At 38.6% G+C, this 263731-nt stretch overlaps 1 protein-coding gene and 1 long non-coding RNA gene across 2 annotated transcripts; one reads left to right on the top strand and one right to left on the bottom strand.

The window, feature by feature from the left end:
* The first annotated feature begins 5261 nt into the window (after positions 1-5261).
* On the top strand, positions 5262-15041 carry LOC124287249. The gene is made up of 2 exons (XR_006901234.1): positions 5262-5600; positions 14907-15041. It is a non-coding gene; the product is annotated as an uncharacterized LOC124287249 (long non-coding RNA).
* A 15105-nt stretch (positions 15042-30146) lies between these two features.
* Positions 30147-156193, bottom strand: LOC124287315 (agrin-like). The gene is given in 35 exon segments (XM_046723814.1): positions 30147-31856; positions 32754-32857; positions 33073-33312; positions 34387-34468; positions 35303-35336; positions 35338-35490; positions 35984-36100; positions 40986-41003; positions 42102-42213; positions 42782-42899; positions 43419-43541; positions 43891-44028; positions 44518-44625; positions 45670-45809; positions 46252-46464; positions 47589-47790; positions 48245-48397; positions 48540-48671; positions 49518-49673; positions 50409-50645; positions 51765-51905; positions 52846-53010; positions 54169-54261; positions 54895-55044; positions 56016-56128; positions 59192-59312; positions 61550-61768; positions 64011-64125; positions 66750-66841; positions 67232-67334; positions 70706-70815; positions 71836-72051; positions 76767-76817; positions 78243-78458; positions 154703-156193. Coding segments are annotated over 35 exon segments (5202 nt in total). The 5' UTR covers positions 155271-156193; the 3' UTR covers positions 30147-31707.
* Between the last annotated feature and the right edge of the window lie 107538 nt (positions 156194-263731).

Here is a 263731-nt window from a genome sequence, read left to right as displayed (position 1 = left end):
CTTTAGTGAGTGAGTTTAGTTTAACAATATTCCAGCAATGTCATGGCAGGGGACACAAGAAATAATTTCATTTGTACTAATGTGAGGAATCAAACCCAGGTCTAGAGAGCAAACGCTTTAACCACTGGGCTTCCTCACCACCTCTGTACCAACAATACAACGTGGATCGTTGTTAACATCTTCCGACATAGGATTGTCAGGTTCCATTAAGTACAGGTTGATGTGATATGACCAAATATTGTAAGTGTTCAACACCACACGATCATTGTATTAATACAAGTATTATTGTTCAGATGTACGATGTTTGTAATGCATATTATGTCATGTTTTGTTGATGATAATCTTGTTTTGTCAGTAATTTGATTGTCACTGTACATACGTTTCTTCTTTCTTGTTTGTCGTGGTCAGGCTGTTATTGTTGTTATTCTTCTTTTGCCTGCGGAAAAATTGTCATATCTTGAACAGTTCATTTCAGGACAAGATCAGAACTACACAAATATCAAGCAAATGTTGCTGTTTGTTCAATTTAGCTTATAAGTATTATGACATCATGAATTGTAGAGGAAAGTATCTTTGGGCTAACATGTAGCTTTTATAGTTTTATATTTATTGAGGTAATATTTACTTTCGGATTATTTATTAACAAATGCACAGCTAATTTCGGACTTATACTAACTGGTAGAAGTTAGTAATTCTGTCAATATGTTGAAGTTTTCAAAGACAGAATTATCCAAGTGTTCCGTGACTCATGCAGTATGTTCTGGCCCAACACTCAACAGAGCATCCTCGATAATCTCCAGGGTATACGTTACGATCACTCTCCACTATACTCTGGATACATCCATGGCTTGGTCCGATGATTTTATTACCTCCTTTGGCTGGCTTTTTATCCAATCAGGTGTCTACGCTGGGAAGTTGAGCGAACCAATCACAACTCACTTTCGCTTCTTAAATTATCTAACCGTTTAAACCTGGCCACACAATTGATGCAGAGGGTACTCTGAAAGATGTGGAAGGAGTTCTTCTATATATTTTTTGAAAGTTTCAGATCTGTCAATTTGTCTGTATTATTTCTCATAAAATCTGAGTGGTACTGCGAACAAACCTACTGCGACCGCTATCTTTGTTGACACTGGCAAGCTCGGATGTAATGGCGGCTTAGCTGCTTGGCTACTGTGAGAATGCGGAGCCAGACACGGGGAGGTAATAAAATCATCGGACCAAGCCGTGGATGCATCCAGGGTATAGTGGAGAGTGATCGTAACGTATACCTTGGAGATTATCGAGGATGTCAACAGAGCTGTTGATGTTAATTGGTTGGAGAAGTCACAGGATGTTGAACTTTATGTTTGTGTTATACAGATTATTTTGTTCGTTCCTAGTTAATAATTACAATTATTTGACAAGTTATTCCATTGCTGATAGTTTGTTATTCATATAACTATAAGCATTTGTTTACCGTTGGAGCTTGTGTTCTTCTTCAAGGGTCTTTCCCGTATGTTGAAGTTCAAATGCGAAAATTAGAAAGATTTATTACATTGTTATCAATGCCTACATTCCAAAGTAAATCAAAACCTGTTTACTTACTTCTTTTACAGATAATTTTGTCTTTCTTTCTCTCCTCAGTTTTTCTCATGTCCTCTATTTCTCTCTTGCTCTCTCTAATGAAATTAAGTACATTCATCAAAAGATAGGTTAAGTATACTGAAGGGAACACACAAAAGTACACGTGTTCCTTTATTCTTTTCCAGGTTTCTTCACAAGGTATGTATTGCATTGTGAGTGAAATTCTGTAAATAAATAAAGGAACACTTGTACTTTCATGTGTTCCATTATTCGTTTCCATGAGTATATTATAAATATATAATTTATAGTTTTTCAATTTCTGGTTAATTCACTGAAAAGTGGATTATTATTTTTTAAATGGAAACATTAAACTACCGGTACTTGTCTTTCCAATTTTATCACAATAACATGTGAAAGCAGAAAGGGCAAAATACAAATACGTAATTTGAATTGGTTGTTAACTGTTTTTTGTGTGTATGATATGCACGCACTCCTTTTAAAAAGAGTAAGTGTGCTCGAGGGAAAAGCTTAAGTCAATGTTGGTGAAACTAACTTTTTACAAAACAGGTGACAAAATACAAATACTCATCATTTCATATTTATTTATAATTAAATTTTTTGGTTTTTGATGGCTAAAAGTAAACGTAAAATTCTCACAATTAAATTGGTTGAGTCTATTGAAAAAAAGTGATAAAAATGTAAATATATGTCCTTGGAACATATCATTTAACATTGTCTTCCTTGAAATGTAAAGAAGGTGGGATCTTTCCTAAATTTGTATTATGTTTGTTGATGCTGAAAATGATATTGTGTTTTGGTCTGTCAGCATATTGTCTTCATTTAGTTTTGTATTCCATAGTATTAAATTTTCAACATTTGACTCATTGAGGAAATTCCATATTAGATTCATTAATATTTTTATTAAACCCAAACTATATTTATGTGAACACATATGTGAGACCAGGGTAATTCCGCCTTCATTATTTCTATTAATTAAATAGTTGTAGAAGATAAATTCACACTGTTTGTTCTTGCGTTATTATTCTTGCATTTGCTCTTCATTTTTTAATAATATTTTTATCCATTTGGCATCAGCTATGTCTGCCGTTTTCAGTCATGTTTATTTTTTGTTTTTGTTTGCCTCTGGTCTTTGGGAGCACTGTTACAGCTGCAGATCACTAAGAACAAGACCTTTGTAAGGCTATCACTTGGCACAATGTCCATGGTTTAGCTGATCATTTTCTTATTTTTGTTGTCACACATGATAGTGAGACTTAGGTGAAAGCCTTAGAGATACATTGTAGAGCATCCAAAAATAGGGACTGGTCATAGTTTTAGGAGTGCAGCATAAAGATATGTCAAAATTGATGAACAAAAACTGCACATTGTACCCATGTGGGGAATCAAACCCGGTCTTCGTGTCATAGTTTATAGGAAGTGCAAGAAATCACCGATTTGACAAGTCACCCACCCTAATGTTGTCCCATGGCTATTGTAAAGATAATAGCAACCCCTTCCCATGTCATGCAAACTACATAAAATCAATGTTTCTGTTCAAATTAATAATTGTACCATCATTAAACATTGAATTTGTGGGGTACCTCGGTTGACCCTCCCATAGAATTTTTTTATATTAACAAAAGAATGACCACAGTTTTTTTCTTCATGTTGTTAAAATTTGTTGACCATTCCAATAAACAAAAATATTTCAACCAGTGATGAGAACATTGACAAATGGGTGAGTGAGTGAATTGGTTTTTAAACTGCTTTCAGCAATGTTATTTTAGCAACAATATCAGACACCTGAAGTGGGCTTCACACATGGTGGGGAATGGATCAATCGCTTTATTGAATTTTAATCATTACTTTTGTCAGATATTGCTCAAAAGAAATCAAGGATCTATTTCTTTATGATATGAAAGTGTTCTCTAATATGACAGACTGAGAGTTTGGTTTTATGCAGCTTTTAGCAATATTCCAGCAACATTCGGGAACACCAGAAATGGCTTCATACATTGTACCCTTAGTGGGATTCGAAGTCAGCACTAGCGGTAAGGCCCCTCTTGAATATGAGAGAATAATCAACATCAGGTCATTTGTGGACCTTGTTAAAATCAAAATTTCCATACCAAGATGTAAATATAGAACTACAGGCCTGCCCAGACAGTGAATGGGACAGGTTCTCCCAGACTGGTAAATCATCAGGTCAGGGCCTTGTTGAACCCACAGTAAGAACTCCCAGGAATCCCTTGTTGAACCCACTAAGAACTATCCCGAGAATATGTACTCTCCCCAACACTGCACCCTTCTGCATTACCCAGAGTGTCAGAAGGGCTGTGCCCCCTGATCTGTGCCAAGGGATCGGCATAATTAGCATGGTTATTGTCATCATTATGTGGAGATTTTACGTACGCTCTTCAACATGATACGTCTTTAAGTAGAGTGAGTGAGTTGGGTTTTACGGCGCTTTTAGCAATATTCCAGCAATATCACGGCGGGGGACACCAGAAGTGGACTTCACACATTGTACACATGTGTGTAATTGAACCCGGATCTTCGGCATGACGAGCGAACGCTTTAACCACTAGGCTACCACTTTAAGTAGATTGAGAATTCATCTGTCTTGAAAGGCAAAGGACGGAAGGCTAATAGTATTAGAATGGTGACACTTTCTTGGGAAAAAACATGCATCCTCCATAACGATTGTGTGGTCAAAATTAGCTGATGGTCGGTCCTCCTGACGTCACCTGTGGAGGTATTCACGAAGAGTGAGTGAGTTTAATTTTACGCTGCACTCGGCAATATTCAAGCTATATGGCGGCAATCTGTAAATAATCGAGTTTGGACCAAACAATCCAGTGATGAACAGCATGAGCATCCATCAACGCAATTGGGATACGATGACATGGGTCAACCATCTCGGGGACCCTGACCACACAGGGACCTGTTATCGCTATGTAAGTTAAACACAGACCATAGATCTACACATACGTCATATATGTAAATAGAGTGTTTAACCTACATAGCGATAACGGGTTCCTGTGCCTGACCACCCGATCCCGTTAGTCGCCTCATGACAACCATGGATTACTGAAGATCAATTCTAACCCGGATTTCCACGGATTTCTTCACGAAGAGGAATATCGTATGTGAGTAAAAAAAAATGAAAAACCAAATAAAAGCTGAAACGGTCAATCAAGTTTATTCTTCTTAATAAAAATATATTTGATAGTCAGAAATAATACAAGCGTAGACAGTGTAGTTTGTTGCCACTCCGAATTTTAAAAAGAATTATCACAAAAGTGGCAACACCAACAATATAGAAGGTAGGAAGAAGAAATAATTATTTTAACACAGTTATTGAAGCGTTCATAAAAGTTCATCACAAGAAAGACTATTTCTCCATCATTGATGATATCTAAAAGCACTTCTTTGAATTTCACATTGTCCTGATCTTCCAATTTATCCTGATCTTCCAATTTATCCTGATTAAGATGCACTTTCTGCTTTAATTTATTCTACTCATTGCTTTGTTCGGGAGATCAGAATAGATTTGAAGTGTGAGTGACAGAAGGGCTACCCTCTCGGTGTGAAAGGTTTCCAAATTGAATATTCTTGACAGAGAATTGAGGCAAGCGTTGACCCTCTGGATTCAAATCACGCCCTTAAACCAAATAGGTAATATTTAAAAAATGTTCTCTTCTGAATCGATCATAAAAAGTTGCATCATACCATTTTGGCAAAACAATCTCGTCTGCAACCTTTCCCGTCAGCTTTGACAAGCGCGTTATGTAACATTCGTAACTACTCGTGTCATTCCGGTAGGTCACGGAAAGTGGCGAGTAGTTACGAATGGTTATGTAACCGGCCGTAATCACGTGGAACGCATGCACGTCGTGCACAGTCGATGAATGCTGCAAGCTTGGTTTGCACAAGCGCACTCGAGGTCAGGAACGATCGGATAAGTCCAAGAGCCACAATGGAGGATCGACAGCACAGTTTTCCACAGCCAAATGTTGGGGGCGAATTTGATGGTAAGTTGCATGAATTATTTAAAATATCATAAACAAATGTTCCGCATCGTTTCAAATGCTGAATTAAGATTAAATTTGGTAGTTTTATATCAGGGGTTATTTTTGCTGTATTTGTTTGTTTTCCTGCAAAGTTATTTGTCAGTGCAGGTTTTGCTATTTCCTTTTTTCTTAAAGTGCAAAAAAAGTATCAGAAACATAAAAGATTATTATTTTAAACTTTAAATGCTCTCCGAGGTTGAATGTTTAAAACACTCCCTTGTCAGTCATACAAGGCAACTACGTTTGAAAGAGTGTAAATGCGGGACAGTCTGAATCAAATGTATACTTTATTTTTCATGCACTGTTTTAAAAACAGAACCATTTAATAAAGCATTCAACTTTTCATATTTTTGTTTTATCACAGTGAACCGATGTCGAAGTTTCATCTCATGTCGACCGCCGACATATAGCTGTAATATTGCTGAGTGCGGCGTAGAACTAAACTCGCTGATCTCATGTCACGTTTCTTTGCCGTATCTTGTGCAATCATGCAAATATTCTGAGCAGCATGTGTAGGTAAACAAGAACTTTTGTTGCTTTGCTGGATGGTAATCCTGTCGCATTTAATTTTTTAAGCATGACTTCTGAGAGCTGGGAGAGATTTCCGTCCGTAATCTCCGTATTTTCTAAAATTATTCTATGCCGGAAAGAGTTCCTTCCGTTCCCCCAACCCTAAACTTAACTTAAATTTTGGACTTTTAGTCATTTTGTGAGTTCTCTAGTAATTGTTGTTGGGTTTGTTAATAATTTCAGCATATATTAATTTATAAATATTATTTGGGATGGGGGAACGGGAGGAACTCTTGCCCCTAAACTTAACCCTAAACCCTCGAAATAATCCTAATAAATATAATACATTTCAAGCGGGGGTTACGGGGGAACTCTTACCACTAGTCGTTGAACGTCAGAAGACCACAGATTTTCTAAGATTTTTGGCCAAAACTCCCTCTATTATCAAGATTTAACGACGCACAAGACTGGACAGTGCTAACCATGGTAAAGTGGATATGTTCTCCAGCCGGCGTTGTCACCCTCACACATATTTAATTTAATGTTGTCGTTAAGCATAAGCTCACGTGTGCGATTCTCCTTCCATCGAACAGAAACGTCCGGTCAGGTGATACAAGGGCAGATGAGAACATGCATATTTCTCATAGAAATAAAACTGTACCAAACTCCCAAACTTCATGCAAGGGGCAGATAAGTATGTTTCCGGTAGAATAAATTGATTGCCGAACCTCTCTCCTTACCAAACAGAAACATCCGCTCACGTGATGCAAATGAACGGCATACAAGTATGTTTCCGGTGAAATAAAATTGACGAACCTTGCTTCTCACAAAACATGCAAATCAAGGGCATATAAGTGTTTCCGGTAGAATATAATGTCCGAACGTCTCCATCCTAAAGAGAAACGCCCGGTCACGTGGTACAAATAAAGGGCCGATAAATTTTTCAGGAAGAATATATTTGTGGAACCTATTTCCTTCCCAAGCAGAAACTTCCGCTCAACGTGAAGCAAATCAAGGCCAGACAAGTATATTTCCGGTAGAACTAATTGATTGCCGAACCTGTCCTCAACCCAAACAAACATCCGCTCACGTGATGCAAATCAAGGGCAGATAAGTGTTTCCGGTAGAATATATTGTGAAACCTCTCCCCTTCCCAAACAGAAACATCGCCCGATGCAAATCAAGGGCAGATAAGTGTTTCCGGTAGAATATATTCTGAAACCATGCTCCTTCCCAAACAGAAACTTCCGCTCACGTGATGCAAATCAAGGGCAGATAAGTGTTTCCGGTAGAATATATTGTGGAACCTTGCTCCTTCCCAAACAGAAATTTCCCCTCACGTGATGCAAATCAAGGGCAGACAAGTACATTTGAGGTAGAATAAATTGTCGAACATTTCTCCTTCCAAAACCGAAACCCCAGGTCACGTGATGAAAATGAAGGGCAGATAAGTGTTTCCGGTAGAATATATTGTGGAACCTTGCTCCTTCCCAAACAGAATCTTCCGCTAACGTGATGCAAATCAAGGGCAGACAAGTATATTTGAGGTAGAATAAATTGCCGAACATTTCTCCTTCCTAAACCCCAGGTCACGTGATGCAAATCAAGGGCAGATAAGTATATTTGAGGTAGAATAAATTACGGAACATCAACCCTGCCCAAACAGAAACTTCCGCTCAACGGGAAGCAAATCAAGGGCAGACAAATATTTCCAGTAGAACTTATTGATTGCCGAACCTGTCCTCAACCGAAACAAACTTCCGCTCACGTGGTGCAAATCAAGGGCAGATAAGTGTGTTTCCGGTAGAATATATTGGTTCCACAAGCAATGGCATATATTGTAGAACCTCTGCCATTCCCAAACCGAAACCCCAGGTCACGTGATCAAAATCAAGGGGCAGATAAGTGTTTCCGGTAGAATATATTGGTTCCCCGACCTTGTTGCTTCCCAAACAGGAACTTCCGCTGACGTGATGAAAATCAAGGGCAGATAAGCGTGTTTCCGGTAGAATATATTGTGAAAGCTTGCTCCTTCCCAAACAGGAACTTCGGCTCACGTGATGCAAATCAAGGGCAGATAAGTGTGTTTCCGGTAGAATATATTGTGAAACCTTGCTCCTTCCCAAACAGAAACTTCCGCTCACGTGATGCAAATCAAGGGCAGATAAGCGTGTTTCCGGTAGAATATATTGTGAAAGCTTGCTCCTTCCCAAACAGGAACTTCCGCTCACGTGATGCAAATCAAGGGCAGATAAGTGTGTTTCCGGTAGAAAACATTGGTTCAAAACCTTGCTCCTTCCCAAACAGGAACTTCCGCTCACGTGATGCAAATCAAGGGCAGATAAGCGTGTTTCCGGTAGAATATATTGTGAAAGCTTGCTCCTTCCCAAACAGGAACTTCCGCTCACGTGATGCAAATCAAGGGCAGATAAGTGTGTTTCCGGTAGAAAACATTGGTTCCAAAACCTTGCTCCTTCCCAAACAGGAACTTCCGCTCACGTGATGCAAATCAAGGGCAGATAAGTGTGTTTCCGGTAGAATATATTGTGAAAGCTTGCTCCTTCCCAAACAGGAACTTCCGCTCACGTGATGCAAATCAAGGGCAGATAAGTGTTTCCGGTAGAATATATTGTGGAACCTTGCTCCTTCCCAAACAGAAACTTCTACTAACGTGATCGAAATCAAGGGCAGATAAGTGTTTCCGGTAGAATATATTGTGAAACCTTGCTCCTTCCCAAACAGGAACTTCCGCTCACGTGATGCAAATCAAGGGCAGATAAGTGTATTTCCGGTAGAATATATTGTGAAACCTTGCTCCTTCCCAAACAGGAACTTCCGCTCACGTGATGCAAATCAAGGGCAGATAAGCGTGTTTCCGGTAGAATATATTGTGAAAGCTTGCTCCTTCCCAAACAGGAACTTCCGCTCACGTGATGCAAATCAAGGGCAGATAAGTGTATTTCCGGTAGAATATATTGTGAAAGCTTGCTCCTTCCCAAACAGGAACTTCCGCTCACGTGATGCAAATCAAGGGCAGATAAGCGTGTTTCCGGTAGAATATATTGTGAAAGCTTGCTCCTTCCCAAACAGGAACTTCCGCTCACGTGATGCAAATCAAGGGCAGATAAGTGTGTTTCCGGTAGAATATATTGTGAAAGCTTGCTCCTTCCCAAACAGGAACTTCCGCTCACGTGATGCAAATCAAGGGCAGATAACTGTGTTTCCGGTAGAATATATTGTGGAACCTTGCTCCTTCCCAAACAGAAACTTCCGCTCACGTGATGAAATGCTCCTTCCCAAATCAAGGGCAGATAGGGCAGATAAGTGTTTCCGGTAGAAAACATTGGATCCAAAACCTTGCTCCTTCCCAAACAGGAACTTCCGCTCACGTGATGCAAATCAAGGGCAGATAAGTGTGTTTCCGGTAGAATATATTGTGAAAGCTTGCTCCTTCCCAAACAGGAACTTCCGCTCACGTGATGTAAATCAAGGGCAGATAAGTGTTTCCGGTAGAATATAGTGTGAAAGCTTGCTCCTTCCCAAACAGGAACTTCCGCTCACGTGATGTAAATCAAGGGCAGATAAGTGTATTTCCGGTAGAATATATTGTGAAACCTTGATCGTTCCCAAACAGGAACTTCCGCTCACGTGATGCAAATCAAGGGCAGATAAGTGTTTCCGGTAGAAAACATTGGTTCAAAACCTTGCTTCCTTCCCAAACAGGAAACTTCCGCTCACGTGATGAAAATCAAGGGCAGATAAGCGTGTTTCCGGTAGAATATATTGTTGAAACCTTGCTCCTTCCCAAACAGAAACTTCCGCTCACGTGATGCAAATCAAGGGCAGATAAGTGTGTTTCCGGTAGAATATATTGTGAAAGCTTGCTCCTTCCCAAACAGGAACTTCCGCTCACGTGATGCAAATCAAGGGCAGATAAGCGTGTTTCCGGTAGAATATATTGTGAAAGCTTGCTCCTTCCCAAACAGAAACTTCCGCTCACGTGATGCAAATCAAGGGCAGATAAGTGTATTTCCGGTAGAATATATTGTGAAACCTTGCTCCTTCCCAAACAGGAACTTCCGCTCACGTGATGCAAATCAAGGGCAGATAAGTGTGTTTCCGGTAGAAAACATTGGATCCAAAACCTTGCTCCTTCCCAAACAGGAACTTCCGCTCACGTGATGCAAATCAAGGGCAGATAAGTGTGTTTCCGGTAGAATATAGTGAAAGCTTGCTCCTTCCCAAACAGGAACTTCCGCTCACGTGATGCAAATCAAGGGCAGATAAGTGTGTTTCCGGTAGAAAACATTGGTTCCAAAACCTTGCTCCTTCCCAAACAGGAACTTCCGCTCACGTGATGCAAATCAAGGGCAGATAAGTGTGTTTCCGGTAGAATATATTGTGAAACCTTGCTCCTTCCCAAACAGGAACTTCCGCTCACGTGATGCAAATCAAGGGCAGATAAGTGTGTTTCCGGTAGAATATATTGTGAAACCTTGCTCCTTCCCAAACAGGAACTTCCGCTCACGTGATGAAAATCAAGGGCAGATAAGTGTGTTTCCGGTAGAATATATTGTGGAACCTTGCTCCTTCCCAAACAGAAACTTCCGCTCACGTGATGCAAATCAAGGGCAGATAAAGTGTTTCCGGTAGAATATATTGTGAAAGCTTGCAAACCTTCCCAAACAGATAACTTCTACTCATGTGATGCAAATCAAGGGCAGATAAGTGTGTTTCCGGTAGAATATATTGTGAAAGCTTGCTCCTTCCCAAACAGAAACTTCCGCTCACGTGATGCAAATCAAGGGCAGATAAGCGTGTTTCCGGTAGAATATATTGTGAAAGCTTGCTCCTTCCCAAACAGGAACTTCCGCTCACGTGATGCAAATCAAGGGCAGATAATTGTATTTCCGGTAGAATATATTGTGAAACCTTGCTCCTTCCCAAACAGGAACTTCCGCTCACGTGATGCAAATCAAGGGCAGATAAGCGTGTTTCCGGTAGAAAACATTGGTTCAAAACCTTGCTCCTTCCCAAACAGGAACTTCCGCTCACGTGATGCAAATCAAGGGCAGATAAGCGTGTTTCCGGTAGAATATATTGTGAAAGCTTGCTCCTTCCCAAACAGGAACTTCCGCTCACGTGATGTAAATCAAGGGCAGATAAGCGTGTTTCCGGTAGAATATAGTGTGAAAGCTTGCTCCTTCCCAAACAGAAACTTAACGCTCACGTGATGCAAATCAAGGGCAGATAAGTGTGTTTCCGGTAGAATATATTGTGAAACCTTGCTCCTTCCCAAACAGAAACTTCCGCTCACGTGATGCAAATCAAGGGCAGATAAGTGTGTTTCCTGTAGAATATATTGTGAAAGCTTGCTCCTTCCCAAACAGGAACTTCCGCTCACGTGATGCAAATCAAGGGCAGATAAGTGTGTTTCCGGTAGAATATATTGGTGAAAGCTTGCTCCTTCCCAAACAGAAACTTCCGCTCACGTGATGCAAATCAAGGGCAGATAAGTGTATTTCCTGTAGAATATATTGTGAAAGCTTCCTCCTTCCCAAACAGGAACTTCCGCTCACGTGATGCAAATCAAGGGCAGATAAGCGTGTTTCAAATCAGGGAATATATTGTAGAATAAAGCTTGTTCCTTCCCTTCCCAAACAGAAACTTCCGCTCACGTGATGCAAATCAAGGGCAGATAAGTGTGTTTCCGGTAGAAAACATTGGTTCCAAAACCTTGCTCCTTCCCAAACAGGAACTTCCGCTCACGTGATGCAAATCAAGGGCAGATAAGTGTATTTCCGGTAGAATATATTGTGAAAGCTTGCTCCTTCCCAAACAGGAACTTCCGCTCACGTGATGCAAATCAAGGGCAGATAAGTGTGTTTCCGGTAGAATATATTTGTGAAAGCTTGCTCCTTCCCAAACAGGAACTTCCGCTCACGTGATGCAAATCAAGGGCAGATAAGCGTGTTTCCGGTAGAATATATTGTGAAAGCTTGCTCCTTCCCAAACAGGAACTTCCGCTCACGTGATGCAAATCAAGGGCAGATAAGCGTGTTTCCGGTAGAAAACATTGGTTCAAAACCTTGCTCCTTCCCAAACAGAAACTTCCGCTCACGTGATGCAAATCAAGGGCAGATAAGCGTGTTTCCGGTAGAATATATTGTGAAAGCTTGCTCCTTCCCAAACAGAAACTTCCGCTCACGTGATGCAAATCAAGGGCAGATAAGTGTGTTTCCGGTAGAATATATTTTGAAACCTTGCTCCTTCCCAAACAGGAACTTCCGCTCACGTGATGCAAATCAAGGGCAGATAAGTGTGTTTCCGGTAGAATATATTGTGAAAGCTTGCTCCTTCCCAAACAGGAACTTCTACTCACGTGATGCAAATCAAGGGCAGATAAGTGTGTTTCCGGTAGAATATATTGTGAAAGCTTGCTCCTTCCCAAACAGGAACTTCCGCTCGTGTGATGCAAATCAAGGGCATATAAGTGTGTTTCCGGTAGAAATATATTGTGAAAGCTTGCTCCTTCCCAAACAGGAACTTCCGCTCACGTGATGTAAATCAAGGGCAGATAAGCGTGTTTCCGGTAGAAAACATTGGTTCGAAAACCTTGCTCCTTCCCAAACAGGAACTTCCGCTCACGTGATGCAAATCAAGGGCAGATAAGCGTGTTTCCGGTAGAATATATTGTGAAAGCTTGCTCCTTGACAAACAGGAACTTCCGCTCACGTGATGCAAATCAAGGGCAGATAAGCGTGTTTCCGGTAGAATATATTGTGAAAGCTTGCTCTTCCTCCCAAACAGAAACTTCCGCTCACGTGATGTAAATCAAGGGCAGATAAGCGTGTTTCCGGTAGAATATATTGTGAAAGCTTGCTCCTTCCCAAACAGAAACTAACGCTCACGTGATGCAAATCAAGGGCAGATAATTGTATTTCCGGCAGAGAATATATTGTGAAAGCTTGCTCCTTCCCAAACAGGAACTTCCGCTCACGTGATGCAAGTCAAGGGCAGATAAGCGTGTTTCCGATAGAAAACATTGCTTCAAAAACCTTGCTCCTTCCCAAACAGGAACTTCCGCTCACGTGATGCAAATCAAGGGCAGATAACCGTGTTTCCGGTAGAATATATTGTGAAAGCTTGCTCCTTCCCAAACAGGAACTTCCGTTCAATGTGATGCAAATCAAGGGCAGATAAGCGTGTTTCCGGTAGAATATAGTGTGAAAGCTTGCTCCTTCCCAAACAGAAACTAACGCTCACGTGATGCAAATCAAGGGCAGATAATTGTATTTCCGGTAGAATATATTGTGAAACCTTGCTCCTTCCCAAACAGGAACTTCCGCTCACGTGATGCAAATCAAGGGCAGATAAGCGTGTTTCCGGTAGAATATATTGTGAAAGCTTGCTCCTTCCCAAACAGAAACTTCCGCTCACGTGATGCAAATCAAGGGCAGATAAGCGTGTTTCCGGTAGAATATAGTGTGAAAGCTTGCTCCTTCCCAAACAGGAACTTCCGCTCACGTGATGCAAATCAAGGGCAGATAAGCGTGTTTCCGGTAGAAAACATTGGATCCAAAACCTTGCTCCTTCCCAAACAGGAACTTCCGCTCACGTGATGCAAATCAAGGGCAGATAAGCGTGTTTCCGGTAGAAAACATTGGTTCAAAACCTTGCTCCTTCCCAAACAGGAACTTCCGCTCACGTGATGCAAATCAAGGGCAGATAAGCGTGTTTCCGGTAGAATATATTGTGAAAGCTTGCTCCTTCCCAAACAGGAACTTCCGCTCACGTGATGCAAATCAAGGGCAGATAAGCGTGTTTCCAGTAGAACATAAATGACTTTCTCCTGAAAACGGATCTGCTTGACTGTGGTGGTAGAAACGGACCGAATTATGTAATCATTGTACAAAACTGCCACATATATATACACTAATACCCAACAGCTTTCTTATATTTGAAAATTTTCCAGGTGTGCGAGAAAGGATGGAGACGGCACAGCACAGGTTAATGAATCAATAACTTTGTCGGCACTTGTGCACGTGCTTCGCGAACACCTGGCTGTTCCTTCTCATTGCACTCCTCCGTCGTAACAAATGGTGAACTGTGTCAAAATTTTAATGATAGTTTTGGTAAACAACTTTTTAATTTTAGGACATAAATTCTGCAAACAAATCGTAGAGTTGGTCTGATGTTGATGGAATATTGCTAAAAGCTGCGTAAAACCAAACGCAGTCAGTCAGTATGACATATTTTCTTGTTCAAGATACTCATTTGGTCTCGTCGCTAAATATCGCGATGTGACGTAAAACTCCGGCCAGATACGAATGGGTTTGGTAGAATAAATAAATTTCTGGTCACGTGATACTTCATTATCTCATACATGTATGTCATTCTTTTTCAGAGCGATCCTCCTTGGGGTAGCGTTTCAATAAAAAAGTATTTACAAAACAAAACTTCACTTTCCATGCTATCGTTCTTGCAATCAGATGTGGGTGGTGTCCTTTACTTCTAATAAGAGTTGAATTTGACGAGTGTACCCATGTGGCAAATCGAACCCGGGTCTTCGGCGAACGCTTTAACCCCGACAGATGTCTTGCCATAGAAAGCAGTGGCTGGCCCTGTTTGTCCTCAATATTGGCTTTTGTTCTGAAGAAATGTTTTCAAATCTGGGAAATTTGTTATTGTGAACCCGCACAGTTAGAATACATGTCAAATAAAATGAAAACACTGCCCTTTTTGTGTCTGTTTCAGCCATCGAGTGATGCTTGAGAGACGGCAACCATGAAAACGGGAAGAAACTGGACACACTGATGAAGAGGCCGAACGTTTTGAAGAAAAACCTTTTCCATCAATGTCAACTTGCGATAATAAACTTTTAGTCTCTCATCTTGTCTTTTTGTTGATAAAATATGCAGATGTGACTCACATGGTACAGAATCTATACACCACCGCCGAACTTGGAGAGAAGACAAGGAATGTACGGCGGGGCATCAAGAACCCCTAACCCAGACTTAGTTTTACGCCGCACTGGACAACGCAATTGTGAGCCGAATAGTTTCCATATGAAATAATAACGTTTTTGCAGACACGAATATTTAAAATTTGTTTGTTGTTTGGGGCGGTCTCGACTCTGGGGCATCGATATATGTAATTTCTTTTCTAATCATTCAGAATTGGATTCGCAGTCGATTTTTATAAAATTGTCTTCATTTCCAACATCTTGGTACAGCCGACATGGCCAAACCCGATCCCATCTTTGTTTTACGCCGCACTCAGCAATTGGGAACCGATGACATGTGTCCGCAAGCCAGCGAGCCTGACCACCCGATCCCGTTAGACGCCTCTTAAGACAAGCATGGGTTACTGAAGATATTCTAACCCGGACCTTCGCGGTCTCACCTGGCATGAAATGAACGTGCTTTTCAAGTGTCATCTATTAACATCTCACGCGTTTGTTGAGATCAAATCAGCCTTCGTATTAAATGGCATGACCACCCGAAAATCGACAGGACTGATATTATTTGTAAATTGTTATGACATGCTGATATTTCTATCCTCGAGTCCGATTCGGCAATATCACGGCAGTGAAACTGAAATGGGCTTCACATTGTGCCCATGTGGGCAATCGAAACAGGGTCTTCGCCGTGACGAACGAACGCTTTAGCCACTAGGCTAGCCCACCGCCCCAAAAGTACTACATGTCAACGAAACAACCAACTTTGCTTTCTGGATAAATGATGATATGGTAACACATCTTTTGGAAAACAGCCACTTTAAGCTTATGCACCTGATGCACGAGTAATCATTTACATGGTTTCATGGCACCAATCAACCATAATCATGGCAATAGCAGGTATGGGATCCACCAGATGAAATTACATACTGAAAACTTGGATCCATGTTTAAAACCAAATTCGACCCCACATCATAGTTTTCTGTTGAATCAATTATTTGATCCTTAGAAAAGTGTGAATAGACATCCCCACATACAACCATACTCGCCTTTCCTGACCTACAAGAAACCAATTCCGTGACCTACAAGAAACCAATCAAATCGCGCGTAGTAAAACGCATTTCAAGCTGAAACATTTACAAAGGGGAATGAATTGTTTTGCCCGCAGGATATAGACTATTCTGGGAATAGCCATGTTTGGAAATTCGGAGTTACCTTTCCTTTACTTGACTATTTTGAAAATGAAATATGGCAAGAAGGAATCAACATTGATTGACTCCAGTATATCTCCCACTTAGTAAGAGTTCCTTAAGTACCTTTAACTATAAACTAAAGACTAAACTAGAGTTTGCTCATCACAAAAATAGGCGGGGGTGTTGGTGATGGGGGTGGGGTGTACGTAAAGGAAGTCTTTTACCCCCACATATTTTTTTCAATCGTAAATCAAAAATGAAGTTCCCCTACTTATTTTAAGAGTATACATAGATTACGGTAAAGTTACTTAATAAGATGGACGAGCTAACAGACAGCATGTATTTTATTAAAGTACTGTGGGAAATGCTAGAAAAATGCTTTTCAGCCTTAATATCTTTATAAAGGTGATAAATGTACTATGTTGTCAATATATCAACTCGCTTATAGTGTACTTAATTTTTATTTCAATCGATTTAACATTCCCATGCATTTAAAGGGCAGTTTACAGGAGAGAATTTGGTACCAAAACAACAAGATTTTTTCATTAATGCTAATACAGGCGGTGTAAAAATATGAATTAGCGTTTTTCTTAAACAAATAAATGTTGAATGTTTCTGTTACTTTAATTTGTTAAGTCTTGATAAATAAGTTTCCCGTCATGCATGCACATCTTTATTAAAGCGTTCACTATCGCCAACTATTTGCAGTCAATTGTTGCAAAGGTTTATAAGTTTTTTGTGCGTGAAAAAGACAGAGGTATACCTTTCATTAGTTTAGAAGAAAGGTTATTACAGAACTTGTAGAGCCGTTGGTGTGTCTTACCAACAAGTTTACAATATTGTAAACAAATCAGATAAGACAGGGACCGTCTCAAGAGCAAAACCGGGACGTAAAACCATCCTTGACAACTTTGACAAGGGAGTACTTAGACGGGCGGTCTACAAACTTTATTTAGAATATATATAGAAGACATATATATAGTCTAAAAGAAGCTACACCAGTGAATTAAACTGACCGAATTACATCCATATGTTTACAATGAAATATACTGTTGACATGCAAAACATTTATTAAAACGTTGCACATTTCTACAAACAATCGATAAGATAACACAAGTGATAGGATTCTTTCCAATGTACAGTAATTCGTATGTTTATTTCAAAAAAAACACACACATACATACATACATACATACATATATACATTGTTGGTGTGCGAAATGTGGATATCACATGATCCCTTACATAACCAACACGTATACTATACGTACACATTCAACATTTTGAAGAAAACATCTATTGCCCTCGCCCGAGCGTGTGCTCAGGTGTCAATTTCACCTGTCGATACCGTGCATGCTGATGAAGTAGCACAGGTAGTTAATGTTTGTATCAAATAACGTCCCACAACCGCTTATATTTTTCTAATTTTTTGGTATTTTCATCAGTAAAAACACATTTTAGGGCATGTCTCAAAATTTATTCCCTCAGTCTACATTAGGTAGATGTTTCTTAAAGTGATATTTGTTATTTAAGTAACTGTAATACCTCTGAATTTTAAATATGAGTCAAGAAGCATTTTTCTAGTATTTCCGACAGTACTTTAGTCCTTTGTTCAATGAAACATTGTGGAAGAATAACGATAACACCAGCAGGAACATGGAGAAAGAATGACACAGGTACAATGGCAAAACAAATTACAGACAGTTCAAAGAAAAAAACAAATTGTAAATACAAATTGTGTTTGTTGTTTAACGCCTCACTCGGCAATATTCCAGCAAAATGGCGGCGGTAAACCATTAAATGCATTAATGGAGTGCAGTTCTGTGGCTGGGTGATGCGGTTGGGTTTTACGCCGCTTTCAGCAATATGACGTCGGAGACAACAAATGCGCTTCACACGTTGTATACCCACGTGGCGAATCGACCCCGGGTCTTGGCTACCCCACCGCACGTGGCTCAGTTTACTGACAATCCAATTACAAAACGTGAAACAAGATTTATGTCACTTGTCTCAGAGCTCGATGATGCAATCAACTTTAGCTGCCTTGTACGGCTGGCAATAGTGTTAAAGACATTCTACAGGGGTGATTCTAACAATTCAAGCAATCTGTCGTGGAAAGATTTCCGCCCGTAACCCCGTTTTTATGTCATTCTATGCTTAAGAAAATATTTTTTTATAACAAGGGGCGCTTATTTATTGGGGGTTGGGGTTTTAAGCGTTTAAAGGGAGTTTAGAAGTTTTGGGGAATAAAAGATTTCTAAAAACATTAACATGTCAGGACCTTGCATAACCTAACCCTAACCCAGCGTTCGAAATACCTGCCTGCCTGCCTGCCCGACTGCACGGGACGAGTTATTTTCAACACGGACTGCCAGATTCTCAAATTCACCTGCCCGACCGTCGGGTTAAAATTTAGACATGTATATGAATATATTTTGGGGGCAGGTAAGTTTTGGTCAGGGCAGGCAAGTTCTACATCTAACCAGCCCTGTGGTCTGGCTGAAATGTTTGGGAGTTTCATACCCTGCCTTACCCTAACATTTCACGTAGGGGTTACGGGCGGAACTCTTACAATAATCAGTTGCGCATCCCGATAATGTGACTAATACGTGCACCAAACCACCAACATCGTCCAAATTATTTTGCTGTGAAAGACTGTTCTGTGTAAAGATGTCTCCGACCAACTTCTCAATGTCGACACCTTCTTTGTTCCTCTTCGACTGATCACCAAACCACATGTGCTTAGCTGTGGGTGAGGTGCGCATGTGCAGATCAAGCTTATCGCATTCAGTCGCTTTTCACGTGTTTTGTATAACATGTTACATAACATCATTGTTGCTCGCATTCGTGGCCAACTCGTGTTATTCCGGGACAAGCTGTGGTTACGGAAAGGGACGAGTGTTCATGAATGCCTCATTCATCATTCCTATGCCTTTCGTACCCAATCAATTCGGCGGATATGATGATGTCGAAATGCTACCAGTCATCATAACAGACCATCTCATCCCATCGGGTACCCTTTCACTGCTTGGAGAATAGACTCCTCAGACGCGTCAATAGCTGGAGGACTTAACTTCGTGGTCAACTATTGACGCGTCTGAGGAGTCTATTCTACTTAAACCTAAATTCGTAACCGGTTTCGCCATTCGAAATATCGCAACTGGTGTCAGTATAATAAGCGCCGCAAAAGCACGTGCATATTGCTTCACGCTTCGAACTATTGACGTGTAAATTCCTATTGACGCTATATAAAACTCACAATCCATATTTTTCATCCATAAGCACGAGTGACTGGACGGTGAAAGGTACGAGTGAGTGAGTGAGTTTAGTTTTACGCCGCACTCAGCAATAGTCCAGCTATATGGCGGCGGTCTGTAAATAATCGAGTCTGGACCAGACAATCCAGTGATCAACAGCATGAGCATCGATCTGCGCAATTGGGAACCGATGATTTGTGTCAACCAAGTCAGCGAGCCTGACCACCCGATCCCGTTAGTCGCCTTTTACGACAAGCATAGTCGCCTTTTATGACAAAAATGGGTTGCTGAAGATCTATTCTACCCCGGATTGAAAGGTACGAATGACTGATGATAGTGATGATAGCTTATGTTTGACGCGGAGCAGGTTTTCGCAAGATGAAAGTGACATTTCTAATATAGACTTTGTTGTGTCAGTAGAAGATGACTTTGTCCAAAATAATTCTTCTGATGAAGAATTATTACGTGCAACACAAAACTTTGAAAAAGCGCAAGAACACCTTCCTGCAAAGATCTTAAATAAAGAATCCCGATTCGGCACACCTCTAACTGTCGAAGAAATCACCAATTTGGAAAGGTTGGCTAAAAATAAACATACGGAACAGAAAAGTCACTGGGCTGTACGGGTTTTTGATGCATGGTATCAGGAAAGGAAAGGTGTCGGTGGTGGTCTGGGACGGTGTCTCCTGAATCTCAGTGATGACGATTTATGTCGACATCGGGTTTCCTATATAACGGAAGTCAAGAATCAGAAAGGGGAAGAGTGTCATGGGAACACCATCAATGAAATTTTAGCTCAGTTCAGTACTTCCTAAAACAAAACGGCAAAGACATAAACATGTTTAGTGATTATGAATTTGCTGCTGTTCGCAGAATTGTGGATGCAAAAATGAAAGCCTTTGCGCGGAGAGGCATTGGGATTCAGAAGCGGAGGGCTGATGTGTTCACGCGTAGGCAGGCGGAAATACGATGGGAAATGGGGATCCTTGGAGAAGACACGGCGCAAAAACTGCTGGACACAGTATTCTACCTAAATGGCATTAGTTTTTGTTTAAGGGGTGGTGCTGAGCACCATGAATTATTGGTAGGAGAATTTGGTATTTTTGAAATTGTTATGAAGAATGGTGCCAAGCATTTGAGGTATTTAGAAGGTGTGACTATGACAAACAATGGCGCGATTAAAGCACAAGAATATTCCTAGAAAGTATGTCACAGTTGGACCCAATACAGAAAATCCTGTCAGATGTCCAGTCCGGCTTCACGAGAAGTACTTGTCACTCAGGTAAGTATTACATTAGACGAAGTCAAACACTCTGTGTATGTGGAAATATGCTGACTCTAAAAAAAATAATATTTTTAAATTATGGATCGATAACTCATTCTTGAAAATTAAAAAGTATATCATATTTGTTATTGCATCCCTTCTTTAAAGGGAATAGGGTCATGGGTGGCCCATTCGTCTAACGCTGCGCCATGTGCTGTGCAGAGTTGCGTGCCTTAGGCACGCAAGTAAGCGTTGATCGTGGGTTCGATCCCGTATCGCTGCGATTATAGTTCTGAGTTTGTCAGCAGCATACCCGTGCTCGTGGGCTCCACCTAAATGACAAACGTGAAGACTTCCATCACTTCGGGCTTTTGCCATCATTAAGCTGACAAATGCGGTGTTAAATACAACTTACGTGCTCGCTCGCTCACTCACTCACTCACTCAAAAGACTAAAGGCTTTTTAAAATAAGAGGGTGAGCAAAAATGCTGCTGGTACTGTTACATAGAATAATATGTTAAGCCATATGTACCTAAATGTTTTTCGTTTGACACAGACCAGCAAATTGTAGCGCATTCTACCTGCGACCCCTCAAGTACCAGAGACCGGATGTGTGGTATTGTGCCTCACCCATTGGCAGGCAGACGCTGGGAGTGACCGTGCGAAGACTCTATGGAGCTGCGGGATTTGAGGGCTACTAAACCAATCATTCATTGCACCGCATTCTCTAGTTATTTAGCTATGAAAACGCTCAAGTTGAAATCACAAATATACAATACAGAAAACACTGTTATAGCTTATACCTGACGGCAAGTGTGTCCATTACAATGATCGCTATTAATGTAAGATAATAATGTCAGAGGCGTAATCTGGGTTTTCCCTAAACAATATTAAGGACAGCATTCGTTTCAGGGTGTGATGACGCCATCTATCAATCTATCAATGGCAGGCATCTTCGTATTTCCGCCGACATCATGCCAGTTACAACGTATCAACAGTCCAGCCTCGCTCCCATTATACTTAAACAAAATAACCGTGAAATAACTACAGTCTAGTTACTGTGGGAGGATAAGTAAACACTACAGAATACTCAGGAGGATGTTTAACAAGGACGAATATACTTCACGCACCCATGGATTAAACGTTTATCAAATGAATGTTTCAGATACAAGCGAACAAGCGATGAAATGCTACAGGTTGTCGACGATGTCGTGCAGGGTAAAGTGACTAATAACATAGACACCTGCCCTCTCGCACCGAAATTCTTTGTGGCGTCCTCGTCACCATCGACGTCCGTGACGGCAACATGTTTCCCAACGCTTCCCAACATCGGAGCTGTCTGTACAGTCGGTGGAGCAGCGGAAAGCACCGTTGCCAACGTCTCGAACGCTCCCATTAGCTTCGCCGTGGAAAGAAGCGGAGCTAAAGCCACATTCCAAATGTTAACATCTGGTTGTAGTGACTGAATAGAATAAAGACTAAAATAACATCGTTGTATTATTTTGTTTTTGTTTCCACCTCCCCGATGCAGATACTTGTATTTGAACCCCCGCTTGGTGGATCATTTTGTATAAAGCGAGTACATTCACAAGGACCCCCTTTATGTCTTTCATTAAAAGTAGTCCGTCAATAGTTGCAAACTATTGAATGGTTAAACAACTATTGAAGGTCTTTTGGAAACTATTGACGATCCAGTTACGTGATGGAGATTCACTTATCACCAACTAATAAAGCCTAACTTAGGTTTAATAATTCTATAACTGTTTATAAATGTTGATTCCAATTAATCTTTTTTAGCTAATGCAATTGTTATACTGGAAGTTATCTTTCATGGAAGAGAGCGTATAGTTTTAGGTGTAAAGCTGATTTTAACAGCACGTAAGAGTTGCCTCCCTTTGACCAGCCCATGACTTAGGCATGTGATTGTGATGTGAAGAGTTATCTTCCTTGGTGTAGAGGGCGTTACGTAAAACCGTTATGCTACGTCATCACTGCGCGTGCGAGGATGGCGACTGCTGTAGCACAGAAGTTTTTTTTATGAAAACGAAAAGAAGTTTTATGTTTCTGAACATGGCGGAAGATAGCAAAGGGGTGACACCTAAACGTAAGGGTGCAGGATCACGTATGCCAATTATGGAGGCGCTACGTAAGTCAGACCAGGGAATCACTTTGTCTCCTGACAGACACACGTCAAACGCGCCGGCAAGGTCGACCGACTCGTCAAGGAAGTTTCATGGACCGTCAGACTCACACGGTAGCAGATCCCCTGTTATCGATACGACCGCTTGACAGAGCGAATGTGAAGTTCTGGAGGCCGAATTGACGAAACTACGACTTGAAGACAAGCGCAAGAAATTGGTGGATGAGATTTAGGACTTGATACAACAGCAAGGGGATGCTCGGCAAGATGGCGGTCAACATCAGCGGACCGACGGTAGAACTTCTAAGGGCAAAAGGCGAACTATTGTTGACTATATCTGGCTAGAATCGTTAGATGTAGAGCCTAAAACTGTATTACATTGGACCTTAGTAACGTTAACTCGAAGGGTGTCGGGAAATTAGGCAAGGTCACTCATGAAATGTGGGTTGATGCCAGCATCGGCATGCCAGTTCAAGCTTTGAAACACCTTTGATCCCTTTGTTACAAACTCAATTGTTTAAATTTTTACCTATCAGTGGAATGCAATGAATTTGAAGACGTTTTTATTTCGCGGCGCGTCTCTTGGTAGCGTCAGTTTATTTCCGTCTTTTATTCACGTCCCGTACCACTTCGCATTCGTCACCACTCGCCCCTTTGCGGCTTGTCCCTGAATAACACGAGTTGGTCATGAATGCCACTTTCGTGTACGCAATTCCGGAAGTTGATTTGTCGTCTGCTTCACTTTGAGACATAAACAATAACAACCATGTCCTGACACGGAAAGGAGATGAGTAATGGCTCTAAACAGGTCATTATCAATGTGATAAATGATGGATATAGATTATTGGATGTTTCAAGAGTATTAGGTGTCCATCCTTCTACTATTTGCAAAGTTTTGAAGAGATATCAAGAATGGGAAAATATCGAAAACAGACGTCATTCTGCATGGTAGATCTGCAAAAATCACAGCCAGCAACAGTTAATCGCAGAGGGAGTGTCTCCAGTCCGCTTGGGATGATCTGCCTCTTTTCCACATTCAGAGACTTAATGGGTCGCTACCTAAGCGTCTACCACAAGTACTGATCTCAAAGGGACACATAACAAAATATTAAAGCAACAGGACACCAATAAGGTAAGCAACACGTTCTTTATTATTCATAACCAGAAAATTGAAACAATTTTGGCACATGTTTGATTAGAATGTGAGTTCAGTTTTACACTGCATTCAGCAGTATTCCAACTATATGATGGGTCTGTAAATAATCAAAGTTTTGGACCAGAAGGAAACAGCAAACACCACCATTTTCTTCCTTTTTGTGATTTGTTCCCCTGGCATTCTCGATTACGCATGTAATTATATCTCCATCCTGGTAACTTCTTTATTTGAGTGTCATTTTAGAAGTTGGGAAGTAGTAACATTATTAACAAACTTTACAGATAACACCTTTTTTTATTTTGTCAGACGTTTCGATACAGTTTTTTTGCACGTCTTTTACAGATTCATTCCTGCATTCGGTACAATAATCTGTATGATCGAAGCGTCACAATTATGAAATAAAAGAACCTGTTTTCTGTAAAGTTTGTTCATACTCAATCCTGGTGTTGATGTGACGATGTTACGTGCACTTCACACCTACGGCACCCTATTTTAATGTGATAATTTTGTTCTGGGGAGGTAGGGGCATTATCAATTTTGTACACAACATGCAGGGCATTCTCTCCCCACAGAGGTTACTTGTCTTATCTTCTTACGACCATCTGTTCTAATACAATCATATTTCCTGGAACTCGTAAAATCCCCCTAGCGGCAAAAAATCGCAACACAACTTATCTCCAATCTTCTATCCAATCAGAACACGGGTTACATCGACTTAGATCCAACTTGACTAATACAAGCAAATGTGGGGCCCACAAATATCCCTCTTCTGCTGGGGGCTTGTGTTGATGTGACACACAAGGCATTTCATGGCTAGCTTGAAGAAACGTTTGCACATCGCGAAAGGGAAGAGGTTCTAGTTTTCCCAAAGCATACGGAAATTACCGAGGCCTTGCGAATGATCACTTTTGAAACAACGTTGCTGATTGCACAACTAAATCTGATTGCAACCAATCACGAATCCTGAACACTCGCATCATGAAAGGGACATATTAGAAAATAGGTTCGTAGGAAGAAATGACAAGTAACCTCTGTGAGAAGAGGGGTCATGCAGCGGGGTCACCATAAATTTTAGAGGAGCACTCCCCCACCCCTCCTTGCCATAAATTATGAATGGTCCCTTAGAGTACCCAGTTGCGCTGAAGGGGTCGTTTTCGGCACGGGTATGCCATAATTAGAATACAGAAACGTACCCTAGGACGATATCATTCCCATTGTGTCGTATTATTGACCGGAACTGTCATACTGTTGTATTAGATACATTTGATTGTGTTATGTAAGTAATGAGAATACACAGTAACGGATATTTCGCGATGCACATGAATACCAATTGGAATCAGTTGAACAGGAACAACTACATACGGTTTCGCTTTTGGATTGCGGAATATGGACTCGTCCGCCTTTTAGGGTACCGGGTAGGTTTCTGTATTTTGACTTTGTTTAGGGTACATATCTGTATACAGAAAGGTACCTGGGGTACGTATCTGTAGGACCTGTGCCGACGACCCCCTTCAGCCCCAGTTGCTGCTGTTGTTTTGTTTTGAGCCAAATTTGTATGCCATTCCGTTCTGAGTGAGAAACAGCAAAGATTCAGAAAGTGATCTAAAATCTCAACTGAGAATGCAGTAGTTTAAGAGTCCAAGGTATTAATCATAATAGATAAGAATCAAGATTTAATATACTGAATAATATTGAAGGTCGGGACTGAAGGCTTTTTTTATAATGATCATTAATTTGGAGAACGTTATTAATGTTATTATGATACAATGTGTAAACAAAAAACATAATGTCTGTCAAATCAACACATTGACAGGGCTCCAGATAATTTTTCAGCATCGGGAAAAAAATCAAGCTTTACAAAATGTCGAATTTTTTCACAATACGTAATAAAGTCACAATGCGATTGTCTATAGTGACAAAATGCAATCTCTACTGACCGTACTCTTGAAGAACCTGAAGATTTAAACTTGGAAATTGTTTCTTCCACTCTAAACACGTCTGTGCGTGACCATACAGAAAAAATGAGGGTGTTCAAAGAAAATGCTGTGACGTCACAGCTTAGGGAGATAACCATGTCTCTGTTTAGGCATACCACTAGGGATAGCTATGAGTTAGTAAAACTTTAATTTCTTTCATTCTGTATGTATCTTTGGTACCCACTGGAAACTGGAAACCATAATCCAGAGGGAACGTTTATGACATAATTCCTTAATTTCTGGCCAAGGGACACAACTCTGCACAAATCAGCTACTGGTGCGCCCTTATCCTTGACCTAAACAAAAACATTTAGTCGGTTCACGACCATTTTTTATCAAGGACTGTAAAACGAATGGTTGTAGCAGTCTGGATCAAAATGTTATCAACTAGGATAAAAGATCTTTGAGATTTTCCCCAGCAAACGAATGCTACATGTGTTTTATAAAAAAATTTCTTTTTCAATCCCAAATTTGAAAAACTATCTCAATGAATTAGATAACATTAACATTTACCTAACAACTTCGTTTTAATGTTGTTTCCCACATTCTGCAAACCAGGCTAGTTAAGTTAACAGAGAAATATCTAGCATTGAATACACAATGTTATTTAGAATTAGAAAGTAGCATCGTGTATTCATAGCTTTCAGCCGTGGGAGCCATGCTATTTACATTTGTCAGAGGGGTACACAAAGTCTGTGATCAACACTACCAGTTGTCCGACTCCCATTTTTTGTAGAAACAGCTGTGGCTGAGTGGGTTAGATGGCGATTAGGAGCTTGACTCTGAGGATGTGGGTTCAAATCTCGAATGAGACTCAACCTAACAAAGGGACTGTAATCTGTACTTTACCGAGAAAGTGTAATCCCAAACATAACATGTGTTACAATTGTCTCACAACACGGAGAGTTCATAGGGTGCTTTAGAAACTGACTCATAACAATCGTACTTGACAATGTCAGTATACATGGTATGTTTTGATTTGTGGACATTAAAGATATTCAGTGGCATCAAATACTCAACAGAACTGAAAAATCAAAATATACTCTCCTAAACAGAGGACATGCTTTTACCACATTTCATGATTACTTAACCCATATTGGAACTGAACCCAGGTCTTCAGCATAAAGAGCCAACACAATAACCATGAGGCTACCACCCAATGGAAGAGAAAGAGACGTTTTTCTTTTCTATGAAATTTATTCATCATATTGTATACACATTCAGATACACAGTGAATGTCAATTAATTAGCCGATATGTCAACAAAACTCTGTACATAACATATAGACAGTGAGCTAAATGCCAGTGAGTAATCAAACTAGGTATCACGTGGTAGAAACAGCACTACATTGGGGATGTAATGGAAGCAGTCATTTACCGACCATATCGCAATAAATCAGGGACAATGGAGGCAGTCATACCGACCATATCGCAATAAATCAGGGACAATGGAGGCAGTCATACCGACCATGTTTCAATAAATCCAATCTGAATTTATCAGTACAATTTTGCATTTTTCCATGACGAACTGATGACTGAAGCATTTTCTGACTGAATTTTAGAAGCTTCAATTTCTAAATGTGAGTTATACCCTTGTGATATCCCATCAAGAACTGTTTCATGCAAACCAAAGATGGGAATCAAACCATAATGTCAGGCGTGACAGGTAAGCACTGTAACCACTAGGCTACCCATCCACTGCTGAACTGCTGAAATCGATGCATTGTGTAATAGTACCACTACTGTTTCATCCAACACATGGTATTCTTTCAATAGGAAACGGAACCTATCTGCTACAGGGTTATTTCAATGAGTTAAACCACAAGAACTTTTTGTGCTGTTGCCTTCCGCCTGACTCAAAATTACTAAACTTATAAAATTAATTCAGTACACAAGTTTCTTACTCAGGAGATAAAATTCATATTGCTCGCCCAGTTAGGTGTTTAAAATTGTATGAAGTTGATGTAGTGCTATAAAATGCTGCTGGAAGCTGAAACGGGTGTTGATGATAGAAACATGGCATATTTCTGTGTAATGTTTACAGGGGATGTTTATAAACAACACAAACGTCAGTAACATCTAATGCATTTAGTGTGACCAGTTCAAATTATTATTCAACAAGGCTGCAATTAACAGTGGATTAAACTTTTTTATAAACATTTTAACATATATTTTTTTTAATTTTTCACCCACACAAATCATTGGTAGTGAATGTTTAAAATCTAAACTCCACTTATAGCAACAATGTTAAACTTGACAAGGAGGATAACAGAATGAATAATGTTTATGATAAATGCCAAACAATGGTATGTAAACAATCATTGACTGCACACAGCTAGAAACTGTTGACATCATTTGGTAACACTTCTGTCTTGAGGTAAAACTGTTTAAAAGATTTGTTAACCAAACTGACAAATTTACAGCATACACCAATATGGCAAGATGCCAGAAATACTAATTTCATAAAAATAGAATTCCTTCAATTTTTCATAACAGTTTCTCAGCAATAGATAAGTCCTCTATTGACATCTACTGAAAGCTTCTTTTCGGCTAATGGAAAAGATGGCATGAATCTGACTTCATACAGCATGGTGTACATGGAGATCATGTAATACTCAACCTGAAAAATAATGCAACAGTACTATCACAGATATAGCCCATAACAAAGACAGCTTGAGTTTTATTGGACTATACTCTGAAATTCTATTGAATCTGATATTTTAATGTAGGCAGCTGTATGTCCACATGCATATAAATCGATGTCACATGTTTGACCTTTAGATGTCCCTAAAAGCATTCATAAGTTTATACACCACTTGTTGTGAAAAGATGGTGCCATAAACTGAGATCTTTGTAATTTAAATTTAATTTCAACGTTATCTATCATTATTAGATTATCATTAACTGCTGCTACATCTACAAGGTACCAGTGTAGGTCAAAACATTGTCATCAGAGCTCTCGGTGCAACTTCTAGATTTCTTTTTCTAAAAATGCAAGTAAACAGAAGAACCAGTGAAGAAAGTGTTATTTAACACTCCAGCAATCCTACAGCAGGGACATCAGAAATGGGCTTAAAACATTGTACCAAAATGGGGAATCGAACCAGGGACATCTGCAGTGATGCTTTAACAACTGGGCTACCCACTTCAATAAGGCAAAGTGGATTTTAAATAGCATTAAAAACTATCTGTGCCTGCCAATATGTTGTCTGCCTTTTAGATTAGTTCCAGCATCAGTGAAGCAAGCTTAAGCATTAGCTTTAGTTATCTGTAAACATTATGCATAAAGTGAGAAATTATCCTGTGTTCATGTACCGGTAATGCTTGTTGACTCAATGCATGCCAGTAAGCAGCCATAACATTGTTGAGTCCCAAGATGGGATTCCAATCTCAGACCTGCTCCAACTTCAATGTTTTGTCCGCATGACCAAAAACGTTAACCCCATCAGCTAGATGACAAGGTAAGGATGTCGTCTGTGGGATGACTCCATGCCCTGCTACATTAATATCACTAGCATCACCTGTGAAAACTGAAGCTATGAAAACTATCGCAAGATCTAGAAGCATTGCTACAACACTGTAAACACTACAGCAACGCTTTATAAATACAAAAATATATATAGGTATGAATTAGATGAATATAACAAACTTATGTTCACAATTTCATCAAAGTAAATTCTGATCTTTTCACTGATGTCAAATAATACCCTTGTTTCAAAAACAGATGTTAACAATTTTTGGTATTCATATGACAAATTTTAAATGTCCTGAAGGTACACAATCTGAACATTCAGTCAAGATGTACAGACCATAACATGATATGATTTATCATTAAAAGTGATATGGGGTTTCACAACACCATAGGTAAATCTAGGCAACATACAATGTAATTTACAAGTGTAAGATATGCAGTATATCACATTTTAAGCTGGTTGTACAGTATGAACAATGCATCAACTGTTCTCGCGCCAAATCCACGAATCAAGATCGCGAGTGTGCCAAACAAGTTTCTTGACTAATAGAAAACTAAAACAACTCGAAACGTGTCAAACATCTCATTCTAAAACACTCTTTATTCTTGATAGATGATAAATTTCCTGTCGCTGGTGCAGGTACTAATTACAAAAATTATCTGATGGAAACCGCGTGAAGACGAAGCACCAACTTACATAATGCTTCTGCCATCATCAGTACGCTATATGGACGCTCAGTTCCTATTTGTCAGAAAAAGCTACAACAATGGGACATATTTCACGATATTATAACCAAACATGTTAGTGAATACAGGCCAAGAAAAGAACTAAAATTAACATATTTACAGTTTGTAAAATGTTTATTTTGGAATGTTTCAGTATACGCCACTGATAATTACCTCTAAAACTACTTTCCTAAACCTGGTTCACATTTACATGTCTTTTCTTGGCCTTCATATCATCAGTAGTTAGGTATGCAGTCTTTTTCACTGATGATGATTGCAATACAACACAACACAGTATTTACAAATAAAATGCAAATTCATAGATTGCTGGGGGGCACACAAGAATATCATCCAATCTAGTCTTCAAACTCCTTGATCTTCAGATCTTATGACCAATGCTGAACCGCCAAGCGTTTGTCTGACCATGATTATCACACATTTATACCAATCATATACTAATCCAAACTCAGTCATGCCAAAATTAGCATTCTTTCCCAAATCCATACTCCATCACTTCAATACACTCCTGATTGGGCTTCCAAATTATCCCATCCATTTTCGTGAAAGGAACCATGGCTAATTTTTCTTCGCCAAATATGATATTTTCTCAACAACTTATGTTATTGTGAAATTTTGGGTCAGCTACTTTTTGTCATGAGTATCATAATAAATCTTGAATAGTATGTTGAAGTATTAAGTAGTATTGTGACAAGTAAAAGCTCATGTTTACTTATGTTATATATTTTTATACTGGGTTTATACTTTGATACAAGGAACTGTTAAATGTATTTATAATTTTATCATGTACTCTTTGTAAACATTCTCACAAAAAATTCATCGGATTCACAATGTCTAATTAATATATGATTAAAGTATTCTCATTTTTTGGTAGTTTAATGGATTCCTGATCAACTCTGAATGTCCCCAATCTCCATCAGAGGTCACTTGAAAATCATATGTCAAATTTTTCCAAGTTCCATGGACATTGTTTGAAGTGTTCCGCTCGTGGTAATCCGAAGGAAAGGCACAATAATTTGTCCTGTACATCTATTGAACATAGCTCACAGGGTTGTGCATCAATGTTTGTGGTAGGAAAGTGTTCACAATCACAAATGAATAATTCTCAGTGTATGACACCACATAAAGGTCAAGGTCGTGACCCAGAGGTCAGGTCAAACTGAAGGTTAAGGTCACATATTTTGGGGGTTGTGATATGCTGCAGGTCACCGCATGACAAATCTTGATGCAGAGTTCTCTCCCTTCCTCTGCTACCACAGACAACTGCCCTTACTGTACTAGAGTTTTCACATCAAAGGTCGTGAACTTTGAAGGATGGGGATCACAAAATATTCAACGGTGGGAAAGGGCAGAAGTGAGGCTGTCCTATTATGACATTGTGACTACCATGTCGTGTAGTTATGAGCAAAAAGCAATGGTACTGCTGTGGGTCTCACGGTCCTCCACAAGGTGAAGGTCAACTCTATTAATCATAACCTCATCGATGCAGCCAGTGAATCCAGAATAGTACTCTGGAGGAAGTCCCCATGGCAGGTCGGGCTTTCCTCCTGAAACAAAGCAAGGGAGTGTCAGTTTGGTTTGGTGATTTAAAAAAGAACTGTTCAACGTTTAGATGATCTCCAGAAAAAATATAAAGCATATGAAGTTAAATATTGTAATCCTGGTACATAAATAATTTGATCAAGACTGAGATCAGGACTGACCAATCCCCATGGTGATGAAGAACTACCTATCCACTGACTGTGATGAAGACCAACAATGATGTACCTGTCCACAGGTATGATGAAGCCTTAACTATGCACAGACTGTGATGAAGACCTACCTGTCCACAGGTGTGATGAAGCCTTAACTATCCACAGACTGTGATGAAGACCTACCTGTCCACAGGTGTGATGAAGACCTACCAATCCACAGGTATGATGAAGACTGAACTATCCACAGACTATGATGAAGACCTACCTGTCCACAGGTGTGATGAAGACCTACCAATCCACAGGTATGATGAAGACCTACCAATCCACAGGTATGATGAAGACTGAACTATCCACAGACTGTGATGAAGACCTACCTGTCCACAGGTGTGATGAAGACCAACTTGTCCACAGCTGTGATGACCTACCAATCCACAGGTATGATGAAGACTGAACTATCCACAGACTGTGATGAAGACCTACCTGTCCACAGGTGTGATGAACACCAACTTGTCCACAGCTGTGATGACCTACCAATCCACAGGTATGATGAAGACTGAACTATCCACAGACTGTGATGAAGACCTACCTATCCACTGGTATGATATTAACCTTCCTATCCACAGGTGTGATGAAGGCTTAACTATCCACAGGTTTAATGAAGACCTACCTGTCCTCAGGTGTGATGAAGATCTATTTTCCCTTAAACAGTGATGAAAACCTACTTATCCACTGACTTTTATAAAGACATACCTATCCACAGATTGCCATCAGTGTCCAGTTGTGAAGCCCCAGTCCCAGACATGGATGACAACATCGTCTCACTGTCTACCTGTAAACGGCCTTCAGACAGCTCTCTGTAAGCCAATTCAACAGGTCATCATGCAAAAATAGAGCAAAATATTTTATAAATCTTGAGAAGAATGAAACTGCACCTATGTTAATGTTTAGTTAAATATTGTGTATATTTTAAAAATTTCTTTCCATGTTATCTGAAATAAATAATGTTAAGTATAATCCAAAGATACTCAAAAAGGTCCTTGGCTTGATTCATCAATGAACAATGCATTACCTTATGGCCGTAATCATGTGCCACTTGCCATCACTAACAGGCACTGTAGATCGGATCTTGAACAGATTTTTCTCGCTCTGTTTTCCAAGGTTAAAACTGAACTCGACATGTTCATTAACAATGGCCACAGCGAGATAGTCTCCCATCACACTAGTCCCCTTGTTCTGGAAGGCAACCAAACCGTTCCGCTCCTTTGTCCGGAACTTTATTTTGATATTGTTGTTTCTCTGTGCTTGAGATCTGAAACAAGACAGTAATTACAATGGCAATTCACATCAGCAAGATTTTATGTTATAATACAGCGTCAGTTCGGATTGTTCTAGGATGTGAACATTCTGAATCAGAAAATGTCCCAGTGTCTGCCTATCAGGATTCTGGGTAACACAGTGTCTGCCCATCAGGATTCTGGGCAACAAAGTGCATTAGTGTCTACCCATCAGGATTCTGGGCAACAAAGTGCATTAGTGTCTACCCATCAGGATTCTGGGCAACAAAGTGCATTAGTGTCTACCCATCAGGATTCTGGGCAGCAAAGTGCATTAGTGTCTACCCATCAGGATTCTGGGTAACAAAGTGTCCAGTGTCTGCCCATCAGGATTCTGGGTAACAAAGTGTCCCACTGTCTGCCCATCAGGATTCTGGGTAACAAAGTGTCCCAGTGTCTGCCCATCAGGATTCTGGGTAACAAAGTGTCTCAGTGTCTACCAATCAGGATTCTGGGTGACAAAGTGTTCCAGTGTCTGCCCATCAGGATTCTGGGTGACAAAGTGTTCCAGTGTCTGCCAATCAGGATTTTGGGTAACAAAGTGTCCCAGTGTCTGCCCATCAGGATTCTGGGTAACAAAGTGTTCCAGTGTCTGCCCATCCGGATTCTGGCGTGACGAGCGAACGCTTCAACCACCAGGCTACCCCGCCGTCCCTACAGCAATAACCAAAGTGACAATGTTTCGCCTGGAACTTGATGCCACAAGCAGCTGCTTCAGTCAATCGTACACCTTAGAAATCTAGTCCAAAACATGACAGGAGATATGCCAATACCCTCAGTTTCTATTCTGTTACAAACTCTAAATTGACTGGGACAATGAACTCTGACAGGTTGGATAGAACATTCTGCACTATGGGCCCACCAAAACATATTTCACAACTTTTGATAGGGATAATGAGATATGCATTTGGTTATAATACTTGTACACAGCTGTACAATCAAGTCATCTGGCATGGTAAAACAAAGAGTGGAGACTCAAAGACAAGTGTCCTACCATATGATATTCTCTAAGTTCTAACTAAGTATCTAATTCTTCGAAACACACTTACTTTTGTGTTTTCTCATTTTGATACTGCAGGTATGTATTTCCATCAAACTTGACGGGTTGATCCTTGTCAACATGTTCAGCCCCTATAAAACACAGCATTCGTGACAGCACAACAGGTTCATCTCCATAAAACACAACATTTATTACAGAAGAATTATATGTTTATCCCTATCAGACACTGACAATTAAACCAAAACATAAAAAAGGAAGGGCTACATAATTCTTTTTAGACCCTCATCACATCATTTTTCAGAACACCTAGCATGTTTATTGAACAAATAGTTCTGAGGTTAAAGCTTGGCCATTTTGAAAACAGACGATATACATATATTTTTTATGATTATCACACTCCACTCTCATAAACATTGATTAAATCTCACTTCACTCTCCCCAAAAACTGCCCAGCCTCCTTTTGATTCATGAATTAGAGAGTGAGTGAGTGAATATGGTTTTACTCTGCTTTCAGCAATATTCCAGCAATATCACATCAGGGGACACCAGAAATAGTCTTTACACACTCTATACATGTGGGGAATCAAACTCGGGTCTGCAGCTTGATGAGTGGATCTTTTAACCATTAGGGTAACCCTAGGCAACCCCTATTCATGAGTGAGTGAGTTTAGTTTTATGCAGCACTCAGCAATATTCCAGCAATAGGGTGGCGGTCTGTAAATAATCGAGTCTGGACCAGACAATCCAGTGATCAACAGCATGAGCATTGATCTGCGCAATTGGGAACCAATGACATGTGTCAACCAAGCCAGCAAGCCTGACCACCTGATCCCGTTAGTCGCCTCTTACGACAAGCATGGGTTACTGATGGTTCATTCTAACCCGGACCTTCAAGGATAGCTATTCATGAAGTACATCAATGTGAAAAATTTGTTTTTAAATAACCACTATTGATCAACACTTACTCTTTTCACACCTCTCCCCCATGAACTCGAGGGGGGCACCTGCAGTCAGCATCGTTCAGCTTGGGGATACACACCCCACCGTTCATACAAGGGTTCATGTTGCATGGGGCACCAGCATACTCCTCGATGTTCCTCATCTCCTCTGCAGATTCCATCAGGCTGTCAATGGTCTTGCCGTTGATCGTAATCTGAAGGTTAACAAACACATATCAAGGGCAATAACTCTTGCGAGCTGACTTGACACACCCTGAATTGAAAAAGTATCCAGTGTCCAACATTTGTCTACCTGGCTGATTTTGACTGTTGCTTTCAGTTACCTGGCCCAGATTGGATGATTTACAGGCTCATGAAGTAAAGTCTGCCCAGTTGGTTTACACTTTTAGGGATATTCCAACCATATCACATCAAAAGATTCACCCAAACTGGTCTTCACTGTTGAAGTACCCATGTGGAATTTGAACGTGTACGTTTGGCATCTAAACACTTCTAGACAATTACCATCTTTCCCCTGTTAGAGTGTGTGAGTGAGTGTGTATGGTTTTACACCGCTTTTAGCAATATTCCAGCAATATCGCGGCAGGGGACACCAGAAATGGGCTTCACATATTGTACCCACGTGGGGAATCGGACTCGGGTTTTCACAAACATTTACCTCCCTGTTACAACCTCTCCATCACTTACCCTCTGTATTGCACCAGAGAAGTTGGCTGTGATCTCTGCTCCAGCAGGTAGAGAAGACTCCCCCTTGTAACCTCCAATGTAGAGAGGTCGGCCGAGGTTAAGCTCCTTCATAGTGCCCTGAAACATCCAAACCATTCCTTCATCAGATCAAGCCATCAACTTGAATTCATCATTCATGAAACCCACACAGCATATATTTCCACAATGGTATTAGTACCCTGTACAACTGAAAAAGAAAATATTTTGTAACGATATCGTCTGGTACAATTAAAATCTCAAAATATCACCCAAATGTCCAGTTCAAAAAAAAGGGATTATTTGTATTGCATGAATCAGGATCCGGTGGTCAGGCTCGCTGTCTTGGTTGACAGATGTTATTGTATCCCAATTGCGCATATTGATGCTCATGCTGTTGATCACTGGATATTCTGGTCCAGACTCGATTATTTACAGACTGCCGCCATACAGATGGAATATTGCTGAGTGCCGTAAAATTAAATTCACTCACTCACTCTCGGGTTCTTATCATGCCATGATATAACTGGAATACTGATAGCAGCACTGAACATAACTCACTCACTCACTCCCATGTCGAGTTCTCATGATATATGCCATGATATAACTGGAATACCGATAGAAGCACTAGTACTCACTCACTACAATTCATTCACACAACATGCAATCTCTGGTTTGTTGTAGCACTGATGTCTTCAGTAATTTGACTTTTTGTAGATGATTATCAGGTACATCATTATCAGGTCTGGACTAGATCAACTGAACATATGTTGTTGAAGCACCCAGATACACAGCTGATTCAATTGTGCTGTAAACAAAAATCCATACAAGCAGACATCCACATTAAATTTAATGATTATCATGAACAAATATCTTGCCTATCTTCAGAGAAAATGCTACAAAATATGTATGGATTCAATAAATTCAGTACTTACATTAGCCAAAAATCTAAATACTGTTGCAACTTCCTTTAATCTGATTATTATTGCGGAGCGCAATAGTGCAGTTGTAAGGCATCTGCCTATCACGCTGAAGGCCCGGGTTCGATCCCCAGTGGAGGCACCTAGGTTCGGGTCCCGAGGTGGGCACATTTGCGTAGTATCCTTGGACAAGATACTTACATCCACCTTGTCTTAGTTCACCCAGCTGTAAAATGGGTACCCGCGAGGATGTTCTGGCAATGTGAGTGATTAGTTCATTGCGCTTAACAGCATGACTGTATGATCCCCAGGGAGTTGAAAGAGTATTGGAAAGTATGATAGTGTTCCATGACCGTGGATAGTAATGTACGTAGCGCCGTGAGCAGGCAATGTGCCTGGATATGAGCGCCATATAAGCGGATGATGACTATTTATATCATGGAAAGTATGATAGTGTTCCATGACCGTGGATAGTAATGTACGTAGCACAGTGAGCAGGCAATGTGCCTGGATATGACCGCCATATAAGCGGACTATGACTATTTATATCATGGACAGTATGATAGTGTTCCATGACCGTGGATAGTAATGTACGTAGCACAGTGAGCAGGCAATGTGCCTGGATATGACCGCCATATAAGCGGACTATGACTATTTATATCATGGACAGTATGATAGTGTTCCATGACCATGGATAGTAATGTAAGTAGCACAGTGAGCAGGCAATGTGCCTGGATATAAGCGCCATATAAGCGGACTATTACTATTTATATCATGGAAAGTTGACAGCAACAGGACTTCTGTTGACAGTTAGAAGATTTTGCTGTGCGATGACAGCCAAAATTTGATACGGCTTAGAGTCAGTAAGTGAGTGAGCATGGTCTTACGCCATATTTTAGCAATATTCCAGTAATATCACGACAGGGGACACCAGAAGTGGGCTTCACACATTACACCCATGTGTGGAATCGAACCCAGGTCTTTCACGTGAGGAGCAAATGCTTTAACCACTACGCTACCCCATGACTGCTAAGAGGTTGCATATTCATAGAATTGTAAACCCAAAATTATAGCCTTTGACCTGATCAAACATTGCTGAAAAAAAGTTCATGTTTGAGAAAGGAAACTAAAGGATTTATGTTCTTCTCATAAAAAAACAGTTCAAGTTTGTAATCTCCATCTTCTTCCAAGACCTTTTTTCAGGACAGCATTTGTCAGAGACTTATAGAAGCAGACATGTGGTTGCTATGGCTACAATATGCATATTAGTAAGGTCAAAGCTAGCCTGGATATAACCCATGATAAAGCAAGTCACCATCCTAGCAGTAGAAGCAGTATCTATAACAACGAATCACAAACCAGTGTTAGAAATATTTCAATTTCCAAACATCACACAGCAAAACAAACAAGAAATTCATATTTCATTATTCATACCACTCCTTATTTGTCATTTGGAGCAGAAAAATATTGACAACAAGTAAAAGCTGTCTAATACAACCTTAAAAAATCAACATTCATTAAAAATATCAGTGTTTGGAACATAAGTTAAAAAAGGTATAGAAGAACACACTAGAGAAGTGGGGAAAATATATGTCAGATTTTTTATATTTAAGCAAAAAATCATTTTGAGATCAAGAAATGTTTCTATTCATAGAATTTGTCCTTAGTCTTTTTAGTCATTTTATATTTGCAATTGTTCAATGCAACTGAATAAGTACCATGTCATGATTAAGACAGTCTTGGCCGGAAACCATTTGGCATCTAACAGATAAAAAGCTATTGTAAAACTACCATGAACGATGAAACAAATTCATTGTTTGTAAAAGAATAATGTAAGATGTCAAAAAACAATCGCACTAAATTCTTGTAGAAGAAATATAAGACCTAGATCTATGACACACCAAAAAAAGACGGGCTTCAATGCTCTGAATTTTCTGACAACAGACTGGTGAACACCTCCATCAGGACCCTTGATTGACACAAAGCATTAACACAGCAGGGCATGTTATAATGAGAGTTTCATATAGACCTTATGTTGTAATCGTACTGCATACCAATGCTTTATATTAAAGATATGACCCGTGGAGGAAGTATTTGATATGGCTAAAATTCATCTTGATTCAACTTATCTACAAGAGTATTGCTAACTACATGTATAAAGTCAGAGACACAAACAAACAAAAAATACCCGGTAGTCTTCAGTGGATGTTTGAAAATGTTTAAAGCATATTTTGTCTGCTATCTCAAATTTGTGCACACACCACATTTGTGTAACAACCTTTAGTGGGAAATGAGTTTGCAGTAAAATTTAAATGGTGCTTTGGTGGGATGAAAACTGGGTGCAGGGATGATAATCAATTGGGAAAACCTGTATCTCTCCATTATCGACTTAATTACCAATTTCTTGTCTGGATGGTATTAATTATTTAACATATTTCAGACAGGTTATTAATAGTCACAAGTATGAGAGATTATAACAACAGTCCAGAGAAAAAGTACAATGTTCAGAAATCTATAAGGGCTCACTCATGTCAGACTGCAGTAAGACTTAAAGGGAAATAACTCTAATGACACCTTGTGCATGAATAGGGTTACTTCCCTTTCATCACTTCAAATGTTTGGTTCTCAACATGCTCATCTTTGATGGTTTGAGAATGTGATGTTTTTCAAAACTGATTGATAGTTTTCCTATCAGATACAAAGTGAGAGATTCAAGCAATTATTCCGTGCCTTTGTGCACACTTAACTTGTGCAATTCAGTGTGGCAATCAGACTTACAGTTAAACAATATGCAAACAAATCCTAACTAGAAACAGTTTCTTGAATCATAAGGATAAAAATGACTTAATACTTTCACAAATTTATATCATCTCTAGTTGATACAAAAAATGCAGTTTCACAGAAAATAATACTTCCTACTTACACAATATTTTTAATATTCATAAGAAACATCAAAAGTGCAGTGTAAAACAACATTGTTGCTTGAAAGAAAACTGCGAACAACATTCATTAATGCCATGCTTCAGCACAACAATCGTCTGAACCGATTTGCAGAACTCTTCAGACAAGAACACCATGTGAATCATGCATTACACCTTCAGAATGAGGCACCTTATGTGAAATTTTCTAATCTGTCAAAACAATACACTCCGCTCCACCACCACACCCCCACCCCCGCCCCCCTCGATGGCATTCTATATATTTTGTCTCAACACCTTTCCACAATACAAAGCAGTTTTATCCAGCAGTAATGCAGTTATTGCAAAACTTGAAAAAATAGTATCTGATTGTTTCTTATATGATGAAGCCGTAATTTGATCTTTTAAGGACACATTTCCATCAGTGTGCTTTTATCACTATGGCAACCAAAAGCACATGAACCTCTAAACACAGTTGTATCACTTTCAATATCTACCTGACCTAACGAGTTTAAAACAGGTATGTTGATGATCATGTTACTTTTTGTCAAATTGTGAGAAACAAACAACCATACCAGTTTCACATAATATGATACATAAATTTCTCTTACATGATTCTTGTGTCAAAAATAAATGTAGATGTACTGGGATCACTGCATTGGATAATGAGCTATGGCATTTAGACGTCTGAACAACATCAGTGAGTAGAACTTCACAGAAAACAATTAAGATTTTGGGGGTAACAATGTTTCAGGGTACTTGCCCCTTTTTGAATCATTCATTTCATTTATTGATAACAGGACGAGAAGCGACCCTGGTACTCTGTCTGAAATAATACAGAAGTCATTATCCCAAACATTATTCATATAAGATTCTTCCTAAACTCGGAATGTCACAATTACAAGTCTGATTCCAATATTTGACTGTAACATGAAACAAGTTGGAAATGCTTTGGGCTTTTTTCAAAATGAAATATGTATCATTGTATGACATCTTCTCCAGACAAGTGGACACATTCACAATCTGGACATTCTAATCAGTATTTGAGTTGAGTAGTATAACTGTCCCCATTGATCGACTGGTGTGAATATTTTGACAGATTAGATAATTTTCATCCTGGCAGAGAACACACAAGAGATCGGAACTCACCTGGGCTCGTGGAGGTTCCTGAATTAAATGTAGTCGACAAGTTAAACTATAACTGAAACTATGTGATATTGTTGTGAATCTGTGTAAAAGGGATTACAGACAGGGGTGGAATTAGCAGATTACACCTGAAAATGGTCATCAGTTCATAAAGCATATCATTATGATAACCTCTTTATCATTGCAATCCAAAACATAGGAATATTCACTTTAAAGGAATATTTTTCACTGAATAATCAGTTAATGAAATATTTAGACTAAAATAGAAACTGCAATTTGGAATGGAAACCAACATTTATCTGAAATTATACTTTCTTTCTTTTTCTGCAGCAAAATGATTCCAATCAACACAAATGCATAAAGCTAAGAGATATAACAACGTCATGTGGCAGATTCTACTCCTCATAGTTTTATGTAAAACATTTTAGTTTTGATAGGATGGCTTGTATACGGAAATATTTCCCCCAAACATCCTGTTATGTTCAAAAAGAGAGTTGTGGGGTGAGCTGTTTTCAATGGATCTCCAGTTAAGGGAGAGAGAAGCAAACAGTTAGAAGAAAGAGTTAGTATAAAGTAAAATACAAGATGATACTTTTCCATTTGCAATTTCAGATGGTTGAAACCCCCTTTCAACCTGGGCACCATCGTACAAAATAACCTTCGCGCTAAGACTGTCTGTATGTATGTTTTGTACCCAGAATATCTAAAAAATGTACAGGCTGGTTTCATTTCAACACATTGGCTCCTCGTCAGCGGTGAATAATTTTTGTCCAAGAATGGCCTCAGTGGGACGTTTTCATGGAAATAATACACACTGTTCAGCTCCTTGTTCACGACAGTAACCACATGTAAAACTTATTCCGGGGATTATTAAAATCATATTATTGATAAATTTACTCATGTCTGAAAAAACACCAGGTCTTAAAGTAGGAATGCAAGTGCTGCATCATGTTTCTCTACAGTTTTGCTGAAGGATTGTTGACACTCTGGTGTTCCCTCTACCTGAGGTTGTCATATCTCAACTTTACTGTATCCAGCTCAAAACAGGATAAAGAGATTGTCATAATATGTTAAAATACATGCAAGAAATATTCCTTGTTTAATCTACATGATACATACTGGAGCTTTGCCCTTGACAGTAGGACGTTTGTCCAAGGTCATCTGGCCGTTCTCGTTCAGACGCGTGATCACCACGCGATGCCATTTGTTGAGATGGATGTGATTGCTGGTTCTGAAGAAAAGCGGGGACAATCGCATGAATATAGATTAATATACTTAAGTATATTTTACCCAATTTCAAATGCTTTTAATGGTAGAGTCAATAAATCCCAGAAACCATTGTGAGCAAGTTCCTTTATATTTACTTATTTGTAGCTTGACATTCTGCAGTGAGTCCTGCTTTTGTTACATTTTCGTATTTCAGATTACACTTTCCCATCAAACTACAGATTACTTTTTAGGTTGAGTTCCATCATGTATTCAAACCCACACTCTCAGAGCGGCTAGCACACAGAGTCAGGCACCTAATCACCAGCACACAAAGTCAGCCATCAAACCCACTCAGCCGTCACAGCTTCTTTTGCTGATTAATGTTTAAAATTGTAACCTCAATTATAATATATGTTACATTTGACCATTATCTATATGGCATTTGGTATTCACAGTCCTATTTTTCACCAATTGAAGAAATTTAGATTGACAACAGGCTTGAGCTTAGATTACAACATTCTGATACTGTGTCAGTATAGAGCTTCATGGTAACATAGAGTTCCTCTACAGTAGAGTCTGATGACACTTACTCCAGTTTAGCTGGTCGGTCTCCGAGGGAGAATCGGAACTGTAGCTTCCTCTTGACCATATTGAGGGAGATGAAGTCGCCCTTGCCGCCATTGAACTGGGTCGCGAACAGGATGACGCCTGCAACACACACACATGCTGCAGTTATACCACGCCTGGGATATAAACTGTCTTGAAGTCCATCACCAAACAAACCCAAAAATCTGAAGTACTGTATTTTTTTACAATGCAGACAGGTACTTTCCTGTAAAATAATCAGTAAACCAGTGAGCAAAACGTGTGGCCTTACAGACACATGAATTAAGGCCTGACATAAGTCAGGTCTGGACATAGCAACCCAGCAGTTCAGAGAAATAGGACACATAATCGGTTGATACATTACTCTGTCAGTTCTGTCATAAACTCGGGGTGGTGGGGTAGCCTAGTTGTTAAACCATTTGCTTGTCACGCCGAAGACCCGGTTCAATTCCCCAATGGGGTACAATGTGTGAAGCCCATTTCTTGTGTCTCCCACCATGATATTGCTGGAATATTGCTAAAAGTTGCATAAAACTAAACTCACTATTATAAACTAAAATTCTTGTGATATCACAACATAAAACGTATTCACTGAGTGCCTCATCGTATTAGGAACTGTACCATTAGGCTTGAAGGCCTTGAACCAGACTTCTATCGTGAGCTGTTTGCCCACATTGTCCTCAAGGGGGAGCTCCATGTACGCGTCTCCGGCAAACTGTGGTACAAACACACGCTTCAGTGATTCTGGAAAATATAAAAATAAACATTTCTCATAAAACATCACGAACACTGTTTTATTGACTCAAAGAAAACAACATAACTATCTTCACACTAACACTACAGTTTTCAGGTTTGAAATTCATAAAGAGTGTTCACTTCACATGGCAGTATCCCTTTAGGGTTTCCTCAGAAAAGAACCATTAGAGATATGGTTTCACAGTTATTACAATATGCCATGGTTTATCACAACTTGGAGATGTGGTGTGTGCTGTAAGTAACACAGTGAAAAGATTAAACAGATTATATCCCACACAACTGAACCACAGAACTACCATGGTTACAGTAATGCAGTCTCACCTTGACCTTGACCTACCTTTCTCACACCTGGTTCCTGATCTGCCCTCAGTGCACAGACATTCGTAGCCAACATCGTTACCCATTGTTATACATGTTCCTCCATACTGGCATGGCTGGCTGGCGCAGGGGTCCACCAGGATTTCACACAGGAGCCCTGGAACATGGATTGTGTGGTGTGATAATGGCATTCCAACAATGTAACCCATTGACACAAGACAACAGACACGCGGACATGATATCAGTGATGATTTCTTTCCATGGCAATTTTTATTTCAATTTTCAATTTTGATACATATTTTAAACTACATGTGAAGCCCTCCCTACATGTACACTGTTTTCACCTGTGAATCCCTCTCTACACACACACTGTTCTCACCTGTGAATCCCTCCCTACACACACACTGTTCTCACCTGTGAACCCCTCCCTACACAGACACTGTTCTCACCTGTCAATTCCTCTACACAGACACTTTCCCACCTGTAATCACTCCCAACCCACACACTTTCTCACCTGTTATCCCTCTAAACAGTGTCTCACCTGTGAACCCCTCACTACACAGACACCATCCTCACCTGTGAACCCCTCTCTACACAGACACTGTTCTCACCTGTGAACCCCTCTCTACATAGACACTGTTCTCACCTGTGAACCCCTCCCTACACAGACACTGGTAGTTCCTCTGGTCTTGCATGATACAGGCTCCTTCGTTCTGACACGGCATGGACTTGCAGGGGTTGTTGCCACACTCACCTGTACCAAACACACAACAAAACATCAACACTGAGGTGATTAACATCCCCTAAAGTACATGGCACCCTCAATACTTTTAAACTACAGCCTCAGCCACAGGTTTAAAATTTCCTGTTCCTTTTTATTTTATTATAAAAAGTCAGCCATCTCGGTACAGGTTGACAGCATGAAAACACTTCATAGACACTCTCACCAGACAAATACATGAGCTGAAGTTAATCAGCAAAACCAAATATTTTGACCATTCAATCCACATTTTAGGTGGTACTTCCTCCCTGGAGAACACTACTGAAGAGAGCGTGTTAATTAAGTCTGTGTTAATGACAGTGGAGTCTTGTGTCACATGACCACTCATTCTCTCAAGACTGGGTACAGTGGGAGTAGTATCTAATAGTCTGTGTAGTACTGTCCACTAAGGCTGTTACGATTCACTCGCATATTCGGTGAATCGAACTGTAGCCCTTCATGAATTCAATTCGTTATTCGTGGTCACCAGAACCGAATATTAATGAATATTTACGAATTTTTTAAGGTAGTGTGTTTTACTTGAACCATTATGTCCTCTTTCAAAGTGAGATATGCAAGAATGGAATATGTACTAGCCTTGTAGTACTAGTAGCGCACGTTTGGTTAGTTTGCCTGTAGGTCGCACATGGTACTGTTGACTAACTATTACATACCAAATTTGAGTGTCATGAGATCACTGGTTATTGCTGTGACAAATTAACACTATCAACATGGGCGTTCCACTTTGTACATCAATCACTTAACTACAATATTGTATTCATGAATAATTATTCGAATTCGTTACCCACTATTCGTGATACGTATCATATTCGCCAAATAGTGTATTCGTTGCAGCCCTACTGCCCACGAGACAGCTAAACCCACATGACCTCATCTCCTCCTGAGAGATGCTAGAGTGTTGGTGAAAACCATGTGGTCTGCTTAACTTGACCAATATTGGCACCACTGACAACTTGGCCACTGCTCTCCCAAGAAGTTGGTATGTTGAGGGATATTTCAGAAGGATGTTAAGTTTACCAATATCGGCGCCATCAGCAATGTCGGTGTTCCTGTTTGGGTACTCCAAGTTGTAGTTCCTGAGGTTGCCCTCGTTTCCAGCCTTCAGGACGTGTATACAGCCAACCAGGCCAAGACTGACGCCAATACGGTTATACACACTGCAATAGAATACATACTGTAGGAAACATACATGACTTTGACTTGATGCATCTTCTTCCAACCTCGATCTATTGAAAAACAGGTGTTTTCCCCTGGAGTACTTTTCGGCAAGAAGATCTGACAAATGCTCCAATGGCTTCAACAAGCTTACATATATGTTCCCCCATCAAAATTTCCACATCTTTTTGTCTTATCTTTTCCAAAATATCAGTCTTTCTATCATCCTCTCATATCTATCATCCTACATCTTCCCGGTCTTTCCTAGAACTTTAAACAACCTTTCCCATCTGAATCAGTCCCATGTATTCTACAGCTTCCTGGGAACCTGCGTTAATCTTTCTACATGTTCCCCATCTTTGTCCTCTGAAACATTCATGAAGCTCTGATCTCCCTGAACATGTATAATCAAAACGTTCCCCTAAACATGAATGTTCAACATACTCTGGTAAAGCATTTGGCACAAAGCCAATGAAGAGAGGATCTCCCAGGTTGAGGGACGTGTGAGTATGGTCACTGGCGCCGGATACAGGGTCTTCGTTGTCCATAATGAGGATGGCATTCTCTCCTCTCCGTTTGATCACCACGCGATGAGACTTCTTCAATGTCACCATTGTCTTGCTGCGGACAGTTGACTCACCGCCGCCAAGATTGTATCTGGAATGTTTAAGTGAGTGAGTGAGTATGGTTTTACACCCTTTTCAGCAATATTCCAACAATATCACGTAAGGGGACACCATAAATGGGCTTCACACACTGTACCCATGTGGGGAATTGAACCTGGGTCTTCAGGGTGACGAGCAGATGCTTTAACCATTTGGCTACCCTACACCCCCTGAAATGTTCCAGTCAACAATAGTTAATCTGTTGTTATTCTTTTGATATAAAAAACACCTTTGCACTGCAGAAACTACATGGGTAAGATTCTTCATTTGGTAGTCATGCTACTTCATTTCCTTTTGGTTATGGTGTTGGTTCGGAATCACACCAAATGGTTCTCAAATGTAATTGTCACAGGATTAAAGATAGTTGTACACAAACGTGGAATCGGGTGGCTCAAAACTAGAACTATATATGTTGATATTAGAGACCTTCATGTTAAGTATGCTATCAAAAGAAACAAGACATATGCTTTATTAAGGATTGGTGAACTGGAAATTATGAAGAATAATAGGAGGAGAATGGGTATTGATAGGACACTACAGTTTTGTCCATTATGTAATTATATGTAGTTAAAAATATTTCTGATTTTTCAATGTCCATACTTATTCTAATCCGAGTGAGTGAGTATGGTTTTACTCCGCTTTTAGCAATATTCCAGCAATATCACAACGGGGGACACCAGAAATGGGCTTCACACATTGTACCCATGTGGGGAATCGAACCCGGGTCTTCGGCATGACGAGCCAACGCTTTAACCACTAGGCTACCCCACCGCCCCTATTCTAATCCAGGGGATAGTTTGACAGCAATGTTCCAGTCCTCGGATGTCAGTCATCCAAAAAATTAGCAAATTACATTAAAGATGTCATGAATTTCCAATCTTCACTATTGCAAATATGTGCTGTTCCCTTCATGTTCAAAATTGCTTTAATTCATTAAATGTATGCGGGCCTGAAATCTTAATACTGCAATTAAGTTCCTGAAACTTATTATATTTTGATTCACTGTCTTAATGGTGTAATATTTCCTTCTGTTGTACACCACTTTTGGGGGAAATAGATTATGATTACTGCAATGGTGTATATGCATTGCTGTCTGAATCTGAGTGTCCTTCTCACCTGAATTCCACAAATCCATCCTTTATGGCAAGAGAGATGAAGTCTCCGGAACCATTCTTGTTCTGAGAGTTGAAGAGGAGGATGCCATCTTTGTTGAGAGTCTGGAACACCACTTCGATGTTCAAATTCTTGTTGGCCTTGCGGATGCGTGGCACCTTCAGATAGGACTTACCGCTGAATGATGGTACACTGAATGCATTGTCTGAAACAGACAAAGGAAGAACAATCAACTGCTGGGTTTCTTTTCAAAGAGACTTGTCTTACCAAGACAGTAGATAGAAGTAGTTTAGAGAGTAGACATACCTTTACACAGTAAATATAATGCATCATCAAGCATCACCCTTTACGATCCTTAGCCCTTGGATCCCCTTTCCAATCAAACACCCCTTTATGGTCCTTAGCCCTTGTATCCCCTTTACAATCAAACACCCCTTTACGATCCTTAGGGTTAGTATTTTTAAAGGTTAGGGTAGGTTACCTAGAGACTGTATCCTTAGCTCTTGGATTCCCTTCACAATCGAACACCCCTGTACGGTCCTTAGCCCTTGGATCCCCTTTTCGATCAAACACCCTTTTACGGTCCTTAGCCCTTGGACCATCATCACCACCACCACCACCACCATCACCATCACCATCAATGCATTTATGACACCTACCCTCTTTACACAGTGGTCCTGTCTTGCCAAGGGGACACACACAGCGGTAGCCCAGAGAGTCATCAAGTTCGCACTCTCCTCCGTTCTCACATGGAGAGTGCATGCAGGCATTGTCGATATCTTCTGTTTTGATGGGGTCACTTCGAAATACCTCTGAAAAGTCCAAGAATAGGTCCAATTATCAACAGGCACTTCACCTTGAAGGATACATTTGTACGTCTGCCGAATTGTTGTCAGTCGTCTGTTTTAGGATGCTCTGAACAATAGAAAGATTGAAGAAAACCCCTGGTCTCACCTATACACTGTCTGTTGTCGATGGAAGGGACATAACCCTGGAAACAAGTGCACAGACCAAGTCGACAGCGGCTGTTGTTGACGCAGCAGTTGTCGTCTTCAAGACAGAGGTCGTCGATCTTGCCCATCAGGCCTGAAAGAGTCAAGCAGAGAGTGGAATACTTAAAATTGTATACAACAAAAAGCAGGAAAAGACAGAGCATGGCTGTAGCCTTTATGGGGACACAGAAGTTGGCCAAACACATTTCGGAATTGAACCTGGTCATTGGTGTGATTCTAGTTCCACTCCACCACTCAACAGCTAAAACAATAAAGCATTACCGTGAACAAACACCAAATACATTCACTGGGTACTTGAACTACAGACAAATTAGATTGATCCCTCCAAATTATTCTGTTAATGGGTACCTGAGTAAATCATTTTGATCTCTTCTAAATGGACATTAAGTGTGAGTGAGTGAGTTTTGTTTTACGCCACTTTTAGCAGTATCCCAGCAATAGCCAGTGGGCACACCGGAAATGGGCTTCACACATTGTACCCATGTGGGGAATTGAACTCAGGTGTTCAAGTGTGAACTTGAATAATACAGAACAGGATCTTCCTGAACTAATGCCGTGTATGAAATAAGGCCCGTCCGACAGCCAGAGACTGTCTAGATTTCTGACGGACGGTCTAAATTTACAGCTAACCAGCCCGATGGTCTGGTACAAATTGTAGATGTTCCATATATCTGAGCAAATTCACCATATTAGGTCTGGTTAAATCCATTTTGGGCTGGTAACATTTTGAAGTTACCAGCCTTGATGTCTGGCTGGGTTTTTGGCTTATTTCATACACTTTCAACACTAGTTTATTGTATCCATGCAATATTTCGGTACAGGTGTACGTATGTGTGTCAAGCAAGTTGTCTTCACAGATACTACACATTCTAAATGCCACATAAAGAGGCTCCCTACAGGGGCACATTGCTTGACCTACCACAGGCTGTCTTCTCTACTTCAGGAGTGGAAGGCTGGTCAGTTCCGGCCTCTGCTTCATCCACTTCTGGTGGAATTGGTCCTGTGATGTGTCGAGTTGTTTTACGTGATCTGGTTGTAGATGGCATTGGCGTTGTTGTCCTTATAGAAGGGGCCGCTGGAAATAGTTTTTAAGTTTGAATACAAGCTTGCTTTGTGCAGGCTGAAATCATGTAGTTTATTTTCATTAAGTTTATATATTTACCCGAAATGTCTAAACTGGTCATCAGCTTTCCTACTGCTAATGCATACTGCCTCACTGGAGAGAGCTTCTGCCAAGAAAGGTGAAGGTCACTCTCAAGGCCATGTTATACCAAAAAGACATTAAGATATGGTATTTGTTGTTATCCTGCCTGGCGCTTCACATCAAAGAGACAAAACGAGGACCTTTCCAGATTGATTTCAGTATACTGTATTTGACTGGGATGGGCAAATTAAAATATGGCGTGTTCTTGAATTTGCATAACAGAAATGGAACTAGTCTTGACAAGCAGTACAAGCAGCCTATACCTATTACTATGTTAGTGCAACAATTCATATACCATCACCATTTTCATGTAGCTTCTTAATAGTATTGACTAGGTGAGCCTATCATGTTGAGTGCTGAGAACTTATAATGTTTTAAATATAATGTTTTACCTGACTTTCAACAATAGTTAGATACATGAGGCAGATTGTAAATAATCCAGTTTGGGCCACACAAACCAGTGATTGCTAGCAACAGGTGCTTCATGTTGTCTGGGAATGAGAATAAGCAATCAACCCGATACTTTTGTCAGCTCCAGGGGGACCAAGGAACTGGCTCTTCTGCCAGGGATAAATCAAATCTTTTAAGGAATGGATATTCACTCACCTCGGCAGTGGCCGTAGTACTGGATACGAATATCCTGCTGCATCTGACATCCGAACTGACGCAGCCGACATTCCGAGGGGAAGTTGTTGCCATCACTGCCACAGACGCTCTTCCCAACCTCATCGTCGTATCCAGAACAGAAGTGGCTGCAGTCACAGAAGAGTTGACCGTTCTTCTCCTTGCATATGGAGCCAAACTGACAGTTCAGTTCTGCACACGATGTGGGCTGACTGCTCACTGAAATAAAAGATAATCCACAGTGAAAACCCCACTCACTTTTGATGTATTTTCATTGTGTCAGATGTTGGTTGTTGGAAAATTGTATGATTCAGTACATTTTGCAGCACTCTGCCGCAGCCATTACAAAGCAGTCCACACAAAGTATGCTCAGCGATGTGCTTCAATATTTGAGCATTTATGGAGATATAAACATAAAGACCAGGGTCCCAATCCACAAAGAATTTGTAGCGTTACGCCCATCGTAACTGAGAGTGTACTTTACCATAGACTTACGATTGGCATAGTGCTTCGAACATTTTGTGGATAGGGTCATAGATCCTAACCACAGCAGATTTATATGGAAGCAGATTAGTGCCACAATCTAACATTGTTTTAACATCTAATTATACTTAGATCTACAAAGACGGAACAGAAAACTGTGTTTATAATGAACACACTTATGACAAGCTGATGGTATAACAAAATGTTGGGGGTCCCCGCCACTTGTTGAGTATTTATTGGAAAGTCGTATAACGAACTCAGCATAATCTATGCAGATGATGTAAATGTTTATACTGTGGCAGTAATACTCTTCCATATATTTCCATAAAGTGTGCACACTGGCTTTAACACGGATAACTGTGATGTGTAGTAAAGGCATGGAAACACTGTTGTGTATGTAGCGGCCATGACATTTCCGAGTCGCGTGCTCGGATTCGAACCACTGACTTTCCCATCCTTATGGGGACCTATTCACAGCTGGGTGGACTGGGACACATAGTCACAGTACTATGTCCAAGTTTTTACTACACGTTTCTGTACCTGTAACTAGGTGTTTGCACGTATTTTTGTGGCCACCATCTGCAGCTGGTCATTTACAACAGATTTGTGGGTTCTTTTAAGTGCACAGGGTTGTGTACTGTACACTAAGGGTTGTGACAACACTGAAAGAGTCTCAACACAAAATTCACTCTAAGGTTTTTACACCCGGTCACAGGTGGGCTTGATCCCGGCACCTAAAGGTCGCTGGATCACTTACCTGGCACCTGGACACCTCGTCTACCATGCCCCCATGTTGACAATTCTCTAAGGTTCTATGCTATGCATGTTTCTATGCTAAGTGTGTTTGATCTCTACCTTCACAGCCAAGGGGTCCCAGCAACTTCTTGTCCAGACACAGGTTACACTTCATGCCACTGATGTTGGGTCGACACATGCACCGGCCGCTCATCTGGACGCAGTCTTCTCGAACAGCGCCGCGCATGTTGCAGTTGCAGGCTGTGGAGTAAGAACATATACATACTTCACGTGTGTAGATTCTAGGTAAGTGTTTTGAATATCATTCTGTTCTTATTTCAGTCATGTGACAGAAGGGCGGCGACAAACAGTGTTTTTTACATATCCAGGTTGGAATTGAACTCTGTTTTTCAGTGTGAAGAGCTGATTTGGTTGCAATAGCCTACCGACTTGCCTACAAATGGCTTGAATGCATTCTCCCAAGTGAGGTGAGAAAAGCTTTCCCACTGTCTTGTTTTCTGCTGTTTTAGTAAGATTGCAACAAGCCTTTTTATCCAAGATGCAATCAAACCAAGGTCTTCAGTAGGACAAGTTGACACTTTAGCCACATGGCTATCTTATGGTGTGATTTGCAATCTTCCAGCAATATCTCGGCAGAGGTCATGAGGAATTGGCTTCAAATACTGTCATCCAAGTGAAAAAATTGAATTCATGTCTTCATTATGAAGAAATTACACTTTGGCCACATGGCTGACTGACCCTCAGTTCCTTTGTGAAGCCAATTAGAGGTATCCCTGCCATCATATTGCTTGATTATGGCTAAAAGCAATGTCAAACCACACTCACTCACTCACACACTCGAGATGTGGGTAAGTACTGGCCATCAGAAGCCCATGCTTGTCTTAAATAATGGCCTGGGATCAAATGGTCTGACTCACTGAGTTGGTACATGCATTACGGTGCTGTTATTCCAGTGTATATCGATGCTCATGGTGCCAAACAGCTGCACTGTGGTAAGGAATCTCAGTGCTATAAACCAGCATTTGTCTGAACTATCACCAGCAACATACAACAAGAACAAGTGAAATAATCTTTCACTTCATCAATGACATACAAAACAAATGGAAATCTGATGTCAGCATTGCGAATATAGTGCCAATTCCTGCAACAAAAATTATCCATAGTTTCAACAAACACTCACGTATACATCCAACATTTCCTTTCTGTTCTATCAAATGCATCCCCCAGAATCCCGGAAGGCATCGGTCACAGCGCAACCCCCCAACCCCGGGCTTGCAGCTGCACTGGCGAGTCACAGGGTCACAGGTCGTCTTGTACGAGCCCATCTTGTTACAGTGGCAGTACTCTAGGAAACACAGACAAAACCCGTCACAAACACTGGCTGGATTTATTCTGTCACAGTCACATCATAGTTATTACTTTAACCATGAAAGTTTCGAAAAATGAGTAAATAAGTTATTAATTTTATTGAAGAATGTCAATATATCATGGATTTAATAGGGAACATTATTAAAAGTAAATATTTATGAATTTCATAGTTAAAAAAACACTTTCAAGCATTTTGATTTACTGGAATAAAACTCCATGAAATATTCAGTTGTTTGCAAGACAGGCTGGTCACATCTCAGGTGTTTATCAATGTTAAGTTCAATATATTTTTACAAAAGCATAAGATAAGTATATTATATAAGTATAAATAAAATCAACACACACTTGAAACACAGGGACACAATTAAAAAATAAAAGTATGTATCAAAAGAAATGAACATGACATATAGGCAGGCAGCTATTTTATAAACATCATAAACATCATTGGGCAAAAGAGCATGAGCCATTTTTAATATAAGGGAAGTAACTCTGGTAGGTCTCTTGAAAACTGTAGGTCTCACTGTAAATAGAATGTAACAACAAAGATTGTCACAGTTAAGTTCTTCACACATATAGCCCACTCAATGCATATTATTGGATGACATTAAGACCTGGCAGTTAGACACAAATATTGATGATAGACCTGTATGAGAATCACCACTAAAAACATAATTCTATTTCATCATTCATATTTCATTTCAGCAAATCAAATTCATAACCTGTGCCCTGCAACAACACTGTTTTATTTTGAAAATACACACCTTGAAAAGGAATGTGATTTCTTTGTTCGCATGATCATGCAGATTGTACTTGTGAAAATATTTTGATTTTTTTTAACTATTATGATTTCATTAAAGCTATGAACCAGATAGCCACAAATATTTTCAAGGTGTTTACATAAATAATTTAATTTATTCCCACATATTTATAGGATGATTAAGTTGTGAGATATGTTGCTTTGGTTAAAAGTTAAAACCTACCAATGAAACTTAGATTAACATACATTATAATAACTTCTGTTCAGAAATCTGTATTTTATTCTGTCTTACACGTTTTGGCTCGTCTTCTTAGTACAGTGTCTAAATATGATATGATGCAGTTTGTACACAATACCTGCTTCCTATGAGTACATTACCTGGGCAACCACTACCTCCATACCCTGGAGAAGGAGTCAAATTATCTGAACAGCAGCCATATTGGGTGTCCGAACATTGAGATATACCCTTTTCTGAAAAATAATGAGGATCTAATACCAATTACAAATGGACATACTTTTTCTCCATAAATTAACCAATATCTTTCCAATTTAAGTCAGCTGAACTGATTTGGTTTGACGCCATTCATTTTGCTGCAGGAAATCAAAGTTTTGGGAGCAAACAAACCAGTTAGGCTGTATGAGCATCAAACTTTGGCACTAGGGATAAGGTGTTTGACAATATATATTGACCTCAAACAAATTCACCCGTAATGATGAAGCTGTAATTGTGCTAATCCATGCTATACATCTGTAAGAGATCTAAACATCTCCACACTGATTGGTTGATTCGAAAGTTCAAAAGATGCAAGCATCGGTATCGAGAAGTTTGTTTGAGTGTCATTTCAGAAGTTGGGAAGTACAATATAGACAAACTTTATGGACAACAACTCCTTTATTTCATGAGTGCGGGATCACTTGGCAGCAAGAATCGGTATCGAAACATCGCACTCATGAATGATAAAATTTGTTATGCATAAAGTTTGTCCCTACAATGGATCATTTATCAGATTTCAATCGAAACAGGTTTCAAATCAGAGAAAACTGATTATTATCAGAGTTCCATTGCAAACAAAGAAACAAGAAAGATCAAAATGGCTGCCTTACCTTCTCCACAACACTTGGAGAAGGTGAGACTCTGGTGACAATAGCTGCCGGCAGGGCACCTGTCACGCCCACTGCTGCAGTCGTAGTCCACCCCGGTTGCCTCATTCACCAGCGGCATGTTGCCATCACACGGCTCCTCAGGACCAAAATCTGTTGTAAAGAAAATGGTATCAAATACCTCAGTGACTCCTTTTTGACAACTTCATTTCCAGAAATGTTGACTTAAGTTTCTCAAATGTGAAAACGAAATCTTGAAAAGGGAATTTCTTTTGTCTTGAAAATGGCATCAAAAACTTCAGTGATTGCTCTTGTATAATTTGGTTTACAGATGTGTTGACGTAAGTTAAAAAAATGTTGTAAAAATAGATGTTTTGTCCACCGCTGAAACCTTTCACTTATTACAGAGCAGGAAAACACTGTCAGTGAAAAATAGTCATAAAAAGTACTATTCTATCTTTTCTCCATTTCACATGCTAATATAACATTGTTCTTATTATTGGTGAACTTTAAGTTTAGTTCCACCAGTTTCATAAAATCTTGATATTCACTGCTCTCAGTTACAAACCTTTTCATGTTTGTATTATAATAGAATAGTCTGTGAGTAAGTTTCGCCAGAGGGTGAAAAGTTGTAGCTTATGAGTATTACTCATGAGTACAGAAGTAATAAAAAATTGTTATTCTGACCCATAGATCATCGGATCATGGAGTACCTAAGGGACATAACCCCATAAGGCAAATTGCTGCTCAGTCTTTAGCCATGATATGGGCATGAAGATCTTAGCTTTCAGTAATCTCAAAATTCATTTGAATACTACTCTTCATATTTAAAAAGACATTACCAAACACATTATATTTTGAAATAACAAAAATTGAAGAGTCAGATGAAGAGAATCGTTGTATCTATGTGAACTAAACTTCTGAGCACGATTAAAACTCCAAGATATTTGTCCTGAATGACTTCAGTAAAATATGGTTTTACTACATACATCTAGCGGTGCCAGCTGCAAACTCAAGGGACTTTTTGTTTCTGGCGAGTCCTTTGACCATAGATTTTTTAAAACACAAATTTCCTATCATTGCTGGACATAATCATGTTTTTTTAATTTTTTTACTGTACTTACCATCACAGTTGTCACTGTCCTGTATGAGAATTTCTTTCTGTTGTTGACACGACTCATACTTCATCTGACACTGATTAGGGTATGACTTGCCATCAGAACCACACACAGGCGACCTGGATAAGCAAGAGTTCGAAACAGCTATAGTGAGGCCGTCCAGGACCACCATGACAATAGAGGCGAGTGAGTTTGGCTTCACCATGCTTTGAATGGCATGTCAGCTTACATGGAAAGAAAGCCCATAGTGACACAGGTATTAGACAATCCGAATTTTGGTGAAACCCACAAGCCAGAGTAAGGTGCTAATAAACCTAAAATCTAAAACAAGGATTGGCATTTTAAACCGTCATTTGATTGAGACATAAAGGGAAGCAACTAAAACGATTTGGCAACACATGCCCACACAGACCAGTGAATCCTGGTTATGCCAAGGGAAGCAATTGAACTGTGTATTAAAGGTGAACTGAATTGTGTATTTTACATTGCTGCATGAGCTTCAAGGTGGAACACTGACAAGTTCGGGTAAAGATTATCAGGAATTTTTTTGATTGACAAGTGTAAGAGTGAGTAAGTTGAATTTAACGTTCCTGTTCCACTTAGTGAGTTTGATGTGGGAGGAAAGCTTATGAAGCAATGGCAGCTGCTAGATATTTTCAACTTCCACAACCCAAGAGTTGGGATATGGTCAAAGAGGCCATAAATTGTACGTACTGTTCTCTTAAATACACACATGGTGTGGGAGGGAAGCAATGGCAGGTGCCAGATGTTTTCAACTTCCACAACCCAAGAGTTGGGATATGGTCCTGACAAACCTTGCAACATGACAGCCTGGGATTCAAACCCTTCATCACAGCTTCCTAGCGTATCCATGGGATGCCACTCAACATCGTGAAGTGAAAGACTGGGCCAACCATGCCCCAGACAAACAAAAGAGGCCATAAATCGTACATACTGTTCTCTAATGGTGTAACATGTTATTTTATTGCAGGTTAATTAACCATAATTCAGCAAAATCTTTCCAATAAATCAAGACTTATTTTTCCTCCTTTTCTTCAGAGACCGTCGTATTACTTGGTCTCTGTTTTCTTTAACTAGTTTGCTTGTGAAAGAGGCAATTCATCTTGGAGTACATTTCTCATAAATGCAAACAGCATGCCGACTCCTACTTAATTGAAGAGTAATTACCCATAATTCACAGCAAAACTATTCAAATAAAAATAAAAATTCTGCATACGTCTGTTCCTTCGCAAGTTACTGCTAGCCAACATTCAACACTTTAAGTGCAAGGTTAAAAAAATTCTTGGGTAGCAAAGATGATTGGCATTAAATTCCACAGCAAAGATTTGGGTTTGGCTGCAAGACATGATGGGAAGTGCTTCAACCCAGAACTGTCATATTTTGAAAGGTGAAGCCTGCTTCGGTACTGGTGATATGAAATATGACCGAAGAAATTTATCTGTCGACCAACAGAAGCTTGCATCATGTGTCCTGTAACGATTACAACAGATACTGATTTCGAACCTCTCCATCCCAGATAATATAGTATCGATTGCTAGATTCACAAGATTAGGAATGCTTTCAGGATGAAAATGACAGTTTTCTTTTTAAAATAGGTCATATCGAAATCAATTCTTCCTTAATTCATGGCTTCAACATTTTGATTTAGGAAACTGGCATGGGCTATATTTACATCCAAAACTGGTTGTCTGTGGCTTTGATCCCCTGTCTAGGCCCCCAAAAAATGTAAAGAGATAATTTTTGTAGTCAGACCAACTGAAGGTTTAAGAAGAATGAAGGACTGGATGGTTTGGAATCTGTAAGCTGTGTCTGTTATTGTGGTGGAAAGGGAAACTATGTCATCTGTTTCACATTTAAATTCAGAGTGACAATGACTTAAAAATATTGTTTAACAAAGAGGGAAGACTTTCTGAACTTTCAAAATACCTTTATACGAAAAGAGGGATTACTTAAATTACATAAAGTCAACTGTCCCTCATCCAGCAATACTTTGGTGTCTGTGTTCATGACTTTCAAGGCACAAGGGTTTAAACCTTTTAAAGAAGATTAATGTTGATCGCCAGTGAAGAATGTTAAAGCAGCATATATCTTGCAACAGTTTATAGTTTCTAAGTTCACTGAACATAATTTCAAGAACTCAGACTCAGAAATATTTCTAGGTTGTAATGTCTCATAAAGATCTGGGTTGGAATGGGTGGTCAGAATTGCTGACTTGGTTGAATCCCTATGGTATCATTGGGTGGTCAGAATTGCTGCCTTGGTTGAATCCCTGTGGTATCATTGGATGGTCAGAATTGCTGCCTTGGTTGAATCCCTGTGGTATCATTGGATGGTCAGAATCGCTGCTTTGGTTGAATCCCTATGGTATCATTGGGTGGTCAGAATCACTGACTTGGTTGCATCCCTTTGGTATCATTGAGTGGCCAGAGTCACTGCCTTGGTTGAATCCCCATGGTATCATTGGATGGTCAGAATCACTGCCTTGGTTGAATCCCCATGGTATCATTGGATGGTCCCTTTGTTTGAATCCCCATGGTATCATTGGGTGGTCAGAATCACTGACTTGGTTGAATCCCTATGGTATCATTGGATGGTCAGAATCACTGCCCCACATTGCCTTTGGTTGAATCCCCATGGTATCATTGGATGGTCAGAATCGCTGCCTTGTTTGAATCCCCATGGTATCATTGGATGGTCAGAATTGCTGCCTTGGTTGAATCCCTATGGTATCATTGGGTGGTCAGAATCGCTTCCTTGGTTGAATACCCATGGTATCATTGGGTGGTCAGAATCACTGACTTAATTGAAACTCGTCATCACTCCCCAGTTGCATGGATCAATGCTCATGATATCAATCACTGGAGTGTCTGGTTCAGACTCGACTGTTTACAAAACGTGTTGGGGTAATGGGGTAGCCTAGTGGTTAAAGTGATTGCTCTTAATGTCAAGAGCCTGGGTTCAATTCCCCACATGGGTACAGTGTGGGAAGTCAAATTCTGGTGTCCCCCCTCTGTGATATAGCTATAATATTGATAAAAGAGGCATAAAACTATGCCTCTGATAAAGTCATCCCTACTGACCGGTGTCATGTTGCTGGAATATTGCTTGATATGGCATCAAAATACAAAACAGAAAACAAGCTCACAAAGTAAATATCTTACCTTAGTGCCTCACAGTTAAAGTTGCATTCACATGTAAAGAAGCCGTCCCAAGCTGCTGTACAAACGCCACCAAAACGACAAGTTGTCTCGTCACATTTCTCCATGAAGTCACCAGAACCCTCTAAAAATAACTCAGGTGATCATATGATAGGTCATGTGATTATTTGATGTCACATGACCACCTCTGGCATACCTCTGTACATTACCTGATAGCTGTTTCATGAAAGATAAGGTTTCTCAGTCAGGTGTGTGAATCAACACAGAAATTGAAATGAGTCTGAATGATTCATGGCATGAAACTGACATTTGTTTTTTGTTAGTTGCAAATACACAAGCTAAAATACTGGTACAGTTTGTTTCAGATAGTTTCAATTTGTTGTGAACTTAATTTACTCTAAATTGCCTGAAATACTGACAGTTGGTAAAGGTGTGTTCTCACGGTGCGATATGTAGTAACAACTTGTAGCGTACCACTTGTAGTAACAACTTGTAGCATACCACTTATAGTAACAACTTGTAGCATACCACTTGTAGTAACAACTTGTAGTAACAACTTGTAGCATACAACTTGTAGTAACAACTTGTAGTAACAACTTGTAGTAACAACTTGTAGCATATGGCTTGTAGTAACAACAAAGATCGTAATGACTTTGTGATTTGTGTACTTTTTAAGTCACACACAACTCGTATCTCGCGAGATTCTCACGTATGGTCGTATGGATTCATCAAGTCAAGAATATACACTAATATTAATGTCATCTACATATCGCAGTCACTAAAAATAAGAGAAAGCCAAAACCGGGGTGGGACCGCAAGATTCTCACGTATGGTCGTATGGATTCGTCAAGTCAAGAATATACACTAACACTAATGTCATCTACATATCGCAGTCACTAAAACTAAGAGAAAGCCAAAATCGGGGTGGGTCTGCAACTGGATTCTTAGGCAAAATATTCCATAAACATCCCTGGCACAAGTAAAAACCTATAAACTGCCGGTTTCTTCTCTGGGTAAATCTTTTTCAGTCGTGTCTCTGACATGATGTCAACATAAACACAAGGTACGTCACTCTGAGGTAGCCACAGATCTAAGCCATTTGATTGGTCTTGAGCTTGCGACTTGTAGTAGGAATTAGCACAAATCCTATGTCTTATTACTCATCTGCGACTAGTTGTATGCGATTTCAAATCGTTACGATTTGGGTGTTCTCACGTTGCAACTGTGTTGCATGCTACAAGTTGTTACTACAAGTTGCACTGTGAGAATGCACCTTAAGGAGTGTTTTCATCAAAGTTTATTCAAGTTTGATATACCTGAAGCTGATTGCATGTAACAGACAATAAACAGCAAGCCATGAACTGGAATGCCCAACTAAAATTATTATCAAAATGTCAATGGGTTGTTACTAACATCCCATTTAACACAACTGCAATATTCTTATTGTATTGATTCACACAAATGACATTTTAGCTGAGATTGTTGGCTGCCTGCCACAATATGTAAACAAAGGAACATAAAGTTAAGAAACTCAATACACAGATACAGTAAATTCATAAAATACATAAAATTATAAATTAAAATATTTACACACACACAAGAACAACAACAGCATCAGCAAAAAAGTACACTGTACATCTTGAAAATAAGATTTATAAATCACAAGGTTTACATTTACAAACATGGTAGGATTCAGCTGGACTGAAGCTATCTTGAAGGAGGTGCATGACTCATCTGGGAGTCATCAACGACTTGATTGATGCCTGTTATAGAACAAGTCAAGTCAATTCATCCATGTACAATATGACCAAACCTTTCAGCCCTTCTCAAGGACAGCTTTATTGAGGTCAATGGATGAATCTATTTCCACTGAACAGGGGACTTTGGTTTAATGTGTATGTATCAATGCATCGTGTTGACTGGCTAATGAGAGCCATCCACCCCTTCTGTTGGTATGACCTGCATGGTTTATGCAGATGAGTGAGTTCACTTTTTGGTCAATGGATGAATCCATTTCCATGAACAGGGGACAAATTCTACAAGTGTATTTATCAAGGCATCATGTTGACTGGCTGATGTGAGCCCTCCACCCCTTCTGTTGGTATGAACTGCATGGTTTATGTACATAACCAGGTTCATTTATCAGGTTATAATATTTTTCAAGTTTGTTCAGCAGTTATCTGTCTTCAATATGGTTTAATCAGAGTAACTTTGAGAGAATTATATCCCGAAACCAAAAGGGTTGTTGCAGAAAGTTACAATTTTAAAAGGATGGGTAAAAAAGTCGTTGTGTCCTCGGAATTTTCAAGAAAGCTTGATCAGCTGAATCTACCAGAGCAACAGAAACAACAAGAAGAGTACCATCACCAGATCCAGAATGGTCCGGGCACTCCCCTTCATGGTCCACGTCCAGCTCCATGTTCTGGGCACACGCTGCACGCTTCATGTCGCACCGGTTCACGTACGTCTGACCGTTGGTGGCACAGATTGGTTTGTGGGTAGTTTCACAGAGGATCGGGCAAACACAAACACCATTCTCACAATTGGCGCCAAATCTGCAAACTTTGCCAGCACATCTGCCTGAAAAATAAAAGAATCAGTTTAGTTTTACTGTGTTGTGTGGTTGTTGTAAAACACCACACTTAGCAATAGTCCAGCTGTCTAATGTCAGTTTTTAAATAATCCAGTTTGGACCAGATAATTCAGTGACTTACATCAAGAGCATCGTTCCATGCGTTTGGGATATAGAATCACGGGTCCCCAATGTTGATGAACCTGACCATCCAGTCCCCCTCATAACATAGGTTGCTGAAGAAACATATTCTTAAATGGAATCCATAGTGTTTTTACTTGGGTACTATTTGCGAAGCGAGATGTGCAAAGAGAATGTATCCAAGTCAGGCAGGATAGTAGTCAACATTGTCATATATTTGATTATATCGTGGTCACTGGTCACTGTCATGATGAACTGGAACGGTGGGGTGGCCTAGTGGTTAAGGCGTTCGCCCATCATGCCGAAGACCCGGGTTCGATTCCCCACATGGGCACAATGTGTGAAGCCCATTTCTGGTGTTCCCCGCTATGATAATGCTAGAATATTGCTAAAAGTGGCGTACAACCATATTCACTCAATCACTCATGCTGAACAAAACTTGTCAGACATGATTTTCTTATTGTTCACTGAATATAATGAACAATACATCACCGGCTGATATGTTTCTGTATTCGTTATCCAATATTCGTATCCATTACCCAATGACCCCTTCAGCACCAGTGAAACACAAACTTGACCCATCCTGTCCATTATATTTTTCTGCCCATTCATAATACATATTTCCATGATGTCTATTTTGTACAAAACCTACACGGCCTTTTACTTTCAGAAGGTCATGATTTGGTCTGGTAGCACTATGACATCATCAGTCACATGACCAAGGAAGTTGCTAGTAAACAATAAATATCCTGAAATGTAAACACATGCATGACTGGCTATTCTAAAAATATCATCCTATCAGGAATCAGCATACACAGATGCTGATAGAACCTTGCAACTAACTTGAGTTATTCATTTAATATTTAGTTTTCATTTTTTGCTATATTAATGTTAAATCGTGCATATTATGATTAGAAAATGTCTCAATATTAAATTGGACACCAAACAAAGGATATATTAAATTAACATTAGCTATTAAATTACAAATGTGACTAAAATCAAGGTGACTAATTTGTATGCAGTTTGACTAATCAAAAAAGAGATTCATCCCCTTTGGATTCCCTGAAATTTAAAATTGGCTACTTTTGACAAGCACTCGTATCAATTCAAACAGCCAGTCTTGTAGTCTTTAGGAAATATTTTCAAAGTATACGTCCCTGATAAACATGAGGGAGAACCAAAATAGCTCCTTCTGCAGTTAGTACAAACATAGCCCTACAAAGAGATAACTTGGAAATACATCCTACTGGACTTGTAAGAAAACAATGAGTCATTACTTCACAGAGGTATGTGCCCATGGTTAAAGTTTTCATCTTTATTTTTAATCTGTTTGTAGTGCCAAACAAGACTTCTCTTTTTGTAACTGGCTTTACACATTTTTTCACAAAACCATATAGTGTCAAAGGAGAGAACTATATAAAAAGTGTTCTTTTAGATAGCTCTCAAACATATTGGCATTCACATGTAATAGAGAAAAAACCCTGCCTTTAAAGTCTAATCAAAGAGTTACTTCCCTTCACTATCTACTTCCTTTGAATTGTTTTTGGTCCTTGGATTAGATAAAGAGGTACACAGCCCATCTCAGATGACCCCCCCAAGCAAGCTGATTTATGTCATTGTGAACCCGCTTTGCTGGTCCAGCAAGTTTATGATATATATTGATCAAGCTGATAATGATTACCAAAATAGCACAATGGTCGCGTTTAGTATTTGACAAAACAGACCACCTTGTCTAGTGGATAGAGTGTCTATTTGAAGAGCAAAAGTCAGAGGTACACGTTTTTTACCTGCCATGTGCTTGGCAAATAAAGGGATAAAACAGACTGCTTAGGGAAACTGCAAAAGGTATTACAGTCACATGGCAATGGTCTATAAATAATCTAGTCTGGACCACACAATCGAGTGATCAATAGCATGAACATCAATCTACGCAATTGGGATATTATGACATGTGGCAACCAAGTCAGCAAGCTTGACCACCCGATCCTGTTAGCCGCCTCTAACGACAAGCATGGGTTACTGAAGATCAATTCTAACCTGGATCTCCTCAGGTTGGTCTTCTTTCAATAATGAACACTTTGTGAAATGAGGTATGGTCAGTCCACTTACCACATTTTCCACCGGAAGCCTTGGAAATGAACTTGCGATATCGGCATGACGTGACTTTCATGAGACACTCATTCTTGTAGGTGATACCATCGTCTCCACACACTGGATCTGTCACCTGGATATAAGAACAGAAAATAACAGTTATAAGTAGGGATGTAATGATGCATCGAACTATCGATGGATTGCAATTGTTCAGTCACCAAGAAAACCTATTGATGTATCGATAGTATGTGTGACTATCGATAGTTTAGTAATTGACTTCCATTGATAAATGCGCAGCACAAAATACAGGAAGCATCAGATTTGTTCACTTTGATTTAGAGTTATCCACCCTGTTATAGTTTAACTGTTTACTTGATCTGGGTTTCAAGTTTCCTGTCAGTTGCCTCTTACAATAAGCATGGGTTGCTGAAGATCAGTTCTAATCATGATCTTCACAGGTGCTGGAAGCAAACGATTGAAGTGCTAACAATATGGTGTTTCAGGCCAGATTTTTGGAGCTGTCAGTGGCAGCAAGTAGAATTTAGAGTTATTGCCCTTGTTTTCTTGGGTAAATGGCAGGCTGACTGATTGACTGACGTTATAACCAAACATCTGTCCGAAATCATTGAATTCATGCTGTCACTGGATTCAAGAACAGAGACAGGAATGTTTTAAGACAATCAACACTATTCACTGATATGACTCCAAGCATTGTAAACCTAAAACTGCGTCATTGAACAAATATTTTGATCATTCACTGACCTTGTGTGTACACCAGCTGATTTTTGAAAGGAGCTTGGTGTGAACTGATCTATGAGTTTACTTGGAAACCACAAATACTCTTAAGGCTGATGTTAAAGTTAAGGGTCTTTCAACTAATGGAACATGATGCTTTGCATTCGTCAGAGATGATGATGAGTGAGTGAGTTTAGTTTTACGCCGCCTTTAGCAATTTTCCAGCAATATCATGGCGGGGGACATCACAAATGGGCTTCACACATTATACCCATGTGGGGAATGGAACCCAGGTCTTCGGCGTGATGAGCTAAAGCTTTTAACCACTAGGCTACCCCACTGCCCCAGACAGATGATGATGATGATGATGATTATGCATTTCGTTGGTTGGCAGATTTGGTTATTTTGGCCTTGCCAGAAACCTACAATCACGGGCTCATTTCAAGGTTCGCCCAAGATTCGTGTCTGTCCGGGCCATGCCTGCACTTCTGGCTTTTCTCCAACATTAAGCTGACACGCTGTCATGCAACTGGAAAGTGTTCCCAACACACACACTAATCAGACAAAGTATTTCTGCACACCTGGGATCTATCTTTGTTGAAATGTCACATTCTACAGAACACATTTTTCAAACCGGACAAAAAACAGTTCCAGAAAAAATCATTTACCGGTGCTATGATTATTACACACTGTAACCAAATTGTACAGATATAATTCCACACCAGAGAAAGGAGTTCCTCACCAGTGAACATACCCTCAATTTTTTTACACAGTAAGTGTTATACATGATCCCATTTCATAATCCGGAAGCAGAAATACTGGTCCCTGATGGTTTCTGGCATTGACAAAGCACCTTGAGTGCCAATGAAAATTAAATTATTCAAGATTTATTCCTGGCACACAGGTCTCATGGTATGTCTGCCGCTGTGCGATATACAGAAATTAACAAGTCCACCAGCTCATGAAATTGTATTATTCCGGAGTTATGGCTTCTTACCTTGATCAATATATAATGGATGCCTCCACAATCTAGCACATGATATGGTTATTTCATTAAGCAGAATGTGATGAAAATGTTACTCAACTTCATGTGAAAACAATTTTTTTGCGTTTCGAAAAATGATTTTATATGACAATTATTGGAAAGCTTCACTGATAGCCTCTATATTCAGATCTATGTCAAGTTTTGGAAATTTAGATGTATTGTCGTATATTGTTGATATGATAATGTTCATGTTTCTGAGTTTTAATTTTTCCTTTTTTTCGGAGATAATATTAAAAGGGGAGACAACTACAGTTAAAAAACATAATTTCAATTCCATTTTATCTCCCCTGTATACTCTCTGAGTTGTGTTTTGTCAAGCTGAATGATCCCCATATTGTATTCAATAGTTTGTGTGCGGAACTTGTCATGCATTTTGTAGGACAGCCAGCATTTAATCAGTGTCGTCAGTCCAGGAATCACTGTGTGTCGCTGATAAAGTGTCACATTGTTCTTGATGGATAGGCTGCGTGCACCAAACCTGATCTCATGGCAGGCTGATCAATCATTAATTGATCAATAGTATGTAATCAATATGTACCAATGAATAGTGACTCACACACACATGCACACACTCACACATGCATGCACGCACACCCTCCCTGTCTCATACTCACACTTCCTAACACACACTGAATCACTCACTCACACACACGCTTGGTATGGTAGCTCAGTGGTTTAAGTGTTACCTCATCACGCCAAAGACCTGCGTTCAATTCCTCATATGGGTAAGTGTAGAGCCAATTCCAAGCACCCACCACCATGATATTGGTGGAATATAGCTAAAGGTCACAAAACCTTGCTCACTCATTCACTCACTTCTGAGATCACTGGCACACCCACTCACTCACTCGCATGGCCTGTCTGACTGATTTGCACATCCAACAGACTGACTGATGTTGGTGTTACTGGAACACTCACTCACTCACTCACTCACTCACTCACTCACTCACTCACACCAACACCACAGCCATACTTACATCAGTACATTTCTCAATGCAGACGCACTCGGCTCGGTGCCCATCACTGTTACACACTGCATGGAAGTCACATTTCACGTTTTCACAACCATCTGAAAAAACAAACATGAATGATGAACATTACCACATATCGCCTACAGCCAGAACCTAGAGCCAGCAACAAGAACCTGCAACAACCTACAGCAAATAGCAGCGACAAAACCCTTTCCACATCTGTAAGAAATCTCTGCTAAAAGCAGAGTACATTGTACAATTGTGACTATATCATGAGCATATATTTGTATCAGGGTTTTACAGTTGTAGATTGTGTCTGCACCAGACAATCCAATGATAGTCACCAAGCGATATGATGACAGATGCGGGGGAGAATGAAAAATACTGTTTTCTACCACAAACTATGAAAGAAATTTATTTCCTGGATAAGTTACCTTTTCAGAATTTAAACAACATTTTCAAGAGAATGACAACAGTGCTAGACTTACTGCAAGGTCCCTTGTGCTTGATACGGATGTTGACTCGATGCTGACATTTCTCCTGCCTGAGTTTACACTCGTTATTGTAGGTGATTCCGTCCTCGCCGCACACCTGGAACAACACAGGTAAACATGTCAGGTGAGAGAGCCGACTCCATGAGGCAACAATGTCACAAAGGGTTCATACAGACTGTCAGCCATCAGATTTAAGGCCTTTTTCGGGGCTTTTAAAGGCCCAATCAACAATTTTCAGGAACTTTAGGAACACATATAATGCATAAATATTTAACACACACAAGCCTGGTCAAATGTGGAAATGACCATCAGAGGAAAATAACTCTAGGAGCTTTTTGCTTTGCGATTGAGATTAATTAACACCCACTGTCACCGCCAAGTATTTATATTATGTATTAGTTTCCTGTAAAGTCATAACTTGACAGGTTTTGACAAATGTAGGGCCTTTTTAGGGCAAATCACTGGGACTTTTCAAGGATCAAATGAAGTTAGGGCCACTGATATTGATATTTATTACCTACGAGGGCAAAAATATCAGGATTCATATTTTTCACACCATGCCCTAGGACAAACTATCACTTTGTCATGGTGACGTGATGTCATGAATAATGCTATGACGTCACGTTTCTTCCGTGACGTTGCATTCTACATACGGTGACAGCAGGCTGCCAGCCTGTTTGAAAGTAGATTTGGGTTTATTTTCCTCAATTTGACGACTTCGGTAATAAACAGAATAGTATATTCGTGCCCATATCATACAATGTTTACGACACTCGTGCCTAAATATAGGGTATATCCCTCGCTCTCACTCGGTAAATACCAACATTTAGGCGCTCGTGTCGTAAACATAGTATGACATGAGCACTCATATAATATCCTCTATATATCATATATCACATGATAGTTGTTGTGATTACTGATAATGGTTATGAAGCCAGATGGACAATGGGTAGGGGCCGCTTAATCTTTATTGGCCTTGATTAGATGATGGGACACTGTCGTGATGTAATAACCTCTCTGTTGATTGTCTGAGAAGTTGCCTGTCCATAAAAAAAAGTGGTCTTCTTCATCAAACCAGCTTGTATATCCTACTTAAAGAAGGAATGAACGGATATGGTTGACAGACTGAGTGACTCGGTTGATGGGGTGGACCTAATCCCCAAGAGCCCCCAATCTAATCACCTGTTACAACTGGCAGACTTCTTGGGTCCAGGCAAAACACAGACAAGTTACTGATCTCGGATCAAAGCGAAGATCTACCCTCCAAATCAGGAAATAGTGATTGAGTTGGTTTAACTAGAATTTGAATTGTATTTCTTGTGTCAGATTGAGGTGCCAGTCTGATGTGATACAGGTCTTACACAGTTACCCCGAAACCTGACAAACCTATTGACATGATCAGGACACAGATGTAATTTGATCAAAAGTCAATCAACTCTGCTGCACCTTAGATGCCACCAGTGCTGCTTAGGAAATGCAGAGAATTTGGCTTTATTGTCAAAAGTAACATATTTATGTCAATGTTCATTGTTTCTCTGAACACTACACTCACCAATATTCTAATTATGTGACAGCGGCCTGTAAATAATGAGTGAGTGAGTGAGTTTAGTTTTACTCCGCGTTTAGCAATATTCCAGCAATATCAAGGCGGTGAACACCAGAAATGGGCTTCACACATTGTACCCATGTGGAGAATTGAACCCAGGTCTCCTGCGTGACGAGCCAACGCTTTAACCACTAGGCTACCCCACTGCCCTGTAAATTACGAGTCTGGACCAGACAATGCAGTGATTGATATCATAAACATTGATCTTAACAGTTGGTATATGGTGACACATGTGAACCAAGTCTTTGAACCTGGGGTTGCTGGGGTTGCCTAGGGGTTAAAGTGGTTGCTTGTCAAGCCGAAGATCCGGGTTTGATTTTTCCATGTTGGTACAATGCGTGAAGCCCATTTCTGGTGTCCCGCACCATGATATTGGTAGAATATTGCAAGTGGCATAAAACTAAACTCACTCACTCACTCTTTGAACCGATCCCTTTGATCATCTGTAATGACATGAATGTGTTTCGGAAGACTAAATTCTAAGCTGGATCTGAATGGGTAATTATCTTATTGAACAAATTGACAAAAATGATATTTTAGTGAGTATCACATGACTCTGATTTCAACGTTTCTAGTCAGATTATAATAAATTATTGTTTTTAGCTGGTCATAACTTCTCAACTACTTTTTGAAACCCACTTCTATTAAATATTGCCCTGAACCTAAAATAAATGAAAGAAAGCAAGCTTTTATGACAGCAAAAACATATGCAGAGAATAATTCCACCACTTTCATGGTACGAATTAAAACCACAGTTTCAACAGAAATATCCCTCATGAAATATAATGAAATGATATTCAAGAAAACATGCATGTATCAAATGATGCTAGTCATCAAAACATATCAAATATTCAGAGCTACATATAAACCCAAAAATATGTAAATTGCAATTCAGACAGAATACGACAAGAAACACATTAGTTGAAACAATTGGTGCAGGATTTTTGACATAAACATGAAATAAGCAAGAACCATGATGGACAAGACTCTCCACAAAAAGGATTTCTATTGATTTCTAAGTCCATATCTGATGAAACTGACACATAAAATACATCATACATGATTCATATATGACACGGCAGGACCGATGTTCACGCTCCTAGCGTACACGGACACTGATCCGGAGTGCTGGACTGACACCATGAAGACGTTGTTCATGTTTTATGAGGCCATCACACATGGAGTGGTGGTACAAACATTGCATTACTCCTTTACATTCTGGTGATGCTCCAACTGGTACTGTTTTATTCAGTGAAACGCCGTCACAGAAAACGGTATCAGACTGAACTGGTGTCAGGCCAAATTGAGCCAAAGACTCACCGTATTTTGATGTATTCTTCTTTTAGCAATATTATTTAGCAATGCTATGACTGGCAAGGTGTCAGACAGTTGTCAGACAAAGAAAACCCAGATATTCATCACTGAGTTTGAACATATGCTGCTTTTAGCAACACTCCAGCAATATCACAGCATGAAACAATTGAATAGGACTTCACACTTATCAAAAAGCTAAAGTGTCAATATCTTTTTTAAGGAAATGCGATGGCAGATGTCAGACAGATGGAATCCCACTGTGTCAGACAAAACATATAGTCATCACTAAGTTTGGATTTAGGCTTCTTTTAGCAATATTCGAGCAACATCACACAGAAAGTCAGAAAAGTTATACTTTGATAATGAATTTAGTAAGAGAGATTTTATGCTGCATTTTTCAATGTTGGCAAGTGCATAGCATGTCGAAGACATGACAAAAGATTTCTATTTGAAATCACCCAATATACTGAGCCTTCAAAAGTATTATTGTGATATGTACGATTGTATGAGCACTCAACAGTGTCTGATGGCAGATGTGGACAACCTACCGGGTCAAAATCTTCGTTACAGGATGGACACTGGCACGAGGGCTGGCCATGTCTGACCACACACACTGCACCATAGTCACAACGGAATGTCCGGCAGGGAATGTCATGACCTGGAAGGAAAAAGAGATATGGTTACTCAAACTTACAGAACTAATGTCAATAACTTCTTTGAGTGGCATTTTTAGAAGCTGGGAAGTACAATAGATACAGACTTTATGGATAACAACTTCTTCACTTCTTTTGTTTTCTTTAATGCCTCACTCTACAATGCTTCAGAATATAATGTTGTGTTTGGAGCAGATGATCCAGTGATTGATGTCATGAGCATAATTCCACACAATTCAGATATGATGACATGCATCAACCAAGACAGCAAGTCAATCTTGTCAGTTGCCTCTTACGAGCATGGGCTGCTGAGGACCAACTCTAATCGGGATCTTCATGAGGGGAACAGATTTGTGAATAAAGTCAGTCTGAGTGACAATAACAGTCTGATGACTACTCTAATCGGGATCTTCATGAGGGGAATAGATTTGTGAGTAAAGTCAGTCTGAGTGACAATAACAGTCTGAGGACCGACTCTAATCAGGATCTTCATGAGGGGAACAGGTTTGTGAGTAAAGTCAGTCTGAGTGACAATAACAGTCTGAGGACCGACTCTAATCAGGATCTTCATGAGGGGAACAGGTTTGTGAGTAAAGTCAGTCTGAGTGACAATAACAGTCTGAGGACCGACTCTAATCAGGATCTTCATGAGGGGAACAGGTTTGTGAGTAAAGTCAGTCTGAGTGACAATAACAGTCTGAGGACCGACTCTAATCAGGATCTTCATGAGGGGAACAGGTTTGTGAGTAAAGTCAGTCTGAGTGACAATAACAGTCTGAGGACCAACTCTAATCAGGATCTTCATAGGGGAACAGGTTTGTGAGTAAAGTCAGTCTGGTGACAATAACAAAGTCAGATCTTCATGAGGGGAATAGATTTGTGAGTAAAGTCAGTCTGAGTGACAATAACAAGCTCCTTGTCTTCTGAAACATTGTATTGCAATATTATTATGAATTCTGTGCATGTTATACACACATGCTAACAAAATTCATTCAGAAAAAGCTTCATAACCCGTCAACTCTTACCGCAGGGGCCTGTGTGAGCTACCACAACATACACCTTCTGTGAGCACGATTGTCGCCGTAGTTCACACTCGCTGTCATATGTCGTGCTGTCATTGCCACAGACTTGCCGAACAACAGGCTGGCATGGAGGTGGACACACACAGGATGCATGTCCTTGACGATCAACACTGCATTCTTCTTCATCTCCGCAGCGAATCTTGTCACAGGGGTTTGTTACTGTAACGTGATTGGTTAAAAACAAAATAATAATTGAGACGTGACTTTTACCACTTCAAACATACATTGCAATTCTTGACAGAATTTTCTGTTTTTACTAGAAGATTTCTTTGCTGCAAAATTGGAATTTTGATGATTAATCTTGAGTGTGTGTTTATAAGTTTTGGATTCTCATGGGTATAGACCATGCATGATGTTATACAGTTACAGGCTCTATTTTCCATGCAGCAAATACTTTAAGCCAACAATCCAAAAGAACATCTCACTAACTTTCAGAAATCAACAGACATTCAAATGTACAATTCTGCTTCTAGGCATATTATATGACCTATGAACAAACTCTGCATCAGTGTCCCAAAAATGTTTTGATTCATTCAGTTAATAATCTAATACTAATAATCTCTGATTTCATATTTTGCCAAATTAATGGGAAAAAACAAAACTGTGAACATATACTGAGATACAGGTTCAGTGAATTTTTTTTTTTTTTAAATGTGATGAGTTATAAAATGCTGTCATTCCATTCTCTCATCTTCTTAAAAATTTACACAAAATAATTTGTGTTGAACAATTTTGATTATTGATGCAGCGTTTGTATGGTACACTTACAGCATGACAAAGTTTATAATGGAAGTGACAACAAAGTTTTTCTAGAAATGGATGCAGCATTTTTTAGAACAAATATGGTAAGGAATTGTTCATTCTCACTGTGTCAACTAGACCATGCAATAGTGTCCTGGCACATGAACAAATTGGGATTCAGGTTTTCATGCTAAACATTTAAACGGAAAATCAGTTTGAATTACCACGAAAAATAAATTATTTCTTGATGAAATAGAAGCAACACTGGCAAAATCTCAATAAGATCAATATTATATCATAAATGCCAGCTTAATACTGCAAGAAAAGATATAAAAAAGATCTTTCAATTATTACATTTCATATGAACAGTTTCTGTCTGTAGATATTGAAGATGTACATAAAATGATCTTTTTCTCAAATACTTTCTTTACATATTGATGTGATCTTCAAATGATGTATTTCACAATTGTGCATCAAGAGGAAACATCAAGAGGAAACAATTAGTAAACACCAAGACAAACACAGACACATAACAACACAAAGCTTTTCTAAACGATAGAGTTTGAACCATATTCTAATCTAATTTGCTTTGGAGAGCTCAGCATCTAAAATCTTAACTTGCGATCCTTCAACAGTATTTTCTAGTAGATAAGCATGTCTGCACAGAGAGCATAAAATTGGCGTTGCGCTTGGCATTGAGAGGACAAAACTGGTCGGCTCTGAGTCAGTATACAGCTATTTGGTTGTTTTCAATTTTAATTTGCAAAACAAACAATGCAACACGTATTGCTGCCTCCTTCCCACTGTGTCTGAGTGGGTTGTCCATGTTGAACTGCGGTATGGTATCTCAGTGGGTGAGCACTGTGAAACATACATTATTCCAGTGCAGCACCAGCCGCACGCATGCACGCACGCTGATCCAGCTGGGACCTACTTGCATTTCGAAGTTCACGCCGCAACAGCAAACAAGCTTTTTATCACATACTGAGTGGCTTTGTACAGTGACATAATGCTTATGTCCACTAACTGTACTGTCTATATCAGTGCAATAATCTTTGATATGAGTGATGTTAAGGCCCACTTCAACTCACCTTTAATAATTAGTATTATATCATTAAAACACAGCAGAGGAGCTGGTTGTGTAATGGTATAGGCTGCCCATAAGTGCACTGAGTGAGTTTAGTATGATGCCACAATCAGCAATAATCCAGCTATATGGTGGTGGTCTGTATATAATCGAATCTGGACCAGACAATACAGTGATCAACAGCATGAGCATTGATCCACGCAACTGGGATATGATGACTTGTGTCAACCAAGTCAGCAATCCTGGCCATCCGATCCTGTTAGTCGCCTCTTACAACAAGCATGAGTTACTGATGATCAATTCTAATCCAGATCTCTATGGGTCAGCAAGCATGGAAACAGTGACGGCAAACTGTGGATCTTAACGGAATCATTATGGGATGGAGCAGACTTTAGAACCACTCTAGACACCGAAAATTGAAACCTTAAAACAAATATCTCAGACAACTGTTTAATGATGTCAGGTGTATTTAAGATAAACTATTTAAATTCTATCTGAAAAAGAATACATTTTAAGGAGCAAATAAACAATTAAAACAATATTTAAATAATTTTGTACTGCTTTGTTTCTTTATTGATCATGTGGAAATTTGGTAAGGAAACTTCAGAGTACTGATATGTTTAAAACATGTGGAATTAAACAGTACATATAAATTCTCTTTAAGCCCTAATTCATCTTGCTCGGTTTCCAAAGTATTTATTTTCTTAAAGAATGGACTTTAAATGGATGATTTATGGTTTTCTTACAATTGATGAGCTCATGTAACCTAAGACTATACTTTAAAAGTTACTTTAAATTTTCAAAATCTGACAAATTTTAAAGAATTCAGTCTGAACTGTATGTGATTATATGGTGAAATTATTCACACAAAAAAAGAACTCCTTGAAATAAACTATGAATAAAACATGTATCTATAATATCATCTGTCACAATTGTAAAACAGTTTAATTTCAAGCTCAAAATATACCTGCTCAATATTTTTTTAAATATGAATATAAATCTATGTTTTTGCTACCTAGCGTATTAAATGAATATTTCACAGTGAAAACGTAATAGTTTACAGAAGAAATTGAAGCCGAAGATGTATCGATATGTCAGATTTTTATCACTGACACTAGAACTTCTAATCACTTAAAGTGTTCTGCTGCTGCTGGCATTGAAACTGGGATCTGTCTCAATGCAAAAAACACATTATTCTTTAAGTCAGCAAAATCATTAATTTCCTTGAAGTTTGGGCAGTTTGTTTCATTCAGTTAATAGAATTGAGAATTGTCTTTTCCGTACGATGACTACAACTGCTAAGACAAATGAGTCTAATTTACTTAAGAAAACATTTTTCAACCGAAATTGAAAATTCTTGAAATGGTCCATAAATCTTCCATCCCTGGCTTCATAGATAGTGATTTCCAATTTAGACCATTTTTATCAATTCCTGGAAGTGTATGCTTGGTTTCATCAACAGGATGTTGGGAAGCACTCAGACACTACGTTATAACACCCATATTTGGATGTCTTCTATTTCAATTAATTACTTGAATGAACTTTCTGCACACAACTCGATAAAGAAATAAAATCAGCTTTGACATCAGAAACTTTGAACTATGATGTTCTTTAATCAGTTTAGCTACGGATTCCACATTTTTTTACCCAACCAGTGCAAAAAGCAAACAATGAGTGTTTGACTGTGTGGAGGCAAGTCTTGCTTTTGCCATACCATTATACACTTAAGGTTGAATCTTTCAGTTTAATTATTCCATATTTTGTAGACATCTTTGCAACATCAGTCTCAGTTTTAGTCAAAGGGGACTGGGGAGGATATTATTTGTCAGATTTCCCAGAGGAATTTCCAAAGAATTAAAGACATGAAAAGGGACAAAAGACACAAGATTTCCTGGGAGATGGATTAACAATTGACAAAACACAATATCAAGGACTTTCTTTCTTTTTTTTCAAGCAAAATGTCCTTACTGTTCTACACCATTCTATATAAATCATTATTTTTGTATAAGCTCTGTCACATTGGCCTTGCCATGTGGGAATATCAGAATATCTGTCACTCGAAATGAAATATAGAAAGGTAGAGGAAGCCACAATATTGATACAACTGGACAATGTTCACCACACAACATCATACGGTCTAACACCCATTGGGAGATGGGAATCACGACAGTGATAGCAGCCTTGGTTTCAGGTTTCCCTCTCTTTCAACTTTTGAAACTCTATTGCAGTATGATTGGCTAATATTTTAACTGATCATGTCTTGCAGCAAGCTGATTGGATAATATTTTAACGAATCAAATCCTGCAGCAAGCTGATTGGATAATATTTTAACTGATCATATCTTGCAGCAAGCTGATTGGCTACAATGTAAGAAGCATTAACCAATCATAGCTACAATGATTTGGCAACTGAAAGAAGTGAGTTGATTTGTTGTGACACTTTGTTTCCAACAATCACAGCTGCACTGAAAGCTGATTGGTTCTCATTGTAATGGTTTTGACCAATGACAGCTCCACTGCAAGCTGATTGGCTATTACAAACTATGAAGAAAAAAAACTGTCATGTTAGAGCCTGGAAAAAGAATAAAAATGTAGATTCTGAAATTTGAAATTGATTTAGGAAACCATGGCTTAAAAAAGCTGAAATGTTAGACTGCCACAATAGCAATGCTTGTGCTAAGTGTTAATGTCGTGTCATAGGTTTCACTTGTGAGAAATTAAAATTCATCTGCTATGACATCAACAAAGCCTCAAAAAGTACTTCATTCAATTACAAAAATATTTATCATTTATGATTCAATTTTCAATATTTTCATATTGATAAAAAAAAATTCTGCTTCCTACATAATTTAGGATGTTATAGAATGAAAAGGACAAAAAGCACAATCACAACAACTAAAGTTGAAAATATGTAAATTATGAATTTATGAAAAAATAGTTGATGCCAGAGCAACATTTTCTCAACTGCAAGGAACATCGTCAGGTGAATAGTGTGTGATTAAAAATATGGGTAATCTAGAAATAGAAAGTGGGCGTGTCAAAATTACCGTCTTTCTTATAGTCATCCTGTACCGGCCCAGGACTGATAATGTTTATTCCTGGTGACATACATATAACATATGTACAGTCATGTAATAACAGCTTATATTCTGTAGACAACAGTCAGCATTAATCATTAAAGATCCATCTGACATTTTCATGTATAAAAATGCAAATGAGAAGGAATTTGTTTTGTCCTGATATTTTTCAGTGCTGTATGAGTTAAGACACTGGATGGGTTCCAGCCATATTGTTTGTTGTAAACTGCTCTCAATGTTTGTTTTTGGTATCTTTATAAAATCATATCTCGTTTTCATTTAAATGACTGGTGTGTGAGAGCATCTTGTGATATCATAATTGAAATAAACAACATAGCTGGAATCCATCAATTTTCTTTGAAATCTGTAACCTATATTTGCCATCCAATGATCAAATGGTATCTTATCACATCAGTTGTACTTTGTAATCTCCTGTTTACATAAACTCTAACGAGGACACTACAAGCTACAACAAGCTATTTATTAAACATCATACTGGACCCCTTAAATTTGTGTTTGTTGAGTATTTGGGAATACTGAAACTGTGAGCTCAACTTGAATACTTCAAGTTCCACTGTCATAAAAATTGACAGTAAATATTTGAATTTGAATTTTCCAGACAATATGTAAATGGCAACGTTTTGTTTGTTTTCATCATCGATTTTTTAAAATATAAATACCATAATAGTATATATGCAGAGGTATATGGTTTCAAGGTAAAACATCTGATTTTAATGAGCTTGAACAGTGTCAATGTAAAATAAGAAGATTTAAGTGCTTCAAAAGAAATGAAATAAATCATCGAAATAATTCCAAATTTTGGTAGCAGTCGGAAAAAGGAAATGGCAACAAAAACTCATTTCTTCCAGAATTTAAAATAAAACTAGAATAAATATAACTTAAAATATGTACACAAAAAATGTTCACAAAAATTAAAATATCATTCAAAAAATTAATCAGAATAAAAAACTTGATGCCCAAAATGCCAAGTCTCTCAGAAATCCCACCAGATTCATAGTATCAGATCAGTAATCTGAATAATTATGAATTAAAGCCAAGCCAGAATTCATATGTGTACATAAGATTTAATTTGGAGATATGTTAAATGAAACTTTTAAAGACATTTATCTTTGACAAATGTCTTGCTCAGCCCCAAAGCCATCAAATGTCAAAAATAATTCAATAAGTTTTTCTTCTCATGATATATAATTCTTCAAACTTTTCACTCGTCATTTGATTATTATAAAATTTGGTTAAAATAGCAAAAGTTAAATTGGAAACATGCAGACCATTGTCTGGCTGCTTAATGGTTTTCTCCGTATTTATCTTTCTTTTGCTTCCTGGGATCGCTCTGGCAATGAAAACCCAGGAACAAAATTTGAACAAAATTTGAACAAAATTATAATGAAATGTGTGGTTGTGCATTCCATACTATACATTACCAACCTGGAGTGCATTCGCCTGGATATAACACGTCAATGTTTTTACGAGCTTTGCATGCTTCTCTGCGCAGTAAGCATTCATTGCTGTATGTACGTCCGTTTGTGGCACAGACTGGCTGAAAGATGTCAGCGCATTGAATATTGCAGCGACAGACTGGCTTGCGCTGTTTGTCGAGATGGCACACCTCGGGCTTCTCACAATGAAAGCCTTCGCAAGGGTCTGAAAACAGAAGTAGCTTGTTTATTGGGTGTATTTATGCATTTTGGTTGCGATGACACAAATCAGGATATTCATAATAAAAGCCTTTGCACTGGTCTGGAAACAGAGGTAGCGAGTTAGATGCTAGATGCATGAATGTATTTGTGTTGAGATGGCACAAATCAGGCTCTCTGCTGGTCTGAAATCAGAGGTAGCAAGTTAGATGTTAGATGCATGAATGTATTTGTGTTGAGATGGCACAAATCAGGCTCTCTGCTGGTCTGGAAACAGAGGGGTAGCAAGTTAGATGCTAGATGCATGACTGTATTTGTGTTGAGATGGCACAAATCAGGCTCTCTGCTGGTCTGAAATCAGAGGTAGCAAGTTAGATGCTAGATGCATGACTGTATTTGTGTTGACATGGCACAAATCAGGAACTTCACATTAAATGCCTCTACAGTGGTCTGAGAACAGAGATAACCTGTTTATTAGATGCCATAAAGTTATGGCAGTAAAGGTTTTGAAATGTACAATCAATGGCATGTAAATATTTTTGGCATGTAGAACTTGTTGCATGTTGTGGTTTAGGTTTGTAGGTTTTAGTAAAAGGCATAGCTTGCAGAAGTCTTAGCACATAAAAGTTTAAAGCATGTGGAAGCTTTTTTTGTTTTGGAGTTCTGGCACATAGAAGTTTGACATGGGCAGGATTTTGGACTGTAGTTCTGGCAGATAAAGATTTTGGCAGGAAGAGGTGACATCATTTTACAGAAAACACTTGTTCTTCTTTTAAGTCATCACTATAGCAAAAAAAAGTCATATTTATTTTTGAATAATCCATATTTGTCAGGGAAACCACTGCAGCCCTCCACACACAAGTTTGTTTGGAAATGTTTTCCGCCTGCTGGTACACATATTCCATGGATTCAGATTTACACCAAGAAAATGTGTAGGTACAACCTTTTCTGGACTAAGAAAATAATTCTTTTCTCATTTGCAGTATTTTTGGGCAGTCTGAACAAACGGTGTCAGAAATCTGTTTAAACCAAATCCATCAGAACAAGAAAGAATCGGCATTACATCCGCTGTTTTCTTGCCGTTGCCTTTACTGATATTTTTCTACCATTATTTAGGAAACTTCTATTGATAATCGATTCATCTTTGTAGCATTCTGATTTTTCTTCGATTTTTACAGGACAGCAAAATCAAAGTGGTATTGAAACCAGATGCAAAGAAACACAAGAACTAAAACTGTTTGAAACGATTTTTTCTTACACAGTTACAATGACGTAGATCAATAAGTTTTTAATTATCTTTATGTCTGATCCACATTTTGATTGATCTATTGGGAATTGTTGCGATATAAGTTCAAAATCAATGCTTAGAAAAGCTATTCTTTGTTTTACAAATAGAAAAAGGATTTCTTTAAGAGAGAGATTCCGAAAGAAAGCAACACGACAGATTCATCAAGAAATTCATCCCTTTCTTCCTGTACTGACAATCGCCTGACAATCCTTACCACTGGATAGAAAGAGAATGATTTATGGCGGTAATTTTTTATCAATATAAAATATATTTTAAAAGCCATCTGTATCAATTCAGAAAAATAAATTCAAAGAAAATGGATTCAAAATAGGCCTATATGTCCATTAAGGATTTCTTGTACTGAAATATATAACCAATGCCATTAACTTTCAAACACAAACACAATATCACTGTAGTGATAGGCCACAGGTTAACATGGATACCCCACTCAGACATTATATCCCGAGTCTGAGTAGACAAGCCCTTGTTTTATCCTTTTGATGTAGTGGACAACCATCTCTTGGTGTGATGAGAGCGGGGATTAAGTCCTAATGCCCTGTCCACTATATACCATTGATTCCCAACAGAGCATACAGGATAAGACGTCAAATGAAGGATCCAACACATCATGAACTCAGTTTACTGACGATCCACCCATTGTCACAATCACTATATTTGAACTCACCTGTCCGGTTTGAAAACCACTCCCAAGGCCAAAAAGCAAACTAACACAAATCAATTTAAAGTTTATTTTATGTAAAATGAGTTGGTTGGTTGGTTTGTTGTTTAACGCCGCACTCAGCAACATTCCAGCTATATGGCAACTGTCTGTTATTAATTGAGTCTGGATCAGACAATCCAGTGATAACAGCATGAGCAGATGAAGCCCTAAATGCACACCTTGAATGCCCCTGTATTGATGGATGCATGCATGCACACTGTGTATGCCCCCATATTGATGGATGCATATATGCACAACTTGAAGGGCCTTGTATTGATGGATGCATACATGGACACTGTGTATGCCCCTGTATTGATGGATGCATACATGCACAACTTGAAGGGCCTTGTATTGATGGATGCATACATGCACACTGTGTATGCCCCCGTATTGATGGATGCATGCATGCACACCTTGAATGACCCTGTATTGATGGATGCATGCATGCACACCTTGAATGACCCTGTATTGATGGATGCAGGCATGCATACCTTGAATGACCCTGTATTGATGGATGCATACATGCACACTGTGTATGCCCCTGTATTGATGGATGCATACCTGCACACCTTGTATGCCCCTGTATTGATGGATGCATATATGCACACTGTGTATGCCCCTGTATTGATGGATGCATACCTGCACACCTTGTATGCCCCTGTATTGATGGATGCATACCTGCACACCTTGTATTCCCCTGTATTGATGGATGCTTACCTGCACACCTTGTATTCCCCTGTATTGATGGATGCTTACCTGCACACCTTGTATGCCCCTGTATTGATGGATGCATACCTGCACACTGTGTATGCCCCTGTATTGATGGATGCATGCATGCACACTGTGTATGCCCCTGTATTGATGGATGCATATATGCACACCTTGAATGCCCCTGTATTGATGGATGCATACATGTACACCTTGAATGACCCTGTATTGATGGATGCACAATTTGACTGTGTCTGTAATGATGGATGGTTAGATACACACTTAAAATGTCTCTTTTATTGTTGGATGCAAGATGGATGTCTGCTGCAACATTAATGTACAGGAACTAATGTTGGTTATATTTCAATATTGCTGTAATCTAGACTTTATGTCTTGCAAGTTTATGACCTTGTGTCCATCAACATGGCTGTTAACACCAATTTAAGTGTCTGTTTGATATGCATTTCAAGTCATTTGATGTGTATGATTCTATTAGCATTATATTCAGAAATGGCTGCCTGCTACCAGTTGCAGGAACTGGTAAACATCAGTTCAATGAAATGGCGCCAATTTTCTGACAATACCAAAATGTTCTCCACTACATCATGGCACTATGCATTGAGTCAGTAGAGTACCAACAATGAGGTTGTGGAATATGTGTTCCCTGGGCACAGAGTCAGTGTTTCTTTGATGGTGCTGTGTCATTCTGTATATTCCCACTGCTTTTGAGTGTCAGTATTTCTAAAGTCAGGGTTTCTTTGATGGTGCCGTGTCATCCTGTATATTCCCACTGCTTTTGAGTGTCAGTATTTCTAAAGTCAGGGTTTCTTTGACAGTGCTGTATCATCGTGTATATTCCCACTGCTTTTGAGTGTCAGTATTTCTAAAGTCAGGGTTTCTTTGATGGTGCCGTGTCATCCTGTATATTCCCACTGCTTTTGAGTGTCAGTATTTCTAAAGTCAGGGTTTCTTTGATGGTGCCGTGTCATCCTGTATATTCCCACTGCTTTTGAGTTTCAGTATTTCTAAAGCCAGCTAAAATAGACAACAACAGTTCTTTATAAAACTGAAAATTAACTTTGTACAACTTCTGTGAATGAGTGAATGTTGTGATACAGAAGTCAGTTGTATAACACTGTGTCAGTCACATACACAGGCAGACATGCCGTCACGCATACACATACAGCCCTCCCACTCACACAGAGAGGCACACGCACATGAGCATAAACACAGACACATACACTCTTTCTCTCTCTCTCCCTTCTCTCTCTCTCACACACACACCACCACCATGCCACACCACACCACACATAATTACAATAATTCTGAATGCAACATTAAACACTATTTCCCATCATGACATTTGCTGCTTCTTCAAACACGACACGGACCTCAGGGACTATTCTCTCCCAGAGTATCCCCCAGGCTATGCAACTATATCATCACTTGAGTTGGATCACACTGCACAACAAGCATGAAGTATCTGATTAAAAAGATATTCACAGGTCACATCAACCCAGAGAAAGGCCAAACACCAATCCAGAAATAGACCATAAGTAGGTAATTCAGATGGCAGACATTAATGATAACTACACCTGATTTAAGCATTGTCAATATCACAAATATATCCTATGGGAAAAGAGTTGTATATATCAAAGGATGGAAATAAGTCGGATTGCTTGTGATGCCATGATCACATCCTGTTGGACACAATTCATAAACTTCCAAGTCTCCCAGACTATGTTTTTTATGATCACCCAAGGTAAGATATCATTAAACAGCCATCCAGGAGCAGTGTAATGAGCATATCTTTTAGACTGTTCAATACAATCAGTATGTCCTGGGGGATATATATCATGTATCGTCCTACTTCCATCCATGAGAAGACAATACATCTGCATCATGAAGCCATTCCTACTCCAATATATACCATTAAGGAGGATGGCATTCATTACCCTAGAGGTTGGTATTTTCTTTCAAGAACATGTTATATTCCCTCAGAGCAACTGTCAGGAACATGGCAAGACAAAGGCGCCAAGCAATAATGGTTCTGCTACTGTTGCAGACATGTGCAAGTACCATAATGAGGTTATGTGGCTCTTTACCTGTTTCTCATTATTGTCTGTGATGACAAGTTATTATTGGAGAGATAGAGAGGGGGGGAGAGGGAGGAGTGTCAGTCAGTTTAGTTTTACGCTGCACTCAGCAATATTCCAGCTATGGTGGCGATCTGTAAATAATGGAGTCTGGGCCAGACTATCCGGTGATCAACAATTTGAGCATCAATCTACGCAATTGCGATACAATGCTTTGTGTCAACCAAGTCAGCGAGTGCCACCACCCAATCCCCTTAGTCGCCTCTTAAGACAAGCATAGGTTATTGAAGATCAATTCTAACCTGGATCTTCGCGGGTCAAGTTTGGTCTGAGACAAACAACTGTATGGAGAATCCAAACCAGACCTCCCACTTGATGATTGAACACTTTAACCATCAGCCTACCCCAGCGCCTTAACTGGACACTAGAGACAAACAGCTTTATGGAGAATCGTTGATTTTATACCCTCATCCACATCATCTTACAAATAAAAACATTGGAATGGATAACAGTGAAAAAAATGTCCAAACGACCTTCAGCTGATAAAAATATATTCTACCAAACGACATACTCCCAAGAAGAATCCCGGAGGATTTCTCCAAAGAAACAGATACATCGACAGATTTCCCTCTGGTCTCCTCACTGAGCATGTCAATTCCAAATCGGGAGATAAGCCGTTTATCTGTCGTCAGTTTCTATTGTCCAGCATCACCTGGTGCCTGCAATTACAGCTCCCTAAGGGTCATCTTGTCCACAACAGCATCCATACTAGCCCACTTCACCCTGGCAGTGATTGTCACAACATAGAGGATTCCACCAATGACCATCCATACATCACGGATATAAATAAACACACTGTAGAGCCCTGCTGAGGGCCACAGAAGAAGATCTCACAGATGGCACCCCAGACAGATTCATCTTCTCAGACCTTTTGCTTGAGACGTAACAATGGAGAAGGCTTGGAGTCTTGAGGCCTGATTACCGGTACAATATCACCTGTCAGTTTGTATGAATCTGAAACTCTCTTGAATTGTGTTCGAATTACCGATCAAAGCAAACAACAACTGGATTAAATAACCAACCAACTGCTCATTGCCAGTTAGTGGTGTACCAACAAATATAATGTCTGACAAACCAACTGCCAGCAACACAATTACCCAGTAATCAACAAGACTAGCTGATCACCTGACAGACTTTACCAACAGACCAGGCAACATCCGTGTACCATCAAGATGGGGGAACATTTTACTCACTTCAGAAACCAAGAAATTGACTTAATGGCCATTTTATTTCTTGTTGTTGGATCACAGATCTACTTTCTTCCAAACAGGAAATACTATCATTCAAATAAACATGTCATACATGCAAAATTATTTCAGATTTTAAAAATATCATCTAAAAAACTTGTGACTGACATCACTACTTTCCAAAATCAGTCAGTCTCCAAGCTGAAGCAAAAGAGTTTTGTGTCTTGTCCTTGAAACGCAGACTTCACCAAAAAAATCATCTTTGTCTTTCAAGAATAAAGCAACAAAAATTAAGATTCAAGAGGCCAATAGCACGAAAGATAACAAATTTATGCATTTTTTAAAACTTTTTCAGCCTCCTTTAGGTTATCACTGTAAAAAACCATTCTGTCATCAAGTTTAACAAAAGAATTGATTTTAGTGATTTTTCTAAAAAATGTATTGGCTCCTCTAACTTTTTACTTTGAGATGAAAAATCTGTGATCCATCAAAAAGTAATGACCTTGTATTAAACACCCTGTTGAATCCAGTCAGTAAAATGTACTGTTTGCACCAGGTACTGTCCATTGAATACACTGTCTGTCAAGTTACTATTAAGTCAGTCAAGTTAACATACAGTAGGGGTCCACAGTATTACTGGTATATCGGTATGCTGGAATACACTTTGCACCTGATACATAGTGCAGTATTCTTTCTGAGAACAGGTACACTGCAAAATAAATCAAGAAGTTTTGTAATTACCTCCATGGTTTATGTTAAAATCCATACAGAATTGTGTGAAAAAGAAAACAGAATGATTTGTTTGTTGCTTAAAATTGTACAGCTACACTCCTGGCATACAAAGGAGGTCTGTAAACAATTGAACCTTAAGTTAAAGTCAACAAAACATCTCACAAATCCTGCTCCAATGTCATGGCAACTGTGAGAGGAGTTTCTTGCATTTAAAGCAATATTCCAGCTTTACGACATTTAGGGGCACCAGAAACAGGCTTCTTACCAATATGGGGAATTAAACCAAGGTCTTTGAGCAAATGCTCTATAAAACTCAAGGCTACCAAACCACCCATCAATGAGTTGATATATAAATATAAAATGTAAATAAATATAAAAGAGTACCCTGTTTTGCTATCATCACAAAGATCACACCAGGGTCCCTCTGCACAAAGGAATCTTATCACTAAGACCATCGTAGGCCAATGTTGGGAGTTGTAATCATCATAGCACTAAGATTGCTTTATGCATGTGGGCCTTGGTGTTTGTGAAAATGGTACACACATTGTAACAGTAGAATCAACCATTAGTGAGTGAGTGAGTGAATTTAATTTTTACACTGCTTTTAGCAATATTCTAGCAATATCACGGCGGGGGACACCCAAAATGGGCTTCACACATTGAACCCGGGCCTTCATTAGCCAGATTGAACTCCATTGTCAGCAGAGTTCTAACAATATTAAAATAATCACAATGGACAAGTCTTATATATGTACATATGTGTGTAAATCATGTAGGGAACTGAACACAGATCTCAAGAGTGATCAGCATGTCACTACTGGGACACCCAACATGACATTAAACAGGCTATAAGGCATGATTCGCTCATACACAATGAAAGTGAATACATGTAAAACGTTTTACTCAAATTGATCAAAACAAATTTGGCAGCATTTCCTTTCCTGTATCTCAATAAAAGTTTGACACTTTAGCTAAATTTTAAATGCCCCATGTGCTTTAGACATTTGCAAAGTTTCAAATTCAACACTGAACAAATTTTATTTTATTTTGAAATGTTTCTTTCATGTAGGAGGACAAGAATTTTGCAAAGTGCACAAACATGTAAAACCACAAAAACATTTTAAAATATTCATAAAATTTGATGAAAGAATCTATTCAGAAATATGTGCATTAGGTCTTTTTCCATCAGAATAAAAGCTCATGACAAAAACAGTTTGATAACATATCAATATTCAGCAAGGAACTGAGCTTACTTACATACGTCCTTCTACAGAAAGTCCAGTACAAGCATAAGTACATTGTTTGTATTGATCAAGCTGCAGACTAATTCTTCCCAGGAACCCTTAGGAAGATTATTATAGAAGAATCATAACACACTGATAACTTAGGGCTTAAAGGAGTACTCATGTCTGATTCATTTCACAAACTTCTTAGAAACAAAATTTTAGCAAACAACAAATATTGTTGAGTTTTCACTACAAGCTTGGATCATACAGTTGATTGGTCAAAACATAAAAAATAGAAAGCATGCATTTTGACAGAAACGTATTCTGTAAGAGCTGCATCTACTGATAACTGGACATGCAAAATTTATGACCACACCATAGAGTTGTGTGTTCTGTAATCCAGTAGCAGAACCATCAGCTTTTCACTCAAGTTTTGGATCATAAGATTGATTGGTGAAAATATCAAAAAATCTGATCAGGAAAATATCAAGCAGGCCTGTTTCATTTTGAAAGACAGGTCTCCTTTAAGAGCTGCATCTACTGATGACTAGCAATGGAACATTTATGAACACTCCTGAGTTGTGTGGCCTGCAATCCTGAAGCAGAACCCCCAATTTTTACTCAAGTTTTGGATCTTGCAGATGATTGGTCATAACATCAACCAATCGGTCCAGGGAAACTAAAAACATGCATGTTTCATTTGGACAGACAGGTCTCCTTTAAGAGCTGCACCCACTGACAACAAAAATGCCAAATTTATGAACACTCCCGCGTTGTGTGACCTGCAATCCAGAAGCAAATTTATCTCATAAAGATTTCTATGTGGATTTGTCCATGCATAAAGAACAGCTTCAGCTTAAAACAAACTGCACTGATGCAAAAGGGGCATTATCACACCTCGTGCTATAAATCTTGTATCACCAGTGGGATTTGGGAAAGTAAGTCTGACAAGTATGTGTCTTGGTCGAAGTAGGTTTTGTTTTTATTGAGGTGTTCACTGAATACTGCCTGAACTTGAGGCTCAAGGAAAACATTTTCAGGCGGCGTGTCATTGGTCGAGTAGCAAGAAATTGTTTTTTGGAATTGTACTTTGAAGCTTTTTCAGATTTGGTTAATATAAAATGTATGCTGTTTGAGTCTTTACACATGAAATTGACATTTATGGACAGTGATGGACATTATGTTTCCTGTGATCCTTTCAGAGCTGAACTTTTCTGGGGACACCTATTTTTTTCAGTGTAGGTTACCTATATACTGTATCCTTAGCCCTTGGATCCCCTTTCCGATCAAGCAATTCTTTAAAATCCTTAGCCCTTGGATCCCCTTTACGATCAAACAGCCCTTTTCGATCCTTAGCCCTTGGATCCCCTTTATAATCAAACACCCCTTCACGATCCTTGGATCCCCTTTACGATCAAACCCCCCCTTCACAATCCTTAGGGTTAGTATTTTTAAGGGTAAGGGTAGCTTACCTAGAAACTGTATCCTTAGCCCTTGGATCCCCTTTACGATCAAACACCCCTTTACGATCCTTAGGGTTAGTATTTCTAAGTGTTAGGGTAGGTTACCCAGATACTGTATCCTAAGCCCTTGGATCCCCTTTCCGATCAAGCACCCTTTTAGATCCTTAGCCCTTGGATCCCCTTTCTGATCAAACACCCCTTTACGATCCTTAGGGTTAGTATTTTTAAGGGTTAGGGTAGGTTATCCACCTACTGTATCCTTAGCCCTTGGATCCCCTTTCCGATCAAGCACCCCTTTTAGATCCTTAACCCTTGGAACCCCTTTACAATCAAACACCCCTTTACGATCCTTAGGTTTAGTGCTTTTTAGGGTAAGGGTAGGTTACCCAGATACTGTATCCTTAACCCTTGGATCCCCTTTCCGATCAAACACCCCTTTTAGATCCTTAGCCCTTTGGATCCCCTTTCCGATCAAGCACCCCCTTACGATCCTTAGGGTTAGTATTTTTAAGGGCTAGGGTAGGTTACCTACAAACTGTATCTTCAGCTACCCATGGTGTCCAGAGCTTCATTGAGTTACCAAAGCTCACAAATTAGGGGAGGACTTTAAAAAATCTTTTCTGTCTCCTTACCTGAAGAGCTAATTCCTTGCTGCGACAAGACGACGGAGAGGTTGAGATGTTTTGCATTGTTAATAGTGTAACCCTTGAGAGCCAGAGAAAAGTATTTTCTGCCCTTTGTTGTGTGTAGGTGCAAAAGTTGCTTTCCTTGCCAAATGAAGAGTCATGTAAGTAGTGAATGGAATTCTTTGATCTGGTGGAATTGCCTGGCTGAATTTAGATTGTGCAAAGATAAGACAGCTTTTTATTTCCATGACTCAGCATGCATTTCAAGTTGTGTGGAATATGAGTGTTTGTTCAGTTGGAGCATACATTCACAGTCATATCGCTTGTTTACATACATTTATGGTTATTGACCATGATCTTTGTTGATAAACGGATAGAGTGTCTGTCTGGAGAATGAGTTTTGGTAGGAGGATGTATTTGTGGCATGGAATCAGAGCACTGTAAAACTGACATTAGTGTTTGGGCTTTGACAAGAAGAAGTGCACAATTGCCACAAACATGCATGCAGCAAGTGCATGCACACACACAGAGGCAAGGGCACACACACACACAGAGATACACATGTACAAACTCACACACACATGACAAGCAGACGCACTCATGCATCAATGCCAATTATAAGAAAGGTTAAATCTGAAATGTGAGTTTAATTATATTCTATGGGTCCTGTGAATTTTCAATGGGTCAGACAGACATCTGAAACTTACAGGACCCAATGTCCTGTTACTTTGAAACACCATTCGTGAACACTGAGTTGGAGCAGACATTCACAGTCATATCGCTTGTTTACATACATTTATGGTTATTGTCCTTGATCTTTGTTGATAAATGGATAGACTGACTGACTGACTGACTGAGTTTGGTTTTACGCCGCTTTTAGCAATATTCCAGCAACATCACGGCGGGGGACACCAGAAATGGGCTTCACACATTGTGCCCATGTGGGGTTTCGAACCCGGGTCTTCGGTGTGACGAGCCAACGCTTTAACCATTAGGCTACCCCACCGCCCTAAATGGATAGAGTGTCTGTCTGGAGAGTGAGGATTGGTCAGGGTTATCCGGTTTAGAATGGGTCTTCAGCAACCCATGCTTGTCGTAACAGGATCGGGTTGTCAGGCTCACTGACTGGGTTGACACATGTCATTGTATCCTAATTGCGTAGACTGATGCTCATGCTGTTGATCACTGGATTGTATGGTCCAGACTCAACTATTTACAGACCACCACCACATAGCTTGCTGAGTGCAGCGTTAAACAAGAAACCAACCAACCAAAAATGGAACAAAATTACCCTGTCCTTCTGGGTTTTTTTCAGCACTCCTGATAGTTTATACAAAAGTGAGACCCTTCTCAAATAATTTGTGCCCAACATATACAGTATTGCTGACTTAAAAAATAGTAATGAAATCTGACCAGCGCCATGAAGGGTGGAAATAGACTCCATCCACTGTCATACAATACAGATAAACAACATTATTCTGAAGATTCATATCAAAGTGTCTACATTCATAAAATAATATCAGTTTCACCAAATCAAGGAAGAACGGTGCCATTGCCAGCTAACGCTGGATGCTTTAGGGAGTTTTCACTTTGGGCATTTTGACGAAATTGCTTCCATTTAAGCAAATTGCCATAGCCTGCATTAGCCACTGACATTTAACATGGGAGGTGTTCCTTTAGCCTTCATGTTGGCAGTTCTTCCGAACTCTGAGGATCTGAGACTACATCCAGATCAATGCATGGCCATCCCCTTATTTTGGGGTTTCGGAACTTATAAAGGGGTCTTAGACAGATCAGCTTTAAGAATGGTTTATGGTCATTGCCAAGTTCTGTCGATCTTAAGGCCTTATTTTTTTTCGATTACCCTACAAAGCCTGAGATATTTTAAAATTATCTTTGAAGATTTTATATGATCCTTCACAAGATGATTAGATGCTTTGATGTTTTTAATTGGTCATGCCACACATTCATTTCAAATTTGAAAAATATTTCGTGACGTTTAAAAATATATTTCAACATTGAAAATATTTAAAGAGCTACTCTTCATATTGCAATTTGATGTGAACCCTGATCCATCATGTGGACCTTAATGTATCTGCAGCTGAATAAAGTGAACAAATATGGATTAAAAATGAGTAAACATGGTTTTATGTCATTTTAAGAAAATCCAAGTATATATCACAAAAGAACACAAAGTAAAATAGACTTTACATATTAAGTGAGTAAGTACGGTTTTACGCTGCTTTTAGCAATATTCCAGCAACATCACCGCGGGGAACATCAGAAATGGGCTTCACACATTGTACCCATGTAGGGAATAGAACCCAGGTTTTCGGCATGACACGTGAACGCTTTAACCCCCAGGTTACCCCTCCGCCCCCTTACATATTAAACCCACATGGGGAATCAAACCAAGGTCAACTTCCTGCTAAGCAAACTCTGTCTACTACACTACTTTCTTTTCCCCTTAACCTAGAAAACACCATTTCAATAAATTTGGGGCAGAGAAAAATTTCGTTTCCTCAGAAAGTTTGAAAGCAAGCCAAGGTAATAATTTGCAAAATGTAAATGAAATGAATGTGTTCTTCCATTTCCGATGTTTGAGGAACACAGATGCTGAAGTAATGATTGTGGTTTAGGATCCTCAGCTTGCAGTTCGAAGCAGCCATGCAGGCTACAAGTGCCAAGACTTGACATCAATGATGGCCACATCCCTAACACATGACATAAAAACAAGAGGAAATTCTGTTTTTCAATTTGCCAGCCAACAGCAATTGCAAACATTACTTTTTCGTCACGACTGGTGACAGTTTAAGATTTTGAATTGATTTTCACGTTCAAACATCTCCCAAAGTATTGTTCCACGGAGTAAAAACGTGAATTTGGCCATAGATACACCAAAGTGAATTGAAATGGAAGCTCTTTGTTGTACACCAATTTCCGTACGTGGACGTGAAATCAATAAGCCTCAACTGTTACTTGTCATTGCAAACTGTTGCGTTGCCTCAAAAACCTAGAGCACGGAAACTGTTCCCACCTCAATCAAGCCAAGGAACGAGACAAAAACAGAACTGACTTGTAATGAAACTGCTCACTACACCAAATAGTTCACCACAGCACACTGGTGCGAAATAGATCACTGTTGACAAAAATTGAAATTTCCAAAAATATGTTGTAACCTGTCTTCTGAGATGAATGTTGGTGTATTTTTGTTCATCTTGTTTTCCAGATATTCATTCTGGAACATGTTGATGTATTTTGGAACAAATATACATCATCTTGCTAATATTACAAAAGCAAAGTCTGAAGTGCAAATGTAGACGACTTTGTGTCATACATATTCAATTTGTTTGATGTAATTCTGGTAATGTACCAGTCTAGCACCGTACATCTAGGATACAATTTAGAAGATTTACATTTTTAGAACGGATTTATTGCTGGTAGGTTCACACTACATTATTTCTCACAGGCTCTTGTTGGGATTAGAAGAGGTTCCCAGCAATACGTGCTGGTCATCTGGGTGTGTAAATGGATTAGGTGGGCAGATTCAGGGAATTGGCTGATTGTGCATTATTGTAAGCGGACGGTGTGTAATATTGCTCACAATATCGACCACTGGTCTTTCTGGTCCAGATTTTAATATTTAGTGGCCCCATCATATATTGCTTAGCATTGTGTTAAACAACAAGCACTAAGATAATGTGGAGAAAATTGACCTAGAACTCTATATTGCAACAAATATGCAATCATTAACAACAAACACACACACTTTATGCATTTCATATTTCCCTAGTGAAGGAATGGTGAACACTACTGAACACCCAGGGCCAAGCCTGGGGAAATGAACAATAACTGAATAGTAATCATTGTTGGGATAATATAAATGAGTTCACCTTTTTGTTCATGCCTGGTATCATGACTATATATATGATAGTAATTTATATACACATGCTCATGGCAAGGTTCGAATTGTACAATTGATTCTACCTTTAGCCGAGATTTTTTTACGAACACGGAAAACATTTTAATGCTTTTCACTCTATAATCATCCTGCATTTATCCACAAGTTTCATTAAGCATTCAAATAAACTTAAAACTGATATGTCCATAAGTATAAAAGCAACCATTGACATAATGGGATTCTCCAAACACAAATTAATAAACCCGTATGCTGATGCCCTTACGCGAAACCTGCAACCATATATACATGTCAATACCCTTCCAAAGAATCATTCAGCGGTCTCTGATGAATTTCCTTCCACAAGACAAATCACAAATCAATGAATTCAAATACAACCAACCTAATGCCCAAATCAAATTTACCCTTGGAAGAACTGAAACTTTGCTGATCAAATCAACACCGAATGCGATCTTTACTAAATGCCGCCACTCCAATTCCCTGACCTTATTACCCACAATGCAATGGAATCTGGAGGCACCATGCACAATTCGACAGGAGAAGTACTTTTTCTACTTTATCTACTGAAGAGTTACAGGTTAAATGGGAAGGAGCAAATCTTTTGAGTCAAGGGGTGAGACTGAGATATCTATAACCCGTGAATCACACCACTTAAACGATGTGTCGCAGAGCAAAACGAGCCAGTGCTATTATGAAAAACAGGGATAAAATTCTGTACATTATTGGCGAAAAATTAAATTTATTAGCTCTTTATTAACACCCTGATCATATATATAGCTCCTGTACCTTTAAAAAGAATATAACAGCTTCAGGGCTAGACCAAATGAAGTATTTTGTTTTTGCTGCGTCTAGTGAACTTTTAAGAGCACACTAGTGTGTCATTATACGATATCATCGGAGAGTTAAAACTCCTTGGGACCCACTTTTGAAGACATTTTTGGTAAAAAAACATCATATTCAGTACATTAGCTTTACATTTACTGAGCCTTTCATGCTTCTTAACTCCTATGGGTGGTTAAAAAAAGAATGAGTTTCTTTTCTAATCAACAAATATACGTGTGATTCCATTACTTGAAATCTAGAACATGGATTAAATAGTTCATTTGTCACGCCGATGACCCGGGTTTGACTCCCCACATGGGTATAAGGAAAGACAACTCTTCTTTTGAACTCAACATTCAAGAAACCATTAAAAGTAATTGATCTGGATATCCAGTCAGGTGCCTGACTCTGACAGTTTGGGTTTGAATCCTGGATGGGACTCATTGATATGTGTGTTCAATGATCACCATGAATGAGTTTTCACCAGAATATATATAACAAAGAACATCTTTGTAACTCTTCATGGCCTAAATCTACTTCGTGCAGCCTGGTATGAGTGATGTCGAAAGTCTATTGTTAAGTCCCTTATCTGACGACATGAGACTGCAGAAATTGAGTCCTGTTGTTAAATGAGGTTGGTGAGAATCACTGAGAAAATTCAATTATATCGCATCAGCAACCTCAGTTGATGGGAGCTAGAAGAGAAACCTGAGTACCTCATCTTCTGTCAAAATGATACAGCAAACTTTGTTATAACTTCAGGCATTGTTTTCTTAAGGTATTTTGAGAGGCGTATAGAGGTTGGAGTTCTAAGTAAAGAAAAGATATATAGATGAACAACTTCTTTATTTACGATGAGAGGCAAGGTATCAGTGTAGATTCTGACTTGCTTGATAACAGTGTTAGATTCCACATGAAAACATCGTACCTCATTGTAAATATAAACATTGTTCATCCATATATCTTACTTTGAGTTAATTGTTTTCTGAAGCCTTCACAGGAGCATATTTTATTGTTTAAGATCATCTGTTATAAAGAAATACACAAATACAAGGAGAAAAACACTTATCTCATCAGTTCAAATAATTCCGCATGTGACATGGACCCAGGGTTAGGCGCCGCAGTTTGATGTACACAGTTGCCTTCCTTTGGTAAGACAGAAACCTGTGATCATTGGGTTTACATCCTGATTATGCTTCTAGGCTTTTCAGGATTGTACAAATGTTGTGTCTATCACCAACATGGTAAATATTGTGAACATTTATCATGTTTATGACCAGCATCACTTGTAAGAAGTGGTAAACATTATCAGACCTGCATCCTTTGCCTTCCTCATGAAAAATGTTTAAACACCCTGAGGGGCTGTGGGGTACCCTAGTGGTGTTGGCTCGTCAAGCTGAAGACCCGAGTTCACTTCCCCACATGGGTACAAATGTGTGAAGAATATTTCTGGTGTCCCCTGCCGTGATATTGCTGGAATATTGCTACAAGCTTCATAAAACGCAACTCACTCACTACTTCCTCATCAAACTCCCATGCAGTGATATAACAGGAATCCTTACACCCAGCTCATTTAGATAAATCTTCATTCATAAAGTCATAAAATCAAAGGCTTAACCATACAATGTTGAACAAATTCTATAAAAGAATGTTTCATGATTAGCCCGTAGAGAAGTATACCGAAAATCTTGATAACTATGGGCTCCCCTTCCCCCCCAACAACATGGAATCACAAGGTTGAGCTGGTTGGATCAAATGGGGCCAAATCAAGAGAAAGCCAGGAGCTTGAGAGACTTTGATTCTGATACCATGACAAAATGCAAAGAAAATCAATCATTTGACACAAGTCAAAACCGAGGGGCAAAATTGTACAGCACCATTGGAGGGTATCCCAACAAGAGGCCCTAATGGAGAGGAAGAATTCTAGGATCTGTTGAAGTCATATAAATATCCCTCTGTCTGCTTTGATCTTCCCTTTCAGATATATTTCTGGTCAAAACTAAAAATTATTACAGTTAAGCTTCTACAAAGTTGCTGCAAAATGGCTTTGAAGACCGGTCATGTTTCCAGAAGACTGGTATTCAGTGATCGATGAAAATATTCCATTCTTGCAAACACCTTTGATTACATGTGGACTGGCGGCATACAGTTTCCAAAAGATGTTCTAGATGCAAGTCAAACATAAAAGAGTTTCTGCATCTAGCAATGGTGTCTTGCTTGAAGCTGTATTGAAAGTTACTGGATCTGACTGTCGTAATCCAGAATAGCCATAATGCTTATAACTCACATAAAATATAAAAAACAAACGTTTGCTTCTTAATTTTGAAGAGGGTAGGGTAGCCTAGTGGTTAAAGCATTCGTTCATCATACCAAAACCCCAGATTCAATTCCCAACATGGGTACAATGTATGAAGCACAGTTCTGACGTCCCCTGCCCTGCTATTGCTGGAATATTGCTAAAAGCGACATAAAACGAAACTCACTCTTAATTTTGAAAGCATTCTAAAGTGCAATATTTTAATTAAACCAGCCATTACTTAAGTCACTATACTGACTGACTGAGTTTGGTTTTACGCCGCTTTTAGCCTGTATGAATAAAAAAAATTCATTGCTACAGATGTCCTCATATTGGTAATTGTTGGCTTGGTATATAAACTACAGTACACACAGATAACAGTGGTTTGAAATGTTCATGTCTTGACCAGACAATCCAGTGACTGATGCCATGAGCATCAATCCCCACAGCTGGAGTACATTGATAAGACATCAACCAAGCCACCAATTCTTTAAGCTGCCTCTTGCAAGGTTTCTTGGGACCATTTCTAAGCCTGACTCCACAACATTCTCAGTTTCGATGCCTGTGAAGACCGTTGCTGGTATTTCTGACGTCCCCACAGGAGGGAGCAGCTGACGCCACCAAATTACAGACTGTGAAACTGTGAAGGCGCTTCAAGGTGTCTCATGAGGTCTCTTACAGGTTGGCCATTAAACATCAACTTTAAAAGACTCCACTGATCAAGTTAAATAATATCCACCACAACATCAAAACTCACAAGCCAGAGTTTATACCCTACTTCAGAGGCCATGTGCAGAAACTTCAGTGATCGACTAAAAAAAAGTGATGTGAAAAAATTTACTCAACTCTAACCAGCACAACGATCAAAGGTAAAAATCTCATTTAGGTTTTTTAAATCTGCCAAAATGCACGGACCGAGGTTTGTAAAACTGGATTCCCTTGTTCCAAGATCAAAGGAACTCATAAGATGCATTCTGGGACCAAACAACAAAAAAGTGACGTTTCTTTTAAGCTGTCACACGCATTGTTTGCTGACAGAAGTCATGTTTCTTGTAATGGGTCTTTTTTGTTGCAGCCTTACTCAGAGCTTGAACTCATTCAGTGTGTGACATTCACCAGAGGCTGGAACACGGGATGGCATTCAGTACATTGTGAGACTCTGCATCAAGTGGTTTAGAGACTAGTGGAATGAGTGTGTGGTTGAGTGAGTGAATTTGTGGGTGAGTGATTATGCAGGTGCATGGCTGAGTAAGTGGAGTGTTTGTGTGGTGGACTGGTGGTTGAGCAGTTGAGTGGTTTAATGAGGGGCTGAGAGAGTGAATGGTTGAGTGGTTGTGTGAGTGAGTAAGCGGGCGGGCAAGCAGGTGGGACGGTGAGCTTATAAGCATTTTTGACTGACTGACTCACTGACAGACTGACTGAAAGAATGACATGTTCTGTACATCTATTCCATACATCTAAACAAGAAAGACACTACTTGTTAGTGTCTGCATATTTATTTGATCTGAAGTTTTTTCTTCACAGGTTATTGATCACAGGTTATTGACCATCAGAGTACCTCCATCATCTTCTGCCGACTGTCTGCCGCAACTGTGACAATGATTGGGCTTATTTCTTTCCAGGTCTCCCCACAAGGAAAACACATTCATACATGCCAGCATTATGGCTCCGTGCAAGAGACACATATTTGGCATACAGCATTGAACATTTTGACAGAAGCTGAACTAAAAGAAAAAAGACTCTTTGACATGACAGACATGCCTCGTACTTTGCAACATGTGACAGTAATTGCTGCAAGAAGCAGTGAAAGTGGCAACAAACCTTTACATAGGAAACATCTATTCAACCTACAAAACTGGACACATGATATTTTAATTAGCTGAAAGAGTTGTTTTGTTTTAAACATATTTTATTCATTCAAGAAAAGGATTGGGCACAAGTTATCCAACTTAGAAAAGCCCTCTCCAGATAATTACACAATTCATCTTACAACAAAGTACACAAGTGACAGACATAGGCTAGGATATGTACAACAGATGTTAACTGAGAAAGCGTTTTGTTTGAGAGATATAGATATGTACATATTTGAAAACATTCTGGTTGTCAGTGATTGAGAAACCTGCATTGCCTTGTAAGATAAGTTTAATATCAATCAGTGTTCTATTTTTGACAATATGTTCTAAAGATTTTAACAGTTTATGTCTTTGAATAGTATACAAAGGACATTCAAGGAAGTAATGAAAAACATTCTCACATCTATGGCCACATTGACATGATGCGTCATTTTTATTTACATTTATTCTATATAAATCATAATTAAGTGTACTCATCATATATCTTAATCTAGTGTGCATAACATTGAACTTCCTTATTCCATATGAATAATATATAGGTGCACATTTTTCCTTCACGTGGATATAAGATTTAAACGTGGCAACAGAGTCGCAATTTCTAATTGCTAAGGGAATATTATTCCACACTTTAACTGTTGATGGAATAAACGATGACGTTGAGTACCTCAGTCTTGTATATGGTTGACTAAAGCTATTTGAGTTTCTTAACTCATAACTTGTCTGGTTGCTAACTACAGGTGGGAGTAAATCTTGAAGAAAACTGGTGTCAGGCATTTTTAATTTTATAAAATAATGTTAATTTAACGTCTTCTCCTTCTCTCAGAAAGCAAATCCCATCCCGCTTTGTTATACAATGAACTGGAAGATGCATATCTTGGAAGACCAGTAACTATGCTTGCTGCTTCAAGTTGAAGTTTTTCTAATCTATTAGCTTGTTCAATTAAACATCCATCCCTTACCTCGCATGCGTTACTCAAAGTGTGGCCTTATGAATACAGTATATATTTTCGCTAGTGTTGTTCTATTTAATAAGAACTCCAATTTCGAAATGCTCCAATCATTTTAGATGTCTTTTTGATAATGTTTTCAATATGATGATGCCAACTCCGTTAGGCGTGAAGATTAAACCCAGATGTTTATGAAAATCGACTGTTTTATATTGCAGTTATCAAACTTCAAATTAATGTCTTTTTGCCATCTTTCAAAGTAAATAATATAGCTTCAGTTTTTTCCGGATTGTGGGAAATTAACCAGACCTTTGCCCAATCGTTTAATATTTCTAGATTTTCATTCATGGCTCTTTCCATCACTTGTTTGTCCTTTGATAAAGTTCCCAGTGAAGTATCGTCAGCGAAAAGCCAAGTTATGCAATGTAGCTTATCAGCTATCTCATTTACATACACAATAAAAAGAAATGGGCCTAAAACTGATCCCTGGGGAACTCCTGCTTTCAACACCATAGGCTTGGATAGCGACCCATTAACAAAGACTGATTGATTGCAATCAGTTACATAACTATTAAACCAATCAAGGAGTTTTCCACTGACTCCATACATCTCTAATTTAAGCATAAGCCCTCTGTGCCAAACTCTATCAAAGGCCTTTGATACATCGCAAAAGACCATACAATAGTATTCTTTGTTATCGAGTGATGTACAAATTTGATTATAAATTTCTACAAGTTGATGTACAGTAGAATGACCTCTCCGAAGTGATATTTGTATAATGACCTCTCCACACTGATATTTGTATAACAAATCGTTTGACACAAAGAAATTATAAACATGCTTAAACACAACTCTTTCAAACAACTTCCCAACACAACTAATAAGTGAAATTGGGCGATAGTTTGATACAACCGAATGGTCACCTTTCTTGAATAAAGGCATAACATTTGCATACTTCCATTGGCTAGGATACACACACAAATTTAGTGACATATTAAATAATATGCACAGGACTGGACTGATGGAATTAACAGTTTTTCTGAGTAATTGGTGACTAATCAGGTCTGGCCCAGCAGCTTTCTTAAGAGGTAGACATTTAATGATATCTGCAACCTCATTAACTTCGATTGTTATGTTTTCCAATACCGCATCGGTACGCTTGACAAAATGTGGTAAACAAGTGGTATCTGCACCATTTAAATTAGATATAGACTCAAAATATTCATTTAACATATTAGCTTTATCAAAATCTGAAAAAGCTGATGGACAATCTTCATCTACATTTCTTTTCAAAGCGGGAATGAAGGAAGCAGAACCTGACGTCTTGATCAAACTGCGTAAAGAGTTACACAACAAAATGTCATCACTGACCTGGAGTTCTACCTGTGACAGTCTCAACTGAAGATGTAGTATTGGCTCACAAACCTTTCAGTCAATATTATAAAATTTTTGGCATAAAATCATTACTGACTACAACAGCCAAAACATGAGTTAAGTTTGGGTAGCATAACCTTTAAGCAAAATGAGAACCTTTCTTGCATTAGGGTGTCATATTTAAACTTTTCAATCATCAGTATATTTCCTGTCCCTTCGTCTGCTTCACTGCATTTCAGCACAGTCAATGATAAACACAAATTATTGAATTCTGCCTTGGATATGAAAACCACAAGGGAAATTCAACAGGAAATCACACATTCACCATGACAGTTTTTCTGGACTGAGCTTGAAATTTGTATCAATTTCTGAACAGGCTTTCAATCATGTCCAAAACACAGGAAAATGTGGGGGGGGGGTTATGTTAAGATTTTTTTAAAAAACGCATAAAAATCTACAAATTACACTGCCAAAATTATTTGCAATTTGATGCAGTAGGAAATGACTGATTTGAGTTGTGTGAAAATAATTTGAGTATTTTGGTATATCCTTCATATTTTTTAATCTTTCCTCTTAAACTTCAGTTAAGGTATGTTTTTCAGCCGTAAAGTATGACAAGTGCGGAACCTCCTAGCCTTGTCAGACAGTGACATGAGCTTTGTTCCAAAATGGCAGCCTAAATCACTGCGATCCTGGGAATGCATCACATGAAACAAGATCTGCACAATTTTCTATCACCAAGCTTAAATTGCATGCTGGGAAATGTCTGCATTACGGATGCCATGATAATGCAGTCATTCAGGGTTTCGAAAGGTCTTATCAATTTCCCATTTACACTTAACGATACACACTTTTTCAATTTGACACCTTAACAGGTTGAAGGATTATTCAGGCATAAAGCTTCTCTTGAAATTAGCGGAATTAATTGCCAATAGTGGAGTTCCAGCATAGCACGTAACCATAAAAGCATTAAAGGTCAAGGACAAAACTAGAATTTTCCCATGTTAACCCATTGAAGTCTTTTTCAAGTTTTTGGAATTTATAAAGTTGGCAATATTTCAGCTATACCTTGCATGTAAACAATCAAGTCTTGCTCAGGGAAGCACATGCTTGAAAAAAACATAATTTTGTTAGTGTGATATCAGATCACAGAGACTGACCATCTGATCATCATTTTAGTCTGTTCGGAAGGTTGGTTGTTAAACGCTGCACTGAGCAATATTCCATCTATGTGACTGAAAATATTCAAGTCGAGATAATTCAGTCAATGGCACAGGCAGCAACTTAGTCTCCAGCCTGACCACTAGTCTCCAACCTGACCACCTAGTCTCCAGCCTGACGACCTCGTCTCCTGCCTGACCACCAAGTCTTCAGCCTGACCGCCTAGTCTCCAGCCTGACCACCTAGTCTCGCACCTGACCACCTCGTCTCCAGCCTGACCACCCCCTAGTGTCCAGCCTGACCACCTAGTCTCCAACCTGACCACCCCCTAGTGTCCAGTGTGACCACCTAGTCTCTAGCCTGACCTCCTAGTCGTCAGTCTGACCACCTAGTCTCCAGCCTGACCACTAATCCCATCAGTCCTCCATGGCTGAAAGCTAGTTCTAACCTTGACTTTCATGAGACCTGTTTGTATCACAAGAATGAGGTACTGGGGACTAATCCTGACCTTCGACCCCCACAGGGAAGTTAAAGGTCGTCAACAGAGATGGTTCACAACAAAGTCACTCTTCCCTTGGGAATACTGCTTAGCTATAAACTAATTACAAATATTATGCAAAATATATCTTTAATTACTGGGTATATAACACATTGCCTTATTTGGATTAAATAAGTCACATTCCTTTTTTCGCTGGATTATTTAATCCTATCAGTCTCTTAGGGTAAAAGATATTTTCAAAACATGTGTTTTTCCCCCCAAAACCTCCAGCCATAACCATGATGATGAATGTTTACCGCATTTGTCCAGCGCCCACTGGCTTAACCTTGAGTACAGAATTACAGATGTCAATTATAGTTCTTATCTGTTAATACCATTCAACGGAATGACATTTGATCCAATTAAATCCTGAAATTGTACTTCTGCTACACAAAAGAATAAATCTGTTACACAACACCGTTAGGAGTGCCCCGTCATCAGCGTTTATACTTGGAGGATAAAACATTCATGAATCTCTTGGCATTAAAACACAACTATTTGAAATAATTGTTTATTTCACATTTTTCGCTGTTCCTTGACTTTATCTTTCTTGAGAACGTGACCTTCACCCATGACTGATGGATGTTCAAGGACAGTTTTCAAGGGGAATAAAGAAATACATTTCCAAGGCTATATAACTGTTTTGTTGATATTATTGACTTTGGTGTGTAGATAAGAAAACATATATTCCAGGGCTACATACATATATACTTTACACGATAACCTGGATATTTCTATGTAATGTGGTTTCAAAAACAAATTAGCTGCGTTGAAATCCTGACAGAACCGTAAAGAATCCTGAGAAATACAGGGCAGGTTAATGTCTGCAAGTCCAAGCCATGAAACCAGGAAGTCTTCCTGAAGATTGAAATAACCAGGAAAAAACAAAATGGAGATTTTCTGTCGCAAACAAACCCCGCTCCCATGGACAATTCCATTGAGCAATAAAATTCTACGAGAGGGATGACGGCACCCTGGGATACGACCATCTCCATTACTGCGCTAAACATAGTATACACTCTCTACTGTGACTCGCACAAGGAAATGAATCTAGACTACCCAGTGAGCAAACTCATCCCATAGATTCAACTTCCTTAATTAATTTGTTTGGGGACTTAAGGTGAAGAAAGTGCATCTCTAATCAGCTGCTTTGCAAACCTGAATAACCATGGGAAATCTTGGGTAATACCATTTATGTACATTCGCAGAGATTTATTCCGAAGGTTGTCAAACGGTACGTTCCCAATATGGTCGAAAGCACAGTGTGGCCATAATTGAGCTTTTAGGGCCCATTAGCTAGATTCTGAAGATAGAATAGTGACTTCTCAGAACAGCGTGAACTTATAGCATCATTAAAAGGATATATATCTGCTATATGTTCCTCACATCATAGCTACAATGTTAAACTGACGGTGGATGGATATACTGCCTGATATAGTTTCTGGGTAATTGTGTCTTCCTTTGGAAACCATTGATTTCAAGGGAGTAAAAAGAACCACAGGCGCAGAATACAAATTTTTTCGTGAAGTAGACATCTTTCTTCTTTATGCAGTGTACAGATTCAGACATATTGTGTGTTTATAAAGAATGTTATTGAAAGAGAATGATCTTATTAATTTCCAATGACTGTTAGTAAAGGTTTATATTAAGCCTCTGAATACATATCATTTTGATATGTGTGTGATGGGAATGAGTGAGTTTAGTTTTACGCTGCTATTTGCAATATTCCAGCAATATCTCTGTGGGGACATCAGAAATGGGCTTCAAACATTGTACCCATGTGGGGAATCTAACCCAGATCTTCAGAATGACAAGCAAACGCTTTAACCACTAGGCTACCCTGAGGAAAACTACACTTGCTATATTCATGGCTTAAGCATTGCATAAAGGGCTGGTCTGAAGGGAAAATAAACTTTGTTCATGCACAGTGATACCCGCCATATAGCTGGAATATTGCTGAGTGCGGCGTAAAACTAAACTCACTCACAGTGAGACAGACTATCCAATATTCCAAACATCGGCACAACATGACACTCAACCAGTAAAACCCCCCATTATGAGGATATCTGGTTAATAAAGGTCCTCATCAACCTATGCTTGTTGAAAGAGGTGGCACCCACAAACATCTGGTTTAGAATTGATCCTCAGCAAGCCATGCTTTTCTCTGGCTCTCAAGGGTTACACTATTAACAATGCAAAACATCTCTCCGTCGTCTTGTCGCAGCAAGGAATTAGCTCTTCAGGTAAGGAGACAGAAAGATCTTTTAAAATCCTCCTCTTATTGCTGAGCTTTGGATACAGTTTCTGGGGAACCTATCTTAACCCTTGAAAATACTAACCCTCATGATCGAAAAGGGGGTGTTTGATTGGAAAGGGGATCAGGGCTAAGGATAGAGTTTCTAGGTAACCTACCCTAACCCTTAGAAACACTAACCCTAATGATCGAAAAGGGGTGTTTGATGGGAAAAGGGATCCAAGGGCTAAGCACCATAAAGGGGTGTTTGATTGTAAAGGGGATCCCAAGGGCTAAGGATCGAAAAGGGGTGTTTCATCAGAAAGCGGATCCAAGGGTTAAGGATACAGTTTCTTGGTAACCATGAAGATCCAGGTTAGAATTGATCTACAGCAAGCCATGCTTGTGGAAAGAGGCAACTAACGGAATCGGGTGGTCAGGCTCGCTGACTTGGTTGTCACATGTCATCACATGATCAATGCTCATGCTGTTGCTCACTGAATTTTCTGGACCAGGCTCAATTATTTACAGACCATCACCATATGGCAGGAATATTGCTGAGTGGCGTTTAATAACAAACAAACAAATGAAAGAAGTGGCCAAAATGGATGAGGATGCCTGACTCTGACTTGATTCATTGCATGTATCCATGACAACATTGATTGTTGCTCACAATATCGACCACTGGATCGTCTGTTCCAAGCTTGATTATTAAAAGCAGCCATTAAAAAGCAGGAATATTGCTGAGCTTACTATTCAATTTCAAACAAATGTAAGGAAAAACACAGAGATAAAAGATAGAAGAATAGTAATAATAACGTCAACTGCATAAACGCAAACTTTGACAAAGTCAGATAAAGTGTCCAACTATCACAAAAAAAAACCCACAAATTTCTGCTTCAACATATTCTACACGAGGACATGTGGAACTGAAGTATATCACTGTTGTTTTCTTATCATGTCATCTATTTTTTGGATAAGTCTCAATAGCGTCCCAACACGTTCAATGATTTCAAACCTCTAACCAATGCCTTAAAATTGCAATAAGACAATTTACACAAAACCCCTTCAGCCCCAATCGATAACTTCATGTAAAATGGACTCTCATTTTTTTGCTAGCCCCCACAAACTATTAATAAAAATCAATGAAATGCCAATGATGCTAATAACGACATGTCTGAGAGGAATCTCCCACAATTCTCCTCCCTCTCGATAAATGCAGCCCAAACACCACATCTTTACAAAACGGTCGACATGAATTTCTCCTCTTCAGGAAACCCCAAATTTACGATGTCCTCGCAAATTGGAGTACAAACACAAGTGATGAAAATTGCACTGGAATATTTGGATAGTGATTTTTGAAAAATGGAAACAGAATCCTATGGAATTGAGCATAATCTTCAGCATCAGGCTCCAGTCACGAACACTGGTTGACGATAGTTTTACGCAATAATGTCAAGGATGGGAAAGCGAGTAACATATTTTGTTTTGACTTTATGCAACTGGTTTAATTAAACATAGGACCCTGTGATGAGGACTTGTTTTCTTTTAAAACATTTTGTTGAAATGTGCAAGTATTAATTAAGAATAATGCTCATATTCTCAAAAACGAAAATATTATTAATCATGTATGAGCTCAGGATCTGTGTCTCATGGGAAGAATCAACTTGATGCATGAAGATAGACATTATGAAAGTTTCAACGAGAAAATCAGGAAGAGAACACATCTGTTCTGGCATGTATACAGAGTGAGTGAGTTGATCAGTGGTTGACTGAGTTGTAGAAAGAGTGAATGAGTCAGTTAGAGAGTATTATTAACTTCAGAAAGAATTTCAATCACAGCATGTCCCATTGGAAAGTCATCTGCAAACACCACTACCATGACAACCAGACAGCTTGGGTATAGTGATGTAACCTAGAAACGCAATCAGGGTGAACCTGGATTCAAACCCATGAATGCTTCATCGGATCCAGCCTGACTAAGGGATGCAACTCTGCAGATTAAACCAAGGTGCATTAGCACACAGGAAAGTGACAGAAATCATGTAAGTGAGTATAATTTGAAATATTTGAAACAAAACAATGGAACTCCAGACAAACACATCCCTGATGGAATATAACAAAACTTCCTTCCTTTCTGAAGTCAGGAACAGTAATAATGTCACAGTTAGTCTTGTATGAAATTCGCAGGACCTAATGCCATATTGATCACAAATTTGCATACATATTACCTCCTGGAGGAAAAGATTCAAATTTATAAAAAAATACATAAAATCCAAAATGTTCGACACTGCTGGACTGAACAATGGACGATGAACTGGTTCAGTTTACCTCAGGACATCACAGAATAATTCCCCAATGTACACGATAATTAGAAAACAGTTCTTATTGAAACACATACCAGACTGCAGTAGAAAGTGCTCAAACATTCAAATCATTTCCAACATCCTGGATAATAGGATGTCACCAGTTGAACTTTGTTTTACGACCTTTCAAAACAATGGGCAATTCTTGGCACCTAAAACATACACACACAACATTTAAATGTTAACTGGTAAAAGAGGTAGATTCCCTTGGTATTTCTGGAATCTGTGAGCTGTGATGGAATGGAATCAGATACCACCATGTGCAGAGGGGGTTTTACATACAGTACTTCGCTGATGACTTATTTCTGTAAACTGAGGAATTCAGATAGGACGCTAATGGCGTCCATTGTGCAAGACAATGTGCTCTGGCTGAACGATGAATAAATGCATTTGGGATCAGATTTATGGCGTTATGACCTTCCAGTGGTGCCTGATATTCCACTCAGGGTCGACCACTGTTACAATGTCTAGATTACTAAATGGATAATTAATTTTGCCATGTATTCATTAGGCTGAATGCAGTTTGTGACAACTGGATGGCAACTGCAGGATGGAAGGATGTATCATGTAAAACTGAGCACAGAAACACTTTTGAAAACTATTTGTTAAGATACATGTCTTAATCTGGACATATAAACTGAGTAATCTTGGAATTATTAAGGTATTAATATTAACAGGGTTTTATGTGACGCGTAAATGTGCGTGTAGTACGCCCAACTGAGAGAATGGACGCTGAAAAACAATTCACTGCATCCAGAAGGACGCACAATATTATTAACTGTACCCACAACACATCTATGACTTTGCTGAGTTTTTGGTTGTTTCTATCAGAGCAGTTACGTGCATCATTTCATCCATCAGTCCATATGATCAATGATTCATTCCAGGCTCTAAAGAAATTATCCAAACGTACACTTCTCTACACTGTTACTTCACAGGAGCCTCCTTTTCCCGCTAGGACCCTTTAAACTAATAAGTGGGGGGTCCCCATGATCCCATGTTTGAGAGTCGAGGTAAAACCCAGATTAATATATAATCAGGAAAAACAGCTTTCAAAACGTTTTATGTGGGGGATATTTTGTAAACATGAGTTACAAACAAACATGATGTCCAATGCAAATCAGTAATTTGACTTTTATCATATATTCCCATGTTTTTCTAAAGTTTATTACTGACTTGCCGTTGCATGCCTTTGTGACTGGTTCCAGATATGCTCATCTTTACATCGAGTATGTATATAAATATGTTATTATGACTGTTGATTCATGAACACATGCTTCTAAGATTGTCGGAAACATACAATAGACTGTAAAAAATGTTTCCTCTACTTGAGATTGTATATGATTATGGCAACATATTTTATTGCTTTATTTCCAGATTTTAAAGCAAATTTCCAATGAAACATATATCACACCCAAAACGACCAGACATGACAGAATGAGATTGAATTATTAACATGCATCCATCACAAGCATGTCTTTCAGTGTAATAACAATAATCCCTGAGACATATAAAATAATGGTCCAAACCAAATTCAGAAATGTTAACACAGCATGCAATCATCCTTATCTCAATAGATACCTGCACACTTCAATAGGATCTAATGAATCATGCCTTTTATACATGCTCTACAAGCAGTCTGTATCACTGTAAGCTTGTTCAGTCAATAGTGTTTCAAGTCAGCATGTCTTTAGCTATTTACATGTAAAGTACATGGTTACTACAAACAACAAAACTAAACCTCCCTGATACAATTCCAGATCAATGCCAGCCTCAAAGTGACACAATTTCTCCCATTATTTCCCCAACCCAGACAGAGATATTTCAGCTGACAAAGACTGTCGGAAACCAATACACCAGGATACACGATAGCACTTCGCCATGCCAAAAATTACACCACGTCCCGCAGAGGTTAAGCCCATTCAAGACGGAGTATGCAAAAACGACTTCTCTTCAGTTCGATAGACAGACATCCTCGACTCATTATGATAATTGGACCATTTCCATAATTATAGCATTTTAGGTCCATTTAGCACCACTGAGCTCTGGGACTATATTCCTAACAAATACTGTTTATTACTGGTGAATTATGAGCCTGTATTGATCTGTACGGTTGGATTATGGTTGAGATAGCTGTAGGTAGGAATAAAGTAATTTCAAGCCTGCTGTTGTGATTATTACAAAATTGCGGATACAACAAATTTTCACTGCAATTTCACTGAGTCTGAATAGGTCTAGGGTGAAATTTCATTCACGATGTAACAAAATATGTACCAGAAGGTCCCTGGTTCGAATCCCATCATAAGAGTTAGAAATTTTATGGCTGTACAATCATACGAAATTATTAATGAAATACAGACAGAGGGCAAGTCAGAATAAAGGTTGAGTGAGAAGAAAGATGTACAATAGGCAGTGGTCTAATCACATAATGATCGTAATGATGATCTATTTACATCGAAGGGAATATATCCAGCAAATCTGGCATCAAACATGGCTGCTGGGAGGAGAGCAGACGGCATTATTGCTAGCTCTGGGATACAGTGCATTCTTCAAGTCTAATCCATCTCCTTAGGGAGATTTTGACTCAGATGTATGGGGGAACTTTTACTTATAAAAAAACAGTATATGGTGCACAGTCTGATCTGTACAGGGAATTGTTTTGTATGGAATTACCATTTATTGTAAATACAGATTTCCCAAAACACCATGCAGTAATCTCATGCTCTGTCTCATGCAAAATTTATTTGTCCAAAATAGCAATGATTCAGACTGGTTCCTGGATTTTTTAGCGACAGAACATCTACATCATGGACATAGATATATTCTTGGGATTTGTTTTGGTCAGTTTACTTTCTGCTGAAAATGCAAATTTCATTACCTGACTACAGGTGGACTACCTTCAAAGGCGAGCTTTACTTGCATCTTTAGGATGTATATCGATATATTCCCATGATTTGTATTGGTCAATCCATTTTTGGCTTATAACCCTGTTGAGATTTCCCTTCCCATGAAAACTGCAGGGCCATACACACCAACCAATAATTTCATGGTCTGACTACAAGTGGACCAATCTGACTTGCATCTTTTTAATGGCAACAGCTATATCATCAAGATTTGTATTGGGCAGTCTATTTTGGCTGATAACCCTGTTGAGATTTCCCTTTCCATGAAAATTGCAGGGCTATACACAATAATCAATTATTTCAGAAAAAAAAGAAGAAATAAAGTGATCAATTTTTATTTATAATCTCATGACCTGACTATAAGTTGACTGTGTTCAAAGGGAAGCTTCACAGAGGGTTTACTAAGCTATCAACACATAAGCGTCAATCTAGTATGCTCCTCAAGCGCCTGTCTACATCAGATCACTAGTTACACGTTGTTGGATGTAGTTGTCTGCCCGAGTGCACCATAATGTGGACATAATCGTGGCCTTTCAGTGAGAAACTCACCTCAGTTCCTCGGTCACGTTTCTTAAGTGGTGTGAGTTCAAATGGAGGATTGAGGATTTCTGTACTTGCATAACGATGTGTATACAAACTGTGAACAACTGTGTGAGCCCAGTTGTCCCAAACCTTACAATGCACAGTACATGGTAGTTGTGTCCCTTGGGCTAGTGGTGATCCTATGATCATAGGTTTGAATCCCAGCTTGGTCTGATTATGAACCTGTGACTGTCAGCACTAAACTAGTGTTCTTCAAATTTGGTGAATGTCCTACACCTTCACTGTGATAGTTGTCTCTGTCTGTCTTGTATTAGTCTGCTAGTAAATGTGGTTTTATAGTGCTAGCCCCAAAATATACCCCACCCAGACACTGTACATTAACTACCATACATCCCATCTTTCCTGATGCTGATGCTGAGCGCCAGGGAGGGGCTCTGTCCAGGACCCCCCCATTGAGTAAGCAATGAAACACATTGTCCTCCAGTTACAACCAGTCTTCTTTATATCCTCAGCACTATTACATTTCCATCAGTCATTTTCTATGGAAGGATTTAGCAGACATAATCCCCCACATTATTCTATCGCCATGAGTTATAGCCCACGTGGACCTTCTTCCAGCAATATGACAGCGTTAATCACTGCACAAATGGCTATGCATCCAGATGAGGAATCAAAGGATATTTATCATGTTTCGCTTTTTTCAAGCGTAAGAGATTTATGGCTCCCATATTACTTTGAATTGATTTATGAGACATTTCTTTGTTTTTGTATGCTTTGATGGCTGTGAAAGCAATATTCCTGCAATATCAAAATGTCATGTTGATCAAAAAGAATGTTACATATACAATGGCATGTTTTTTCTGATGAAGCAATAATTGAAAAAGCAATATATAATTGCAAGTTGAACATCTCAAACTACAACTGAAACTGTGACAGGACACGATTTAGATATTCATTGTCATGCAAATGTCCGTAGAACCTCTATGTCTTGTAATGTGTCTGATGCTAGGATATTCCAAGCTAGCACTGATAATATTTCACATGAACAGTGTAGAGCTGAAAAATCTGTCCGGAATGATTGATATCTGCAACATGCCAGTGGTTCTGGAGTGAGAAGACTGATAAATACATTATTGATTATCGATGCATCCAAGCATGTCTCACAATAGACACATCAGTTAACAATGCCTACAAGCACATCTAATGATGGACCTATCATGATCAGTGCCTACAACTGATGATAGACCTATCATGATCAGTGCCTACAGCTGATGATAGACCTATCATGATCAGTGCCTACAACTGATGAAAGACCTATCATGATATGTGCCTACAACTGATGATAGATCTATCATGATCAGTGACTACAGCTGATCGCAGACCTATCAAGATCAGTGCCTACAACTGATGATAGACCTATCATGATCAGTACCTACAACTGATGATATACCTATCATGATCAGTGCCTACAACTGATGATAGACCTATCATGATCTGTGCCTACAACTGCTGATAGACCTATCATGATCAGTGCCTACAACTGATGATAGATCTATCATGATCTGTGCCTACAACTGATGATAGATCTATCATGATCTGTGCCTACAACTGATGATATATCTATCATGATCTGTGCCTACAACTGATAATAGATCTATCATGATCTGTGCCTACAACTGATGATAGACCTATCATGATTAGTGCCTACAACTGATGATAGACCTATCATGATCAGTGCCTACAACTGATGTTAGATCTATCATGATCAGTGCCTACAACTGATGATAGACCTATCATGATCAGTGCCTACAACTGATGATAGACCTATCATGATCTGTGCCTACAACTGATGATAGACCTATCATGATCAGTACCTACAACTGATCTCAGATCTATCATGATCAGTGCCTACACCTGATGATAGACCTATCATGATATGTGCCTACAAGTACATCTGACAACTGAGCTATCATGATCTGTGCCTAGAAGTACATCTGACAACTGAGCTATCATGATCAGTGCCTACAAGTACATGTGACAACTGAGCTATCATGATCAGCAAGTACAACAAGTCCACTTCACAACAACGCTAATATCAGTTCATCTCCTGACAGACCTACACCCACAAGAATCCCCACCGGACAGGTCCAGAGGAAAGGTATCAACTCTAAGCTTGCTATCTCAACTTAGCTTTTATCCCAAAAGAAGTCTGACACCCATCAATAACAGATGACATATTCCAGCTCTTGTGGCCGACATCAATACTCCGCAGAGCTTAGTCTTCATCTCCACCTATTGAGAGTGACAGACGATAAACAGTCGTCTGAGTGCAATATGAAAGGATTACAAACACCAATCTCCGGCCAGACGAAGCACTATGTCCAGTTTCACACCTTAAACAGTTTGGACAGGTATTAATAAAACTGTCTGCGACATTTTCCCTGTCAGGTTTCCCTGTCACAGAGGTTTGGAGAGTTCCAAGTGGCTGTTACACAATCATTGGAAGGTTATCCTTGTGAAATACTTTGGCCTTGGAAAATGCTATTTTCATCCATTTTGATGAAAAAGGTGACCACATCGACAAGACTATCTCAACAATAATCCCTAATCAATATATCATTAGTTGAACCATTACGTCATTTGGCGGGTGATGGTGGTGTGGTGTAGTCTAGAGGTTGAAGCTGAAGAGTGAGTGAGTGAGTTTGGTTTTATGTCGCTTTTAGCAATATTCCAGCAATATCATAGTGGGAACACCAGAAGTGGACCTCACACATTGTACCCATGTTAGGAAATCAACCCTTGCAGATTTATACACCAAGTTTTAACAAAGGGACAAAGTCACTTACATCTCCCGCAATGGTAAACACTTGTGAAAAAAGTATTGCCATGGAAACTCAAAACATTTATGTGAAAAGTTTCCATTGCTATATAAATGGCAAAAGTTCATTACTAGACATGTCAATTTACCAATTTCTTGCACATTCTGACATGCACCAACGGTCAGTTCCTGAACTGACAGCGTCCATTCAAATACTCCATGCTAAACTTGTTTCAGGAATTAAAACATGTCTGATCTTATTCACACACAAACTTCCTAGCATCACAGATTAGCTCAACTCTATGATCCATTATCACGGAGTCAACCAAAAGTGTGGCAGACAAGTCATGTTATATAACTGGAATAAATGCATCTACTCGAGTATTCACGTCCCACGTACATGCCATTGTAAAAGCCAATCACACGCTTCGCATGTCCAAGAGAATTGTATAATATGTCTTTCAGTCTGAAGGCTGCACCATTCAGGCAATAACCTTATAACAACCAAGTACATGAGGCTCCTTTCCAAAACAACTGGACCCATTAATGTCAGTTTGGCAAAAGAAAGACAAAGAACCTGATCATTTAACACTGATGAATACATTTGTGTTAGACATTACCATATATTGTGATTTGTTTGGATCTGGTATTACCATGACACATGCCATACAGTATCTCCCCATGAAGAAACATGGAGCTGTATTTCAGCAACTCTTTATTATTGTAAAAATGTAACAATTACAAATATGCTTGTAAAATCATTCTAAACTATCCATATTTTCCACAGCATAAGTAAAATCAGTTACATTTATTCTTGAAGATACTGACCAGTTTCACATATTTCCAAAGTCTTTGGGGGTGGGATAGCTTAAAGTGGTTAAAGTGTTAGTTTGTCATGCTGAAGTCCCAGGTTCGATTCCCCACATGGATACAATGTGTGAAGCCCATTTCTGGTGTCCCCCACTGTGATATTGCTGAAATATTGCTAAAACCATACTCACTCACTATAAAGTCCTATGGGACATCATGAAAACTAACTAGCCCCGACCTGAGATTATGGACAAATATCAGCAAGGGGATATGACACTCTATCTAGGATCTGACCGGTAGTCGTTATTGGAAATACTTCAATCGCTCACTAATATCCCCTAGATTGTCATGACAAACATCGTCCGTCATCAGAATCAATAGTACTCGAGATTGGTGTAGCCATACTATTCCAAGTTACCTTAACAGAAGCATTTGCAGGGGTGTTGAATACAATCTGTGAAGCATTGGCCACCACGTACAGTCAACAATACTTAGCCACACTTGTCAATAAAAGCCCTGTTCATCATGCAGCACTGTCTGTTTAAACACAGGATTCTTTGGAAGAAATTTCCTGGTTTACATATTCTTAATATTGTCTGGCACCAAAGGAATATGGCCAATTTAAGTTCATTCAAAGCTGACTTTCAATTTCTTGTTTAAACAGAAAATTGTGATGTTTTTTGATGATAGACACTTCTCAATCTTTGACAAGAAAAGATTTAAAGAAGTTCAACCATCAAAGGTTTGAATCCATGATTTGATATAAAAATTATCCTTGGTGTACCGTGGGTCTGTGGGGTAGCCAACTGGTTACAACGTTTGCTCATCACGCCAAAGACCTGGGTTCAATTCCCCAGATGGGTACAATACGTTAAGCCCATTTCTGGTGTCCCATTACTGGAATATTGCTAAAAGCAGCATAAAACTCAGCTCACCCAATCACTACAGTGGCCAGTACCATACCATGGCCACATGAATGATTCAGGTTAGAACTGGTCTTCAGCAACCCTTCCTTGTCTAAAGACATGGCAAACAGGATCGGTTGGTCATCCCATTCAAATGCTGGTGATGTTTATCACTGGATTATCAAGATTTGATTATTCACAGACCACTATCATTAAATAAGCACATGAAGAAATGGGTGGGTGGGTGTTTGAGTGAGTGAGTGTGCCAAAATGCTGTTTCTAGCAAATTTCAACTGTGTAAAGGAGATCCTTTGTGGCCAGTGTGACAAGTATAACCTTCAACTCCAATTTTAAGGATGAACAAACATTATCCAGCAGTAATATTAAAAATTATTGACATTAAAGTCCTGTCATGGGACGAGCAACATGTCTCAGGTCATCAGTGTGATGAACAAATACTGTAAGTACTTGGCTCTTCAATCAGCCTTGGTAAGGCAAACACCAGAATACATGAGCTATGAACAGCTTCAAGGGCCAATGTTTTTATATTTGATGGATCAGGAATTGTATTGGTCAAAGTCGTTGGAGGTAATTCTTTTGCTGTTGTTTTTTTTTCAAATATTTTCAGAAATAGGGCAGGAAAAGCAGCAGAGAGAAGTTAATTCATGTTTGGATCCATTGTAAGCAAAAAGTTTGCTTTTTGATGTTTTTTTCCTGGAATACAAAGGCAGTTAATTTTGTCAAAGTCTGTGTATCAAGGAAAAGGGAAACAACTCTAGAGTTGTTATGCAAGGCACTATGACACTTCGACTGAATGACTGGGTGAAGTAGTATTGTCAAATTGAGCGTAAAGTTTTAAAGATGATAGAAAACAGTGATAATGGCCTATGATTGAAAACAGAAACCTTGCAGCCCTAAACGGACAACTTGTCGTCTGAAACAGACAGTGAACCTGACATCCAGAAGAAGCCTGTTAGTCTGACTAATTCAGGACTGCTCAGACACAAACACATCATCACTGCCGGCTTGGAAACATCAGGTGTGGCTATTAATTCTACATCTTCTCAATGTATCCGACAGCGCAGGTGAGGCAGCATTTGGAAGAGGAAGAAGGATGGGAGAGGGATGGATGGAAGTGATGGGAAAAGGATGGATGGATGGGATGAGAGAAGCATGGAAGTGATGGGATAAGGAAGAATGGAAGGGATGGAGAGGGTTGATAAAAGGGATGTGAAAAGGATGGTATCAGAGGATGGATATTCAGGGAAGGAGGACTCAAGGTATAAACCACTATGTCAGGCCCATCCCAATTATACTAAATCTTTGCATTCAAAATATTTCAGTCATGGCAAGGTCTCATCAATTTGCATGTTCACTTTCTCTTGGGATCCACATATGATTCCACGAAACTGTTCAACAGGCAACAGAAATGCTGATGCAGCATATATTAGATGAACTATGGTATACCTCAAAGGCTTTCCTTAGGCTACTATGATTTAAAAAACATAAAGATCCCCCCAAAAATGGCAAAAGAGGAAAAATGTACAAAGATCATTAATTCAACCAATAAGAAAGCCAGCAAGAGACAATGCTTTGATTTCACGCATTGCGAATGATAAATCATGCACATTAATCTGTTTTCGCCAAACATTATGGCCGTGTCTACAGTCGATTGGTTCCTAATCTGTCAAACTTTGTAAACGACGGTGACAGAGGTAAGAAGGATATACCAATGGTTGAGATCAAGATCAATTGAATCCACAACTTATTTCAGGCAAATTTCGACTTGTATGCGTCTGAGCATGAATTGGACTGGACTTCATTTCCTATTCATACTGAAACAGAGAGTGGGTATCACGACCAAAGCACGACCCCAGACCTCTCGTGTGACGAGGAAATGAAAGTGTTTGATCTCCCTTATTACAGATTTATCTTGGATGACCTCCACCTTTCTAAGACTGATTGGAGTAGCCCCAGAGCCGGCCGTTAAATGGACAGGTCAGCAGCAGTCTGCAGCAACTGTTCTTCAAAGACTCAAACATCCCATGTTGGTTCTGATGAAACAACGTTTTAAAAGGTTTCGTTCGATTTGATCTGCATTCATAAATCTCATCCAATAAATGTGTCTCGTGTTGAATGTGAGTAACTGTCAAACTTGTAATGTTACGGCTTTTGTTGAAGTTATACCCTTCCACTGAATATGACCATAGTTAGATCTAATAAAATATTTCCAATGAAAGCAGCACAATATGTGAGTGAATGTTCAATGTAGTAAGTCTTGACTCTGGTTTGTAAACAGGAGTTAGGACCAAACTAGTGATTGACTTCATGATCATGAGTGTAGATTGATGCTCATGCTGTTGATCACTGGATTACCTGGTTCAGACTCGATTATTTACAGACTTCCGCTATACAGATATAATATTGCTGAGTGCTCCATTAAACAACAAAACAACTTTTGTCACAATTGAATTTGATGGTACAGGCTAGACTATATTTAATAAAGTTGAAAACAATAACCTTGTTTTCGGAATGAACATTTTGGTAAAAAATAGACCTCATAATGAGTGGCAGTGTTTCTGTACATTTCTTACTTTTTGCAATTTGTGTTTTCTTCTGTAAAAATATAAGCACATATTTGTGATCTGCCATGATTACATCCATGAAGCTAATGTTGTCAGTTATAGGCACCATCAGTCTTGGCGATGTCCGACACATGTTGAAGAAGCAATTATTGACAAGATCGCTGTCTGTCCACGATGGTTTCTACCCCTTTTGGCAAAATCTCTCCATGCACTTGCTTCAACACCAAACAAGCTACTTGTCCTCAGGTTCTCCTTGTCATACAACTAATGATAATTGTGAATGAATTTCTGCTGGAAGGCACAGACCCATCGTGGTCATCAACCAAGGTAAGAATCAAGTCGCGACTCTCGCTTGAGGTCATACTGCTCGGACCTCGAGTGTTAAGAGCCTCTGATTACAGTAGCTAACACAACATAACATGTACAGTGTATAATATTAGATGTCTAGACCCATCGTTTGCAACTCCGAGATAGGATGGTAAATATAGAAAAGATCTTATGTACGATCTGATCTTAACATGATAAGGAACATGCAAGTACCACAAATGAAGTTCAGGCTAACAAATGACATAACAATGTTGCCCAAAGTGTGATTGACTTACCATCCCTGTCGACAAGTGGGTCCCCACTCTACTCAATGAAAGACTATTTGTAAGGTAAACGGTATATGCTAAAAACACATACATCAACTGTTTCTTGTAAATGGTTCTTGATAGATTTGTAGACAAATGAAATCACACTGAGTGTTCATTGTCTCTGCCAATTAATTGTATATAGAAACTGTTTTCCTATCATCAGATAAAATATTCTTAAATATTCAAATTGTGTCAAAAAGAATCTAAAACTATATCATTTCAATTTGATTTCTCTACAATGTGTTGCTGACATGCAAAGGTCAAAATTCAACTGACTATTTCAAAATTAATTAAATTATAATATCAAAAAGAATTATATAAAACAACTCAGTAAACAAAACTGAGATGGATTCAGTTTAGAATTTTACACCGGATACGGGCAACAAACGTGTTTTTACATGAACTGAAAATTGTTAAACTTTTTCCAAAAGAAACTGAAAAGATTTTCCTTCGGGAATGTAGAATCGTTGGATGTTTTTGGAATGCTTTTTACAGTACACCAGTACCTGATCAATGTGATCATGTTTTCAACTTAAGACTTTCTCTTAAAAATACTTGGCTGAAGCAATGAGATAGTGAGTGAGTGAGTTGGTTTTACGCTGCTTTTAGCAATATTTCAGCAATATCACGGCGGGGGACACCAGAAATGGGCTTCACACATTGTACCCATGTGGGAAATTGAACCCGGGCCTTCGGCGTGACGAGCCAACGCTTTAACCACTATGCTACCCCACCGCCCCAGCAATGATATAAAGACTGATGATATTTTTTTTCTATACAGGCTTTGACAAAGTTTTACATTTTTAAAAGGCAGGTAAAATAAGGTGAAACCAACCCATAAACGCTTCAGAAGGAATTTAATTATATAAAATACATTGTAAGAACAATTCACATAAGTAATAATTCCCTTTTCAAATTTTATACCAAGGTGGGCAATGTGTTACAGTTTGTTACTTTATGTACTGTTCGCCTACCACTAGTTTTATACTTTTACAATCTCATGTGCTGTTGCGGTTGCTTCAGAGTCACTGTGGTTGGCATCATGATATTAGAATATAAGCAAAGCATTCACTCATCACGCGGAAGACCCGGGTTCGATTCCCCAATGGGTACAATGTGTGACACCCATTTCTGGTGATATTGCTGGAATATTGCTAAAAGCGGCGTAAAACTAAACTCACTCACTCAAACATAAACTCTTTTTGTGAATGTCTTAATAATGTGTTTGCGTTTGAAAGATTGAGATTTATTCTCTATATTTCTTTAACGAATGTTATTCTGGACCAGGAATCATTGGAATTGTTACAGTAACGTTTCTTTAATAAAACATTGAAAAAAATACATTTCAACTGAACATACATTCTGACAGTAAATTACTGCACAATTGAATTCAGTTAACGAGACCATATCTGCCGGCTAAAACACACATATTCACAAGATTTTCAAAGTTCATCACACAAAGACATAACCATTAACACTTTATTTCACTCTAAGGTTTCAAAATATTCCATCTAATAATTCTTATCACTTTGTGTGAAATGTGCTGTCAAGAATTTTAAAGTCAATGCAAATCTGTAATGATACATGGAATCCTAAAAATACCATTGCCGAGATGACAGAAGAAAAGGTTACAAAGCTTTAAAGAGCCGAGCATGAATACATCCTGTGGGAGGGGATTGTGGGAAAAGTTAATCACGGAAGATAAGTGCGTCTAATGGCGTCTCATTACCAAACGAAAATGGAAAAGGGCGTCCAAATCTAAGTTGGCAGATCTTCTTTAATCTCTAATTGACTCCTGCCCATTACACCGGCGCTTGAATTAATCCTTTCGATGTGGAGCCCGTACAGTTCCTGTAAACCAATTCTTGTGAGTAGAACTACCTAAACAATCCCATGGCCGCCACTGCAAGCATGCCCTTCAAGAGTGTTGCCTCATCTAGGTTCAGGCGCCGATGGTCAACCTGTATGGAACCGTCACTTCAGAGTACCGAGTAGAAAGGTAGGGGCTCCCTTCTCACAAGGACAAGTCCTCATTCAGAATTGATTTGTACCTTACAAGGTTAGAAGGATCTTCAAGAGACACTTTTGTATATTGGTTGCATATTGAACCAGCAAGAAAAGGGACAAATTGCACAAAAAGTGCTTCTCCATTAAAACTGGAGACAGCTGGGATGTGATAGACAGATGAGTCTGTGGGAACCAATAGAGTGTATATTTGGTTCCCAATGAAAAATGATGTAGCCTCTTGAGTGACATGTACGGTGATGTTTTTGTGAGATGAAATATTGACCTTTCCTCATCATTAAAGGTGCAATCCATCACATTTCTCTGTGAAGAATGGGTGATTCTGTTTATCACACACTCGATTTTTATTAAATTTTCAATTTTATTCTCTTCCATTAAATTCTGTTAACCAGAGTGTAACATAAACACTGAATATTTGAAATGGTTTGAACAGTTTCAACAGAGATAACGACATGAATGTCATCATTCAGAAAAAATAAATGTTGGAATTTTAAAAATATTTCATCAACTAAAAGTCACAGCTTTTTGTAAAACCCACAAGCCAGACAATCACCTTCCTGGAGGACGCTGGGGATCAACAAATCAGTCACCATGGTATCACATGAAAATAGTAGCAGGTTTATCAAAACTGGGGTGGTGGGGTAGCCCAGTTGTTAAAGCGTTCACTCGTCATGCTGAAGAGCCGGGTTTGATTCCCCATACAGGTACAATGTTACAGTGAAGCCCATTTCTGGTGTCCCCGCCGTGATGGTGGTGAACTTTTGCTAAAAGCGGCATAGACTGAGTTTAGTTTTACGCCTCTTTTAGCAATATTCCAGCAATATCAAGGCGGGGGACACCAGAAATGGGCTTCACGCATAGTACCCATGTGGGGAATTGAACCCGGGTCTTCGGCGTGACGAGCCAACGCTTTAACCACTAGGCTAAAAGCCGCATAGAACCATACTCAATCACTTACTTATTAATACATGATTGAATGTCCTGGTTTTAGAGAAGCAAACCCAGGAATGTCTGAATGATGTGGACATAATGCAGCAACAGTGATAAAATGACCCGATCCACTTATCAACCAGAACACATAAAAATGAATCACTGCAACTATAAAATCCTTTATCATTTTAATTCACCAAATTTTAAATCATTCTTTCTCTTTAAACAAAATAAATCACTGTAAAAAATGAAACAGTTTGCTTTTCAAAACTTAATGTTTTGCTCAGTTGAAGTTGCAATAATTTATAAAAGTTCTGAAAAGTTTTCCTTTAAAAGAAAAACAAACTTCTGAACCTGACTGTTCACCCACAGTTACAACATTAAATCTATTCTTCTGTTTTGGTGTCATTAACTGTTAATGTTGTTGTTTTTTAAATCAAAACCTGAAGAAATCAATGCTTAATTAATTAGAATTTTTTTATCTTCCTTTCCAATCACATCATTATTTTTATTTAAAAAGATCATAATCCCCACTACGCACAGAACTTGTTTTCTCGAAAAAAATCAATTCAAAATCGATTCTAAAAAGAACTGACCAAAAATGCTGAGTTCAGTTCCTAGTTCAAGAGGCAAATTCATTGCTCTTAATTGAATTAAAGATCTTCTTGGCACATGAACCTCGAAATGTACTTCCTTGTATTATTCGGTCCTGTCAATCATGATGCAAAATGACAAGAGAAAGCTTTTCAGTTAATGACCATTATCAAAAAGGACACATAACAATCATTTAGAAATGCTGAAAGAAACCACAGCGCCATATCTAATGACACCTTCGGCTCAAACTGACTCGTTTGTTTTGCACCACATAATGAAATGACAGTGTAGCAGAACAAGTCTCAACCAACAATCAGCCGTTCTTCTTGTGTTCCTTTAATACAGAAAGCGTTCTCCCATGATTTGCTTGCTAATTCAATTTCAGGGAGTAAAGAAATCGTGGTTTTTGTATAAACCTCTGACCTATGCTGGTCTGACATTCTTGCCAAGAACCGGGCTTTGTGAAATCACTTGTCTCCCTTTCCAGACTCTCAGGCGCCAAAGTGAACCCTTTTCTTTATTTCTGTCATTTCATAATAAAAGTCAAACTATTAACTCGATTCCTGTGGCATGATTCCACCAAGAGGTTCAGAGTGTCAGAGGAGAACGGAGATCTGTTACATAACTCAGAGGACCATCCTCCTTCAAGATATGGAACAACAAGACACGAAAACCAAATCTAATAAAAGTCATCTTCATTTCATTTTCTGCCAAGCACTCATAAAGTGATACATTTTAACATGGTTTAATCCAATTCTTTATTATTTGTGAGACTTCTTTTACACATTTAAACAAAAACTGTCTGAACTGATGTGTGTGAGTGTGTGTGTGTGTGAGCTTGTGTGTGTCCAAGGTTAAAAATTCTTAATTTTAATCATAGTATATGTAACTGTGAGAAGATTAGATCACATGATTGTTTTCAGCCACTCACCTACCAGAGGCAACACATACTGGCAACACAAAGGGAGGTAAGAACTTCTGTAACTCAATTTACTTCCTTGACATGTTTAAACTAAACTAAAAAATATTGGCCAAATTGCCTTATTCTAAAATCTTAATCATCCCACCGCATTATAAACAGAACGCCTGGACATCAAAACTTTGAATTGTGATTATTTTTTAGAAAATGCAAGCTGGATATTTTCATTTTCACTTCACAATCAACAACCTTGGAACTGTTTGCATGGGACTGACGAGTCTGAAATATCTAATAATATTGAAGCAAATGATATCAGATTTTCCATCACATTCATTACCTTCTTCCAAAGTTGGTCTGCATTACAACTCAGTCTTTGAAGATCCGACAGCCTATGCCTGGGTTTTCAATTGATATTTAACTCAGGGCGGCAGCATGGTTTATGCAAATACAAACCTATGATTATCATTGCGCGTGAGATTCAGTTTCCGTCAACTTCTCATCCATAAATTAGTATTACATTGAGATAAACATGAAACAAGTCCATTCATCTATGTTAAAGTTCGGAATAACCCTGTCAGATATTATACATGAACAACACCCCTCGAGGCTTTGTGAATACATGCAAGTTGAAACATGGCCATCGTTTTTAGGCCATTTTCTGATTGAGTGGTGATCGAGGCTAGTTTCAATGGGGCTGTTATTTCAGGACCACTGGAGTTGAATTTGTAACAAGTTGTGGTTATTTTTATTATCTGTTTTCCAGATGCTTTGAGAAAAATAACAACTTCTGGTTTTTTTCCATTACACAATTCAATGATCAAACATATCATTTAAAGGATTTTCTTTGCACATGAATTTCTGTTGTCAAACTCTGGCATGTTTAAACTTTGTGGGACGAAACTATTGAATGTCACTGAGGAAACATGGCTGAGAAGAGATTAATTGAATGATGTTCAATGCCAGGAATTATTGAGGTAATCTATAGAAGCACCATGACCAACTAGGGGTGATATGATGCCACATATGGAAGATACACTGAGTATCATGATACACAGGTAATGACACAATAAGTATCATGATACATATACTTCATGTCAAATCATGTGGAAGGTTGCATGAAATCAATCAATCATTACGCTAAAACTCACATGCTCAGGCATATCCTTTCACTCCTATGGACAACCGACCTGTGAAGAGCCAGGTTAGAATTGGCCTTCAGCAACCCAAGCTTAGTAAGAGTTGACAGACTGGATGAGATGGTCAGGCTGCAAATTGTGTGGATCGATGCTCATGCTATTGATCACTGGATTGTCTTGTCCAGACTCACTTATTTACAGATCGCAACCATATAGCTGGAATACTGCTGAGTGTAAACAAACAAGCATAACCTATGAACAACCAACCACTTCAGATTTGTTTGGTGTTGTACTGCCAAGGAAGTTGTGACCTAGGGATTTAGAAATGGTCCCCAGCTACTGATGCTGATTTTAAGAGGTAACAAGATCCATCAGGTGATGAGGCTGGGGAACTTGATTCATGGCATGTCCTTGCAACAGAACCATTACCTACCATACGATACTGCTCACTGGATTGTCTGGTCAAAATTCAATAATTTACAGTGAGTGAGTGAGTGCAGGAGTGAGTTAGTTCTTGTTGAGTGAGTATGGTTTTATGCCGCTTTTAGCAATATTCCAGCAATATCACGGCGGGGGACACCAGAAATGGGCTTCACACGTTGTGCCCATGTGGGGAATCAAACCCGGATCTTTGGCGACTGAGCAAACACCTTAACCACTAGGCTACCGTACCGCCCCTCAATTATTTACAGCAAATGGTCATATAGGTATGCATGGGATTAAACAACCACCAATGAAAGAAATTAGATCAAATGTAATGTAGTTCTGTATATACTGCTACCATGGAGTTTCACAGACTGGAAAACATACTAAATTTCTCCCACAGAGTAAAACAGATTTTGAGTAACGTCTGCCTGTAATTGGACCATCTATTTTTGTCTGGAATTGCCAGACGTGTTCAGGAACATCGTGTCTAGGTCTTGTTGTTCTGATGAGCAACAGTTATTAGTAACAGCAAGCAGACTGTGGACAGCAGATGGATCTTCACCTTTGAATTGGTACTGCTAAATCATCATTATATGCTCATGATATATTTGCTACAGATATCTATGGTCTATCAATATCAATTTAAACTATTTCATTAAGACATAATCTACTTTCACCAGTGGTGTGGTTATATAGCACAAAAGCTATATTTCTTGATTCATGATTATTTTCTCATGATATATATGCTGTATAAACGTATGGTCAATCAATATCAATTTAAACTATTTCATAAAGGCACTTTGAACATTCAACAGCAGTCTGGTCACATGTTCTTGTACAGAAGTCCTATTTTTTTAAAAGTGAAATGTTTATTCCTGTGAGCTGCCTTGCAAACAACTGCTGTGTGTGTTCATATCAAAGCCAGACAGAAAGTGAATTGATAAATGTTTACTTGATCCAAAATGTTGTCAAATACTTGGACATTCACAGGACCGTTTTTTCAGCTCTTATGACAGGGAACAGGGACACCTAACCTTCTGTGGACAGTCAAAAAGGACAGGGACCACCAAATCTCCATCATTGTCACTTCTTGTTCCAGTCATAAAGAACATAAACCACCTAATCTCCACCACTGTCAGCGCTTGTGACAGTCACAGGGAACAGGGGCCACCTAATCTCCACCATTGTCAGTGCTTGTGACAGTAAAAAGGAAAGAAGATCTGCTCAGAATCTCCACATGGATAGAAACATCAATCTTTTAATCACTTCACAATATCTCAGTTTGCTTTCCATCCATTTTCTTCCATGTCCAGCAACTAATCAAATATTGATGGAGGCTTTTAAGGTATCAACACCTGTCACAGACTACATGGGTGATTGAAGACATTGGTAATTTGTAGGTGTGACACATAATCTAATACTACATACTTCCAGACAGCTCCATCAAATGACAAAGGGCAGTTCCATCAACAGAGAGCAACAAACACGATGCTAAAACAGGCCTTATGCACAACGTCAACAGAAACAGACAATGGTTGAGATGTACTTAAAAATGGTCTGGAACCATCCACTGAATACAAAGATGGATTTTCAGGTGTGACCCAGTAAACCATAAATCTCCCATAAAAGGTCATGGAACCTATGGTCAACCTCTGCATATGGATAGAAGGATCCCCTGCTAAATGTTAAAAGCATTTATTCCCGAGTCTGTGACAGAACTTGGAATGAGTCTTGACACCCGTGCAGCACAGTGTGAGACGGACGTGACAAGAAGCTCTTTGGAACCTGATGTAATGGTATTGTTTTTCTGACAATACAGGTTTAGTTTGTAAAAGGCTTTCCGTGTAAATGCATCAACTGGAAGATCTTGCAACGAACCTGGAACTTTAAAACTTTGGTGTAATTCCTAACTTTAGATAGGTACAGGAAACAGCCTTGCATGCCAGACATCGGTGTGTAATCATTAAACTTCAGATAAAACAGCTGGGAATGGGAGTCTAAACCTCCAGATCAGTTGCTTGAAACTCCCTTGACCATGAGATTGTTCATGTGATTCTAAACCTTCAGTTCAGTGGCTAGAATTCCCTTGATCATGAGCTTGTTCATACGATTCTAAACTTTCAGTTCAGTGGCTAGAATTCCCTTCATCATCAAATTCCTCATGTGATCCTAAACACTCCATTAAGTGGCCTCAAACTTTGAGAGGCAAGAAACTCCCTTGAACTTGTAGCTTCTGGTATGATACCAGTTTCATCACATCTATAAGTCCCATATAATACCATTCTGGTTTAAGATCCATCAACCGAATATTATCCACTCCACCAAATACTCCACTCTAGCAAATACTACCAATACTACAAAGTACAACCTAAACCACCTGATACAACACATACAACCTGATACAACCAATACTACAAAGTACAACCTAAACCACCTGATACAACGCATACAAACTGATACAACCAATACTACAAAGTACAACCTAAACCACCTGATACAACGCATACAAACTGATACAACCAATACTACAAAGTACAACCTAAACCATCTGATACAACGCATACGACCTGATACAACCAATACCACAAAGTACAACCTAAACCACCTGATACAACGCATACAACCTGATACAACCAATACTACATAGTACAACCTAAATCACCTGATACAATGCATACGACCTGATACAACCAATACTACATAGTACAACCTAAACCACCTGATACAACGCATACGACCTGATACAACCAATACTACAAAGTACAACCTAAACCACCTGATACAACACATACAAACTGATACAACCAATACCACAGGGTACAACCTAAACCACCTGATTCAATGCATACGACCTGATACAACCAATACTACAAAGTACAACCTAAACCACCTGATACAACGCATATGACCTGATACAACCAATACCACAAAGTACAACCTAAACCACCTGATACAATGCATACGACCTGATACAACCAATACCACAAAGTACAACCTAAACCACCTGATACAACGCATACGACCTGATACAACCAATACTACCTGATACAACCCATGCTACTAAATACAACCCATACTACTAAATACAACCCATACTACAAAATACAACCCATACCATTTGATACAACCCATACCACCTTATACAACCCATACTACCTTATGCAACCAATGCTACGACCCTTGCTACTGGATGCTGGCATGCACATAATTCAGCCAGTGCTTCCATGTCAGCAACATTGTACATGAAACTATTCTGCCCTGGTGACCCTCTGCTGAAGACCTGTCGGAAACAGCACAGGGTATAAATGTAATTTGTGTGTAATACGGAATTAAACATGAATAAGTCATGAGGAAAGAATCTTGTGAAATGTAATCAATATCTACGTACCAGTACGATATGTTCTGACAAGGGGTCAAATTAACGTCCCTTCCAGACAACACAACAGCTGAATGAATTTAAAACTATTAAGCTTCAGACAGGCAAATCCTTTGAGAAGCTCTTCCTAACTTCTGTCATTATCAAAATTTGATAAAAATTCATGAAATTCATAGCCACGACAATACATCGTTAGAAGGTTGGAGGTAAAAAAATATTTTGAATCTGGCACTTTTTTCTTATCTCTGACTCAGTTTTTGGGGGTCCTACCTTGATCAAACAATGGCAACCATACAGCTGGAATATTGCGGAGTGCAGCGTAACACTAAGCTCACACACTCACTGATTAAACAATGTCGACATAATCACTGATGGAAACAAGTTGTGTGATGGATATTGTGTGGAACACTCGTGTCACAAAATTCACAAAAGTCCTTTCATACAATGAAACCAAGAAACCAAAACTGTTGTTTGATAGATGCTCTTTGACACTTGGAAGTTCAAAAAACATTTTCTCAAAAGATGAATTATTGAAAAGCTTGCTCATCCAACTTTGAAAACAAATTTGTTGTGACAGATGTCAAAAAACATTACAGAAATTAAGTTCTGACATGAAAACTTCACATACTATGCTCGACTCAATTCACTTTGAAGTCCTCTGGGGTTTTTTTTTTAAAACATAATGTATATTCTCTGACACAAACAAAGTGAACATATCGTAGGTCATGGGATTCAAACATCACTATCATAGGAACCTGTCTCACCTAAGGGACACAACTCTGCATGACAACTGGGCCACAAACGCACATTAAAACTGACTATGGTTCAATCTTATGGGACAATATTAAAATTTTGACCTTTTGGGCTCAGATACAGTTGAGACAAGATGACGTCATCTTCCAACTGTAGATTTCTGATTTCAATTATCAGGAAATAATAGAAGCATTCAGGCTTTGTGGGGAAACTCGTCACTGCTTCAAGTTGAACATGCCCCTTGAGATATGTTGTATGGGAGACTCAAGCAGGAAATGCCAGTAAAACATGCAGTGTCCCAAGACTGAGTTGGATGCAAGCAGTTGAATATCACAAAGTCTTCACAATCAATATCTCCAAGACTGGCATAGACTGATTTATGCTTGGCTGCACATTTAAAAAAAAATTAGCTCCACAAGTTATTATGTACTTCCTCCCATCAAACCAACTCTTTCGAGCTACCCAGCTCAAATGTTTGATTGAATAATTAATAATCCCTGTGTTTGTACCTTTTTGTACAAAATCTAAATATCACTTAAAAATCCTGACTAAAACACTTCATGACTTGACACAAACAGATCCAAATGTAACAATACCGTCAGACAATGTCAAAAATGCCTTGAAGAGAAAATTGACTTTTTTGTCATTGCAGACTATGGGATTGCGATGAATTCATCATCAACTTGCAGACAATAATCAGCAACCTGCATATGAAACATATATCAAAGGTCATCATGGTAATGAAAGTCTGCAGATGTGTCATTATATACGGAAATGAGAAAATCCACAATTCCAGGCAACAAAATGTACAACCCTGGTAAATTGACTGGTAATTGCAAGGCCGACTCCTCTGAGACAGACAGAGGCCTGAGTAAAGCATCCAAAGAAAATGGCATACCACCTTTTGCCCTACACCTTGTCAATCAAGTAGGAAATATTTTCTATAAGTGTGCTGCTCTACAGAAACAAATTACTTTCCTTTATAAATGCAAAACAGTCGTGGGAAAAGTAACAGTTAATGTTATTTTGTTTTTATTTAGTCCATGTAAACATTTACAATATATACTAAGCAAAAGAAGTTCAGGAACACACAGTTTTATTATTTAACTGTAGTTAATTTGATTGGCCATGAAAATAGGGTGTTCCTTAATTTCTTTTGATAAGTATATGTTAGTTCTGCAATGGTGTGAATTTGATACTCAAGGAGGTGAAGGAATCATAAGTTTGCGAATCTGTTAATATTATCATTTTGTAAATAATATCATAATACTGACAAATTTATGGATAAGAACTTATTTTGTTTATTAAAATTATTCTGTAAGGATGTTTTCCATACTGAAATACTTATTGATATCACCCCTCACTTCCCAAGGCCAGGGAGTGTTCATTATTTCAAATAATAGATACTTTAACAGACCCATTACCAGACCTATTACCAAACTTCACCCCCGTGTTCTAGGGTCAAATAAACTTGGCTTTGGAGATTAGTCGTTCCTCTGAAGTGTGAAGACAAGAGTGGATACACTTCCGTCTTGTCTTTATGAACTAATTGAATCCACGCTGAATCCTCCACAAAGAATCTATGGCACATTCTTTAGTGGCATTTGATGCCAAACAAAGAACCCCTCAAGCAAAAAGATAAGAAATTTGAAAACCATAACCATCTCATAAGAACATATCTTGGTTAATACATCAATGGCAGCACGGGTCATATTGCTCTGGTTAATGCACTTCAATTAGTGTGCCCGAAGACTTAGCGCTCTGGGTATCGTAAATATACGTCTGGCATTATATATAGCGCTAAGATCACTTCTTGGGAAGAGGCCTGTGACTCAATAATACCTAAGTGCTATAAGTGTAATACACCTATATTATCGGGGTCATATTAGCGCGCTGAGATCACTTTGTGAAATAAGGCCCATGGCACTACTAAGATCTTAGAGTTTGGATTGTCTTAGTCTATGTCAAATAGTAACAACCATCTTAGCAGAGTTTAGATCACCTCAGACATGACTTGTTTGTCAAAACTTCTCGTGTTATTAACTTCTTATCCATCATTTCAAAAGATCCCACAATCAAAACAACTGATGTTTTTGTGATAGGTATTAAATTCATAATATGAATCCTACTATTTTGAATTCCAAGTTTTAGTATCAACCAAATGTGATGACCTCAACACCTGTTTCAGAAGTTGGTACAGGATGTTGGCCCTCAATCTTTCCACAGTTGGAAGAATATCTGCACACCGTCTCAGGGCACTACAAGACATCATGTTAAGTATTCAGTTCATTTTATATTTAAAACATTTTCAATTCCCAGTTTTAGTATCAACCAAATGTGATGAACTCAACACATGTTTCAAGAGATGGCACAGAATGTTTGTTCTCATTCTTTGTACAGTGAGTGAGACAGCAGCACAAAAGCTTATCCCACTACAAGAATACACTATGGAGATTCTATCCCCTACATCCTCAAGAAACAATCTCAATCATCTTTGATCTGATCTAAATCTGTAAAGATCACTGACAAACAAAAATATTTTACCAAATGAAACACAAAGATCAAATGGGAATGTTCTGTAGCATGAAAGAAGACATATTGCCCTGTCAGGAGACTGTCTCAAAAACCTTTTACCTTATTAAGTAATAGTTTAAGATTGAGGAACTAACACATGAAGTCTGTCCTTATACACAGACTCATAAAACCCATCTGTAGATCAAAGGCTCAAAGGGCCTTAACTCAGGCACTATGTCACAATTAGGGACTCTTTTGAAAGAAGACATAAAAATCACTTTCACTTAAAACATGTTTGGGAGAAAGAGGGTTTCCTGTCTTGCTTTTCCAGACATATGATACATCTCCCAAAGATGAAGGCTGGGGAAAGATTTTCTTATGAATGCTGATGATATTTAATTATAACGTAAACATTCCCTCTGGATTATGGTAGCCTTATTCCTGTGGATTTACAGAATACATACAGAAAAGCAAAAGAAATTTTAACACTAAGTCACAGCTATTCCTAGTGGCATACCGAATCTACCCCTGAGTTATCTCCCTTGATCCTGACGTCACTGTATTGTTCTCCTAGAACCCATATAATTTTTCTGTATGGTCCACACGCAAGACGTGCAGAGAATCGAGTGAAATTTCCATGGTCAAGTGGTCTAGTGGCTTGACATGACATGTGTGCGTGCATGTGTGCATCTGCTTGTCATGTGTGTGTGAGTTTGTACATGTGTATCTGCATGTGTGTGTGTGTGTGCCCCTGCCTCTGTGTGTGTGCATGCACTTGCTGCATGCATGTTTGTGGCAATTGTGCACATCTTCTTGTCAAAGCCCAAACACTAATGTCAGTTTTACAGTGCTCTGATTCCATGCCACAAATACATCCTCCAACCAAAACTCACTCTCCAGACAGACACTCTATCCGTTTATCAACAAAGATTTAGGACAATAACCATAAATGTATGTACACAAGCGATATGACTGTGAATGTCTGCTTCAACTGAACAAACACCAATGTTCCACACAACTTGATATGCATGCTGAGTCATGGAAATAAAAAAGCTGTCTTATCTTTGCACAATCCAAATTCAGCCAGGCAATTCCACCAGATCAAAGAATTCCATTCCCTACTTACATGACTCTTCATTTGGGGAGGAAAGCAACTTTTGCACCTACACACAACGGAGGGCAGTAAATACTTTTCTCTGGCTCTCAAGGGTTACTCTATTAACAATACAAAACATCTCAACCTCTCCGTCGCAGCAAGGAATTAGCTCTTCAGGTAGGGAGACAGAAAAGATCTTTTAAAGTCCTCCTCTAATTGCTGAGCTTCATTAACTCAATGAAGCTCTGGACACCACATTGAGCAGCTGCAGGTGCTCAACATAGCTGTGAAGCTCCTTACACTGACAAGAGTTTGAACCTCCCAACAGCTTAAAGATGGGAAGAGTTTGGTCTGTATTATTGAGTATTCTTTGCATTAAGCAGCAATTTGGGTACAAAAAGTACACTCGTCTGTAATTCAAATGTCAATGGAGTTTGAACAAGGTTTGTCCTGGAGGTGAGGGGACTTATTGATTAGGTTCAGATCAAAGTTAACCTTCACTCGTCTCAGGATTCTGTAGAGTGGGAGTCAGGGGTATTTGGTCAAACAATTATTTTATATTCCAAGTCACTGTCCAAAATAATTGAGTTCCTACGACTGAGTGGGTGAGGTAAGGTGCTTTTTTATGCCACATATTTTTTAAGCATGTTGTATCAGACCGGTACTACAATGACCCTTGAAAATGGTTGTGTGCGACATACGGATCATACAAATGAATGCTAGCTCAATCTGCATTATGCCGTCCTATTAGTCATGCCAGAAGTAGGTAAGGACAGTAACCCTGACTTAAGCTTCGAGCCACCTTGTAGATTGAAGTCTTGATCTGGTACCATGACAGCCATAGCTTCCATGGGTCAACGTAATCATAGCACTAAGACATGTTTCTGAAAAGGAGTGTGACTTTGTCAGCGGAATCTCTGAACTTCTGTCGTATGCACAGAAGTTGTAAAGAAAATTGACAACTGGATTTTCTAATTCATCAATCACTTGATAGTCTGGTTTGTTTATGGGCCACCATTGCATGGCAGGAGTATCTCTATGTGGTGTTAGACTGTGAGTGAGTGAGTGAGTTAGTTGGGATTTACGTCACTTTTAGCAATATTACAGCATTATCACGGCAGGGGACACCAAAAATGGGCTTCACACAATGTACCCATGTTGAAGGTTAATTGATAATCACAGAACTAAAATCTTTTTCTGGGCTGACGTCTTGAATTCAGTAGTAGCTTCTATGGCTTATGATAATCATGCCAGTGAAATGTGCCAAAGATGTCTCGATGGCATTGTTGCAGTTCTATTGACCCGGTAAACCAATGGATGTGAGAAGCAGGCCACTCATGATGCTGATGAAAACAAACATTCTTATTTTGGTTCAGTGACCATTACCTTGAGCACAATCTGTCCATAATAATTTTGGACAACACTTTTGCAAAAAAAAACCCCACAAAGTCAAGAATATGAATTAGTGAGATATGACCTCTGGAACATTTACAACATGGTGTCCGAGCCAGACGAACCAAAATTTGGCTGGCGACCAATATTGACAACTCCAAACTCACAGCCACTCCAACAAGGTACATAAACTGGTTTTCATTTGACTTGATTCCAGGCACTTGATATTTACGACACAGCGACTGCATGATAGAGTATAGTTAATGCCAAGTGAGGATGTTCTCTGAATCTCTGGGACAGTAATCAAGTTAGCTGAATAGTAAAGCAAGTCTAGCTGTCATAAATTTCTCCTCACCAAACCTCTGGGTTCCGGCCCTAATGAAACACACTAATACAGAGCAACTCCAGACCCCTAGGTTACTATAAAATACCCATAGTGACTGATTAAATGTTAATATTTGATAGAAAAGACTCAATAAATCTTTGGGCTCTGATGCTTTATCCCAAATCAAGCTGATGCGATTATATACTTAAAGGGTTTCAGTGTTATTCATATTCATCAAGATTTCTGTGTTGGGTTATCCAATTTGACTAAAAGCTCGACGAGACGGCTGGTAATCGTGATAATGCAGCGTATGTGACGACTGGCAGAGAGTTGTGAGTAAAGAGCGATGTGATAACGTGTTATATCCTACCCCATGAATTCGTTGACCACCGCTTTCGTCTTGTGGATACAGCATCTGCCTTGAGAGATAGTTGGGTGGTTTGATCCCCAGCAGTGTCAAACTATGAATTTAAAGATGGTACTTATTGATGCCCTGGGAGCCATCTTGTTTTGAGAGACTGTTTGGTTCAGAGGTATCCATTTTACATAGCTTCTGCCAAGAAGAGATGGCTGGTTTCATCCCTGTCAGCATCAAACCCCAAAATTAAAAGATGGTACTTATTGTTTCCCTGTCTGGCAGCCATCATTTTTTTGGAGATGATTAGTAATGATGATAATAATGGACATTCATAAAGCACCTGTATCATGCTCAAGGTAGTAAGAAGGTTAACAGTATTGTGACTTATCCCACCGGGTACCCATTCACTGCTGGGATTAACAGAGGCAATTTTGAATGAACACACTTGCCTAATGTATCACATGTGCTTCAGTGTGGGTCAGGACTGAAGTCCTAGAAACTCAGGATTCAAGCTGCCAAACATGGTCACCCATCCATAAGTGCTCTACATGACCAACACTGTTTTACTTCAACTGATTTGTGACCTGGGCTCTATGCACAAGATCACACACCACACAATTTGCGTCAACGATGATCAATTCCATGTGTTAATAGTCCATCTGGACCGCATATTGCCAATGTAAGTGAATTGTGGAATAAGTTTCCTGAAAAATCAGATCCATGAGAATAATTACCGTGGAGAAAAATAGTGAGAAAGAACAATTTCACTCTGAAGATAAATTCTTTGACACCAATACAACTGAACGACCAATACTAATACAAGCAAAGCACTGGAGTAGCCCAGTGGTTAAAGCATTTGCACGTCAAAATGACGTCAAAAGTGGGTGCAAAGTGTGAAGCCCATTTCTGGTGTCCCCCGCCATGATATTGCTAAAAGCGGCGTAAAACTATACTCAGTCACTCACCTGTACAGTCACCCTCACAATGCAAAAAACAAGTAATTGTCATGAAACCTGGATCATACTCCATTTCATCTTCCAACAATAAGGCACACAACATTATAAAATCCTGGTAATGCAAAACACACAAGATACCATACCAATATTGAGTGTTCCGAACAACACAACAGACACAACTTTCTTTAACCTTTAACAAAACTCTGTGCTATCTTTTAACACGCATTGCAATATCCTTTCTGGAAACATACAAACATACATTTTAATCAACATGCAAAATTAAAGTTTGAAAATATTACTACCATCTGAAACTGTTTTCTGAGGCAATCTTCAAAGTAAGAGACAGAGGTATTTTAATTGATTTCATGCACAACTGATGGCTAACAATGAAATCTGACTAAAAGCATCCTCGTCTGTTTTAACCCAGAGGCTCTTGATCGATTTCAGTGGTTCAAGTTTCTTGTCAATGCTGATCATGATTATTGAAGCCCAAGGTTATTGTGATCTGTGATCACTTGAACATTATTCCTGCTTTAGACACATGAGCATAACTGCCTGGCTTCTAGTTCCTGACAAACTCTTTAACCTGCATTGCATAAAGAAACCTAGACCAACATTTAGTCACTGAAAATATCCTTATAGAAAGAATTGACTACATTTTAAACTGACAGGAGGAAACCTTGAAAAATCTAGACTTGCTTCATACAGGGCTACAGATTACCATAAGTTCATGGAAAAAGGGGCTGTATAAAAGACAAAGAGAAAGCCTAAAACGGTAGTAATCCTGCTGAATTGGGTCTGGATTAAGCAATATTTGGATGACTGAATCATTAGTATTTAAAAAAACTGGAATATTGCTGATTGTGTGTAAGGACCAAACATAATATGACCCCAAGACCCACGTTATGGCAAGGGATGCCTGTATATGCATTCCAGACTGTACACTTTTAGAAAGCGGATCTTCCTGATTGTGGGCTCACAATGTTTCTTTGTGCCCTTAACCTGAAAGGGGATCTTGGCTTGGGCAATTTGGCAGGCCTTGCGAATTTATTCAAGTTTTTCTATATTTACTTTGATGGTTTTAGATGAACATCAGTATGAACATGTCAAAATTAAAAATGTATCCGTATAATATATGCCATTGTTTCCAGTCTTAAGAATAAATCTGAAACAGTTAAAAATTACTTGTCCTATCATTTAAACCCTGCTGCAGTTCTTCCAGAAATGGATGCCGATGAGTCTGAAGAGAGTGGATGTCACATTTACAATACCACAATGACATTCTGTTGTCACTCTAAAACAAGGAGTCAGAAAAATATTTCATTTTTAAACAGCCATAGTGAATCTATTTCTCGCAAGTCTTGAGCATTTTCAAGACAAGGTACCTTGATCATACAAAGGCATTATCCCAGAGAAGTTGATAAGGTTTACAAACTTAAAACCTGCACAATTTGAATGCCGACATAGTCAAAGCACTACATTCTCTCTATGTTATGAAACATGGATAATATCCGCTCAAGAATATCAGAATGAGCACTGTATGAACAAGAAGGTACATGAGCATCATTAAAACAAGAGCTGATTTTAATTCAGTCCAATAGACGCCTAATTTATGAACTTAACATCGTAGCATACCACAACCAGTCACATGACGTTCTTCAACCAAAAAACATGTGTTTCTCAAACAACACCCCCATTCATGGTATCATCAATCAAGTACTGAGGCATTCAGAACAGAAAAAAGCATTATATTATTTTATATAATTTTACAACAAGATTAATTTCCAATATCATGAAACTGCAATTACGTGAAGAACGTCAGTTACTCAGTTCATATCGACTCCATCTTGACATAACACTTTAACTTCCAGTAAGCATGCACAACATGTTTTGCCTGACATTTGATGAAACGCTGACGCAGATCTCTTCTACAACCAATCAGACCTGATTTCTAAAAAATAGCACAGGCTCCATTGGGATTGTGGGGCAGAAAAGGTCCCTGTTAGCCCTAGATGATAACTAAAGATTGTGGAAGTTGGCTCAACTGCTTTGAGCAGTATTTCTGTAGTATTACAGTAATATCATAGTTTAGCGTGGGAGAAAAGTCCAGAGAGCAGGTCCTGGATGTTAATCACAAGAAATCCATGAGCATGATATTGTGCTGGCAAATCAAGAATTGTAGTAAGGGTTGAACCAAAGACCAACAAACCAATGATCATAAAGTTCTTGCCTTAGCGATAAAATTCTGCACAGAGAATTGTGGCTCCAAAGTAGACGAGGAACGTTTTTCTTATGAGGGAAAAGCCTGGAGTCACACAAGTCTAGGATGTTTACAACAATGGTAAAAACCAATGAGTTTGGTTGTGTTAAAAAGACGAGAAACATAATACTGGCACCCGTTTGGTTTGGAATTCTGCATTTCAATCCATTTCAATAATTATAACCCCTACTTTGATATTTACACCCACTGGTATCTGTTTTGGTTGATAATCAAAATTTGTTGTTTTCAGGAACTACTAAACCCATCTCGCTCATTCTGCTGTCAGTGTAACTTAGAAACACAGTGAGTGCAGCCCATTTATAATGCTCCAAACTTTGTCTTAATGGAGTACTGCTAAAAGCAGCTCAAAACACAATCTACTCATTTATGTTTTAGGAATTTATTTGCATTTCGGTTCCATGTTCAAAGCTAAATATATCAACAATTTGTCCTTAAATGCCCCAAGAAATGATCAAGCTAATTCCTCTTCAACAAAAAATGCATTTTCTCCATGGAGACCTTAGGCTGGCCCAGAACGTGCATAATCAGAGCAGCCATTAATTTTGCAAACAAACTTCTTGCTATTTTTTTTCCTCCAACATACAAGTATTGATCTGATCTGAACTTGTATTTAGTTGGAATTTAAACAAGCCTGATCTCCACATGCTCTTGAAAGCAAAACAGAATTTAGGCAGTTTTGAGAGTAGGGGAGATCCAGGTGTACAAAGAAGGTTTTTTTATGTTAAACCATTTTTTTAACCCCATTCTGTTTAGCTAGCATGTATTAGCATCAAGGCCCTGAATATGTATGAGAGTATGGAGCTGTTTGCTCTTACCAAAATCGATTGGCTGAAACACTGCATGCTAAATCTTGTTTAAACTTTCCACGAAGTGAATAAATATTTTAGATTGTGCACAGCTAACTAAACTGAAAGCTGTCAGATGCCCTTTCTGATCCAAGTGTAAATATAGTCAGTTAAAAAAACCACAAAGTTAATCAGAAGTCTTTAATACTTCTGAATTCAAGTTGATCTTTGCTGAGTTGGGTAAACAGTTGTTTAATTGAAGGCATTAGATCTTTGAAAGAACAGTTAGCCATTAATTTTGTTCTTCACATAGTTCAAAACAACGGTTAATTAATTGTTTGCTTTTAATCTCCGGGCTGAATTTGTGAGTGAAGAATAAGTTTTAACTTTACTTCAGTAATAATTGTCTGCTTGTGAAATGCATAATTCCATATAAAGCAATCTATGCTACTACAAGTGTTGCATTATCACTGCAGTCAGTGGATCAGTGTGAAGATGTTTTCATTCTAGTTTTCTGGGAATATACAAATCTAGCTGCCTGTGATGCAAGTGGAACAGCCCCATCCTACCAGGTACCCATTCAATGCAATAGAAGTAGAACTGTGACATCCTACTTGGTACCCGTTCAATGCAATAGAAGTAGAACAGCCACATCCTACTTGGTACCCATTTAGTGTTATAGAAGTAGAACAGTCACAGCCTACTTGGTACCCAATTCAATGCAATAGAAGTAGAACAGTCACATCCCATCAGGTACCCATTCAATGCAATAGGTGTACAACCATCACATCCTATCGGGTACCCATTCAATGCAATAGGGGTACAACCGTCACATTATACCAGGTACCCATTCAATACAAGAGAAGCAGAACAGTCACATTTTACTGGGTGCCCTTTCAAACCTATGATCACTGGACTGAGACTTGCCCAAGGGACAAAATTCTGAATAATGGCACCTCAGACAACTGAGCCACTTGTGCCCACAGGTTTTAGTTTAAGAGTAAACATATTTTACTCACAAAGTGTAAAGGATTGGGGACACATTCTAACAACTTATAAAACACTTCTCCAAGAATATTTCAAATTAAATCACAAGCAACTGTTAACTCTCCCCTCACCTGCCCCACCCCTAACAATATACCCCACCTATACATGTTGAGTTTAATGCTGACTCAGCAGTATTCAAGCTATATGGCGGCAGTCTGTAAATAATCGAATCTGGACCAGACAAGCCAGTGATGAACATCATGAGCATCGATCTATGCAATTAGGATACGATGACATATCTCAACCAAGTCAGTGAGCCTGACCACCATATCCCAATAGTCGACTCATACGACAAGCATGGGTTGCTGAGGACAAAACTTCTATTATGGGTCTTTTCAATAACGAGGCTACCTACAACCTGACTTCTGATACTGTCAATGAAAAACTGAAATTTGCTTAAATATGCCATTGATGTAAAACCAAAATACTATCCAAATAATGTTTTTAGTTCTCTACACATAAACAAGGTCACATGAATGAACTTTTTCTTTTTAAAAGGATTGGAGGCAATGGAGCGAAGAAATCAATTATTCAGTAACTCATCGCATGTTATAAAATACGTATCTGGACACATGTCTCAATTAATGAAATTGATGACATGAACACAATATGTTGTGAAAGACTGTCAAATCAATAACCCATACATGAAGACCCCCTCACTGTGGTTGGTGGACGAGGCAATGGGAGTTAGTCACGGAGGCTCCGGGATGACAACTCATTTCAGAAAACATTTACCACTTTGTAAATTAAACTAATTAATTAATAATGTCATCAGTGGTCGAATGAATGATGGATGAGACAACTTGTGTCTGGGCGATGAGGTCATGGACCACAGACCTGTCAGGGTATTACTTATTTATACAAACAATAGAACCTGCTGAAGCTTGGTATCGGCAACTGCTAGCAGAGAGGGGCTCCAGGAGGGGTTGCAACTGTCACTGTTTTATGTTATAAGATTACTTATAAAATACATATTTTCTGGTAATACTGAATCAGTGCAATGAAAATAAATCAATGTCTATAAGCCATTAAAAACTGAGGTTCTCAAAACAATAGAATGTGCTGCTTGTTATCAAAGTCGCAAGCAGAGAAGGGCTCCAGGAGGGGTTGCTACTGTCACTGTTTCAATGCTATAAGATTACTTTAAATAATCATATTTTCTGGTAATACAGTGTGATGAGCCTAAATAAATGAATATTAGTCATTGAAAACTGAGGTCCTTAAATCAATAGAATATGCTGAAACTTATCAATGTTTCATGCAGCAAGGGGTTCCAGAGGGGTTGCAACTGTCACTGTTATATATATATATATATATATATATTCTGGTAATACTGAATCAGTGCGATGAAGCTAACTCAACATCTTAATATGAGGTACTATCAGTTAAAATTTCAACTTGTTAAGAAAGCTGACTATCTAAAAGTTAAAAATCAAGTTGTCAAACTTATTACTAGCATGTATATCAGGGTATGAATTCATAAGAATAGATCACACCAGGTGTTTGCCCAAAGTCATCAATGACACCAATAAACAAGATATCTTGCTATATGCATGCAAATAATCCTAATGGAACCAATTCACAAAAAAACAATATGACTGACCAAGCTAGCCTACAGCCATTACTGAGTTCCATCTAAAACAGTCTTTGATAGTACTGGCACTATTGATTGGTATGTGACTGAGAGTAATTGGAGTTTGACACAGAAACACCAGCCCCAGAGGATGCAAGTCTTTACTTAAATAAATGCTGACATGAGATGGCACTTCCTGTTTTACACAATCCAAGCCATGCCATTGGTGATCAATACACTGACAAAACATCTGTGGGACTCCCAGGGTCCAGGGATTTTCCTGGTCTATCTCTTTCTGAATCCCTTGGTTATTGTTTGTCGCTGAATGCTGCTCACTGTACTTCCAGCTACATGGGGTGTGCCATAGATAGTCGATTTAATTGGGCCAGTCAACCTAGTGATTGATATCAAGAGCACTAATCCATGCAAATGAGATGCATGTCCCATGGTCTCACCTCCTTTTTATGATCAGTCATTAGACCAGTACCTATTCTAACCCATGAAGATCCGGGTTAGAATTGGTCGTCACAACCCATGCTTGTCATAAGAGGCGACTAACGGGATCGGGTGTCTCCCACCGTGTTATTGCTGGAATATTGCTAAAAGTGGTGTAAAACTAAACTCACTCACTCACTTTAAAAGCTAATGTTCTCCATAATTTGATGTACCTAAATTCTTACATTTACAGGAAATAAACCATTCCACAACCTGGATTTGAGTCCTATGCATCATTCTGAATCCTACAATGGATCTGAATCTTTCATGTATGAAAACAGGCTAAATGTATTTGGTTAGGAAGTATCACTAAAGCATCCATCTGAAAGCTTAACACTCTCTCTTGCAGTAAATGTTATCAAAAAAGCAATTTGTTTATTTAAAAAGTAATCGAAAATCTAAATCAGGAAAGCTTAAGCGAAATTGCGTTTAATAATCTGAAGCTGAATTACGTTCTGCAAATCACTTAAAGTACATGGACACATAACACTACTAATGCATGCTCATGCCTTGCTTCTCACAGCTGGCAAATAAAGTAATGACATCAACAGCAGCAACAACAGTATACACAATATTATTTATATTATAATCTATTTACATAGCGCCGAGTTCCTGCTTGTGTATGGCGCTTTCACATGCTCAACTTCAAATGGATCAGCGTCCACCTCATTTTTACATTTACAAATCCTTGGGGGATTACAATCACATTTCCATATCATCCTGCCTGGTACCCATTCACTGCCTGGTGAAGTGTCATAATCGTACCATGTACCCATTTACTGCCAAGAGAGCAGACTTGAAGTAACACACAGAAAATTGTTTGTTTGTTGTTTAATGCCACACTCAGCAATATTCCAGCTATATTATGATGGTCTGGAAATAATTGAATCTTGACTGGGCAATCCAGTGACTGACATTGATCTGCGTATTTGGGATATGATAACATGCATCACACCTGAGTCTGACAACCTGATCCCATGAGCTGCCTCTTACAACAAGCATAGGTTGCTGAAGACCATATGTGTGACGATTCGGGTTAGAATTGGCGTTCAGAAACCCATGCTTGTCGTTAGAGGCGACTGACGGAATCAGGTGGTCAGGCTCGCTGACTTGGTGGAAACATGTCATCGTATACCAGTTGTGTAGATTGATGCTCATGCTGTTGATCACTGGATTGTCTGGTCCAGACTTGAATATTTACAGACCGCCGCCATAGAGCTAGAATATTGCTGAGTGCGGCGTAAAACAACAAACCAAACCAAAAATGGTGAAGACCAATTCTGACCCATATGGTTCACTGGCCAAAGGAAACAACAGATGTTCTGTCTATGTTTTAGTGTGGGACTGGACCAAAGCCCATGAACCTCTCATGTGCCCAGTAGCTGGACACTGTCCACCAAATTACTTAATATTTAAACTATTGTCCCTTAACCTTACCAGACCTATCACACAGGAACAAAGGGGAAGTAATGTAAATAACTGCACCCAAATTCTAACACACTGCCATATCCCTGAAGTTTCGATCATTTTAACACATTGTCATCAACATATTAATATTTATAATAATATAATTATTTTAAATGAAACATATCTTCCAATCATCATATTTTTAAATTAAACACGCAACACAGGAATATTCACTGCTTTAAGGACAAATTACTTCCATCTTTGTCTGAGAAATCTAAATTGTTAATATATTTCCAAACCATGGTGACATAATAAAAATTTTGTTCAATAAAGCTCCACCACTTATGAATAAGATTACCCTGAAACGATTATTTGATTTTTAATTGAACATAATTTGCAATATTTCATGAAGATATTTTCCCTCATGGATTCACAACTGTCACAGCATCGCACTGTTCACCCCCATCTCTCTCCCTACACTTGGCTGTGCATTTCAATGTTAAAGACATAAACTATTTAACTGTCATGGCTTCATGAATTATGGCCATCAAAGGGATTCTTTCTAACAGCCTTGCTGACTGACAGTAGTTCTTGTGACCTAATATCATAACCTGATTTATTTTTCAGAACATTTTGCCATTGCCAGAGAAATCTTGAGAAATTACTCCCAAGGGGACATAACTCCTGTCATATATCCGTGGAATTGGACAGTTGTGTCTGAAAGTAATATCTTGGTCTTTATCAAAGGTGCTTCGAGTCCTCAACTTTGTCATTTTAGAAGTGGGTCATATGAGAAGATGTTTGGATGCCCACGCTGAAATATGATATAAAATCTTTTGATATTGACTGGAAACATTAGCATCATTGTTGATGAATCCATAGCGTCAGTATTATCAGCTTTCAGATCAGCAAGAACAGTCATGTATATGCTATATACTGTGTATTTGATACGGCTCAATAAGGAGGTTTCAGTTCTGGGTATACCAATAATGGTACAAAAGAATGCATTTTCTAAGCTGCAGCTTTTATTCACATCATTATACTTTACTTGTATAGAATGTGCACAGAATAGCACCGTTTCAGAAGGCACCGTTTCAGAAGAGTTGGCAAATCTTGCAAAACAATTCATATAAAAATTAAAAAAACACCTCATCAATATGAAAAAAGACAGGCTGGTAGAATATAGCAGAATATATAGTAGGATTTTAGCAGCTTCAAAGCTTCGCTTTTGTGTGGAGTATTTAGGAATATATGTTTCCAACAAACACATTTAAGGAAAATACTTTAGAAAATGTGTTGGCAAGGATCATATCTGATGGGAATACTTAAGACAAAGTGTTGACAGGCTTCACATTTGAGGGAAATGCTAAGGACAAAGTGTTGCCAAGTTTCTCATTCAGGAAAAGTTCTGAAGAACATGTGTTGCCAAGTTTCACATTCAGGAAAGGCTCTGAAGAACATGTGTTGCCAAGTTTCTCATTCAGGAGAAGCTCTGAAGAACATGTGTTGCCAAGTTTCACATTCAGGAAAGGCTCTGAAGAACATGTGTTGCCAAGTTTCACATTCAGGAGAAGTTCTGAAGAACATGTGTTGCCAAGATTCACATTCAGGTAAGGCTCTGAAGAACATGTGTTGCCAAGTTTCACATTCAGGAAAGGCTCTGAAGAACATGTGTTGCCAAGTTTCACATTCAGGAAAGGCTCTGAAGAACATGTGTTGCCAAGTTTCACATTCAGGAAAGGCTCTGAAGAACATGTGTTGCCAAGTTTCACATTCAGGAAAGGCTCTGAAGAACATGTGTTGCCAAGTTTCTCATTCAGGAGAAGCTCTGAAGAACATGTGTTGCCAAGTTTCACATTCAGGAAAGGCTCTGAAGAACATGTGTTGCCAAGTTTCACATTCAGGAAAGGCTCTGAAGAACATGTGTTGCCAAGTTTCACATTCAGGAAAGGATTGAAGAACATGTGTTGCCAAGTTTCACATTCAGGAAAGGCTCTGAAGAACAAGAACATGTGTTTGCCAAGTTTCACATTCAGGAAAGGCTCTGAAGAACATGTGTTGCCAAGATTCACATTCAGGAAAGGATCTGAAGAACATGTGTTGCCAAGATTCACATTCAGGAAAGGATCTGAAGAACATGTGTTTCACATTCAGCCAAGAACATTCACATTCAGGAAAGGATCATGAAGAACATGTGTTGCCAAGATTCACATTCAGGAAAGGCTCTGAAGAACATGTGTTGCCAAGATTCACATTCAGGAAGGAAAGAACATGTGTTGCCAAGTTTCACATTCAGGAAAGGATCTGAAGAACATGTGTTGCCAAGTTTCACATTCAGGAAAGGAAGAACTCTGAAGAACATGTGTTGCCAAGTTTCACATTCAGGAAAAGGATCTGAAGTGTTGCCAAGATTTCACATTCAGGAAAGTGTGTTGCCAAGTTTCACATTCAGGAAAGGCTCTGAAGAACATGTGTTGCCAAGTTTCATTCAGGAAAGGTTGCCAAGTTTCACATTCAGAAGAACATGTGTTGCCAAGTTTCACATTCAGGAAAGGCTCTGAAGAACATGTGTTGCCAAGTTTCACATTCAGGAAAGGATCTGAAGAACATGTGTTGCCAAGTTTCACATTCAGGAAAGGCTCTGAAGAACATGTGTTGCCAAGTTTCACATTCAGGAAAGGCTCTGAAGAACATGTGTTGCCAAGTTTCACATTCAGGAAAGGCTCTGAAGAACATGTGTTGCCAAGTTTCACATTCAGGAAAGGATCTGAAGAACATGTGTTGCCAAGTTTCACATTCAGGAAAGGATCTGAAGAACATGTGTTGCCAAGATTCACATTCAGGAAAGGATCTGAAGAACATGTGTTGCCAAGTTTCACATTCAGGAAAGGATCTGAAGAACATGTGTTGCCAAGTTTCACATTCAGGAAAGGATCTGAAGAACATGTGTTGCCAAGATTCACATTCAGGAAAGGCTCTGAAGAACATGTGTGTTGCCAAGTTTCACATTCAGGAAAGAACATGTGTTGCCAAGTTTCACATTCAGGAAAGGATCTGAAGAACATGTGTTGCCAAGTTTCACATTCAGGAAAGGCTCTGAAGAACATGTGTTGCCAAGTTTCACATTCAGGAAAGGATCTGAAGAACATGTGTTGCCAAGTTTCACATTCAGGAAAGGCTCTGAAGAACATGTGTTGCCAAGTTTCACATTCAGGAAAGGATCTGAAGAACATGTGTTACCAAGAAGAACATGTGTTGCCAAGTTTCACATTCAGGAAAGGATCTGAAGAACATGTGTTGCCAAGTTTCACATTCAGGAAAGGATCTGAAGAACATGTGTTGCCAAGTTTCACATTCAGGAAAGGATCTGAAGAACATGTGTTGCCAAGTTTCACATTCAGGAAAGGCTCTGAAGAACATGTGTTGCCAAGTTTCACATTCAGGAAAGGATCTGAAGAACATGTGTTGTCAAGTTTCACATTCAGGAAAGGATCTGAAGAACATGTGTTGTCAAGTTTCACATTCAGGAGAAGCTCTGAAGAACATGAGTTACCAAGTTTCACATTCAGGAAAGGATCTGAAGAACATGTGTTGCCAAGTTTCACATTCAGGAAAGGATCTGAAGAATATGTGTTACCAAGTTTCACATCTAGATCTTCATTCTGGCATCTCTATGAACAGCTGACCATGAACAATTGAGAGAGAATCAGAAAAGACAAGAACAATCTGAACCTAAACACATGTTTAATATTCTATTCAGGCTTTTTATAACGAATTCATCCAAATGTTTGATACTTTGTTTCAATAACTATTACCACATCTTTTTCAGCTGTAATTACAATAACTCGGAATCTGAATAATACTTCAACACAATCCAGTAACCTAGGAAACAATGAATTTTGACGAGTCCATCAGACTGTAGGACTCCCACTTGTTTTTTATTTAAGGCTGTAAACATTTTTCAGAGGCCAAATGTAATCTGGCTTGACAGCAGGTGATTAATTTGATGCTTTACCGGAAAATATTTTTGTCAAAATGGAATTAATGAAAGTCGAAATCAATCAAGATATTCCAAAGTGAAGCAAAAAAATGTATCAAAATGTGCAAAACACTGACAAGCAATCACATCTTTCAAAAATACAAAATAATTTCTTCAGAAACCAATACTCCCTTGTATCAGCTATTAGTGAGAGATGAACATGGACAACAGAACTCCGTTTTATCAATATTAGATGCATAATTTTTCTTTGTTGTAACTTCCATAATAGTTCTCTTGCTTTATACTGGACACAAAATTCCTAAATTTTCCAATGTTCCTTTTCATCAAAAAACATCTTGTGAATTGTTAAGAATGAGTGAGTAAACATGGTTCCTAACTGTCTTTAGATCATACACTATGCAGCTTAATTTGAGCAAAGAGGGATTCAGGTCAAAATGTTTACCACTTTGCTGAAACCCATGAGTACTGACACAGAATCAGAATCTGTGTGAACCTGGGCTATGAGCCCACAAACATAGGATCCGGTCATGCCTAAGGGACATAACTCCATACAAGAAATTGCTGCACATTGGTAAGCTTGGTCACATGTGTTTTCTCATATAATTTTAACAAACATTTGCATACAAAATCATAGAAACACATCTCCGGCTGTCATTCTTTGCACCCACCCTCTAACTAGATATACAGCTGAATGGTGCATACAGAATTTTTATATGGTATAATGTTTGATTTGTTTGTTAAAAAGTCATAATTTTTAAAAAGAACAAATGAGTGAGTCAAGTTTCACGCCGCTCTTAGCAATATTCAAACAACATCAAGGTGCAACCTTGTTGAGAAACTGAACCCAGGCATTTGGTGTGACAAGAGAACACTTAAGCTACTAGGCTACACCACTGCCCATTCAAACAGAAAAGTCATAACATGATTGAACCAGCACCTTACCTCAGGATTATAAATAGAAACGACAAAACCATTTCCATGTCCACAAGAAATATCTGCTAAAAGCAGAGTCAATTTAATGATTCTGCATTCATCAGTGTTACAGCGTTACAACGCAGACTGCATATAATCAAGTCTGGACCAGACAATCCAGTGATTGACATAAGAAATCTCAGCTAAAAGAAAAATCGATTGTACAATTCCAACTGCTTCATTCGGCAGTATTACAGCTCGATGACACAGCCTGAAAACAATCGTACCTGGACCAGACAATCCACAGTGATTCAGAACCTCTGTAACCCACGAGTGAGTGAGTATGGTCTTATGCTGCTTTTAGTAATATCCCAGCAATATCATGGCGGGGACATCAGAAATGGGCTTCACACATTGTACCCATGTGGGGAATCGAACCTGGGTCTTTGGTGTGACAAGCCAACGATTTAACCACTAGGCTACCCTATTAACCTATGCAGATAATGGGGAAGGGGAAGTGTGTTCAGTGTAACATGTCATGACGTCACTTGCCAGCATTCTGCACTCACTCACTTTCTCTCGACTTCCTTTCATACAGCGCCATGTATTTTTCACATTAGCTATCAAGATGTCCCGTCTTTCCTTCTAAAATAATATAGCTCATAAGTTAGTTCAATCATTCATACTCAGTTTGGCATTTGAACTTTGACATACAACATAAGGGAGCAAGACAAACCACTCTATTTACTTTATTTAAAGGTTTGTAAAGCATGACTTCAGTGCACTAATCAGATAATATTTTAGGGGTATGTAGCCTTCTGGGACAGTCTAGACAAAAACAGCATTAATTGATTATTGTGTATGCTGACTGGAATTGGTGATACGTCTCTGATGATGATATGGATGTTGTAGTTGTTGGAGATACTGGAGTAGACCGTTGAGATTACCGTCAGCAGACAGAGGTCAGTGGTGTACCATGTTGGACTGAATATGGTGCCACACTTCTTTTCCAGATTTATGGATTTCCAGCATATTGGGTCAGCTGAACAAGAAATAATTCAGTTTTCTTTGGCATGGAATGCTTGGGTCAAAGAGTTCAGTGGGCAATGTTCTTGGTAATTTTCTCGTATTGTTTAAAGGGCAAGAGGTTGGCCTAGTTGTCTTAGGTGACACAATTTGCTGTGTTGAGTTTAGTCCCTTCTGTGTGAACAAAACAAGTGGTTTTATGTTTTGACAGACTGTTTCTACATATATCAGTATCGTACCCTAGCTCAAGAGTTTCACAGAAGTGGTAAATTTCTAGGTCATGCATCACAACTGGTTTTCTACATCAAACTGATACACCATGACATTACTGAAAAAGGTTTCAGACCAGCAAAAACCTTACTCATTCACCGAAGGACTGATATGTAATATTTTTACAGTAACTTTTCATTATTTCAAGTAAAAGTACTCTGACTTATTCTGGGGGGTTTAAAGAAACAAATATTCCTCCAGAAAAACAGGGAACAGAACCATTTGTTTTCAGATTTGTAATAGAAAAGATAGATTGTTCAGTGGACAAGCCTGATGAATTTGAAAAAAATACATTTAGGCTTGGAGTGGGAAACTGAGATAAAAACTGCAAACACTATGAGTCAATTCACTTACTCTAAAAATACTGGCTCCTGTAGATGTAATTGGATGGGTTTTACTGATTTTGCTTCATAAAATTTTCTTTGCATTTAATTTGATGGATTTTCAGATTTTGAGATTTTAACTTTTGGGGGACCTTGAGCATTTTCATATTTCCATAAATTTAAATTTTGATCTGTGGAAAGTTTGCTTAGAGCAAGGTGAGTTAAGTTTTGCTTGGTTAAAAAGTTGAGAATGTGTTTTTGTTACATGTATGATAGGAATGATGAAGAGCGAAGGACTACCCTCTGTATCTGATCTTAGCATTAAGGGTGAAAGTATTAGGTACAGTGACACTGGAGATTTCTCTCCTGCAGGCCAAGCATTAAATTGAACAACTGTGTTAGTCTCTAGGAGCTGATCTTGGATTAAAGGGTCAAAACACTGGACACTGTGACAACAGAGATTTGACTCCTGCAGGCCAAGCATTAAACAGAACAGCTTGTGAGTCTCTAGAATCTGATCTTGGATTAAAGGGTCAAAACACTGGACACTGTGACAACAGAGATTTGTCTCCTGCAGGCCTAGCATTAAACACAAAATCCCCAAAACCTGATCTTGGCTTAAAGGGTCAAAACACTTGCCAATGTGAAAATGGAGATTTGTATCCTGCAGTAACTCAATCTGCTTTTGACAAATTGCTAAAACTACAGATTGTTTTTATATCATGTTTGCGGAATTTTAACTGGTTGGAATGTTCTACATCAATATCTTCACAGCTTGTGGCCTTGAGCTGTCTCTCTGTAAGGACTGACCTGAAGAACACCTTTAGTCTAACATTGTCCAGTAAGCCATACTCTAAGGATATCATATCACGTCTGGTTAACAATATAAGGATATCTGACATCTATCCTGGTCTTGCCAGCAGTTTCTCAAGGATATCCCACGTCTATCCTGGTCTTGTAAACAGTATATCACAGATATCCCACATCTATCCTGGTCTTGTAAACAGTATATCACTGATATCCCACATCTATCCTGATCTTGTAAACAGTATATCACAGATATCCCACTTATATCATGGTCTGATAAACAGTATGTCACTGATATCCCACTTATATCATGGTCTGATAAACAGTATGTCACAGATATCCCACTTATATCATGGTCTGATAAACAGTATATCACAGATATCCCACTTATATCATGGTCTGATAAACAGTATATCACTGATATCCCACTTATATCATGGTCTGATAAACAGTATATCAAGGATGTCCCACATCTATCCTGGTCTGATAAACAGTATATCACAGATATCCCACTTATATCCTGGTCTGATAAACAGTATATCACAGATATCCCACTTATATCATGGTCTATCCCACATCTATCCTGGTCTTGTAAACATATATCACTGATATCCCACATCTATCCTGATCTTGTAAACAGTATATCACAGATATCCCACTTATATCCTGGTCTGATAAACAGTATATCACTGATATCCCACTTATATCATGGTCTGATAAACAGTATATCACAGATATCCCACTTATATCATGGTCTGATAAACAGTATATCACTGATATCCCACTTATATCATGGTCTGATAAACAGTATATCACTGATATCCCACTTATATCATGGTCTGATAAACAGTATATCACAGATATCCCACTTATATCATGGTCTGATAAACAGTATATCACTGATATCCCACTTATATCATGGTCTGATAAACAGTATATCACTGATATCCCACTTATATCATGGTCTGATAAACAGTATATCACTGATATCCCACTTATATCATGGTCTGATAAACAGAATATCACTGATATCCCACTTACATCATGGTCTGATAAACAGTATATCACCAATATCCCACTTATATCATGGTCTGATAAACAGTATTTCAAGGATGTCTTCATCTGTCACACTCTAGTATGCACCACTTCAATGATACCTATCATCAGTGGCCTTAGCTTATAAGCCAGTGTATTTAATACTTATCACATACCATCTCAGAAATCTCATCCACAACCAAATCTGTCACGTGGCCTGGCTTGAGGTTCATTTTTGAAGAACAAGCAAGGGAGGGAAACTAAAATATAGACCCATCTGAGGTCACAACATGGTGACGATTGATGATTACCACAGGTTTGACATCTGCACCAGCCACGTCTGTTGGCAATGACAATTCTTAAAGGGTGAAACAGCTATGGTTTTCAAGCATTGAGATGAGTTGCATATTGACAATTTTTAATCATCCGACTTGTAACTTGTACTCCAGGAAAATACAAGTTTGAAGGAGTTTCATTTGCCATTTGAGCTCAATTTCATAGAAAATGGATTTGGAACAATTGATTCTATATGCGTAGATGGCGAGGGATGCCCTGACCATTTAGGGTTTGTCCGTAGCTGTTCCATAGTCTGCTAATCACAGACTGAAAAATTGAATATTATTGCCACTATGTACTGAAGTCTGCGGTGTCCAGCATGCAAATAGCCGACAGACATGCCAGGCCACCCAGTCGCCACATCGCTAGTTCATACAGAAAACATGAATGCAAACAAGTAAATCATGAGTGTATGATAAGCAAAATCAATAAGATTGACAGAAATAACAGTCTACAGAATCAAATCGACCTTCCTTGAAACTATCAAAATCAGGAATGATCCTAAAAATGTGTGCATTTTCAAATTATCAGATGTGTTTTGATGTGAAGTTTTGCAGACAAAAAATGTTATTGCGAAGGATGTTTGTCATCAACTGTTCCAATACTTGTTAATAACATCTATATTTCAACACCCATACGTGGCTGGTTGGTTGGTTTGTTTGTTGTTTAATGCAGCACTCAGCAATATTCCACCTATATGGTGGTCTGTAAATAAAAGAGTCTTGACCCGACAATCCAGTGATCAACAGCATGAGCATCAATATACGCAACTGGTATATGGTGTCACATCAGCGAGTCAGTGAGTCTGACAGTCCGATCCCGTTAGTCACCTCTTATGACTAGCATGGGTTGCTGAAGACCAATTCTAACAAAGGTCTTTACGGGTCCTTTTTTCAAAGAGTATATATGATCATTCTTGACATGATTTAATGTCAATCCCTTTTGGACAAATGTTTCAAATGTAAAAACTGTACTTTTCACCAACAAACACAACATCAAATAAAACTTTCAGCACTGAATGAAGAGAAAGATGACTGTCAATAACTTGCTAACATAACTCCATAAAAATCACGAATAAACCAATAAATCCAAATTAATTGTCTGCAGATTACCAATAACTCTTACTCAATGCAGGACAATTAAGAACTATAGAAATCTACTACATAATTTACACAATCTAGAACAATGAACAGTTCTAGTCTCAGTGCACAACAAGTAAGAACCATATAAATCCAATAAATAATTTACGCTATTCCAATCCCCCCCAACGGAAACCACTCCTTTGAGACAACTGAGAACATGAATGCGTTCATCTTGAGGAGTGAAGTTCGCAGTAATTGCACATCGTCGCACCCAGTGATATACAAGAGGGTCAAAGCAATTTCAGAAAGGTAAAAGAACCAATCACGCAGGTCTGCACAGGTGGAGTTGCTAGTCAGTGAATCAATACGATATAAATGTAACTTCGGAGGGTTGGGCAGAACTAGACCATTGCCAAGAACTTAAACCAATCACCATTACAGGAAATATAGTACTTTACTTTTAAGTTGCTGATAGAAAGACTTTCAGTTTTAAAATCTTTTTTTTTAATAAGTTTATGTAATTGAACTTTTTGTATGGCAAAAACAAACATTTACTTTGAAAGCAAATTTAGTAGCAGATGATACTGGTAGAGCTGTATGCTTCTCATTTCATTAACCACCAATGACATGACTGATTTTCAGTGATCCATTCATATGATTTCAATTATCCATTCATATGATTTCAGTGATCCACTGATATGATTTCAGTGATCCACTCATTTGATTTCAATTATCCATTCATATCATTTCAATTATCCATTGTATGATTTTCAGTGATACATTCATATGATTTCAATTATCCATTCATATGATTTTCAGTGATCCACTCATTTGATTTCAATTATCCACTCATGATTTCAGTGAGCCATTCATATGATTTCAGTGAGCCATTCATATGATTTTCACTTATTTTGCTGTATATGCCCACTGGAATTGGTTTCAGCTGATAACAAACTGGTTATTCCCTTGCATTGATGTTTTCTATTGATATTTATGATTTCTATATGCATATCGGATAAAAAAAAAAAATTTTGATCAATATAACTATCAAAAGTGTGATTGGAAAAACATTTACATTTCTTAATAACGCACAGAGTCTTATGCCTCCTGTTTTTTATGTTTGTTGTAAATTGTTCTGAAAATGGTCCTGTTCACATTTTGCTAAGGATCAAATCATGGATTCAACAGAAAATTATGATGTGGGGTCAAATTTGGTTTAAATATCTAATCTTATTGTAAGCATGGATCCAAGGTTTCAGTATGTCACTGCATCTTGTGGATCCCATACCTGCTATTGACAGGTGTTGTGTCCTTGTCAATGACTCGTTCCATGATTTGCAAAATGGTTAATTGGTACCATGAAAACCATTTTTATGGCTACTCATGTATCAAGTGCATAAGGTTAGATTAAAGTGACTGTTTGCATAAAGAGGGGTTACCATATCATTATTTATCCAGTTTTAAATGGATACAATTTCAAATTATGAATCTACGTTTAAGTAAAGTTGTGAATTTTTGTGATCCTTAGCAAAGTGTGAGTAGTATACTATTGACAAACTAAAGTAGAACATTACATGTTTGATATACTACGCAAGAGAAGTGAAGAACCATCCAATCATATCTTCACATTAACTACACTTAATCTGTTATGCTTTTACTAAATTTTAGTACTATATTTAGTTTGCTTTTGAATTTTTTTTATCCTTTTATTTGCAAAACATATTTTCCATTGTCACAACCAATAACATGAAAATAGGATGATTAGATTTTCTTTCATCTCTGAAAAGCAATGTAGGGAGGAGTAGTCTGTGCGCATCTGCTTTCTGGTGTGGACCTCTCATTAACAACTGAAAAACAACTTTAATTATTTTTTAAATTATACCATTTCAGTTGTTTTCGACTTTTTCACCTCAGAGGAAGATAAGACGTAAAACTGACGACTTGCAACTCACTAAAAACTAACAAATGATTAATTTTTTCAGAGGTTTGGGTAATAGTCTTCCTGAATTTGCAATGTTGTTAAAATCTTATACAGACATGCAGTACAGAAATCTTATGTAGGTGCCAAGCAACGGTTCCAAGAAAGCTAATAGGTTCTACTGAACAGAATCACCTGGTGATCATTAATCTGAGGATAAAATAAAATAATAATAATTATTACAATAATACCAAGGCCCCTTATATAGCACAGAACTCCACCCTACATGGGCATGCTCAAAGCGCATACAACATGATAGACATTATAACTCAGGATAGCCCAAGCTGTCTGTGAGGCACTAGAAGGCTAATAGTCATATGACTTATCCCACCGGGTACCCATTTTCTGCTGGGTGAACAGAGGCAATTTTGAACAAGACACTTGCCTAAGGTGAGACCACATGTGTCACATGTGCTTCGGTGTGGGGCAGGACAGAAGTCTAGAAACTCTCAGGAGTCAAGCTGTCAAACACGGTCACCCATCGAAGGATCCTCCGTGACAAATGTTGCTTAACTTGTTCTAATTTGTGACCTGAGTTCTATGCACAAGACTACACACCAGTGATCAGAGTGTTGATCTTACCAACCATAATCTGAGTCCTACATTTTCCATAGAAACATGAGAATAAATATGAGTTGAACGTATAGAAATGAGGTGGATACTTAATGCAATCATATTTTATTGCTTGTATCTCTCCATTTCACATGATTGGTACACAGGTTGCCTGGTAACAGATTATAACAGCGTCTGCTGCTGTTAGGTGTAATCTGTCAAACAGAAACATCACAGATGTGACAGAAAGGGTTAATTGAAACAAAAACATGAAACACATTTCCATCTTATTCTCTTCGACATCAAGGAGGAAAGGTGACAGACCTCACGCATGCTTTTGAATTCTTAGTGTTTCAAGAAAATAACTTCTGCAACAAACAATTCATCAACTTGTCTGAAAAATGAAACTGATCAATATGTTTGAAAAAAGAACGAACTCCTTCTTTGATGGTCAAAGGCATGTGTTGGGTATTGTAACAGAGGTAAGAAAGCTTTTAAAGGTGCAAGTGTGTGGTCTGAACATCATAAACAATAAACAATGAGGTTGTCATCCGTGCAAAATACTAACAAGTGATAATACATGGTCATGGAACATACTGTGTCAACAATCATGTGTCAAATAAATGGTGAGTTTGGATTATGAAACAAAACTGTGACGGTTAGGATTAACTCCCTTCTAACATACAGGTTAGTTTGACCCAACACCATGAGCATAACAAGTACATACCACATTTTCCGAAATATTTCACACGGATTTCTTTCATGGACGTGCAGGCAGCTCTTTCCAGCTCACACATGTTCTTGTAGTCAACTCCATTGTTTCCACAAACTGGCGTACTTCCGACGTTGTCACCGTACGAGTCGCATCGGTTTTGACACGTGCATCTGTGCGAAGTGCCATCCAGTGAGGGTACACATATCGCGCCAAAGTTACATGGGTGATCTTCGCAAGGATTCTTCTTCCCTGGAGGAAATTTATAACAAGCCATTACAGGGTCAGTAAATAAAAACATCACTATCACAACCTGCACTGCCACATGCCCCAGCATCGTCAAAGAAGGTTTGGAATGGACACCCGAGAATTTCGCTTTCTGAAAATGAGTTTTCCACGACTTTAATGTCCCTGTTCTCTTGTAGAGAGAGGATTTGTTTCTTGGACAAGGTTGGGATACACCAGCTTTCTGAAAAAAATAGACCTTCCTTGATCTTTCCTTGACTGTATGAAGTCCTCTTGGCATACCAGTAGGCAATGAAGCACTTGTGTGTTGTGGAACGTGGGCTATTCCAACAGGCATGATGGTATATGCTATGTGTCACTGATGCTGGAAAATGCTTGCTTGATGCAGAATTACTGCATAAATAGAAAACTTGGGTGTTTGGTCACACGTGAACACATAAAATTGAATCACGGTAACACGGCATCAAGTCATGCAAGGAACTGTAGGTAACGGCATCCTTGCAGGAAATCAATAACGGCATCGCACATTCATTCCTCCATCCGCGGTAAAGCTTCACACGCAGACGACATTGTCACGATCGCGGATTTAGTTTCAGCCGAGAATGCTGGGATATAATCACCACCCGTTGTCACTGCAGCGTAGTTGTTGACAGAGGCCAGTCAGATAATACAAAGTAATTCCAGGCCCGATTCCAATACATGTACTCAAGCCCCAATACACCATGCTCCAGCTAACGAGACCTGTAGCTTCAACGTAGCTACACTGCCGCCTTCCAGCTTCACATTCTGCAACAATGCCGCCAAATTCTAGCAAAATCCAATAATGGCACCCCGAAACTCTTTTCCTTTGTCTTCCACAAGCTTTTCTCCATTGGTATTATTGAAAATCAAATCATTATGTCAACCGACCATCGGAGAGATGTCTAGCACAAATTTTGCTCGTTTACTGGAGTTCCTTCTCCCTCCCATAACACTCGGCCAATAATTCTGAAATATTTATGAATCATTCACTTGGGAATCTGCTTTTCCACTCGAAACCGCGCTTCAGTGTAAGAGGCCTGGCATCTCTGACAATATGAGCTGTATGCCTGAAATGGTGCAAACACCCTTCTCTTTATAAAACATTTAATTCCTCGCAGCTCCGCCCATATGTCAGATAAATCGTGAATTCAGCATCCCGGGTCTTCTACTGAGTTGGTCATGTCGTATAGCTTGACATTGGTAATAGTTCAGCATGGTAATGTAAGGAAACCAGACAAACGTTTCAGTAATCTTACACTGAAGGCTTCAGGCAAATCTAATACTCTAACAACAGGGTATGTCATTCCAAGATGAGAACTGTGCATGGCTTCTAAAATCAATTCTTGAGCCTCTCAATAACATAATGAAACATGTGAAATTACATTTGTTATGTCAGACAAAATTACCCTAAAAACTGGATGTTGGAGGTTGTTTTCCCCCTTGATCTCTCTTCATATCGATTGTTTCTGTCTTGTTTGGCTAAAAAAATTAGAAATATCCACCAACATTGACGAGAAATGGAAATTACTATTTTTTAAATATTGATAAATGCACAATTTCTGATGGGCATGATATTTCAATATTTTTTTTAACCATTGTGATTCTTGACACATGCAGTCATGAATAATGCAAATAGAAAATGTTCATAAGAATCCAAACTTTAGTGTTTTGTTTTCTGTCTTAGGATGCAAAATATTTTCATGTTCCAGGTATCATTCTGATCAATAAATAATTCAGTCTAGCGGTCAAGTCTAACAGGTGACAAGTCACCACCCCTGATCCAAATAAGTCACTTGTGTGTCAATGAGTGAGTAAGTGAGTGAATTTAGTTTTACACCACTTTCAGCAATATTCCTGCAATATCACAGCAGGGACACCAGAAAAGGGCTTCACACATTGTACCCATGTGGGTAATCGAACCTGGGTCTTCGGTGTGACGAGCGAACTCTTTAACCACTAGGCTACCCCACCACCCCAACAGATTAAGTGACTTACATGTAATATTGTTACAGGCTATATAACTTTCTGACACAAACCCTGTCCAGACCCTGTTAATGCCGAGTTTAATCTTAAAATTCATACTCTTATCAAACAGCTAGTAAGATGGTACAATAAACTTTGGGTTGCACTCTCCCCAGGGAGTTGAGAATATAACTCAAGAGGACACACATTCATTGTCCCAGTGATAATGGTGTTCTTTGACTATAATATCCAGCACAATTGTAATGATATTTTCATATAAAGCACCGGCTTAATTCAATGACTAGTAAGCAAACTTTATAATGAGTGAGTTGGGTTATTACACCACTTTTAGCAATATTCCAGCAATAGCACAATAGGGGACACCAGAAATGAGATTCACACTTTGTGCCTATGTGGGGATTCGAACCCGGGCCTTCAGCGGGACAAGCGAACGCTTTAACCACTAGGTTACCCCACACCCCCAACACATTCTGTACACTGTCATCCTCTTATTTCCAATCTGACAAATCACTGTGCCACAAATGTGGCTAAACCTTTTAAGTCTTTCTCATAATGAATAATGTACACAAATTCCAATCAATATATTCTCAAATCTACATATTTGGATGTATTTATTGTACTTTTAAGATTGAATCTGACAGGACAAGTATCCTATCTCAGCACTTGAGGAATATAAACCAATTTTTTTATACAGCCATTTTGACTACATTTTAGCACATTAATTGCTTACTAACAACAATGTCAATGGCTTAATTGCTTTAACTTTTAAACAAAGTTTGGTCACTATTGCTTTTTTTTTTTCATAAATTCACAAATGTTGTCATTTTTTTATTTTCAGTGTGGTTATTGTTGTGAATAAAGTGTTATATATCAATTGTTAGATATAAACATATATCAACTAAAGTGATCAAAAAAATCATCATATTAAGAATTAAAAATATACCTCATCAATTTCATCCAAATAATGCACCAACTTGAAGGATTAAATCTAGGTTTTAATTCAACTTTGGACTAAGACTCCGATTACAGGTTGTCACATTGACTCGTTGCAGAGCTATCTTGACTGACAAGGGCGGTTTGACTTGAGGGTTTGACAGGCAGGGGTTCAAAATCTTACCGGTTTGGTGGGCTATTTTGAGTTTTTCAATGAACCAATTTCTACACTTTTCAGTTCTCTATATTCATTGTTGTAAAAGAATTGATGATGCTCAGGAGTTCTTAATTAGTGACCCTTGTACTATACTTAGGAACATGCTGTATATGATTTGAATAAGCACCTGATTGTATAAGCCATTGATCAACTAAAAGCTTAAAATTCTCGAAACCCTCTGAGTGAGTAGGTTAGTGAGTTTAGTTTTACACTGCCCTCAGCAATATTCCAGCTATATTCTGGCGGTCTGGAAAATAATTGAGTCTGGACCAGACAATCCAGTGATCAACATCATGAGCATAGATCTAAGCAATTGGGATACAATGACATGTGTCAGCCAAGTCAGTGAGCCTGACCACCCAATCCCGTTAGTCGCCTCTTACGACAAGCATGGGTTACTGAAGACAGATTCTAACCAAGATCTTCACGATTCGGAAACCTTCTGAAGAGACATTTGAGTGAGTGAGTGAGTTTAGTTTTATGCAGCTTTTAGCATATGAGTGTGGGCATATCACCTGCCCATTTCTCCAGCATAATATATTTTTTATGCATTATTATGTATTTTAAGTGCACCTTCAAAATAATAGTATCTGTGCTTGTTAGCGTACCTCTAGTAAATTAACCCTTGGACTAGCTAATTTAATGATGTTTCACACACACTGTGAACTTCATCTGTCCTTAACAGTATCTGAGTGAGTGAATGAGTGAGTGAGTTGGCTTTTAAGCCACTTAGAACAGTATTTTCAGAACTATCACAGTGAAGGTGTAGGACATTCACCAAGAAGAACCCTGGTTTGGTGCTGACAGTCCCATGATCATAATCAGACCAAAGCCGGGATTCAAACTCATTGTCATTGGATCATCACTAGGCCAAGGGATATAACTCTGCACACTGTGCATTGTGAAGCTTTGGACAAAAGGGCCATCCACAGAACACAGTTGTTCAAAACCAATACCTTCAACAATAAACAGGACTTTCCTTCACAGAAGAGACAGCTTTCTTGAAGCACGCATTTTTCTCATTACTGACACTTAAGTCACTATACTCACAATTATACCTCAAGTGCTACTCTTGCATTTTTTTAAATTGATTCTTTTTTCAATGTTCTTGTTGCTCAAGCTTATTGCTAGGACATATTCAAGGCAGAACATACAACCCACATGTCAAGAGTCATGCTGACACATAAAGCTGGTTGGTGTTGAATTATAGTTGCTGTGTTATCTATTGCATCTACATCACTGTTGTTTTCTTGCACATATGTTGTTGTATATTGTACTTACAGTTTGGTTGCATATTGTACTTAAAGTTTGGTTGCATATTGTACTTACAGTTTGGTTGTATATTGTACTTACAGTTTGGTTGTATATTGTACTTCCAGTTTGGTTGTATATTGTACTTACAGTTTGGTTGCATATTGTACTTACAGTTTGGTTGCAGTTTGGTTGCATATTGTACTTACAGTTTGGTTGTATATTGTACCTACAGTTTGGTTGTATATTGTACTTCCAGTTTGGTTGTATATTGTACTTCCAGTTTGGTTGTATATTGTACTTACAGTTTGGTTGTATATTGTACTTCCAGTTTGGTTGTATATTGTACTTACAGTTTGGTTGCATATTGTACTTACAGTTTGGTTGTATATTGTACTTACAGTTTGGTTGTATATTGTACTTCCAGTTTGGTTGTATATTGTACTTACAGTTTGGTTGTATATTGTACTTACAGTTTGGTTGTATATTGTACTTCCAGTTTGGTTGTATATTGCACTTCCAGTTTGGTTGTATATTGTACTTACAGTTTGGTTGTATATTGTACTTACAGTTTGGTTGCATATTGTACTTACACTTTGGTTGTATATTGTACTTCCAGTTTGGTTGTATATTGTACTTACAGTTTGGTTGTATATTGTACTTACAGTTTGGTTGCATATTGTACTTACAGTTTGGTTGCAGTTTGGTTGCATATTGTACTTACAGTTTGGTTGTATATTGTACTTACAGTCATTGTAGCATATTATACTAACAGTTATATTTCTGTAATGTTTTCATAGATGTTATAATTTTAAAGTTTCTCATAACTCTGTACAGGGTGGCTCGTTACTTTTACGCTTTTACTGTCTTAAGTTATGTATAGTTTTTATCATGTATATATTATGTATGTACGTTTTTATCAAAATGGCTGTAACGAGGTGAGACTAAAATAAACAATCTGTCTCTCTGTCTGTACAGTGCACTGATAGTTGAATTGTTGCATGTTGCACTGCAGCAATAGTTGTATTGTTTAAACTGTCTTTAGTTGTATTGTTGTATATTGCAGCAACAATTGTATTGTTGAAAATTGCTCTTAGTTTTATTGTTGAATGTTGCATTAATAGTTGTATTTTTTAAGTTGATCTTAGTTGTATTATTGTACATTACAGTTACAATTGTTTTTTTGAAAATAGTAATTTTGTTGGTGTACATTGTTAACAACTGTATTGTTGTACATTATAATATTAATATTATTGTTACTATTATTTTAAGTTATTTTGTTGCATCCATCAATAACAGTTGCGGTGTTGTATTTGGCACTTCTAGTTTTGATGTGGTATTTTCTATAAGTGTTCTTGCATATTTAACTTAAATTGTGGTCTTACATATTGCACTTAAGTTGTGTTCTTGCATACTGCACTTAAATTGTGGTCTTACATATTGCACTTAAGTTGTGTTCTTGCATATTGCAATTATATTGTGGTCTTACATATTGCACTGAAATTACGTTTTTCCATGAATATTGTTATATTTTTGTATTGTTTTGTGACATATTACAGTCACAGTCGGATTATGACACACAGACCATTGAGAATGGTGCCAGGAGCATATGGAGCCCTGGGATCCAAATTTGAATAGGTCAATCACGCCGGACAGGTCAGAGACCCAATGATGGAGCTGCTCATATCAAGTAAATGAGTATGGTTTTAGCAATATTCCAGCAACATCATGGCTGGGGACACCACAAATGGGCTTCACACATTGTACCCATGTGAGGAAACGAACCCAGGTCTTCAGCATGATGAGCAAACACTTTAACCACCAAACTACCCCACTGCTCCTGTTACTTCAGACATCATGACCATGTGCATAATTTATGGATGAGTGCTGTATTCTTGCAACATTTTGAACAGTATTCCAATATCAAGATGACAGATGATATGTCAAATGGCAGCTGCAGCCTCCCATCAATACCCATACCCCTCTTCTCTCCATTAGTACTTCATCAATACAGGTGATCAATATTCTCATCGTATGACACCAAATCACTCCCCACCACTGAGACTATTCAGCCCATAGTAATCACCGGCATACATTTTATTTAGGCAGTGATCTTTCCATCGGCTAATGAATGTGCATTACGGCAGCTAGGCCTGGCCTTATAATTACAGGATACACTTCATTCTGGTCTCACCATGGGGAAACGCTCATAGTGCAATAATTTGGTTTCTTTAGTTTGATTCACTGACATGAGAAGTTCATGGCATCCATACATCCAGATGAATCATTCTTTTATAGATTAGAACCAAGGGTTTTGGTATAAAAGGGATGGAAATTAACTCGAAAACCAAACAAATTCACATGGCTATTGTGATTTATGTTCCGCTAGTTCTGAGATAGGATACTTGTCCTGTCAGATTACAATAGATATATTTAGACTTGAGAATATATTGATTGGAATTTGTGTACATTATTCATTATGAGAAAGACTTAAAAGGTTTAGCCAAATTTGTGGCTCAGTGATCTGTCAGATTGGAAATGAGAGGATGACAGTTTACAGAATGTGTTGGGGGTGTGGGGTAACCTAGTGGTTAAAGTGTTCGCTTGTCACGCAGAAGGCCCGGGTTCGAATCCCCCCATAGGCACAATGTGTGAATCCCATTTCTGGTGTCCCCTCACTCACTCACACGATATATATCAAAATACCTTTCAGGTGTTATGGGGTGTACGTAGTAAATTACTATTTTTTATGAAAGGTTATTTCTGCTTGACTCAATCCAAGAGGCAAGTGCTCATTTCTATCTTTGTGAGTGAATGAGTTTAGTTTTACGCCACTTTTAGCAATATTCCAGCAATATCACGGCAGGTGACACCAGAAATGGGCTTCACACATTGTACCCATGTGGGCAAAATCGAATCCAGGTCTTCGGCGTGACCAGCTATTATACTTTAACCACCAGGTTACCGCATCAAATAAATATGTCTTTGTGAAGTGAACACTATTCTTCAAATTACAGCCTACAACAAAAGCATATTTATGTTTTTCATGTTTTATTGAAAATATTAAATAAAGCATAAAACTTTACGCATAACAAAATATTTATTGGCATTGAAAAGGCTGTTGTATCAGTGAAGTAATGTTGGACTTTGTTGTCTCTCTTGAAGAGCAGCAGCATGAAAACAATTACAAAAGTGATCCACATCTAAAGATTCAAGCTGACGAGGTTACTCCATCCCCCCCAGCCTAGTATTATCTCATCCGCTGGAAACACATACTTATCTCAGACAGCAATCATCCACCTTATTGTTACAGGGCTTGTTGTCCAAGTTCAGCCCTGTTATTACTTCGTCAAACTTCACCCCTTTCGTCACTTTTTCACAATTTCTTTGCTATTTTTGTTGTTAATCTCTACGCTACGTTGGAGGGGGTTGCACAGTCAACTTAGGTGCTGCAATTATCGGTGCAGAGTTGTGCATTGTGGTATTCTGGATCCCAGAATCCTGCTTGAGGTTGATAGTTTGGGTAAAACATAAAGCACATAATGACCTTTTCCTAAAAAAGGTACATCCAGTCATCCACCCGAATATTTTCCTTAAACTTCAACACAATGAGTAAATGTTGGTGTTGTTGGTGTATACAGAAATATAATTATGAGAGGTACATAAGAGAACCGAACAACTTTCTCTACATAGTTGTAATGCTGTACACTGTCTGTATGTTGCATCTGTTCTCCATATCGCTGGACATCCATGTTCTTATCAGTTTTGTAGCTCAAAGGCATAAAAACATTAAGACATTTCCAGCTGTGATGTACAAATAGCAGGGTTTTATCTAGTTCTGCCAGAAACGAAAGAAAAATTAAATCCAAATTTTGAATAAAATATAACTTTTTTCTCAATTTGGCTACCAAGGAAGCATAGTTTGGAATCCTGGATAAATCCTATAACAGTACCTGAAGTACTGGAGCTGAAGGGGTCATCGGTGGCTAGGGTACTACAGATAGGTACCATCTGTACGATTCTGTATACAGAAACAACCCTAACAAAGCGGAAATACATAAATGAACCCTTAATGGCAGATAAGTCCATATTCATCAACCGAATACCGAAACTGGTTCATGTTACAGTTCCCGTTTGCCTGATTACAAACGGTACTGTGCATCGCGAAATATTTATCTTTGTGTGTGCGCGTTTCTTATATAATGCAATCGAATGCATCTCATACAATAGTATGACAATTCCAATCAACAGTAAGGAATGGACTCATCCGAGGGAATATTTCTGTATACTGGAGATGTATACGGTACATTCTGCCATGTTTTCTTTCATATCTAAACTGCCTTCATATTTCAAGAAGCACAGAATGTCAAACAATGGCTTTTCTCCGTTATTGATAAAAGCACCGAAAATGAATGTATTTCTCAAAATAGAAACTCATTTAGTTTTGATCTCAGTACATATTGTTGAAGGTTTGTGTCACTGAGCAACTGGTAATACAACACATTCTTACATTGTTATATCCTAACATGGATTCAATAATAGGTTTGGATCTCACATTCAAGAAACAATCAATTTTACAAAATGACTTCCATTACAGGTAACTCTATAGCATAGCTGTTTAGAGTTGTTCTTCCGTCAAATGCTTTATGAGAAACAAAGTATACCAACTGATAAGAAAAAATGTACAATGGAAGAATCTAAAAACTGAATATCATGGGGTAGAATCATTGATCTTTGAGTTATTCGCATATGGAGTCTGAATATTTGCATTTGGAACAATAAGCTTGCAGGAATTTAATTTTAATTCATTTTTTTAGAAAATCTTTCAGGAATTCCACTTTCTTGCGGCCTTGTAAGCAAATTCATATGGTTTTGTCTCCCAACACAATACCCATGCACATCGTACAAATCTCAGACTCGTATCACTTCAATAATGAAGCAAACAACTGAATGCATAATGACATCTTGATTTTGCACAGAGCGATGCTTCAGTGTAGATTCTTACTTTTTACTTCTACACCCGAAACGTTACTCTATGCAATAAACAAGAAGTTGTTATCCAAAAGTCATATGCTCATTATTGAGTGAGTGAGTGAGTATGGTTTTACGCTTTTAGTAATATTCCAGCTATGTCACGGCAGGGGACATCAGAAATTGGCTTCACAAATTGTACTCATGTGGGAAATCGAACCCAGGTCTTCAACGTGATGAGTGGACTCTTTAACCGCTAGGCTACCCCACGGACCCCTGCTTCATTATTGACTCACCATCATCCAGTCGCTGATCAAACAATTCTGTATCACTTCCGGCTTTAAAACTTTTCAAACACATGAACTGACAAAAAAATCTGTTCAAGTGCCTTTAAACTTATAAAGGAAATTTAAACAAATTCATATTGCTTGTTTCTCAGCAGCAGACCTATGATTGAGTGAATGAGTGAGTTTAGATGTACGTCGCTTTTTGCAATATTCCTGGGGTGACACCAAAAATGGGCTTTACAAATTGTACCCATGGTGAAAATCAAACCCGGACCTTCGGCATGACGAGCATGTGCTTAAACCACAAGGCTACTCTACCGCCCCCTCAGACCTGTATCACTTTAGGCATTCAAACTATTCAAACATTTAAACTGACAAAAATACCTGTGCCATTAATCCCAACTCACTCATTCACTCACTCACTCACTGCATGTCGACTGCAGACATACCCAGTCCTCCTTCACAAAGGCAGTTTGCATTGTGTATGGTAACCTGACAAGACGATTGGCCATAAAGTTCAAGAAGGATATTGCCGAGCAGCCATGCCAGGCGCCAAGTTGCTGCTCCAGTCATCCTAAATGGTCGCTCGCGAGATGGAAATAATCTGCATGGCTGACTATAATGATAATAATGATATATGTTGCACCATCAAGTAACTAAGAGGGTTCATTTTCAGGGTCACGAATTTCAATATTTGCCTTGCCTGGCACAATCAGCAAAGACAATAATGGTCATCGAATTTTCCATCTTAAGTAAGCAAGTTCTCAGAGTCCGGATTGTGCTCTTTTATTTACATAATTCCCTGTTTGGGAAAGGAAATAGCTGTAATTGACCATGATTAATCCTACTCTTGTGTAAATATTTGATCTCAATAATATTTGGCATCCATAACATGTCTATATTTTTAAACAAAAACCATATAGACAATGTTTCTTATTACATGTCACTGAACGGGAAGCTTCTTTCAGAGTTATCTCCCTTGATGGAGGCCATAAGTTTCAGATACTTTTCCATCAATTTCACTTATATTTATCAGACATGGTTTGTCTGGGTACTCTCCGCTGACCTATCGATGCAATGAAAGCACTGGTAAAGTTAGCGTTTCTCACTTTTCAAATAACATCAATATAGACACTGTCAGATATGCTGATTTAACCCCACAATATGCTTCATCCAATATTTTCACTGGAGTGGAGGTAGATCTGTAGAAAACCAAGGATTTATCACCCAGAATTGGTTTCCTTGATAGATATTTGAGTGAGGAAACAGACATATTTCTTAGGAGGTTTCAACGATGTTCACAGTGCTTTGCAGACCAGTATGACATCATCAGTACCATGACATCACAATCAAATGATGTCACTGATCTCTCTGACACTGATGTCAATTAGCTGTAGCATTCACACTAAAGACACTGCTTGTCAGTGTTAAAGATAACGGAAAAAGTAGTTAAAATGTCTTCGGGTAAAAAAAATAGAATCTCAACCGTGTCCTTTTGATAAAAGACTGAAGAGACTATCATGGAAGGATCTGATGACAAAATCTGATGACACTCGAGTAAGATTCTCCACATCATGGAGCAGAGATAAGGCACAAAGAGGGCTCTTAGTGAGTGAGTATGGTTTAACGCCGCTTTTAGCAATATTCCAGCAACATCACGGCGGAGGACACCAGAAATGTGCTTCACACATTGTACCCAATGCTTTAACCAGGCTACCCCATCGCCCAGAGGGCTCTTAAGTAACTAATCAATTTTGTCTCTCTTAAATGGCATGTGTTCTATTTTTTGCCAGCTTGTGATTTCAACAGAAACAATGGTAAATGAGACACAATTCAAGGTGTTTGGTTGCATCACAGCAGTAAAATGTGGTGCAATTTTACATGTTGACTACTTTGCTAACCCACAGCATGGTGCTCACTGACCAAGGAACAAGGCAAACATGAGCTTCAAACCCAGGAACAGGTGGATGGATCAAGGTCCACAGCATACTGCAGCACCTTACACTACTGGGCCAGGAGTGAGTGTGTCACGTGAGTTTTGTGATTTGTGAGTGATTTTTGTGATCGTGAGTGAGACTTGTGAGTGAATTCTGTGAGTGAGTTTTGTAAGTGAGTGAGTGAGAAATAGAGAGAGAGAAAATGAGAGAGTGAATTTTGTGAGTTATGTGAGTTTTTTTATTGAGTTTTGTGATTTGTGAGATTTGTGAGTTTTGTGAGAGTCATGTGAGTGAGATTTGTGAGTTAGTTTTGTGAATGAGTGAGATTTGTGAGTGAGACTTATGAGTGAGTGAGCATCACAAATGGTCTTCACATGTCTTCACATGTCGAACCAAGCCCAGGTCTTCCGTATAATGAACAAATGCTTCAACCACAAGGCTACACTCTTGCATCTGGCCCTGTGTGAATGCAGAAGCATCAACTAATGCTAATAAAATATTCTTGCAAATTTGTGGTCGTCCTGTTCATTGTTTTAGCCATAAATCATCCTTATTCCACTCTGTTCAGTTTAATGGCAAGAAATAAATGAGAACATACTTTGATTCCAAAACTTTGGCATTTTTTCCATCTCTGTTTTATCTCACAGAAACCAAATCATTCCACTATATTACATAAGAATCTGACACAAACAAGAAACATCCAAGGCTGGCATTGGAATAAAAACAACATTAACAGAATGAATAGAAAACTCTGTACAAGAAATAATTAACAGCAAATGACAAATCCCCAGCCACCTTTCACCCCACTAAACATGAATTCCAAGTTAGGGCTTCTGTGTGGCTTTCTTCCTTCAGGGCTTCGGTTTACGATTGGTTTACATGCACACCTCGTAGTGTGTTTTGATATGGGGGCCTGTCGACGATGATGAATGGCCATGTGGTCATACTGCTGCCTCGGCAAACTTGATGGATCGTTGTACTTTCTTATTTGGACTGAAATTATTTCTTTGGGGGTTTTCTGGAAATTAGACGTATCAATTTGTCTACTCTGTGATGAATTCCTCACTTTCCATGCGGAATGTGCTCTTCCTGTTTGACAACACGTCTTCCTTTCACTCATTACTGATTATGTTTCAAGCTGTTTATCGGAGAAAATATTTGTGATTTTAAACTGTTCCAAACATGTTTCCTGTGTAAAGGATGCTGGTTAATTGGAATGTCTCGTATTTTCTTTAATGTTGACGTCATGACCAATCATACTTCAGCAACCACTGAACAACAAGCACACGGTTTTTTCCCTCCTGTATCGCTGCTACTTCTGGTTAATGCTCAGAGATAACAAAACAAATTTTGTTTGCACGTAAATGGTTTCAGTACAGTCAATGATCAGTCACTTAAGAAAGGAGACTTGAAATGGGGTTCAACATAGCGTTCATGGCGACGTGTATGTATGTTCTGGAGTCTGGTAGGCTTATTTCTCTTTTAGAGTGTTCTGTCACTGAGAAACCGTTCCGCAGTTTAACATGGCTGACCCAATCAGACACTGAGAGGATACTGACTACAAGCCAAACATTTTCTGCAGAAATATAAGAACTAAACTAACACCAAAATTTAGCAGGAACAAGCATGTGAATGTCCAGCTTCATTGGTCATTAATGTCTGTGATGATGCTGACAACAAATTACACAATGTTTAGGGATTTTCAAGAAAGGCCGCTGGCAGCCATCTTGGTACTACATATATACAGCCACATTTAAGGCCACTCTTTTAGGCCATAATTAAATTCCATCTAGGTTTTTGGCACAAACTGGGCAACAAAATTCCTGGAAGATGTCAAGTGAAATGCTTTAAAACAATGCTCACAGATGACTGATGAACTGTGATGATACAAGCCTAAAGACCTGGGCCCACTTGCACAGAACGATCTTAGCGCTACAATTATTGTAAATCCTTAAGATCGCGATCTTAGGCTTCGGCTACAATCGCCATCGACTTGCACAAAGCGATTGTAGGCTAAGATCGTTGTAAGTTACAATCGAAACTTACAATTGGTCCGGACCAATTGTAAGGAGCTAAGATCATTGTAGTCTGTGACAAAATGGTGTTCAAGTTTCACGCAAATAATCAGCTTTACGTTTGGAGATAGCGTGCTTTTATATTGCATAAAACTGTACTGTATGATTCGCCTCGACACTTCAACAACACAGAGAATGCACAACCGATTTAACGTCGGATACATTGTTATTTGCTGTAGTGAACCACAGAACTATCGAAATCGATATCACAAAGTACTATTCCCAACCGATTCAATGTTGGAATAAGTGTGAAACAACATACCTTTTGATAATCAAGGACGGATACTAGCAAATGGTGTCCAAGCGTCGCGATTAACAATGGCCGTGACCTTTCATTAACTCAAGAGCAGATCATTTTAGTTTATGGGCAAGATGGGAGTGGTTTCCCCTGGCTTATGCCGTTGCCGTAGAGTCTGTCATGCCCAATGGCAGAGCTCAAGATATTTTCTTTTCGGTGATGGAGTGATTTTGTCTTAGTTGATCATTAAAGTAATCAAGTTAACGTGCAAAATCAAGATTCAATTTTAATTTCACTTTTAGAAAAATATTTATCAACGCAATAGGGTCATATCATTAATATACTGTGAATGAGTATTTAACAACTGCTCTCGATATATTATTTGATATTCGTATTTCCCTGTCATGAATTCTTTACAACACTTCTGTAGCCATATTACATTTTCTGGTTATATTGTGAGAAAACCAATACTTCTAGGGTATATTTTTGATTTTACACACACAAAAAAAACAAAAAGGAAAAAAAACAGCTGTGCATTAAACAATGTCTCATTGACAACCAGTGGCAAATCATGCATTTAGGTGTTTTTTTTATAAGTAAATATTGTCGATATTTGATATATAATTATAATTTTCATAATTATTAAGTCACTAAATCTAGACCCAAATTTATGAATGTATTTTCGCAATTCAATATTTTCATAAAACATGGGTAGGTATTTCCGTGGTTGAAATATCACATTCTCAATTCATAAATCAAGACAGTTAAAATGTAGAAAAATATATGCTATCGTCCACGTAATCGTTTCCTTCGAAGATTTCTTGGAATGTTTGTCATGAAAATTCTGCAAAGTGCGATTGAGGGAGGTATGTATTGTGTGCAGGGACCAGTATCACTCTCTATTTGCGCAGTATGCTATGCGCACTTGCAGACAACTGTAGACAGGAGTCGAGTTTAAGAAATTCGCACCTCCACCGTTGAAGAGTGCGATCTTAGCTAAGATCGCGATCTTAAATCCATACGGTCTTACAATCGCGCTAAGATCGGCTTTGTGCAAGTGGATTAGGGCAATTGTATGGTGATTGTAAAGTTGATTGTAAGGCCCTAAGATTGATTGTAACTAAGATTGCTCTGTGCAAGTGGGCCCAGGTGAGCTAAGAAGGAAGAACAGAATACTGCTTGTCTTAAAATTTGCCCACTGCATATCACTGCATGATACTAGTTTTGTCGCTTTACGCCTACATTTTGCTTTTCAGTGAAACAGGTATTCCTTAAAACTTAGATGCAACCAACAAAATAAGCATTATTAAAACACAATTATCATTTATTCATGACATATAATATACATTGCTGATTATGAAAAAACAAATAAACACAATTATAAGCGTACAATCGCAAATCAAAAGTGCAATATTTTGTACTTGGGTTTACTACTCTTGAAATGAAGCACATGGGATACCGAACCCAGTCAGAGTGGGTGGGCGTGCACTTAAGTATAACGAAGTCTTTCATTGGCTGGTTCATTTGCCGATATGCTCAGGGCTCTTTGTGTGTGTATAGGCATCCCGGATCAAGCCGGGCGAACCTATTCACTGCACATGCGCTATGTGCACATCACAGCTGTTGAAACCACTTTTACCCCAGCTGGGTTTTTTTTTAAAGTGAATCGTTTGAACTTTTGCGGGATTTTTTTCTTCGCGGTATTTTTCAACCTTATAAGTTGAATTAGCATTTTTGATAATTTGTTACTGTAAGTCCATTCCAAAAGGTATCAGAATTTGCAAAGTTGTGTTTTGCGTTGCATGTAAGCTTTAGACAATGAGAGTGTAAGAATGAGCATGATTTTACATGCTGTGAGCACGGTGTATCATTACTATGGCAGGGCCGCAGGAAATGTGTTTCAAACACTGTACAAGTGTTCATCAATGAATAGACACCTCATCTGCATGACCACTCAATTAGAACCAGATATTTGTCAAACAATAACTCATTTAATGTTTTTAGAAAAAAGTAATGGAACTAAGCTCAACCTCTGGTTCCGTGCACAGGCAAAAGCAGTCTTTGAACAATTCCCAGAGCAATGTCCCCAAGATAATTGTCATGAAATTGAAAGCCGCACTTGGAAGAAGATAATTTGAACAAATGGACAGCTACCAATGACGAGTCAGTCTTTCAGCCTCATTACTCTTGTGGGTTGAAGCAAAAAAGCACATAATTAACATTTTCATGTATAACATGCAAAATGACAAAAAAAGTGATGCAGGAATTTTTTTTGGTCTTGTTATTTCATGAAAGGATGATGATATTTTGTTTACAGCTGAACCCAAATAGAGAAAGATTATTGATCGTATGTTTCATCCATACAAAAATTCACGTTTATTGCGTGGTTAGTTTTTGAGAAGTTGAGACAAAATGTAAACAGGCAATCGTGCAACTCGCAAATGACAAGTAATCTGCATCAAATTATGAGTGAGTGAGTGAGTGGCAAAAGTTGTAGGTAGGAAAGTGTGTGTGTGTCGGTGAGTGTGAGAGATAACAAGTGCTTGTTGATCGGTATATCTTTGACTAATGCTTATTCTCGGAATATTTATAATTTTGATTGTAACAAATAAACCCATTAAAATAAAAAAAAAGGAGAGAGATTCCTGAACCTGAGATAAAACAGGCAATCGTGCCACTCGCAAATGACAAGTAATCTTCATCAACTTGTGGCAATTATCTTATGAGTGAGCTTAATACTTAATATCCCCACACTTGATGTTGAGTGAGTGAGTGAGTTTAGTTTTACACTGCACTCAGCAATATTCCAGCTATATGGTGGCAGTCTGTAAATAATCGAGTCTGGACCTGACAATCCAGTGATCAACAGCATGAGCATCGATCTGTGCAACTGGGAACCAATGATATGTGTCAACCAAGTCAGCGAGCCTGTATCAGCGAGTGATACAATGTGTATATTATTGTATGATCATGTTATACAACATGACATCAGGTGCCAGGTGTTGCATTCAATCTTCACTTGCTCACTCAGCCGTGGAAATCTATGACAATTCTCACACAAGCACATTTCATATGATAGCTTTATAATAAAAGACAATTTAAACCGACCATTTTGTTGTGGTAAATCACAACACTGAAGCAATATACTGCACCCAAAACTTCCTCTTTACTTCAGGTAAACGGAAATGCAATATACCTATTGAACTCATTAAGTACAGTACATGGTAGAGTGCTCGAGATGGCCTTATGATTTAATGATGGCCGTAATTGTCCCAGCAGCCAGATTCCAGAGCACTGACTAGCACTTCTGGTAATCGAATCCCTTCCAGCACAGAGCACCTGTCCTTCTGCTCCACAAGCCAGCAAGAGAACTGTGCAAATAAAAAGCCTGTCATAATTACTAATGGGGGATTGTGTTCGCACGTGATGTGTGGTCTCGGATATGAGGGGGTCAATAAAACCGCAGCAGAATTTCATGTCTGGATGCGACAGAAAGTGAGGTGTATTTTCGCCACTTTTCACAATAATCGGCCAGTATCACAGCTGGGGTCACCGAGAATGTCTCAGCGTTGCATCCAAGTTTGGACGTGTGAATTGATTTGGGCATCGTTTTCAGCTCCTTTTCCAATATTCCAGCTAAGAGTCCATTCACAGGTGGTCCTGTACCCATGTAGGGAATCAAACTCAGAACTTGAGGTCACAACTCCACGCCACCATGTTATCATGTTTAAGGAGCAAGCTTGGTAGGTTAGTTATTTAAATAACTGATTCCTTTAAAAGCAGTCTGCAACTAATTTTGTAAGTCTGAAGGTGAAGTTAACAGATATACTGATTGGTCTATTAAGCTGTGATAATAAAAGTTGCTCTGAGTATACTCGAATCTACAGAAACTGATACAAAGAGTTTAATTAAGGCTAGTGCATACCTGGCAATAGGGAAATAATATGATCAGTGAGTGAGTGAGTATAGTTTTACACCGCCTTTAGCAATATCCCAGCAACATCATGGCAGGGGACACCAGAAATGGGCTTCACAAATTGTGCCCATGTGGGGAATTGAACCCAGGTCTTCGGTGTGATGAGCAAACGCTTTAACCACTAGGCTACCCTACAGACCCAGCAACTGATCAAACTACTGATGGTCTATAATTGTCCATAAAATAACATGAAAAAATTGTGTCCAGGGACACGGATGCCCCCGCTGCTGTAGGAAGAGTTCACACATTCAGGGTCCCATTGAAGTACTTGAAAACACTAAAAACAATGTGTTGAGGGGTTAGATAACACAACCTATTATCATATAAAGATCAATAATTGAACAAAATTCACGAACTAGTCCAATAAACATCTATGCAACTATGAGATGCACACCTTTCGAGTCCAAATGAAACATACGTATAAGCTTAATCAAATTCTGTTGAGCAGGTTTTGTGGATAAGTGGATAGACCTAATTCCCTATTTCACTATCATCAGAGAGAAATTCAACAAAATTTATCTAAGTTCAAATGTCTCTAAACATAATTTTTTTTATAAAATACAAAAACAAAATATGAGATGCACACCTTTAGAGTCTCTATAAAAATGAGCTAAATGAGTTTTGTGCTGTTGTATGGGACGAACAGGATGAATAAAACCAAATTCAACTAAGTTCAAACATCTGTAGAAGTGACAAAATTAAGAAATGGATGAACAAGGTATGAGATGCACACGTTTAGAGTTCCAATGAAACACACGTAGAAGCTCAATCAATTCTGTTGAGCAGCTTTTGTGGAGAAGTGGATAGACTTCATCCCCTATAACACTATATTCAGAGAGAAATTCAACAAAATTTATGTTATTTCAAACGGCATTAAAATTGGAAAAATAAATAAGATACAAAATCAAAATATGAGATGCACTCCTTTAGAGTCCCTATAAAGCACATGTGTAATCTAAATGAATTCCATAAAGTAGTTTTTGAGGAGAAGTGGATAACATACACCCCCTGTTGGATGGAACGAACAGGCTGAATAGAACAAAATTCAACTAAGTTCAAACATCTGTAAAAGTGACAAAATTAAGAAACTGCATAAAAATTATGAAATGCACACCTTTAGTGTCCCTACGAAAGACATGTAGAAGTTCATTCAATTCTGTTGAGCAGTTTTTGTGGATAAGTGGATAGACTTTATCCCCTATTACACTGTCATCATTGAGAAATTCAGCAAAAGTTCAAATGTCTCTAAACTTACAAAAAAACCAATAAAATACAAAAACAAAATATGAGATGCACACCATTAGAGTCCCAAGAAAGCCCATGTATAAGTTCATTGAATTCCACAGAGCGTTTTTTTGTGGATAAGTGGATTGAGTACATTCCCTGTTTCGTATGGACGTACGTACGGACGGACACGGAAGGTAACCTATATGCCCCAGCCATATATGGTGGGGGCATAAAAATTAATAACCGTTAAAATAACGGTTAAGGTTTAAAGTTTTGATACATGTTATACACTGTCAAACATATGTGAGTGTGACGCAAATAGAAATCTTCTGGACAATTCAGAATTTTGAAATATTCGAACCTTGACCACACAAAACAGTGATTAATATCAAGAGTATCGGCCTACATAATTTGGATATGATGACACGCTATCAACCAGTTCATAAAAACTGAGCTCCAATCCCTTTCTAACAAACACAGGTTACTGGGACTAATAGGTTAACATGGAATCACTTTTGCTTTTAATTTTAATTAAGTTTTAATTAGCAAATGAGTTAATATGACTATACACAGATTCAAACAACCGTTTTTGATTATTCTGCTATTGGACAAATATTCTGGTCATTATAATCATGATAATATTCTTGCCATCTGCGGTCATCTCATTCCGCTGGACAAGAACTCTCTTGACAAGGGGGTAAACAAGACCTATCCCAGAATGGTCACAGGATGGTATTAATCTAATCCTATTATGTACACAAAACATTGGAAATGTGTTTGATTGTGTGTAGAGAGACTATGAAACATTAATCTCATTTAGGATGCTTGCTGACATGCTTTTATTGATAACTCGCTGATTTATTTCATTACTTTAATGGAAACATGACCACACAATTTTAGGAAGAGTGGGATCTATTCATGAATATTTGATTACTGCCATCTGAAACCCTGCCTGATGTCAATTTCATCAATAAAACGAATTGTGAAATGATTAATGATGGAAGCAGATTGAAGCAGTCTACCATACACTCAATATATCACTGCCATGACCACCCAACCCTTTATGTCCTCGCCATGATCAGATACAACAGAGGGTGGAACCCTGCCAACCATTAACCCTTCAAGCTGTAGCCATGATCAGATACAACAGAGGGTGGAACCCTGCCAACCATTAACCCTTCAAGCTGTAGCCATTATCAGATACAACAGAGGGTGGAACCCTGCCAACCATTAACCCTTCAAGCTGTAGCCATGATCAGATACAACAGAGGGTCATCGCATTCTAAAGGTAGCCAATGGATTCCTGCCAACCATTAATCCTTCATGTTGTAGCCATGATCAGATACAATAGAGGTTCATACATCCTAAAGGTAGTCAATGAGTGAGTGAGTGAGCAAGTGAGTAAGTTTAGTTTGACGCCATACTCAGCAATATTCCAGCGATATAACAGACGTCTGTAAATAATCAAGTCTGGACCAAACAATCCAGTGATCAACAGCATGACCATCAATCTATGCAATTGGGATACGATGACGTGTCAACCAAGTCCACAAGCCTGACCACCCGATCCCGTTTGTCTGGACAAGCATTGGTTACTGAAGATCAATTCTAAGCCGGATCTTGACGGGTCCAGTCAGCCAATGGATCCCTACCAACTACAGGGTGTTCTTGCGCATAATGGATTCATGTTATCCTAAAGAGAGCCCAGTCTATCCCTGCTGACAATTGACCCTCTTGTTCATTAGGGGCTCAACTCATCCTAAAGAAAACTCTTTCTTCTACATTATCAGCTCACAACATTCTGCCCACAATTAATCCTTTATATCCTAGTCATGACCAAGTACCTTCAAGTTCATCACATGTTAACGTGAGCCATGAACTGTAAGGAGACAAGCTGGCTGACCTTGGTCCACTTTCCACCAACTCTCCAAGATCAACATTGCTCGACTTCACTTGAGTTGCCTTCTGTGTTCTGCACACAAGGCCACTTACCAACTGGAAAACAATTAGATATCTAAACTGATCAGCTGTCTTTCACACTCAATCTGTTCTTGCAGAATTTCTGCAGAAATTGTCAAGTGATTAAATTCTAGAATAATTCCTAACAGTAACTCAAACTCATCTCTGAATCTATTGGTTGGGTTACCATTTTCAGACAGTAAATACTTTGCATAACTTGAAACAGATTGCCAAACAACCTAAATTTAATGGTGATTGAGCATAGGTTTCCTCTCCCAGCTTGAGACATTCCCCTCCCTAAAGGAGATCATCCCCACTCAACTTCAGACGATTCCCCCCCAAAATGAAAACCATCCCAAATCTTCAAAGGAAATGTTCTCCCTTCTGGAAGAGAAAACCTTCAACATCCAACTTCAGAAATCATCTGGAAACTTTTCCCATCTCTACTGGAAATCTTCCAACAACTGTTGGATACAATTGGAACCTTCAGCCCTCTGCTGGTGGTCTTCCCTTCCCTACTGGAAACCTTTAACATCCAACTTCAGAAATCTATTGAAAATTTTCCCATCTCTACTGGAAACATAATAATAAGTGCATTTATAATGTGCTAAACTCCATTCACCAGGTGAATGCTCATAGCACTAACAAACAAGCTGATTAACCCGCATAATCCAAACAAGCCTGTGAGGCGCTAGAAGGTTAATCCCACTTGACTTAAAACTACTTGGTACCCATTTTCTGCTTGGTGAACAGAGGCAATTTTGAACAAACCCACTTGCCTGAGGTATTACATGTGCCTTGTTGTTGGGCAGGACTGAAGTGTTAGAAACTCTCAAAAGTCAAGCTGCCAAACATGGTCACCCATCCAAGGACTCTCCCCGCTTCAACTGAATTGTGACCTGAACTCCATGACCAGGACCACACACCATCCTGAATCTTTCTTCCTTATGCTACTGGAACATTCAACCCTCTGTATAAGATCTTCCCTTTCCTCCTGGAGATCTTCCCCTCCCTACCTAAGACCATTCCAAGTCTACTGAAACCCTTCCTTTCTCTGTCTTCCCAAGGAAACTTCAGTTAGGTCTGAGACTTCATCATCCGTCTCACCTGTTTCAAGATCCTAAAAAAAACCTCAAACCAACGATATATTTATCCAGATCAATATATCCCTCTAATTAGGATATGTAATCAAGTTTTTATTCACTGTGACGACCCAAGAAGCTAATCAACAGAATCTGTGTCTTGCTGAGACATCAACCGTCTAGAATGCTTTATCATGTTTATATAAAATTACCCCTTGTTGGAGAACAATCAAATGCTGTTAAGTCCTCGTATGTATGGTCTGGGCACCTTTTATCATAGTCACAATCTCCCGGCAGCCATAACACCTTTATTTATGAGGGATTAATGAAATTACTTTTCCTGCCAAACTCTTAAATCTTCATAATCGTCTCAGATATCGTTGGTGTAATGGGCAAGCATCTATTTCCATAATAAGAAGACGATAGGAAGTCTGTCAGATTGACTTGCAGTTGGGATTACTTTTTTGCACTAAAAAGTTAATTGTACGTTATTTTCTTGTTTTTTCCTGAAGAAAGTTTAAAGAATGAGAGGTGCGAGGGACACAATGTTGTAAGTTATGTTGTAGCGTCTGTCACGAAAATGCATTTCTGTCAGAAGGTGAGTGTTTTATGCCCTCCTGAGCATTAACGTCTTGTTCACCAAACTGGATTTAAATTTGTTCACTTCATGTGGTGAATTCAGACCCATGATACACAAACAACTGAGTGAGTTATTGTTTAACATGGCTGAGAACAGGATGTTAGATATCAGTTACACTGACATCTTGTGAGAGAGTGGAAGGGAGAGAGAGTAGATGAGTGGATGGGGCAATGCATGGCTGGATGGATTGATGGTTGAGTAGATGAGTGGATGGATGAGTTGATGAGGGAGCGGATGGGTGAGTTGATGAAGGGGTGGATGGGTGGTTGACTGGATGGGTGAATTGATGAGGGGGTGGATGGGTGAGTTGAGTGGATGGATGAGTTGATGAGGGGGTGGATGGGTGGTTGACTGGATGGGTGAGTTGATGAGGGGGTGAATGGGTGGTTGACTGGATGGGTGAGTTGATGAGAGGGTGAATGGGTGGTTGAGTGGATGGGTGAGTTGATGAGGGGTGGATGGGTGGATGAGTGGATGGGTGAGTTGATGAGGGGTGGATGGATGGGTGGGTGAGCAGATGGGTGAGTTGATGAGGGGTGGATGGGTGGGTGAGTGGATGGATGAGTTGTTAAGGAGCCGGATACTGAGCTGATGAGGGAGCCGGATGGTGAGTTGATGAGGGAGTGGATGGTTGAGTTGATGAGGGAGCGGAAGGGTGAGTTGATCAGGAAGGGGATGGGTGAGTTGATGAGGGGGTGGATGGGTGGGTGAGTGGATGGATGAGTTGATGAGGGAGCGGATGGGTGATTTGATAAGGGAGTGGATGGTTGAGTTGATGAGGGAGTGGATGGGTGAGTTGATGAGGGGGTGAATGGGTGGTTGACTGGATGGGTGAGTTGATGAGAGGGTGAATGGGTGGTTGAGTGGATGGGTGAGTTGATGAGGGGTGGATGGGTGGATGAGTGGATGGGTGAGTTGATGAGGGGGTGGATGGATGGGTGGGTGAGCAGATGGGTGAGTTGATGAGGGGGTGGATGGGTGGGTGAGTGGATGGATGAGTTGTTAAGGGAGCGGATACTGAGTTGATGAGGGAGCGGATGGTGAGTTGATGAGGGAGTGGATGGTTGAGTTGATGAGGGAGCGGAAGGGTGAGTTGATCAGGAAGGGGATGGGTGAGTTGATGAGGGGGTGGATGGGTGGGTGAGTGGATGGATGAGTTGATGAGGGAGTGGATGGGTGATTTGATAAGGGAGCGGATGGTTGAGTTGATGGAGTGGATGGGTGGGTGAGCAGATGGTGAGTTGATGAGGGAGTGGAAGTGAGTTGATGAGGGAGTGGATGGGTGGGTGTGTGGATGGGTAAGTTGATGAGGGGGGTGGATGGATGAGGGAGTGGATGAGAGGTGGATAGGTAATTGAGTAGATGAGGGAGTGGATAGGTGGATTGGTGGGTTGATTATGGGTTGGATGGGTGGGTGAGTCAATGAGGCGGTGGATGGTTGGGTGAGTAGAAGATGGGGGTGGATGGTTGGGTGAGTAGAAGATGGGGGTGGATGGTTGGGTGAGTAGAAGATGGGGGTAGATGGTTGGGGGAGTAGAAGATGGGGGTGGATGGTAGGGTGAGTAGAAGATGGGGGTGGATGGTAGGGTGAGTAGAAGATGGGGGTGGATGGTTGGGTGAGTAGAAGATGGGGGTGGATGGTAGGGTGGGTCAATGTGTGGCTGGATGGATAGGGGGGTGAGTTGATGAGTGGATAAGTCAGTGAGTCAGGAGAGTGGATGTATAAATGGGAGTAGGCTGGTAAGAAATTGAGTTTGACTGACTGAGTGAGTAAAGATTGATGTTACATTAAACAGTTTCATGGCAAACCATTGGTGACATCAGCATTTATATTTTCATTGAAAACTATGAGCATCTGGCAAGGTGATAAACCTACTCAGTCTCCAAGCATCCATACGATAGAGGATGTCAGTATCTGACACAGAAGGAATAAAAAAAAGCAAGTGAAGAAAATCAATTTCAGCAAGATTAATCAAAACCTATTTGTGGTCCAGATTATTAGTGAATCATTCCATACCAAGCCTTAACATTTACACAAGTCTGCTAGCCTTAAGCAAGTCAATTCAGGACAAGCAAAAATAACAAGAAGACAAAGTCATCAATATCCCCCGCAATGGCAAAATACTCTTCATGATTATGTCTACGAGTTATGATTATGTCAAATGGTGACATATATAGAAAGGTGTGTATATAGAAAAGTGGAAGGAGAGTATTGAAAGGTTTTGAAAGTTCTGCTCCAGAAAGAAGCACTATCACCAATTTCAGTGTAAGTCAAACTTGTTGCCATGGAAATGCCAAAAATATTTTATTCAGAATTCCAAAACAACCAAAAGGCACAAGTACACCACCAGATCTATCTATGTGCCAAGTTTGGTGAAGAAATATTGAATGGTTTTAGAGTTCTGCTCCGGAAAAGAGCACAACCACCAATTTCAGTCTAAGTCAAACTTGTTGCCATGGAAACGCAAAAACATTTTTATTCAGAATTCCAAAACTACCAAAAGGCACAAGTACACCACCAGATCTATCTATGTGCCAAGTTTGGTGAAGAAATAGTTAACAGTTTTAGAGTTCAGCTCCGGACAAAAAGCACTACCACAATTTCAGGCTAAGTGAAACTTGTTGCCATGGAAACGCCAAAAATATTTTATACAGAATTCCAAAACAACCAAAAGGCACCAGTACACCACCAGATCTATCTATGTGCCAAGTTTGGTGAAGAAATATTAAACGGTTTTAGAGTTCTTCTCCGGAAAAGAACACAACCACCAATTTCAGTCAAAGTCGAACTCGTTGCCATGGAAACGCCAAAAATATTTTATTCAGAATTCCAAAACTACCAAAAGGCACCAGTACACCACCAGATCTATCTATGTGCCAAGTTTGGTGATGAAATAGTGAACGGTTTTAGAGTTCTGCTCCGGAAAAGAGCACTACCACCAATTTCAGTCAAAGTCGACCTTTTTGCCATGGAAATGCCAAAAATATTTAATTCAGAATTCCAAAACTACCAAAAGGCACCAGTACACCACCAGATCCATGTATGTGCCAAGTTTGGGGAAGAAATATTGAACGGTTTTAGAGTTCTGCTCGAAAAAGACAAATGTGCGGACGGACGGATCGGATCGACGGACGACGACGACGCGACGCGACGCACGCGACGCACGCATGGAGTCCATTTTAATACCCCCCCCAAAACGCGTTGCGGGGGATAAAAATGATGGTAGCCATCAATGACCTGTAACATATGAGGATGATAATTCTGAACAAGTTCTCAATACTTCAAATTGTAACTGAATGAATTACATAGACTGTAAGTGGACTAGCATGTTTGTTTTGGTCCTCTGAACAAGTCTGAAGAAATATTCAAATGCTGTTCCCTTAGTGTTTACTATTCATTTGTGGATTGGACTAGATTATTTTCATGACAGTGAGTTAGTTTAGGTTTACGCTGCTTTTAGCATCTGTCCAGCAATACCACAGCAGGGTATACCAGAACTGGACTTCACACATTGTACCGATGTGAGGAATCGAATCCGTGTCTTCTGCATGATGAGCAAATGCTTTAACCACTGGGCTACCCAACTGCCAGAACATATTTTAGATTTGGCACCAACCCATGAAGATCCAGGTCTTCAGCAACCTGTTCTTATCATAAGAGCGACTAGATTGGATAGATTGATGCTCATGTTGTTGATCACTGGATTGTCTGGTACAGATTTAATTGTTCACAGACCACTAACATAAAGCTGGAATATTGCTGAGAGTGGTGTTAAACTACAAACAACAAATAAACAAACAAAAGACTTTGCACTGGCATTTAGTATATGATGGATTAGAAACCTCTTGTCCTCAATCTTACTTCTTGATCTATTCCCTTCCAGATCTTCCAGCTGTCAAAGTGACCAATTTGGACAAGCCTTTTGAATAACCATCTTATTTTAGAGGCTATTTACCCTACATCCATGACATGCGTATGTCCAGTAGTCACTCAGATGCCATAACTTACAATATGCTGATTCCAACTGGGAATCCCCATTATATTGTATATTGACTGTCAGCCATCTTGAATCATCTGTTACTTTTCATTGTGATGCTTCACATTTATGACTTCATCCTCATCAGATGGGACCTTGGTTCCGTGACAAAAGATAGCAAGGTCTCTCCCTGAGTATAGGTAAGTATTAATCAAGGGACTCAGTGGCACCAACACAACAGCCACAGCGGTTATGTGCTGTATTTAGCAGTTATTTGATAGATTCTTCTTGTACAAGACTTACTCTCACCTTTAAAGGATACCAAGGACACTACATACCATCTGCCCATGAAGAATTAATCAAATTATAGACTATCAAAGCACCCTGTCTATTTGTTCTTACTACTTAATCCCTTGTTTATTGGCTTCATCACTATACTATTTGTTGTTTTTAGTTCCCTACTGACCTCTTCCAATTATGTTACTCTTGTTATTCTATTACATGCTGCTGTTAATGTTAATCTGCTGTTTTGTCACAACATACCATGTATATATGCTCCTCACCATTTGGTTGTAGTCACTCTTAGCTTGATAACAATGTAAGAATCTACATCGAAATGTCACTTAACGTAATAAACAAGAAGTTGTCATCCATAAAGTTACATGTTTCATTATTGACTCACCAACTTCTAGAATGCGATCAAACAACCTTCAAAGAACCTTGAAAAGTCTATGTATTTTCACCAGCTACTTACATCACTGGATCATGTGATTGGGGACGTCATACATTCGGATGGCAGTGCTCACTCGGAATGTTACGAGGGGTGTTGTATTACATGGATATTAGAAACTCTTGAATGATAGCTTGTGTTTGGTACAAAGACATCATTTGAAGGTCAGTGACATGTTTTCAAAGTGACAGATGTTTTTAAGTGTCCAAAACCTATAATGTGAGGATATATATAATGTTTATGGAAATAAGTCTATCTTGTCATCTCTTGTTCACATAAGCAACTCCATGAGTCAGAACACCACTCCCCACAAGACCTCAGTTTCAGTCAAGAAAACATCATCACCCATCATCATCTCCTGCCTTAGTCGTGATCAACGACATCAAAACTGTCATCTTCAATCTACAACTACTGCTATTACAAGTATCCATAAATATTGTCTGAAGGATGATGCTTTGATATATACACCTGACATTTGATAAAACAACATTATCATCATCATGGAACAGTGTCATCATTATCAAACAATTAAGTAAGTAATACATGCAATACAATGAGCAGATGTGGAGCCATCTTGGTAAGGATTATGACATTTCATTGCAAATTACTTTCTGGCTGATAATTTGAAGCGGTGTTCAGACATTTTCTTATACTGTGTTGGCAATTATCCTTATGAGTGAGCTTAATACTTAATACCCCCACACTTGATAAATATTATATCAGACATTTATTATTAATTATGTATACAACATTGGCCATGCAAACACAAGATAGTTTATGAGATTTGCAATTACTATCTACTTATATCTTAAACAGATAGCGATGCCATTTATGTTCAGTCAAAGGTTACCACATGGAAAGCAGTAGATAAATTTAGGTTGCTAATAATACGAATAAGTTGCTCTGGCGACCAAAATGGTTACTGCTTAGACGGTTGATGTTTTGTACAGACAATACAATGCAAGGCCACTGGAAGACAAAGACAGCTCCTTGAACTTTTTCATGGACGTGCTGCCAAGTCAAACCACCAAGGACATAGTTAGTCCACAACGCTGCAGCCATTATCCAGACTGTCAGAGAAGAGCTGTGTTCATAGAAGAAAACTGGGGCAAACTAGTGATGTGTGAGGTTGGTTTTACGAAACTTTAAACAGAATTTAAATCACAGCTCTGCGAATTGGAAGAATGTGGAACGAAAATCACAGTTCAATAACATTTCATTCACCACTTTCAGTTAAATCCTCAAAATTTAAATTAATCCTCACAATCAGTGCAAATTTTGCATTCAATGTTTATCAGTGGATCCTGGCATGAGAAAGGGACACAACTCTGCACAGAAAAATGTGGCACCTTTAAGAGGTCAAAAACATTTCATTCACCATGTTCAGTAAAATCCTCAAAAATGAAATTAATCCTCACAATCAGTGCAAGTCTTGTATTCAGTGTTTATCAGTGTGTCTTGGCATAAAAAAGGGACACAACTCTGCACAAAAAAAAGATGCACCTTTAAGACCTACAAGTAATGACAACTGTAGAAAATACAGTGTTTAATTCAATAATATTTTTTAGGATATCAAAGAAGTATATATTTTTTAGAATTTATTTTTTTCGGGAAATAGGCACTGCAAAGCAAGAAACTACACTTTTAAAGCTCACGATTATTCCTTTTTATCTGGACATAACTTTTTCAAAACCATTGCCTGACAAGTCCCCATTGATTTTTACTAAGATTTCTGCCCAGCATGGAACATAATTGGGTAATCATTTTGCACAAAATGTCTGTTTTATGAAATTGTCAGTCATATTGATTTTAAGGCAGCGAGGAGGATCTATTATTCCTATGGGTGACTGAAGTCCGCAGTACATTATTAAATGATACAATTTGAGTGCTAAGGTGCTAAAGCAGCTCAGCTGACACTGTCTACACTTTCCTCCTGCATGTCCTCCTTACTCAAAATGGTTTTCATTGTATTTAAGAGTTGGAGTCCAACCATTTTAAAGAACATCCCAAAGGAAGTGTTCTGGCATTTGAGGGTTTCTTGAAACATCAATGTGAAAGTCCGCAAAGATTCTGTGAAAATTGACAGGTTATTCCTTTGGGATTATGAAACTTCATTCAATCTCTATCTAAATCTGTCAAATAAAAAGTTGTTGAGAGTTCCACTGATTTTCAGGCTGGCAAGGATCGGTTAAATATGACCAATATAGATTTTCTATTCATGGCAAACTTTTCAATCTATCGTTAGTAAACAGAATTTGTTTCTGTCAAGAAAAAGTTCATATATCACATTTCTACAAACCTCCTGTTTTGTGCATTAAAAGTGAAGGATCTGATTCAAGATGATTTTTTTGCTCCAAATATAAACCCATGACATTTACGCAGTAACTGTGGGAGGGTACTGACATTACATCCCAAGAGATTCAAGAAAAGACTCCTGAGTAGAGAATGTGAGGTGAAATGTAACAGGAATAACTCTGTCAGGATCTGGATTAGAATTGGTCTTCAGCAACCCATGCTTGTTGTAAGAGGTGACTAACAGGATCGGGTGGTCAGGCTCGCTGACTTGGTTGACACATGTCATCGGTTCCCAATTATGTAGATCATCATCTGGTTGTTGATCACAGGATCATCTGTACAGACTTGATTACTTACAGATCTCTGCCATATAGATGTTGAGAGTGAGTGAGTGAGTATGGTTTTATGCCACTCTTAGCAATGTTCCAGCAATATCATGGCAGGGGCACCAGAATTGGGCTTCACACAATGTACTTATCTAGGGAATCGAACCTGGGCCTTTGTTGTGATGAGCCAACGCTTTAACCACTTGGCTACACATCCCACCCCAACCCCATATAGATGGAATGTTGATGAATTTTAAACAACAAAAACTAACCAAACAAGGCTCAGTATTGAACAGAGAATTATAGAACTAACACAGGGTTCCACGCCCCTTACAACACCATGCTACAGTGGCACATAGATACTATACCCAAACACAGAAAACTGACTCCAAGTCGACAAGTCCATGTTTTGTCACCTGGTTACACCTGGTTTTTGCAAGGTTACATCAATTTTCATCTCTTGATATCATTTGGAAAGACATGGACAGGAATCAAACCACTATCCTAATATATGTATATATGTTTCCACTTGACCACAGAGGCAGTAACAATTGACTGTGAAAAGAATACCTCTGTACATTTGATAAAAATGTCATTGCACAAAGACAGCCTGGAACCAGTCTGTATATGAAGTGGATGATTCACAGATGATTCCACTAGTCCACAGAGGCAGTGGAAAGAGATTGTGAAAAGAAAACCTCCATACATTGCTAAAGATGTCACTGCACAAAGACAGCCTGGAACCAGTCTGTATCTGAAGTGAAAAGAGTTGATATGATGTAATTGAGTTTAGTTTTACACCACTTTTAGCAATATTCCAGCAATATCACGGTGGTGGATACCTCAAATCTGCTTCATACCTTGTACCAATGTAGGTAATCGAAACTAGGTCTTCAGCGTGGCAAGCAGACGCTTTAACCATTAGGCTACGCCAATGCCTGCAGTGGCACATAACACAAGACTGATAGAAAGACAGTCTTGATGCTGGCGGTAATACAAGGGTTAAATGTGTGGGACCATATCAGACTTGATTTACCTGGAAGCTGAATTTTATCACTGCAAAGTAATTAAGTAAGTGAGTCTGTTTTGTGTGCAGTATTCAAATCACATCTACAGATCCTAATAACATTCAATTCTAGGAAAGTATGATGACACACAGGTTGTCCATCCTTCAGATTCCATTTCAGTCTGCTCTTACAGCAAGTATAAGGTTCTGGATTTCAACTAAGGCCTGCTATCCGAGAATTGAAAGCCTATCTGAGAAGGTTGGAGCTACGGTCATCCTAGATCTAGACTAATGCATGCCCATATAGAGTCATCTTATCAATACGACCATCATAATCCTATGTTGGGAGTATGGGAGCTACAGTTGTTTGAGAGCGGTTGTTTCAAATAACTGCATCAAAATACTGAAAGCATTACCTGAGACCACAAATAATATTGTGATGATGTAGTCTGATACATGATATTCAACAGAAAAATAAACATTCTGAATTCCGATCTCAGCCTTGTGATTGTTAGTCAGTTCAAAACCGCACTTCTTCCAGTTTGGATCTGAAAATCCAGTGATTTGTAGGGCTGACTAAAATGATCGATAATCCAAAATATTATCTATAGGAAAATTTATGAATCATCATTGATATAAAAATTGTGCTTTAAATTTTGCGATAGAAAACGTTTTAACTTTCTCACATAATGTACACATTTTGGACTTTATTAATTGTCGGCTTCTAAATTATGTAATTATGTTCAGGGTGCTGTTTTGTTAATAATCCATGTAAAAACATGTCACCACACTCTAGTAATGTGAAAGATATTCATTTCTTTCAGACATTTTTGGCATTTTCGCTCAATGTTATGTCTCTGATATTTTTCAATAATTGATCGATATTTAGTTAATGATTATCAATATCTAAGATCTACATCAATAGCCAGTCCCTGTGATATACATCATGAAACTCCAGCTGTACAACAGGGACACAATGACATGAAGCCAGCTAATCATCAAGGATGACCACGCAATCCAATGTAATGGTCAAGACCAAACTGGCACTAGTGGTAATCCAATTATTTGAAATAATCGATGATTGGTCACAGTGACTAAATGACCAAGCAATGGATCACATTTTCTCATAATCGAACACAAACGATTTTGTCACCACTTTTATAGTGTTTAATTCTTAGAAAACTCACTTCACTTACTGAAAAGTCCTGACTGAATATTTCTTGAAGATTCCAGGACATATATGTTCATGATTTATTCGTCATCACTTTAAAGTAGCAAGTTGCATCATTTTACATTTGATGTGATGGTAGCAAATACAATTTGCGCAGTTTCTAAATAAAAAAAACAACAAAAACAACAACAGAGAACCACGTTATTTGTATCTGCAATAACAACCTGAATAGGAAAATCTGAAAAACTTCGCTAAACAATTATGTTTTGGCGATGATTGTTCATTGGTATAGAACCAATCATCAATTTTGAGATTTCAACCAACTCCCAACACTAACTGGCACCAATCTTCACAGGGAGTATATTACATATACAATTCAAATATATCAAAAACTTTCAGAAAAGCCTCTTTCATATTATTTGGTATCCTTGAACTTTCACATTTCTTTCGAAAGCATCCAGATTCTAACAAAGCAGTCTTGGTATCTGAAAAGCTTCAACTGCTGAATACACTCCCACAGTCAGGAAGACTTCCACCGGAATTATCTTCAACACTACATAATAGAGAATTTATATGAGCCATCATGTGACCATCACTTACATGCAGATCGTAATTACTAGCATAAACCTGGTTTTGACAGACAGCGTCTAAAAGCTTTCAAAGTCTCACGCTGTTCTTACAAAAGCAGTTTTGAGGAAAACATTCTGTGCCGATCAAAGATATGGAACCGAGGGTTTCTCCTGTATAATTGGTAATAAACTTGTAAAACTGGAAATGCTTTTAAGAGCTGTACGCAATTTCCTGGGGTGTAACCAAGCATTCGACTCCATTACTCTGAACTGAATAATTCACTCAATACATATCAAACATTCACAGTTGCCGAGTCCTCTGTTGGGGTCAATGAGCCGTACAGATGGGATTATTGTGTTCTTAAAATCAAATAAGAGATCAGAAACAACATTTCAATAGAAAGCACATTTACAATCAATTCAACATGTCCAACTTTAAGAAAAAGTATTGTCGGCTGGTCCAATTTGGTAACTGAATCACATTAAGCGTGATTTAACTTCACAGTTTTTCTAACTTGTGTGGGCTATCAAGTTACATCCTTTGGATTCTGGCATAACTCTATTGATTTTTAACCAAAATATTATTTTTAAATTCTCAATTTGTTTATATTGTTCGGCAATCATAAAGCCAAGAAAGTCATTCGTCCACCAAACTGTTGCAACGAGTAATCAACATGGAGTGAGTGATAATGGTTTTAGGACCCGTGAATATCCAGATTTAAATTGGTCTTCAGTAACCCGTGCTTGTCCTAAGAGGCGACTAACTGGATCATTGTATCCTAATTGTGTATATCAATGCTCATGCTGTTGATCATTGGATTGTCTGGTCCAGACATGATTATTTACAGACTGCCGCCATATAGCTGAAATATTGCTGAGTGCGGCATTAAACAACAGACAAACAAAACCAAACTGATAACTGTTATAGGCCGCTGGAACATTCCAGATTTGTGTTAATGAGGCAAAACAGAAATTCACACACCATACCAAATTGAGATTCAAACCTGGACTTTCAGCAGGATCATAAGCCTGTTACTATTACTTACCATTATTCTGTAGGTTTTATTTTTTGTGTGTAAAATCTCATCCTTGTTATGATGTTTTACAAGTAAAACCAATTATGAACTTGAATTTTTCTTTCAAGGACCTGATAAACAGGGTGCCGTTGTACAAAGCGATCTAAGCGCTAAGGTGACCGTAACTCCCATACTTTAACATAGGCTTAAGGTAGTCTTAGCACTAAGGTTGTTCTGTACAACAGCACCCAGATAATTAGAAGAATGTTGGACTTTGTGTTTCAAATGTCCAATGTTCACAAATCAAGGACAAGAACATTTATATGCCATACTTAGAATATTATAAGCAATACTACGGCTGGGGACACCAGCAATGGGCTTCACACATTGTACCATATGGGGAATCGAACCCGGGTCTTCGGTGTGACAAGTGGACACTTTAACAATCACCCCAACTTTTGGATTAAGGAAGACAGAAATGGAACTTACACCTTCGATTAGCTGTCAGATACTCCAAATATCAGACCAAAGAACATGGTGAAAATATGTGGTTCATTAGCAGTTACAATGTTTCGCAAATATTTCCAAGTGAAACATATATTTTACAAGTTGTAAGAGGCGACTAACGGGACCGGGTGGTCAGGCCCACTGACTTAGTTGACACATGTCATCGTTTCCAATTTGTGTAGATTGATGTTCATGCTGTTGATCACTGGATTGTCTTGTCCAGGCTCGATTAATATTATTTACAGACCACTGCCTTATAACTGGAATATTGCTGAGTTGGGCGTAAAACTAAACTCACTCACTCACTATTTTACAAGCATTTCTTTAGTTGGTAATAAAATGCTTACGTACATTTAAACAAATATTGATAGATATTCATCAATCACATAAATAATTCCTCCTCCATTTTCTGAACCATTAAGTATTGCTCAGACAAACAAGTGGTCGACATCATGAGCAACACCCAAAACGGTCAGGGCAAAACGACGGGAAGCCAGCTATAGAGCCTGACCCAGCATCATGACCTCTAAAGGGCACAACAACCAACAGAGCACAGGGGATCTATTCCAAACGTGGGCACCGTTCCACAAGGCGATCTAAGTACTACAACTGCCGCAAGTCAATGGTCCTGTAATCATCTTTGCGCTTTGATTGCTTCCTGGAACGGTACTCCAGTCCCAGTGGGTTTTCAGTCAGGTTCTGGGAACATTTGGGTCACAGAGTATTTCCTGTGCACAATGATCTTTGCGATCAACAAGCCCTTGTAATTGTACACTGGCTCTGCTGTGCTATATAACTATTGAGGAATTTCTTTACATACTACTGGAAAAGTAAGGCTACTTGATTGCATCCTTGGGGTCAAACCGTTATTATGTGACATGACACCTCTAATGCATCATGGGAGAAAACAAGCAATAAATTATTCAGTGATGTTGCCCTGGGGATTTGTTGCTTCAAAGTAGAACATAATCCAAAAATAAGCCAGAACTGCTATTCAGACTGTAACTTGAGAGTGCCATAAAATAGGAGGCATGTTCTTTTTTTTCACTCCTCAAGACGTAAATATCTAAGGCCAGACCATTTTATTTCTTGTTTTACGGATCCGCTGGTCATATTTTTTCAAGAATAAGAAAAAAAATAATAATTTTTTTCCCCGCTCAAAAAATAAAATCCTCAAATTTTATTGGACAAAAATGTAAACATACAAAAATAAATTTGGGGATTGTTTTTTTGTCCCATATAAACTTCATAAATTGCCAAAAATAAAATACATTTAGTATTTAATGGGAACATTATTTTGACTAGTGATTTTTATTTTTTTTTCACTCCTGCCTTTAGGTTTTCTGAGGACAAAAATCTGTAAAACAAGAAATAAAATTGGTCTGGCCTAATATCTGAAAATACACATGTAGTGGGTGTTTTCAGTGATTTTTTTTTTTAAATTTCAAAGTATTTTACATCATCTACAACAACAGAAAATGAGAACTTTTATTTTACACTTAACCTACCGGTATTCACAGTGGAATATAAAAAACACAGCTTTTCAATTTTTATTTGTTTGCATTTTAATTTGGGGGCATTGGCAGATTAAGAAGAAGAATTTATTATGGATAGGCAACTTCTTTATTGTAATGTATGTGATGTTTCGGTGTAGATGCTAACACTGTTATCAAGAAAGTGATGCCACTCAAAGAAGTTATCTTCAGATTCACAACTTTATTTCCAAAAAATGTCAAGCTTAGTCAAGTGATAAATAATTACAACATGCCTCACTGGTGGTGGCTGTAAACTGATTTGATACTTTCTACCTTATTTTGAATTCACATACTATAGACTGAGATATGTGGACATTTGACATTTACATTGAAAATGGTAAATCTGAAATGTAACCTGCATTTCATCTGAAAGTATCTCCATGACACAGAAGTGAATAATTGCGAGTCACACGGTACAACACAGCAACATAATACCAACTCTGAAACCCTGTAGCTGGAAGTCCTGGCAAGACAGTTGGTGATAGTGCAATGTGAAACGGTATTTCTGTGATATCGCGGCGTGTCAGTTTTATGTCTGTTTTATGTCAGTCTGATGTCTTGCCATTAACTGCTTTGGTGAAGCTGACAAACACGGTGCAGTGGTGAAACATCAGGGAACATTATCTAGACAGAATCTTGGTTAGCATATCCTGATTTGTGAAAGGGAAGGAACCCTTTAAAGCTTTTGGAGGCATGGTGTCTTCTGTCCAGGTTGTTATTCAATAAAATGTTCAACACAGGAACCAATTATGGGTGCAGTGCTGAAACATCATGGAACATTATCTAGACAGAATCTTGGTCAGCATATCCTGGTGTGTATAGGGGAAGTAACTCTTTAAAGCTTTTTGAGGCATGGTAGATAACTGGGCAGATTTATTCTTTTATCTGTCCTAGTGGTTATTTAATAGAATATTCAACACAGGAACCAATTAAGGGTGCAGTGTGGAAACATCATGAACATCATCTTGGTAAAATCTTAGTCAGCATATCCTGGTGTGTGAAGGGGAAGTAACTCTTTAAAGCTTTTGGAGGCATGGTAGATAACTGGGCAGATTTATTCTTTTATCTGTCCTAGTGGTTATTTAATAGAATATTCAACACAGGAACCAATTAAGGGTGCAGTGTGGCCTTGTATTGAGTGCATATCCTCATGTGAGAAATGGAAGTAACTTTTTAAACCTATTTGAGGCATGGTAGTTGGCAGGACAGATCTACTCCTTCTTCTTCTGTTATTTAATAGAAAGCTCAGCACAGGAACCAATTATACCGGAGACTTTTTACCAGATAACTCATTTACCAATGAGACAGTACCAGCTAGTGATCCCCCCTCATAAATAATAGCAAACAGTGACAACAAAATAATGATCGTTTCGTTTGTTAAACAACATTTCTATTCGGGTGTCCAAAATTATGAGACAAATTATCAGAGTTGGTCTGTCGATTCCAGGTGACTGTGGAAAATTTGGTTTTGTTGCAATTATTAGATTTTGTGTTAGTGAGCTATTTATTGGTCTATAATGAAGTCAAAGGGACTATACAATGTATGACAGTTGAAACACTGTTGCACAAGGTATAACACTGCCTTATAACACTGTACTGATAGTACCATCAAATAAATATGCCCCCAATGAGAATGTGGCTTTGACATCATCCCCAGCGTCCAGGTCTGAGTGAGTGAGTGAGTTGGGTTTTATGCTGCTTTTTACAATATTCCAGCAATGTCACGGCGGGGACACCAGAAATGGGCTTCACACATTGTACCCATGTAGGGAATCGAACCCAGGCCTTCGGCATGACGAGCAAATGCCTTAACCAGAAGGTACCACATCGCCCCTTCCAGGTCTGTAGAGGCAGTCAACAGCACTGGTTGGTCAGACTGTTGTGTCATCATACACACTGCCTCGGTCAATGTTCCCAATATCAGTCAGGATCCATGCTCAATTATATACAGGCGGACATTATATAGCATGAATATTGCTGAGGGTGGCATTAAACACCCAATACTATACTATGGAAGTTACAGTCATATCATAATAGTCTCATTTGCAGTGATCTGTTCTGTGACAAAAGTATTAGTGCTGTCACCGTTTACTGCATGCTGACCCTGAATTGCCCAAGAGGTTTCAATGAGACAGGCCCTTTCCTTGATGACCTCTCTGATCAGAGAATAATCCAATAAGATGGCTTAAATCTCTCATCTCCGTGACCGCCATGGGGAGACTGTTCTCACCACAGAGTTATATATGTATAGTGATTGCATTGAAGATCAATGACACAATTTCAAAATGAATAATACTTTCAACGATCTTTGGAATCGCATTGAATTTATGTCCAGTAGAATCAGTAACAGTTAGCCGAGCCAGACATCGATTCAGTCTCAAAGATTAGTGATGTCTATTTGTGAAACTGTAAGTATCATGCAAAAATGAAACTCACAAGATACTTATTTCGCAGAAGAATTCAATCTGCATGAATATGTCGAAGCAGATTACACCAGGCATTGATAAAGTAAAAGCAATTTACTCATATTTCGTACAATTTGTAAGAAAAATCACCACACACGTAATGAACTATCCATCAAGCTATAGGGAGGCTTTAGCAGATTCCCAAGCACCAAGAATACACAATGTTCTTCACAAAAGCTAAACGCTATTGTAAAGACTTCATTTTTTTCTTAATCATTTTTTTTCGTGGAGCAAAATATGTTTGCTTTTCAATCTCTGTATGCCAGAGATGAAATATCTAAGCTGAGGTCTGCTTTGAGTCATTTACTAGATGAACTCTTGAAGAAAAAAAATAAGATTACGCTGATGCCAAAAGCGAGGAATTCCCTTTGAGGGGAAAAGGCTTAATGATTTTGTCCTGAAAGAAAATCAATTCCTAATCTAACTTCACTCACAGCGCAAGAAGTGTCATTCTAAGCCTTCTTTAATTACAGGAATTTTAAATTTCATTTAGAATATGTCCTTCAGATTGAAAAGAAATCTCCAACATGCTCTCAGTGATTGGAGTAAATGTTAAAACTAGGAATGCAATTATAGGATGAATTGGTAAAAGAAAATAAAACAATACTTAAAACTGAAGCACTTTATAGCCCCTTATGTTTTTCAACTTCAGTCAACAATTTGAAATTGTATGTTTTTGGTGAAGATCTTTTTCATTCAGACACAAGTATGTCAGTCAAATTTGATTTGAATTAAAAACCTGTAATGAAAATCAAATGATATCAAAATGTGCAACTTCCTTTAAATCTAATTAACTGCAAGGTTTGAATTATAAAAATCCTCAAGTTAATTAAAATTATTAAAGTGACTGCTTAGAGAATTCTGGCAGATTTAAAGAAACCTTGTTATCTCCCTTTCATATACAAACTCACAGCACTGCTTGTGTAGGCAAATCAAATGCAAAAGTGTGTCCCAAGCTGATGTTGAGAGCTGATGGCCAAGAGTAAGTAAGTAAGTATGGTTTTACACCATTTTCAGCAATATCACGGCGGGGGACCCCAGAAATGGGTTTCACACAAATGGGGAATCTAACCCAGGTCTTCAGTGTGACGAGCGAACATTTGAACCATTGGGCTACCCCACTGCGGGGGACCCCAGAAATGGGTTTCACACATATGGGGAATCTAACCCAGGTCTTCTTGTGTGACGAAACCACTGGGCTACCCCAATGTGAACGTTTTAACCACTGTGCTACCCCCACTGTGGGGGACCCCAGAAATGGGTTTCACACATATGGGGAATCTAACCCAGGTCTTCGGTGTGACGAGTGAACGTTTTAACCACTGGGCTACCCCACTGCGGGGGACCCCAGAAATGGGTTTCACACATATGGGGAATCTAACCCAGGTCTTCGGTGTGACAAGTGAACGTTTTAACCACTGAGCTACCCCACTGTGGGGGACCCCAGAAATGGGTTTCACACATATGGGGAATCTAACCCAGGTCTTCGGTGTGACAAGCGAACGTTTTAACCACTGAGCTACCCCACTGTGGGGGACCCCAGAAATGGGTTTCACACATATGGGGAATCTAACCCAGGTCTTCAGTGTGACAAGCGAACGTTTTAACCACTGAGCTACCCCACTGCTGCAACTGATCAAACTATTGACTGTCTGTCATTGTCTGTACTGTCAGGTTAAAATATTGGTTAATATTAAAAGTTTTGATACATGTTATACACTGTCAAACAAATGGGAGTGTGTGCTGCGTGATGAGTGAACGCTTTAACCACCAGGCTACCCCACCGAACCGAGGAGACTTGATAAATGTCTTCTGATAATCACAATATGTCTGCCACGCTGTGTTCGTATTTTGCCTATTGTCAATTTGGACTGTTTGTCTGGATCCAAGCTCTGCTGCACAGACCGAGAGGAAATGATGCCATCCATTAGCCTGACAGAGAGCTGACATTACGTCTTATATATAGAACAACCAGCGATTTGTCCTTGTTTCAAAACATCTTTCGACATGAAAGCAAGCAAGAAAGTGCTAATTCTGTGGATCCACATTATTCCAAACACTTCCCATTTTGCTTGCTGAACTCTGTAAATGTTATTTTTATTTATGGACATACCATTACTGTCATCTTATCATCTGCTCATCCTAATGTTCAAAGGTGGATGGTGGGATAGCCCAGGTTTGATTCCCGACATTGGAACAATGTGTGAAGTCCATTTCTGGTGTCCCTGGGCATGATGTGTCTGAAATATTGCTAAAAGTGGCATAAAACTAAGCTAACTCACTCACTAACTATTGTTCAACAGTGTATCCTATGTGCAGTACTGGTTCTACCTGGAGCATTCATTCATTCATTCATTCATTCATGTCCTTTAAAAGATATCATTTCAAAGAATTTATTTTTCTTGTCACCTTGAAAAGACAAATGCCGATAATTTTACACAAAATGATGAAAAGACAAATAACTGTCATTTCGTACCAAAAGTTACACCATTACTGGCAAACAAGGATAAGTTGAGCACCGACCTGACAATTGACCTGTATTAGCATGTATGAGTGCTGCACACTGGCGCTTGCTATTGTTAGCAAAGGGGCCCCAGGTTGTCCGCAATCAAGTGTAGTCCGACTTGCTACACTGACGTGAGAGTCTTATGAGCAAGGCGTGTGCAGCTACGTGCGGAATCAATTTCATCATTATGCAAAACATGTGCACTAGCCTACATCTGCTCTACCTTTCACAAAGCGAATGGGTTTGGTCATTGCCATACACCTCCTACTTCTCGAAAACGCATTATCTGTGCTGGTACAACTTATCCTTGTTTGCCAGTAGTTAAAGCAGTTTTGACTGGCTGAGTACAGTCTTACGCCGTTTTTAGCAATATTCCAGCAATATCACGGCGGGGGACACCAGAAATGGGCATCACAAGTTGTACCCATGTGGGTAAAAAGCAGTTTTGAAATGTTCTTATCCTTTCCCCGATGAGTATAAGTAACTTGCAGTGGGTAGTTTATGTTGTCTAGCTTGTTAGCTACTCCTTCAGTGTCACTTCAGTCTAAGCTCTTCCACAGGGTTTCCAAGGCAGAGTAAGGAGATATCTCATAAGAGGGAAATATATCAGGATTCTGTGGCACCAATGGTGGGAGTATAGGATAGATGTTGGATGAGTCAGATTCCTGTTGCCAGGGACACTACATCACCTTGGCAACCTGAGTTCATCACTCCATCTAACCTTGATTTGGCATCCATGACGATATGAATCAATCACTCACATCCATATTAATGTTTTCAGATTTATCAATGTTAGAAAATAAATTGTATGTATTTTACGTTAATACTTCTTGTTCAAACTTTTTACTGATATATTAGTGAGGTTCCACTTTTATCAAAACACAATGTACTTTTAAGCTTGGGATTGAGAAATGGCATCAAGATATGCATCAAGAAAAGCATTCACATTGAAAATTCTACAAAATCTCAAGTATCCAGTCCAACATTTTTCAACCAATTAGAATTCACCATACACATTCCTGTAACTGCAAGAGGATGCAGAAAGTACATGGATGTTCATGACTTTCATGAAAACCACAAGATCCTGGTTCTGATGAGAATTGTGTATAGACTCATACCTAAGGGACACTACTCTGCACATCAAATCGCAGGATCTTACTCTACTAAGGCACCATCTAGTTCTGGTGAGATTTGTGTATAGACTCATACCTAAGGGACACTACTCTGTACATCAAATTGCAGGATCTTACTATACTGAGCCACCATCTGGTTCTGATGAGAATTGTGTATAGACTCACGCCAAAGGGGACACAACTCTGCACATCAAATTGCAGGATCTTAGTCAACTAAACCACTATGAGATTCCTCATGGATATCCAATGCCAGCAAATCCCTAAGGCTGCATTATCAACAGTTTCTAGGTCCCTTTTGTCTCAAAAGCAAGATGAGCCAATGCCAAAGAAAAGTGGGTTGTCATAGCCTCTGACCACTTCAGAATTGTTCTGGGAGTGAATGGTTCTATAGCACACACACAGAGAACATGTATGACCATAACGTTATCCCCTTGGAGTGCCAATAATATATTTATTCCTGAAATTTGAACCATGTCAAACAATAAATTCCAAACCCCTTGACACCATCCTGAACCGAAGAAAAAAATTCCTTGCAAATAGACCAAGCCATACCACTCCTTTCTACGATCTATTCAAATCACATGCAAGTATTGGGCCAATTACCCAGTGCCCAAAGGATTTGGTATCTAATCTGCTGTAATGATGCCATTATAGAACATCCAACACCCCTAGATTGGCGTATTCACACACAACACTGAGATCAAATCAATAATCAGAAATCATGTCATGCTGCCAAAAATGAAATATTTTCAGCTCAAATGTTTTTGCATCATTTTGCAAGTCCTTAATTTTGACTGTGAGCACAAAACACCGAGATCTGATCAATACTTTCAGGTCATATCATGTTGTCAAAATTGCAATATTATACCCGCTGACAATCTTAACAGATCATTGCAGCAAATCTTTATTTCAATAAGAAAATCGTGATGTGTTTTTCAGATACTGTCTCAAATAGGTTAGAATTATGAGTTATGAAAGTGATTGCAAATTAAGCCTTGAGAATCAGTCCTGAAAGAAATATCTACAGATAGATCATCATATGGGCAAAGTATATTGTGTTACAAATGAGTGTCGGATTTTTCTTATCTTTCTCTAGTAGCCCTTGAGGCAGAGCAATGTGCATATAATTTGTATATTTTTTAAACACTTGATGTTTAGTTGTAGTGAGGGGGCGGGTACTTTTGAGTTTTTGTTGTTGTTTTGTCACATATATGAGTCCATCTGTCTGTATGTCTGTCTGTGGGTGCATATGACATCTGTGTCTTCTTGTACTGAGTGAGTGAGTGAGTGAGTGAGCAAGATTTTGGGACATTTTCTTACTGTTTTTCCTGTGTTTGTAATTGTCCTTGTGAGTGAGTGGGTGGGTGGGTGGTGTGGTGGGGTGGGTGGGTGGTGTGAGTGAGTGAGCGAATGAGTGAATATACAAGTTTGTGAGAGTGTCTGTGAGTGAGTTAATATGTGAGTGAGTGAGTGATTTTACTGCTACTTTGAAAAGTATTTGAGTTATTACATCATGTCAGTATGAGAAAAAAAAAAAGGCTGAGGTGACGCAGGTCTAACCTAACCACTTAGGTCCAAACAAGAAGCACTGGTATTTGGGTATCAAAAAGTTCATGAATTCTCTCTAAGATGGCACCCACACACCCACACTATCATAGTTCATTGTCTTCCATGCTGGGAAACACATCAGTATGACATAAGTTATCAGTCCATGCTGAATCAATATGTCAAGTTACCTCCCTTAGGCAGTCAGGATCTGGTGACCATCAGCTCAAATCCTAAATTCATGCCAATAATGATCCTTGCTTGTGAGTTTCACAAAAGTTGGAAACAATAATAAGTGAATCACTCTTTGCTTTCCTCGAACATCAAACTCACCTGTGACTGAATTACTGCTTATAGCAACATCAGAGAAATAACAATCTCTCCTAGGTATTGAGAGAAGGAACAAAGTATTTGCTCACATTAGGTGAACTAACAAAATTACAAACATCACACATAGGTTGCTAGGTTTGATGGACACTTTAAAGGGAAGTTTACCAAGTAGATTCTGGCCAAATGCCCAAGATCACAGATTGACCTCTGTATATGTAAGGTGGACAGACAGACCTATCAAACTGACCCTCGTAATCTGATATTTGATGGCTTAAAACTACACAGGGCTGTCTGCAACCTTCACTGGCTAAATTCCAAAAAGACAAAGTCTTAAAGGAGCCTTTTCAGTTTTTTGGCAAATGTTTTACCAGAATAGAACAAAATCAGCAGAATGAGGTGTCATCTTTTCAATTGTGTTTTCTATAGATTTTGTTTTTACTTTTCATAGCACCAGTGAGCACCTGTCGATGGATGCCAGGAGCTTTAGAAATCAATTATTATCATTATTACAGCACTGAAGCAAAGCACAATGATAAAATGACAACATAAACTAGCTTTACTAGACCAACTGCTTCAGACAGAATCGAACAATGTAAGTATACAACTAAAACAATTCAACAGTTTAAAGTAACTTGTAAAAAACTGATTAAACCGAAAAACAAGTCTGAACAAAAATAAACAAAAAGAAAAAGAATCACAAGTCTCTGAGCCTCACCTGAATTATGAGAAACAACTGTAACCATGTTTAAAATTATGACTTAAAATCATGGGAGCATCCATAGAACACCTCATTATTAAGATACCGATTATTTATTCATATTGTCAACTCCACTGAATTTCCAGGGAATACAATAACACTAAGACAAAAACACTTGGTGTTAAATGTCACACTTTCGTATTTTGCATATTACAAACTTGGATGTCAAATGTCATAATGATACATGGAGTAATGGACAAAAGCGACAATTCCAATATGGCCACCATGGCAGACATGTTTAAACTCAGATCAGCAATTTGAACCTTAATTTTAGTGACACTATAGCTTGCATGATTCATGAAGTTTCAACTCCATAGGCCATTTGGTTTGAGAGGAGAATTCAGTTAACAATGCCCCATGACAATACTCTCTTGACCGTCAGTCAAGTGATCTGAACAGTGTTGCTTCGATAGACTGCAAGGCTCTCAGTTGCAACCTCGCAGTATATCACGCAGAGCGTCTCAGGTAGAAGTAAAGTTATGCTAATCTCCTTAGCCTGGGTCAGTTTGGGCAGTGTCTGGAGTAGCTGTCTGGCTCACAATTTGTCATGGTAAACAGCACAAGTAATGATTCATGAGAAGCATGCAACATAAAACAATGGAATCAGCCCAGCGTTAAATAATGATGATATTTGTGTGTTTTTAATGAGGACATATCAGATTCAAGTGTTGTTCATATTCAGGATGAAGACTTGACTGGGTGTATAACATCACACACACTTTCAGAGGTGATCAGATTTTAGTGTTTTCATCAAACTTGAATGGTTTCATATCAAGAAAATCAATGTCATTAAAATGAGGAACAAGCTAGCAATGACAATTGTTGCAGTATATTAAAATGGGGGTAAACGTTGCATTTAAGATTATTTTACTTACAAGTGAGTAGATAAGGATTTGGGCCATTTTCAACAATATTCCAGCAATACCATGGCTGGGGAGCAGGAAGAATTTGAATTTAAACTTGTTGTTTAATTTTAAAAACAGAAAAAAAATAAAACCCATTGTCTTCAAAGAATATGTTTGGAGTCCTGATCTACTGCCTTACTAAATATTTACCACATGGTATATCATTATAAGTGGCTTTGGTTTGGGAAATATATATATATATATATATATACTCTTCTTGCATCCAACAAGAATATCTCAGCCTTGTGGATGGGAAGATAGAGAGATTTTATGGGTGATTCATGATTTGGGGACAGTGTTCATTAAAGATTTAATATGCAGATTGTACAGTTTATGCTGTTCTGATCCATGACGTTTAGAGTATTCCCAGTAGGACAGAGATGATGAATTAGCTTGGTATGTTTTTGTGAAGTGATGTAAGTCTGTAACTACACCAACATCTCAAATTGCTAATATCATAACATATATTTTCTGTCACATTTACTTACATATTTATATCCTTGAAGATCCGGGTTAGAATATTGATCTTCAGTAACCCATGCTTGTCGTAAGAGGCGACAAATGGGATCAAATGGTCAGGCTCGCTGACTTGGTTGACACATGTCATTGGTTCCCAATTGCGTAGATCGATGCTCATGCTGCTGATCACTGGATTGTCTGGTCCAGACTCGATTATTTACAGACTGCCGCCATATAGCTGGAATATTGCTGAGTGCGGCGCAAAACTAAACTCACTCACTCACTTACATATTTAAAAATGTTAGGGTTTGTTTATTTCCTGACGAATTTCCTCTGAGAACTTGAAATATCTGACATCAAATGTACCGTATATTACCAACTATTAGGTCACCCCATGGATAAGACGACCCCCAAACTTGACCCTTAAAATCAGTGTCAAACGGTATGTTTCTGTGCATAAGTTCGATCCCCCGCGAATGGGGTCCTTGGCAAACACAGACAACTAGCAGTTACCAATAATTATAACTTTGGTCCACATTATTCAAAGAATTCACAGTCATATATATTGCTTCCACTCAAGAATCGAAGCGAAGTGTAGTTGACAGAAAATGCATAATATATTTTGTTTCTCTAAATATCATATTTATTGTAGCAACAAACTGGCTTTGCTTATTTTACCCCATTCAACAATCACTTAACTGATTACCGCCTTTATTTCCATTGACTGCTAGTTTACAGTAACATCGGTAAATATGTGTAATTTAGATGGCTTCAGATTTTACCCCATTCCATGTGCTGCATTACTACTTCTTTTACCATGTTCATGAGGGTCTGTATAACCTTATCATAAAACTGTAATTAAAATTACACAATGCTGTATGTATTGCTTGTTCAACAGGGTTTGGATTGCATGACTGAGGTCTTATGTCACATTTTTCTGACTGGTGAATCATGTCATTTATGTGTCACTCAAATTAATGTAAGTATTGATCCCCCATACATGTGTCAGGAAGATGAGGTGAGTGGCTATAGCACAGAATTATGAAACCCAATCAGTGCACCTGGGTGAACAGTGTCTCTATCAGATCTGTAATATATTGATTATATTTCCTTCACTATTGGTCCTAAATTTGTGTGAGAGAGAGAGAGAGAGAGAGAGAGAGAGAGAGAGAGAGAGAGAGAGAGAGAGAGAGAGAGAGAGAGAGAGAGAGAGAGAGAGAGAAGGAGAGAGAGAGAGAGAAGAGAGAGAGGGAAAGAGAGAGAGAGAAGGAGAGGAGAAGAAAGAGAGAGAGGAAAAGAAAGAGAAAGGAAAAGAGAAAGGAGGGAGAGAGAGGGAGAGAGAGAGAGAGAAGGGAGGGAGGGAGGGAGGGAAAAGAAAGAAAAAGAGAGGAGGAAGAGAGAGAGGAGGAAGGGGGCTAAGGAGGCAAAAAAGAAAGAGGGAAAAGAGAGAGAGAACACGAAAGAGAAAAGTAAGAGAGAATAGAGAGGGAGGGAAAAATTAAAAGAGGTAAGGAAGAAAAAGAAGGAAGGAAAGACTGAAGAAGGGTTGGAGTTGAGACTTGAAGAAGAGGATCACAGAGGGAGAGCAAAATGTATTATGAGAGAAAGAGGAGAGAGAGGGGTTGAGATCGAGAAAGGGCCCAGGCAAGAGAAGAAGAAACAGACACCTACTCACTCACTCACCAACACAAAAACTTTTCCTGAGAACTGTGTCTCAGTGGATCAACTGTTTTTTCTTTGTTTCACATCATTACAGCAACTACTTTAAACTTTTTTACAGATTTGACTATCCTGGTCATGTTGCCCAGTCTAACAACTCTGAACTTTATTTTCCAACATGTTGGCTTAATTGAGGTGGAAGCAGAAAACAGTGCCGTCAAAGCATCCTGATCAACACTTTGATGAAACCTAAAACCAAATAAAGGGAATAACCAATAATCATAATCAAAGGAACCTTCTTAACCCATGATTATCCTGCCATTTCTGGTATTCTCTGTGATAATGCTAAAATCGGCTTGGTAACTCATATCCCTGATTGAAAAATAATTTGATTAGGGGACACACTCTTCACATTAACAAGATTGGTGTCAGTTGTAACACTCTCATGTTGAGGATCAAAATGAGACAGTGAATTTTTTAGAATCTGCTTTTCTCTTCAACTTCCTTTGAAAAAAAAAAAAAAAAATTTAATTTGCAACTATCTTTGAACACTTTCTGTTCAGACATCATGAACAGCTTTTGATTCAACTTCTTTTCATCTGAACTTCTGTTAATTTGAGGTTTTGAAGATACCAAAAAATACTCAATACTGAGGCTGTACTGACCCTAAAGCAAACTATTTCAGGTTTAAATATGCATGCCTTCGAAAAATGTAAGCAGTGTCACTATCAATATTAAAAATAAATTATTGAATATACACTCATGAAAATCCTTTCAAAAGCTCCAATCTTCACTTTTTATTTGTCCCTACTTCATAAAAAATGAATATTTTAGTCCTACTGAAAATTCATAACACAAAAAACTCAGGCCTCAGCAAATCAAAGGTACAGAGTAATATTTCTTCAATCCAACACAAGATAATAATACTCTGGTTGTCTGTACAGCTGTCAGGTTGATTGTATCGAAGCCATATGTGAACTAAATCCCATACAGCTGAGACTGACACAGGCAAAGTAATAACTCATCGTGATGCAATAACTAAATTAACACAGCTTTGATGATCAATTAATGTCCATAACTAAATAAGCATGGATCTGATATCTAATGGGAAATAAAAGCAAAATTATTATCAACTGTATGAAATGTCCTGATGTATTTTAACATTCTCAATAGTTCTTGATTTAAGACTAATAAGAGGTTTAAGAATATTCTAAAGCAAGATTACTTTTAACGAACTTACATCCAAATGACACTCACAGTCTTGTTAAAATGCAGAGAATAGGACCAATGACATTCAAAGGCCATCTTTGTGCAAATCACGTTTCACATGTCTTCAACAGTGAACCCTCCCAGACAACCGTACCAATCAATTGTACCTCTTCGTCCATTCAAGGGAGATAATGAAATTACTCTCAACGTAACGATTTTATCAGCAAACTTTTTCTAACACTTGGATGTGAAGGCTTCATGGTGTCGATCTGATATACCCTTTTCTCTCACCTCGGTTTTTCTTCAAGGCGAACTGTGAATATTTCATTTAGAGGCATGCTAACTTAATGAATATGGGGAGTTATTTAATCACCAATCTATTCCTGTCTCAACGTGCACCTTCCGTTAAAGTTTAATTAGATCAATGGGTTTCAACTTATTTATTCTGTAAGAATACCAAAGCAGATGGGGTCTCTATTTATTTGCATTTTGGTGACAGATGTAAATTTATGAAGTCTTCTGGAAAGCAGCATGTTGGTATGATGAATGCACAGACTTTGTAAATATCATTATTTTCCTTCATTGACGAGTGATTTTACTGACTCTTCAATCTACACAAATATCAGTGTTGTTCAGTGTAATTGTGTCCATTCAATATGAAACAATATATTTTTTTGTTAAGTCAATTGAAGTATTGATGAAGCGGTTGATGCTGACTTCAGCAATATTGCAGCCATATCACTATGGGGGAGTGAGTTCATGATGACTTCAGCGATACTTCAGCGATACAGCTTCACACATTGTACCAGTGTGGAAAATTTACCCATGCAGTTCTCTGGCCTGGAGTGTTTGCAGAGCCACTCTACGGCGGTAAGATGGGTGCCAAACCCTGTTTATTGATATTCCAGAGTTGTATTACAACAGTGAAGAATGGATGTCATGCCAGTTTTTAAACGTCGCAATTTATTTTTATTGACAACTTTTTGTTTGATCATCTAAGATAATGGTACAAGAATCAACATCAATGCAATTAACAATAAGTTGTGCCCCATATGCTTCAAGTGTGAGAACTTCTGTGAGAGGCATTTAGAACTTGGAGTACCTTGGAAGGATAAGACACATCGATGAATAGCTTCTAAATTGCAATTGGGCCAAATTGTGACAATTGTGAAAAGTTCTCCAAATAAATTAGTCATCAAAACTAGTTTTACAGTTGCTCACTAATTTACTGACCAAATTCATCGCAGCAATAACACACAATCCCTGCACAATGCAGTCTAATAGGGTGTTTGACCTTTGTTTTATCTATTTTATGCAAAAAAAAAAATTGCTTGGTTTCCATAAAATCATTTGCAACTCAATTACATACGAACATATTATGTATGTGTGTGTCAATTATCACTTAAACAAAAAATGCTATTGTCCAGAAAACATCCCATGTTATGGAAAATCTTCAAGATGAGCTATTTAATCATACCGAAGTGATCATTTCCTAGGATAAACCAGGTGGAGTTGCCTCCCTTGCTCTGTGATTCATGTATCTCCTCAAAACAATATCATTTCCTCTCAGAGCGCGCTGAAGGGCTCTGGCAGCATCAGTCAGGATGTCCATCGATAGGAAGTTGGTGTTATCAATTGCATCCAAACGTAAACAGTACTCAAACTTGAAACAAGAACATCACGTCTGATGACTCAGTTGGTTTGGAATGAAGGCGGTTGTACTTCTCAGATGGTTTATGCCACGGTCATCACGGTTCCATTAAATCAGGAATGTGCATGCATGCATGTGTGCATGTATGCATCTTTCTGTTTGTCCCTGTGTGTCTGTGCATCTGTATGTCTCTCCATGTGTAACTCAATGTGTATCTGCCTGTTTTTGTGTTTGAGTGAGTGTATCAGGATTTACACCGCTTTTAGCAATATTCCAACAATATCACAGCAGGGGACACCAGAAATGGGCTTCACACATTGTACCCATGTGGGGAGTCAAACCCAGTCAATTTCTTCCCCGGTCTAAACTTTCCCCGGCAAGAATCTGTCCTAGGCCAAACTTTCCCCGGGGTGGTTTTGTCCTAGGATATTCTTACCCCTGTGAAAGTTTGGCCTAGGCTAAAGTTTCCTTGGGGAAAGTTTGTCCTAGGCTAAAAGTTCCTTGGGGAAAGTTTGTCCTTGGCCAAAGTTTCCCCGGGGAAGGTTTGGCCAGGGGGAAAGTTTGGCCTGTTACACCGGGTCTTCGGTGTGGTGAGCAAACGCTTTAACCATTAGGCTACCCCACCGCCCATTTTTGTGTTTCAACATTGACATGGATTATGTAACAAGCATTAAGATATCCTATAACACTCACAAAATAGTTCCTTCAAAACATGCACTCCTTGCCCCCAAACTCAACCAAAGTGAATGGTGATTGGTTTAAATCTGCTTCACTGAATGGGATTTTTAAAAAAGAAATCCCATCAGTTTGTGACCCCATCATATCCCTTCACAAAAGAATGTAGTAAAGTCAATTTTATATTGACTCCTATCAATTCTACACCGACTTTCAAAAAATGCCATCAATCCAAGCACCATGTTTGACCAGGAATCAGTGGAACAGCAGTTGGTTTTTAATGGCGCGTTGTGGTGAGAATGATCTCTCAACTTCACAGCTTCTCTTCACGTAAGCACACATCCACATTCCTTCACGGTTTGTGGAACATTTTCATGGAACATCTCGGTCAGTTCGTTTACACAATTTCGGTATTTTTTCTTCTTTTGATGTTGTTTTTCTGGTGTCGCTTCAATTAATCTGCACACACAGTCCATTACCCATAAAAAATCAATAATAAGTTTTTAGGTCTAATTCTCTGCCTTAATAAACGAAGTACTCTTGCATTTTCAATTAAAGCGGTATGTTTTTCATGGAAATTCTTTGCCAAACCAATTAAAGCATGAGAATATCATGTAAAAAACGGAACAGGCGATTGTCAGCTGCAAATGAAAGTATCCTGGCTCTAAGGCCGAAGCAGGACCCGGCACACGAGGGTTCCGATGTCAAATTTGCCGTTTAATTAAGAGCCTTTGCAACAAATTTTATTACCAAACCTTCATTTGATGTTATTTATGAAGACATTTTGTTTGCTACATGACTCTGAAGGGGCCATTTTCAATTATTCCAGACAAAAAGATTTTCAAAGACACTTAAAGTTTTAATGCAAGTGACTGAAATATTCACTTCAAAATATTCCAGTCACTGCTGAATCAAGACGGTGACATATGGATGGAGGGTTCAGCTTGAATGCAGGAAGTGGATATCAAGCAATCATTGTGCTACGATAGAGTGAACGTTGTCTTATGACACGGGACAAGCTTTGAGAAAAGTTGTGCTGTTTTGCCACATGGTCAACAATAGTGTAGCTGAGTGAGCGTTGTTTTATGCTTGCCACATTAGTCAATATTCCAGCTCTGAGAGAGTGACTTGTTTTTCACTGGTCAGCAATATTCCAGCTGAGTGAGTGAGTGCTGTTTTATGCCACATTCAGCAATATTTCAGCTGAGTGAGTGAGTGCTGTTTTATGCCACATTCAGCAATATTTCAGCTGAGTGAGTGAGTGCTGTTTTATGCCACATTTAGCAATATTCCAGCTGAGTGAGTGAGTGCTGTTTTATGCCACATTCAGCAATATTTCAGCTGAGTGAGTGAGTGCTGTTTTATGCCACATTCAGCAATATTCCAGCTGAGTGAGTGCTGTTTTATGCCACATTTAGCAATATTCCAGCTGTAGGTGAGTGAGTGCTGTTTTATGCCACATTCAGCAATATTCCAGCTGAGTGAGTGAGTGCTGTTTTATGCCATATTCAGCAATATTCCAGCTGAGTGAGTGCTGTTTTATGCCACATTCAGCAATATTCCAGCTGAGTGAGTGAGTGCTGTTTTATGCCACATTCAGCAATATTCCAGCTCTAGGTGAGTGAGTGCTGTTTTATGCCACATTTAGCAATATTCCAGCTGAGTGAGTGAGTGAGTGCTGTTTTATGCCATATTCAGCAATATTCCAGCTCTGAGTGAGTGAGTGAGTGCTGTTTTATGCCACATTCAGCAATATTCCAGCTGAGTGAGTGAGTGCTGTTTTATGCCATATTCAGCAATATTCCAGCTGAGTGAGTGAGTGCTGTTTTATGCCATATTCAGCAATATTCCAGCTGAGTGAGTGAGTGCTGTTTTATGCCACATTCAGCAATATTCCAGCTGAGTGAGTGAGTGCTGTTTTATGCCACATTCAGCAATATTCCAGCTGAGTGAGTGAGTGCTGTTTTATGCCACATTCAGCAATATTCCAGCGCTGAGTGAGAGGTATTCAGCCATATTCAGCACTTTGGAGTGAGTCTTGTTTTACGCCAGTCAGCAGTATTCCAAGTAAGGATATCAGGTTGATCAGTTTTAGGATTAAGGAACTACTTCTTAAACAAAATGAAGCAAAATATCACTGCAGTCCAACTGGATATGACTGCCTTAAGTGTAGCAGCATATCAGCTCAGAAAGACAAGTGAGTGAGTGAGTGAGTGAGTTGGGTTTTACACCACACTGAGCAATATGAATGAACCAGGCATTTAGTGTAATGAGTGAACACTTAAGCACTAGGCTTCTCCACTGCCCCCAAGAAACAGGAAGATCAGAGACTTAATCCCCTGGCCACGTCACATCAAATACCTGAAGATGGTATTAGCATCAAACTCAGACCGGTCAGCTTGCAATGAGTACTGTGGCACTGAGTGAGTGAGTGAGTGAGTTTAGTTTTACGCTGCACTCAGCAATATTCCAGCTATATGGTGGCGGTCTGTAAATAATCGAGACTGGATCAGACGATCCTTTGATCAACAGCATGAGCATCAATATATGCAATTAGGATATGTGGAATGACATGTGGCAACCAAGTCAGCAACATCTATATGAGTCTGACCACCTGATCCTGTTATCTACATAATTGGGAACCAGTGACATGTGTCAAGCCTCTTACCACAAGCATGGGTTACTGATGATCAATTCTAACCCAGACCTTCACGGGTTATTGTGGCATTAAGTCTAGCACTGTAAAACTGGCAATAGTCCCAATTCTTACAACTGGCCATATACACATGTATGCATGTTGCCATACGTTCAGCCATCTTGGAACCCCATTAAACCCCATTTCCTCCCACCAACATATTTCACCAAACATCTAACCACAGTGAGAGCAGACTTCGCTAACCTTCAACAGTGACCTTAACTAGTGAGGAGAAGACCAGTGCCCACTTCACATATACTGAATCCAAATGGACCTCTAAGCTTTCATAGCCTAACTAGTCACCATTGTACTTGGCATCTAAGGAAAAACTATTTTGCAGAATTATTTCCTCAAACTTAATGCATTTACACCAGATAATAAATCTTTAGAAGTGGTAAAAGTCCAAAGACCGCTGATCCAAAAGTGTGTCTTTCTGAAGGTGAAGGACATGACACTTTCAAACATTCAATTTCTGTTGAAGAAGATGCTGCCATGTTCTGACCTTTGATAATCAGGAAATATGTTTGATTGTTTGGTTTTGAAAATATCACAAAGAACATTCAATGATATTGGTTTTCAAACTTCGCATCTAAAATATTAACAACAAATATACAGCACATGTCTCAACATTTTAACATTTCAAATCAACCTTTCAGAATAATCAGTAATATTTTTTTGTTTTGCAGCCAAGCCTGTCAGATGCAATTTCAGTATTGAATATTGTTGCTCAAACTTCAGTCACACTTTAAAGTTGACGTACGGCTCAGCTTCGAAATCTTAATGTAATTGAAAAGTGATGAAAACAAGTTGAGGTTCACAATAATCTTCTCTTGTTGAGAGGTTTTATGGCATTATGGGTCATGTACATTCTTTAAAAATGAATTCTTAGAGCACAACAGTGAGACATGTTAATAGTGGTGATATTCTATAACGCTATAACTTAAATTCTTGAAACTTGATGAAGTACTGCTGTGAAATATATTGTTATTTTTAGTAATTATTATAACCAGTGAGTGAGTGAGTGAGTGAGGTTGAGAAAAGTAAATTTAGGAAGAAGTTTATCTTTCTCTCGCATGAAAGTAGAGAAACTTTCCTGTTTTGTGCATTTGTAAGAGTTCAGTGCTGCCAGGAACTCCACAGAAATTCAAAGAAAGAATTAAGACTATTTTAAACCCTCCCTCAAAAACTAAGACAGGAAAACTTAAACCATTGTTTCTTCTATCCATCTTTTCAATCACATTGAGAGGAAGATCGGTACTTTCATCCCCTCTGCATCATATGAGAAGACATTAAATTGTGGTACTTTATGTTACCCTGCCTGCTGGTTGTTACTAAGGAGATCAAATACCCATGTTTGTCGTAAGTGGCGACTAGGGGGATCGGGTGGTCAGACTCACTGACACACATGTCATTGGTTCCCAATTGCCTAGATTGATGTTCATGATGTTGATCACTGGATTGTCTGGTCCAGACTCGATTATTTACAGACTGCCGCCAAATAGCTGGAATATTGCTGAGTGCAGCGTAAAACTAAACTCACTCACTCTCTGTGTCTGCGAAGAATATCCGTGTTAAACTGTGGAGTGGCATCTTAGTGGGGTAGTGTTACAGTCTTGACTCCGTACAAGCAGACACAGACATATAGTCACAAAAAATGGTATGCACTTTAACTTGAACAGAACTGATCACTGCGTAAAACCGCTGCATGTTTTACTTCACATTAAAAAACATCCGAAATATAAACAGAAATAAACCACACCCTGGTGGGTCCTAAAATGTCTCACACCTAACCTGTCAACATAGAAATCCTTCACATACAGTTCTTAAAGTGAAAAGTATTGAATTTATGCAACACTGCATTCAAAAACAAACTTTCTTCCAGTCTCACCACAACCTTTTTTCATGATTAGATTCCCACCCAATTTGAATGATTTTCCCAAATCCCTGTTCAAATATTGGAAATAACTCAGCAAATTATTCCACCTCAGGCTCAATGTATGGAACGGTTCAATTTTATGACATGTTTTCTTTGTCCAAATTCTCAAGTATGTTTTCACAATCAAAACGGGCATGGAATTCACCTTAGAAAGCACATGTCTGACATTTCCTCTTGTAAATTACGCCATCCAAATAATTGCTTCATCAATATTACCAATCAATTGTAAGTTCAGGTGAAAAAACATCTTCTGAGTTCACGGAAAAACTGAAAGAATACCACTTTTTAAATAAAAAGGAATTGAAAATATAACCCTAAGCCCAAAACCTAAGAATCAGCAATTTCCTACTCTGCTGAGAAAATCGCATTATGAACTAATCACCTAAGCCTATATTTCCTACAGAAAGATGGCGAGTGCCAAAAAGCTTTCACCAATTTCATCTCAAGCCAATAGGATCATTGCAAATCTAACACAATGAATCACTATTCTTCAAGTTAATGCCCATTCTGTACTTTACATTGAGAGTTCACTGGGTCTGACTATTAATTTCAACTTTATTTCAATCTGAAAAATTATCACCTCTTTCTACTCTTTCATCCAGTAGAAAACAGACCATTTTTTAACATTTGTTTACATTAAACAAGGAAAGCACAATGCAGATTTATAAACAAATAAACTTTGTGATTTGGTTCAGTCTAACAGTACATACAAAATCATTCATTAAGGTAACAAAGCCTGCATAAAATGTGCATGTCTTGAAATCACTGTGTAGAAATGTCTGAGTGAGTTTGTGAGTGATTGAGTTTAGTTTTATGCTGCCCTCAGCTATATTCCATCTACATGGCAGCGGTCTGTAAATAATTGAGTCTTGAACAGAATATCCAGTGATCAACAGCATGAGCATCAATCTACAGAATTGAGATACAATGACATGTGTCAACCAAGTCAGCGAGTCTGACCACCCGATCCCGTTAGTCGCCTATTACGACATGTATGGGTTACTGAAGATCAGTTCTAACGCGGATCTTCACGTGTAGAAATGTCTGAACATATATATGTGTTTATTTTCCAATAATAACATAGGTCAGTAATGATGCTTTAATTCACTTAAGCCACTTGTGTAGTTAAATGATGGTGCACAAAAAATAGTTTGTAAGTTTAATGCTGCACATATTGTAGCAATATAATGAAGGTAGCTCCCTTCAACACAGTGATTTTAACTGAAAGTTGAATAATGAAATCACAGTACTGCTCACTGGCATACTGATTTCTTGTAGGTTTATAAAATCTTTATTTAAACTTAATATTCATCATCAGTCATTGATAAAAATCAAGTGGACCCCCAAGAAACACACATGGAACATATGGCTTGATGTTGACAGCATAACTCCACACTGACAGAAGCATCTATGATCTCACAAGTTTGCTGAAATATTTTCTCAAAGAGCAAACCAATGTTGACAATATGTCTTGATGTTGACAGTATAACCCCCATTGACAGAAGCATTTATGATCTCACAAATTTGCTAAAACAGTTGCTCAAATAGCAAACCAATGTTGACAATATGGCCCGATGTTGACAGTATAACCCACACTGATGAAAGTATCCATGACGTCAAAGCAATTCGCCAAAATATGTGCTCAAATATAATCATGTTGACAATAAATCACAACAGTCAGACGCCATATTTTTTCAGATAGCAGTGCAGGCTTAAAAAGTAATGAGAACAAACTACAACAAAACACACATGCGGGAACATTCTTTAATCAAAACATGCTACAAAAAATAAGGAAAATGTTGTGGAGATTTACGAAACTGACAGTGACACACAGCATATACCATTGCAATGCTGGAATAAAGCATCTGGAAGAAAACATAATGCATGCTGGGAAACAAAGAAGCGCGCTGAGGAGAAAAACAAAACATTCAAGTGAAAAACAAAACATTCAGGTGAAAACAAAACAAAATATCATCATGAAAAACAAACCATTTAGGTGAAAAACAAAGCATCAAGGTGAAAAACAAAGCATTCAGGTGAAAATGAAAAGAATAATAGCAAATAATGAATGGTTCCTAAGCATCAGGATCTGACTTCATGGTAATAAGTGGGTCTGTTTTCAGGACTTAGTGACTTAAGTTTCACGCTAAAGTTAGCACTGTTCCAGATATCACAGTAGCTTGTACATAGTTGATCCAAGCAAAGTAGTGGTCAATAGCATGAGCAGCGAGCCATGCTGTCACGATATGACGACAGTCAGCCTTAACCAAATTATCATTAATCTCTTCAGACAAGCTTTGGTTCTTGGACCTATTTTGCCCGAAGAGTCTCGGTCTTATGAATTTGACGTGAAATGTATTTTAACATGAGCTAAGGCCTTGGAACAAAGAATATATAATTCTTCATGCTGATCTGATACATGCAAAACTTACCTTGGCAGAATACAAATGTAATTCCAGGGTGCTGTTGTACAAAACAACCTTAGCGCTAAGGCTACCTTAAGTCCATGTTAAGGTATGGGAGTTACGGCCACCTTAGCTCTAAGGTTGCTTTGTACAATGGCACCAAGGGCCTAGATTTTCGAAGCTCTCTTAAGCTAAGATAGTCGTAAGTTAACGTTAATGTATGGCACTTACGACTATTTTAGCGCTAAGAGAGCTTCGAAAATCTAGGCCCTGGTTAATTGTAAGCTTTTTTACCTTGGACATACAGCTAGGCTTAGTTATAAAGTAACAAAGCCAAAAGCCACAGACTTGGTTGTTTGGGAAGAAGAACTAAAGCCTGTGGCACCAGAAATGGGGTTTGCATCCATAAGAGGAATCAAACTCAGGTCTTCAGCATGACAAGGGACTACTTTAACCACACGGCTACCCAACTGCCCTGATTCTTGATGAAAGATGGGCATCTAAATACAGATAATAGATACAATTACAGAACATCTTTAGTCAGTGAGGCTTATGCCCAAGAGACCATGACCTTCCCTGTTGAGTAATGGAGCTGAAATAATCAATGAATACTGTGAAGTGAAACCCAAAGATACCAATACCCTCACAACTGATTATCATTCATTGTCACGTAAGTTTTTACTTACTTTCACTGAAACAACCAGACATCTTTTGGAGTGTGAGTGAAAGTACTTTTACATCTCTTTTAGCAATATTCCAGCAATATCAGACACCCGAAATGGGCTTCACATATTGTACCCATGTGGGGAATCAAACCTGGGTTTTCGGTGTGAGCAGCAAATGCTTTAACCACTAGGCTATGAAACTGCTCAATCTTTTGGAAGATGAGGGAAGTTTTGGCTGTCTTGACTTTCACTCGCAGTGTTGATAATTGAATTAATTGGAATCCGACCATTAAATATTCTGGGGATGAGGTTTGAGATTTACACAAAAATAATAAATGTTCCAGAAAAAATTAATTCATCTTCAGTTTACCAAAGAGATACACTGATTCTGGATCATGTTCTGGGAAATATTTTTTATATTGTTTGGCTCTTCTTTCAGAGAAAAAAATAAATCTTAAAGAACATCTTGTTTCTGACAAATATAAGCCACAACCAGAATGAAAAATGGTAGATCCCTTATCTGAATGAAAGAGAATAAATGATTTCTGGCAAAACAAGTGAAATAAATACAGAACAGGTCCACAAACCACATTCCTTTTAAAATAACAAGTTTCATGAAGAAATTTTTAAAATGAAACAAATCAATGTAAGATTCCACTTGTTTTGCAAAAACCTATTTCCATGAACCAAAAAAATATTTCCACAATGTAATAAAAAAAATTCACATTCAACATTTTAAAAACGACCTGGTATTTTGACATTTTCACAGCTTTAATTTTGTTCTATAAATTCTATACCTTCCATTAACGTGTTTTCAAACTATACAAATCATGTTATATTTTCCGAAACTGTTTCAACATTAACCAGACATAATGCTGGGGCTTCAAGAATCCTTGTAATTGGATATTGGACACAATGCACCAGGGAAGAAAACACCTATTAGTCCATCAGATATCAATTCTTTATACATCTCACTGGTACTTTGTTTCTGATACATCATTTCGAAATTGACATTCGCTCATTTCGAAATTGACGTGGATATCTGCACATAGACCACAAGGCAGATGGATCAGTAATGATGCTAATCTGAACTGAACATCATTCCTGGCTGTCATTTCCTTGTTCTTGATACGAATCAACCAAGGTAACGTGGATAACATTTTTCGCTTCTGGCATGTTTTAAATGATTTCTGTAAACACTACGAGGAGTATTGTGTATATATGATGAAACACTTTAGTTATTTCCAAACTTGAAATCAATATATTTCACTTGAGTGGAATTGTTACGGAAATACTTTCAATCAACTTCCTTGACGCTATAGTTTTCAGACACATTATGAAAATAATGGAAGAAAATACAAAATAAATTGAATGTTTGTCTTTTTCGTGTTAAATTAATAACATGACCAACAACGTTGACATTTTCACTTGGGGATGTGTCAACATGGAAATATCAACTTAACGGGTCACTCAATGAGATAAACTCATTTCCTGACAAATGTTAGTTTAATATTTCTTTTGCTATTTTTCTGAACTTTTTTCTGGATGGGGCTGGATTGGGTTTGATGGTGAGTGGGGTGGAGTGTCATGTTGCCGTAGGGTTGGTTGGTTTGTTGCTTAACGCCGAGCTCAGCAATATTGCAGCTATATGGCAGCAGTCTGTAAATAACCGAGTCTGGACCAGACAATCCAGTGATCAACATCATGAGCATCATTCTACACAATTGGGATTGTTGAGGTAGGGAGGGAGGGTTGGTGAAGACATGGTGGGGAGCGGTGTGTGGGCTGGAAGGAGTGAGGAGGGTTTGGAGAAGAGAGATTTAACATGCTGGGTGCAATATTCTACACACAATCCTGAGGTTGACAGCATAACCATCGTTCCATCCAACTGGGATATGACAACATGCATTCAACTGAGTCTCTGAGCCTAGAATTGGTGTTCAGCAACTCAGTCTTGTAAGAGGCAACTAACGGGATCACATGCTCAGGTTTGCTGACTCATTGACACATGTCATCGTATCCCAGTTGTGTAGATCGATGCTCATGCTGTTGATCACTGGATTGTCTGGTCCAAACTCGATTATTTACAGACTGACGCCATATAGCTGAAATATTGCTGAGTGCGGCATAAAACTAAACTCACTCACTCTGAGTTAACCACCAGTTTACTGACTTCTTACAATAGTTTAAATTGCCAGGAACCAACATTCTTATCTGGAATCCCACAGGTCTGGTCTGTTCTTTATCAATGCACCATGAACAAAATGATGGCATTTGAGGCTCTTGACACACAGTCGTTAAAATATACAAAACACTACATGAGTGAAACAGACATAAATCAATTAACAATAATTGAAATGGTCATAATTTGAAAACATAATTTAATCAGACAGCAGCATTAAATGACAGGAATTCCACTGGCTAAAGAATGTAAAATATCATGGGCATTGGAGTATAAATATCTAATTTGGTTTGGACGTAGTTAGAGTGAGTTTGCAAATGTTTAATGATTATCAACTTCAAAAAGTTGGCAAATCGTCCTCTGAGGTTGTCTGAATTAAAATTAATGTGTATTTAAAATGTATGTGCCTGAAACTTGTTGACCCTTGAAACAGTACATCACAGCCAAAATGAAATCCAATCTCAATTGGAAGGATTGGAACAAAGTATCTGAAACTTACAATTTTTTTAATCCTTAATAAAACCAGGCATTTGAATTTTTTTTCGATTTTGGAAAAAAACATTTTGGTTCAATCAACTGAACTGCAAAAAAATTTAAATTCGCCATTGCAGAAATATCTTTAAAACATGTAAAAACAATAATCTAATAGAATGAGTTATAGAAATACATCTGAAAAGAAAAAGAAAATTATTATTTCACAAAAGAAACAAGAGGAATAAAACAGACATACCTCTTCCACTGCTTAAAGAAATGCTGAAGGAAACATTTAAACATGCAAACATGTGGCAAATCATCTTGAAGGACACATACAATTTGAAAAACTGACCTGGAAGTGTATAAGGTAGGGCTTTAGTGGAGCGTGGGGAATAGAACAAAATATCTCACTTACCACATTGTCCTTGAACCTTTACTTTAATGCGACGCTTTGCTCTGCAACTTTCTCTGTTCAGGTAGCATTCATTGATGTAGGAGACCTCGTCTGTGCCGCATACTGGAGCAAAGATGTCGTCGCAAGAGGTGTCGCACTTGCAGTAGTGTGTCCCACTCGTACTGTTCACCATACACCTTGCTCCGAAAGCACAGAAATTTGTTTCACAGGGAGCTGAAAAGGACAGACAAAGATGGTGAGAACCATATAATTTCATGACCATTTAAAAAAAAGAATCTATAAGAAGGCATGTTGTTTTTCAATATGGCCACCACATTACTAAGTTCATATAATTTCATGACTATTTGAAAAACAGAAACTTAATAAAGGCATGTTGTTTTTCAATATGGCTGTCTTGACTGCCATATTGAAAAACATGGCAGCCATACTGACAATCACATTTAAAGTGTCTTGCACACATTCAAGAGGAATCATCAGTGGGATGTTCAACTTCAATTTGTTTTTAGGATAAGCTGTTTCGAGATGCCTGTGCAGATGCTGAAGTCAAAGCTTGACAGACTATGAGATATACTCATTTGACTTTCTGTAGGCTTTAAAAGATACAGTAGGACCGTGAGTGCCAGGATACTTGCTTTATTCGTGTTTCTGTTCCACATAAACATATTTCCATAACACTGAATCTCAAAGTAAACTGACCAGAGTTAGCTCCCTTACCAAATTCAAACATACAAATTCACAAAAAGCTAACAATTAAATACACATTCTCTATATTTTATTTCTGCCACATGACCTCATCTGTCAATATTTTGTTTTGAAATTTGCAAATTGGTTTCAAATTCCACTTTGTCTACAACAGTCCATCAAACTGTATTGCAATCCACTGGGATTAAATCTACCCGATCATTTCATGTTAGTAGCCATGTGATGCCCTACTAAACAAACACTGTAGTAGCCCACTGCCACCGCCCGGTAAGACGAGCATAATGGTACGCAATTACTGGTTTGCGAAATTCACCTTCCGGTTCTGGAAACCGGATTTCCGGATAAATGGGGCATTTCATGACTAGTAATTTGGGGATTTTATCTATAAAAAGCATCCTGTAGGTGGTTTTATAGAAAAGTGGGATTAGGCCAAGTGTGGTTCCTGTGTATTACAGTAGCATTATGGACTATCAACTTTATTTTTGATGAGACCTCCATGGCCAGTTCAGTAAGCATGGTATATCACTGAGCGAGCACTGTAGGTGAGTGAACGAGTTAAGTTTTATGCTGCTTTTAGCAATATTCCAGCAATATCATGGCAAGGGGGGACATCAGAAATGGGCTTCACACACTGTATCCATGTGCAAAATCAAACCCAGGTCTTCGGTGTGACGAGCGAACGCTTTAACCACAAGACTACCCCACCTTCCATGAGCCATATTGAACCCGTATAGTTGTTGTTGTTTTGTTTGTTGATTAATGCCGCACTCAGAAGTATTCCAGCTACATGGTGGTAGTCTGCAAATAATCGATTCAGGACCAGACAATCCAGTGATCAACATCACGAGCATCGATCTACGCAGTTGTGGAAATTCTCAACCAACATTGTCTAGCTGAGGGCCAGCAGACACACAGACATGCCTGTCATAATGTAAGTGTAATAATGTTTAATGTGACTTGACAGCTTATCCTGGAGGATACCCCAAGGAACGTAATTTATCAGCCTCTCCCGTTTGATGAAACCAACCAATGAGCATTGGAACGGGGCTGACAGGCCAAGGCTCGTGCAGGTATCACTTCGGGGAAACACATGGACGCATAAAATGATATTTATCGGAAAGCTCATCATTTTTATTCATGGTTGAAAGCGGATCTTAAATCAAATATCAGCAAATGTAGGTCAAAAGATATTGCATAAGGGACCATTAATAATTTATGGCTTGGGGGTGAGGATGATTTTTATAGAGAAGCATGTACAATCTGAATGCCCCCCCTAAAATTTAAGTACGAAGTAAGTGACCATGTAAGAGTTATGTACAAAACTGCTAACACCCCCTAGCTCCCCAGAACAAAATGGGCGACCCTCTTAAAATCATCACCCCACCATCAATTATGAATGGTCCCTCACACTTCCTACTGTAGTAAAAGTAAGGATGCCAATATATATAGAATTCACCCTGAAAATCGATAAAATGGAAAATATACATGCCAGAAGACTTGAAGTTTGTTGTATATCCACATGTATCTCATGTAAAACGTATTTTGTCACGGTGAAATTTTGTCCATGGAAAAGATGCCATCAAAGTAGTGTAGCAGCGAATCTGTGATACCACTGTGATATGAGCTACACTGTGATGTTATGTATCATAATGATAATCATAATGATAATGTTAACAGGGTATTCTTCTGCTGCAACATCTCTCAGACTCTGAATAAACAGATTCACATCCCACAGCAAGTCATGTTTTCCTCAGCGTTGTCAGCAGTCACAAGAGCGTCTGTCCATCTAATATACTAATGGATTGTTGCTGGTTCTACAGAATTTTATTGATGAACGAAGAATTGCTGTGTGCGTTTGTGTTTCTGTAAAGGTTCAACCACACATATAACTGCGACTCATCCACACCAGTTTCCACATTTATATCCCAATAAATGTCAAACGTAATCGTGGTGATCCTTGAATCTTCGACATAAAAACTGTGCTTCATAAGTTTAATGCCTCTCATTAAAGTAAATTACTTTTTGAAGAAAGACAATGACTGAGTATTCATTACAAAACACTTATCTTCAATATTTTAAATATTTTTTTCAAATTTTAGGCTTTACTCATACCTTCGCAAACTCCGTAACAAATTGAGTAAATTTTTGTTGGTTGAATGGAGATGAACAGTGTGTTGTCTATAACAACTCACTCATTCACTCATTCAACCAAGAAATCAGAAATGAGATTCTCACACTCTTTCCATCTGGAGAATCAAACCTGGGTCATCTGCATCTTGTCATGAAAATGGCATTTTAAATTTTATAACCAGCTATATTGTTTTGTACGCTTGACCAGACCTGAATATGAAATGACCTTGCTCACTCACTCACTCACTCACTCACTTATATTCACTCACTTACTCACAACCCTTCCGCCCACCCAGGAGATAAACAAAAGCTATTCCTCTCAAATCACTAGCACAAATTACTTTCCCAACACTGCCATGTTTGTCCTAGCTATTTACTCAGATAACTAATACAGACTGATGCCCCAGCAGGTCTTGCGTTTAGACGATGCTGCAAAATACTTACCTTTGTGTGATGACACTCACACCCTGAGTCTGATTCTTCAAATATTGTGTGAAGCGTAGACAGTACAAATGGTAATATTGATGCCGTCTGTTTGAATCAGCCCTCACATCAATGGTAAGATATGGTACCAAGGATCAATCTCTTCTAGTATTTACCAAGTTCCGTTATTCTCGACATTGCCACTGATCAAACTGAATTATTAAAAACAGAAGTGACACTTTTGTTCTACATTTCCGTCACAAGCTGACATTATTTTCATTCCCTCGTAAATTGTGTCTGTGAATCGGTTGACAACAAAGTGTGCATGGTCTGGCTGGGATTCCTTGGCAATTTTTTTGCATTAATGTGTCTGATAAAAATAACATATGTCATAATTACAGACACCAAACATAAAAAAAGGAACACAATACCTGCAGTTTATTAAAATAATCATGTCTATTGCCAAATAGAACTATTGCAAGTGATTCATGACGTTAGGCCAGTAAAGTAAAAACAAATTAGGCCATGCCTGCAAGCTTACAACTGTTTTTGATTGGCTGAAAAGCCTGGTGGTTAAAGCGTTCTCTTGTCACACTAAAGACTTGGGTTCGAATCCCAACATGGGTACAATACATGAAGCCCATTTCAGGTGTTCTTTGCTGTGATTTTGCTGGAATATTGCAAAACGCATATACTCAGTTACTACACATCATTTTGAGTTTAAAGGAAAAACCCACCACAGGAGTGAGTGCAATATTCCAGCAATATCATGGCAGGGGACACCAGAAATGGGCTTCACACATTGTACCCATGTGGGGAATTGAACCCGGGTCTTCGGCGTGATGAGCGTAAACTTTAACCACTGGGCTACCCCACCAACCTGCACCACAGGAATTAAGACAGGAAGTACATCAGATTTTACAATAACACCTCCCAAAACTGAAGTCAATTCACATGTTAACCACAACCATCACCTCTTGATCAAAATTCACTCATGAAAAGAACACAAAGAAACTGAACCAAATAGTGGAAGGTTTACCATTAGTTAGAACTAAAAGACAAACTTTATTAAAAACTTTCCAAATTATGACATGAAGTGTCGTGGGGATTTCTCCTCCTCCTCCTTCTGGGTCTTAGTTTGACATTCTGCTGCGTATTCCTTATTTTTTAGTACACTTTTTCAAAAAATATATGTGTAAGAAATATCTGAAGCTGACAACAGAAGTTGAAATATCCCCTACTTCTGACAAAAAGCATACAACCCTCACAGCATAAAATATTGTATGACTGTCCAGTGGGAATCTTTGCAAAAGGAAATAAAAAATATTCAATTTCAGACATGTTTTCAATTTCCAAACCACCCACTGTGGTTTCCTAAGTGAATAAAAGTTGACATCCTCGAAATATGCACAGATGAAAAACATGAAAATAATCTTCGAGTATCTGTGGCATAATCCTTGACAACAACTGCAATTCAATTCCTGAGACATTTCTGCTTAAGGCCTCATGGTGAATTGGTTAAATCCACACTGTTATATAACAGGGTCAAGGTCATGAGGACATGGGATGGGTATAACATTGTTTTTATTCGTGTAGTCCTTGATTACAGGATTCCTTTTGATTGGTCAATACATGTCAGGACATATATTTTTTCCATAATGTTGTCACCAGATATGTAAATACTAGTGTTGGGAATTGGTTAAAATCTCATAATTGATGATTGGTTCATTACAACCGATCAATCATCGAAAATAATTGGTTTGCATCATTTATCAAATGTTCCTGTTATCTTTGTTAATGCACACAGAAAAAAGAAAGAAAAAACATGTACTTTGGATTTTTTTTTTTGCAAATTTCGCATATTTAAAGGATGATTAGTATGTTAGGAACACAGATTTCCTGGATTCTTTAAGATAAATTCAATCATGACTTTGAACGAGCTTGTAGTGCTTACGAAATGTAAATTTAATGACAGAGACAAAACCTACCTTGTGTAAAATATTGTTGATGCAAACAAGTGTTTCAAAATTGGTTGTGTTCGATTATGAGAAAACACAACCGATTGCTTGGCCGTTTAAGCACTGTGACCGATCTTCGATTATTTCAATTAATCGGACCACCACTAGTAAATACTATCTTCACGACTCTTCAACTCACTAGGCTTCGTGTTAGTTAATTTCCAGAGGGCCATAGGGTAGAGCATTCGCTCGTCACACGAAGGCCCGGGTTCGATAACCCACATGGGTATAATGTGTGAAGGCCATTTCTGCTGTCCCCCTGTGTGATATTGCTGGAATATTGATAAAAGCGGCATAAAACCACACTCACTCATGTTAGTTCCAACTAAAATGAGTGTTATAACCAGCGTTCGAAATAGCTACTGGCCCGCAAGCCAAATGCCAACTGATTGTGAATCAAGCCAGTAACATATTGTTAAAGCTATCCCAACTGGCTAGCTGAAAATCTCAGATAATTTGTTATTTATTTAATGCACAAGAATATGATGAAGGCAATTATTAAGGTGTTAAAAGTCAGTCTGCAAAAGTTTCGCGATATTTATTATCTCTTGTCACACAAAGATCGCTATATAAAAAATGTTAATAGCATTGCACAGAAGAGGCGACAATAACTTACAATCTTCACTTACCAAACATCACACCAATTCTGACCAATGTGCATTTTGATATTGATATTTTGCAGGGCCAGTGAAGTATGAAGTGGGCCAGCAACATTTTGACTTAACTAGCTAGTTACTTTTAAAATTAATTTATACACTGTTTATATCTGCATTGAATTAATTATCTGCGTTGAATTAACTTATGAAATGGATACTTTCCCCAAGCAACCTCAGCAACATTCCTTACACCTCCAGCAGTGTCCCTAACCACATTCTCAGCAACATCCCCAGCAACATCCCTGACAACATCCAAACCAACATCCCTTATACCTTCTCCACCAACCTCAGCAACATCCCTGACAACATCCAAACCAACAATCCCCACCAACCTCCAACATGACAACATCCAAACCAACATCCCCAGCAACATCCCTGACAACATCCAAACCAACATCCCTTATACCTTCTCCACCAACCTCAGCAACATCCCCAACGCCCCCAGCAGTTTCCCTAACAACATCCTCAGCAGCATCCCTAAATGAATGATGGGACATTATACAGAAGGTCACAAAGACCTTATCCCAGGTGCACTGCAATAACAAGAGCTCCTCCATTCACAAATGGCAGGGTAAGGCAACAACAGAAAGTAGAATCAGATGTTGAAACACGGGCAGCTACATTGAAAATCAAATCCTTTTCTGCAGCCAGTCCGTTTTGCCTGAAGCTATGCAGTTTAAGACATTCATTGGAGACCTTGATAATTCCATGGGGCAGAGTGGGACAATTTTCTTACCACAAATACATTTATTTTTCTATAAATTGGATTTGCTCAGCAGGAAAATTATCACATTATGGAGGTCGCGACGTTGACCATTTATTTAGGAGTTGCCGAGTGTGTGAGCGATGCATCTGGCCTGTTCCCTAGGGGTTCATCAGTTATTGATGTCATCAGAGATTTTCAAACCAGTGCTCTCAGACACTCGGCCACTCTCTCGCTAAATTATGACAAGACTAGCTATGTGACTGTGCTCCACTCAAGTGATGTCCTTCTTGTCCCTAATATTACCATGCATTATAGAAAAATTTAGGGAACGACAATTGTTGCCGGAATTACAGTCCCAAGAATTACATAGTTATTGGACCCGAGAAGATTAGGTTTAGAAGTGGTTTTCAGTTAGCCATGCTTGTCGTACGAAGCAACTAATGGGATTGGGTGGTGAGTCTCACTGGCTTGGTTGACACATGTCATTGTATCCCAATTGTTGATCACTGATGTTGATGTTGATCACTGGATTGTCTGGTCCAGACTCAATGATTTACAGACTGCCATCATATAGTTGGAAATTGTTGACTGCAGTGTTAAACACCAAACAAACAAACAGACTTATTGTGCAAGTTATCTGTATAGGATCCATGAGTACTTGGCAAAGAACTATTTCGGTGGAATTCTGAGATTTGAGAATGCCATATCGAAGACCTGGGTTCGATTCCCCACATGGGTACAATGTGTGAAGCCCATTTCTGGTGTCCCCCGCCGTGATATTGCTGGAATATTGCTAAAAGCGGCGTAAACCATATTCACTCATTCACTGAAACCATGTGTAATGAGCAAGTGCTGTAACTACTGGACTACCTGTACACCCTTTATTGAGTCTGACCTTGTACCATGTGGTTAATGATGTGGCATATTCTCTACAATGTGTGCATACACTGACCACCGACATCAGCCACGTTACAGCTGAGACTTCTTCCTCCAGCAATCACTAAGTATCTCTTCCAATAGGTGAGGTGAAATTGGGTTTAACGTCGCGCTGGAGAATATTTCGCTCATATGACGACGTGCATGCGTGTGTATGTGTATGTGGGGCTACTTGTACTAGCCCAGACTTAAGCTGGTTTTATAGTGCTAGCTCACTGAGGTACCATGCCGCAGTAAAGCATGAATACCCCACTCAGACACATTCTACTGACTCCGAATAGACCAGTCCTTGTTGTACCCATTAATGCCGAGAGCGCCAGGCAGGGACCAACAAGTACCATATTTTAACGTCTTTTGGTATGGCGCGGTTGGGGGCAGGAGTGGGTCTTCTTTCACTGAGAATCTGGATTGATGGTCATCTAGCAACACCTTGAATCTCAAGGCATGGGCATGATGAGTTCAGAACAAGGATCAAAATGAGGCATAACCCGAGATTCAACCTCTCAAGGCAAGGTATGGGGCTCACAGACCAAGGATCAAAATGAGGCATAACACAAGATTCAACCTCTCAAGGCAAGGTATGGGGTTCACGGACCAAGGATCAAAATGAGGCATAACACAAGACTCAACCTCTCAAGGCAAGGTATGGGGCTCATGGACCAAGGATCAAAATGAGGCATAACCTGAGGTTCAAACTAATAAGGCAAGTGGCTCCAAGCCCAAGGATCAAAATTATGCATAACATGTTATTCAAACCCAGAATGGTTGAATCACATAGGATGGATACAATGCTGAAAGACAAAGGATCATAATCAGACAGAACCTGAAATTCAAACTCAGGAGAAATGAATCTCATGGCAAGGGTATGGCTCAAAGATCATAAACAGGCTTTACCTGGGATTCAAACCAGAATGGATGAATCTCATCGTAAAGGTATGGTGCTGACTTTCAAGGATCATAAACAGGCTTTACCTGGTATCCATACAGAATGCATGACTCTCATCGTAAAGGTAGGGTGCTGACTTTCAAGGATCATAAACAGGCTTTATCTGGTATTCCATACAGAATGCATGAATCTCATCGTAAAGGTAGGGTGCTGACTTTCAAGGATCATAAACAAGCTTTATCTGGTATTCCATACAGAATGCATGAATCTCATCGTAAAGGTATGGTGCTGACTTTCAAGGATCATAAACAGGCTTTACCTGGTATCCATACAGAATGCATGACTCTCATCGTAAAGGTAGGGTGCTGACTTTCAAGGATCATAAACAGGCTTTATCTGGTATTCCATACAGAATGCATGAATCTCATCGTAAAGGTAGGGTGCTGACTTTCAAGGATCATAAACAAGCTTTATCTGGTATTCCATACAGAATGCATGAATCTCATCGTAAAGGTATGGTGCTGACTTTCAAGGATCATAAACAGGCTTTACCTGGTATCCATACAGAATGTATGAATCTCATGACAGGGGTATGGATCAAAGATCATAATCTGGCTTAACCAGGGATTCAAACCCAGAAAAGGGATAATCTCATAGCAAGGGTTATAATAAAGATCAAATTTAGCTTAAATGGGGATATAAACCCACTATCACGGATCCTGCCCAGGATCAAGATAAACTATGCATACAAATTGATGTGCCTTGGACCACCAGGCCATGAGCCATTCTGACTCCAGACATTCTAACACTGCATCTAACAACAACATATCCACGTGTGCACTATTGAGTTACTCAGAGGCTAATATAGAGTCATTATCCGTAACAAATACCAGCCTGGTTGTAGAAACAGCTGTAATCTCTCCATACTGGTTTTCTCTAAAGCTTCAACCCGCATGACAATTTTCATTAGGCGAACACACATATTACATTCACGCTTTCATCAAGAACCAACATTCTGAAGCACAATAGGTGTAGTAGGGTATTGTACAAGTACCCTGATGTATCGACATCGTGATGGCTCTCTGAAACAGACTCATCTCTCATTTTGTACATTTGTAGATGACATCCTTTACCATATTTGTCTGTAGCTATATTGTTAATTTGGTTGGTCTGTGAAGCTATTGTATTTCCTTCTTGCATCTTCTGGCATCCTAAATACATATTTTATGGACCATTTTTATCTGTTTACAAAGATGGGTTCTGCATGATTGTCTTGTTTATCAGTGGACAAAATGCATGCAATTAACTGGTTCATCAATATATGCAAATATTTTGAAAACTAAGAAAAAAATAAATAATAAACTTGTTAGATTGTATTTTACATAAATGATTTTGTTTCAAAACAAGATCAGCAAGATTGTAGTGATACAGTGAATTTTAATTCACCAGAATTAACATATCATTACATCTTTATTAATGAGATTCTGCGAAAGTTGTGTTTGCACTCAGTTGCCGAATGATGTTTGAAATCACACAGAGAAATGCACTCACTCCTCTCTTAAACTAAAACATGAACCACAAAATATTCACTCCCTGAGACTTGTCCAATTATATTTCAAGCAAATACCGGTGGCTCAACTTGCACATATTGACCCAGACATTCCCTAAATATTGCATCTGGACTCAAAAAACATAGAAATCTTATTTCATTTGCATGTTCTTATATGCTTCGACCTTTTCACATGATTGAGGTCAATTCATAGCTGTAAAGATAATTATTGCTGTTTACAGGTTTGGGTCAAGGTCAAAAGGTCATGGTAGAGGTCATACAATTATGATCATGTAGATACAAAATATCAACTAATTAGAAAACAATATCTTGTAGACTCTCAGTGAAAACATCTACTCTGGTAGAATCCAGTTTGGAACTGGAATATTTCTCTATCATATTGCAGTAATATTAATTAATTGGCTTAACAAAAAGTGTTTCTTCAATCCATGTAGTCAACACAAATTGACAAGAAAAGGATTGAAAAGATATCAACATCCTGGATAAAATGTAGTAATTCAGTGATTTGATGTTTTAACCGATTCACTCATCCATATCTGTGTGTGCATTCACCAGAAAATAGTCCACAAAAGATTTCAAAATCCTTATATATCACTGAGATAAATATGAATGAAAACCTTAAATAACAACTTTATCATATTCTATCACAATTCTAAGAATGTATTTAACATTCTCTGAGTAGCACTGAAGGTAGATCTGCCCCACACTTCTGCCCCACCAACCTAGTCAGCCATCTGCCCCACTGACTTGATCACAAATCTACATCACCGATCTGCCCCCAGTTTTGCCCCACCATCCAAGTCAGCCATCTGCCCCACTGACTTGCCCACAGATCTGTCCACCGAACAACCTCACTAAACTTTCCACAGATCTGCCCCAGCCATGAAGCCCTAACCTTCCATCTGTGAGTCTGTCCTTCAAAGAGTTTTACAACTTATCATATTTCCAATTCATTGATTCCATACAAAAACAATCTTCTTGGCGTCAATGTCTCTTTCATCAATTCCCTATTAATGGTTCTACAGAAACAAATCTCATGTTTTTACAGTATCCCAGATGCGGTTTCTCCAGGGCTGCATCATTTCCATTTTGCCAAAACAGTCGCACAAATCAGTCGTTTATATTCATAGGAATGCTGATGCAGACCCTTCCAGAGATGAAACTGGTAAAGCCAGCATTTCATTACCTGTGATTACCGTACTGTTTTGGCAGCTTCAGATTACCAAGACTGAGGAATGAATTATTTATCCCTTTTTCTCTGACGACCAAAGAAATAATTCTGTTTTTTAATGATTATTTGATATCATGGCAAAGTGCATTTTGACAGGTGGATAATAACACGATCTTGTTATTCATGGATTGTTAACTGACAAAATATGAATAATTATCAAACTTTCAACTGAGTGGGCAAAATGCTACATGCAGTTAATACCTATGATTGATAGTTTTTGAATAGAAAGGGGGGAAATCTAAGCCTTGCTGTCTAAAATGATATGTAGGAAAAACTGTTTCTGGCAATATTACGTTTCCATGACATCAATGAAGAATTCAAACCAAAACCGTCTTTTTCCTCGTATCAAAGGTTTCAATCTCTCTCTTTCGTCTCTTTATCAGTTACCTATTTGCATTTTAAATTATAATGATAAAAACATCACTATTTTATTTCTTTGATGATTAAGACCAGAATAATTATTTTGTCTAACCAGAATATTGCAAATGTAAAATCAAATAAAAATTCTGTCCTCAACAGAAAATAAATATGTAACATATATATTGGGGATTACACTTTCTTAGTAAAGTACAAATTCTAAATCTTTCGGGGTTGAACCCCATGAGTGATTCAGGCCCATATTCTGAGAGTGAGGCACCTAATCGCCAGCACACAAGATCAGCGATCTAACCCACTCAGCCACTGCAACTTCCATAATAATGGGGGCGGTGGGGTAGCCTAGTGGTTAAAGCGTTGGTTCGTCACGCCGAAGACCCGGGTTCGATTCCCCACATGGGCACAATGTGTTAAGCCCATTTCTGGTGTCCCCCGCCGTGATATTGCTGGAATATTGCTAAAAGCGGTGTAAAACTAAACTCAGTCAGTCAGTCCATAATAATGGATGTCTGACAACTTGTATTCAAGATCACATACACTGACATGTGTAACGTGGCATGGCTTCCATGGCCAAAGGCTATGAATAATTAGCATTTTAAAACATTTTTGCATTTTTGCTAACACTTATAAAATGCAAGAGATTTCTCCAGGATCTTTAAGCCAAATCAACCCTGTTGACATTATTCAACCCTTTTGGTCTACTTGTAACTCGTGAGCAGGACACCTTAGATCAGAAGGTCAATACTTTGAATCCCATTATGGGACCCAGAACCTTTATGGCCGATATATATTGACCATAAAAAAAAATGTACAATCAATTAATTATCAATGTCTGGTCCAATAATGAATAAGTTTGAATCATATATACTTCCCATCAAATGTTTAGACTCACTAGTGTAAATGTAGCCACTTACTCTAGTGCACTATGAATCTAAACTAGCAATTTGTTGCATGATCCTCGTGCAATTCATCTGCATAAGGTTTGCAGTTGGTTCCCCCAAGATAGTGGAGAAATTCATCTTCGATGTAACCACATATATACTAGTATATATAACATATAGTGACTGCTGTAAGTGAGTCTAAGCTTTTCATGGGTAGAATATATATGAATAATCAATGAGCAAAAAGGAAAGTATTGATTATCTTGGGGAATAAATGTTACAAATTTGTTTGTTTGTTTGTTTTATGCCACACTCAGATATATTCCAGCTATACTGCAGCGATCTGTAACTCATCAACCCTGGACCCGATAATCCAGTGATCAACATGTAATTGGCATACAATGACACGTGTTAGCCAAGTCAGCTATTGTGAATAATTGTGAAAAATACACCCAAAATGAACATGGAAACATTATTTTATCACACTACTGAGAGACATTATTTTTAGTCAATTGTAATGTTACAATACAAAACATCCCACAAGAAAATTTGTTTTCTAGAAATGTAATTAAGTTTATTTCATTTTTTTATATCTTATGAGATACTGTCTGACTCTTTGGACTTTGAATTATCTGATTGAAACCCTAATAGAATGCTTATCAATTTTTTTACAACATCACAACACAATTCATATTGAGGATAAAGGATTTTGTTGCCTTATCAAAGTAAAAACTTAATTAATTATCTTATCCTTCATTTTATAAGTATCTTTTTCATGAGAAAAAAATGATTGGTTACCTTTATTAGGTATTTACACACTTACAAGGACGATATTTTGGGATTTTTATCACAGAATTCATCAAATTTGGAATTCTTTTATCTCCAAATCACATTAATACTATGATAAAACAGCTGAAACGCTGGACACTGATAACAAGAAGCCCAAAAGCACAGGCTATAAAGACAGAACATTCTCCTATCTTGAAGAAGCAGCCTGAAGCAAGTTATCACATTTATAGCTAAAGTAATCAAAGCAATGACAGATAGTTTTCCTATCTCACAAAAACACACCAGAATTGAAACATGCTGTTTACATACTTCCCATAGTCTACAAAACCAATAAAAAAAGAAGTCATTAATTAGTATATATCTGACAATATTGGTTATAAACATAACTGGCATGTCTAGAAGGGTTTGATTTATCCTTTGCATAAATATATAATTTTCTTGAGTATAAACTTGGACTATTGTATTGACAAAGGAGAGCAAGTATTTCACACATGTTTATCTCCAGACATCTTGCAATAGAAGCTTAAGCATTGCCACGGATAAGACCGAGGTTTGATCAATATTCATCTGAAATTACCCACTGCAATAATGATGGAATTTTGCTAAAAGTGTCATAAAATCATATTCACTCTCTCAGTCACTTATCTTGGAACATGTAAATAATCAGAAAAAGTATCACTGAAACTATCCATATGATTTTCAAAGCTGACTGTACACAACCTAATGTACAACCTTGGCTCATCCTAGCTAGAGCAGACAGTACCCCTTTAATTTTCACAAACTGCAAAATGCAGTGCAATTTGACACATGCCTGAAACCATCAAAATGAATTACAAAATTCCACAAAACAATTTCAAAGAGTTTTTGTACAAGCTTATTACCCATTTGAAAGAAGTCAATAGATCATTCAAAGTTTAACTTTCAAAGTACACCTAAAAGAAAATGTTCAACAAGTTTACGACAAGTATGCATAGTAATCACAACCCTTCTCATAAAAGATGGCATTCTTTTCATTAGTGTAATGATAGAACGATAAGAAAAAAATCACCCTTTGCCGTTATCAACAAACTTTATGACCAATTGAATCAGCAATATCAGATTTATACGCAGATAGTGCGACCATTGGCATTCAGCGATCGCAATTAAGATTGTAAGCAGATATCGCGATATGACTGAATTGAAAGGCTAACCAATCTGACGCCAGTTCTTGTATCAAAATCAAATGGAAGACCCATGCAGGATGTTAGCTTATTAGCAAATAGATTGGTTCACGGTGAGTGCAGCCATGGTACATGTCGCTTTTGACCTGGTCATTAAGGTCATATTTCTTCTGATTGGTTGGATATGACCTTTGACCTCTGAAACACATTATTCCCCAAAATTCCTGTCATCGTGAACTAATGTCACTGAAAACAAGAGATTGCATTGTATACATGAGACTGACATTGGGAGCTCGAGTCTGGCATTTTATTGAAGGACTTTGCTTCGGAAATGTAGACTTGTTATTGAGGAAGTATTATTGGCTTTTCACATATGTTGTGCTTGTGAAGAGAAAGGAATTTTGATTGGCAAGAGAATCTAAACACTAAATTTCTACCAAAGACTGTGCTTCGATATCTTTATATTTTATGCTCTTCTTCATTTCTTTAGCAGATTTTTCTTCAGAATGTGAAAAGTGTTTGTTTTTTTCCACAATGTGCGCAAAAGCAGTGTATGAAATAAGGCCTTCCAACAGCCCGAGACGGGCTAGATTTCTGCCGGATGGTCTAATTTTACAGCTAGCCAGACCAAGGGACGGGTGAAAAGATATTCAAATAACGTGTCCACTGGCACTGTCTATTTAGTATTTAAGAAGGACTGATTAAATCTCTTCTGGGCTGGTAAGTTTTTGAAGTTACCAGCCCAGATGTCTGGCTGGGTTTTTTGGCTTATTTCATACACTGGCATAAGACATTATCATATATTCATTGTTAATGTTTATATCACCTATGGTATAAGTATAATGCATGGCTTTGGAACAACTCATTCTTGTATGTTTTATTGATAAAAACTTCAAACATTGGTGTATACTTTCTTTTTGGCTACAAGTATATAAACAGCTATGACTGGTGTCTCCTGCTGTGATATTGCAGGGTATGAAACTCCCAAACATTTCAGCCAGACCACAGGGCTGGTTAGATGTAAAACTTGCCATACCTCATCAAAACTTACCTGCCCAGAAAAAATACTTACTTACTTTATTTTTACGTGTGAATTAATAATGATTTATTATCTTAAAATATGACGAATATCTAAATTTTAACCCAACCTTTGATTTGAGAATCTGGCAGTCCGTGTTGAAAATAACCCATGCCGGGCGGGGCAGGTATTTCGAACGCTGGATATTGCTGGAATATTGCTAAAAAGTGTCGTAAAAGTAAACTCTCACTTATTTAGCCTCCACCTCAACTTGGGTGTATATTTTTGTCTATCATTAAGTAAACAGCCATGTCTGGATAAAACCACACTAAAGTTGACAGCACCGATTCCCACCCCTGGAGTCTGGATAATGCATGACTATTGAATAACCATTTCTGGATGTTCCTTTTTTAGAAACTATCTACTTGGGTATATAATTTCCTTTGCCTGGCAGTATATAAATAATGTCTGGATCCCACAAACAGTAAAGTTGACAGCACCGATTCTTGCTCTGCGAGTCTGATGACGCACAATGAGCTTGTCAGAAACCATTTTGTCGTCTCAGATTGGCTCACGGATTCCCAATATCAGATTAACCTTTACCAATTCTGGAGACAAGATATGATTTCAGTCAGCACTTGACAACACACAATTTATTTTCCTAATTTACTGTGAGTGAGTGACATATGGGAGGAAAGCGCTTAACAAAAGTATGGTAAGCTGCTGATTAACTAAGAATCATATTTTGGTGAATCTGAGAGTTGGGGTATACTACACCAAATCAGATTCTGTGGTTTAACAAACACTTTTCATAGGGAGACTTCAATGCAGACTGAATAATCTGACAACTGTGATTGGATGATTTAGTGTAAGATTTTTGTGGTTTTTACATCCCATAATAAAACTTAAGTTTTAGTGCTATATTTTGTTACCACAAAGACTTATGCTGAATATGTGTAGAGATATTAAAGTAGGTGACATTTTGTGCAGAACTTGGGTTAGTGTGTTCATCTTCCTGTACTAGGAAAAGAAATTGGTAAACTAGCCAAAATGTGTGTTTTAATTGTGGCTTTAAGGCCATACTGTGTATAGTTATATACATTTTATGGCTATTAACTAACGACGTGGTTATTTCTAAAGACAATATAACATAACGATGGAAGTCTATGGGAAAATGTTTGGTTTTGTGTACCTGTTGCCATGGCTTCAAGGGACACAACTCTGAACAGCAGCTGATCAGTCACATTCTCACAAACTTAGCCCCTTACCACCATCATAACACGAAACATCGATGACATACAGCATTAAAAGGTAGCCACAAAAGTGAGTGAGTGAGTGAGATGGGTTTTATATTACTTTCAGCAATCTCCCAGCAATAACTAAGCAAGAAACACCAACAGTTGCTGGGTGACCAAGTCAAGCCATATAGTTTTGTGTATATTCCATACAAAGAGTGAGTGAGTGATCAGTTGGGTTTTATACTCCACAACATATCCCAGCAAGCAACGCCAGAAATGTAACACTTGCTCTGTTAGCGATGAGCCCGAAAGATTGACACTAAAAAAAAAAAAAGCAGAAAGGAAGAAAAAAAAGAACAAGAGAAAAAGAACAAGCTATTCTGAGAGTTTTTGGACATATACCTGGGAGATATATTTTCCTTAAAGGAAATGTTTTCTGACAGGTGAATGGCTGCACATAAACCTTTTGAAATATTTTTGTTCAGGTTGGTAATTTAAGACTGGCAAAATGATGAGAAAACACGCAAAACAACAAAGATAGCCTTAAAGACCCTGGCAAAAGCAGGACCGAGTCACTTAAACTGTGTTTACTCAGACACACGCGAAACGACAGTGATGCATGCACCGGCATCCATTACCTACTGTTAATGTGTGTGCACACAATGGTCTGTCTCCATAAGTGATAAGCAAGTAATCTCAAGTGTCACGACTGCACACCAGCTTTTAGCAACTGCAAACAATTATTCTAACTCTCTTAGGGAAAACACAATTTCATAAAGGATCCACCTTCTTCCTACAAATAACATGATCATCGGAGGTGGCCATGCTTTTATATGCTTATTCAACGCAATTGTCAATCATTTTCGTAATTTGGTCAGACAAAAATACCATTACAGCAATTTAATCTGTTTTTGCCTTCTCTATTAAAATCATTAGTGGACTGTGGTTTGATAATATAAATTGTTCTTCAATTCCCTGAGGAAACGATTCTTTATAACACTTGCATATTATCAAATTATTTCGCGAGAATTAAAAGGGGAAAATGAAAAAAATATATCCTTTACCAAATCTGTGTGCTTTATTAGTTACCATCGTAATCTACAGTCGCCATGGCAATTTTTGGTTGCTATAGCAATTAATGGTGGCTGTAATTATGATCAGCCAGGTTCTAAGCAAATTGTGCATAAAATAACAGAATAAATCATTCTAAGAAAATAATGTGAAGTCAGCAGAAAATGTAATTAAGTCGTAGGATGATTTGACAAGCAGAACAGGCACTGTTTGGAAAGAGTGCGGGATAGAATCTTGGTGCCAGTTTTTACCATTGTTTGCGAACTTTGCCAATGTGTATCGGCAATATCAATAAAGCTGGTCAACAAAAAACGATAATGATGGGGTTGTGCAAAAATAATGAATGTGAAACATACGGATTTGGAATGATGAAACAGATGAGATTTTTAAGATTATCTTTTATTCCCACTTGAGAATTGGGATTAAGTTGGTTTGGTTTGATGGGGTTTCATATTGCATTCAATTTAATTTTTTTTTGCGTGCATGCATTCGTGCATGTGGGTGTCTTGCCTGTCAGTTTTTTAATCTTCAGAGGTAACATTCAGGATTTGAACAAGCATACACGATGAAGACACAGAGCTGCCCAGTCCTTCTTTCATCTTTTATCCCTTTGACATGCAGTCATCGGGCAGGGTGACAACAAGTACCATCCGGGATCAAACCACCGACATTCCACACTCATAACCACCTTAACCTGAAGACCATCCCGGAATCATCTCATGGTGTCCATGTAGAACCATTCACAAGAACAACACCACTAAACATTTGATCAGGACAACTTGAGTCTTGAGCTGAGGGGTAAATCTGATTGGTTGTTTGAATATGTTGTCTTTTACTAAGACCCCAAGCATGCTAAGCTTCATTCCATTACAAAAATATCAGTCAAGTGAACAAAAACTTTAATATTTCAAAAGGACAATCACTGAAATGAACTCACATAAAAAAATGACACTTCAAATACGTTTCATCCTGCTAGCTAAATATGATTCTTAGATTCCTAATTAGTAAAAGCATTCTGAACCAAAATCTGTTTGAGTCAATGCAAAATAATGAAAACATGCCCAATGCCCAAGTATTACGTTAAAGCATCTCAGAGAATAAAGAAAACGGTTACTTCTCTATGACGGAATTCCAGGTAAATCAAGCAAAGTATCAAGGATCATGTGGAAGTCTTACCCACATCAATAAGCGCCACATTTTCCAGTTTCAACATGCCATTTAAGCTATCATTTCTTGCAATCTGAGCGATCTGGCACTCAACCAAAGTAGTTTCACAAAACCTTAAGAGTGGTAAAGATGACATTAATCTATGGAAACAAATTTACATCATTCACTGATTATGCTGAGAAAGGTTTGTCGCCAGAGAATTACATTCTTTCTCTTCTACAGCTTTATAGATAATTCCTTCCAACATGATTCAAGTTTAACTGTTCCCTCTTTAGCATGTTCAAAGAGCCTGATGCTTTGATTTTCTGACCAATCGAAAATAATGGCATGTCATCTTTTCATCTGTATCAACGATTTGATACCATCTTCAAAAATCATGTGGACAATGATCGGATCGATAGGTAGGAGATATTTCTGAAGTTAGCACATGTCTTCTGACGGAACCTGTCAAATAGCGCCTCTTCATCATAATCGCCATCTTGTTTGGTTACAAAAGTCAAAACAAGATTTTTAAGAGGTTAAGCAAAGTGAGCATAATGTCTTGGAATTGAATCATGAACAAGAAATCAATGCTCCTTGTATGTTCTAGATTGAGCATTTGAATTTTGTGTGGTTCTTGCAATAATGGTTGGGACATCAGAGATAAGGCACAAAGAGTGAGTGAGTGAATAGGTGAGTGGTTGAGTGAGTGGTTGAGTGAGTGGTTGAGTGGTTGAGTGAGTGAGTGAGTGAGTGAGCAAGCAAGCGAGTCTGGGTAAAATTGGGTCTTCAGAATGATGAGTGGACACTTCAACCATTACGCTACCCCACCAACCCCAAGGCACAAAGACAGGGCAGGATAGATATTAAGACAGTGACAGTCAGTCTGTGTGTTCACTTATCATGACAAACATTTTTAATGACCGACAGGGGCAAGTTAGTCTGTCTCAAAGTCCCTGAACAACATTATTGTCCCTTCCATCCAGCCCTCTCTGCAATGCTAAACCCCTAAATGGAGCAAGTCTAGATTTCCTCAGTTTCTAGCTGAAACTCCCCAGGGCTCCTTTTCAAATTAAAAGAAGTCATTTGTTTCTATGAAAATTACATATATATTTAGATTAAGCATCAGTCTGGGAGCAAGGGTGCCCACTTGTCTGAACTGCTGCAGTTCACAATGAAGAGTTATGTCCCTTGGGTGTCCATGCAACACCTGTGATCATGGGTAATATGTTTCAAGGCTTGTCACCGCCATACCATTGTGGGTTTCACTAAAATGGTAAACTTCAAAGACCAGCATCATTTCAAGATTTCCTCCCACGTTAAACTGGCCTGTCATGATAAATTGGAATACTGTTCAAAATGTTGCAAGAATACAGCACTCACCCACAAATTAATCACATGGTCATGATGTCTGAAGTAACAGGGGCAGTAGAGTAGCCTAGTGGTTAAAGCGTTTGCTCATCATGCCGAAGATCCAGGTTTGATTCCCCACATGGGTACAATATGTGAAGCCAATTTCTGGTGTCCCCTGCCGTGATATTGCTGGAATATTGCTAAAGTGGTGTAAAACCATACTCACTCACACACTGACATAACAACAGTACATGTTTCGACTCTGTAAAAATATTGAGTCTGAACCAGACAATCCAGTGATAAATCAAAGTCAGTGAGGTATGCTGGCACCAAACCAACCAAGTTACCAAGCCTGACCATGATGAAGTCATGTCTTACATCTGGCATGGGTTGGTGGAGAACAAGTCTGACAGGGATTCCTACAGGGACATGAATGAAGTAGACAGGGTTGAAAAGTGACAGCATATAAATATTGTTTGAATAAGTAATAAAGTTATGAATATGTTTCAAATCAAGATATTTTGAGATAAATCCATTGTTCATGACAAGCAATTCAATATGACATTCAAACAACAGACTCACTAACAACCTGAACCAATTTTTCAGAAAATTGAATTTATGTGTGATATTTGGAAAAATAAATGTTGAAGTGTGAGTGAGTGAGTGAGTGAGTGAGTGAGTGAGTGAGTGAGTGAGTGAGTGAGTGAGTGAGTGAATGAGTGAGTATGGCAACACTCTGAAATAATGATCCAACTTGTCACGCAAGTCATTGGCCACCCAAATCAAAAGTTCACTTCCTACAACCAACATTAATTGCCAAGAATCCCCAAGGTGGATGATGCAGAGAACTGAATGACTGCAAAGAAACTCTTCAAAAAGTAAAGACAAACAAAATACTGCATCAACTTAACCTGCTCTTTTGAGAAGAAATAAAGCTTACACATTCTATCAATGTCCTCTTGGAAATTGACAACACTCTCAGAAAATTCGACCATGATTCTTTAATAATGGTAAAATAACTATAACCCATTTAGAAGGAAAAAAATCCTTTCATGTTAAATCTATGACATGCAGAACATCAAAGAGCTGATGTTGACAGTATCTCCGATGAACACAATGGATATCCTAACTGCTGTCAGTCAAGTTTCTAAAGTCACTGTGGCCGAGTGGACAGAGCCTTTGCCTGGAGATTGGATGGTCTGTGGTTCAATACCAACTGGTTTTGTCATAACAAAAGCTGTTCTAAGAGGGCACTTGCTGTTTCCCCTGGCATTAAGGGGCTACCCATGAACATTTGGGTTAGAACTGGTCTTCAGCAACCCAGGATCACTTCAACCATGTGAAGATTTGGGTTGGATTTGTTTTCAGTTACCAATGTTTGTTGTAAAGGCGCAACTAACAGGATCAGGTGATCAGCTTTCTAACTTGGTTCATGCATGTCATTGTGTCATAAACAACAAACAAACAAACAAATGGACAACCCACGCTTGTCGTTAGAAACGACTTACGTGATCGTCAGGCTCGCTGAATTGGTTGACACATGTCATCGTATCCCAATTGCATGATATTGATCACTGGATTGTCTGGTTCAAACTCAGTCATTAACACCCCCATATAGTTGAAATATTGCTGACTGCAGCATGAAACAACAAACAAACAAACATTAAAGAATCAACAACAAAAACATACACGCGGGAGACATTACAACGTGACTCAGAGGGGTATCCATGTCAAATGGGGACATTTTTTTTTGCGGGTGAGGAATTAAACTGGAGGAGTACAATAAAACACATTCATGCATTTTGTTAACACTAAGAAAAAATCTTCCAGCATCTTTTAATCCCACTTCTCTTTACATGCTCACTCATTGTTCACAGCCATATACAGAAATAAAACTCTGATACCAGGTTTGTGTGTTCGGGCATGTCGCAGTTTGCACCAAAACCCACAAGGCAGACGTGTCCACCAATCACGATGTCTGCATCATGTGATCTTCCATGGATCGTGGTATTTAACGAGAGTATTATAAACGTCTGTTACTTGAGTGATCTCAGAGCAGCATGGTTGTAAATCTTGAGACGGAACCTAGATCCAGCCAAGAGATGTCAATGTATGTCATCGGCATACATCAACTTCCTGACGTCTTCTACAGAGCAGACGTGTTTTTATAAGTATCACTCTCTTTTACAACAAAATGAAAGAAAGGCAGACATATCAATTTCGATAATATCCTGTGCCTCCATTGGATTCCTGATGCTGGAGTAGTCTTGGTTTCAGATCTAAATTTGTCTTGATTAAGAAATTTTTTTGATTACATGACCAGTTTCCCTAAAATGTAAACATCTTAGGCCTGTGTGTAATCATGAGATTTCCTACAAGATGTGGTTTTACGAAAAGAATGTTTACAATATTTTTCAGACAAATTTACTGACACTATCAGTTCCAAGGTGACCTTGAGTTTAATATCAAATCATCACCAGAAGGGTCCACTGGTGGTCTTCGATAATAATTTTGTGATTTGAACCTTACGTACATGATACATGTCTTTGTGTGTTGATCTTTTATTTCAATTATCTGGTCAAAAGGCTTGCACCGATAGACCTTCTAGGTTCATTTACAATCCGATCATGCATCTGTTTTGTCTTGTACCTGGACAAACATTGGACATAAGAAAAAGATTGCTTGACAAAACAAAACTTCAGTGCTCCATTGGGGGGATATCACTCAAATATGTTGATTCTAGAAAATGTATCAATGAGCTCAGCTGTGCCTGTTGATTCTGTTTCCATAATTAAGAGATTTCATTGATTTGGCTCATTGCTCAACGTCCTGATTCAACAGATTTGAGTCATTTCTCTTAACTATGGAAGATATCTTATCAATTTTACTTGTTAATAATGATGTTCAGAATGGAATGTGAATTCCTGACTCAGCAATATAGAGTGAGTGAGTGGGTGGGTAGGTGGGTGGATAGATGGATTTGTGAGTGAGTGAGTGAGTGAGTGAGTGAGTGAGTGAGTGAGTGCGTGCGTGCGTGCGTGCGTGCATGAGTGAGTGAGTGAGTGAGTGAGTGAGTGAGTGAGTGAGTGAGTGAGTGAGTGAGTGAGTGAGTGAGTGAGTGAGTGAGTGAGTGAGTGAGTGAGTTTTATGCCATTTTTCCAGCTAATATATATAATATCTCACAGGATGAGCAAACACTTTAACCACTAGACTCCCTACTGCCCCGACTCAGTAAACAACAGCTTGACATCATCATAATGATTTACTATAATATAGTCATATGATGTCCCAGTGAAATAGTTTATCTTATATAAACATGTTTGTTGTTTAACACTGCACTCAGTGTATATTTCAGAAACAAGACGATGGAACCATTGGCGGATCCAGAGGGGGGCTTCAGGGGGTTCGAACCCCCCTTCCTTTTGAAAATGACCACATTGAAGATTTTTCTTTGCCTTGGCGGAGCCAATGGGGGGTTTTAAGGGGTTCGAGCCCCTGACACCCCCAACCCCCACCTTTAAAAAAATTTCTGGATCCGCCCATGGGAACAAAGACGATAGTTCTATGGATGTACAACTCTACTACAATACAATAGACATGATCATTTGATTGATCACAGTGTTAGTATCTACACCAAAATGTTGCATATATTGGAATAATGAAGCTGAATATCCATAGAACTGTGTCCTTTCCTTACCAGTTGCTAAATGCAACTCACAGAAGTTAAAACATGACCATAGCTTGTGAAGATCTGCATCTGTGTCAGACAATCCAGTGACGGACGTTATCAGCAATGATTCACGACTTCAGGGTACCGTGACATGATGTCAACCAAACACCAGCCTCACCACCAGAACAAAAAAGTGTTTGCCACTAATATGGCAATGCCCCCCTGCCGCTAAAGAAGAATGAAATATTTATAACATATTTACTACTTTTTATTTTTTGGTCACATGCAAGATGCCTGAAATGACTGGTGTCTGAATAATCACCCAATGTCGGCTGGGGGCAATGTTTTATGAGATATCACATTAACAAGAATTGGGACGTACGTACGTACGCACAGATGCTGCTGAATACATGGTCCCCCATTACCACTAGCAGCGGGGAACAATAAGTCACCTCTCACAACTTGCTTGGGACCAATTGCAATGGTGCATTCTGACCAAGCAACTTGTAGCATGCAAGCTGCAACACCCAAACACCTAAATCATAATGATTATAATCAAATACAACTTGTTGAAGTCAGGCTGTCAAACATAGGACTTGTCCTAATTCCTACTACAATTCATTGGCTCTCGACCTTTGTTTGTGCTGTTATCATCTCGGAGAACCTTGATCTTACTGGGAAAGAAGCTGACCAGTGTTTAAATATTTGCACCGATTTAGGCTTTCTTTTCTTTTCTTTTTTAGTGACTGCACTTGACGAATCCATGCTGCCAAGTCATGCATGAGAATCTCGTGAGATATGAGTTGTATGTAACTTATATACAAGTGAGTCTGGTAATTCCGCGTTTCAGGTAATTCTGCAATAGCGTACTTCCGTATGAAGGTAAACATAGTCTGGTACCACATTTACGCTTGAAATCGGGACATTTCTACAAGGCACTGGCTTTTAATCACTAAAGGTAAGTAAATAACAGTAATTGACAGATAAATTGACAGTTTTATGAAAATTCGTTTTCTTCAGACTTTTAAAACTTTTTCTTCATTATTCATAATTGGATTTAATTTGAAATTCTCTTCTTTACACTGATGAACTGATTTTTGAAAATAATCTGGTCCTATAAATACGCTTCCCTACTTCGGATCTCCAGCTGGATGTTTTGCACATCAGTTGCTGTGCAGAATTACCGGACAGCAAGGATGTCGTCAGAACGCCGGTAAGGTCAACCGTATGGCATAATGCAACGTGAGAATCTTATAGTCGTCAATAAAACTTATATTTCTAGGTAAATATGATGCATACCAGGATGTTTAGTCACGTAAATAACAAAAAATAAAAGACGTTAGTTGCCGTGTTGCAATCGATGTGCTTAGGTGTGCGGAATTACCGGACGGCATTGTAGTACACAACCACCAGAGTCATTACAGTCATTATTGTTACAAGTTGTCTGCCCCAAGTCGTTACTACAAGTCACCCAGTGAGAATGCACTTTTACCCAGATTCATCATGGGAGGATCACATATATATCTTAATTTTTAAATAGATTTATTTTTTCATTCCTATACAGTAATATTCTATATGACTGACTGACTGACTGAGTTTTGTTTTACGCCGCTTCTAGCAATATTCCAGCAACATTACGGCAGGGGACACCAGAAATGGGCTTCACACATTTTACCCATGTGGGGATTCGAACCCGGGTCTTCGGCGTGACGAGCCAACGCTTTAACCATTAGGCTACCCCACCGCCCCTATTCTATATGAGATGATAGCAGAACAAATATTTCTCTGTTTATTTGTCATGCTGACAATCCGGGTTCGATTCCCCATATATGTACAATGTGTGAAACCCATTTCTGGTGTCCCCTGCCGTGATGTTGCTGGAATATTGCTAAAAGCGACTAAAAACCAAACTTACGCACTTCTTTTAATTATTAATTATTTCTATAGCACAGACATGATTATTTCCGTCATATATTTTTTTCCATAAAAATAACAATAATCATTAATAAATCGTTAAACACCATCGCTCGGTGACTGACACAAAAACCCATGGGCTGGATCGAATGAGGACATATCACAGAGGGTTATCAGCTGAGAGTGAATGCAATATTGTATGACAAGCAAATAAACTCCCTGTCTGACACAGAACAAACACATTTAGGATGTGATAGGGAGCGAGGCCTTGCCTATACTGATCAAACCAAGTTTGGAAATCACTGCCTTGCAACTGACAAGCCAATAACATGTCTTGTAGACAGTGCATGCATTCAAGCCTTTGGAATAGATGACGATCTATTAGAAATTGACTACACTTCGGAGAAGTAAGACGCTGAGTGACTTACAATAATACATTGGTGTTGTTGTAATCGACAACGGTGGAGGGGAGTGAAAAACGGCTCATGGATTCAGGGTCTTCTTAATCAACAAGCTGTGTGATATGCGTCGTCATGTTCACGGAAATTTATTAACTTCTAGGTCAAATTTACAAATAAAAAAAAAATCATAGACATAAATTTATGTATTTTTTATAAATCTGAATGAATTACTAATCTGTCATCATTGATGTCTGGTGCATTTGAGTGAGTGAGTGAGTGAGTGAGTGAGTGAGTGAGTGAGTGAGTGAGTGAGTGAGTTTAGTTTTACATGACTTTTATGAAAGCAATATTCCAACAACATCATGGTGAGTGACACCAGAAATGGACTTCAGACATTGTACCCACGTGGGGAATTGAACCTGGGTCTTCGGTGTGAGGAGCAAACACTTTAACCACTCTGCTACCCCACCGCCCCAGTGCATTTGAAATGCTTTCACACACAAAAAAATTACTTAAACTTTAATATTATCACATATAACAAACATGCATACAACTGACTGAAATTCTCAAAAGGCATTAAGAAGTTGGTGTAGCGATACAAGACAAATGTCTTGTTTTCTCACTGACTTAAAAAGCAGTATTTATACAGAATTTGTTTTGTTTATTACGGTATTTGTTCTTGATCAGTTTCATCGAAAAATAAACACATGATAAAATGCAACAATTGCAGAGAACACACACTGACTGATCAACTGAATTAAACCTTTTTTTCTGAAAGAAATGAACACAGTGAACTAGCTTTATCAAAAAAATGAACTGATCTTATTACAAACTGGGATTTTTTTGTTCCTGCTTCTTGCTGTAGAGCTCAGGTCACAAGTTGAAGTTAAGCATTGCAGGGCCTGGAGAGTCCTTGGATGGGTGATTGTGTTTGGCAGCTTAAAACCTTGGGAGTTTCTAGGACTTCAGTACTGTCCCACAATCAAGCACATGTGATACATGTGGTCTCACCGTAGCCAAGTGAGTTTGTTCAAACTTGCCTTTGTTCACCCAGCAGAAAATGGGTACCCGGTGGGCTGAGTCATGTGACTATTAACCTTCTAGCGCCTCACAGGCAGCTTGGGTTATCCAGGGTGATGATAATCAGATTGTTGCGCTTTGAGCGTGCTCCTCGGTGGTGTGGAATTACAAATGTCCTTATTATTGTTAACTACTACTGGTCCCATTGAGTTTGTTACAACTGCAGTTGACTGTACATGAAACTCTACAGAAAATTGCATCGTGCATATTGCAGGCTAAGATAAGCAACAATAAGCTACATGAAATACATGTATATCATACATAGATGTGTCAATATTTATTTGCAAAACATGTTCTCTTGGAAGAATTAACAAACTTTGAAATAAATGGTCATCAGAACATCAAAGAAAGAAACAATCAAATTTATCAATAATTACGGGTAATAAAAAATACATTGAATTTAATTTAATCTTGTTTTCAAAAGATAAAGCATAAGTATATGTGGCATGCAGTTCAATGATTACTTCATAAAATGATGTTGATATTTGTAGACTGATGGCATCCATATATTTATAATTCTCAATTATCAAAAAAATAATAAAATGACTGATTTATTTCAACTGTAGAAAACTACACTTACAAGTATAAAGAACATCATGTACCCAAAGACTTTCAGCTGTAAAAGTCAGCCATCACCAAGTTCAACAAACACAGGGTCAATATTCTTTACATAAAGAAAACATTTTTCATTAATAGATTAGAATATTTGAAGCATCTGAGCCCAAAAGCAAGCTCCTGTGATTAAAGGTTTACAGAAAAACAATAAAACTTCTTCTTTCATCAGAACTAAGAAATGGAGTTCTTCAACTTGGGTCAAACAAAGACCTAAATTACATTATTTAGGTCAGCGACCCAACCAAACAAACATAAACTCTCAAAATTGTTTTCTCTCCAATCTAGCCCAGGAAACACACTTCAGTCATGTTTGCTATTTGTCTAAGGGGTACCATCTGTTTGTCATTATCCAATAACTATGTAGATATATAGATCTTAACATCATCTCTACACACAAGGTTCTCATTGCAAGAGAAGTTCCAGAACAGGAATATGGTAAAGCATAAATTTGTTGGCATCGGCTTTCACGGAAAAGGAGATAAAGTCAATATTTTCAACCAAGGCAACGCAAAATCAAACAGATCTGGCATCAGTATGGAATATGTCTTGACTTTGGTATGTATGGTAATTCTCCTTCACTGATAGATGAGGGTCTAAAGCTCTCATTGAAACCGATGGCATTACGTCACATGAAAGTTTCATGACAAAATGATCCCAAGTCAAACATTGCTCCATGGGTCAATAGAAGCGGTATTGATTCTGCGAGACGGATGGTCACCATCGTCCGAAAACACGTTGAGATTTGCATAGGAGAAAAAGAGCCTCGGACAAATTAATTGCGGCAAACAAATGTGTCTGTACACACAGAGAGAAGACGATTTTTGGATTAACCTCTCGTGAATAAAGTTAAATTTGACCACTTCCTTTGAAGCCTCCTGATGGCGATCATGTCGATATGGAATAAAACGGTTTTACATTTTGCATGATACATCACCAAGGACGAATATTCCAGTCTCAGCTCTATGTGACTTTATTCTTTTCAGACTAGATGTAGTTTCATCATATGGACATTCAAGTTATTATTGTGAGATCTTTCAAAGCTGTGACTGCTGGTGCCTGCAAGTTTTTGACTGCTGCGGATGATTTAGTGTTTTTTTAAAACCTTATGCATTGAAAGAATGAATATTCATTTTTGTAGTCTCTTTGATCTGTTCCTGTTCATTTAAATGATTAGGAGAATTATATCTCGTAAAAAAATTATCTGAATTCTTCTCATTTTTTGTGTTTCACATACATTTTTACCCGTGAAGGTCCGGGTTAGAATATTGATCTTCAGTAACCTATGCTTGTTGTAAGAGGCGACTAACAGGATCGGGTGGTCAGGCTCGCTGACTTGGTTGACACATGTCATAGGTTTCCAATTGTGCAGATCGATGCTCATGCTGTTGATCACTGAATTGTCTGGTCCAAACTCGATTATTTTCTGACCACAGTCATATAGCTTGAATATTGCTGAGTGCAGCGTAAAAATAAACTCACTCACTAACATACATTTTTATGCATTATTCTAAACATCGAAATTTATAAAAATTTATTGCTTTATTTGTTTTGTATGTGTTATAATTATTCCTAAAACAATTTCTTCCAAATGATAATATACTTTTGAACTATAAAGCTATCACTCACCCACTAACTCGCTCAAAATATTGTGTGAACATTCACACATAACAGAAGGATTGATATATATTGACAAGTAAGATGTCTACCCCCTTCTCCCATTCCCTTGCACATACCTTCATGAAGAGAGGAAAGAGTGAGTGAGTATGGCTTTTAGCAATATTCCAGCAATATCACTGTGGTGACAAAAATATGGTCTACATACATTGTACTCATGTGGGGAGTCGAACCCAGATCTTCAGCGTGATGAGCAAATGCTTTAACCATTAGGCTACCCAATCGCCCCCGGAGAGGAACGAGGGTGTTGATGGAAAGAGTCACAGTTCAGTGCAATGTGGGTGGTATGAGAGTGAGGGTTGGGGTGAGGCATTGTTTGGCCTTTGGCATAGCAGGAATTTTGGAATAGTGGTGAATCTGAAAAGTAGGGATAAATAGAAAACCTGGTAGTGAACCTTTGAATAGTGGTGAATACTGGAATAGTGGGGATTACTGGAATACCTGGTTGGGGAGTTTTGAATAGTGGGGATTAGTGGAATACCTGGTTGGTAATTTTGAAAGAGCAGGGATTACTGGAATACCTGGTTGGTGATTTTGGAATAGTGGGGATTACTGGAATACCTGGTTGGTGATTTTGGAATAGTGGGGATTACTGGAATACCTGGTTGGTAATTTTGGAATAGTGGGGATTACTGGAATACCTGGTTGGTGATTTTGGAATATTGGGGATTACTGGAATACCTGGTTGGTGATTTTGTAATAGTGGGGATTACTGGAATACCTGGTTGGTGATTTTGTAATAGTGGGGATTACTGGAATACCTGGTTGGGGATTTTGGAATAGTGGGGATTACTGGAATACCTGGTTGGGAATTTCGGAAAAGTGGTGAATCTGAACTGGGGGTATTTTGAATTAGGGTGAATTTTAATAGAAGTGCAGTTGAATAGTTATAAATTTTAGTTGATAGGATCTTTTAAATAGTGGCAATATAGAACAGCTGTGAATTTGAGTTTGACATATGCATATTGAGTAGTCAATAGAGATTAATCCAAGTTTCTTTATGTACAATGTACATACTTCACAAAAGCATCCAACAGTTACAAATGCTGATGCTTTTACTTGCAAATTCTGACTGAGCCAGTCATTTAGTAAACATTGAACCCTTATGCCCTAAGTAACAATGCAGAAATCCACACTTAAATAACATCCTTGCAAACGGCAAATTGCTTCTCTTTAAAGGCTCAAACACAGGTAATTGGCAATGTACGCTTGTAATTGACTTTACGGACCCATGAACCCATCACCTCGTTTAATCTGACCGAGAAATGAGGGTGTCATGTCAGCATTAGTTCAAATATTGACCACGGTCCAACGATATGCCATTGGGTTATAGTGTGTCTGAGACAGACAGGAATATCACTGTTTTGTTGTGTTAGACGTCTGCCAAGGGGTAACCTCTACTAATGGTTAATGATCACAGGCCAAGCTTCCAATATTGATAAGGTATTACATAGCATAATTTTCATACAAATAGTAGAGCTATGAAGAATCAGTTCGTTTGATTGGCATTTTAGACATTGATGAATATTAAGAAAGGCTGGATACTTTGTGGATGACAACTGAAATTTTGCATCATTTTATCATTAAGAAGTTGTCATGAATAAAGTATATAAGGTAGAGATATTCCAGCAATATGACAGCAGGGGACACCAGAAATCGCCTTCACACATTGTACCAATGAAGAGAATCAAACAGGGGTCTTCGGCATGATGAGTGAACGCTTTAACCACTAGGCTACCCCATCGCCTCCTTCTTAAAGAACTGGTTTGGCATGATAATATTTATTCCATAAATATTTGAACTAAAATATTAAGTATGTAGGAAAATTATTATGAATCTCAAAACAAATTTTCAACATTTCTTTATTTCTATTTCATATTTAGAGACTCAATCTCTGTCACAAGTTTGAGTTCACAGCAATAAGTGTCAAACAGAACCTGGATTTTTTAAATGACTTGCTACTGAAGTCAAAGTAAATCACAACTGTCACAGCTCTGGATGCATAATTTTCAAGAAGGCATCCATTCTCCTACAACCTGTTTTAATCCTTGCTTCCATGATCTAAACTGCATCACTATAATTGCCATGGCCCAAGATGTCACATACTTAAAGCATCTGTGCACCCAAATCCCCTTTTTATCCCAGTTAAAATGAACAATATAAGTTGTTCACTGGTCACGAGGGGGACATGGGTTGTTGTACCCTCGATGTTTGTTTATGCTCCCTGAGCCCGAAGGGTACAAATCTTTTTGTAGCCATCGCTAGATTTTGCTGACAAGAAAAACAGATTTAGAGTTATTTCCCTTCCATCGATTGGCATTCGCAAAACATCAGTAATTTCCGTACATCATACGTGATTCAATGTAATTCGATATACAGAATTACTACCACAAAGTTCCAAATGAGTTGCCATTGACAGAGTAATGGTAAATGGTAAATTTAAAATAATAGAAGAGCGCTCAGTCAATCAGAAAGCGACATTTATGTGTGAGGTAAGATACATTCCATTGACTGTTACAGCTCTGCACGTCTTCACACTAAAGCATCCATTATTTCTCAACCCCTTCATATCGCTGTAACATGATCCAAACTAGATCACAATGCCATGGCTTTGCAAATCTCCAAGCATTCTGCAAGTCTCCAAGTATTCTGCAAGTCTCCAAGTATTCTGCAAGTCTCCAAGTATTCTTCATACAAGCATCCAATATTCCTCAACCCCTTCAAATATCACTGGTAATGTCATCCAATGTCAAAGCTCTGCACGTCTTCACACTAACACCAAGGCATTTCACATCTTTCTGTCTAAATATTAGAAGTCTAAATTACAATCAATGACTAGGGTAGAAGGCAAGTGGTGAACAAGAATGAATATTGACTCTGAAACCGACGATTCTCAAAAGCGACATTCACTCGTGTGCCTGTTAATCATTTTATAGTGTTGGATCGTTCACTAAGTAATCGACGTCATGTTATTTTGAAATGAAAAGGCTCAGTTTTTCACACCGCTGCGGATGAAAACTCCACCGGACAGCCCCGTTAAATTGTTTTATGGAGTCAAACTATTTACTGAACTGTCGATATGATTTCGTTTAGAAAGGAAAGGGGTCAGCTTTGGACAATCAAATTTAATTAACCTTGATGGGTACTTTTTTGGTTGGGAGCATGCTATGAAATAGGACAAAGGCGTCTGTGTTTTTATACAGTTCTGTCAGAGTCTGAGTGCACAGTCTCCTCATCAAAGATTCCAGAATGGGTGAAAGTGGGAAACGGACATTGGAAGAAATGAAATCTTGAATCGTTGGATGAATTCAGTGTTATAATAATCCTGACACTTATTTCACAGAAATACCAAATATATTCTGACCACAAAAGTTACTGTGATCATAAAAATTCTTCATAAATGACACAAGAATTCTTATTTGGAGGAAGCACTCAATCAATGTCAAGGTCAAATGAAACATTTTTATCTCAGCCTATAAAATATCCAAACACCTGGAGGACTTCCTTATTTATCAGGAAAATTATCAAATTCTTTCACCTTCTACATTATATATCTATTTTTATCACTTTTAAGATTCGGTGAATTAAATATTATGAAGAATACAGGCAGAAGAAATAATATCCCAAGAGAATTAAGATTTTGTCCATTTTGTAAGAACATTTTAGAAGATAAGGTTCATTTTATGTTTATTTGCCCACAATATGATGATTTAAGAACAGGATCCCGTGGCAGGGATTTTATATCTTCATACTTGTCATGAAGAACACTTGTCTCAAAATACCTAAAGTCATCACTGGTTTTAGTGATTTTAATTTAGTTTTTTAGTTTTAGTTTTTCATCAGTTTCACTACAATTTTTCAGTCATTGGAATCTTTTTTTCACATGATGATTCAAGAACAGGATCCCTTGGCAGGGATTTTATATCTTCATACTTGTCATGAAGAAGAAGTCCGTCAGTTTCGGTGCAAAGCCACAAAAACATTTCAGTGACGTCACTGAACAGACCTTGGTACATATCAGTGGATACCACTCAGAGCACACTCTCTGCGATGAAAGCAGAAATACATATTGAAGTTTTTCATTCCTGAATGACAGCTGTTGCTTACACAATCAGCAATTTTTCCCACCTACATCACAGTAATGTATAAACAACTTGAGTCTGTGCCAGATACACCAGTGGTTGATGGAATGAGCAAAAATCCCATAAAGGTAGACTGACTGAGTTTGGTTTTACGGCGCTTTTAGCAATATTCCAGCAACATCACGGCGGGGGACACCAGAAATGGGCTTCACACAATGTACCCATGTGGGGATTCGAACTCGGGTCTTCGGCGTGACAAGTCAACGCTTTAACCACTAAGCTACCCCACCGCCCCCATAAAGGTAGAAGACACCTTCACCCTGTCATACAATGAGACCAATGTGTTCTTAGTTGACTCTAATGAGGGTTTGTTTGTTTGTTGTTTTACGCCGAACTCAGCAATATTCCAACTATATGGCGGCAGTCTGTAAATATTTGAGTCTGGACCACACAATCCAGTGATCAACAGCATGAGCATTGATCTTCACCATTGTTCTTATGAGGGAGTGAGCAAATGTGTTTTATGATGTTTCGGGAATATTCCAGGATTATCACCTATGGGCTTCACATGTTGTACCCATGTGAAAAATCGAACTCAGGTCTTCAGCAGGATGAGCCAACACTTGATCAACTCGGCCACTGTCCTGACTCCTATGCCACTCATGGGGTACATGTGAGTAAGTGAGTGTGTTTGATGCTACGCCTCTTTTAGCAATATTCCAGCAACATCACGGCGGTGGACACCAGAAATGGGCTTCACACATTGTACCCATGTTGGGAATCAAACCCGGGTCTTCGGCATGACAAGTAAACGCTTTAACCACAAGGCTATGTAACTTAGCTATGTTTTTATTCTATCCATAACCTGTTTGACAGGTTGTAATGATTTGAGATCTGGATTTTAGGTAAATTTATAACTTAATAAAAACATAAACCTGAGTTGAGAGAAGACAAACACTGTTAATAGTCCATTGGTCATTCCTCATTACCACACCTGTTAACGAAGTGGCCTCTGCTCCAGGTAGATCCCCTGTTTTGGCCACACCTTATGACTCCTATTGCCCTTTACAATACTTTGGACCAAAGAAAAACACAGGCCATTCCCGAAATCATCTCCAAACAAGAATTCAAAATTTGGCGATATTCTTTTGGAACCTCAGTGTAGTGATACTTTTGTTTTCCAATACATATTTCATGTACATTTTTCTATGACTTATTAGATTAAAATAGTAGTACAACTAAAAATCCACCAATGCTGTCTTACATAAAAAAGAATATATGAAGTAAGTAAAACCTCTTTACATAATTAATTCTACAAACCATTTGATGAATATATACAAAAAATGGAATCAAAGGCTCTCAGAGAATTAAATCCAACCCACTATTAAAGAAACCCAGCGGATGCCACAGATAAGCATGCAATCAAACACAAACGAGTCAGTGATAAATTTAATATGTTTAGAGCCGCTGTTTAGACCTGCGAAAACAGCCCTTCTTCCCATGTGACCAACTGACAGAGGAGAAAGTCATCCTCCATTATGTAATATCCCAAGAGGTCATCATTTTGAAGGAGCAATTTCTTTCATTTAAATGATCTAAGCGGTTTAGCTGAAAATGAACCTGAAAAATGAGAAACTAATCCAGAAATGGCATTGGGTAAAAGGCATGAAATGTATAATAATTGCAAGAAAAAGATACTACTTTCTTTCAAACACACTCCCAATTGTTCCAGAATATTTTCTGTCATCCAACCTTCAGAACTAAGACATTCTCATGCTGAGATATCACAGTTAAGTGCAAGGGATCAGTAGAACATAAACACCATATTTCTTCTCAAAGTAGCTGTTTCTAATGCATTTCCTTTAATAAGAGCTGGGTTTTTTTAATAAGCACCTGTCAAGATAAGGCTTACTGATATTTGATGGCTTTCCCCCATACAGCTGTGTGGTCTTGCTGGAACCTAAGCTGGAGGTTTGCACAATGGCTTTGACCAAAGTTTATGAAGGTAATAATGTATGGAGCTGTTTTGGATGTCATCATCAATCATTGTTCATATTTCATATGAACTTTCCAAATATGCCTTGTCCTGTCATGCAACAAATACATACTTTTTTATGCAAACTGTGTGGGTGTCAGGTGCTATCCTTGCTTACCACCCGTGAAGATCCGGGTTAGAATTGGTCTTCAGCAGCCGATGCTTGGCGTAAGAGGCGACTAACGGGATCTGATGGTCAGGCTTGCTGACTTGGTTGACACATGTCATTGTATCCCAATTGTGTAGATCGATGCTTATGATGTAGATCCACTGGATTGTCTGGTCCAGACTAGATTATTTACAGACCGCCGCCATATAGCTGGAATATTGCTAAAAGCGCCATAAAACCATATTCACTCACTCACCTATTACGCAATTGGGATGCAACGACATGCATGAGCCTGACCAGCCAATCCTGTCGCCTCATAGCATGGGTTACTGAAGAACAATTTAACCCAGTGCTTCATAGGTAAGATAAGATGAAACTTTATTTTCCCAGAGGAAATTCTTTTCGTATAAAAAACGGCCTCAAAATGAATATATACAAATTTCACAAAAAATATACACCATAATTACATGCACAAAATGAATGCTGACGATTCCATACAATTACCCACATAGGTAAAGAGGCGGAGTTAGTAGGTATCGCATGCATGATGACTATTCAAAAACATTTGTTGCATTAATAACACGAATACTGAATGGTATGAAGGACTGTCGAGCTCTGTTTGTTTTAAGCGAAGGTAATCGAAAGCGACGTCCAGATGGAAGTAGTTGAAAATGGTGAGATAAAATATGTGAGCTATCAATTCTAATTTTAATTGCCTTTTTGACAATCTGGCGCTCATAAATAAAGGGAATATACTCGAAAGACACTCCAGTAATTTTGCTGGCAGTATTAACAATTTTGAAAAGTTAATTTTTGTTGCAAGCAGACCGACCCCCATACCAACATAAAAAATTGTAGGTCACCACACTTTGAATAAAGGTTTGATAAAAAACGTTCATTATGGTTTTGTCAATAGAGACGTTTCTTAAGCAACGAAGAAAATAAAGTCGCTGTTGGCCTTTTTTGTAAATTTGATCAATATGTTTTGAAAACGAAAGTTTTGAAAGTTTTGAGTATCATGACATGACATGTTGATGTCGCATCAAAGATGAAAAGGTTAACGGGGTACCATTTGTTTAAGACTAAAAAAAATGGGTATGGTGCTGACAAACCAAGAAACATAATCGTTTAGAATCTGGGACTTGAACCCACAATCACACGTTTCTACTGAGAACCAGTGAACAGCTGCAACATGCATCGTTAGTGAGTGGATGTGTATGGTTTTATGCCGCTTTTAGCAATATTCCAGCAACATCACGGCGGGGGACACCAGAAATGGGCTTCACACATTGTACCCATGTGGGGAATCGAACCTGGGTCTTCAGCGTGATGAGCGACTGCTTTAACCACTAGGTTACCCCCTTGCCCCGCTGATGCTCCGCTAAGCTATATAACTCACTCACTCATTCACTCACTCCCCATGCCTAAGGGACACAACTCTGCATTGTGCATTAAGATCACAAGGGAAAATAATTGTTTTCAATCTTAATGTTTTCATTTGCTATGAAAACATGCTGAGTTTTGTGGGTTTCAAGTTTTGATGTTGATTGTGCTAATGTATTTTTTTACGATAATGATAAATATCATGACAAAACCTAAAACAAAAGAATTAATTACTGAAGAGGATTATGTAAAATATGTCATCCTTCAACTTCCACACTTTTCCCCAAATCAACAACCTAAACACATATATGTCAACACTGAAGATCGGAATATAACTTGAAAAGTTTTAAGTTTATGGTAAAAAGTTGACTGCTGTTTAAAAACATGATTTCATTCAATGCCACCAATCAAATTAGAACAGTCCTTTGAAAAAGCAACAGCTTTAATCAAATGAAGGTGTTATTTCTACCTCAAGTTTGTTTTTATCTGTATTCTTATTTTAAAAGAAACATACAATATAAATTCAGTTTACTAGCTTGATGGAACAAAAGAGTCGTAAATGTCAGCGTCGATTTCTAATATTATGGCAACACTGGTCCAACAGGAACACCTTATTTTCCATTTCTGTTGGCAATGTTACAATCACTAAAAACTAACGTCTCCTTAAAACAACATACATTTTACTTAAAGTCTCAAATTTCAAATCGATACCGTTACGCAAGGAAGTACAATTATACAAAATCAGTATTTTTTACCAGGGACCCACTGAAACACGTAAATTTCACCATGTAATCAAAGACAAAAAAAGTTGAAAGCTTCACAGTTTAGTTTTTTATTGATTCAGTCAAGACTTGAAACACCCAAGCCAGATAACAACTGTGTTTGACCAAAATAAATATGAAAACCTTGTGGACAAAGCAATGACTTGGATGAAATTTTAATCCCGAACCAAAACTCCTAAGAACTTGGTCTAAAAAGTAGCCCTTAAAACCTTTGACTTCGAATCTTTTTCATACTTGATCCTGCCAAGACATTGGAAAAATTCTTGAAGATGAAGATTACAAAATTTAACTAGGGTGATCGGCTTGCACCATTTAAATGATACTAGTTATGTGCTGGTGTTTTTTTTCCCCATCTTGCTCTTGAAATCTAATTTACATTATCGACCTACTCTGATCTCTCTCAAATGTGTACTTAAAAGCTCAATGACTCCTTTGCTACATTGCATGGGGAATTACGGTTCCACTATATGCATTGTCATGGGTTATCGCAGTATAACATTCCCTGGTTGTCCTCAAATTTAATAGGAAAGCTGGAAGGGATATCAATGGAAGCTCTACTAAAAAGAAATATTGAGGGGTACAATGTTTTTTTATGTTTGACTTATATTTTGATGAAACAGCTAAAATACTTGCCTGATGAGTATGGTAGTACATTGCATTGTGGAGGCAAAGGTACAGTGCTTGGAACTGCACACCCTTGAATAAATTGTTGTCGTGCGAAAAAAGACCCAAAGGTAACGGTGATGATGATGATGATGATGATGATGATGATGATGATGATGATGATGAGGAGGAGGAGGAGGAGGAGGAGGAGGAGGATAATGATAATTAGTTATAGTAGTTGAGATGTTGATGACAGTGGTAGTGGTGGTGGTGGTGGTGGTGGTGGTGGTGGTGATGGTGGTGATGATGATGATGATGATGATGATGATGTTGATGTTGGTGGTGGTGTGGTGTTCATGATGGTGTGAAGATGATGGTGATGATGATGACAATGAAGACGAGTGTGATGATGATGATGATGTGACACTGTTATGACGTGAAGAAGACGATGGCAGCCCTTACTGGTAAAGTAAATGAAGGTCATGGAGACGAAGATCGGCAGTTGATCTATTTTCTCAAACGGTCAGACTAATACATCAGCTTTCTATCTACTGTCTGTCAGACGCCAGATCACATTGCATAAGGTCTATTTATTTAACTGGAATTAAAGGAGGTGACACAGAAGCAACCTTTGAGGCATCAGGATGAGAAACCAGACGCCAAGCGTAACTAGTTTCTCTCAGAGACAATTCCATCCAATCAGCCTCTGGACCCAGCATGCATCAGGTTAGCACCAGTTGGAACGTCCCTCCAACAATTAGCCGCACTGTCCCATTAATTTGATTGGTTCTTTTTTGCCTATTTGTCCCTGACTCAGGAATAGATCTTAATAAAATTAAAGACGTACATCCTTTTTTTTCTTCAGTTAAAAATGGTAACAAGTGCAAATGCCTAACCACAATAATGTAATTTTACAAAAATGGAAACTGAAAACTTAATTTGCAGGTGGCTAATTTATTGGTGTTTAAATTTAGGAAAACTGTTCACTAATGCCTATTACTTGAGACATTCAACTGAATACCAAATTAAGAACTAAGAAATGTTCAGTTTAAAGAATATTGATTCCTGTTTCATAAAGTCAAATGTTAACAGATGGCTATAAAGAATTCTGTCCAGTGAGAGATCAGCATATCAACCCTCACAGTAAACCCAGCTAACAGTATACTTCATGGGTTCTTCCAAGCAAAATATGGCCTAGTTTAACAGTCTCAGTGTTCGGAATGAATGAGTGAGTTTAGGTTTACGCTGCACTCAGCAATATTCTGGCTATATGGCGGCGGTCTGTAAGTAATCGAGTCTGGACCAGATATTTCAGTGATCAGCAGCATGAGCATCGATCTGCGCAATTGGGAACCAATGACATGTGTCAACCAAGCCAGTGAGCCTGACCACCTGATCCCGTTAGTCGCCTCTTACGACAAGCATGGGTTACTGAAGATCAATATTCTAACCCGGACCTTCATGGGTTCTCAATGTAAGTGAGTGAGTTTGGTTTTACACCTCTTTTAGCAATATTCCAGCAATATAGAAATGGGTTTCACACACTGTACCCATGTGGGGAATTGAACCTAGTTCTTTGGCATGATGAGCGAACGCTTTAACCACTAGGCTATTCCACCGCTTCCTCAATGTAAGTGAGAAAATGAGCTGGGTTTAACACCGCTGTGAACAGTATTGTCATTATGTCATTGTGTATCAGCTTAATGAGGGAAGAAATCCTGAACTGATGCAGGTCGCAGACATTGACCGATTTGTTGGAACCAATAAATATGGACAAACAAACACTGAAACATAATGCAGATTTATCCCATGATCATAGCTTACTGGCACGCCTAAGGGAAGTGACTCTGCACACCTAATTGCCATGGCTTGGGTGACAGGTGACCCATTTCCTTATCCAAGTCAGAGATCTCATAAGGAAGTCAGTATTATGGATGTCAACTTGTTTATTGTTTATTTATAAATTTATTATTTATATATTCAATAAAGAAGTTGGCATCATTAAAACTCACTTCTTTATGTGTATCACTTCCAATGCCATTCAAAAACCTGAGATCTCATGATAAGCAGAATCGTGTTTGAGTGTCTCTTGTATGAAATATAACATAAAACATTTAAACCCACACACCTCCCACACACCTCCACCACACCTCCCACACTCCATATACACATAAACACAATGATAAACCCCATACACTAATCCTTACCTCAACTAAAAGAGATTTTGAAAAAAAAAAATCAGTTATCATTGAAATTAAAACTTTACATTTCGATTTTTCAACAAAGCAGTGTTATCTACCTGTCAACATAATCAGAAAATGTGATATTTCACCAAACCTTTTAACCATACATCAAAGCCCCAAAAATTTTAATTTCTGATTTAAAAAATCAATATACACCAAGCAAACTACCACCGTGGGCAACTGCTTCAGTTTATCGAACAAACCTGTCACACTACAGATCATACAATTTTCAAAACTATCAAGCATCCCTCTAAAATCATAACATTTTTATTCAAAGCGTCAAAGGAGACCAGTTTATCTGACAGTTCTTTCAGTCTTCCAATCTGCCCTTGGATATCAGCATGATCCTGTATTGGAGCGATCAGAACCTGGCCAATTACCACCGCTTCCCGATGGCCAGTTATGTTTGCTGTTCCTGAGGAGCTCATTACTTTCTTTATAATATGCCTTTCATTGGTGGTATACACCTTTATACCACCGACAGTCTTCAGCCCCTGATCAGTTAGTCTGGCTTCCATTGCGAGGTCGGACAACAAACGGCGATCACGCTTGCCACAATGGCACGGTGAGGATTCACAGACAGGATGGGACGAGGCTTAAGTTTCCCTGGGAGAGGCATTAAGATTAAGAATTCATCTGTGTCACACATCAAAGCTAGGTTCCTCCTCTAGTGTTAATCTCTAGTTGTCTATCCGTGGTTTATTGAGGGCGAAATGTCGACTTGCTGAATACAGTTCAGGATCAAATGTTACTTAAGGAAGAAACATGAGAATGTTATGATAGTGGTTGTACATTTGTTTTGATAGGGTGAGTGAGTTAGTATGGTTTTACGCCGCTTTTAGCAATATTCCAGCAATATCACAGCGGGGGACACCAGAAATAGGCTTCACAAATTGTACCCATGTGGGGAATCGAACCCGGATCTTCGGCGGGATGAGTGAACACTTTAACCACTAGGCTACCCCACCGCCCCTGTTTTGATAGAATTGAATTTATATACATATGGATGTAAAAGCATTTGGCAAGAATACATCATTTGTAAAATCTAAATAAATGTGATAAATAATTTGGTTTAGATTTTATATAAAAACACCAAAAATGAAAGGTTATCACAGCCACAAAGCAGGCAACTGTGATATGCACATAGATTGGTTGGTTGGTTTGTTGTTTAACTGGTCTTCAGCAACCCTGTTTGTTTTAAGAGACTAACAGAATCGGGTGGTCAGACTCGCTGACTTTGACACACCATATTCCAATTGTGTACACTGATGCTCATGCTGTTGATCACTGGATTGTCTGGTCCAGAATCGATGATTTACAGACTGCTGCCATATAGCTGGAATATTGCTGAATGTGGTGTTAAACAATGAACAAACAGTACAATATGAATGGATCTGTCACTTCAGGAGATTGGACAAAAAGGAATGATCACAAACTTGCACAAAAAGGGCTTCAAACAAAATCTGTCAATGAGACATGAAAACAACACAGGGGAGATGGAGGTGGGGAACAGAGTTTGACCATGGTATGACAGTCAAACACAATTGTGTTGAAGTTGAGAGTACCAACCTAAATACTGTTGTGCTATCCAAAGTCCTACACAACTGCTAAATAATGACTAAAGAGGGAATTTCAGACACTAAGCTTAATAATAACTTTGACACAGTTGAAAGTTCAACACATCACTGTTGCGTTATCCACAGTTCAACATAACTGCAAAATGATGACTAAGAGGGAATTTCAGGGACTAAGCTTTAGCTTCGACACAACCAAAAGTTTGACACATCACAGTTCAAAACAAGGGTGTTTATACACATACACATCATGTGTCAAATAATAAACACACACACAGCTTTCAGACCACACATTAAACCACTCTTCTGACCCCATTCACAACACCAACTTTCCACCAAAACATCACTAGGCAGTTTAATCTAACACAGAGCACTTAATAACGCAGAGGAACAATACACAATTTTCCTTGTCCACTTAAAGCCAAACTAAAATTCTCATACAGTCCTAAAACTATATAAACATTAATAACACATCTTAATTTTGGATGGAATGATTGAAAATCAACTTGTTAAAAAGGTTAAATTAAATTCTAAACAAACGTTGCTGCTGTTATAATTAATGAGTTATCCTTTCATTGACATGGAAATAATACCCATGCTCTCCTTCAATACAGCCTAAACACTGAATCAATACCCAGGCTCATCAACATTTCAAAATCAACCAGTTAAACAACAATTTAGATTCAATAGCCAACATTTTGATTCAGAGTTGTCGAAGTTCCTTTCGGTTTATGCCGTCTTCAACCATATTAAACACGCCATAAATTAACAAAATCAATTTCCTTGGCCTTATATTGAAAAATATGTCACCGTCTTTGCTAGGGGTATTATGAATTAATAAAAAATCGTGGGATTGGTCAAAATGTGAAAATAACCACTAGGCTACCCCATCGACCCTCTTAAAGATAAGCATGGAATATTCTTCACCATGGTAGAAATTTCTTATCACATGCTGGTTATGAATACTATGCCAAGACCAATTTGTAATACCATATATTGCTGTGTCCAAGGCAAGTTTTTTCATACCTTGAGGGGCTTGGAGAGGGATTTCTTTATGCATGGCGGAAAAGATCTCATATTTTTTCTAGCTGTTTATTTTCAAGTTCCACTGGTGATGCCAACTTGTGTCCAATAGCCAGTTCAGCTGTGTTGTTTGACAATGAAACTTTGCATTTTGTCTGAATTAGTTTTGCCTCAATCTCAATTGCCAAGGCAATCACAGGGCAAAGCTATGAGTCTCCATTAACGGAGAGATGGAAGTAAGCATGAATGTGGGATTATATCAAATCATCTGATATAATTTGGTATCACAGGTATTTTTACATATGTATTTCATAAAAATTATCACTGCAGTTCCATTGAGATGACAAAACTTTATATTTGATCAACTTCTTTATTTTCACAAAGGTGATGTTTAGGTATAGATTTGTATACCGTTTTCAAGCAAATGTATTCCATTGTTTCCATCAAAACACATCTAATTATAGCGCAGAATTGAAATAAACTATAAAATAGAAAAATGATTTAATTGATATTGATAATTATTGTTACGTAACATGAGACATTCTGTTGCCCAGTTAACATAACACATGATATATAACCGGTGAACCCCAAATCAATTCTCCATGTTTTTATATGTATTAGCAAGTGTTTTAGAAGGTGTGTAACGGAAACTGTCGAATCAACACGCTTACAAAACTAAGCATAGGAAATTAATTGTATAACTGATAATAGTAGATAAATATTGATTTAATTACACTGAATAGACTCTTTTGTCTAAATTACTTCAGGACTTATATGAACAGCTTTTTTACAGTCGCCATGGTGTCGTACCACGTAAAAACAAAATGGCACTATGAGCAACCAAACTATGTTTATAACAAACACGGTGAGCAAGTAAACTATATTTATAACAAACATGGTTAGAATGAGTGATGAACTGAGTTTGGTTTTCCAAAATATTCCAGCAATATCACGTACCAGAAATGGGCTTACCATTGTACCCATGTGGGGAATCCCCGCTTCTTCGGACACTTGCTTCCATATTTACCCCACGCCTGGTTATAATGAACTGGTAAATGGTACCAACTACCTGTTTGGTCCTGGACACTTGCTTCATATTTACTTGAAATGCACATGACGAACCATGATTATAATGTAACACATGTTATAGCTGGGATTACACTTTCTTAGTAAAGTACAAATTCTAGTACTTTTTTGGTTTGAGTCCCACCCACACCCTCAGCGTTACGCACCAAATCGTCAGGCACCTAATCCCCAGCACACTGAAAAGAGTTATTCTATAATTGACCACTTTCTAACATGGCATTGTGTAATCATGATTAGAATGACCTAAACTTAGTGGTAAATTCTGTATTGGACAAACCCGTAGTTAATATTATATGCACCAATACACACAGCCAAGTGGTTTGTTTTCCTGAAACAACATATTAAAGTGGTTTGCTAGTATTTTGTTTGGCTAGAATGCATTTTACCGGATACCTAGGGTTAGGGTTAGGGTTAGACCATTGCTTGGTGTTTTATGTTACAGTGACCGCCTCCGTGATGTAGTGGTTAGAGCGTCCGCCCGGAGAGCGGAAGGTTGCGGGTTCGATCCCCGACCGTGTCATACCAAAAGACGTTAAAATATGGTACTCATTGGTCCCTGCCTGGCGCTCGGCATTAATGGGTACAACAAGGACTGGTCGGCTCGGAGTCAGTATAATGTGTCTGAGTGGGGTATTCATGCTTCACTGCGGCATGGTATCTCAGTGGGCTAGCACTATAAAACCAGCTTAAGTCTGGGCTAGTACAAGCAGCCACACATACACATACACACGCATGCACGTCTTCATATGAGTGAAATATTCTCAAGCAGGACGTAAAACCCAATTTCAACTCACCTCACCTGTTTTCCTGAAACAACATATTAAAGTGGTATTCTAAGCATTTTGTTTGGCTATAACCCATTATTCACCCTCAGGGTTATGCTACAGTCTGCAGGTATCCAGGGCCTTGGTACCATTGGCTTGGTGATTTATGCACAGTCTGCAGTATCCCAGCAGTATCACAAGGCCTATCTCATCCCACGCAATCAGGGCACCATTAACCAAGTCTGGCGAACAGATCTAAGTTAGTTGTCTCTGAGGACAGGTTGGGAGTTATTCCAAACTGTGTCTGTGGAATGGGGGGTGGTGGGGTAGCGTGGTGGTAAAGGTGTTTGATCATCATGCTGAAGACCCGGGTTCGATTCCCCACATGGGTACAATGTGTGAAGCCCATTTCTGGTGTCCCTCGCCATGGTATTACGGGAATATTGCTAAAACAAACTCACTCACTCACTGTGGAGTGGACAACAGGTTGTTGTTGTTGTTTTGTTTATCGCCGCAAATAATCGAGTGTGGACTGGACAATCCAGTCATCAACAGCATGAGCATCGACACTATAGTTTCAATATACTGCGTTTGTGTACTGCAACATGATCTGTGACAGTATTGTTATAATAACACATCGTGACACATGTCATCGTATCCCAATTGCGTGGATCGATGCTCATGCTGTTGATCACTGGACTGTCTCATCCAGACATGATTATTTACAGACTGCCGCCATATAGCTGGAATATTTAGGAGATAAACATACTGTGTTGGAAACTCAGAGGTACACAACGAAATTTTAATAGCTCTAAATTTGATTTAAAACCGAACATGTAGCGTGAGGTTTTAAACACAAACTTTAGAGCTATTATAATCTTGTTATATACCTCTGATTTTCCAACACAGTATGTTTATCTCCATTCTACCATAACTGTGTTATTAACATTAAAAAAAATACATACTGTATTGGAAAATCAGAGGTATATAACGTGATTAACCAATCACAATCCAGTATTTACTGAAGGCATGGTAGACTGACTGACTGACTGACTGAGTTTGGTTTTACGCCGCTTTTAGCAATATTCCAGCAATATCAATGTGGGCTTCACTCATTGTACCCATGTTGGGATTCGAACCCAGGTCATCAGCATGACGAGCCAACGCTTTAACCATTAGACTACCCCACCGCCCCGAAGGCATGGTAGAATGCTGAGTGCAGCATTAAACAACAAACATATATATAATACATTGTGTCTGTTTCGTAGGCTAACACATGATCTGTGATAGTATAGCTGCAATAACACACAGTGTCTAGTCGGTTAGGTGGGCTACAGGAATTTTATCTACAATCTGAGTTCTAGTTTTTCTAATTATCAAAACACGAAAACATAAACCCACATAAGGGATCGTTGACTTTTTAGAAAAACTGCACTTTAATATCGGGTTTCAACAGAATTAACGGGATCTGTTTGT

This window comes from Haliotis rubra, unplaced genomic scaffold (genome assembly GCF_003918875.1).
Source record: "Haliotis rubra isolate DU_JTF1 unplaced genomic scaffold, ASM391887v1 Scf4, whole genome shotgun sequence".
NCBI lineage: Eukaryota > Metazoa > Mollusca > Gastropoda > Lepetellida > Haliotidae > Haliotis > Haliotis rubra.
This window is presented reverse-complemented; position numbering and strand designations above follow the sequence as displayed.